This window comes from Calliphora vicina, chromosome X, assembly GCF_958450345.1.
Source record: "Calliphora vicina chromosome X, idCalVici1.1, whole genome shotgun sequence".
In the NCBI taxonomy this organism is placed as follows: Eukaryota; Metazoa; Arthropoda; class Insecta; order Diptera; family Calliphoridae; genus Calliphora; species Calliphora vicina.
Window position 1 is genome coordinate 8,370,331 of NC_088785.1, and position 288,358 is coordinate 8,658,688.

General features: G+C 30.7%; 1 long non-coding RNA gene across 1 annotated transcript; it reads left to right on the forward strand.

Moving 5' to 3' along the window:
* The first annotated feature begins 102,775 nt into the window (after positions 1 to 102,775).
* On the forward strand, positions 102,776 to 242,122 carry LOC135962837 (uncharacterized). The gene is made up of 3 exons (XR_010576701.1): positions 102,776 to 102,960; positions 215,865 to 215,942; positions 241,890 to 242,122. It is a non-coding gene; the product is annotated as an uncharacterized LOC135962837 (long non-coding RNA).
* The last annotated feature ends 46,236 nt before the right edge of the window (positions 242,123 to 288,358 follow it).

The window sequence follows — 288,358 nt, forward strand, 5'->3', positions numbered from 1 at the left end:
CCCCTACATGCACGGATACGCTTTTAGAACACATGCTTCACATTGCATATGATCTAAAATACAGAAGCATACCTGGAAACCAAACGAACATGGTTAAAAATAACAAAGAACTCATGGAAATGAGAGCAAACGAAAAACGGAGAATTCAAGAAGAGTTTAAAGATATAACTGGCTTAAATATAGACAAACCACTTATTGGATACGGCAGTACAAATGATGGGAATACGGCAAGAAGGTTTTTCCAAAATTACGAAATAACATCGACAATAACTGGAATTAATGAGGAACTTCATCGAAGATGTCATGTTATACTGTCGGCAATAAACAGTAAAAATAATATAAATGGAGATGAATTTGAATCCTATGCCAAAGAGACCTTTAACCTTTTACGTTCCTTGTATGAATGGAGAGAACTTACTCCTACTGTGCACAAAGTTCTTCGACATGGTCGTGAGATTATAGAATCGAATCTTCTGAGATTATAGAATCGAATCTTCTCCTAGGTGAACTAACTGAAGAGGCACAGGAAGCGAGAAATTCCGATTTTAAACACATACTGTTTTTTAATACAAGAAAGTGTTCCAGGCAGTCGCAAAACGAAGATCCTGTACTATCTTCAATTAGAAAGAAATGGAGCAGGGACAGAAATTTATCATATGAAAACGAAGAGCTCAAAGAAGTACTAGATCTATTCGATGTAAATGAATATATTGTTGAAAGAAAATAAAAAAAACATATTTAAAAATAAAAAAATTGTGTCTCTAATTAATATCGTATACAAACCATTACATAGAATTCAAACCGGCCCAATTACTGCTAATTTATGGTAGGACCCATATTATGGCCTACAATATAAGGATAAAAATGTTCAAATAATATATATCTAAATGAAGATTAACCTACACGAAAATAAATATTATTTGTTTTTACTGCGAAAAATGCATTATACCAACTTTTCTTTAAGGTCAGTATACGTTTGAATTAGGGTATTCGAATTATTCGGTTTTTCTCTTGTTCGAATAAAACGAATAATTCGAATAAGAGATTTTAACTTGTTCGAATAATTCGATCACACGTTTAAAATTAATCGAATTATTCGAATAATTTAAATTTTTTTAAAAAAATAATGAAATTTTGATGTTGGTTTTTTAATATTTTATTGTTAAAGAAAAACAACAAATAACGTTAAAGTTAACAATTCAAGTATTGATAATGTTAAAAAACATTCGAACACAGAGTCCATCATTAAATTTTCTTCAAAAATATTCTGATCAGATTAACTGCCGAATAATCTACAAAACAATTGACTAGCAAACCCTATAGTTTCATTTTTGGAGCTATGCTTTAAAAAATTTGAGCTAGTTGGACATGATCCTGAATTCAAATACAATATAAACGTATTAAGAACTTTTTCATGTAGTTCATTAATTCGGGTTTTAAAATAAGTAACTAATTCTTTAGGAAATGAATAATTCACGTTATCTAAATTATTTATAACAAATTGTATTATTCCGAATCTTTGCTTAATCAAGTTGTCTTAGGGAATTATACAAATCTGTCGAAAGTTTGATATCATTGTCAGTGAATGTGGCTAATTTGAAGTCAGGCAGTGCATGATTGACGCATTTAAAAATACGTAAAAAGTTTATTACCATGTTAGACAAAGATGTTCAACAATGTTCAAAATCATGTATAAAACGAACTCCATGCTTTTCATACAGCAAAACATTAGTTTGCAATATTTGTGTTTATCATTCGATTTATTAAATATTTTGCAACACTTACGTATATTTTAAATATATTTTATCATCATGGGCTTTGTTTATTTCAACGTCATCATTATAAATGTCATCCTCAATATCACTTTCGACGACCGTTTCAAAATCACATGCTCCATCACATTCAACTCCACTTCAATCTAAGTTAAAATTTTGATTATTAATTGCGATTCTTCTAATATTTCGCCAGCTAAATAACAAATATTTTATTCCGTACCTTTTATTTTCATTGCTTCAAGTCCTAAGTTAAAAATTTTGAAAGATTTGTTTTTAGAACTGCAAATTCTTGCAGCAATATTTATATATTTATAGAAGGAGCTATCGGAACACTCATCTACAGTGATCGAAAGTCCCTTTGACTTTAGTTATTTATCGAATTTCAGAAGCAATACAATTTTTGTGAGTCATTATTACTTATTTAGATTTGGAATTACGAAAAATTTTAAGCAATTTAATAAATTTAAATATATATGAAAATTTATTCGTTTTATTCGATTATTCGACATAAAATTGTTCGAATTATTCGTTATTCGAAAATGGCCATTTTTAAATTGTTCGAATAATTATTCGTAAGAAATTATTCAATTAATCGAACGATCATTAGTCGAATGAATACCCTAGTTTGAATTCATTACATTTAATATGTAAGTATACACATTTTGCATGCAATATACATATGAAAAAACGTTCAAATTTTTCAAAGACGGCAAGGTTTGTGGAGCTTCTGAGTAGTAGATATATGCTTTTTATATAAGTATTTGATATTGGTAAAAACCTTAGGACTTGTAGATTCATATTTTAATAAAATTAAAGAATTTAATTAATTTTTTGAACGTCATTTACATTAAAAACTAAAAAAAATATAATATGGTGATTTTCCATGAGGAAAAATATAAAATTTGATTTAATGTAAAATTTTAACGGTTAAAGATATCATAACAAAATTGGGAACTAATTTAGATCCAAATGTCCTTAAATTAATGACATTATAATTTTTGACATTTTTTATTTTCAAATACCGAAATTCCGAAAACGGGGAAAATGTGTTCCAAAAACTGATTTTTTTTAGAAAAGTGCCTACTGTGACGCTATTTACCGTGTGATAGTAAAACAACTTTCTAAGTATTTAAACAACATATAGGGTTATACAAATACGGAACTTTTTCGAGGACCGGTGCTTTGCCTTTTTAGAATTTTTTACTGAAACCTAAATATTTTTTTTAAAATTGTCCAAGTTTGGATAGGTCTGGGGGATACTGTGTCCGCTTAAGTGAGCCCAATTTTACTTTACATGCTTTTGCATTAAGTTTTCTTTCCGGAGCATATAAAAATTGTATATAGTCCCAAAGAAAATTTGTTTCTACAAAAGAAAAAATATATGGACTTTTTTAGGAAAAATCGTAAAAAATTAGGCCCATTTTACGGACAAGATAACTGTTGCCAAGTTTTTTTATTTTATTTAGAATTTTATTGCCAATATAGCTGATATTTTGAAAAAAAAATTCGAGCCGGTATATCTAAAAAACAAACAAAAATCGAGCAAAATATCTCTTCAACTGAAGGAGATAACCTACACATGTAAGCGTATGTAGATCTTCTCAAGGACTATTTATATTTTAAATTTCAGCTCATTCGGATCATAAATGAATTTTTGGGGATTTTTTTAAAAATTTTGAGACCCGAGGTGACCAACTTTGAGGGGGCACAAACTGGCCGTATTACCCCTAGGAAGCTGAACAAATGTAATTCAACTCAAAAACACCTCAGCTCTAACCATGTTTTGTAATAATATCTCCAATAGTTCCCGAGATACCGAATTATTTCCAAAAAAAAAAGTTTCTAAACCACTGTGCATTGTGGACAATTGGCTACTCAATCGGCTACTGCTTGCTATCAACCCACCCAATAAAAACGTTGTTTTAGCTTCTCTAAGGTTTTTGTCACACCAATATGACCACCACTGGTACCGTCATGAAACTCTTTCATTACTTCGTTTATTTTAGAGGATGGTACAACAATTAGATTTGTCACTGTTTTACCGTCAGCACTTTCCCATATGCGGTATAAGCAGCCATTTAACAATTGTAGACTATTCCATAGGGCCCAATATGATTTCATCAGTGGACTTTCGGCCGATATTTCATTGCGGGCTGGCCTTTTGCCTTCTTCTTTTGCCGATATTATTTTTGACACATTCCTTTCTCTCGGCTTTTGCGCAATGCTTGCAGTCCACGTTGCAAGGCCGTCTTGAGAGCGCGTCCGCATTGCCGTGTTTCAAACCATTCCGGTGCTAACTGCTAAAGTTATAGCTCTGAATCCGCTCAATGCAACGAGCCAGTTGCCCTTCAGGTTGTTTAAATTGCAACAACCACCTGAGGGCAGAATGATCGGTTCTCATTTGGAAGTGTTGACCATACAAATACTTGTGGAAATGCTTCACACACTCTAATACTGCCAGGAGTTCACGTCGCGTTACGCAGTAATTTCTCTCAGGTTTGGAAAGTATTCGGCTGTAGTAGCCTATGACCTTTTCCGTCCCGTTGATCACCTGCGGAAGCACACCGTCTATTCCGTATCCACTCGCATCGCTGTCTAGCACAAACTTCGCCCCTGGGATGGGATATGCCAAAATTGGTGCTGTACACAACAATTCCTTTAACTGAAGGAATGCCTGTTCTTGAGATTCACTCCACAGGAGCGCTCGCGACTTCTGCGTTAGCTCATGTAGGCTTGCGGCAACACTGGCAAAATTCGGTACAAATCGTCGGTAGTACGTGCAAAGGCCTAGAAAACTGCGCAATTCGTGAAGATTTCTCGGACGAGGCCAGTCCTTTACGGCTCGTATTTTATCCTCATCTGTTGATATGCCGTCTGCTGTTACGCGATGCCCTAAATACTTAACTTCTTTCTGGAACAATGCACATTTCTTTACGCTAAGTTTTAGTCCAGCTGCAGCTATTCGTTTAAGGACTTCTTCAAGGTTTTTCAAGTGTTCATCGAAAGACTTCCCCATGACAATTATGTCATCGAGGTACACCAAGCATGTTTTCCAGTGAAGTCCTTTCAACACATGTTCCATTAAACGCTCGAATGTGGCTGGAGCATTGCAGAGTCCAAAGGGCATCACATTAAACTGCCATAATCCATCACTAGCACTAAACGCAGTTTTCTCTTTGTCTTTTTCTGCAATCTCTACTTGCCAATAACCACTTTGCAAGTCCAATGTGGAGAACCATTTTGTTCCAGCTAATGTGTCCAGGGTGTCGTCAATTCTTGGTAGCGGGTAGCTGTTACCATTCTTGGTAACGTCGTTCAGCTTTCTATAATCGACGCAAAACCTAGTGCTGCCGTCTTTCTTTTTAACTAACACAACAGGCGAGCTCCAAGGACTTGAAGATGGTTCGATTACTCCATCCCGCTCCATTTCATTAACCAGCTCCTTCACCTCACTTCGTTTTGCTAGAGGAATACTTCTGGGCGCCTGATTTATGGGCCTCGCTTCGCCAGTATTTATTTGATGTTTTACAATTGCCGTTCTACCTTGGCTTTGACTTTTTAAGGCGAAGACCGTGGTATGTTTCTTCAGAAGCAGTTTGGCCTTATTTCTGTCGGGCGGCGCTAATCCTCCTACCCATTTCCCCACATATTCCGCTAGTAGCTCGTGTTCCTTGGTGGATTTATTGGCATGTTCCGGGTTTTTCTCGCAATTGATAACTGCCTCTGCTGAAGTGCATCGACCTATTTCGGAATTTGGCTTAACGACTTTTTCAGAGCTGGACAGGTTAAGAAACTCTTACAGGAACTATTTTGTTATTGCATGGTTTAATCTGCTGGTTCTACCACCCACAAACTGTTGTCCTCACAATCTCCCTCCATACAGGCCCATACTAAAGTTTCTGACTGTGGTGGTAGTCTCTGATGCTCGACGGTAACTAGCTTTCTTACTTGAGTCCTATTTTCATATCCGACGTCAAGGGGTATTTCCAAATTTCGCCAAATCATAACTTTTTGTCCCATATCCATGAAATCAGCACCAATGATTACTTCGTCCACAATATCGGCAACAATAAATACATGAATGACGCTAACATTGGCAATGGTTAATTTCACATTTACTTTACCATAGACAGTGGCTGGCTCCCCAGTAGCTGTGCGCAGACTTACCCCACGTAATGGTTCAATTGTGTTTTTGACTAAATCGGGCTTGACTATAGACTGGGACGCTCCTGTGTCTATAGTAAAAATGTGCTTCTGACCGTTGATGTATCCACTAGCCGTAAGATTGCTATTTTTCTGCTGCATTACTGATATGGAGATTGTGGGGCCCTCAGATGTGGGAGCTAGCTCTTGCCCCATTGTGCTAGCTCGTTTTAGTTTAAAGGTGATTATTGTGACGATTGATGATTTGACGGCTGGTTGTTTCTTGGAGGCGAAACAGATCTGGTTCGTTTTCTTGGTGCTTTGCAGTTTCGCTGAATATGACCAGTTTTTCCGCAGTTATAGCATTTGATTTTAGCTTTACCTTGCTTCTAATTTAAAGCCTCTAAAACTGCCTCTTTTATTTCACTGACTATATTTCTCTCATTTTCAGCTATGACCTCGATATTCCGTACCTTGCATATTTGCGGCTTAGACATTAATTTTGCTGTTTCTTGTGCCAGCGCGAATGAAACGGTTTCCGCAAATGTTGACTTCCGTGTGGCATAAACCGCATGTTTTACATCAGGGTCACGAAGCCCATTCACAGATGCCTCAATCTTGAAATGGTCCAATAACGGATGGTTTTCGTCTGGATATGTAAGCTGCATCAAACGTTCGATTTCTGCCGCAAAGTCTTGTAGCGTCTCATTAGGTTTTTGTACTCTACCACGCAATTCCATTCGGTATATTTCTTTCATGTGTTCTCCACCATACTTACGTTGTAGAGCATCCATTATGTCATCATAACAATTTCTGTTGCTTGCTGGCACACTTTCAAGAACTACTGCTGAATTCCCTTTTAAGGCCAATATCAATTCTATAGCTTTTTCTTCATTGTTCCACATGTTTCTAATGGCAACTGTATCAAAGTGGAACTTGAAAACATTAAATGGTGTGCTGCCATCAAAACTAGGGGCCTTTATTCTACTCTATGTTTCTGAAATAACTCGCACCGGTCCATCTTGGCATTGAAGATTATTAACCTTTGTTTCTAGGTCATGCAGTTTTTGATCAACACCATTTTCTAAATCTGACACCTTCTTGTCAATACCATCCACTCTGCTGTTAAAAGCTTCAGACATTTCCTGAATTTTCTCATCTGTAGCTCTAGAGGATTCTTGAAGTTTCGCTTCCATTTCAGCTAAGTGTTTGATAGTTTCTTTGACTTCAGCTTTAACCTCAGCACGAAGTTTCTCATTGTCGGCAAGAAGTTTCTCGTTGTTGACTCTAGAAGTTTCTTGAAATTTCATTTCCATTATTTTATTTTCTTCTTTAACTTCTTTAAATTGTGCCATCATAGCAGCAAACATTGTGCTTAAATCCATGCTGCTTGTTGTTGCACGGGTAGAAACTTCCATTTCTTCCTTATACTCGAATTCGTAAGCACCGATGTCAATATCACGGCGCTTAAATTCATCTATGAGCCTCTTCTGCAATTCCGCCTTATTACCTGCTGTTGGTAACTCCAACTTACTCAATTCTTTCATGAGTTGTTCAACTTTCATTTCTTCAAACTTCATGCTTTTAATTTTGGTATTATGTGACTTTACTCTGGTACATTTCTGTGTAACATTTTTTTAATAAGTCATTTTTAATTGCTATATTAAAACACTGAGAATTATTTAACTTAAGATAATCTTTTGAAAACAATATTCCTTGTAATGTTGAAGAATCCAAAGCATTTCTGATTTTTGTTTTATATAAATTTACAATATTAAAAATTTTTTCAACGTTGGCCGACGAATATGGTAGTGCAATTAAACTCGAAACAAATGGTGTTAAAATTGGGAAGGACTTTGCATTATTGACTCTCTTTAAATTAGAAACATTTTTCCAATGTTTCGAGTTCGGTGAATTTCTAATTCTAATTCTCAAAATTCATTATCAAGTTCTTGATATTCTTTTCCATTTAATAAATTTGCAATAAGTTTGGCCAATTGTAAAATTGAATAATATTTTTTGGTCAATGGAGTTCAATCCTTCTAAAAGTTTATCGCCAAAATCAAAACGTTTTAAAATATTTGAAACCAATTCAATATAAAATTGGACGCTGTCTGCCATAGACAACAACTAGATAGGTAACTGAGAGCCAAAAACCTAAGTCTGTTGTCAAAAACCTAATTCATGAGAATGTATTGCATGTATTTTGTTATTGTATCACCCGTATGTGTGAAAAGAGAGTAATTTTTCCATATATATTACTCTCTCCTTCCGTTCTATGTGTTTATTCTATGCTGTCTGCCTTTCAATTTGTACATTGCAAAGGAGGACTTACAAAATTTGAATTTTAGGAAAAAAGGTTACCATATATTTTGCTTTTAAAAAATCGTCACTTTTGTTCGCGGGAAAAATGAAAAATCGTCAATCGTCATTTTAATAAATTTTACTAAAAAAATCGTCAAAATTACGATAAATCGTCAAAGTTGGCAGCGCTGGCTGTAAGAGTTTAACAAGAGTTTTTCCTTCATTTCTAGTACGTACAAAATATACCGACAGTTGTTCTATTTCTATTGACCCTTCGTAGGGTATTTCATTCGTTTTGTCGTGTATATTTGCTCCATTTCTTTTCAACTCCACGCATTCTCTCACAGCTCAATTCTCCTCTTATTGCTTTCCTGGTTCAATTGCACTTCCATTCCTTGTATGATTTTGGTTTATTTATTTATTCCCATCGAAAAATATTTCTCAAACTTCAATTTTCCTTAAAACTTTCTCTTAACAATTTGTTTTGTTTCTTTCCAAACAATAGTAATTCTCATTATTAATATTGTATACAAGGCGAATTTATACAAGGTGGAGTCAGTCAAACAGCTGATAATTTTTTTTCGCTTTTTGGTTCTAACAACTGTCAAAGCTTGTTTTTATATTTAAATATCTACATATTCTAAAGCTACGTACACACGGTTGTCAGATTTTACAATGTTGTCAGATCTGGCAATGTGCTCGCAATGTACTGACAATGAAATATTATTACCAAAAGGTAAATTGTCAGTTTAGACGATTGTAAGAAAACCTTACAATTTCATTGTCAGACAATTGTCAAACAATAAATATATATGCCAACAAATATTGTCAGTTCACACGGTTGTCAGATTGTTGTATGGCAAAGGTAACCAGATCTCTTGTTAGACATTGTCAGAAGAAAATTCAAATCTTTTTACAAACAATTTTAATTGTCATCTGTGTGTATTTATTAAAAAGTCTGAAATTTAAAGTATTATTATGGAACAGAAAAAAGTCATTGCATGACGGATGAAGGCAAAATAGCTAAAAATCGTCGCAAAGTTTGGGAAAGGATTGGGTACTTCGTAGGGTATTCAATTAATCGGGTTTCTGGTTTAATCGGTTAATCGAGCAAATAATTAATCGAGGTTTAGATTTATTCGGTTAATAATCGGTTAATTTAAAATTATTCGATTAACCGAATAATTTCTATTTTAATTTTAAATTGAAAATACAACAACAAATTTTGTGTACAAAAACATAAAAAACAGCAAATAAGGTATTTGAGATCATTTTTGTATACATATCGCCTACTTGCTGCAACAACGTCATAACTCCGTGTTTTTTGAACTGAGTAATACAAAATATGCGCTGTTCTATAATCTTTCATATAGTTTTATCAGTTTTCAAAGAAGTCAATTATTTTTTGTGTGAGAGTGTTTTTTTGTTGTAAACATCAAAATTAAAATTCATGTTTTCTCGTATATTTGATAAGTAAAAATTTGGGTTAAATACAGGTTAGAAAGATATTAACATCTACTATTTATATTTCTGAAATCGCATGATATGTTGAAAATTTATTTAAGAAATAGTAAAATGTCATGAAATATTCAAAAACGTTTTTCTCGAAACGACTTTTTTTGAATTATGACGTTGTTGCAGGAAATTAGCGATGTGTGAGTTTTTTTAGGGTTTTAGTGAGATCTTCTGAAATAATCTTTTATAAATAGAATATAATTTAAACGATTTTTTTCTTTAGAATTAATAAAACTTTTCTTGGAAAAAAACTCTCAAAAGCATGATAAAGAATATTCCTTTTTGGATTGTTTTAGATTTTGATTAATTTAACAGCTTCGTTTATACATGTAAATATAAACAAAATTTCAAATACATGTAAATTAAATATGTCAGTTGTTATACAACTCACTAATCATGTTTATAGGATGTTCAAAAAATATATAATTTTAATTTGAAATTTGTATTTGAATTGAAAAGGATAAATAAATACAAAAGCATTTTTTTAAGTGCAAAAAAAGGATTTTCGGTTAATCGACACAAATTAATCGGTTTATTTGTTATTTGAAAATCGGCAATTTCAAATTATTCGTACAGTTAACCGTCTAAAATTAATCGGTTAACCGATTAACGGTTAATCGATTGAATACCCTAGTACTTCGCCATCAGTAGGAAGGATTTTACGCTACATTGCTCATCCACTTACGAACTGACGAGCCGGAGTTGTATCATAATTTATTGCGAATGATCTCCGAACAATTTGATCAATTTTGGCGATTTTTTTTTAAATGTGTGATTTTAAGGGTCCTCCCACTGATCCCCATTCCGAAAACCTCAGCCGACTAAATAATACAGCACAACATAGAAGTGTGGACTTGATCATACTATTTCAACAAACAATCTTTGTTTTAGCGTCAAAAAATAGTAAAAACGAATGTGCTATTTAGAGGGACTAGACACGTTCATAATGCATCGATATGTTCACAAGAGTTATTCAGATTTACCGTAGCTACAACATTACTCAATATTGTTAGTGACAAATTAGGAGTCCCTGGAAGTTATTCTAAAAAAAGTAAAAAAAAAATTGTTCTTCCTATATTTTTTTCAAAAAAAGTGCACGAAAAATCTATTTTTTGGAAAAAAAATGTTAACAAAATTTGTTTGGCGGACTCTTAGCTATATTATTGCCATATAAAGTTAAGCGGTATTACCAAGTCTGAATTAGCTTTTGGCCAAAATTAATGACACCATTTTTTGAGAGCCCACTGATTTTCAAAATCTTTGGCCCATAAAAATAAAAATTGGTCACCAAAATGGACAAACTGAGTATAGGGTCATGATCGTGTGTTTTTTGCACTGACAATGATGCCATTGTCAGATGCATAAACTTCGCACATATGACAATAAAAAGTTTCTGACAATGATCTTACAATGATCTGGCAATGGCAACGTAAGGTGTTTACACGATTGTCAGATGTCTGATAATATTATTGTCCTACAATGTACTGACAATACTTTTTCTGACAACGTTGTAAGACAAAAATTGTAAGTTTACACGGTTGTTAGACATTTTCTGAAAATTTTTCTGACAATATTGTAAGATCTGACAACCGTGTGTACGTAGCTTAAGCTTATTAACAAAATATTTATTGTTTACATAAATAAGTGAAGCCCTCACTATTCAATTATCTACACTATATTAAGTTTAAATACTTTTTTGTTTAATTTTTCATTTTGGTTTTTTGACATTTGTTAAGACCAATCGTTGTTTTTGTAGAACTGACACCACCTTGTATGAATTCGCCTTGATTGTATAGTTATCAATCCTATAATTTACATACGTTTGTCCGTTTGTATATCACACTAACAAGCATTGCACTTGTTTATGCATGGTTACAATCATTCCCATAAGTACACTTGTTTGTGCGTATGTAAATCAACAGAACACAATTTCTTCCTACTTTCTTTTTTTCTTTTATTCTTACAATACGCAACTGATCTTCATTAACCCTTATATGACCGGTGGGTGCATACAATTTTTTAAATTATTTTCAACATTTTTTAATGATTTTATTTTCCAATTACCTAATTATTTAAATTTATTGATATAATTGCTGAAAATATTTACGGTTATTGTTCAATATATTTATTAATTTAATAAATTTGTACACATAATAATTATTTCAATAAATAATTTGATCAATTGATTTTTGTATACAACAAATAAAATAAAATTTATTTGTCGTTCCTTTTTCCATGGTTCTATAAAGAAGCAATATTCTAGCATATAATTTATATCAATTTAAATTTATTTAATTATTTTCCTGTACTCCAAAGGGTTAATTGCATTACAATTGTAAACAAATTCTAGTTGCATTGCATTGTTGTTGTTTTTCAAAAAAAGTTTTGATCAGTTGATTTTAACAATCCAGTTCTGTAAAACAATTAATTCTTCAAATATTTATTTTTCCAATTTCATTAAACAAATAATAGTTTATTTTACAATTCTTTGAATATTTCTGCAATTTTTTTCCGCAAATTCGAAAATATCGAAATAGATAAATTCTGTTTTGTCCCAATTCCAAACTTGAATTTGTTATCTGCTGGTTGTATTTTTCCGAATTTTAATTCTTATTTCCACATTGATAGCCAATATGTCTCTCAATCATTTCCTTTATCTTGCCAATAGTATTGTTGATTTTGAGGCTGACTATAATAATAATCGGTATCCAATTACTTCCATTTATGCGCTTGAGGTCCATAAATCCGAATTGAAGTCCACATGGAGTCGCATCAAATCAGCATATGACACATTCTTGTTCGACAATGCCAATGAAGTGAAGACATTTAGGGAACAATACAAAAATACATATGTATATTACTTATTGTAATATTCCTACAATGTTGTCCGAAGTGTCTGATACCTTTCGTGTCCAGTCTCTAGTCGAAAATTCTAAAAGGTTGAATAATTTGTCCAAATGTCAATGGTGTCCCAACGACAATCATCCAATACCCTAAGTTTTTCCAAATGTCTTATTCTGAGCGCTTCAATGAGATAAAACGACAGTTTGTGTCTCAATTGTTTCTCCAAAACGCATTCAGTCCGAAACTGTTATAGCCAAAATAGTTGCATCCATTGTAGCAAAAAGAAAGTTTTTGATATTTATGGGTTCTGCTTTTGCAAAGTAGAACCCAACAATAATTAAATAACTCCCAATACAGTGAAATAACTCCTAATTCCCAAAATAAAATGAAATAAAACCCAACAAAAATTTCATTGGGAGTTATTGCATTATGAAATAATTCCCAACAAAAAATTATGAACTAACTCCTTATGCGTTAGGAGTTGTTTCATAATGAAATAAGTCCTAAGTTGTATGAAAAATTTGTTGGGTGTTATTTAATTTTTTAGTGGGGAGTTATTTCATTTGGGAGTTATTTCACGGTACCGCGTTATGCATCCGAATAGCTGACGGTATTAAGAGATCCAGTCACATAATGGCATCCAACACAAAGACTATTCCTAATGTCAAAATCCATTTTGCATATTTTCCAATATTTAATATTTCCGAATTAAATTTCTATTTTCTCCTTGAATTTCGTACTATATCTTATGGTTTCCGATTCCCTTATCCCATTCATTTAATATTGCGTTTTCATCACGACACAAAGCACTCTGATTTAATTTTTTTTTTCCAATTCCAACGCGCTTTAATAATAACAATAAGTAAAATGAAAACAAACTAACTTGAATTTATATTAAATTTCAAATATTGTATTTCGTATTCATTTGAAATGTATTCCTAATTTTTTTAATTACTAATATTAGTTTTTAAGTTTATACACATTTCCTTTTCTCCTAGCAAAAACAAGTACTTACGACTGTTCTATTTCCTTCCTACATGTATACTGCAAAGCGGGCGGAATATTTACGCCAAAACAACACTTAGCGATTTTCCTCATTTCCCTGCAATTCCTATTTTTCCTTAATATATATAAATGCAGAATTCTACGTGTTGCAGCATACTTCAGATTGTCATTAGTACTAAATTAATCGTAAAGAGTCATAAATACTTCTTTTTAGAGAGATACAAATCTAACTTTAACCAGTGTACATCGCTATCCTAATCCTATTGTTCCTTATGGTAAGAATCCACCTTCCAAATAATTTAATAAATAATTAGAAAGTTCCTAATTCATTTGTTTTATTCATTCCTTTTTCGTTTCATATTGTTTGTTAAATTATTCTGAGTACAAAATCTAAACGATTTTGTTTCGGCTCAGATAGTTTGAACATCTCTTCCAATTATTCAGCCTTTTCCCCCTTCACCCAGCTTCTCAGCTTAACACCAAATGTTTTTTATAATGTACACACAATGAATATAAAAAAAGCACCAAAACATGAGATTTATTAATTTTAATCCCATACCGGTTAACCGAATATCAACATTTTAAATCAACCGGTTCGCAAAAAACCGAGATTTTAAAGAAAAACCGGTTCTTCGGTAAACCGGTTTATAAACACTAGTCGTATTCGATCACAGTTGTTGTTATAGTTGTTTTTTTGAAGCATATTTTAGGCTCAGATTTTCCAATAATAAATGCATGAAAATCCGCCCCCTATTCATAACATCCATATAAAGCCCACTTCTGAAAATCTTTTACAAAAAAAATTATAATAAATAATTTGGCAACCTTGCTAGAGTTCGGTCGTTAATTTATTGTGTTGTGATTTTTTAAACATTTAATTAATTTAAATTATCCATAAAATTGTCTTCCTGATATGATTTCATAAAGAAGATACTTATTCAAGTGGTACAGTTTTATTTAAAAAAAGCCTTAGTTTGTTAATACAATATTAAAAGAACATGGTGTACCACATTACCCGCCAATTTTTTCAATGGCTTGTTTATGGGTGTTTTCTCTTTTTCCCAAATTTCTCTGAAACTTGAACTTAAAAGACTTTTTTACTTTCATGGATGTAAACCTAACACTTGTAGTAAAACACCAGCTGAAAACTGTTCCAATCGAATTAAGATTCTAAAAATTAGAGTCAAATAAAAAATAGGTATACCACATTACCCGAACTTACTCTACATGTGTTGTTAGTCCCATAAAGGAAAACTGAAGAAAGTCGGGAAATATTTGGATACGATGTTATCAAAAAACTGGGTAAAAATGTTGAAAATTTATTTTTTAAATACGAATATCTCCTAAGCTATAAGAGATAATTGACAGCTACGATGAGGATTTTTGTAGTGCTCGATGAGAAGGTTCAATATATGTAATTTTTTTGAAATCGGAACTCAAACGAAGAAATATGATCTTTTTAAAAATGTAACATTCCCGAGGTGCCCTACTTTGAGGACCCTTGGTCTCGCCCCTGGTGGGTCCATGAGGTCCACGTTCAAAACTTAAACTCGACAACACTTCTTTGCGCATGTGAAATTTCATTCAAACAAATCTAATCATTTAGAAGTTACAGATTTATTTCCCTCTTTTTTTTCTATACCACTGTGTGTCGCTTACGATAAAATTCGTTTACTGTAAAATGTAAACATTAACTTACGATAAAATCTTACCCCCTATATTTTTTAAGTTATTAACAATTTTGATATTCTGAGAACGCTAAAACATCAGACGGTCCATAAATTTTTAATTTCTGCAATAAAAAAATTTAGAAAATGTCGCTTACGATAATTTGGCGCTAAGGGCTTGATATATTCATATTTATTGTTTCTAAACAACAACAATAACAAAACTTGTATTACTACTCCATACAATTTGTTTTTGTATTTTTCATTTACATTTTGTTCCTTTTTATACCCTTCACCATGAGTGGCATGGGTATATATGTATAAGTTTGTCATTCCGTTTGTAATTTCTACATTTTTCATTTGCGACCCCATAAAGTATATATATTCTGGATCGTTATAGATAGCAGAGTCGATATAGCCATGTCCGTCTGTGTGTTGAAATCAACTTTCCAAATCCCCTAAATAACTTACAAACATGATTGATACATCAAAATCTCCGGAATTCTTCCGGCTCGGTTGTTATTTTTTTTGGAAAAAAAAATTCGGGTTAAAATTTTTTTCCCGATTTTGACCCATTGTAGGTCCAACTTACTATGGTCTTATATACGTCGTTGCAAATGTCTTTGAAATATCTATCATTAGATATCCATATTGTCTATATTAATGTCTTAGTAATCCAGATATACAGTAGTGGCCACCAATTTAAGACAAATACTTGAATTTTTTTCATCAACTCAATTTTAAGTGCGATAGAGCCAAAATAAAAGGACCTCTAGGGTATGAAATTTATTATTAATGTTTCTAGTTTCTGAAAAATTTTTAGAAAAATCGGTAAAACATATATGGACAAAGATATGTGGAAATACGTTGTCCCACCTCAGCGAACAACCGCTGTTAATAATATGATATGACCGAAAATAATGGAACTAAAAATACGAAATTTGGTCCGAATATTTTATAATAATAAAAATATAACGATATAAATGTGAGAAAATATGTTTATTTAAAAAAAAATTTTTTTGGTCAAGTTGTAGAAAAATTGTATGTGTTCATGGTGAATATGTCTGAATTGACACAGTGGAATAAAACACACTTGTGTGTTAAAACAGTCCTCATGCATACATATTTGTGGAAATATTTGAAAAAATAATTGACAACCACGTGGAATTTAGCAAACAATTTTTGTCTTAAATTCCTGGCCACGACTGTAGGTCAAAAATCGAGGTTGTCTTGGTTTTTTCCTCATATCGCAGCCATTTGTGGACCGATTTTGCTGATTTTAAATAGCAAAATTCTCGAAAGCATGTCTGACAGAATTATTGAAGATTTGGATCCCGAAGATATCTGGGGTCTTCAGAAAACTGATTCCAACAGACAGACAGACGGACATGGCTTAATCGACTCCGCTATCTATAAGGATCCAGAATATATATACTTTATAGGGTCGGAAATGAAAAATGTAGAAATTACAAACGGAATGACAAACTTATATATACCCTTCTCACGAAGGTGAAGGGTATAATTAGAGTATAAAAAATTATATAAAATAAGTTTCACTAATTAATTGGAATACGTATTTACATTTTTTAAAAAAAATTCACTAGTTATTGCACTAACTCTATACCTTTAAAAAAAACTTTATTTATTGATACACTTTTAACAAACAAACAAATTACAAATATAATTTAAATTAATCACTAATTATTTAAAAAAACTTTATTTATCACTATTTAATTTAAACTTAAGTTAAAACACACACTTTTTATTTAACACAACCGATGATTTTAAAATTCATAAATATACTGAATATTGTCATGTTCTTCTTCTTTCTTTTAAAATGTAAACAGTAAAAAGTCGGTATTATGTAATTTGTTATTGTAAAATTTGTCACTAACCAACAATAATATTCTTTTGTATACTAAAATGGATGGTTTTTGTATCATAATGTACTTTTTAATATTATCTATTAAGTTAATTTTTAGGGATTTTTGTTTGTAACTAAAGTGTACTTTAAGATAAGCATAATTCGATAGTAATGTAATTTGTTTTTGTAAAATGTTTTTTATATGCTGAGTAACATTTTTGCGACACAAAAGAGACACATTTTGGTATACATATCGAAAATATAACTTCCAATTGCTGGCAGGGTAATAGCATAATAAAAAGAAAACAAAAGTTTAATTGTGTGTATATATGTATGTAGATCAGGGAAAGGCAAAACATGGGCGCCGCGTTTTTCATTTACTCTTCTCTTACTTACGTGTGCACACACATTGTAGAGAAATAAACAACTTTTAATCAGTCTAGCTTGAGAACTCAAACAAGCAGGTTGTGTATCGTTTTTTATCGCACAATTTAAGAATCAGCGTTGCCAGTGAAAAATAATATGTCCCAACATTTAAAGATGTATAATGAACAATATGAGATTTTACATTTTTAATTGGGGAAAAGCGACGAAAGTTTACTGGCAACACCGATTCGTGGTGAGAGCGGAGAGAGAGTATAACTAATACAATCGTAAAATGCAATAGTATTGGTTGCCTTTCCCTGATGTAGATTCTACGCCATACAACAATTGTTTGACAAATTTACACACATTTGTTAAGCTCTTTTAAAGACTTTTGTTCATTCATCGCTGAGCATGCGAAGAAAACACATGTGGCGGACTATCGTCATTTTTTTCAGAAATTTATTAAGCATTGTTGTTGGTTGTTTTTGTTCGAAGCATAGCAAACACACGCGTTTCAATTACAATTGAACACAATAAAACAAAGTCAAAAATAAATACAAAATTTAAGAGAATTTCGGACTTAAAATGTATATTTTTTAATTTCCTTAAAATTTAAATTACATTCATTTAATAAATTGGTTTTATTTGACAAAAATTCTAATCTAAACTTTCTTCATTTTGTTATTTTTTTAAGTGTTTGATATTATGTTTGCTGGGTAGCGCTCTCAACAATACATCTTCATTTTTATTTTTGATTTAGAAGAAAGAAATAGTACTATCAACTCTCACTTTGTGAATCTAATTGTATATGTCTAATATCATATTTCCGGGTCCATTATTATAGAAAATGCAAAATGTGTTCCTAATTTTAAATTTTTAGGTTTATCTTATATATAAATAGGCCACACGTTTTTTTGTGGTACACTTTTAAGTATGTTATTGTCCACCAATATTGATGAAGCATATATGGTTTAAAAGATTATTTTCTCTAGATGTGCACAATATAATTTTTTTTTTTTAAATTCTTTCCATAAAAGTGTTAAAAAGCGTTTTCAATTTGCTTGAAAAACAACAACAACAACATGTTTATGCTCATCTAAATCAGGGAAAGGCAACCTATACTATTGCATTTTACGATTGTATTAGTTATACACTCTCTCCGCTCTCACCACGAATCGGTGTTGCAGTAAACTTTCGTCGCTTTTCCCCAATTAAAAATGTAAAATCTCATATTGTTCATCATACATCTTTAAATGTTGGGACATATTTTTTTCACTGGCAACGCTGATTCTTAAATTGTGCGATAAAAAACGATACACAACCTGCTTGTTTGAGTTCTCAAGCTAGACTGATTAAAAGTTGTTTATTTCTCTACAATGCGTGTGCACACGTACGTAAGAGAAGAGTTAATGAAAAACGCGGCGCCCATGTTTTGCCTTTCCCTGATCTAAATACACGTGTATTTGTACACAAACGTGAAAAATATTTTTGCGTATACTCAAAGTAACTGTATAATTTTGTTATTAGTGGTCGAATTTAGACCACCAGGCGATCCTAGTTATTATAAAATATTCAAAAAGTACCATTGCAATAAGGAAATAGTACCATTGATTGTCACTTTTAAATTCGCATTCACTAAACCATAACCCGTCAAGTTTGAATTTTAGATTTGTATATCTTTTCCTATATTATCAACTAATTTTGTTTTTATAATACTTAATATTTAATAAATTATCACAAAACCGAAACCGCGGTTTTGAAATTCTTCGACTTTTTGGAAACTCTAGGTCCATTATTATAGGAAATTCAAAAAAGTACCATTAGAATATATAAAAAGTACCAAAAATCCCCCACTTGTGGTTTCCCACTCACTCGGGTCCATATAAGCTTAATTTCATGACTTTATGTTCATTGGTATTACAGAAATTACAAAAAGTACCATTCGAATAAAGAAAAAGTACCAAAAAGTCTCCCCCTAGAATTCTAACTCACTTAGGACCATGTATGCTTAATTTCAAGTTTTTAAGTCCATTGCTATAGAAAATTAAAAAAAGTACCATTAAAATAAACAAAAAGTACCATGAGGTATCCGCTTGAATTTTCAATCACTTAGGACCATATACGCTTAATTTTATATTTCTAGGTCCATTATATTATAGAAAATTCAAAAAGTACCATTAGAATATAGAAAAAGTAGCAAAAAGCACCCACTTGTAGTTGCCCACCTTTATTTCATGTTTCTATGTTCATTGGTGAAGAAATTACAAAAGGTACCATTTGAATAAAGAAAAAGTACCTAAAAGTCTCCTCACTCACTTAGGACCATATATGTTTAATTTCGTGTTTCTAAGTCCATTGTTATAGAAAATTCAAAAAAGTACCATTAGAATATAGAAAAAGTACCAAAAAGCAGCCACTTGTGGATTCCCACTCAATCTGGTCTATATAACCTTTATTTCACGTTTCTAGGTTCAGTGGTGAAGAAATTACAAAAAGTACCATTCGAATAAACAAAAAGTACCAAAAAGTCTCCCCCTAGAATTCTCACTCACTTAGGACCATATATACTTAACTTCATGTCTCTAAGTCCATTGTTAAAGAAAATTCAAAAAAGTACCATTAGAATATAGAAAAAGTACCAAAAAGCCCACACTTGTGGTTTCACAATCACTCGGTTCCATATAAGCTTTATTTCATGTTTCTAGGTTCATTGGTGAAGAAATTACAAAAAGTACCAATCGAATAAAGAAAAAGTACCACAAAGTCTCCCCCTAGAATTCTCACTTACTTAGGTCCATATATGCTTAATTTCATGTTTCTAAGTTCATTGTTATAGAAAATTCAAAAAAGTACCATTAGAATAAAGAAAAAGTACCAAAAAGTCTCCCCCTAGAATTCTCACTCACCTAGGACCATATATGCTTAATTTCATGTTTCTAAGTCCATAGTTATAGAAAATTAAAAAAGTACCATTAGAATATAGAAAAAGTACCAAAAAACCCACACTTGTGGTTTCCCACTCACTCGGTTTATATATAAGCTTTATCTCATGTTTCTAGGTTCATTGGTGAAGAAATTACAAAAAGTACCATTCCGATAAAGAAAAAGAACCAAAAAGTCACCCCTAGAATTCTCACTCACTTAGGACCATATATGTTTAATTTCATGTTTCTAAGTCCATTGTTATAGAAATTTCAAAAAAGTACCATTAGAAGAACAAAAAAGTACCTATGGTTCAGTTCACACATTTTGGTACCTAAATATTATCCCCTATTCCTAAAACTAACTTCACTCAGATACATATCAGCTAACTTTAATGTCGATAACTGAATTAATTTAAAATGTTAAAAAAGTACCATTAGGAGAAAAGTACCAATTTCCCTTTTCTTCCTTGAACACCCCTCAAGTTTGAAATTTAAAAATATTCCATTTTGCCAAAATTGTTTATGCTACAGGCATGTCTCAAAATATTAAAATCTGTATTAATGTGCCCAAGAATAAATATGTTTTAAAAAAAGTACCAAACTGTTTACCCGGATTTGGCTCAATATACACATTGGTACTCGAGTTCCAAATAACACCCTGTTAGTAAATTTTTGTATGAGTCCAGGACCAACGTTAAAAAAATTATCAAAATTGGCTTAATAATTTCAAATATAATGTATTTTCCCGATTTTAACCCCTTTTTGGTACCTTTTTTATCCCCATTGAGGTGGTACAATTTTACAATAAATTTCTGTAACGTGGTGAGAGCTCATAATAAAATATTCGATTGTCTATGTCAAATTATAGAAAAACTTATTTTATGAAAAAGTACAAAAAATAAACACAAGTTTTATCCCTTAAGGTTTCGAATTTCCAAAAAGTACCAAACTTATATTTTTTATTTTTTGATAAGTAAAGAATACGATTTAAAATTTGATTCTATGTTTATTAGTTTAAAAGATACATAGGGTGCCAAAAAAGTACCAAAATACAGTTTTTACCCGTTTTCGCCCCTAAAAGTTTCGAATTTCGAAAAAGTACGAAACACCTGTCACCCTTTTTTACCCCCTAAACGTTCGAATTTCCAAAAATCCCTTCTTATCGGATGGTTTTGGGGAGGGAGGAACAGTCAGTCAGTCAGTGAGTCAGTAACGTTACTCTTTTATATATATAGATCATCACTGTATTAAAGTATACTTTGGTGAAGGGTATATAAGATTCGGCACAACCGAATATATATTATTATTGTGGAGCTCATGTGAAATACATCTGGCAACCTTATTTTTCCACACGAAATAACATAAGCAGCACTTCTTTCGCACGAAATTAAAACCAACAGCAGATTATTTGTTGTATATAAAATTTTTCGCACGAAACAACCATTATTTTTCGCAAATATGAACAGAGTACTAAGCTTAAGGTATAACGTATTTATTTGATTTTTATTTTTTGTATTTCCTCAGCTTTATATTGTAAATTGACTAAATATGGTGAACTTTTCTCTAAATTCACAAATTTAGACAATTTTGATACAGTCAATCCTTCTGTTACTGATCAAACTGCAAATATTCATCCTCCTGAACTAATACCTACTCCTTTACCGTATATTTCCTCTAACGTTACAATAAACACGAATGTTGATAATCAGTTTATAAATCCATTTACTGCAATTGTAACACCAACGACTCTAAAAATTATTCCTCCAAGGAAAACTATATTTGCCACACATTTTGCTCAAGATACATCCGTAAAATATGTGGATTTCCATATTAGGACAAATCTTGGCAAGGAATTATACAATGATATCCAAATATATAAGATTAACGCCTATAACATCATGGCTCCGAGATAAACCTGAGAAGAGGATCCACAATTCCGAAATAATGTGCAGTAAATTGCAAATTTATAGACGTGATATAGTTGGAGAGGAAGGTGGCGGAAGGAGTTTTGATTGCAGTCTCAACTCTTTTTCCTTCAGAAGAAATAATCCTTAATGGTGTCCAAGATATCGAATTGATCGCTATATGTGTCAATACTAAATTTAGAACCGTGTTTATCACATGTTCTTATATTCCTCCTGCGTCAAGTATCTACATATATGATCTAGACACTACAGCGATAAAGCCCGTAGTAAAACTATCGAAACCTGAAGACATGATTATTGTTCTAGGAGACTTTAATATGCCGAACATAATGTGGTGTAAAAATCCTGATTCTTCAGGAGACATATTGGCCCATAATCATAGTCAAAAATAAAGTACATTTTAAGAGAATTAAACTCGACTTTACTTAAGAGTGGACTTTAGGTCTATCATAGACAAGTTAAAGTATACTTCTGACGCTGAAGTCGACTCTAAATATAAAACTTCGAAATTAATCCTAATAACAATTTAAGTCCCCATAACATTGTTCTAATTCTAAATCAATTTTATGATGGCTTATTTAAATGTGTTAAATCATCTATTATAATGATGAAAAAATCAATTGCTAATGGTCCGTCTTGGAACACTAAGCAGCTTACAAGTTTAATAAAAATAAACATTATAAAAATACAGGAAATCTGGTCTATCTGCTGATTACGCGAGATATTCAATATCCAGATCAGCTTACAATTTAGAAAATATCCAATGTTACAATAATTATATTTTTAAAGTAAAGAGAAATTTCAAGAATAATCCTAAATCCTTCTATCAGTTCGTCAATTCGAAACGTCGAGTATCTGGATATCCATCTATGATGAATATATATATTTTTGTTGTACATTTTCATTATTTTGTTTTCTTAATATAATTTTATTTGCATTGTAATTTTTAGTTTCTATATTTTACTATTTTGTTAAGGTCCAATTATCGAACATAATCGACATATCTTCATTGAATTTTCGTTGAATTAATGGAGCTTAATTTCCAAATAATCATAGTCAAACACTAAAGTCGGTCCTTTTTAAAAACCACTTTAAAATAAAACCATGCTTTTAATTATTTGCAACTATAGTCAAAATTAAAGAATGTTTAAATTAAACCGACTTTAACTGGGTGCCACCTCAAATATAGAAAATGTTTTCATACAATATACAACAAAATATAGACAGGTGGCACCGCTGAACAGCTGACATTGAAATATAGTACCCTACACTAAGCAAAAGATCAAAAGCATTTTTCTTTTAAAATTTCAATAATATATATTTTTGAGTGATTTATGTCTATATTAAAGTTAACTATGTTGAATTTTGTGTGTATACCAACATTTTTAAGCGATTTATGCACGTTAAAGTGATGTTCGGAAGCGTTTCTATATGGGAGCTATGACTAATTATGAACCGATCGTAACAAAATTTGGTGACATGAATTTTGTATATATAAAACTTATTTGGAGAGGAATTTGTGGAGATACATATATAAATTAAACATTTATGACCGATAAAGTCCAATTTGGGAAGGACTTTTGTATGGGAGGTAGGTGAAATAATGGACCAGTTTCAATAGGCTTCGTCCTTGGGCCGAAAAAATAATATGTACCAAATTTGATCGAAATATCTTCAAAATTGCGACCTGTACTCTGCGCACAATGTTTATATGGACAGCCAGCCGACTCAGAAAGTGATTCTAAGTCGATCGGTATACTTTAAGGTGGGTGTTAGACTAATATTTTTGGGCGTTACAAACATCTGCACAAACACATTATACCCTCCCCACTACGGTGGTGTAGGGTATAAAAACAGTTTGTGATGGAACAAGTAAGAGTGCTATATTCGGCTATGCCGAATCTTATATACCCTTCACCTTTGTTGTCGATGCATTATTATTTTTTATAATAATTAATATATATACAGAAAGAAAAAAGCACTTCTAAATTTAAGTTTATTTTACTCAAATTTAGCCAGAATTGTACTTAAAAATTTAAGTACGATTCATACTCATTTGTACTTAGAACAAGTATAAACGGGGATTGATTAAACAAATCAAGCGGAAATTTTCTTACTTTTCTTAGAAAATCTTGTTTTAAGTACAAGTGAGAAGTTAAATCAAGTAGTTAATTCATAAACTTCAATTTAAGAGTAAGATGACTTGAAATAAGAAAAAAATAATTATATTGATGCCCAGCGTTGCCGCTTTGGTCCAATTGGACCAAAATTGGTAGTTTGAAGTTAACAAATTGACTTTTGGTAGTTTGGTTGGTTTGTTCCGATATTTGTCGTATTTTGGTAGGCTACGATATTTCTGAATACAGAAGTATTTTTAAGAACAAAATAATTAAAATAATAACGAAAAAACTACTTATGTTAAGCCAAAATAATAAAACTACATATTTGCAAAATATGAAGATAGCATTTTCTAAAATATTTAGTTTAGTCAGGTAAATGTGTATTTATTTAGTAGTGTTGAGTTCAAAAAATGCCAAAGGGCTCTCAAAACTTTTATTTTATGGATAATTTTATAGCAGCAATAATATAAGTTTAAGCTAACTATTAATTTTGAAACGAATTCATATAGCATTTCTCAAATATTTTAAATTTGGTAGGTTTTGGTAGGCTTTGGTAGTTTTTAATTAGAAATTTGGTAGGAAAAATATTTTATGAGTGGCAACGCTGTTGATGCCTAAGAGAAAAAGAGCGGTATAAAATTTACTCTCTGAGCTGCTCTCAAAGTTATTTTCTACTCGCGCTGTTACATGCAATTTCCATCAGTCTGTTTTGTCCGTTCAAGTTGTTCTGTAGTGTTTTCGGTGTTCTATATTGTATTGTGTATTGCGTTGTTAAGTGAAAAAATATTATGAGTGAAGCAGAAGTGGCTCCCGACGAAAAAGACACCCACCTGCTCCAGCTTCTCCAGGAGTTTAACCAACCAATTGCATATGGATGTTTAAAAGGTAAGACAAACATTAATTTACTTATTATAATTTGTGATTTATTTATAAAACATAATACAGCAAGCCAATCGACAATTTTGTATACATAAGTTTTTTTTTACATGTTTTCTTTTGACTTACTATATTATGTTTTATAAATAGACTGTTGAATTTGCAACAAATTCTTTAAAAAAATAACGGTACAACGTAGTATGTACGTACAAATTTTTTCAATAAGAAATATTTTTGCATTTGCGCAAACACACACATACATATGTAGTTGCGCACATCGTTTAGAACAGCGAAATGCAAACTCACACCACTACAGTTTTTAGATATTGTAGTTGTATGAGTTGAGTATTATTCTCCGGCAAAAACAAATAGCTGAAATAATGAAATAAACAAGCATAAAAGCGTAACACAACCTGCTTCTATCAATGCTCATGCGAGACTGACTGTTTTTATACAATGTGTGTGCTTGCGTAAATGTGAAAACAAAAACAAGAGAGCTCATTTGAGAGCTCACTGGTTTAGAAACAGGCCCAGCAGTTAAGCAAGTAGTCAATGTATCCCTTAAAGACAGTAATTGTCACAAATGTCTTACCACTTGGCTAACTCCAATTTATATATTTTGGTCATTTGACACGTGTGTGCACTTTGTAGTGCAGAGAGAAGACAATTGGTTACTTCATACATCCCAAGTAATCTAGCGTGAAGACAATTGACACTTAAGTGTCTCTAAGTAATCTGGAGTGTAGTCACTTTAAACGTTTTGTGAGTAATTCGTACAAACTGGTTTTATACAAATTGTGTTGATATAATTCTCATAGAGTATATTTTCATTTTTGCTTAAGTATCTGGTATCCTATGTAACATAGCATGAAGTCAATAGTCACTTTAGTGTCTCTTAGTAACCTATGGAGAAGTCACTTCATACTTTTTTTTTGTACTGCACTTTATTTTACCCACCAGAAGCGTTGACTACTTTCTATCAGCTATCAGATAGTCACATTGTATCAAAAGAGTCAATTGACCCCCTGCTTAGGACATGCACATGTTAAAATAACTAGTCAAGTAGCTGATCAAGAAACCAGTTACAAAGCTAGCAAGGTAACTGACGCTATGTAACCAGTATGTGAATCCAATGCGTTGCCTACTTTGGTCCAGCTATTAGACAGTCCCATTGTAATCAAAATGAGACAATTGACCTCCTGCCTAGGACATGCCCGTGTTAAAATGACTAGTCACGTGGCTATTGAAGTAACTAGCTCCCACCCTAAATGATGGGTAAAATCACTAGTTCGGTACTGTCTCCTAGAACTGCTGGGTAGCTTAAGAATTCTCGTGCTTGATGTTTGTGTGTCTATACCCAGCAGTTCTAGGAGACAGTAGCGAACTAGTGATTTTACCCATCCTTTAGGGTGGGAGCTAGTTACTTCGATAGCCACGTGACTAGTCATTTTAACACGGGCATGTCCTAGGCAGGGGGTCAATTGTCTCTTTTTGATTACAATGGGACTGTCTAATAGCTGGTCCAAAGTAGGCAACGCATTGGATTCACAAACTGGTTACACAGCGTCAGTTACCTTGCTAGCTTTGTAACTGGTTACTTGACTAGTTATTTTAACATGTGCATGTCCTAAGCAGGGGGTCAATTGACCCTTTTGATTACAATGTGACTATCGGATAGCTGATCGAAGGTAGTCAACGGTGGGTAAAATAAACTGCAGTACAAAAAAAAGTTTGAAGTGACTTCACCATAGGTTACTAAGAGACACTAAAGTGACTATTGACTTCATGCTATGTTACATGCGATATCAGTATACTTAAGCAAAAATAAAAATAAACTGTATGAGAATTATATTAACACAATTTGTAAAAAACCAGTTTGTACGAATTACTCACAAAACGTTTAAAGTGACTACACTCTCGATTACTTAGAGACACTTAAGTGACAATTGTCTTCACACTAGATTACTTGGGACGTATAAATTAACCAATTGTCTTCTATCTGCACTACAAAGTGCACACACGTGTCAAATGACCAAAATATATAAATTGGAGTCAGCCAAGTGATAAGACATTTGTGGCAATTACTGTCTTTAGGGGATACATTGACTACTTGCTTAACTGCTGGGTTGACTTCATGCTATGTTACATGGGATACCAGATACTTAAGCAAAAATAAAAATAAACTGTATGAGAATTATATCAACACAATTTGTATAAAACCAGTTTGTACGAATTACTCACAAAACGTTTAAAGTGACTACACTCCAGATTACTTAGAGACACTTAAGTGTCAATTGTCTTCACGCTAGATTACTTGGGATGTATGAAGTAACCAATTGTCTTCTCTCTGCACTACAAAGTGCTCACACGTGTCAAATGACCAAAATATATAAATTGGAGTTAGCCAAGTGATAAGACATTTGTGACAATTACTGTCTTTAAGGGATACATTGACTAATTGCTTAACTGCTGGGTTGTTGTTTGCGTCTTTGTGTGTATTAGTATAAATAAGTGTTTTTTGTCCATGAACTGATGGTATTTTTGTTCCAGAAATGAAAAAATATGTTTCTTATTCAAAAATACAAATACAGTCACTTTTTAAAGAATTTGATGCAAATTTAACAGTCAATACATTTTTGTTTCAATTAGAAAATATATAAAAACAACTGTACGATATTAAATATTTATCCTCATATTAATAAATAATTTTTAAATTTATCAAAGGAATTTTGTATGGAAATATTGTTTTATAAACCTTTGAAAAATTTTAAAATTGTTTATGAATATGGGGATAAATCTTTAATATTGTGTAGTTAATATTATAAATGAATTTATAAACAATTTTCATATTATATCATTTGTTTGTACATTTTTAGCTTCTGAGGTAACATACAACAGCTTGCAATATATCAAAGGTGAAAACATTAAGGATGCAATACCTCTTCTTGGTCTTCGAATCGAATTTAGGAAGAAGCTTTTAAGTGAAAAAAATTCAGGTAAGCATTAAATAATACTGATTTTTGCAAATATAATTTAACAAATCTTAATCTTGTTCTATAGTTTGGCATCGATGACGACACAATTTCGTCCAATCCAAAGTTGACAACTAGTTAATTGAAGAAGATGACTTCCGTGGCAAACGAGTTTTAAGCAAGGTAATACTATAGTTAAATTGTATATTTCTTTAATTGTATTTCTCATAAACAAAATAAAATTTATTAAAAATAAAAAATAGTGTGTTTTTCTTAAATCAATCTTAGTTTGGCTTAAATGAAGTACGAATTCGAGCTTAAATCAATCCGATCAGAGGATTACATCAAGTATGAATTCAAGCTTAAATCTAGTTCAAAATTCTTGAAACAAACTCATTTTGGGATTAATTCAATCTCGGACATTCTTAAATCAATCTTATTTTTGGATTACATCAAGTACGAAGTCGTGCTTAAATCAAGTGTATAATTCTTGAATCAAGCGTATTTAGGGATTAATTCAATCTCAGCCATTCTTAAATAGAGCTAAAATTAAGATTTTTTGACGAATCCGTACTTGAATCAAGTATTTTGTACTCGGTATAAGAAAATCCGTACTTACCCTACTATTGACACCGCTGCGGATTGATTTAAGTACGGATTACTCAATTTGTTTATGAGTGTACTAGGGATGCCAAACGGGACTGGGTTTTACAAATCCCGGGATTCGGGATTTTAGAAATGTAAATCCCGGGATTTTTCGGGACCCCGGGATTTTTCGGGACTTCGGGATTTTAGTTAAACGTCAAAAACATTAAATTCAAGAATAAAAACTATTAATTTCATTAATATATTTAAGTAAAAATATAACAAATCAAAAACTAATGCATTGAATTAAAATAAAATGGTCCATGATTTTCCCTACCTTCATACAATTGTCCCCCGGAGTACTGTTTGAGCAGTCCTAAATATCCTTATAAAATTTTGCACAAAATAAGTTATAAGTACTCTGAAATTATACTGTTACGTTTTAACCTTTTCAAAACGTTAGTTTATTTGCTTTAAATAAACCGGATTGCAAATAAAACGGCTTTTGATTGCAAATAAAAGCCGTTTAGTAGTTTAAAAATTGTAACAACTCTTTATTTATTTAAAATGTACAACAACAGAATTAAATAGTCACTCAATGTTTTTTTATACACGTTTATAAATTCTCAGAAATGCAGACACTTTATAATGTACACGAATTTACTTGAAAAACACAACACACTTTAAGGCACTCAGTTGATGTTTATTCGAAAAGCGTCTCTGATAAAACTCACTAACGACTGCAACCTCTGCCACTATTTATAACACTGCATTACCATACAGGAAGCTCTATTTCTACAATGTTCCTTAACTGAATATTCGAATTCAAACAGCGTTGCCAAATTACGATCAATGGTCAACTGAAAGCTTTTATTTAATAATGCCCACAGATATGTTACAGTTTGCTATTACAGCAATGTTATTTGAAAGCATTATGCTACTTTTAAATCATCCCTTAAAATCGTTATATTTGAATTCAATTACAATTTCGTAACAATACTGTAAAGTATTGCGGAAATCGGGCTACATTTGCCCCTAGTCCCCTTCAGAAAATAACTTGAACATAAATTTCGTAAAAGTGTAAATTGTCTGTAAAGTCTGTCAATGCAAAGTAGATGTGTTGCTCCCTGATTCAAATGAAAAAATCTGGCTGCGTTTGGATTTGAAGCGAGATTAGTATTATAAATATACTGAAATTTAGCTTTCTAGGTATTTTGGGTGCTTCAAAAATCTTCCTAAAATATCAAAAATCTCATAATATTCCGGGATTTGTTAATCTCGAAAAATCCCGGGATTCTTTTTCACAAATCCCGATCCCGCAAAATCCCGGGATTTTCGGGATTGGCATCCCTAGTATATACATATGTATGTATATTGCCCACATTCAGCGTATAGCATCCTAAATATATCAAGAACACATTGTAGAAGTTACAAACGAAACAAAACACCAAAAACAAAATAAACAAAGCAATGAAATCAACACACATTCAAACATACGTTTTGTTGTATAAACAAGTAAGAAAGTATGGTCGGTCAAGTACGACTATATAATACCCTACACAAAGTAAAAGTGCAAAAACATTTTTCTTTCAAAATTTCAATAATTTATATTTTTGTGTGATTTTCGGAAGTGGGCCTTATATGTGAGCTATGACCAATTATGGACCGATCACCATGAAATTAGGTCGTGTGATTTATGTCTATATTAAAGTTAACTATGTTGAATTTTGTGTGTATACCAACATTTTTAAGGGATTTATGCACGTTAAAGTTCGATCGTAACAAAATTTGGTGACATGAATTTTTTTTTTATAAAACTTATTTGGAGCGGAATTTGTGGAGATACATATATAAATTAAACATTTATGATTGATAAAATCCAATTTCGGAAGGACATTTGTATGGGGCTAGGTGAAATAATGGACCGAATAAATACCCTCTCCACTATGGTGGTGTAGGGTATAAAAACAACAACAACGCCAAACAAAACACCAAAAAAAAAGCAAAGCAATAAAACCAACACACATCCAAACATACGAATTGTTGCTTTTTTGCCAGAAGTTACAACCAAAACAAAACACCAAAAAACAAAATACGCAAAGCAATAAGACCAACACACATCCAAACAAACATACGTCTTGTTGTATAAAAAACAACAACAACGCCAAACAAAATAAAACACAAAAAAATAACAAAATACGCAAAGCAATGAAGCCTACACACATGCAAATATACGTTTTGTTGCTTTTTTGTCAAAATAAGCAAAATACGAAAGCAGGGAAACCAACACACATCCAAATATAGGTTTTGTTGCTTTTTTGTCAAAGCATGCAAATTTTCAGAGGTTGTCTCGGATTTTTGCTCATATCTCCGTTATTTATGGACGGATTTAGCTGATTTTAAATAGGAAACTTCTCGAAAGCATGTCTGACAGAACTATTGAAGATTTGGATCCCGAAGATATCTGGGGTCTTCAGAAAATTTATTTCAACAGACAGACGGACATGGCTTAATCGACTCCGCTATCTATAATGATCCAGAATATATATACTTTATAGGGTCGGAAAATTATATTGTGGAAATTACAAACGGAATGACAAACTTAGATATAACCTCCTCACGAAGGTGAAGGGTATACAAATGGAAATTATAAGATTAATATCATATTTAGGATATTTTGGCACTAATTTTATTAATAACTGTTAAATAATTGTAAAATCTGTTTGTCCCGAATAGGCATAGATTCACCTTTCCATAGGCAGCTAGACGTTCTAGATTTACGACCTTCATTCCCGATATCGGTCTTCCACATTGAACCATGTCGTCCAATTTCTTAACTGCCCTATGTGGTCCTTTCAAGTGATTCTGCAGTTTGGAGGACAAACCTTTATTACGTTGTGGGCTATAGCTGGTTTTCATTTTGTCGTTTGTTATTTTAATTCGTCTCCGAACGAATTCATGCGTTTCATTGGCGAATTCAGTGGCAGTATCTTTCTCACAATTATTTACTGCCTCTGCTGAAGCACCTTCACCTATCTTGTAACCCGGCCTGATGATCTTTTCACTTCAACAGGAACCATTCCGTCGTTGCTCTGTTCAACGAGTGCCTCCATTGTTACATGGCAACTTTTCACATCTGCTGGTTCCAACACCAACAAACCATTGTCTTTATAACCCTCCACTTCCTCACGGGCTAATACCATATCCTCTGACTGCGGTTTTCTTACTTCAGACTTTCTCTCACATCCGACGTAAGGGGTATTTTAACATTTCGCCAATTCATGACTTTTTGTCCCATATCCAAAGTAATGCTGTGACTAATCATGAAGTCTCCACCAATGATTACTTCGTCCACAATATCGGCAACAACAAATACATGATTTACGCAAATGCCACGAATAGTTAGTTTCACATTAACTTTACCATGGACAGTGGCAGGCTCTACAGTAGCGGTGCGTAGACTTACATTGCAAAATCTGATTTTGATTTTCCTACGGTATTACTGATATGGAGATGGTAGGGTGCTCCAAAATCGGATGGTTTTCCCCTGGATAAAAAAGCTGTAGCAAACGCTCGTTTTCCATCGCAAAATCTTGTAGCGTCTCATTGGCATTCTGCACTCTACCACGCTATTCTATTCGGTATAATTCCTTTTTATGTTCACCACCGTACTTACGGTGTCATCATAACAATTTATGTTGCTCGCTGGCACGCTTTCAAGAACTACTGCTGCATTTCTCTTTAAGACCAAAATCAATTCTATAGCTTTATCTTTGTTGTTCCACATGTTTCTGATGGCAACTGTATCAAACTTGAACTTGAAAACATTAAATGGTGTGTTGCCATCAATCAGCCTTTATTCTACTAGATTTTTCTGGAATAACATCTTGACATTGAAGATTACTCATTTTTATTTCCAGATCGTGCAGTTTAATATCAACGTCTTTGGTTATCTCATGCTATAGATCATGCTCTCGGATCTAGAACATGAGATAACCAAAGACTTGTATTTTAAGGCTATCCACTCTGCTGTTTATAACCTCCGAAATTTGCAGAAGTTTCTTGTCTGTCGCTCTAGAAGTTTCTTGAAATTTCATTTCCATTATCTTATTTTCTTCTTTAACTTCAGCAAGAAGTTTATCGTTGTTAACCTTACAAGTTTCTTGAACTTCAGCTTTAACTTCAGCAAGAAGTTACTCGTTATAGGCTCAAGAATTTTCTTGCAATTTCGCTTTTAGGTTCTCGTTGTTTACTTTTCCTTTAAATAAATCGGATACTTTTGATTGCAAATAAAAGCTGTTTAGTAGTTTAAAATTGTAACAACTCTTTATTTATTCAAATGTACAACAACAACAATAGTCACTCAGTGTTGTTATACAAGTTTATAACTTCGAAGAAATACAGACACACTTTATAATGTACAAGACAGTGGATGTTAACTCTAACAGCGCTTATAATAAACTCATACACGACTGCAACCTCTGCCACTATTTATAGACAGTGCCATCTTCATCTGAGTAGCCTAGATTGCTCTAGAATTCGAATTCTAGAGCTTTCGATATTAATGTCAGCAGCTTAAAAGTTAGTGTTGCTATACTTATAAACAATGCTAATCAACCGCATGCTATCAATATTGTTGATAAGTAGAAGCTTGTACTGATGGAAATGTTTATATACACGATGAATGTAGCTGGCAGTTGCTACAGACCGTTAAAATCAAATCGCAAAATTTAACAAACTATAAAAACTACATAATGTTACGTTTTAAACTTTTTAAAACGTTGGGTTTATTTAAATAAACCGTATACTTTTAATTGCAAATAAAAGCCGTTTAGTAGTTTAAAATTTTTAACAACTCTTTATTTATTTAAAATGTACAACAGCAACAGTTTTAACAGTCACTCAAAGTTTTTATACACGTTCATAAATTCGCAGAAATACACACACTTTGTATTGTACAAGTAAGTATACACTGGCAATGCAGTCGATGTCTTTACTTAACGATGCTTCAAATTAGACTCATCGTTTAGTGTTCTCACGGCCAACTTATATGCGCTGCATTACCATCTACAAAGCTCTATTTCTACAATGATCTTTTCGTCCGAATGGGCATATTTTCAGTTCTCCTATAGGCTAGTCGTTCTAGATGTACGACCTTCATTTTAGATCTCAGGCACTTTTCTGTACACCACGTCATTTAATTTGTTAATCACGTTGTATGGACCATCCCAATGGGTTTGTAGTTTGGGAGACACTCCTTTCTTACGTTCTGGGTTATACAGCACTACAAGTTGGCCTTCATTAAATCCCTAAGAATTCGCTGCTCGATCGTATCTGGCTTTCATTTTGTCGCTGGTCATATTTATTCGAATTCATGAAGTTCGTTAACGTTGTTCTGGTTTTTGTTATTCCATATAAATCGCACATTTCCTTGAATACGACAGATTCAAAATTTCTACCCTGATCCGAGTGCAACTCCAGTGGAACACCATAGCGGCACACCCAGTTGTTCACAAATACGCTTATAGCCGTTTTAGCTTTAGACTTGCCAACTTTCGTCGGGACAGACCAGTTTTAGAGTCGAATGTCCCGTGTCCCGGCGATACTCTGAACGGGACGCCATTCGTCCCGTTTAAATACCGATACAAGGATGCTTTATTTTCTAAAATTTAGTATTTTCTAAAAACTGAATATCACTATTTAACAATATACATAGGTACTTAGTGCATTAACTTCTATGAGTTTCAATAAACTCATTAGTAAACATTATTTAACTTTCACGAAAAATAAATGGCACGATACTCGCTCTAGGATGCTTGTACCTTTAAAGGTGAGTTGTTGGTCCATTGAAATGGACTGAGTTTGTTGAATTTATTACTTCAAATAATAAAAAAGCTGATAAAAGCGATTAAAAATATAAATTTTAAATTATGGACTGAAATAGGTAAACTTTATTAAATAACCCGCTGCGCTTCGTTACTCCTACGTGTAAAATAAAAAAATTTTAAAGATTTTATAAACCATTTTTTTAATGAGGTGAAACAAATTAGGTAAAATTATAAAAAATAAATTTTCAGACAAAGTTTGAAGAATCTCGCAATTTTAATTATCCAGATATTCAAAATTTGTTTCGATCTAGACCATTTTAGCTAAACTCTGTACAGTGATAAGAATTTGATTCATACAAAGTTTAAATACATTACAATTATAGTACTCCAGATATTCGAAATTAACTATATACTTTGTATGGGAGGTGTCACTCCCACTAATTCAATCCCGACCATTTTACAGCCAAACTATGTAAAATGATAAGTGTGCTATCGGACAAAGTTTGAGGAATCTCGCAATTATAGTTCTGAAAATATTTATTTTTCTTTGTGTGGTAGGTGACTTAAACCTTGTTCTGATTCTTCCCAATTTGGTTAAACTTCATGTCGTGATATGAAATTGATTCATATAAAGTTTGAAGAATTTCACAATTATAGTACTCCAGATATTTGAAAATAACTATTTACTTTAAAAAAATCAGTCTCGCCCATTTTCAGCCAATCTCCGTATAGTGACAAGAATTTGATTCATACAAAGTTTAAATACTTTACAATTATAGTACTCCAGATATTCGAAATTAACTATTTACTTTGTATGAGAGATGCCACGCCCACTAACACAATAACATTTTCACCCAAAAAATGTAGAATAGTAAGGGTGATATTAGGGCAAAATTTTAAGAGTTCCACAATTATAGTTCTCCAGATATTCGAAAATAACTATTTACTCCTGTATAAAGTTCGAAGACTTTCAAAAGTCTGGGGGAGAAAATACTCAAAAAGGTATTAATGAAAAGTTGAATAACTTTTACAGTTTTCATCCGATTTGAAAAATTAAAACCATGTTTTATTATTTTCTTTATACATTGATATAAATTTGTATAAGCTTTCATATCAAAATAAGCAATGAAAAGCGACTCAAATCAAAAAAGATCGTAACAAAAACAATACTTATAACTTACAAATGTATCAATAAATGCCTGTCATTTTGAAGCGTAATAAGTTTTCTTTCCCAACACGTTAAAAAAAATAAAAATTTAACAAAAACTGACTGAGTTACAGATCGATAAGTTGAAAACATCACTGTAAACGGTTTTTTCAGAATAACTTCTGAATTTGAAGGTGTTTCTGAAATTTTTTGACACAATTTGTAATGTACTCAGCAAGTCTATAACCCACACTAGGTAATTTTCCATGTTTTTTTCCATCGTTCTCTGATCATTTAGTGGTGTCCCGTTTTGGAAATTTCAAAAGGTGGCAAGTCTATTTAGCTTCCAGATTGGGTATGGCATATACCTCTGGCCATTTGCTGAAATAATCCATAACCACTAAAATGTAACGATTTCCGGCATCAAGAAAAGTGCCTGCTACATACATTCCAATCCGCTCGAATGGTGCACCCGAGTTATACTGCTGAAGTTGTCCACGTCTTCTTCTTACTGTGCCCTTCGCAGCAACGATATGTTAAAAGGGGCGATAAATCAACCACTGGGTTTTGATGTGTTAAGCTGAAAAGCTGGATGATGGGGGAAAGGGCTGGATAAAATTGGAAACTCTCAAACTCTCTGAGCCGAAACAAAATCGTTTAGATTTTGTACTCAAATGAAATGAATAAATGAATAAAACAAATCAATTAGGAACTTTCTAATTATTTATTAAATTATTTGGAAGGTGGATTCTTACCATAAGGAAAAATAGAAGTATTACAACGATGTGCACAGTGCAAAGTCAGATTTGTATCTCTCTAAAAAGAAGTATTTATGACTATTGACGTTTAATTTAGAACTTATGAGAATTGGAAGTATACTGCAATACATAGCATTCTGCATTTATATATATTAAGGAAAAATAGGAATTGCAGGGAAATGAGGAAAATCGAAAATCGTGTTGTTTTGACGTAAACATTCCGCCCGCTTTGCAATATACATGTAGGAAGAAAATAGAACAGTCGTAAATACTTGTTTTTGCTAGGAGAAAAGGAAATGTGTATAAACATAAAAACTAATATTAGTAATTCAAAATTTTAGGAATACATTTCAAATGAATACGAAATACAATATTTGAAATTTAATATAAATTCAAGGATAAATTTAAGGATATATTCAAGTTAAATTCAAGTTAGTTTGTTTTCATTTTGCTTACTGTTATTATTAAAGAGCGTTGGAATTGGAAAAACAAATTAAATCAGAGTGCTTTGTGTAGTGATTTTCGGTAAATATTATGAGTTTTATTAAGTAGAAAATGAAAACGCAATATTAAATGAATGGGATAAGGGAATCGGAAAATAGAAATTTAATTCGGAAATATTACATTTTGGAAAATATGCAAAATGGATTTTGACATTAGGAATAGTCATTGTGTTGGATGCCATTAAGTGACTGGATCTCTTAATACCGTCAGCTATTCGGATGCATAACGCGGCTGCATATGCTTACTCTGAGGCATTGCGAAACCCATGGAGTTGGATTTCAGCGTTAGGAATATTTTTCTGGATTGGAATTCGGATCTCATTGTGAATGTAGTTACTGGATTGGAAGTTATGCCATTTCTGTAAGGATTTCGGTGAAAGTGGCTTGCCTCTCTTTGTACCTTCATTCCAGATCGTTTGCAGCAGGATTTTTGGTAGATTTGTTGATGAAGATTTCTTCCAATAAACTTCAGGATGAATTTGTGAAAGAGGTTGTTTATCGTTTTCCATCCAATTTCTAATAGAAAATCCATCAGGAATGAACTCGTCTTTTGCTTCTTGGATAGAGACAGAATCGGCATACATACAACTACGGAGAGTATGACTAACTTTTGGATAAGTAGCCACTTGGAGTAAAGTCCGAATAGCTAGGTAAGGCGAGGATTAACGCCAAACGTCACTGTTAATTCGTAATTTTGGACAATTACGTATGGACTACTATGGAATTGGATTATTAAGATATTAGTATGCTTCGGATCGGCTAGGATTTGTCGATCCAATTTTTGGACATCTGCATACTTGGAGAAACCACAATTTAGAATTACTAGATTTAAACAATTTTGTTGGTTCGGAATAGCATGAAGGATATCATGAGTACTTAAACCACTAGGAGTTAGAAATGACTCAGTGACAGTAGTGCGTAGTTGGGAATATATGGCTAAAATATACTGCGGACATATTTTGAACATATGGATCAAATCAATATATTCCACAACCAGGCTTTTGTAAATGAATTTCAAGTCAGGAATAAGGAAAGGGTTGGATAATCTGTTTGGAGATTGCTTATTATTAACATTCTTAATGGAATGGGAAAGTATAATTCGGCAATTTAAATTACTTTGAGCAGTCTGCAAATATAACCTATCAGAAATTAAAGATTCTACTATTTCTATCCCCAGTAAAACCTCTTTAGAATTTACCGAAAAACAAGATTGAACCATCTCAGCTCCGGAACTATTAGTGGACTGAATCAATATTAAGACTTGAATTTGGAATATAACTTGGGGCAGATTTTTGTATGGATGTGTCAGAATCTTTATGGAGTAATGTGATATGCCTTTTTCTACAATGGATGCAACTATTTTGGCTATAACAGTTTCGGACTGAATGCGTTTTGGAGAAACAATTGAGACACAAACTGTCGTTTTATCTCATTGAAGCGCTCAGAATAAGACATTTGCAAAAACTTAGGACATTTGCGTATTGTATGATGTTCGTTAGGACACCATTAACATTTGGACGAATTGCTTATCTTTTTAGTATTGGACTTTGAAGGTTTGAAAGTTTCACGAATTTCGGAAACTGAGGTCTGTCTAATGAAAGCTGGTGGAAAATCTGTAGAAATTGTACCGCATTTGTCTTGAGACTGGACACGAAAGGTATCAGACAATTCCGACAATTTCGTAAGAATATTACAATAAGTAATGTATGTATTTTTGTATTTTTCCCTAAATACATTCTCTTCATTGGCATTGTCGAACCATGTTGACTTCAATTCGGCTTTGTGGACCTCAACCGCATGATTGGAATTTATGTCATATCGATTATCATTATAATCAGCATAAAATTCAATAATACTATCGGCAAGACAATGGAAAAGATTGAGAGACATATTGGAAAACGGAAAAAAAATATAACCAGTAGAAAACAAATTTAAGTTTGGAATTTGTACAAAATAATGGAATCTATCGAAATTGGATTTTCTCGAATTTGGGTAAAAAATTGCAGTAATATTCAAAGAATTGTAAAATAAACAATTATTTTCACCAGTATGGGGTAATTTCTCTGCGCTACAGACCAATATTCACTGGGCTCTATGTGCATTAGTCGAACGCCGATGATACATTCCTTTTCCTAGGCTTTTGCGCAACGCTTGCATCCCACGTTGCAAGGCCGTCTTGAGAGCGCGTCCGCATTGCCATTTTCCAAACCATTCCGGTGCTAACTGCTAAAGTTATAGCTCTGAAGCCGCTCAATGCAACGAGCCAGTTGCCCTTCAGGTTGTTTAAATTGCAGCAACCACCTGAGGGAGAATGATCGGTTCTCAGTTGGAAGTGCTGACCATACAGATACTTGTGGAAATGCTTCACACACTCTAATGCTGCCAGGAGTTCACGTCGCGTTACGCAGTAATTTCTCTCAGGCTTGGAAAGTATTCGGATGTAGTAGCCTATGACCTTTTCCGTCCCGTTGATCGCCTGCTAAAGCACACCGCCTATTCCGTATCCACTCGCATCGCCCCATGGATGGGATATGCCAAAATTGGTGCTGTACACAACAATTCCTTTAACTGCAGGAATGCCTGTTCTTGAGAATCACTCCACAGGAACGGCCGTATTTTATCTTCATCTGTTGATATGCCGTCTGCTGTTACGCGATGCCCTAATACTTAACTTCTTTCTGGAATAATGCACATTTCTTTACGCTTAGTTTTAGTCCAGCCACATATATTCGTTTAAGGACTTCTTCAAGGTTCATCGAAAGATTTCGCCATGACAATTATGTCATCGAGGTACACCAAGCATGTCTTCCAGTGAAGTCCTTTCAACGCACGTTCCATTGCATTGCAGAGTCCAAAACGCAGTTTTCTCTTTGTCTTTTTCTGCAATCTCTACCTGCCAATAACCACTTTGCATGTTCAATGTGAGAACCATTTTGCCAATAACCACTTTGCATGTCCAACGTGGAGAACCATTTTGTTCCAGCTAAAGTGTCCAGGGTGTCGTCAATTTTTGGTAGCGGGTAGCTGTCTTTCTTGGTAACGTCGTTAAGCTTTCTATAATCGACGCAAAATCTAGTGCTGCCGTCTTTCTTCTTAACTAACACAATAGGCGAGCTCCAAGGACTTGAGGATGGTTCGATTACTCCATTCCGCTCCATTTCGTTAATTAGCTCCTTCACCTCACTTCGTTTTGCTAGAGGAATACTTCTGTGTGCCAGCTTTATGGTCCTCGTTTCGCTACGTATTTATGAGACACCGAGGTATGTTTCTTCAGCAGCCGTTTGGCATTATATCTATCCTTCTACCCATTTCCCCACATACTCCGCTAGTACCTCGTATTCTTTGGTTGACTTATTGGCAGGTTCCGGTATTTTCTCGCAATTTATTACTGCCTCTGCTGAAGAGCATTGACCTATTTCGGAATTTGACTTAACGACTTTTTCATACCTTTACAGGTTAAGCACTCTTACAGGAACTAACAAGGGCTTTTGCTGTTATAAGATCTGTTTTTATTTATATTGGTTCTACCACCCACAAACTGTTGTCCTTACAATCTCCCTCCATACTAAAGTTTCTGACTGTGGTGATAGTTTCTGATGCTCGACGGTAACTAGCATTCTTACTTGAGTCCTATTTTCATATCCGACGTCAATGGGTATCTCCACAATTTTTGTCCCATATTCAAAGTAATGCCGTGACTAATCACCAATGATTACTTCGTCACAATCTCGGCAATAATAAATACATGATTAACGCTGACGTTGGAAATGGTTAATTTCACATTAGCTGTGCGCTGACTTACCCCACATAATGGTTCAATTGTTTTCTTTACTAAGTCAGGTCTGCTGCTAGACTGCGATGCCCCGGTGTCTAGAATAAAAATGTGCTTCTGACCGTTGATGTATCCACTAGCCGTAAGATTGCTATTTTTCTGCTGCATTACCGTTATGGAGATTTTGGGGCCCTCAGTTGTGAGAGCTAGTTCTTGCCGCGTAGTACTAGCTCGTTTTAGTTTAAAGGTGACTCTTTTGATGAACCATGATTCGCCTGCTTCTCGGTTCTTGGTGGCGAAACAGATCTGGTTCATTTTCTCGGTGCTTTGCAGTTTCGCTGAATATGACCAGTTTCTCTGCAGTTCTAGCATTATATTTTGGGTTTACCTTATTTCTCATTAGATGTCTCCAAAACCTTTTTTAATTCATCGACTATATTTCTCTTATGTTCAGAAACAACTTCGATATTCCGTACCTTGCATACTTGCGGCTTATACATTAATTTTGCTGTTTCTTGTGCTAACGCGAATGAAATGGTTTCTTCAAATGTTGACTTCCGTGTGGCATAAACCGCATGTTTTACATCAGGGTCTCGAAGGCCATTCACAAATACCTCAATCTTGAAATTATCCAATAAAGGATGGTTTTCGTCTGGATATGAAAGTTGCATCAAACGTTCAATTTCCGTCGCAGTCTTGTCTTGTAGCGTCTCATTGGGTTTCTGAACTCTACCACGCAATTCCATTCGGTATATTTCTTTCATGTGTATTCTACCATACTTACGTTGTAGAGCATCCATTATGTCATCATAACTATTTCTGTTACTTATTGGTACGCTTTCAAGAACTATTGCTGCGTTTCCTTTTAAGGCCAAAAACAATTCTATAGCTTTTTCTTCATTGTTCCATAAGTTTCTCTTGGCAACTGAATCAAATTGGAACTTGAAAACGTTAAATGGTTTGCTGCCATCAAAACTAGGAGCCTTTATTCTAATAGATGCCTCTGGAATAATTCGCACCGGTCCATCTTGGCATTGAATATTATTATTTTCATTTCCATGTCGACACCTTTTTCTCAATGTCATCTACTCTGCAGTTTATAACTTCCGAAATTTGCTGAAGTTTCTCCTCTGTCACTCTAGAAGTTTCTTGAAATTTCTTGAATATCTGCTAACAGCTTCTCGTTGTTGTCTATAGAAGTTTCTTGCAATTTCATTTCCATTTCGGCACTTTAACAAAATTTGGTTACATTTAAAACAAAACTTAAGGTAGCTTGAGACAGTTATGGTTGGGCATTAACAGTATACCAATAATATAAAATTAAACAACTATTCAACAAATGTTCAAATGAAGTTGAAATCTATCAACTTCATTGTAACGAACATATTAGAAGAAATATAGGAAATGTCACGATATTTTGAGTCCGAATAAAAAGATTTTTTAATTGCCACATTCTTAAATAGAAAAAATCATTCCACTATTGTAAGGCTTTTTGATAATTCTATTTAAATTTAGGAAGTAAAATTTTTAAGAAAGCAAAATATTGTGCCACTAATTACTAAAAAAATGTTTGAAGTATTCGGCAGTTTAACCCTACGTTAGTCGCAATCATTTTCAATCGAGACTAGTCGCAATGTATCAATAAAAGAAAATATTCTCTTCACTTTTTATTTCGAAAACATAAAAACAATATTACATTCAAAGTATTTAAAAGAATAATACAAATAAAATTGCAGTATAAATACATTTTTATCAAAAAATAGCTTAAAACTTAGGATGTTTAAAAAAATTTGCCTGTATCAACTAGATCAGTTGCGAGTAACGGAGTGTTAAAAGATGAGACAAATCTATTGATTAATATTGTCTAAGCAACTCTACGGAAATCTAAAACAAAGATTTACCACCATTTTCTCAATCTCTGGTTATTTTTTATAGTGACGAAGTGGCACGACTTTATATATAAATAAAAACATACAATTTACTGTTGAAATATGCATGAGTAGAAACTTTGTTGAGCTAATAGTTGTGACTTTTTTTTTTTTTAAAAAAAAGAGAAGTAACACTCAGGCAATTAATATGCCTATATATAATTGTGTTACTTTCTTTGGAAAGGGGATAGAGAGTAGAAGAAAAGGTGGTGAAAGGAGAAGAAAAGCTTTTTAATTGACAACTCTGCAATTGCGCGATATGTTTGTTATTAGTGCAGGTTGCAGCGCCTGAGGTGGTGAGATGGCGCATTAGTCAAGCCAACAACCTTTATTTAATTATTTTACTTCGGTGGCGTTTTAGTGTTATACCACCGAAGGAGGGCGCTGTGATAAATATTAGTTATTAGTAAACTAATAATTATTATAAACTGATGTTGTTGATTGGCAGCGGCTGGGAATCGAACCCAGGCCACAAATACCATATCATGCTTAATGATCAAACGCGCTAACCAATTAAGCCACAGCATAAATGACTTTATTGCTATTTTAGATGGTATTTTAAGCGAACATGCTCGGAATCCAATAATTATGGTTGGAGATTCTAACATTGATCTTATTCAAAATTCTCATTTTATTGATTTGATAACCACTTTTCAAAATTATGATTGCTATAGTGCCCATAATTTAATAACTAGACCTGTTAGTAGAACATGTATTGATCATGTTTTTAGCAATTTTTCTGAAGAAATTTATGTTGATTCAGTTGAATGTAATTTATCAGACCACAATATAATTTGCTGTAAATTTAAGAAAGAGATAAGGGAAAACAAATATGTAGTGATCGGTAAGACGCACTGTGACTACGCAAAGGCTAAAGAATACTTGCAAAATAATTTACCGGATGACTATTCTTCATTTAATGCATCCGAATTAACTAATGTTTTTTGGTGCATTGTATGAAAGGTGCTATAAATAATTCAACTGTAGTAACAAAGTGTAAAAAACAGTTACGTTTTGATTTAACTCCATGGGTGAATAAAAATCTTCAGGATTTAATTTTATTTAAGGAAAGACTATTAAGGAGAAGACGTAAATCGAAAAACAAGCAAAATATAGAAGATATTTTAAAGCGAATCAGTAAAGTCATAAAAATTTCTACAAATAAGTGTATATTATTACACTGAATATTTATTACACTGAAAGTTTATTAAAGGCAGGTAATGATCCAAAGAAATCGTGAAAATTTATTAATAGTACTCTTGGTCGTACGGAAAGTAATGATATTAACCTTAATGATTCTCAAGGGCAACCAACCAATTATATGCGATAAAGATAAGGTTAATTGCTTTAATAATTATTTTATTACGAGTGTGGCAAATCTTAAGAGGGAAATTGAAATTTATCCTGGTGAAATGTTTAATTCGTTACGGACTCTTTCTCAATCACCCCATCGTTTTAGACTTCTAAATATAAATGATAATGATATTATTGAAATAATATTAAAGTTGAAGGATAATAAAAGTCCAGGCTTTGATGGTATTTCGCCTAAATTTGTAAAAGAGTGTAGAGATGAAATAATCCCAATTTTAACTGATATTTTTAATAAAATGGTGAATAATTCAGTGTACCCTGACATTTTAAAAGTGCACAAAATAATACCAATTCCAAAGGAAGCAAATGCTACAAATCTAGATAAATATAGACCTATCGCTGTTCTTTCTACGATTGATAAAATTTTTGAGAAGATACTTTATGATAAACTTTTGTTATACCTTGAAGGAAATAATTTTTTATACAATTATCAATTTGGTTTTCGAAAGGGATGTAGTACTGAAGATGCTGTATTAAATGTAGTACAGTTTATCTGTAGTGGGCTTGATGGTGGTTCTGATGGAGTTGCCGGAATATTTTTTGATTTTACTAAAGCTTTTGATTTAGTAGAACATGAAATAATGTTACAGAAATTGATGAAATATGGTATTCAAGGACGTGAACTTTTATTGTTTAAAAACTATTTCTTAAATAGGAAACAACATGTAAATATAAATAACACGGACAGCTTTATTGGTTCTGTTGATTATGGTGTGCCTCAGGGTAGTGGATTGGGTCCTTTATTGTTTTCCGTATATTTGAATGATTTAAAAAATCTGAATTTAGATGGGCAACTATTTATGTTTGCAGATGATGTGTGCTTGTTCTACCCCTACAAGCATGATTTGTCACTTAAGACGAAAATTGAAAGAGATGCTTCGCTAATATTTGAATTTGCACGATTAAATCGTTTAGTTCTTAACCCTAATAAGACCAAATTGTTACGTTTTAGACCACATGCTTTAAGTATAAATAGTAACTTTAACGTGTTTATTGATGGGAAGACTATTTATGAAACCCATTCTGTAAAGTATTTGGGAATTACATTGCAAAGTAACTTGTCATGGGATATACATATGCATGATTTGAAAAAGAAAATAGCTCCGGCAATTGGAATTCTATATAAATTAAAGAATAAACTTGATGTTAAATCAAAGATGATGATATTTCAATCTCTGATCCAATCTCATTTGAATTACCTAGCAATTATATATGCTCACAATAAAAACAGCAATTCACTGAAATCTCTTCAATGCATGCAAAATAAAGCATTAAAAATTATTTTCAGATTACCAATACTGTTTTCAACTGTTACATTGTACAAAGATATATGCAAAACTATTTTACCAATCTATGGATTGCATGAGTATCAGGTTTTAATGTTTGTTTTTAAATGCATTAACCATATTGGTCACCAAAGCTTTACATTTTCTCAACACCAATTTAATATTAACACCCGAAATAGAACAAATTTAATGATTCCTAGATGTAGATTAGAATCAACCAAGCAACGCATTGATTACGTAGGTGCTGTAAAATTTAATAATTTACCTGTGGATTTAAAATCAATTAATCGATTTTCGTTATTTAAATCATCTTGCAAACAACGTTTATTTAACAACTTTGAAACGCTTTTGTAATAACAATTTTTTTTGTTGTTTAAACCATTTTTGTATATATTTATTACAATTTAGTTATTGTTTAACTTATGTTAAATATTTTATTTGTATATTTAACAATGAATTATTGTGCCAACTTGCCTCAATAAAGCCTTAAGGGCGCTGAGGCCGAAATTGAAATGTATTAAATTTATTGTACGAATAAAATATTTTTCTGTAGAATGTTTTTCTATGGAAAAAAAAAAGTATAATTTGGTGAAGGGTATATAAGATTCGCCACAGCCGAATATATGTAGCTATCTTACTTGTTTTAAATAAACTCTGAAATCAAACATTTAAGAGCATATTTTTGGTTGCCCTGTTTATAATATTTTAACGCTCGTTTTACAATTTGTTTGATTGCAAATATCACAATTAAATATCACTTACAAAACTCATGCATATGGTCATATAATATTATTTTTAATGCTTTTCGGAAAAAACATCTTAAGTCGAGATAAGAAAATATCTTAGTTTTTATACCCTTCAGCTTCGTGAGAAGGGTATATATAAGTTTGTCATTCCGTTTGTAATTTCTACATTTTTCATTTCCGACCCTATAAAGTATATATATTCTGGATCCTTATAGATAGCGGAGTCGATTAAGCCATGTCCGTCTGTCTGTCTGTCTGTCTTTCTGTTGAAATCAATTTTCTGAACGACCCAGATATCTCCGGGATCCAAATCTTCAACAATTCTGTCAGACATACTTTCGAGAATTTTGCTATTTAAAATCAGCAAAATCCGTCCATAAATAACGGAGATATGAGCAAAAATCCGAGACAACCTCTGAAAATTTCATCAAAAAACACAACCCAATATGCAACATTTCGAGTCAGTTCTTTTTATCGAACTTATTTCGAATTAAAATCGAAAATATGAATTTATTATGATGCTCTATCTAATCTACATTTTTTAGAATATCGTATTTTAATATTTTATAGAAATGGCGAATAATGTTCGAATTTTTTTTTAATGTCAAATTTTATTTTTGCACAAATTGACAAATTCATATACTTACATATTATTCTTTTGTCAATTTGTGAGAAAATAAAATTTTATTTCTTATCCTAACAATAACATATTCATAAAAATATAGTTTAATACGAAAAATGGATCAAAGACGTCTTAAAAGAAAAGCGCAGCCAATTATTGATGTCGTTTTTGACAATTCGAATCTCATAATCAGCAAACATCAGAAATATGTGCCGAGTTTATTGCATTTGAAAATGAAAACACATCTAACGCAACATTATTGGATAATAATAAAGGTATTGAATATGCATTATTTCAAGAAGAAATTGCCCGATGGTATAAAGTATACGAAATTGTTCATATATTTAATCGAAATCGAATCAATTTAGAACATTTTTAATACCGAAAAAGGTATAGTATATCGATAAAAATTAGAATCAGAATAATAAATAATTTTCGACTCTTTATCGCTCTGCACTCTACTTAGGAAAACACGCACATTCTCGACATTATATCGAAGTCGATATCGATAAAATTTTACGAAAAAATGATTCATTTTCGACATAACTTCGAATCATTTTGCATACTGGGAATGTATTGCATGCTTTGACAAAAAAGCAACAAAACGTGTTGTTGGATGTGCAAGCTTTGCGTATTTTGTTTTTTTTTGTGTTTTGTTTCTTTTGGCGTTGTTGTTGTTTTTTGGTTGTGTGTTGGTTTTTTTGACAAAAAAACAACAAAACGTATGTTTGGATGTGCAAGCTTTGCGTATTTTGTTTTTTTTTTGTGTTTTGTTTCTTTTGGCGTTGTTGTTGTTTTTTATACAACTAAACTTTTGTTTGGTTGTGTGTTGGTTTTTTTGACAAAAAATCAACAAATCGTATGTTTGGATGTGCATGCTTTGCGTATTTTGTTTTTCTTTTGTGTTTTGTTTCTTTTGGCGTTGTTGTTGTTTTTTATACAATTAAACGTATGTTTGGATGTGTGTTGGTTTCAATGCCTTGCGTATGTAGGCACCTTTCCATTAACTACTTTATTTTTACTTCTACAAAATAATCATATAAACATTCATTTAAACTTTTTTGCTTAAAAAAATATTATGAAAATAATTTTTTTTTTTTCTTTTGGATTTTTTGTCAATAAACATAATTTTTATAAAAAATAAAAATATTGAATTTTATTCTATACGTATTTTGTTTTTGTTTTTTCTTTTGGTGTTCTGTTACGTTTGGCGTTGTTGTTGTTTTTTGTGTTCTTGATAAATTTAGGCTGCTGTACGCTGAAAGTGGGCAATGTACATACATATATACTAATTATAAAAAATAACAATGCATCCACAACAAAGGTGAAGGGTATATAAGATTCGGCATAGCCGAATATAGCACTCTTACTTGTTTTATAATAAAACTTTTCAAAACGCTCCGTTTACACTAATCTGCTTCTTCTTAGGGCACTGCTACACGTTCAATATATATTGACTGCGATCCAGTATCGCGATATTTATAGAACGTGTAGCATGCAGTATTGATGGATCGCGATTCAAAACGCAGAATAACCTAATTTTGCGTGATCCATTGCAATGGATCGAGATCCAAATATCACAATATATTGTTACGAAATTGTACTTGAATTCAAATATAACGATTTTAAGCGCTGATTTAAAAGTAGCATAATGCTTTCAAATAACAGTGCTGTAATGGCAGACTGTAACATATCTGTGGGCATTGTTAAATAAAAGCTTTCAGTTGATTTGATCGTAAGTTGGCAACGCTGTATTCGAATATTCAGTTAAAGAACATTGTAGAAAGTACACCATAGATGGCGTATGATCTAGAATATTCGAACTTTGACAGTTAAAGAGCTTTCAGATGGTAATGCAGTGTCATAAATAGTGGCAGAGGTTGCAGTCGTGAGTGAGTTGATCAGAGAAGCTTTTCGAAGAAACATCATCTGAGTGCCTTAAAGTGTGTTGTGTTTTTTTTTTCAAGTAAATTCGTGTACATTATAAATTGTGTCTGTAATTCTGAGAATTTATAAACCTGTATAAAAAAACATTGACGGCCATTCTCACAATGTACGATTAAAAGTTAACGTGAACTTTAACCGCAAGTTAGGCTAATTTGAATTTCACAATGTACGATTAATTCTTAATTGACACTATTTAACAACAAAGTTGCTGTTAAATATAACCGAACAAATTTCGCCGGTTAGCATCTTAATTGTAAGAAATATAATAAAAGAACATGGAAAAACATTTATATTTTTGTAATATTTAGAATTTTTAAAAGTGTAAAGCGAAGAAAAGTAAATTTTGCACGGGGTGATCCATATACCACCCGGATATTGCACTTACAAACCAAACAACAAATGTGCACTTTTGCTTGTTGGTTTTCAGTAATTGTTGTTCAGTTTGTTCTGTAAATTTTACAGTTAGGTACCTTAATATTTTTGAGTTTTATACGTTTTTTTTATTATACCACTAAGAAAACACAAACTATTATTTTTTATGCCGTCTTTTAGACAATTTTTTATATTTCAATCTTTCATTACACTATTTTTCGTAAACAAATGCATGCACTATTGCCATACTTTCTACTGAATGCTTTGGTTAAGTAATCAAATGATGGTGAAACGTAAATCGGTAACCGTTGGTTAAATGGCCCCCGTTAAACAAACCGACAATTAGTTAATTTCCCGGTTAAAATGAAATAATCGTACATTGTGAAAATGGCCGTAAGAAAACACAAACTATTATTTTTTATGCCGTCTTTTAGACAATTTTTTATATTTCAATCTTTCATTACACTATTTTTCGTAAACAAATGTATGCATTATTGCCATACTTTCTACTGAATGCTTTGGTTAAGTAATCAAATGATGGTGAAACGTAAATCGGAACCGTTGGTTAAATGGTCCCCGTTAAACAAACCGACAGTTAGTTAATTTTCCGGTTAAAATGAAATAATCGTACATTGTGAAAATGGCCGTGAGTGGCTATTTAATTCTGTGGTTGTTGTACATTTTAAATAAATAAAGAGTTGTTACAATTTTTAAACTACTAAACGGCTTTTGTTTGCAATCAAAAGTATCCGGTTTATTTAAAGGAAATAAACCAGCGTTTCGAAAAGGTTAAAACGTAACAATATATTGAACGTGTAGCAGTGTCCTTACGAATATTAGTTTCTGAGATATCATAAAAAAAAATCAACTTATTTGGAGTTGTTGTTGATTTGTTTTTTACAAAACAACTTAATTCGCAAAAACTGTTGAATTTATCGATAATTATTTTATTATTCATCCATTGAATAATTCATTGAGACAAATAATAAAGTTCTTCATGGACAATTAATAAAATATTCATAGATAAATTTGAAAATTCCACTTAAGTTGTTTTGTTTTTTTTATCACTTTTAGTTTCAACTAAACATTTGCAATGATTTAATGAAAATCGTCATATTTACTTGATATTTTTAAACAAATCCTCACTATAAGGACTAAATTATTACTAGTAGTATAAATATAGGGTTTCTGGCTTGATTTAGAGGAATTTTTTTCCTCTAAACTGGCAGAGAAGAGGAATATTGAAAATTTTTATGAGGAATTTTTGGCAGAGAAGAGGAATATTGAAAAATTGTTATGAGGAATTGTTGGCAGAGAAAAGGAATATTGAAAAATTGTTATGAGGAATTGTTGGCAGAGAAAAAGGCAACGAAAATTTGATGACGAGGAATTGTTGGCAGAGAAAAAGGCAGCGACAATTTGTAAATTTTTGTTTTCTTGCTTCAGGTAATTTGAGTAATTAGAAAAAATGCTTTGTGTGTTGTATTGTGTGGAATTGATTTTGTTTATTTATTTCATTAGTTTTGTTGTACTATTGTGTAGAGGCTTTTAATGCAGTTTTAATAGGAGGGTTTATTTTATTTTAATTAGTCTACATTAGGGTATACAATTTTATTCAAAGGGAAGATTAATTTTTTGTTGAGTATGGTCATGAATAATTTTGAATATTGTAATAATAAATTAATGGGAGTATTTTTTTTATTCACATTAAACAATATTTACATATGGAAGCTAAATTAAGATTTTCGCAATTTGAAATATTAAAGAGAAATTTGTTGCATCAAATTAAAAAATTGTACATCATAATAGCAAATATAACCACAAAAATTAAAAGTTTCCTCAGTATAACATAAAATCTAAACAATTTTCATAGTAGCAAATATAACCAAGAACAATAAAAAATCTCTCTATTCAAATAAAAATTTAAATAACTATAACAGGTCTCACTAAGCCTTTAATTCACAAGTCTCCACTAAATATAACTTTAAAACGAAAATAAAATGTTAATAAAAGTCTTTACTTTAACCAAATTTTAAGAAAAAAATATGAATTACCTACTTAACAATATAAAATAAATCCCTACACCAGTTTTACAAATTTCAAACATTTTAATCTCAGAACAAGGTCTCAAGATATAAAAATAAATTCACAAAATAAATATTTTAATCCAAATTTCATCCAAAATTTAAGAAACAAATACCAATTATTTAACTGCTACAAATCAATAATAAATTATATTCAAACTTAGTTTTCAGTCTTTATATGGGAATTGAACTTTCAACCTCCTAATTGATAGGTTAGCAAATAGCCTGTCGAGTCATCTCAACTATATAATAATAACTTAATAAAATTCTGGTTATTGAAATTACTTTTTAAACCCTAAACAACAATATTAGATGTATAACAAGGTCTCATTAAAAATAATTACAAGTCTCCACTTATTATAACTCCACTAAAACATAATTTTAACAATCAATGAAATCCCCTATAAAGTAAATAAAATTATCAATTAATGAAATGAAGAATAATAAAAATAGATTAATAATTTTTAATTCAAAATCAAATAAAGATTTCAAAATACAAAAATATAAATTTTAATATTAAACTACCTCAACAGCATTAATGATCGAAATAATAATAAGGATTCAAAAAGAATTTTCCAGAATTTTCAACACAACATCCATTATAAAATTCTCCACTCAAACCTAACTTTGTCAAACAAATAAAAACCACCCATTTTAATCTCACATTTCTAACACAATATTTTAGATTCAAAAAGCTAATTAAGCAGATAATAAAATTTATCATTTTTAAAACATAAAATTAAATCAACAACAACTTTAACCACAACTTCAAAAATCCAATATCAGAGTCTCCAAAATTTTCAAAGTTTACATCAAAGTCTACATAAAATAATATGGTCTACAAAATATTTCAAACTATAAATATTAAAAATTTCTACAATTGCATAACAACTAATGAATAATATATTCAATTCAATTTTAAAAATGTTCTACTTTTTATTTTTTTACATTTTTACATTTCTACTTTTATAATTTTTTACATTTCTACTTTTATAATTTTTTACTTTTTTACTTTCTACTTTTATAATTTTTTGCTTTTCTACTTTTCTACTTTTTTACTTTTATAATTTTTTACTTTTCTACTTTCTTTACTTTTCTGCTTTTATAATTTTTACTTTTTTCTTTTCTACTTTTTTACATTTCTACTTTTATAATTTTTTGCTTTTCTACTTCTAATTTTATAATTTTCTACTTTTTTACATTTTTACTTTTATAATTTTTTACATTTCTACTTTTATAATTTTTTACTTTTCTACTTTTTTACATTTCTACTTTTTTACTTTTTACATTTTTACTTCTATAACTTTTTACATTTCTACTTTTATAATTTTTACTTTTCTACTTTTTTACATTTCTACTTTTATATTTTTTTTCTTTTCTACTTTTTTACATTTCTACTTTTATAATTTTTTGCTTTTCTACTTTTTTTACTTTTTACTTTTTTACATTTCTATAATTTTTTAATTTTATAATTTTTTACTTTTCTACTTTTTTACTTTCTACTTTTATAATTTTTTGCTTTTCTACTTTTATAGTTTTTTTCTTTTCTACTTTTTTTACTTTTCTACTTTTATAATTTTTACTTTTTTCTTTTCTACTTTTCTACTTTTTTACATTTCTACTTTTATAATTTTTTTCTTTTCTACTTTTTTTACTATTCTACTTTTTTCTTTTCTACTTTTTACTTTTTTACATTTCTACTTTTATAATTTTTTGCTTTTCTACTTTTTACTTTTTTTACATTTCTACTTATATAATTTTTTACTTTTCTATTTTTTACTTTTTTACATTTTTACTTTTATAATTTTTTGCTTTTCTACTTTTTTTACTTTTCAACTTTCTACATTTCTACTTTTATAATTTTTACTTTTCTACTTTTTTACATTTTTACTTTTATAATTTTTTACATTTCTACTTTTATAATTTTTTACTTTTCTAATATTTTTTTGGAATAATTTCTTCTTGCAATTCATGTTTTCTTACTAATTTTTTCTTTAACTTTTTGTTTAATATTATTAATTGTTATTTTTATACCCTTCACTTCGTGAGAAGGGTATATATAAGTTTGTCATTCCGTTTGTAATTTCTACATTTTTCATTTCCGACCCTATAAAGTATATATATTCTGGATCCTTATAGATAGCGGAGTCGATTAAGCCATGTCTGTCTGTCTGTCTGTTGAAATCAGTTTTCTGAAGACCCCAGATATCTTCGGGATCCAAATTTTCAATAATTCTGTCAGACATGCTTTCGAGAATTTTGCTCTTTAATCGGTCCACAAATGGCTGAGATATGAGGAAAAAACCAAGACAACCTCGATTTTTGACCTATTTTTGACCTATATCTGGATTACTAAGACATTAATATAGACAATATGGATATCTAATGATAGATATTTCAAAGACATTTGCAACGACGTATATAAGACCATAGTAAGTTGGACCTACAATGGGTCAAAATCGGAAAAAAAAATTTTAATCCGAATTTTTTAAAAAAAAAAAAAAAATTTTAAAAACCAAAAAAAACCAAACCAAAAAAATTTTTTTTAAAATTTAAAAAAAAAAAATTTTTAAATTTAAAAAAAAAAATTTAAAATAACAATCGAAAAATTTTTTTCCAAAAAATTCAAAAAACAACTGGATAAAAAATTAAATTTTGTTTACCTAAAAATATTTAAAATTTTGAAGTATAATTTGGTGAAGGGTATATAAGATTCGGCACAGCCGAATATAGCACTCCTACTTGTTTTTATCTTATGTTGTATTATTAGCCGTTATCTTAAATAAATCACATTAAAATCTGAGAGATGGCATAAATGAAATCAAAATAATTAAATTTTATTAAAATGCAAAATCCTCTATCTTATCATTTTCATACATACAAATTGAATATTTTGAGAAGAAAAACCGTCTATCTATCATAAAGTCCCCAATAATTTTAAAAACCAACTATTTTCTCGACCAATAAAAAATACAAATATTTGCAATATTACAGTGAAGTTTTTGCTTTTCAGTTTTTGACATTTCTGTACAGTACGAATACGAACGAATAAATGTGGATGACATACTCAACAAAAACTTCATGTACATGAAACAAAGTTCCCTTTTTCATTTCTCTTTCCCCTTTCATCAACAAACTCAAATGTTTTGCAGCAAATGTTTCACAGTGTGGACCGGGACTAAAAGCTTAGCGAAAGACCAAAAGTATGTGTAATAATAAGACAGACTTTCACGAATTACATCATGAACAGTGTTGCCGTTTTGGTTATTTATAACCAAAATTTTTTATTTTTTTTCCTGATGTGTAGATGTGCATTTATTTTTCATTTTGGTTACTTTTTTCAAAACATTTTGTTATAGAAAGATTTTTCAATATTTAATGGTGGTGTACTCTCAAAAAAATGTTTCGACATCGGTTTGTGTTAATCCTTGCTGTAGGTGTATAATTTTACATGAGAGTTTTCATAAACAAATTACATATATCTATCGTGATTGGCAATTAAAGCCAAAACATAAATAGTAATTGTTTTAAATGATATTTGTGTGATTTAGGGATGTAAATGAGTTCCCAATATTGGTTTAATTACACCAGCGGAATAAACATTTTGGTGCCGGAAATTTCAATTACATTTTGTACGAGTTGATGAACTCTCAGTACTACGTTAAACTTGTTTTTTTTCAGTCAGCTCGAGTTTTCGAAATATAGTTTTTATATTCACATTAAATACGCTATTTTTTGGTGTTTTTATCTAAATTGTGGGTAATACAGCATAGAACATGATTTTTTTACCATTAAACTCGTCTACGTAACCATATGATTCCTTTGAGTATAATAGTTCTGGTGGATGTTTCGTTTAGCTTTATTGAGGATAAATAAAATGTATTCCGAAAATTCTGTTTATTTTTATACCCTACACCACCATAGTCTAACACCCACCTTAAAGTATACCGATCGACTTAGAATTACTTTCTGAGTCTATTAAACGATGTACGTCCGTCCGTCTGGCTGGTCTGCTGGCTGGCTGCCCATGTAAACCATGTGCGCAGAGTACAGGTCGCAATTTTGAAGATATTTCGATACATATTATTGGTACTTGGCCCAAGGACCAAGCCTATTGAAACTGGTTCAAATCGATCCATTATTTCACCTAGCCCCCATACAAATGTCCTTCCGAAATTGGACTTTAGCGGTTATAAATGTTTAATTTATATATGTATCTCCACAAATTCCGTTCCAAATAAGTCATTCATGTCACCAAATTTTGTTACGATCGGTCCATAATTAGTCATAGTTCCCATATAGACCCGCTTCCGAAAATCACTTTAACGTGCATACATCGCTTAAAAATGTTGGTATACATACAAAATTCAACATAGTTAACTTTCATATAAACATAAATCACACAACCCAATTTCATGGTGATCGGTCCATAATTGGTCATAGCTCCCATATAAGGCCATCTTCCGAAAATCACTCAAAATTTTTTTTACTTTTTTACTTAGTGTAGGGTATTATATGGTCGGGCTTGACCGATCATACTTTCTTACTTGTTAATATTTAGCTAGGCTCAATCTTTGCTATTGGTTTAATTTTATTAAAAATACTCTAATAAAAACTACCAATGTCGTATACGACAATGATATTTCAATTCAAATATTAAAAATTTTATTAGTAATTTATTTTATAAAAATTATAAAATAGTTTTCTGGCTGTAGCCAGTAACGCAATTAGGATAATTAATATGAAAAATGTTCAGCAAAACCACAGCAAAAGTGTAATATTTGAAAATCTATGCCACTATTTGAAAGATATTTCTGGTATTTCATGTAGAGGTTAGATAAAATGAAGTACATTTAAAAAAAAATAAAAGATTTACATTCAGTAAAAATAATTGTGTAAAATAATAAAATATCAAAAAAGGCATGAAACTGGAAAAAAATGTTTAAATATTTAAAAAAAAAATAATTAAAAATTTATTTCTGTCGATTTTTCAGAATATTTTGATATTAATAATTTATTTTCAAAACATTTTAAATGTTGAAATCTTGACATAAAATTTAACTTGAAGTATAAAAACCTGTGTAAAATGTATTAAAAAAAATTAAATTTCATACTTCTGTTCATATTTTTTTTAAAAAAAAGTTAAAAAGACGTTTGCAATATTTTTTTTGGTTACTTTTTTAACATTTTGGTTATTTTTTTAATCAAACTTGGTTACAAATATTTTGAGGTTGTGGCAACACTGATCATGAAAACAAAAAATATCCAAGAGAATCCAAGGATGCAGTATTTTTTCTGAATCTAAGGCAGGGAAACAGTGATGTTAACCGTACGGTAATTACCGTATTGTACGGTAATTTAGACCTCCGTACGGTAGGCAGGTAATTTTAAAAAATTTTGAATTTTTAAAAATTATATCCTAAACGTTATATTTCCATAATGTGTCTACATATAATGTACATATTTCTCATTAAAATAATCATAAAACTTTGAGGATGATGATTACCAATTACCACTAGACAAAATATATCTACGCGGTAAAGTAATCGCAAGTCTTTCAAGTATGGATATTTCAACATACAAATTAGTATTAAAAACTGATCGTAATAAATCCCCAATTGTTTGATACCAATATTTCTATAATTCCTTTAGTTTTGCATTTCCCAGAAGCTGTTGAAATGGATGAATTTAAATAAATAGATACGGAATTTATATTATAAGGCAAATAAATGATGTTGATAAAAATGGCATTCTGCTGTTTTACAAACATGGTCCTATTTTCAAAACCCACTAGCTTTGATATTCACGAAAATTACTTTTTGATAGTAAAATGTTCAGTAAAACAGCCCTCATCTATGGTGTGAATTCCTTACAACCTATTGTCTTTTGCTGTTTTATTTGCATTTTTGTTATTTCTCTATGTTATACAATTATTTTTTTCCGAATGCAAAAGCCTCTATCTTTTCAAATAATTTTCAAATATTTTTTTGGAATAATTTCTTCTTGCAATTCATGTTTTCCTACTAATTTTTGAATGCTGAACATGAATTTTACATTTTTCAATCATTTAAAAAAATTAATTACCATGAAAATATTTTACCATTTTGTTTTTGGAAAATATAATTTCCATGGCATAACAATTAATGGTTAAAGTTGGAGTTTGCTTAAAAAGTGTCTACTTTTAAAGTTTTTTTTATCTTATGTTGTATTATTAGCCGTTATCTTAAATAAATCACGTTAATAACTGACAGATGGCATAAATGAAATCAAAATAATTTAATTCTATTAAAATGCAAAATCCTCTATCTTTTCATTTTAATATACACATTGAATATTTTGAGAAGAAAACCCCTCTAGCATACCGAATTTTAATAACTCAAGTAATACGCGACAAAAAACATTTTTTTTGGCTTTCCTGAAATGTTGTTTTTTAAGATAGAGAGTTTTGAATATAGGCCCTCGATATATTGAATTATAAAAATAAACCTGTTTCAATAAGAAAATATTATTATTTTTGTACTAAACTTTGGATACGGTAATTTTACTTAAAAAACGGTAATTTTTTTAGGGCTGTACGGTAATCGAAATTAAAAAGTTAACATCACTCAGTGATCATTAGATTCTAAGGTCGTTGAAGTTGTAATTCACATACAGAACACATTAATCATAATGAAATAATCCAGACACTTCGATTACGTGAAAAATTAGGTTTTACATATAAATTTACATATAAAAACATGGGTTTTTATAATACATATTGCTTAACAATTTCAATATTACATATGTATGTACGTATTTGAATTGAAATAATTTTTTATTTTAGAAAACTCGGTCAAGCTCGACCATATAATACCCTACACTAAGTAAATGACCAAAAAAATTAGGTAACATGACTTCCGTATACATAAAACTTATTTGCAGAGAAATTTGTGTAGATACCTATAAAAATTAAACATTTATGATCGATAAAGTCCAATTTCTGGTGGACATTTGTATGGGGGCTAGGTAAATTACATTTGCCCCTAGTCCCCTTCCGACACTTTTTTAAGCATACTCCAACTTTAACCATTTATTTTTATACCATGGACATTATATTTTCTAAATACAAAAGTTAACATATTTTCATGGTAATTCAATTCAGAATCGACATTCGCTATTTTGATAAATGAAATGAAAAATTCATGTTCAGCATGCAAAAATTAGTAAGAAAACATGAATTGCAAGAAGAAATTATTCCAAAAAAATATTAGAAAAGTAAAAAATAATAAAAGTAGAAATGTAAAACGTAGAAAAGTAAAAAATTATAAAATTAGAAATGTAAAAAAATATAAAAGTAAAAATGTAAAAAAGTAAGAAGTAGAAAAGTAAAAATTATAAAAGTAGAAATGTAAAAAAAGTAAAAAGTAGAAAAGCAAAAAAGTAGAAATGTAAAAAAGTAGAAAAGAAAAAAGTAAAAATTATAAAAGTAGAAAAGTAAAAAATTATAAAAGTAAAAAAGTAGAAAAGCAAAAAATTATAAAAGTAGAAATGTAAAAAATTATTAAAGTAATAATTTTAAAAAGTAAAATGTAAAAATTATAAAAGTAGAAAAGTAAAAAAAAGTAGAAAAGCAAAAAATTATAAAAGTAGAAATGTAAAAAAGGAAAAAGTAGAAAAGAAAAAAGTAAAAATTATAAAAGTAGAAAAGCAAAAAAATATAAAAGTAGAAATGTAAAAAAGTAAAAAGTAGAAAAGTAAAAAATTATAAAAGTAGAAATGTAAAAAATTATAGAAGTAAAAATATAAAAATTAAAAAAGTAGAAATGTAAAAAAGTAGAAAAGTAAAAAATTATAAAAGTAGAAATGTAAAAAATTATAAAAGTAAAAAAGTAGAAAAGTAGAAGTAGAAAAGTAAAAAAAGTGGAAAAACAAAAAATTGTAAAAGTAGAAATGTAAAAAAGTAAAAAATTATAAAAGTAGAAATTTAAAAAATTATAAAAGTAGAAATGTAAAAAAGTAAAAAAGTAGAAAAGCAAAAAATTATAAAAGTAGAAATGTAAAAAATTATAAAAGTAAAAATGTAAAAATTATAAAAGTAGAAAAGTAAAAAAAATTAGAAAAGCAAAAAATTATAAAAGTTGAAATGTAAAAAAGTAGAAAAGAAAAAAGTAAAAATTATAAAAGTAGAAAAGTAAAAAATTATAAAAGTAAAAAAGTAGAAAAGCAAAAAAATAAAAAAGTAAAAATGTATAAAGTAGAAATGTAAAAAAGTAGAAAAGTAACAAAATTATAAAAGTAAAAATGTAAAAAAGTAAAAAGTAGAAAAGTAAAAATTATAAAAGTAGAAGTAGAAAAGTAAAAAAAAGTAGAAGAGCAAAAAATTATAAAAGTAGAAATGTAAAAAAGTAGAAAAGAAAAAAGTAAAAATTATAAAAGCAGAAAAGTAAAAAATGTAGAAAAGTAGAAAAGCAAAAAATTATAAAAGTAGAAATGTAAAAAAGTAGAAAAGAAAAAAGTAAAAATTATAAAAGCAGAAAAGTAAAAAATGTAGAAAAGTAGAAAAGCAAAAAATTATAAAAGTAGAAATGTAAAAAATTATAGAAGTAAAAATGTAAAAAAAGTAAAAAGTAAAAAATTATAAAAGTAGAAATGTAAAAAAGTAGAAAATTTTTAAAATTGAATTGAATATATTATTCATTAGTTGTTATGCAATTGTAGAAATTTTTAATATTTATAGTTTGAAATATTTTGTAGACCATATTATTTTATGTAGACTTTGATGTAAACTTTGAAAATTTTGGAGACTCTGATATTGGATTTTTGAAGTTGTGGTTAAAGTTGTTGTTGATTTAATTTTATGTTTTAAAAATGATAAATTTTATTATCTGCTTAATTAGCTTTTTGAATCTAAAATATTGTGTTAGAAATATGAGATTAAAATGGGTGGTTTTTATTTGTTTGACAAAGTTAGGTTTGAGTGGAGAATTTTATAATGGATGTTGTGTTGAAAATTCTGGAAAATTCTTTTTGAATCCTTATTATTATTTCGATCATTAATGCTGTTGAGGTAGTTTAATATTAAAATTTATATTTTTGTATTTTGAAATCTTTATTTGATTTTGAATTAAAAATTATTAATCTATTTTTATTATTCTTCATTTCATTAATTGATAATTTTATTTACTTTATAGGGGATTTCATTGATTGTTAAAATTATGTTTTAGTGGAGTTATAATAAGTGGAGACTTGTAATTATTTTTAATGAGACCTTGTTATACATCTAATATTGTTGTTTAGGGTTTAAAAAGTAATTTCAATAACCAGAATTTTATTAAGTTATTATTATATAGTTGAGATGACTCGACAGGCTATTTGCTAATGAGCTAACCTATCAATTAGGAGGATGAAAGTTCAATTCCCATATAAAGACTGAAAACTAAGTTTGAATATAATTTATTATTGATTTGTAGCAGTTAAATAATTGGTATTTGTTTCTTAAATTTTGGATGAAATTTGGATTAAAATATTTATTTTGTGAATTTATTTTTATATCTTGAGACCTTGTTCTGAGATTAAAATGTTTGAAATTTGTAAAACTGGTGTAGGGATTTATTTTATATTGTTAAGTAGGTAATTCATATTTTTTTCTTAAAATTTGGTTAAAGTAAAGACTTTTATTAACATTTTATTTTCGTTTTAAAGTTATATTTAGTGGAGACTTGTGAATTAAAGGCTTAGTGAGACCTGTTATAGTTATTTAAATTTTTATTTGAATAGAGAGATTTTTTATTGTTCTTGGTTATATTTGCTACTATGAAAATTGTTTAGATTTTATGTTATACTGAGGAAACTTTTAATTTTTGTGGTTATATTTGCTATTATGATGTACAATTTTTTAATTTGATGCAACAAATTTCTCTTTAATATTTCAAATTGCGAAAATCTTAATTTAGCTTCCATATGTAAATATTGGTTAAAGTGTTTAAAAAAAAAATACTCCCATTAATTTATTATTACAATATTCAAAATTATTCATGACCATACTCAACAAAAAATTAATCTTCCCTTTGAATAAAATTGTATACCCTAATGTAGACTAATTAAAAGAAAATAAAACCTCCTATTAAAACTGCATTAAAAGCCTCTACACAATAGTACAACAAAACTAATGAAATAAAAAAACAAAATCAATTCCACACAATACAACACACAAAGCATTTTTTCTAATTACTCAAATTACCTGAAGCAAGAAAACAAAAATTTACAAATTGTCGCTGCCTTTTTCTCTGCCAACAATTCCTCGTCATCAAATTTTCGTTGCTTTTTTCTCTGCCAACAATTCCTCATAGCAATTTTTCAATATTCCTCTTCTCTGCCAACAATTCCTCATAACAATTTTTCAATATTCCTCTTCTCTGCCAAAAATTCCTCATAAAAATGTTCAATATTCCTTTTCTCTGCCAGTTTAGAGGAAAAAAATTCCTCTAAATCAAGCCAGAAACCCCATATTTATACTACTATTACTAATAACAATAACATGTATCATTTCACTTTTGGATTTGCATCGAACGTTTCTATATAAGTGTAAAATTTCATTAAAAACGATTCATAAACAAAACTTTTATTGCATTTTAAAATTTTAAATTTTCCAAAAAAATCAGCTATAATTTTTTATTCGCATATTTTTGAAAAAAGTCTTCAATAATTTTTTTAATTCTTAAAAATTTTGTACATTTTTGAAAAGAGGACATAATTTCCTACACGCTGATATATAATATGTATATCTTTTCTTTTCCGCTAGTCAAATTTTAAATATGGCTAAAGCAATGTTTTTTGTAGATCTCGTCTAGTACATTCCATATACATATATAAAAATCTTTCAAATCGGATCGCAAACAAAAATTTGGCATCATTTTTAATTTTTGATATACCCGAGGTGCCCCACTTTGGGGCATTGTGGCTTGGCCCCCCCTTGGTTGTTTAAGCCCAAATTCAAAACTTAAACTTATCGACACCTCCTCTGTAGCCATGGGAAATTTTATTAAAATCGGGCTATTCGTTTAGAAGTTACAGATTTATTTCCACTTTTTTTTTCAGATCCCCCACTGTGCATCGTGCACTGTTTTCTATGGTTAGTACTGCAATAGTCGGCAATGTAGTGCCATTTTTACAAAACGGCAAGATTCTGTAACATTTCTGTTTGTTGTTGATTTTGAATCCATAAATTTGACTAGTGGAAAAGATAAGATATATATATGGGGCATTTCACGTCAAGTGAACCAACTTTTGAAATCGATGTCTTCCGATCGCGATGAAATTTGCACCAATGTTAGTTCTATTGGATAGTAATTCGGACACCATTTTTCAACAAGTTCGGTCAAGAACTCTCTGAGTTATAGGAGGTCAAAATTTGACATTTTGGCCAAACAGGTGTTTTTTTTTATCCATATAACTTATTACCTATTGTTCTTAGCAAAATGTGTCCCAAATAGTTTAGATAGCTATTTATGCAATCTTTCGAAAAAAAAAATTAAAAAAATTTAATAAAATATTTTTGATTTTTTTTTTTTAAAATCAAAAATATTTTTGACTTTTTTTTCAAAATGGGCCCTTTTTATTTTTTATTTTTTTTAAGAAAGCTTAGGTCTTTTCCTAAGCGACCTATATGGTCGCTTAGTGGGATGCGAGTGGGATATCTATCAAAAAAAAATATTTTGTAACTCAAGATTTAAAATTTTTGATTTTTTTTGCAAAATCAAAAACTTTGTTGACTTTTTTTAAAAAAATGGACCCATTTTTTAATTTTTTTTTTTTGCTCAGAAGAAAGCTTATGTGTTTTCCTTTAACACCCTTTTTGTCGCTTAGTGGGATGCGAGTGGGATATCTATAAAAAAAATGTTTTGTAACTCAAGACATACAATTTTTTACTTTTTTTTGAAAAATCAAAAACATTTTTGACTTTTTTTTTCCAAAATGGACTCTTTTTTTATTAATTTTTTTTCTCAAAAGAAAGCTTAGGTCTTTCCTTTAAAACCTTTTTGGTCGCTTAGTGGGATGCGAGTGGGATATCTATCAAAATAAATGTTTTGTAACTCAAGACCAATGTTTTTAAATTGATTTTTTTCATATTTGTGTGTAAGTGTTTCTAAAACCTTAAAAATAAAAACCACAACAACTGACCGATAATAGCCACTGGAGGGGTGCAATATTTGAATAGTAATGAGCCTTGCGTTGAAGTTATTCCAGATGAAGACAAAAGTAATTCCGAGAATGAAGACAGAACTGTTGATGATGATGGTTATTCTAACTTTTCAAATTCAACGAATGAGTGTCGAAACCAATACCATAAGGATGCAGTAGAAGTTCTTGAACAAATAAAAGAGAAATACAAAACGTCACAGAGTGAAGCTGAAAGAATTCAACTTCTCACGCTTGCTCCAAGAACATGGAGTTCTGCAAAAACAAAGATTAAGTTTGGAACGTCTCAACGAAAAGCAAGAATTGCTAAACAATTGGTTGGTGAGCATGGGATTCTCACACTCCCAAACAAGAAGAAGGGAAAAACTTTGGAGTGCGATACTAAATCTCTAATAACTCAGTTTTATCAGCGAGATGATATGAGTCGCCTGATGCCAGGGATGAAAGACTGGATGTCTGTACGAATCGATGGCAAGAAAGTTCAAATGCAGAAGAGAATGGTTCTCTGTAACCTGAATGAATTATTCGCAACATTTCAATCTGAATACGAGGATGTCAAAATTGGATTCACAAAATTTACACAACTGAGGCCAAAACATTGCGTTTTGGCAGGAAGTAGCGGAACTCACACAGTATGTGTTTGTATTTACCATGAAAATGTTAAATTGATGTTGAAGGAAATCAACTTAAATTACTTAAAAGATGATTTATCAGAAGATTTACACCATTACCGCGATTGCCTTAAATTGACAATGTGCCTTAATGCTACAACTTCTTGCCACTTAGGTGAATGTTCGAATTGCCCGGAAACCACATCCATCAAAGAAAATCTAATCAACTCTTTTGATCGAGAATGTATTGAGGAGTTAAAATTTGAATCTTGGCTTCAGACTGAAAGATGCATACATACTAAAGTACCTAGTTTAACCAAATGTTACAAATAATAATAAAAATAAACCACCATATAAATAACCTACCTGTCAACTTCTACCTCTCCACCCACTTCTTAAAGTCAAATGTCATAAAATAATAAATAAACTGGTACTTCGGAGAAGGGCCATAAAATATTTCCACTTGATTCCAAAAATTTGTTTCTGGGGCACCTGATATTTTAACAATGAAAATCACGTGCGCTGAAAACTACCTCTATGATTGACTAAAAAAGCCGCAAGATACAAAACTCAGACAAATTTTGGGGGTGGAAAATTAATAGCGGTCGTCCTCATATTGCACCCCTCCAGTGGCTATTATCGGTCAGTTGTTGTGGTTTTTATTTTTAAGGTATTAGAAACACTTACACACAAATATGAAAAAAATCAATTTAAAAACATTGGTTTTGAGTTACAAAACATTTATTTTGATAGATTTCCCACTCGCATCCCACTAAGCGACCAAAAAGGTTTTAAAGGAAAGACCTAAGCTTTCTTTTGAGAAAAAAAAATTAATAAAAAAAGAGTCTATTTTGGAAAAAAAAAAGTCAAAAAGGTTTTTGATTTTTCAAAAAAAAGTAAAAAATTGTATGTCTTGAGTTACAAAACATTTTTTTTATAGATATCCCACTCGCATCCCACTAAGCGACAAAAAGGGTGTTAAAGGAAAACACATAAGCTTTCTTCTGAGCAAAAAAAAAAATTAAAAAATGGGTCCATTTTTTTAAAAAAAGTCAACAAAGTTTTTGATTTTGCAAAAAAAATCAAAAATTTTAAATCTTGAGTTACAAAATATTTTTTTTGATAGATATCCCACTCGCATCCCACTAAGCGACCATATAGGTCGCTTAGGAAAAGACCTAAGCTTTCTTAAAAAAAATAAAAAAAAAAAATAAAAAGGGCCCATTTTGAAAAAAAAGTCAAAAATATTTTTTATTTAAAAAAAAAAAAATCAAAAATATTTTATTAAATTTTTTTAATTTTTTTTCGAAAGATTGCATAAATAGCTATCTAAACTATTTGGGACACATTTTGCTAAGAACAATAGGTAATAAGTTATATGGATAAAAAAAAACACCTGTTTGGCCAAAATGTCAAATTTTGACCTCCTATAACTCAGAGAGTTCTTGACCGATCTTGTTGAAAAATGGTGTCCGAATTACTGTCCAATAGAACTAACATTGGTGCAAATTTCATCGCGATCGGAAGACATCGATTTCAAAAGTTGGTTCACTTGACGTGAAATTCCCCATATATATAAGCGTATAGGAAATTGTGTCTTCTTTCCAATAATGTATACAATTTTTAAAAATTAAACAATTTATAGAAGACTTTTTGTAAAATATGGGAAAAAATGTTAAAATGTTATTAGGGGATATTTGCTTGATCTTTTCTTTGTAAAATCAAAAGTTGGAAACAGATTTTAATCATTTAGAGCTTGTTTTGGAACTTTATTTTCTATAAGCTTAGAAAAAATTAACACCGTAGCTTTAAATTTCGAAATTTTGCTAAAAAATAATCTTTTGTTTGCCAAAACAAATTTATATTTCTAGTCGTCTTGGAAGATTTAAAATATGTTAAGCCTTCCTTAAAGGTATTTTTTTTTTGCTGAATAAACCGTTTTTGAGTTACGCGAATATATGTTGTGCAACCTCCCCCATTTTCGAAATAACGGTATATCTCGAAAGTACGAGCTGTGCACAATCTTATATACCCTTCACCAAATTATACATCAAAATACAAATTTTAAATATTTTTAGGTAAACAAATTTTTTTTTTTTAAGTTTTTTTCATTTTTTGGAAAAAAAATTTTTTCCAATTGTTATTTTAATTTTTTTTTTAAATTTAATTTTTTTTTGTTTTTTCAATTTTTTAGTGAAAATAAAAATTCCGGTTAAAAAATATTGTTTCCGATTTTGACCCATTGTAGGTTCAACTTACTATGGTCTTATATACGTCGTTGCAAAGGTCTTATTAATGCCAATATTAATGACTTAGTAATCCAGATATAGGTCAAAAATCGAGGTTGTCCTGGTTTTTTCATCATATCTCAGCCATTTGTGTACCGATTTTGCTGATTTTAAATAGGAAACATCTCGAAAGCATGTCTTACAGAATTCTTGAAGATTTGGATCTCGAAGATATCTGGGATCTTCAGAAAATTGATTTCAACAGACAGACAGACAGACAGACGGACATGGCTTAATCGACTCCGCTATCTATAAGGATCCAGAATATATATACTTTATAGGGTCGGAAAATTATATTGTGGAAATTACAAAAGGAATGACAAACTTATATATGTATATAGCCTAGGATGGCCCTTAATAAACGAAAGTTGGATTTTGGCCAATCTCACCCCCCCAGTTTGGTGAACATTAGTAAAAAAATCATCCTGACAAAATTTTAGGTAAATCGGTTGGGGTTAAAACGTGCCGCAAGCCCTCTGAAATTTTGAGATGCATTTACAAGGTGAAAAAAATGCATTTTTTTCAGTTTTTGTAAAAATTTTGCAATTAAAAAATTACTTTTGCAATTTAATTTACAATAATAGAAATGTGTACGTAATTTTCGTTCTAATGAGACATAAAAAACAGAAATTGGTAAAAAAATGCTAAAGTTATTAAAAATTCTCCAGGCCATTAACGTGTCTCAGGCCACTAGTTAGAACAAGAAATGTAGGAACAAAATTAACATATTTTGATAAATATTACAATAAAAGCTCATTTTTACTTAAAATATATTCGTATTTACTTGTATATGAATTTTGTCTTCGTAGGATACCGTTAACCTATTTTTTTAATGGCAGTTTCAAAACTCCATTTTCAAATTTTTAAAAATTTTGTTAAACAAATTTCAGAATTTTTTTATCATCTCATTGGGATTTATTGAGAACATAATAGGGAATAAAAATATGAAAAAATTATGAAAATATCACTGTTATAAATTTTAAGTAAAACATATTCAGAATATTACAGTCCAGATAATTCTAAATATAGTCTGAAAGTTTTACTAAAATTGGAAAACGTTAAACCATAAATCGTGAAGGTCAAAGGTCAATTTTTTCAATATTTTGAATTTCTAATTTAAAGAGCGAAATGTTGTATATTTTTGGACCGATTTTGATGAAACTTAACAAAAATATAACACAAACCTAGTGTTTACAAAAACAGCAGAAAAATTTAAATTAACCCTATATAGAACTTGGGGTTAAAATGAACCCAAACTTCTAAAACCATAAAAAAGTTTTTTTAGGATGATTTTTTTACTAATGTTCACCAAACTGGGGGGTGAGAATAGCCAAAATCCAACTTTCGTTAATTAAGGGCCACCCTAATATACCCTTCTCACGAAGGTGAAGGGTATAAAAACGGTTAGCACCACTGAATTCAGTGTACCCGAATCAGTTTAACCCACCAACCCATCCAAAATAATAAAATGAAACAAAATCCAGTAAGAGAGCTATATTTGGTTGTGCCGAATCTTATATACCCTTCACCAAATTATACTTCAAAATACAAATTTTAAATATTTTTAGGTAAACATTTTTTTTCCAAAGTTGTTTTTTAATTTTTTGTAAAACATATTTTCGAATTGTTATTTTACATTTTTTTTTAATTTAAATTTTTTTTTTAATTTTTTTTTAATTTAAATTTTTTTTTTTTAATTTTTTTTAGTGAAAAAACAACTAACGTTTTGCCGCAAGAAAAACATGGAGTTCGCCTTATACATGATTTTGAATTTTGATCTTTGTCTAACATGGTAATAAACTTTTTGCGTATTTGTAAATGCGTCAATCACGAACTGCCTGACTTCAAATTACACTTTATTGTGTAATTCCCCAAGACCACTTTATTAAGCAAAGATTTGGCAACGTTGATAGAGCCTGATGTATAATACAATTTGTTATAATTAATTTAGAAATACTAAAGAATTACACTAAGAGAAATATGACGATCTAAATTTAAGAAAAAAATTCTTGAATGTAGATTGCAAAATTTTTCACGTTTTAATCTTAAATTATGGTCAGTAAGATTTACGTTCTCAAATTTAAGAATAATTTCTTGATTTGTAGAAAGCCAGACATGGGCGTTGCCAATTACTTTTCAATTACCAATTACATGTAATTCTAATTGAAAAATACCAATTACCAATTACTAGCAATTAGTAATTGAAATTTGCCAATTACAAATCAATTTACATTTTGTAATTGGCAAACAACAAATACCAATTACAATTACAAGTAATGTTTTTAGATCCAATAGACAACGATTTTTATTTGAAAATTTAAGTCAATATTTTGTAATTTATTGCAATAATAACCTTAATTGAAGAAGTGACTTTATATTTATATAAAATATCATCAACAAATATTTCTCGAGGCCTTTTCATAGCTTATTGTTTTTATGTTGTATTTATTTTTTGTTATACTTGTTTTAGTTCATGTTATTTTTGTTTATTTTATGTTACTTTACCTATTTAGAAATGAATTGTATTGATTTTTTTAAATAAAAGTATATTTTCTGGTTAAAAATTATGTAAAAGTTTGTTTTTTTAAGAGCATATTTTTTAAATTTTAAGAGCATATTTTAAAGTTTTTACTGCATATTTAAAGCGCTTAAAACGCTATTTTTAGAGCATATTTCCGGTTTCCCTGGTAAATAGCAATAACCAACTACCAATTATATGTAATTGGTAATTGGTATTCACAAATTACAAATTACATTTAATTGGTAATTGACATTTGCCAATTACAAATGACTTATAATTGGTAATTGGTTATTGCCAATTACCAATTACACGTAATTGGTAATTGGTCCTGTAATTAATTACAAAATGTAATTGGTAGTGCCCAAGTCTGTAGAACGCATTCTAAACATCAAGAACGTAATCTTAATTTTAAGATTGTATTTTTGAATTTAAGAAATTTGACAATAATGAAAGCTTGTTGGGTTATAAATTGCATAACGCTGATCGAAGTAGACGTGTTTAAAAAAAGCGAACAAAATAGTTAATTAGTAATAGAAAATCAGAGCTCAGACGAACTATTTCTTATAAGTATATCTGTGAGTGAAGATTTCTTGACGCTGGCTGATGGACAATATCATCTGAGCAGAACGCCAGGAGGAAGGGATACACTTTCATACTTGACCGATATTTGCGAAGTTTTTCCCACTGAGAATGAACTTAAGGTAATTTCGTTATAGATTTTATTACAAAATTATTATTAAAGCTGCATCATTCAACAACAATATCCTAGATACAAGCTCATCTCGTTTGGATGAAGAAGAAATTGCTGAAACGTGGTCAACAAATCAAATGCAAAGTTCTGAAATTGATGAATCTGTTGCAGCTGCTTATAAACTATATTTGAGCAGAGATAGTGCTGATTGGGAGGAAGTTTGTCATAAATGGAAACTCACATACAGTGTGCTCTAGAAAGATTTGGAAAAAATAGGAAGTCTTGAGTTACTACGAAGGTGGCCAAAAATAAGTCATTCAAGAGTGCCGGAATTGGTAAGAAAGTTGTTTTCGATTGCTAATTTCAGATTAAGTTATTTTCCTTTACAAATTTCAGATTAAAATTGACTTTCAAACTATGTACCCAGGAAAAGATCAATTTTGTTAATTCAAAACGAAGAAGTTCATGTTATTTGCAACGCAATCCTTAAAAGAGTTCGATAAACACTTCCAATCCTATGAAGTTGGTTTTTTACTTAGTAAAATTTATATTATTAAAATTTCTGATTTTGTTAGCATTCCTTTACATTTATATCCAATCAATAATGGAAGAACATACATATGTAAGACCAAAGTTGATATAATTTTAAGTATGTATTATAATATAATACATTAAATATAAATAAAAATATAATATATTTATTTCGACATTCTATTTCAATTTGTTTAATATTAATTATTAAGATTACATTCTTAACAATTTAAGAATACAATCTTAAATTAAGATTTTTAACAAGACTATGTTCTTAAAACCGATCTCAAATCAAGAACTTCGTTAAGATTACATTCTTAAATTTTGCAAAATGTATTCTTAATTTAAGATTGTAAATAAGAACACAATCTTAAATACGATCTTAAAATAAGCAATCGTAAAAAAATAAGATTTTATTCTCGAATTAAGAATTTTCGCATTTAACAGACTATTAAGATTGAAATACTTTGATTTTGGACGTAAAATATTGATTTTAGCACGTTTTTCCCCTTAGTGTAGTTACTCAATTTTAAACCCGAATTAATGAACGACATAACAAAGTTCTTAATACGTTTATATTGTATTTTAATTCAGAATCATGTCCAACTAGCTCAAATTTTTTAAAGCTTAGCTCCAAAACGGAAAATAAAGTGTTTGCTAGTCAATTGTTTTGTAGATGGACTTTGTTTTCGAATGTTTTTTAACATTGTCAATACTTGAATTGTTAACTTTATCGTTATATTTTGTTTTTCTTTAACAATAAAATATTAAAAACCGACATCAGAACTTCATTCTTTACTTTTTTAAAAAAAATTTAAATTATTCGAATAATTCGATTAATTTTAAACGTGTGATCGAATTATTTTTTTCAAAATGGTATTTACCTTGATGCTTTAGTATTTCCCGAATACCGAATAGGTCGGTCGCTTAGTGGGATGCTAGTCCCACTATCTACCAAAATAAATGTTTTGTAACTCAAAACATACAATTTTTGAAATTTTTTGCAAAATCAAAAACTTTGTTGACTTTTTTTTTCAAATTGGACCCTTTTTTTGCTCAAAAGAAAGCCTAGGTCTTTTCCTTAATGACCTTTATGGTCGTTAAGGAAATGGTGCGGTTTGCATATCAACTTTTTTATTTTATTTCTTTCATAAGATTCGTAATGCAAATACTGTTATCCTTTCAGCGGACCAGTAAATTTTTTTTTTCATCTCTGTTTTGCTGAATGCCGACCGTAATATTTCGCTATGGATACGTCGATAGAAATATGTTCGTGAAAAACACCCCATTGCATTGGTTAAAATTTCGGAAAACATGTTGTCTGTAGTTTTTGCAGCGTCAATATATTCTACAAGGTGTAGAATGTTAGTTGATTATTTTTTGACCGTTTGTTTCAAATTATGGAAATCTTATGTTAATTCTAAATTAAAAATATATTTTATGTGTTTTATATAAACAGAACAATTTAATTGATTTTTATTTTTAACAAAACTCAAATTGGAAAAATAATTTTAACAATTAAATCAAAGTTAACAAAGTTAAAATACATAATAATTATTAAATTAAAGTCAATATTAATGTGGTTCACCACAATACACCCTTCCAAAGTTCAAACATCAGTTTGAAAACGAACTCTTTTAATATTGATATTTTCATTTGCCAAAAAAGCGGGTTTAATTCTAATTATAGAAATATTTTTTGCTTTTCCATTTATATTAATCTTGTAGAACTTTCTATTTTTTCAATGACTTCAAACGGATCAGAATGAGGGGCTTGAAGATTAGCTTTAACACCATTAACTTTTATAAATACATGTGTACAAGTTTCCAAGTTTTTATATATAAAAGTTTTATCACTGCTGTGATTTGCCCCGGAACGGCCTTTATATTTAAAAAAATTTGTTGAAGTTTTTTAATAAAATCTGTTAATGTGTGTGTTCTGCTAAATATTTCAGCCGGTAAACGAATTGGAGTTCCATAAACTAACCCTGCGCTACAAAAACCAATATCCTCTTTAATTGACGATCTTAATTCTAGCATCAGTCCGATTTTAATTTTTGTGACATTTTATAGCAGACTTAAGTGTTCTGTGAAATCTCTCAATTAAGCCATTTGAGCTAGGGTGATAAGCTGTAGTTCTGATGTGCTTTGTTCCAAGGAATTTTGATAATTCATTGAATAACTCCGACTCAAACTGCCGTCCTTTATCAGTTGTTATCCTTAAAGGTACACCAAATCTACATATCCATTGCTCATAGAATGCTCTAGCTACAGTTTCGGCTGTAATGTTTTTTTAAAAAAATGACTTCAGGCCATCTGCTAAACCTATCTATGCACGTTAAACAATATTGGAATCCATTAGATGGGGGAAGTGGCCCAACAATGTCAATATTGATATGTTCAAAGCGAGAATCTGGGCAAACATAACTACCAATTGGGCTCTTGCAGTGTTTCGTAATTTTAGATCTTTGACAGTCTATACAATTTTTGGTCCATATCTGTATATCTTTGTTTGCGCCTTAGAGAGTTTTTTAGAAAAGAAAGCAAGAGGTTTTTGGTTTGAATTTGACATTATTATCAAATTGTTGCAAAACGGCACCAATGCATGCATTTGATGCATCAACGTACAATGAGAGAGGTGCTGATACTGATGGATGAGCAAGAAGCGCACATTTAGCTAGAACATTTTTCAATTTCTCAAATGAATCAGATTGGGCGTCTGACCATACCAGTTTTGTATTCTTTTTTGGATTACCTTTTTGGAATTCATTAAGTGGAGCTTGTAACTCCGCAGCATGTGGTATATATGATCTATAGAAATTAATCATACCAAGAAACCTGCGTAGAAATGTTATATTATCTGGCTTTGGATACTGGAGAATTGCATCGACTTTTTCAGGCGAGGGTTTAATACCATCTGAAGTAATAAAGTAACCTAAGAATGTGATTTCTGACTTGACGAACTCGCATTTCTTTGGATTTAAAACTATACCGAAATAACTGAGGCGTTGAAATATTATTCGTGGATGCTCTAATCAACTACTTGGTGAATAAATCGTTGGCAGGTTTGAGCAGCATTTTTTAACCCAAAAGGCATTCGCAAGTACTCAAATAAACCAAATGGGGTTATTACTGCCGTTTTTTTTTGGGATTGGATATTTGTCCGAAATAGTGACTTTATTTAAACGCCTATAATCGCCACAGGCTCGCCATGTTCCATCTGTTTTCTTTACCATATGTAAAGCACTTTCCCAAGGACTTTTTGAACGGCGTATAATGCCAAGTTGAAGTAGACGATCAAATTCTTCTTTTGCTTGCTGTAATTTCACTGGATCTAAGCGTCGAACTTTGCAAGAGAGTGGATGACAGTTTGTAATGATTTGATGTTTAACTGTTGTTTGTTCAACAAGTTTTGTGTTGAAATCTCTTGTTGTGGTTGGAAATTCATTTAATATTTTGCTGTAGTTGTTTTCATTATTAAACGTTCTAACTGATTTAACATACGAATTCTTAACAAAACCACTTGTGGAATGGTTATTATAAATATCTATTAATTTTCAATTTTTGATATCTATTAATAATCCAAAATGCTCAATGAAATCGTGCCTTAAAATAGGTACATCTACATCCGCAATAATAAATTTCCATTTAAATATTCTATTTAAGTTTAAGGTGAATTGCAACACTTTTTCATTAAATGTATTTATCTTTGAACCATTTGCAGCATATAAAATTCGATCGGATGGAATACCTGTTTTGTAGTTGTTAGGTATGACAGACACATCAGCCCCAGAGTCTATTAAAAAGTTGAATTCTGAAACGGGATCTTTAATAAATAATCGACGACTTATTTCAATTGCACCTATATCACTCGTCGTCTTTAGTTTCCCGAGTTATTCTACCCCCTTAGAGATTGTTCTACATCGTTTGGAAGCTTCTTTAACCAAAGTGAAAAGAGTACCTCATCTGTAATTTGATTATATGATCCTCGAATAACCGGTTTATCTTTCATTCTTGAGACTCACCAAATAAATTAATAAGTTTCAGTTTCAAACTATTATATTTTTCAACATATGGAGGATGTTTTATGATGCTACAAATTTTGTCTATTATCATTAAATCTAGGGAATCTAGAACTTTCGAAGATTTAATATTGTCGGAAATTATTTAAAAATGTTTGAATTTCTGGATTTTGAGTCCAAAATTGAGGGAGAACTAAATTGTTAGCCCTTTTGTACTCACTATCTAAAGTTTGTGATAGATCTTGCATATTGTTGGAACTTGTTGGTAAATTTGGGGACGATGCATTCGTCTGCAAAAATTTATTGAAACGCGATTTCATAGATAGCATAAGTTGTTCCATCTTTTCAACAATGAGAGCTACGTCAGGATTAGAAGGCATTGGCGGGGGTGTACATTCCAAATCCTGAAGTTCGGTTGAAAGATCATAACAGCTAGGATCATCAACATGTAAGATTTCCACTAAGTATGTTTTAATTCTTAAAATTTTCTCGCATTTACGTCCACTAAGAGGTTCCATTTCTTGAGAAGATATGAAATTTCTTCAGTGTTTAAATCTGCGGTGGACTTTCTTTTATTTATTTTCGGGGTCACCAGTATGGAAATCTTATGTTAATTTTTATTATTAACAATTAAATCAAAGTTAACAAAGTTAAAATACATAATAATTATTAAATTAAAGTCAATATTAATGTGGTTCACCACAAACTTAACACATTTTTGAAGTCGTCCGTTTTGTGCAAACACGTCAAGAAACTAAAATTGTTCAATCTGGAGAAATATTTTCCAAACAATTGCTGGACATTAACAACGGCAAAATCCCGTACAAATCAAATCGGTGGATTCCGTTACTTCCCAAGATTTTTTAAACTTGTTGGAATTACCCGGATTACCATCTCCAACTGAAAGTCGGATCTTTAATCATAATGTTACGAAACATAATCCAACCACGTCTTTGTAATGACACCCGACTTGCGGTAAAAACCCCGATAAAACAATACTTAAAGGAAAGTACAAATAAGAACGAAATTAATTTGGACAGTATAAAATATAATATAAAATATAAATTATACATATTAAGAATTATTTGTATATAATTGTTATGTTATTTTATATGAATAAAATTTAAAAAAAAAACGAGTTTTCTTCCGCAGCTCCCTCCAGTTCTTATTAAAATCATTAGATCCAACAAGAATAAATTTTATTTTCAGTGTGTTCAAAGAAAGTTCCTTGAAACACAAAAAGGGCATGGTTGAGTTGGAGATGCCAAATTAAAAAATATTTGTAAATTTGTATCATAAAATAGCTTGCAGCATCAAAAAGTACTAGCATTATCTGAACCACGCAATATGTTATAGAGTACAAGCGAAATAATTTTACAGTATTGTCAAGTAGCAGGGATGAAAAATTAAATTTTTGTTCGGTATTAAAATAATAATATTCACCAATGAGTGCTAAAATATAAATTATTTTCATATTAGCTTAGCTTAGCTTTGTGTTGTGTTGCAAATTGTCTATAAAATTGTTCTACAAAATTCTATTAAACCAATGAATTTTTATAAAAAGATAATGTTATACGGAATATCTTCCATAGGAAATACTCTTATACTGAAGATTTTATATAGTAAATGTTTCCTATAAAAAATACTGTTATAATAATGATTTTCTACAAAAAACAAAACTCTTATACACATGATTTTCTATACAAAATAAAGTAATATGCAAATTTGTATTGTTTCAAAAATACTGAAAATTATTTGAAATTATCAAATGCGTCGCTGGACTACTAAGGTAGTTTTGAATATGAAATAAGAACGTATAAGCTTTTTCCATCCCTGTCAGGTACTTTGCAGCTTGTGTTTTAGTGAAGACGACTAAATGATTGTGCTTGTGCAGACCTTTAAAACACACACATACATGCAATCACAGAACGTTAGAAAAAACCGTGCTGTTTACGATTTCAAAATAAACTTTGTATGTTCATGTTTGCATCTTATGTTAATGTTACGGCTGGGAGTCCTTGTATCTGCAATATAAGGCCTTTAGTAAGGCCTCTTTACTGCATATTTATCCCGTTTATGCAGTTGGAGTTATTGTAATTACTGTAGTAGTGTTTGTGTTTGTAGTAGCCGTGGTTGTAGTAGGGTGGTTGTATATAAATATGACCCTGCAAACAATTTATATCGAAAGAGTCTCCCAAACCTATCATCTTATAGGTAATATCGTTAATATGATATCGCTTTCTTATCGCTATAGTGTTACAGTTCGGGAAAAAAACTTTTCACGCATACGAAACATAAAAGCTTATTCATCGTAGTGTCAAATTATTATTACATATTAATGTAGGAAGTATCACACTGTTATCTTTAAAATTCTAGAGACAATCACGTGTTTTCAATTCGGATTCATACATTAAAATGGAAACATTTTATTGCCTTCCAGTTATGCAAACTCTATGTATATATGTACATACATATGTACATTAGGGATATAACTATTGACAATTTTAGAGCATTAAAAAATATAAAAAACCACGGTATTATTTTTTTCGAGGTTGTTAAAAAAGTTCACGCACCAAACGCAATAAAGTTTTAAATGAAATATTTTCGATTATTTTGAAATACAATGTATTTTATTTTAATAATAACTGCGGACATACTTCAAATAATAATTTTTAAATAAGGGAAGTATCCCTCACACTTGAAAAAAAATTATGTAATTATTATATAATTTTTCAGAGAAAAAAACGTTTGGTTTTTTTTTAAAAATTGGTGTTGGTGCGTGATGTTTTTGATTCCAAATGACCTAAAAAAATGATTTTCATTACTTATACAACATTGGCCATCACGTGGTGGTATACCAAAAATTTCGCCAAAATTAGTTATATCCCTAATGTACATACATACTTATTTACATTAAATATAAATAAATAATTTAATTAATTAATTAAAAATGGGACTAAAAAATATAATAAGTTTCACTAAGTTATTTGAATACGTGTTTACCTTTCATTGAAATTACATACATTAATTTTTAAAGACATTGCAATTTAAGTTTAACACTAATTAATTATAAAATGTTTAACAAATACATACATATATTTGGTTCATTATTACAGTTTTTTCACGGAAGATTCATACAACAAAAAATATTTAACCCAAATAGACCAACAACAAGTGCATTATTCAAATTATTCCAAAAACTCGTGAATGTTCAGCGCTGTAACAGAATTCTATTCCGATCGAAAGTGGAATTAATTTAGAAAAAAAAAATTTTGGAATAAAACTAATTATTGGGTTTTCTTCAAGTTTTAATTAACATCTTTACTTAATTTTTGATTTAATAGGCAAAACATTTCCAATTCATAATTAAAAAAAAATAAAGATTTATTTTTTGCGAATTAACATAATTAAATGGAATCTAACGAAGGTAGAACAAAATCTAATGTAATTTGAAGTCATTCCGATACAAATTACAAATGGTGACAGATTTGTATACATATAACCAACATTAGAAATTTTTTTTATATGCTGAATAAATTTTTTTCGTAACGAACTAGAAACATTTTAGTGTATGTATCGAAAATATCCCCTTTCAGGATTTGGAAGAGCCTGTGGGACAAATGTTACTACTGCGTCAATTCTTGATAGTAAGATAGTACGTGAGGAAATCCATAATCTTGTTCAGTTGAATTATTAATTACGTCTAAACTGAGCAGCTCGTGTGGTTTTTTTTTGTAATTTTTACATTAAAAAGTATTTTTTTTAACAATAGTTTATTAACAATAGTGATAAAGTGATTTTAAAGAAAATTTGTCATATATAGCTTAAAAAATTTTAGTTTAATTTTGTGAATTTGGTGTTTGTTTATGTATTTGTTGGAATTTTTACTTGTAAGTTAAATGATAGTGATAATAATTATAGATAAGTTATATAAAATTATTATTTGAGAGAAAATTCTGTTCCTCGAAATTATTGTTACGGGTTAATTTTAGTAGAAATTTCTTCCACTGATCCAAAAGTGAAATAATCCGCACACTGACACTTTTCTTAAACAACCAGAAGAGTCGTATTCGTTACTTCTAGAAGTCACTATAAAGTATACATTTAGGTGTATGACTGTAGTTGTACACGGCCTACCAACCGGTGTTACTACATTGATCAGAATACGGTGTCATCTGCGACAAATTTAAACATATTTATTTCGCCGCCTTAAAAAACAGCATGAACCTGGAAATGGTACCAAGTTTCTTACTTATCAATAGATACATCTAACTGTCATAAGTCACCACATTAAATGTTAAGGATGTTCAATTTCGGAAAAAGAACCTTTTGTTAAAAAACAAAGAAAAAAATACGTTTTGTTAAAACCAAAATTAAAAAGTATGGCCCATAATCATAGTCAGAAATAAAGAATACTTTAAGAGAATTAAACTCGACTTTACTCTAGAGTGGACTTTAGGTCTATCATAGACAAGATAAAGTATACTTCTGACGTTGAAGTCGACTTTAAATATAAAACTAGCTGAAGCTGTTATTAACTCGTTTAACAGCAGCATCAGCTGTTCTTCACCAAGTAAAAAAGTTCGTAACAAAGTAAAAAATGTTTAAGTTACAAGATATTGGTAGAGATTTTGCAATTATTGAACAGTTATCAATAAAATTAGTACCAAAATATTCTAATTATGATATTCATCTTATATATTTTATTTTTCCACAACAAACAACTTTTTTTCCTTAGTTGTCCCGGTTACTTTTATTGTTTTAATTTTGTATGTCAGCTGTTCAGCGTTGCCACTTGTCTGTATTTTGTTGTATATTGTATGAAAACATTTTCTACATTTGAGGTGGCACCCAGTTAAAGTCGGTTCAATTTAAAACATACTTTAATTTTGACTATAGTTGCAAAATAATTAAAAGCAGGTTTTTATTTTAAAGTTGTTTCTAAAAAGAACCGACTTTAGTGTTTGACTATAATTATGGGCCTATGTTTTTATGCGTTTTATTGAGATAGCCGAAATTTGAGCTCGATTAAACGACGTTAACCCGTGCCGCTCGTCGCTCAAAGTTTTGAGGTGCATTTAAAGGGTGAAAAATTTTGCCATTAAATCATTACTTTTGCAATTTAATTTAAAAGAATAGACATGTACACGCAATTGTCGTTCTAATGAGATATAAAAGACTATAAAATTGGTTAAAAAATGTTAAATTTATTAAAAATTCCCCAGACCATTAAAGTGTCTCAGGCCACTAGAACAAGAAATGTAGGAACAAAATTAACATATTTCAAGAAATATTAAAATAAAAGCACATTTTTGCTTAACATATATCCATATTTACTTGTATATGACTTTTTGTCTTCGTAGAATATCGTTAACCTATTCGCGGGTATGACCAAAAAAATTTAATTTTTTTAACCGCTGTTTCAAATATCCATTTTCAAATTTTTCAAAATTTTGTTAAACAAATATCAGAATTTGTTTTCACTTCACATTGGGATTTATTGACAATATAATAGGGGAACAAATGTGAAAAAAGTTTGCCAATACCTCCTATAGTTTTTCCGTACCTTCGATTTAAATTTTGCGATTTTTGAGAAAAACTAATTTTTTGAACATATTTTGGCGAATGAGCCCAATTTCCTTACTGTTATGCATTTTAAGTAAAACCTGTTCAGAATATTATAGTACAGCTAATTTTAAATTCAGTCGGAAAGTTTTACTAAAATCGAAAAACGTTATCCTTTAAATCGTGAAGGTCGAAAATCGCAAAATTTAAATCGAATGTACGGAAAAACTATAGGAGGTATTGTCAAACTTTTTTCACATTTTTCCCCTATTATATTGTCAATAAATCCCAATGTGAAGTCAAAAAAAATTCTGATATTTGTTTAACAAAATTTTTAAAAATTTGAAAATGGATATTTGAAACTGCGGTTAAAAAAATTAAATTTGTTTGGTCATACCCGCGAATAGGTTTACGATATTCTACGAAGACAAAAAGTCATATACAAGTAAATATGGATATATGTTAAGCAAAAATGTGCTTTTATTTTAATATTTCTTGAAATATGTTAATTTTGTTCCTACATTTCTTGTTCTAGTGGCCTGAGACACGTTAATGGTCTGGGGAAGTTTTAATAAATTTAACATTTTTTAACCAATTTTACTCTTTTATATCTCATTAGAACGACAATTTCGTGTATATGACTATTCTTTTAAATTAAATTGCAAAAGTAATTTTTTTATGGCAAAATTTAAAAAAAAAACTAATAAAAATGCATTTTGTCACCCTTTAAATGCACCTAAAAACTTTGAGAGACGAGCGGCACGGGTTAACGTCGTTTAATCGAGCTCAAATTTCGGCTATCTCAATATATGGAAAGGGGAATCGTTTTGTGGGGTCCAGACGAACAAAATTCCGCCATCGATTTTTTGTGGTCGCTCTAATACATACATATAAACAAATTACACATTGAAATTAAATTATTTTGTTTTTGTTTAAACCCATTTACTTAGTAAAAAATTAAAAAAATGTTGCTAACTTGATTGTTTCTAGAAGATTTCAACCCAAATATATTAAAAATACCAAAAAAAAAAAAAATAATAAAAAAAATGCGAAAAAGTACCTTTTGTTCTGCGGCTCCTCATTTTATATAATTATTTATATTCTAATTAAAGTCATATTAAGTTAATTTATATCATTATTTTATTTATATTTAATCTAAATAAGAATATGGATAGTGTTTTCATAACTGGAATGCAATAAAATATTTCCTCCATTTTAATGCAAGAAGCAGAATTGGAAAGATTTTCTTCTATCTGGACACTTTTTAGATATAAATTTAGATATATGTATGTAATAATCAGGGCAAGGATTTTTATGCAAATGCATGTTTGTAGACCGTAACTCAAAATCACTTTTGACAATTTATCTTTCCGATTCGAAGAATTCGCACAAAAATGTCATCGATTTGTTATTGCATATTTTGTTATAAATGCATATTTTGCATAATTTCCTTTTAAATGCATATATTTCGCATATTTTTCCATTTTATTGCATATTTAATTTTCTTTTGGATATACTATTTTTATATTACATTAGACCGTACCTCAAAAAAATTCCCCGTACACCCCCTAATGTAATGTATTTCTGCAAGACAGTTACGAACAATTTTCTTTTTTGCCGAACGTAGTGTTCGCCTATGTTTTGCTCTAAGGGCCATAGACCTCAAGTATCCCGTTCTAGTATTTATCCACCAGATCTTTGTTCCTACCACCCTAATGTACCACCCAAATGTCAGAAAATTAATGCTTGCAAGAAATCATTAAACTTTTGCTAACGAAGTAATTCGATAATACCTGCAGAACTGTCTGTATTTATCGTCGGATGTATAAATATGATGTAACAAAATCGTGTCTTTTTGTCAATGATAATTCGATAAAATTTGGTACAATCTTTTCTATTGCTCCAAGGACGAAGTCTATTGAATTTGGTTAGAATCGGTCCATTATTTCTCCTAGTCCCCATATAATTGCCCTATCTGAAAATAGTGAAATTTATATTTTTCTTTTATTAATGAAAATATTTTAAATAAAAAACTTTTTTTTTTTTGCATATTTTTGCCATTTTTAGTGCATATTTTCTCTCTTTATAGTGCATATTATAAGCGCATATTTTTATTTTTTTAGTACATGTCCTTGGTAATAATAATACAATAAATAGTATAAACTTGTGTGTATCATATATGTGGAACGTTTTTTCCCGCACGGTGACACTATAACGATAAGAAAGCGTGTTTCAACTTCAAGATGATACGTTTGGGACACTTTTTGGATAGTAATTGTTGGCAGGGACGAGCCAGACACTTCTACCATAGAAAATGCTGGTAGGGTAACTTTCAATTGCTGGCAGGGTGAATATGTGTGTATGTTTATACGTACATACATACAGACGTTTTAGTGTTTTTTTTTTTTTAGTATATTTTATGTATATGTATGTATATAACACATTTTTTCAGCTTTTCGTTAATTTTTTGGTGTTTTTTTTCCTGTGTTACTTTTTTTGTTTTATTTCGCGCATAATTTCTTGAGAAGAAGACGTAGCTTTTTCAAAGACGTTTGTTGTTGTCCTGTTAGAGGATAACATTACTGAACCATTGTCGGCAGAAGTTTTAAGGACATCAAACCGTGAAGATGTTTTAATACGCGCTCGAAACTTTGATTACGTTATAGACGATAAAATTAAAACGAAATAACTAATACCAAATCGTTTTAGATAAATTAATAGTTTAAACATAAAAATAAAATTAAAAACTTAACAAATACAAGTGAACTGAATGAAGTGAAGTGAACACGTACATACATATGTATATACCAAAGTAGATACAAAAAAGATAAAAAAAGAATAACAAACAACAAAAAATAACCAAAAAAAAATATATCTTTGTAGATGTTAATATTTATGCGCATACATATACATATATCATGTGTACCTACAATATACATTTAGACAATTATATGCTGCAACATGCACAGACACATCCCAGCATTTCTGGGAGACTGTCCCGAACTAGTGATTTTACTTATCATTTAAGGTGACAACTAGTTTCATAAATAGCTACGTGACCAGTTATGTCAACATGTGCGTGTGTGTCCCATCGGGGCCGAAGTAGTGCTGAGCGCAAGTTAGACCGCAAATAGTCAGTTAAAAAGACATCTCTTAAACTGATTGAGTGTAAACAAACCTTCCTGCGACTACTCATAAATAGATTACTTCTGGTGGGTGAAATAACTACATACTTTGTAAAGTGCAGTACAAAAAATGTTTAAAGTGACTACTCTCGTGATTACTGATTAGAGACGCTTAAGTGACAATTGACTTCTCTCTGCCAGTGATCAGACATTAGTGACAATTACAGTCTCTAAGAGATACATTGACTACTTGTAAAACTGCTGGGTTATGCATAAATGTATGGTTGGTTGTATGCATGTGCTTTTTCTCTTATGTGTGTGTGTGTGTGCTTTTAGATTTTGTAGAATAACAAAAACAATAAACGATTTGCCGGCAAAAATACATTAAAATTTGTATTTCTTAATGAATTTTGTTGTTTTTTTAAATTCACATACCTACATGTGAGTAGAAATGTTATCGTTTTCATTTTTTATCCAATTCGTTTTTAGTCAAATTACACCACCAACTTTAATGAAATTTATACGTACGTACGTACGTAAATATGTATGTATTTAAATGTTTCTCCATTTAAAAATAAACTCTGCACACATCCCAGCAGTTTTACAAGTGGTCAGTGAGTGAATCCCTTACAGACAGTTATTGTCACCAATGTCTGACCACCGGCTGACTCCAATTTATTTATTTTGGGTCATACTTGATTACAGGTAATATAGCGTAAATTTAGAGTAATTTAGATCGTAGTCACTTTAAACGTTTAATTTGTACTGCACTTTTTTGTGAGTGATATGTATGTACAAACAGATTGTACGTCACTATTTTGTACTGCAGTTTAGAAAGTAGTTATTTTACCTACCGGAAGTAATCTAATGGAGGAAGGTAATGATTTATTTTACTGTGTAGGATATGTCTTATTAATAGACTATATGTTGGTATTATGAGACAATTAGATTCTCCTTAGCATCCGTACATGCTAAAATAATTAACTATGTAACTAAAGTAACCAGTTTGGTAGCTAGTAAGGTTACTGGCTATTAGACAGTATATTTATAGTCTCTGCTTGGACACGCAGATGATAAAATAATTAGTCATGTAGCTATTTATGTAGAAAGTGCACACCCTAATTGATAGGTAAAATTGCTAGTTTCTGACAGTCACCTAGAACTGCTGGGAAATAATAATAAAAAATGAACTACAGTGGCGTACGCTTAAATCGAACAGCTGTTTACACGTTCAACTTGTTTGACAATAACATGTTTGTTTTATTTGTTGGTTTATTTACAATATTTTGTGTTTTTTTTTCAAATGTACTTATACGTACAGTACAATGTGCTGTGCAATTTAATTTGTATATTGTGAAACAAAATACCCAAAAAGGATAAATAAAAAATGTTTACCTTACTTATACACGGGGCTACTTTGATTCTGCGGAATGGGATTTTGTTTTATTAAATTTAAACAATTACAATTAACAAATTTTAATTGTATTGTTTGAATTGACTGTGATTTAAAAAAAACCCGAGAACGACTTGGTCTAAAAAAATAACAACAAAAATTCTAATTCAAATTACACACCTACTTTGAAATAAACATTAAATAAAATATCATAAACTACCAAAAATGTGATAAAATTTTTAGGCCATATACATATGTACCTAGATATGTTACAAATTAAACGAGAATTTGTTTACTAAAATATGCTTATATATAAAATCCACACTTATGCATGTTGTTTGTGCTATTCACAATTAAATGATGACATTTTATTTATCTATCGGTTATCGGTAACACAGTTGACTTCAGAACAATATGAGACGCACGTGCATAAGACAAATAATTTTAATTTTGTGAGTAGCATGTTAAAAAGCCAAAACAAAACAAGAAATTTTTAATTTGAAAATTTATAATTCTTTTATTTAGTTGACATATTTTACATGTGAACTCGAACAGAAATTCAAAATAGTATCTAATTTAAAAATCTAAAACTTTTAAATTTTGCATGAAATTTGTACGCCAATTCTTTGGAAATATGTACATTAGAGTGCTCCAAAAAAATTAAATTGCGAATTTTGACCGTCCCCCCCTCTAGAATTGTTCTATGTATTGTAGAATCACATTGTGTAAAATATTAGGATGATAGGATAACGTTAACTGGTGGCGCAAGGACGCTGAAGTTTTGATGTGCATTTTAAATAGTCCAGGTTATTTTAAATATAGTCTGAAAGTTTTACTAAAATCGGAAAACTTTAACCCTTAAATCGTGAAGGTCAAAGGTAAATTTTTTCAATATTTGGAATTTCTCATGGAAAGATAGCGAAATATTATATATTTTTGGGCCGATTTTGATGAAACTTAAGAAAAATATAAAATGAAGTCCAGTATTCACAATAACAGTACAAAAATGGAAATTAACCCTTAATAGCACTTGGGGTCCAAATGACCCTCAACTTTTAAAATCACGAAAAACACATTAATTTTGACCCCAAGTACTCTTAAGGGTTAATTTCCATTTTTGCACTTTTATTGTGAATACTAGACTTCATTTTATATTTTTCTTAAGTTTCATCAAAATCGGCCCAAAAATATATAACATTTCGCTATCTTTCCATGAGAAATTCCAAATATTGAAAAAATGTACCTTTGACCTTCACGATTTAAGGGTTAAAGTTTTCTGATTTTAGTAAAACTTTCAGACTATATTTAAAATAACCTGAACTATATTATTCTGAATAGCTTTTACTTAAAAATCATTACAGTAAGGAAATTCTGGTCATTCCCCAAAATATGGCCAAAAAATTAGTTTTTCTCGAAAATCGCAAAATTTATATCGCAGGTACGGAAAAACTATAGGAGGTATTGACATACTTTTTTCACATTTTTATTTCCTATTATGTTGTCAATAAATCCCCATGTGATGATCAAAAAATTATGAAATTTGTTTAACAAAATTTTAAATTGGAGTTTTGAAACTGGCGTTAAAAAAATTTAATTTGTTTGGTCATACCTGCGAATAGGTTAACGATATCCTACGAGGACAAAAACTCATATACAAGTAAATATGGATATATTTTAAGTAAAAATAAGCTTTTATTTTAATATTTCTCAAAATATGTTAATTTTGTTTATAAATTTCTTGTTCTAGTGGCCTGAGACACGTTAATGGCCTGGCGATTTTTTAATAACATTAACATTTTTCCACCAATTTTTGTCTTTTATATCTTATTATAACGACAATTACGTACACATTTCGATTCTTTTAAATTAAATTGTAAAAGTCATTATTTAATGGAAAAAATTGCATATTTTCCCCTTGTAAATGCACCTCAAAACTTCAGCGTCGTTGCGCCACCAGTTAACGTTATCCTATCATCCTAATATTTTACACAACGTGTTTCTACAATACATAGAACAATTCTAGAGGGGGGGACGGCCTGTACCTAGAAAGTTTTTTTCGTCCATACAATCCTGGAGCACTCTAATGTACATACAGTGCCGGACTTAAATATTCACACAGCATACAGATTTATCTTTAATCGTCCATATTTTTTAAGCGAAGGCCCCAACATTCGTGCGGATTTCAACAAAAATATTTATTTACATATAACTTATGGAAATATATGGAAAAACTAAACATAAGGTAGCACATTTCAGAAAAATAATTATCTAATGTTTCGAAGTTCGATTTTAAGGGGGACAAAAATATTCACACAGTTTCTAATTTTTAATAGGAAACTAGTTTTTTTTAATTGTTTAATATTTTGTGGAGTAGCCTATCTTTTTAATGACTTCTTTTAATCGTCTTGGCATTGAATCGACCAATTTTTGGTGACGTCAGCTCCAATATTTTGCCATTTTTGTAACAGGACTTCTTTAAGTTAAGTCTTACTAATAATATGGTGCTTTCCTACACGTTCCGCCAATTTATCCCACAAATGTTCTATGGAATTCATGTCGGTGATTGCGGGGGAGTCGGGAGAATGTGGGAAACATGATGCACTATTCATATTCGGACATCATGGGCAGTGTGTTTGGGGTCATTGTACTGTTTATAACAGAAATATTCCCAAGCTTTAACTTTAGAGCGCATTGTAGTAGGTTTTCTTTTAAAATATTAAGGTACACTGTTTTGTCCATTGAACCGTCGATGAAAACTAAGTTTCCTACACCAGATGCAGCCATACAACCGCACAACATGACCCCTTATCCACCATGTTTGACAGTGTTAACTACATTGTACTTTTCCAATTCAGTGTTTTGGAAAATAAATTGGCCGAACGTGTAGGAAAGCACCATATTATTAGTAAGACTCAACTTAAAGAAGTCCTGTTACAAAAATGGCAAAATATTGGAGCTTGCGTCACCAAAAATTGGTCGATTCAATGCCAAGACGATTAAAAGAAGTCATTAAAAAGATAGGCTACTCCACAAAATATTAAACTATTTAAAAAAACAATTTTCCTATTAAAAATTAGAAACTGTGTGAATATTTTTGTCCCCCTTAAAATCGAACTTCGAAACATTAGATAATTATTTTTCTGAAATGTGCTACCTTATGTTTAGTTTTTCCATATATTTCCATAAGTTATATGTAAATAAATATTTTTGTTGAAATCCGTACGAATGTTGGGGCCTTCGTTTAAAAAATATGGACGATTAAAGATAAATCTGTATGCTGTGTGAATATTTAAGTCCGGCACTGTATGTTCGTATAACTTTAAGGTAAATTGAATTTGAATTTTTTATTTGTTTCTAAATTGAATTCAATAAGTTATGCCGCAGAAATTTATTTTTTCGTCCAGTCGTTGTTTCAAATACCTAAATGTTGCCCTTTTTCTGTGCAATTTTTACCAAATCGTATGTACATATTAGGGTGATCGGCCCGGTTTTTAATAACCGGTTATAACCGGTTTTTTTGAAAAGCTCACATTTTGAATATCGAAGAAACCGGATTTTCTCCTCGAATAACCGGTTTTTTCTAAAAGTGTGTTTTTATGGTTTTAGTGCATTAAAATCTTTACAAAATATTTAAAATCCAAAAAACTTTAAAAAAATACTCCAACTATTTTAGAAGACTTTTTATATTTAGAAAAATGTCACAAGCGATCTATATTATATTCTATATATTTTTTCCATTTTTTTAAACCTAACGTAGTTGTTGACTTTTGAAATTAAATAAAAGTCGTAAAATGTTAACCACTCATTTTAGAAAAAACTCAATTTGTATTTCAAAATGTGTCAAATTTGACCCGAATATCTTAAGAAAACAATAGCTTTGGTATTTACAAGGGGAATCCCAGTTTTCATACAAATATAATGTTCAGCAAGTATGATGAAAAGAGACGGATATATGTTAGTGCTACCAAAGCTCTGAAAACATTTAACTTAATTGTGCGTAAAAAAAAGATTTCAAAAATGTCGAAGAATCGATCACCCTAGTACATATATTATTTAGTGCGCTTCGCCACCCCAATTAGAAGAAAGAAATAGTACTATCAAGTCTCGCTTTGTGAATTTATTTGTAAATGTCTAATTTCATATTTCTGGGTCCATTATTATAGAAAATGCAAAATGTGTTCCTAATTTTAGATTTTTAGGTTTATTATTATAAAATATTCAAAAAGTACCATTGCAATAAGGAAATAGTATCATTGATTATCACTTTTAAATTCGCATTCACTAAACCATAACCCGCCAAGTTTGAATTTTAGATTTGTAATCATTTCCTATATTATCAACTAATTTTGTTTCTATAATACTTAATATTTAATAAATTATCACAAAACCGAAACCGATCGGTTTTTAATTTTTTAAAACCGAAATCGCGGTTTTGAAATTCTTCGATTTTTTGGAAACTCTAGGTCCATTATTATAGGAAATACAAAAAAGTACCATTAGAATATACAAAAAGTACCAAAAATCCCCCACTTGTGGTTTCCCACTCACTCGGGTCCATATAAGCTTAATTTCATGGCTTTAGGTTCATTGGTGAAGAAATTACAAAAAGTACCATTCGAATAAAGACAAAGTACCCAAAAGTCTCCCCCTAGAATTCTAACTCACTTAGGACCATGTATGCTTAATTTCATGTTTTTAAGTCCATTGCTATAGAAAATTAAAAAAAGTACCATTAGAATAAACAAAAAGTACCATGAGATTTTAAATCACTTAGGACCATATACGCTTAATTTCATATTTCTAGGTCCATTATATTATAGAAAATTCAAAAAGTACCATTAGAATATAGAAAAAGTACCAAAAAGCACCCACTTGTAGTTGCCCACCCACTCGGGTCCATATAACCTTTATTTAATGTCTCTATGTTCATTGGTGAAGAAATTACAAAAGGTAGCATTTGAATAAAGAAAAAGTACCAAAAAGTCTCCCCCTAGACTTCTCACTCAATTAGGACCATATATGTTTAATTTCGTGTTTCTAAGTCCATTGTTATAGAAAATTCAAAAAAGTACCATTAGAATATAGAAAAAGTACCAAAAAGCAGCCACTTGTGGATTCCCACTCACTCTGGTCCATATAACCTTTATTTCATGTTTCTAGGTTCATTGGTGATGAAATTACAAAAAGTACCATTCGAATAAAGAAAAAGTACCAAAACGTCTTCCCCTAGAATTCTAACTCACTTAGGACCATGTATGCTTAATTTCATGTTTTTAAGTCCATTGCTATAGAAAATTAAAAAAAGTACCATTAGAATAAATAAAAAGTACCATGAGGTATCCGCTTGAATTTTCAATCACTTAGGACCATATACGCTTAATTTCATATTTCTAGCTCCATTATATTATAGAAAATTCAAAAAGTACCATTAGAATATAGAAAAAGTACCAAAAAGCACCCACTTGTAGTTTCCCACTCACTCGGTTCCATATAAGCTTTATTTCATGTTTCTAGGTTCATTGGTGAAGAAATTACAAAAAGTACCATCGAATAAAGAAAAAGTACCAAAAAGTCTCCCCCTAGAATTCTCACTTACTTAGGACCATACATATTTCATGTTTCTATGTTCATTGTTATAGAAAATTCAAAAACTACCATTAGAATAAACAAAAAGTACCAAAAATTCTCCCCCTAGAATTCTCACTCACTTAGGACCATATATGCTTAATTTCATGTTTCTAAGTTCATCTACATATATCTATATATAAAAGAGTAATGTTACTAACTGACTGACTGAATGACTGATTCATCATCCCACAGCCCAAACGACTGAAGCTAGAATCATGAAATTTTAACTGTGGGTTCCTCCCTCCTCAAAACGATCCACTAAGAAGGGATTTTTGGAACTTCGAACGTTTAGGGGGTAAAAAAGGGTAAAAACGGGTAAATCCGGTAATCTTATATCTTCAAAACTAATAAAGATACAAAAAAACTTGAAATTGCATGTTACTCCATTTAAAAACTAAGCTGACAGGTGTTTCGTACTTTTTCGAAATTCGAACCTTTTAGGGGAGAAAAGGGGGCTCATTAACACAGATTTTAATCGATTGAGACATGTCTGTAGCATAAACAACTTTTGCAAAATGAAATATTTTTAAATTTCAAAATTTGAGGGGTGTTCAAGGAGGAAAAGGGAAATTGGTACTTTTCTCCTAATGGTACCTTTTTAACATTTTAAATTATTTCAGTTATCGACATTAAAGTTAGCTGATATGTATCTGAGTGAAGTTAGTGTTGAAATAAGGGATTATATTTAGGTACCATGAGAACTGTGAGAACTGTGAGAACTGTGAGAACTGAACTATAGGTACTTTTTCATTCTTCTAATGGTACTTTTTGAATTTTGTATTACAATGGACTTAGAAACATGAAATTAAGCATATATGGTCCTAAGTGAGTGAGAATTCTAGGGGAAGACTTTTTGGTACTTTTTCTTTATTTGAATGGTACTTTTTTGTAATTTCTTCACCAATGAACCTAGAAACATGAAATAAAGCTTACATGGGCCCGATTGGGTGGGAATCCACAAGTGGCTGCTTTATGGTACTTTTTCTATATTCTAATGGTACTTTTTGAATTTTCTATAATAATGGATATGAAATTAAGTGTATATGGTCCTAAGTGAGTGACAATTCAAGCGGATACTTCATGGTACTTTTTTTTATTATAACGGTACTTTTTTTAATTTTCTATAATAATGGACTTAGAAACATGAAATTCAGCGTACATGGTCCTAAGTGAGTGAGAATTCTAAGGGGAGACTTTTTGGTACTTTTTATTTATTCTAATGGTACTTTTTGTAATTTCTTCACCAATGAACCTAGAAACATGAAATAAAGCTTATATGGACCCAAGTAAGTGGGAAACTACAAGTATATATGGTCATAAGTGAGTGAAAATTCAAGGGGATACTTCATGATACTTTTTCATTAATCTAATGGTACTTTTTTGAAATTTCTATAACAATGGACTTAGAAACATGAAATTAAGCATATATGGTCCTAAGTGAGTTAGGATTCTAGGGTAGACTTTTTGGTAGTATTTCTTTATTCGAATGGTACTTTTAGTAATTTCTTCAACATTGAGTTTAGAAACATGAAATAAATATTATGTGCACTGGAGTGAGTGGGAGACTTAATAGTACTATTTCTTTCTTCTAATAGGTGTGGCGAAGCCCACCGGGTCAGCTAGTTGTTATAGAAAATTCAAAAAAGTACCATTAGAATAAAGAAAAAGTACCAAAAAGTCTCCCCCTAGAATTATCACCTAGGACCATATATGCTTAATTTCATGTTTCTAAGTCCATAGTTATAGAAATTTCAAAAAAATACCATTAGAAGAACAAAAAAGTACCTATAGTTCAGTTCACACATTTTGGTACATAAATATTATCCCCTATTCCTAACACTAACTTCACTCAGATACATATCAGCTAACTTTAATGTCGATAACTGAAATAATTGAAAATGTTAAAAAAGTACCATTAGGAGAAAAGTACCAATTTCCCTTTCTTCCTTGAACACCCGTCAAGTTTGAAATTTAAAAATATTCCATTTTGCCAAAATTGTTTATGCTACAGGCATGTCTCAAAATATTAAAATCTGTGTTAATGTGCCCAAGAATAAATATGTTTTAAAAAAAGTACCAAACTGTTTACCCGGATTTGGCCCAATATACACCTTGGTACTCGAGTTCCAAATAACACCCTGTTAGTTAATTTTTGTATGAATCCAGGAACCAGCGTTAAAAAAATTATCAAAATTGGCTTAATAATTTCAAATATAATGTATTTTCCCGATTTTATCACCTTTTTGGTACCTTTTTTATCCCCATTGAGGTGGTACAATTTTATTCAAATAAATTTCTGTAACGTGGTGGGAGCTCATAATAAAATATTCGTATGTCTATGTCAAATTATAGAAAAACATATTTTATGAAAAAGTACCAAAAATAAACACAATTTTTATCCCTTAAGGGTTCGAATTTCCAAAAAGTACCAAACTTATATTTTTTATTTTTTGATAAGTAAAGAATACGATTTAAAATTTAATTCTATGTTCATTGGTTTAAAAGATACATAGGGTGTCAAAAAAGTACCAAAATACAGTTTTTACCCGTTTTCTCCCCTAAAAGTTTCGAATTTCGAAAAAGTACGAAACACCTGTCAGCTTATTTTTTGAATGGAGTAACATGCAATTTTAAGTTTTTTTGTGTCTTTATTAGTTTTTAAGATATAAGGTTACCGAATTTACCCGTTTTTACCATTTTTTACCCCCTAAACGTTCGAATTTCCAAAAATCCCTTCTTATCGGATCGTTTTGGGGAGGGAGGAACCCACAGTTAAAATTTCATGATTCTAGCTTCAGTCGTTTGGGCTGTGCGATGATGAATCAGTCAGTTAGTCAGTGAGTCAGTAACGTTACTCTTTTATATATGGGGCATTTCATGTCCCATCGATGTCTTCCGATCGGGATGAAATTTGTACCAAGCTTAGTTCTATTGGATAGTAACTCAGACACAATTTTTCAACAAGATCGGTCGAGAACTCTCTGAGTTATAGGGGGTCAAATTTTTACATTTTGGCCAAACATGTTTTTTTTATCCATATAACTTATTACCTATTGTTCTTAGCAAAATGTGTCCCAAATAGTTTAGATAGCTATTTATGCAATCTTTTATATATGGGGCATTTCATGTCCCATCGATGTCTTCCGATCGGGATGAAATTTGTACCAAGCTTAGTTCTATTGGATAGTAACTCAGACACAATTTTTCAACAAGATCGGTCGAGAACTCTCTGAGTTATAGGGGGTCAAATTTTTACATTTTGGCCAAACATGTTTTTTTTATCCATATAACTTATTACCTATTGTTCTTAGCAAAATGTGTCCCAAATAGTTTAGATAGCTATTTATGCAATCTTTCGAAAAAAAAAATTAAAAAAATTTAATAAAATATTTTTGATTTTTTTTTTAAATCAAAAATATTTTTGACTTTTTTTTTCAAAATCTTGCGGCTTTTTATTTTTTTTTTTAAGAAAGCTTAGGTCTTTTCCTAAGCGACCTATATGGTCGCTTAGTGGGATGCGAGTGGGATATCTATCAAAAAAAATATTTTGTAACTCAAGATTTAAAATTTTTGAATTTTTTTGCAAAATCAAAAACTTTGTTTACTTTTTTTAAAAAAATGGACCCATTTTTTAATTTTTTTTTTTGCTCAGAAGAAAGCTTATGTGTTTTTCTTTAACACCCTTTTTGTCGCTTAGTGGGATGCGAGTGGGATATCTATCAAAATAAATGTTTTGTAACTCAAGACAAATGTTTTTAAATTGATTTTTTTCATATTTGTGTGTAAGTGTTTCTAAAACCTTAAAAATAAAAACCACAACTGACCGATAATAGCCACTGGAGGGGTGCAATATGAGGCCGACCGCTATTAATTACTATTCAAATTCGGTAATTCGTTCAACTTTCCGAGCTCTTTCCTGCATGATCCACAAATTTTCAATCGTTTTGACAGCGTAGGGAATTTTTTTAATAAGCCGTCGGAAATATTTCGCATATCTGATGATCTGTGCTTCATTTTGTTAAAGGGATTAAAACAAAAAGACGAATAAATTTCATTTTCAACCTTAGCCTTTTTAGAAGTCGTAGACATTTTGAATTTTGTAAGTATTTATGTAAATAACACACGTCTTAACTTTAACGCTGTTTCTAAAAAACTGATTTCCGTATGTCTTCAGAATGACAATAAATAGTTTTTTAAGATCATATAGGTAGTACGTTTTAATGAATGAGTCTAAAATCTTTTATTAGGGTCAAGAAGGGCTTACATACTAAAGTACCTATTTTAACCAAATGTTACAAATAATAATAAAAATAAATCACCATATAAATAACCTACCTCTCAACTTCTACCTCTCCACCCACTTCTTAAAGTCAAATGTCATAAAATAATAAATAAACTGGTACTTCGGAGAAGGGCCATAAAATATTTCCACTTGATTCCAAAAATTTGTTTCTGGGGCACCTGATATTTTAACAATGAAAATCACGTGCGCTGAAAACTACCTCTAGGATTGACTAAAAAAGCCGCAAGATACAAAACTCAGACAAATTTTGGGGGTGGAAAATTAATAGCGGTCGGCCTCATATTGCACCCCTCCAGTGGCTATTATCGGTCAGTTGTTGTGGTTTTTATTTTTAAGGTTTTATAAACACTTACACACAAATATGAAAAAAATCAATTTAAAAACATTTGTCTTGAGTTACAAAACATTTATTTTGATTGATATCCCACTCGCATCCCACTAAGCGACCAAAAAGGTTTTAAAGGAAAAGACCTAAGCTTTCTTTTGAGAAAAGAAAATTAATAAAAAAGAGTCCATTTTGGAAAAAAAAAAGTCAAAAAGGTTTTTGATTTTTCAAAAAAAAGTAAAAAATTGTATGTCTTGAGTTACAAAACATTTTTTTTATAGATATCCCACTCGCATCCCACTAAGCGACAAAAAGGGTGTTAAAGGAAAACACATAAGCTTTCTTCTGAGTAAAAAAAAATTAAAAAATGGGTCCATTTTTTTAAAAAAAGTCAACAAAGTTTTTGATTTTGCAAAAAAATTCAAAAATTTTAAATCTTGAGTTACAAAATATTTTTTTTGATAGATATCCCACTCGCATCCCACTAAGCGACCATAGGAAAAGACCTAAGCTTTCTTAAAAAAAATAAAAAAAAAAAATAAAAAGGGCCCATTTTGAAAAAAAAGTCAAAAATATTTTTGATTTAAAAAAAAAAATCAAAAATATTTTATTAAATTTTTTTAATTTTTTTTTTTTCGAAAGATTGCATAAATAGCTATCTAAACTATTTGGGACACATTTTGCTAAGAACAATAGGTAATAAGTTATATGGATAAAAAAAAACACCTGTTTGACCAAAATGTAAAATTTTGACCTCCTATAACTCAGAGAGTTATCGACCGATCTTGTTGAAAAATGGTGTCCGAATTACTATCCAATAGAACTAACATTGGTGCAAATTTCATCGCGATCGGAAGACATCGATTTCAAAAGTTGGTTCACTTGACGTGAAATGCCCCATATATAGAATTAAACTTATTATCGCTTTAAATCAAAACAAACAAGAAAAATATAAATATCGTAAGAGAAAAGTTTTTTCCATAAAAGTAGCCTAATATAAAAAAATATATCGTAAACGCCATAATTAATGCACAATGTGAACAAACTATAATTTCTTTGCTGCCAATAAATAGCTTGAACAAAATTATAATATATTTCATCAAAACATTTTTAATTCTATGTATAAATTTCAAAATAATCAAACAAAAACCTTCTCCTGTAAAATTTGTGTTTTGTCGCTTACGATATTTTGGCGCTAAGGGCTCGATATATGGGCCATTTCATGTCAAGTGAATCAACTTTTGAAATCGATGTCTACCGATCGGGATAAAATTTGCATCAATGTTAGTTTTATTGGTCAAATGTCATAAAATAATAAATAAACTGGTACTTCGGAGAAGGGCCATAAAATATTTCCACTTGATTCCAAAAATTTGTTTCTGGGGCACCTGATATTTTAACAATGAAAATCACGTGCGCTGAAAACTACCTCTAGGATTGACTAAAAAAGCCGCAAGATACAAAACTCAGACAAATTTTGGGGGTGGAAAATTAATAGCGGTCGGCCTCATATTGCACCCCTCCAGTGGCTATTATCGGTCAGTTGTTGTGGTTTTTATTTTTAAGGTTTTATAAACACTTACACACAAATATGAAAAAAATCAATTTAAAAACATTTGTCTTGAGTTACAAAACATTTATTTTGATTGATATCCCACTCGCATCCCACTAAGCGACCAAAAAGGTTTTAAAGGAAAAGACCTAAGCTTTCTTTTGAGAAAAGAAAATTAATAAAAAAGAGTCCATTTTGGAAAAAAAAAAGTCAAAAAGGTTTTTGATTTTTCAAAAAAAAGTAAAAAATTGTATGTCTTGAGTTACAAAACATTTTTTTTATAGATATCCCACTCGCATCCCACTAAGCGACAAAAAGGGTGTTAAAGGAAAACACATAAGCTTTCTTCTGAGTAAAAAAAAATTAAAAAATGGGTCCATTTTTTTTAAAAAAAGTCAACAAAGTTTTTGATTTTGCAAAAAAATTCAAAAATTTTAAATCTTGAGTTACAAAATATTTTTTTTGATAGATATCCCACTCGCATCCCACTAAGCGACCATAGGAAAAGACCTAAGCTTTCTTAAAAAAAATAAAAAAAAAAAATAAAAAGGGCCCATTTTGAAAAAAAAGTCAAAAATATTTTTGATTTAAAAAAAAAAATCAAAAATATTTTATTAAATTTTTTTAATTTTTTTTTTTCGAAAGATTGCATAAATAGCTATCTAAACTATTTGGGACACATTTTGCTAAGAACAATAGGTAATAAGTTATATGGATAAAAAAAAACACCTGTTTGACCAAAATGTAAAATTTTGACCTCCTATAACTCAGAGAGTTATCGACCGATCTTGTTGAAAAATGGTGTCCGAATTACTATCCAATAGAACTAACATTGGTGCAAATTTCATCGCGATCGGAAGACATCGATTTCAAAAGTTGGTTCACTTGACGTGAAATGCCCCATATATAGAATTAAACTTATTATCGCTTTAAATCAAAACAAACAAGAAAAATATAAATATCGTAAGAGACAAGTTTTTTCCATAAAAGTAGCCTAATATAAAAAAATATATCGTAAACGCCATAATTAATGCACAATGTGAACAAACTATAATTTCTTTGCTGCCAATAAATAGCTTGAACAAAATTATAATATATTTCATCAAAACATTTTTAATTCTATGTATAAATTTCAAAATAATCAAACAAAAACCTTCTCCTGTAAAATTTGTGTTTTGTCGCTTACGATATTTTGGCGCTAAGGGCTCGATATATGGGCCATTTCATGTCAAGTGAATCAACTTTTGAAATCGATGTCTACCGATCGGGATAAAATTTGCATCAATGTTAGTTTTATTGGATAGTAATTTAGACACAATTTTTCAACAAGATCGGTCGAGAACTCTCAGAGTTAGAGGGGGTCAATTAGTGTTTATAAAAAACCGACTTTTTAAAAAACCGGGTTGTCGGTTAACCGAAAATTGGACTTTTTTAGAAAACCGGTTTTACTGTTAACCGATTTCGAAAAAATCGGTTTAACCGGTTAACCGACATGAATACATTTTTATATGTAGAAAACATAAAATATCCAATAAAGTATACATACTTAGCTTTAAACATTTTAGTTTTTAGTAGTCAGGAATGGTTAATATTTAATAACTTCCATTTTATTTTGTAAAAATGTGAAAACTATTATCTAAGTCAAATGGAATTGAGTATAACTATGTTACTAAATATGTAATACTTGTTTTGAAACAAAATGTTCCAAGACCGAAAAAGGACCAATAAGATGCAAACGCACTTCTTCTTAACTGTGATTATTTGTAATTATAAATCATACCAAATAAGTAATAAATAACACAGTACAACATTTTTCAGTCCATTGCTTTGGGACTCAATTCTGACAATTAGAGGGTGCTGTGGCATAATTGTTAGCGCGTTTGATCATTAAGCATGATATGGTATTTGTGGCCTGGGTTCGATTCCCAGCCGCTGTCAATCAACAACATCAGTTTATAATAATTATTAGTTTACTAATAACTAATATTTATCACAGCGCCCTCCTTCGGTGGTATAACACTAAAACGCCACCGAAGTAAAATAATTAAATAAAGGTTGTTGGCTTGACTAATGCGCCATCTCACCACCACAGGCGTTGCAACCTGCACTAATAACAAACATAACGCGCAATTGCAGAGTTGTCAATTAAAAAGCTTTTCTTCTCCTTTCACCACCTTTTCTTCTACTCTCTATCCCCTTTCCAAAGAAAGTAACACAATTATATATAGGCATATTAATTGCCTGAGTGTTACTTCTCTTTAAAAAAAAAAAAAAAATTGCACGTGAAAGTAGCCCCAAAAATAAGAACTTCTGTATCATTAGTTTTGTCAAGTTGGCTGCCATAATAATTTAATGGCCATACGATTCATGTCACCAAAATAAGACCCGCATCCGAAAATCACTTTAAAGTGAATAAATCTGTTAAAATGATGGTATAGAAGCAAAATTCATAATAAATAACTTTCATATAAACACAAATCACACGACCTAATTTCATGGTGTTCGGTCCATAATTGGATTTGTAATCCAGTTATTGAGCAAAAAGGTGAAAAATTGGTAAAAAATTTAAAAAAATGGGTATTTTTGCGATTTTTAAGGCACTGGATGCAACTTTTTTGGGTAGGTATGTTCCGTACTTTTCTTCTACTATTCAATATCTACAACTTTTCTTCAGCCACAAAAGAGATATTCCGTACGGTATACGAGATATAACCGTGCTAAAATATAGAAAAAGTGATAAAAATCCACCTTGAGGAAAAAAAATTCGTATGGCCATTAAATTATTACGGCAGCCAAATTGACAAAACTAATGATGCATAAGTTCTTTAAACGTTTTTAAAATCTAGGATTTCAGAACTTTTTTGTCTCTCCTGTTATATTTCTGAAAATGAACTTAGCACGTTTGTACACTAAGCTAACGAAACACACTAATAAAGTCAAATTTATTGAAAGATTTTTTAATTCAAATTAACGTTTGGTAAAATCATCACTAAATTTTTGATGAATAATTAGTAAGATTTAGCTTAAACTTCTAGAATTATGCGGAATTTAATTTTTAATAGTTTCATTATCTGTAATTGATTCTGAAAAAGTTTCTACGTAAACTCATCATCCTCAACTATTTCGAATCATTGTAATTCATAAAAAAAATATCCAAAGAGGTTATAATGTGTATACTAGGGTGGCCCTTAATAAACGAAAGTTGGATTTTGGCCATTCTCACCCTCCAGTTTGGTGAACATTAGCAAAAAAATCATCCTGAAAAAATTTTAGGTAAATCGGTTGGGGTTAAGACGTGCCGCAAGCCCTCTGAAGTTTTGAGATGCATTTACAAGGGGAAAAAATGCATTTTTTTCAGTTTTTGTAAAAATTTTGCCATTAAAAAATTACTTTTGTAATTTAATTTAAAAGAATCGAAATGTGTACGTAATTGTCGTTCTAATGAGACATAAAAAACAGAAATCGGTCAAAAAATGTTAAAGTTATTAAAAATTCGCCAGGCCATTAACGTGTCTCAGGCCACTAGAACATGAAATGTAGGAACAAAATTAACATATTTTGAGAAATATTAAAATAAAAGCTCATTTTACTTAAAATATGTCCATATTTACTTGTATATGAGTTTTTGTCTTCGTAGGATACCGTTAACCTATTCTTAGGTATGAACAAAAAAATTTAATTTTTTTAACGGCAGTTTCAAAACTCCATTTTCAAATTTTTAAAAATTTTGTTAAACAAATTTCAGAATTTTTTGATCATCTCATTGGGATTTATTAAGAGTATAATAGGGAATAAAAATGTGAAAAAATTATGAAAATATCTCTTATAGTTTTTCCGTACCTGCGATTTAAATTTTGAAATTTTCGAGAAAAACCAATTATTTGGCAATTTTTAGGCCAATGAGCTCTATTTCCTTACTCTTATGAATTTTAAGTAAAACCTATTCAGAATATTATAGTCCAGATAATTCAAAATATACTCTGAAACTTCTACTAAAATCGGAAGACGTTAACCCTTAAATCGTGAAGGTCAAAGGTAAAATTTTTCAATATTTGGAATTTCTCTTGGAAAGATTTCGAAATGATCGAAATGTTGTATATTTTTGGGCCGATTTTGATGAAATTTAACAAAAATATAACACAAAGCCTAGTATTTACAAAAGCGATTTAATTCCCTATTATACTCTTAATAAATCCCAATGAGATGATCAAAAAATTCTGAAATTTGTTTAACAAAATTTTTAAAAATTTGAAAATGGAGTTTTGAAACTGCCGTTAAAAAAATTAATTTTTTTTGTTCATACCTAAGAATAGGTTAACGGTATCCTACGAAGACAAAAACTCATATACAAGTAAATATGGACATATTTTAAGTAAAAATGAGCTTTTATTTTAATATTTCTCAAAATATGTTAATTTTGTTCCAACATTTCTTGTTCTAGTGGCCTGAGACACGTTAATGGCCTGGCGAATTTTTAATAACTTTAAAATTTTTTAACCGATTTCTGTTTTTTATGTCTCATTAGAACGACAATTACGTACACATTTCGATTCTTTTAAATTGAATTACAAAAGTAATTTTTTAATGGCAAAATTTTTACAAAAACTGAAAAAAATGAATTTTTTCCCCTTGTAAATGCATCTCAAAACTTCAGAGGGCTTGCGGCACGTCTTAACCCCAACCGATTTACCTAAAATTTTTTCAGGATGATTTTTTTACTAATGTTCACCAAACTGGGGGGTGAGAATGGCCAAAATCCAACTTTCGTTTATTAAGGGCCACCCTAGTGTATACAATGACTATAAATAACATGAGATTTATTGATTTTAATATCAAATTTTAAAAACCGGTTAACCGAGTGATATAATTCGGATAAACCGGTTAACCGAAAACCAACATTCCAAATTAACCGGTTTGCAAAAAACCGAGATTTTGATGAAAAACCGGGTTTTCGGTTACCCGGTTATGAACTCTAGGGTCAATATTTTACATTTTGGCCAAGCAGGTGTGTTTTCTTATCCATGTAACTTATTACTTATTGTTCTTAGCAAAATGTGTCCCAAATAGTTTAGATAGCTCTTTCTTCAATCTTTCGAAAAAAAAAATTTTAAAAAAAAATTTTAATATTTTTTTCCGAAATCAAAAACTTTTTTCACTTTTTTCTCAAAATGGGCCAGTTTTTTCTTAAAATAAAGCTTAGATATTTTCCTTGAAGACCTATTTGGTCGCTTAATGGGATGCGAGTGGGATATGTTTTTAATTTGCCCATAACATATTTAACTTCGGATTTATATAATGATATTTCAAAAATTATTTTGTCTGTCCATGGTTTATATAAAAAGCAACTTTTGCAATACGTACATACACATAATAGCGGTATTCACTGTTAAGTGCGAATGGTCTAGCATCATTGCAAATGCAAAATTTTACCGTAATCCAATAACAAAATACACACAAAAACCTTTACAATTTTGCATTTGCAATGATGCAATACCATTCGCACTTAACAGTGAATACCGCTAATATGTTTATGTACGTATTGCAAAAGTTTATAGTTTTATATTATAAAGCAATACATAATATTGGTCATCATACCATTATATTTACCAGAAACCATATAGCTTTCTATGCAAGAAACAGTTCAAATCTTCGAGTAGCAAGATACAGATTGGAAACTACAAAACAACGAGTAGAATATATGGGTTGCATAGAATTCAATAATCTTCCACAATATCTAAGAAATTTAGAACGAATTTCTGTTTTTAAAAGAAAATTAAAACAATTTCTACTTCAAAATATTGAAATGCTTCTTTTTTAAATACAGTGCACTCGCGGTAACGTGAACTAAATAAAACCAAGGGAGTTCATGTTAGTGAAATTGTTCACCTTTGCGATTGTCGAATTTCATGGGAAAAAATATAAAATTTACACGCTTAAACGTGAAATTCTTTTATTATCATTTTCATTATTAAAATATAAAACCAAAAATTGTTGATTTAAATGCTTTATAAAACAAAACGAGATCACGAGAAAATATACATTGAAATAAAATTACATATCAAATAAAATTACTTACTCGTTGCCATACACAAAAAAATAATTTATAGGATACAAACACTTTTTATATAGGGTATTTCCAAAACTTTAAAAATCGAATTTAATGTATGTATTTTAGTGTTTCAGTCAGCTTAGAAAACAAATACAGTGAAAAAAATTGTACACGTTATAGAGCTTTCTGATTTTGTTCACGTTACAGAGTAGTCAATGTAAACAAAAGCTTGTTCACGTTAGGCGGTGTTCACGTTAGACGGCGTTCATATTACCGAGAGTGCACAAATAATCACTTTATATTGTAAAATTGTTGCTTTTTTATTTTATATTTATAAAATTGTATAAATATTTGCACTGCATTATTGCCTCAACAATGTTATCGTGACGCATAGGCACTAAATTTTATGAATTATTATCATTAAAAAAAAACTATTATATTTGATTTCGATTATAATTTCCGTCGAACTTAAATAATTTAGGTAATTCACATACCCATTCAATCGATGTGAATGGGTATGTGAATTACAAGAAACAGCTATTTATTATATTGTTCAGTTCTAAAAAATAAAGTATCTCACAAATGCACCCATGTCCTTTTTATTGATAATGTATACAAATTATTCGTATGTAGTGTATGAACTTCATTAATTAAAAACATATTTTGAATTAAACAATAAATTTTAATAAGCTATTTTTCTTCAACAGTTAATATATAAACCACTGAGAAAAAGTAAATTTAAACAAAACAAAACCTAAAAAGTGCAAAAGTAATGAATAAATAAAATTACATGACCAACTTTAAATTTCAAAAAATAAAAAACAGTAATAAACCAAGTGCTAAAGTTATAAAGATTAGAACGAAAAGAGAAACGGAGACTTTGGCGAGAGAAAATCAAAACATGACTCTTGAATGTGAAGAGCAACACGATGTAATTGTTTATTTTGACAGCAATACTAAATTCCAAAACATTTTTATAATTTTGTATATTTTAATAATAAAGTTGTTTGTTTGTTTGTTTTTTTTTTCTCTTTTTAATTTTGCATCAAATAAATTAAATATTCAATATTGTACTGAATTAAATAAAAGTATACTTATTTACCATAATGTACTAAAATTAGATAAAACTTTTTGTATTATTAACAGAAAATACAAAAAATGCACCAAATTTGTGTTTATACCAAAATGTAATGTACTGTATTTTCAAAAAATTTTGAATAGTAAAGTTGTTCTAAACTTTTGGTAATATACGAAAATATTTTTTTTCCAAAAAATGAAAAAAACAACTATGGAAAAAAATAAATTTTGTTTACCAAAAATATTTAAAATTTTTATTTTGAAGTATAATTTGGTGTTTTTTTGTTTTTTGTTGAATGTCACATAAAAATAACAATCAATAGAAAAAAACACAAAAAAAGAAAATATTGTTACGAAATTGTACATGAATTTAAATATAACTGTTTTAACGGCTGGTTTAAAGTTGTATAATGCTTCTCAAGCAGCAGTGCCTCTCAAACTGTAACACATTGAATAAAAGCTTTGAGTTGAACATTGTTTGTAAGTATGGCAACACTAAATAATAATGATTAACATCGAAAGCTTTAGAATTCGAATATTCCAGTTTGAAGATGATGGTAGAAATAGAGCTTTCTAGATGGTAATGCAGTTACCGTGAGAACACCAAACTAATAAGTCTAATTTGAAACATCGTTAAGTAAAGACATCAACTGCATTAAAAAGTGTGTGTGTATTTCTGCGACTTTTTAAACGTGTATAAAAACACTGAGAGACTATTTAAAGTGTTGTTGTATAAATTTAAATAAATACAGAGTTGTTTAATTTTAAACTACTAAACTGCTTTTTATTTGCAATCAAAAGTATCCGGTTTATTTAAAGGAAATAAACCAACGTTTTAAAAAGGTTAAAACGTAACAATTGGTGTCAGAAGTGGGATTCCAAATTATAAGCATGAAGTTTGAAGAACTAGAAGTTGAACAACTCAAGAGAGAATTGTGTAAGTTGTAGTTACCTACAACCAGTGTTGCCATATACTTTTTGAAGAAAACTTTTTATTTTTTTCAACAAAAAAAACTTTTTTTAAGTACATAAAAAATTACAAAACCCAATTCGTACATATAGAGTAAGTTCGGTTATATGGTATAGGCGGGTAATGTGGTATAACTACTTTTCTCTAAAACTAAGAGCATAGAAGTAACGTTACCAAGTTTAACCCTTTAATGCATATTGTTGCCAATTGTCTACATTCCAGTTCCAATTAATTTTAGACGAATATAACCTTGATACTAATTCAGAAAAATCAAATGGAGTACTAAAAGTTTCAGTTAAAGAAATTCTAAATCAAACTAAAGCTAAACTAAATATAATAAATAAAAGTAAAAATCATGCATTTAAGGGTTAAGAGTTTTATGATCTCAGAAAATTAACATTGGGTGAGTGTACTTCATTTTTGCAGGTCATGGAAATAGTCGTTGTAAAAAATCAGCGTGATCTTGTGATAGACTTTTTTTGTGATCTGTTAAAAATTATTTTTTTCTAAAATCACGTGTTTTAAACTTCATTAATTTAATTTTAAAGTCAAATGGGAATATTTTGCTATTGAATAACACATGCAACAATATAGCATATTTGGTGTAAATATTTAATTTTATAATAATTTAAATAAACCACGTCGTCAGCTAATGTGGTATAGTTAACAAATTTCAAACAAATAATATGCAAAAGAAATGTGAAGTATGAAAATGGGCAGCGGAAGATTTGAAGAAAGCTATCTGAGCTATTAGAAATAACAAATGGACATTTTTTCGCATCAGTCATTTAATGTCTCCTACAAAGCGAAGAATGTATTGAGGAGCTTCTGGTAAGCTTGGTCAGCCGCCAACTTTAGTCGCATCCATTGAATGCGATAAATAAATAAAACGCAACTCATTTACAAATTAAAATACTATGCATCGGTTATGTGGTTTAGCATACAATATTAACAGAACATGGTATACCACATTACCCGCCAATTTTCTCAATGGCTTGTTTATGGGTTTTTTCTTTTTCCCAAATTTCTCTAAAACTTGAACTTAAAAGACTTTTTTACTTTCATGGATATAAACCGAACACTTGTAGTAGAACACCAGCTGAGAACTGTTCCAATCAAATTAAGATTTTAAAAATTATAGTCAAATAAAAACAAGTAAGAAAGTAAGGTCGGTCAAGCCCTACCATATAATACCCTACACTAAGTAAAAGAGCAAAAACATTTTTCTTTTAAAATTTCAATAATTTATATTTTTGAGTGATTTTCGGAAGTGGGTTAATATGGGAGCTATGACCAATTATGTACCGATCACTATGAAATTGGGTCGAAATATTCACTATTTCGCTACTGATAAAACAATGTAAACTTTTAAACTTCTGCAAGAAAGAAGTGTAAAACGAAAATAATATTTAAAAGAACGATGTAAAAATCATCCTGTTTACAGTTATTTTATTTTTAAATTCTGGTAATTTTTCACAATTTCTTTTTCTAAGTTTTTCGCATAATTGCTTTTTTTCAAAGTTAACGAAAATGGCTAAAGTTAAGATTTGTGAAGACTTAAAAAATAAAATAATTAACGATTTTAAAGCTGGTTTAAAATAAAAAAGTATCTGTGACAAATATTCAATAAATAAAAAAAACTGAACATTTAGGTGGTAGACCTCGTAAGACTACTCCTAGACAAGATAATTTAATAGCGAGAGAGTTCAAGAAATTCCCAAAAATAACTCCTCGACAGGTTGTTAATAGCCTAAAATTTGAAATAAGTACCCGAACAGTTAGTCGCAGGTCAAATGAGGCTGGTCTTGGTTGCTATCGTCCTGTGCAAAAAACACTCATTTCTAAAAAGAACCGTTCTGCTCGTCTACAATTTCCCAGGGATCATTTAAACTGGTCGATACAGAAATGGAATACTGTCCTCTTTTCCGACGAATACAAATAAAATTTAAGAGGCAGTGATGGGAGAACATTTGTAAGACGACCAAAGGGAAAAAGATTAGATCCAAAGTACACAAATAAGACTGTAAAGTTTGGCGGTGGCAATATTATGGTATGGGGATGTTTTTCAGGGCAAGGTATGAACCCAATTCATATTATAAAAGATACCATGACAGGTATAGGATACAGAACCATATTCAACGATGTTATGTATCCATACGCTGAGGAAAATATGCCCCTAGTTTGGAGATTCCAACACGATAACGACCCTAAACACACCTATAGGGTTGTAACCGAGTGGTTACAATCCAACGAGGTACGTGTTTTGAAGTGGCCTTCCCAATCGCCAGATCTCAATCCCATAGAAAATCTATGGGAAATTGTAGATCGTAAAATAAGGACCCAAAATTACACCAGGAAGGAAGATTTATCGGAGGCGGTTATAAGGGAATGGCAAAATATTTCAAAGGAGACCATTGACTCTTTAATTGGTTCAATGCATCGTCGATGTGTAGCAGTTATAAAAAATAAGAGATAACCAACAAAATATTGAGTTATTGCAAAGTTTAGACCATATTTGTTAAAATAATACCGAAGTTTCCATTGTTTTGTCAATGCCGTAATAAAGTAATCTTTTAATTTTGTTTTCTCATTTTTAGAATTTAATTAATTATGTCCTTTGTTTTTTGTTAAATTAAGTTAATAAAAGTATACAAATAAAATACTACAAAAATGTTAAAATTTTTTAAAAAAATATTTCAGATTTTAGGCCACTAATGAAATATTTGAAAAAGTTTCCATTGTTTTGTCAACCATTGTATGTCTATATGAAAGTTAACTATGTTGAATTTTGTGTCTATACCAACATGTTTAAGCGATTTATGCACGTTAAAGTGATTTTAGGAAGCGGGTCTATATGGTAGCTATGATTTATTATGGACCGATCGTAACAAAATTTGGTGACATGAATTTTGTATACATAAAACATATTTGGATTGGAATTTGTGGAGATACATATATAAATTAAATATTTATGACCGATAAAGTATGGGAGCTAGGAGAAATAATGGACCGATTTCAGCCAGTTTCAATAGGCTTGGTCCTTGGGCCGAAAAAATAATATGTACCAAATTTTATCGAAATATCTTCAAAATTGCGACATGTACTCTGCGCACAAGGTTTACATGGACAGCCATCCAGACGGACGGACATCGTTTAATCGACTCAGAAAGTGATTCTAAGTTTAAGGTGGGTATAAAACTAATATTTTTGGGCGTTACAAACATCTGCACAAACGCATTACTCTACCCCGGCTTGCGTCGCTAATTGGGCCTGGAGAAACGCGACGCAAGCCGAAACGACGCAAAACGAAACAGGATTTTCCATACATTTGTATAGATTTTCATTAATTTGGTTCCGAGATTCTAACTGAAAAAATTGATTTTTCAATAAAAAATATTTATATATTTTTTTTTTTAAATAGTTCTTATTATTGTAAAAATATAAAAATTTTACATAAAATTTACATCACATCTTTGACTATGTCAAAAATTTTCACGTCATAAGTTAAAGGTTAAGTTAACTTTAGTCATCTAAATCGATTACACTGCGGAACAGAGATTTTGGTGCCCAAGATTTGAACTACGTTTTGTATAAGTTGATGAACCCTCATTACTATGTTATACTTGTTTTTTTCCATTCAGCTCGCGTTTCCGAAATATCGCGGTTTTTATATTTTCATTGAATACCCTATTTTTTGGCGCTTTTCTTCAAAATTTTGGGTAATGCAGCTAAGAATGTGAAAAATATTTTGCATGAGACTGGTCTCCGTAAGCATATGCTTCTTTTGAGTATAATAATTCTAATGAATGTTTTGGCATATTTGTCTGATCTTTCAGGAAAGTCTAAATTTGACTCTTTTAGCTTTATCCTTAATAAAATTGTGCATTATGAAAATTTTAAATAAAAATTTAGCACTGCAAAATTTTTAGGTAGTCCTTAGTCTTATTTCTTAATAAAATATTGCGAATTTTGTATTTACGTGATTTACAACGTTTTTGGGGAAAAAATCTTAAAAATTTTATTAAAAACACTAGTATTTTATAGAGAAAAATTAATTTTTACAAACATATAGATTTATTTCTACATTATATATCCAGGAATTGTCTAAGTTGCGAATTTGAATACCAAAGTAAGCAAAATACAATTGGAGAGCAGTGTATGTAATTGATTTTCGCTGATCTTTTAACATACATATATTCGCCACAAGTGTGACAAAACATATTAGGATCTTTAACACAGCATCTCATTATATTTATCAAAAAAAAGGAAATTAAAGCAAATTTTTATTTTTGAGGCGTTCAGAAAAACGGGCCCTTACCTAACCGAAATATTGATAGTTTAATTAGTTTTTTCTTATAATTTATAAAAAATTCGGAGATATTTTGTGATCAAGCTAATCTAAAAAAATAAATCTTTAGTTTATGTATAATTCAAGTTACGAACATTTGTATGATTTTTTTAATACGAAAAACATATGAAAAATATTGGAAAACTTTGAGTTATTTGCCAAATAGTTTAGTATATTTTCAGCGAATTTTCAATATTTTTATATAAATTAGTTTATGGATATGATTTTATTGTATATAGTGAAAAAATTTTGAACCCTTTTACCATAGGTCAAACTTATAAGGATGAAACTGAAAAAAGATAATTTTCAACATCCTTGCGATATCACCTATATCTCCTGAAATTTATATAAACAAAATTTATGTCAAAGAAAAGATAATTTTGTGTAGAATACCAGTATAAAAATGCATTTTTAATTTTAGTCTCCATTTATGAAATAATCAAACAAAAAGAGAAAAATATACAGAATAACCAAAAAAATTAAAACCGCGATATCTTAAAAACAAGAGCTGCGCAAAAAAAACTAAAGATAGTTTTGACTATGGAATGTACCATACATGTATTATCAAAAACATTTTCCGCGGCACCAAACCAAAATGTCAATTTTGTTCCTCTGTGTTATCATTTCAACTGTGGGATTTGTCATTCGTGCTGATTTTGTTATGTACTTGTCTAACTGTTTTAGCTTTGTACAAACATTTTCATATTAACGACGCAAACTTAAACAAAAACGACGCAACTTCGAAGTCACAGAAATTTTAAAAAGACACAACTTCGAATTTGCACTAGACTTAAACGGGAAATCCCCTTTTTCTGTTTAGCTTTTCGTATTAACGACGCAAATCGAAGCACTAACGACGCAACTTCGAAACATGTGACGCAAACTTAAACAAAAACGACGCAACTTCGAAACGGACGCAGAACGAAGCGACGCAAACCGGGGTAGTGTAAATGTAAACACATACATACATACACAGGGAAAAACAAATAAGCAAGAAACTCATTTTTTAAACTTTAATATTTAGTTTTTTTTATAAATTTTTTGTTTGCAATATACGGGTTGTTATATTTATTATACCCTTCACCATCGTGAGAAGGGTTTAAGTTTGTCATTTCGTTTGTAATTTCCACAATATAATTTTCCGACCCTATAAAGTATACATATATATTCTGGATCCTTATAGATAACGTAGTCGATTAAGCCATGTACGTCTATCTGTCTGTTGAAATCAATTTTCTGAAGACACCAGATATCTTCGGGATCCAAATCTTCAATAATTATGTCAGACATGCTGTTTCCTATTTAAAATCAGCAAATCCATAAATGGCTGAGATATAAGGAAAAAAACTAGGACAACCTCGATTTTTTACCTATTTTTTGACGTACATATATCTGGATTACTAAGTCATTAATATAGACAATGTGGATATCTATTTATAGATATTTCAAAGACCTTTGCAACGACATATATAAGACCTACAATGGCTCAAAATCGGAAAAATATTTTTTAACCTTAATTTTTAAAATTTAAAAAAAAAATTAATTTTAAAATAACAATTCGAAAAAAAATGTTTCCAAAAAGTAAAAAAAAAACAACCAAAGCTTTGATGGTATGTGTTTGGGCACCACTACTCTAGTTCCATGTTAATTGATTCAAAGTAAAGTGAATTCTATCTCATTTGAAACATATTATTAGAATAAAAAAGTACAATAAATACTCAAATTTTGTATTCCCACTCAGCATCATGATTCTGGTGCCACTAAAGCCGGGATCGGCAACTCCTATGCACTGTGCATTGTGGGCGTTACTAAATTTACACAGACTACTCACACGCATAGAAAACACAATTCAGTCTCATATGAGTTGTCACAGAAGAAGGTTGTGTTGTCGCTCGTTTCTTGCTTTTGTTTATGAATAAATGTTAATGCAGAGGTGGATAATTCATATTATTTTTGTACCTTTTTTAGCATCTACACTACATATTAAGTAGTTTTTAGAATTATAAACTATTTGAAATGTTTTTTCTCTCACCTTTAGATGCTTAATTGGGTTTTCTTGTAAATTATTATTTTTTAATACACAATAATTGCTAGACAAAGAGGTTAGTTAACATGTTCAGTTTTCCATGCCTGTTTTGTAGTGAAGATGAGAGTACAACTATTTCTCATTTCTTGTTTTTTCGCTCTTACACTTATACAAGTGCAAAATGTAGTAGTATATGTCTGCCGATCGCGGCACTAAAGCAGGGAAAGGCAAAACATGGGCGCCGCGTTTTTCATTTACTCTTCTCTTACGTACGTGTACACACGCATTGTGGAGAAATAAACAACTTTTAATCAGTCTAGCTTGAGAACTCAAACAAGCAGGTTGTGTATCGTTTTTTTATCGCACAATTTAAGAATCAGCGTTGCCAGTGAAAAAAAATGTCCCAACTTTTGAAGATGTATGATGAACAATATGAGATTTTACATTTTTAATTGGGGAAAAGAGACGAAAGTTTACTGGCAACACCGATTCGAGGTGAGAGCGGAGAGAGTGTATAACTAATACAGTCGTAAAATGCAATAGTATAGGTTGCCTTTCCCTGCACTAAATCAATGATGTTCATTTCATTGTGCTTTCGCGCTGAGTAACAACACACATATTCTTATTCTCTTTAAAAGAGTATAAAGTTTTCGAAAATTCATTAAGCATTTTGTTGTTGGTTGGTCTTTGAACGAAGCATAGCAAACACACGCGTTTCAATTAAAATTGAACACAAAACAACAAAGTCAGAAATAAATAAAAAAATTGAGATAATTTCTGCCGTATAATGTATATTCTTTTATTTCCTTAAAATTTAAATTACATTCATTTAATAAATTGGTTATATCTGGCAAAAATTCTAAATCTAAACATTCTTTATTTTGTTCTTATTTTAAGTGTTTGACATTATGTTTGCTGGGTAGCTCTCTCACCAATACATCTTCATTTTTATTTTTGAACATCACTGCACTAAAGTCACATTTGGTGAATTTTAGCTAATTCAGAATCATGTGTGCCTAATTTTTAGGTTTATTATTATAAAATAGACAAAAAGTATTAGTAGTTGGAGAAAAGTACCTGTGAGTCCGTTTTTTGGATTCAAACACGGTCAGGATTATATGTGTTTAATTTTCTGCTTATAGGTTCATTATTATTGAAATTCGAAGAACGAAAAAATACTAATTGTTTATGTTACCTCAATGTCATTAAGCCATCTATCTTTACTCAGAAGCATATCAGCCAACTATTATGTATACATACAGTGAGTGTCACTCAAAATCGTACAACATATGTTTTTTTTTAATATTATGTAATTATACAGGCAATAATAGGTGATTATATAAAAAATTAAAAGTCATTTTATTAATTGGAACAAAAAATATGTATTTCAACAAAAAAGTTAACAAAACCTAAATTCGTTAAAAAAATATTGATGAAAATTAAAGAACATCACAAAATTCATATTTCACTTAAATTCGTACAATTATATTAAATTATAATTAAAACTTTAAAAATTAAAAAAAATGTTAATAATAAATAATCCTAATACTTTGTAGGGTATCATTTGCTATTTTTTAGTGCCTTTACGATTTTAAATGAAGCGTTGATATTCTGGGCACTGACAGTCTTACCCAATTTTTTTATTTGTGGATAAGGGCAATTAAAATTATACCCAATTTTCTGATATGTAATAGCACACACAATATAAAAATAGCATTTTAAAATATTTCCAAAACATCAACTTTCTAAAACTAATGAATAAAATTTGACTACGATGTGTACGATTTTAAGTGACATTCACTGTACATATAAGTAAAATAATTTAATATAATAAAAAGTACCATTAGAAGAAAAAGTAGCAATTTTACTTGAACCCTCGTCAAGTTGGAAATCAAAATAATTTCTTGATTCTATGTTCAATATTATAGAACATAGTTCTCCTTTTTTGCTATTGTGAAGGGGGAAAGGGCTGGATGAATTTGAAGGTTGTTCAAACTCTCTGAGCCGAAACAAATTCGTTTAGATTTTGTACTCAGAATAGAGTATTCAAAAAACCTGTCTATTCCAAAAACCGGTTTTCGAATAATTCGAAAAATTGCAATTTTTAAAAAACCGCTTTCGAATACGGTTTTGTATAAAAAAAAACGGTTAACCGGTTTTTCTTATTTTATTTTATAAATTTTGTATATATTAACAAGGAATTCAATATTTATAATACATTTATGTAATGTATATGGTTTTATATTATAAAGAAGAAAATGAAACACATTTCAAGGAATTATTTTAAATTTTAAAATTAATTTTTTATCAAAAAATTAACAAAAAGAGATCGATATCAGGTATAAAAACTTATTGCGAAACATAGTTTTTCTAAAATAATACTTTAAAAATAGTATGCAATTTAAATGATGAGCTTTTAAGCGATTTTTTGTTTGTTTTTAATAAAACTTGATGTTGGACAGATTGTTAAAAGGCAGTTATATAAGATTTCCAGCTTTTCCGTTCTTTTGTTGCCTTTATCCAGGTATATAAAATCATCATATAATGATGAATGCTGTTTTCTGGTCTTTTTTGGATTTTGTATACTACTTATTGTGCTGTTTAAATCGGAAATTAGACTTGTAGAATTATCAATTTCAAAACTTAAATCAACATCAGAATCAACTAATTCTTCATCCAGCTCATTGCATGGAAATAAACGATTATATAATTCCACAGCAATCTCTTTGGATTCTGCTTTGGTGGAGTATTTCAAAATGTGGTCATTAGTTGGGTGCTTTCCTGAACTTAAGTAAACTATAAGGGTGTTTACTACTTTTATTCTGCGTTCATTAAGACTTATCATAAGCCTGTTACACAATTCTTGTGCATATTGTGTGTTAATTTTGCTTAAGTTGTTGAATAAGAATTTATTAATTGCTTCGACCTCTATATGTAAGTGTTATAGAATCCTTAGATAACTCTTTTATAGCTATTTCCAATGGTTGCAAAGTTTTCCATAGATTTTTAAGAGCTTCGATTTCTATAGATGAGAACAGTATTAAAGGAAAGTCTAGCAAATCATGATTTACACATTTCCATATTTTTAAAAAATTTTCAATCATTTTTGATAATGAATTCCATCTGAGTTTAACATCGGACATTAACTTTAACTCTTTACCGTATTGGTTTTTAACAAAATATTGTAGCCTTTTTTGTCATCAATTTCCTCAGTAGAACCTTTTTAGAGTAGATAACATCTACTACGCACAAATGGATGGTATGATTCATGCAGAGCTGTGACCATATTTTTTCATTACCGCAGCTCCGTCATGTGTTGAAGCGACGTCATCAATTTCAAGTGACAAGTTAAATTCATCCAGTTTTTGTTTTACTAAATATTCAATATTTACTGCCGTACCACGAATTTTAATTTCCTCCAAACCCAAGTTGAACACTTCCTGTGTACGTTTTGTAGGATTATATGACCGTAATGAGACATTAATATATTTTATTTATTTAAGTTTTGGAAGGCCCCAACACAGTAAGGTTATATAGGCCGTTTCTATTATAGTACATTTTTGTGTAATAACATTAATATTACATTCTTAATTACAAAAGATTTTTTTTTTAAATTCTATATAAATGTAGTATTTTTTCATGTTTATGTTTTAAAAGCAAGATTTAAATCAAATTATATAAATTGATTTCTGTAAGAAATTGTTTGACTTTTTCAAAATCATTATCATCTGCGAGAATTTCAAGATTGTTTATTTTATACTTAAGTCGTTTTTCTTGCAGTAATCTGCAATCATTAAATATATGAGAAACATTTAAAACTTCTCCACAGTTACATGTCGGAGGTTGCTTCTTTTCAAAAATATGTTTATGTGAGAATAAACAATGACCTATTTTAAGTCTAGTAAGTGTAATAAAGTCTGTTCTAGGCAAAGAAGGGGTTTTGAATGCATGTATTATATTTTTCTGAATTTTATATAGTTTGGTATCGTTACCGTTCTTCCACGATTGATCCCAGATATCATTTATGTATTTTATTATTAAGCACCTATAGTCTGAATATTGAAATTTATATTCTGAACAGGTACTTGTTGATAAAGAGTCTTTTGCAAGTTGATCTGCTTTTTCGTTTCCCATAATGTTCTGGTGACTTGGAATCCACAGAAAATTAATTTTATGCTCAGAAATGGATGTGATCGATTTTCTTATCTGTTGTATTATCATGTTGTTACTAAAAATATCCTGTAAACCCTGTAACGCACTCTTACTATCAGATATGATAAGTGTTCTTGATTTAGTGTTTTCTAGATTATTCACGCAGGTTTTGATCGCAAATAATTCGCTTGTATAAACTGATGAGTGGTCATGAATACGTTTTGATATGATACAACTTTCATTGTACACTGCAAATTCAGCTTTTTCATTAATTAGAGAGCCATCTGTAAATATTTTTGAGTAGTTAAGGTATTTTGTATTGTTTCCAAAAATTTTTGTTGAATTTCTATCTGGGACATTTCCCTTTTGTTTGTGTATGCAAGTGAAAAATCGACATTGAAATTTGAGTAGCACCATGGAGCAATACTCGAAATTGTCCGGTTCTCAATATTGTTAATGTTAACGTTGTATTTAAGATTGACTTTTTTAAGTTCTTCAACTGCTTTTATGTAGAGGGGATGGTATTTTGGGTTTCTAGATTGCAATTGGTTTATTTTTATAATATCAGAAATTTTTCTATATAATGGGTGATTTTGTAAGGAGTATATTTTTAAAATGTAATTGAGCAGACATCTTGATCTTCTTAGGTGTAGAGGTGGGCATGCAGACTTTTGGCTGGAATGGTTTTAAAAGCACCAAGGGAGAGTCGAATTCCTGTATTTAATATGGGGTCTAACTTAATAAGGTTTGATTTATTAGCAGAGGAGTATATAATGGATGCATAATCTATTGTTGGGAGGACAATTGAACGTAATATTTTAAGTAAGGTGTTGGGATCACACCCATATTGTGAACATCGCAGCATCTTAATTATATTAAGTTTCGAATTGGCTTTAGCCTTTACATTTTGTATGTGGGTTTTGAATGTAAGTTTTTCATCAAATGTTATTCCTAAAAATTTGTGTTCTTTAACGAAATGTATTCCTTGACCATAAAGGAGAGGGCTCAAAATATTAGATATTCTTTTATTACGTCTTGAGAATTTAATTCCTGCAGTCTTTTCATTATTAAATTGAAAACCACTTTACTTTCATTACTCCACTTTTCGAGTTTGTTAATAGTTTTTTGAATTTTGTTTATAATAGCTAATTCTTTTTTTCCCGAACATTATATAATAAGATCGTCTGCATATAATAAAGCTTTAACGTCCTTATAACAGTTATTTAATATGTCATCGATGGCTAAAAGAAAAAGTGTGACACTCAAAACTGATCCCTGGGGAACGCCAATATCAAGGCTATAATAATCTGATTGTGTATTTCCAACCATACAACAAAATTCTCTACGGTGTAAGAAATTAGAAATAACAGTCATATTTCCTCTTAATCCAGCTAAACTTAGTTTTTTAAAAATTTGTTTCCAGACACAATCATATGCTTAGCGGATGTCGAAAAAGACGGCGATTAAATCTCTATTAAAAGAAAAATTTTCCATTATGTCGGAGTGAAGTATGGCTAGGTTATCAATTGTTCCCCTATGTTTCCTAAAACCTGATTGGTTGGCATTTAAAAGGTTATGACTTTCTATATACCACACTAGCCTCTTATTTATTATTCTTTCTAAAAGTTTGCAAAGACAATTTGTAAGCGATATGGGTCTGTAGTTGTTTTTATTTGTTCCATCTTTGCCCGGCTTTAAGATTGGAATGACTAAGGCTTTTTTCCAATTATTTGGAAATACTTGTTTCGTCCAGATAACGTTATAGAAGTCTAAGATATACTGCATAGAATTTTCGTATAAATGCTTAAGCATTTCGTATCTTATGTTGTCTGGACCCGGCGAGAGCCATTACATAATCTGAGTGCAGATTTAAATTCTGTTAGTGTTAGTTTGGTGTTATATGGTTCATTATTGTTTGATAAATCTATTGGAAAATTGGTTGAATTGGCATATAACCTAAAAGTGGGTGAATAGTTGGAGGATGAAGAATTTTGTGCAAAATTTAAAGCTAAAGTGTTAGCTATATCTTTCCTATTTGTTATTATGGTGTTGTCTTCAAGTCTTGAAATTTAATGAAAATTATACGAACCATTAATAGATTTAATTCTCTTATATACAAAAGAAGACGGTGTTTGTAAATTTATAGTGCTACAAAATTCTTGCCAAGATTTCTTTTTGTTTTCTCTAATAGTTTTTCGTGCCAGAGATTTGGCTTTAAGAAATTTCGCCAAGTTTTCTTTGCTCGGATTTCTTTTAAAATGTTTTAGAAGACTTCTTTCCCTAATTAATAATTTTATATTATCCTTCCACCAGGGAACTTGTTTTTTAACGCAATTGGTATTTCTTAAAGGGATTGAATTCTCGGCTGCTTTTAAAATTGTTTTTGTTATATAAGATTCTGCATCGTCTATGCTGAGGAAATTTTGTAAGGGTTCTATTAAATTGCAGTTAAAGCTTTCCCACTTTGCTCTTTTAATATTCCAGCTTGGTCTGTGTTCAGATGTTTGTGTAGGTCTATTTATAGTTATAAATATTGGATAATGATCGCTACTGTGGAGATCGTCGCTAATACTCCATTCAAAAAAGTGTTGTATGCGTGGAGAAATTAAAGCAAGATCAATATTGCTGAAAGTTCCATGAGCAAAACTAAAATGAGTAGGACAATTTATATTATTGAGTATGTTTATTTCATTATCGTCAATAAAACCTTCAATTATCTTTCCTCTTAAATCTGTTTTACAAGATCCCCAAATTATATTATGGGCATTAAAGTCCCCTACTATTAGATAAGGAAGGTTAAACTGTGAAACTAAATTATTAAGGTTTAATATATTTTATATTTGAGTTGTCACTCCACTCATCAACTATTATTGAAAATCTCCCATTTTGTTCTTTAATTAGTTTAAAATTGTCAATAGTTGCCAATTTTTTTTTTATAAAACTCCAAATTGTATTTTCACTTTCTGGCATTTTAAGTCCTTTCATTTTTAAATAATCTATTATTATTTTCGAATTTTTTACGGCTCTTACCGACATTTAAATTTTTTCAACATTTGATGATGACGGCGCCTCTTTGTCTGCAGATTTGCTTGGCAGTTCAATTTTATGAACATTGCGAAGGTGATTTATCAGTCCCGATGTTGATGATCCCCGGCAGCTCAAAATTTTTTGGGCATTTCGTGCATCTTGCTGTTTGAGAATTGTTGTCATTTTTTGTAAAATATTTCCAAACGCTGCTCATTTCTAATAAAATAGAAAAAACTTTTACTAATTTATATACAATTTTTGCTTACCTTAGTATTTTTAAAAACTATTGACATGTGAACAAAATTTATATTTAGTTTTTTTTTAAATATGCACAAGAAAATATAAATCAAATTGATGGATATTTTAAATGAAGCTGTGTTTAGCTTGCATATAAAAACTTCATAAGGAAGTGTTCAGAATATAAATCTAGAAAGATTACATAAAAGCCGAACATTTTTATATAATTGTATATGTATTATATAAAAGAAGGTAATTTAAAAAAACCGGTTATTCGATATAAAAACCGGCTGTCGAATACTTCGAAAATATGAAATATTCGAAACCGGTCGGTTTTTGAATGTTCAAAAAACCGGTAAACCGGTTTTCAGCTTCGGTTTTTGAATACTCTAACTCAGAATAATTAAAAAAAAACAACATGAAACGAAAAGGAAGGAGTAAAACAAATGAATTAGGAATTTCCTAATTATTTGGAAGGTGGATTCTTACCATAAGGAACAATAGGATTAGGATAACGAAGTGAACAGTTCAAAGTTTCATTTGTATCTCTCCCCAAAAGAAGTATTTATGACTATTGACATTTAATTTAGAACTTAATGACAAGTGTGCAGCACATAGCATTCTGAATTAGTATATGAGGAAAAAATGGGAATTGCAGGGAAATAAGAAAATCGCTAAGTGTTGTTTTGGCGTAAACATTCCGCCTGCCTTGCAGTGTACATGTAGGAAGAAAATAGAACAGTCGTAAATACTTGTTTTTGCAAATAGAAAAGGAAATGTGTATAAACTAAGAAACTAATATTATTAATTTAAGAAATTTGGAAATTAGGATTACATTTCAAAAGAAATATAATATTTGAAATTAAATTGTTATAATTTAAGGATAAATTCGAGCTAGTTAAAATTTTGTTTTCATTTTGCTTATTGTTACTTTAAAGTGCGTTGGAATCAAATCAGTGTGCTTTGTGTCGTGATTTTCGGTAAATATTGTGAATTTCATTAAATAGAAAATTAAAATGCAACATTAAATGGATAGGATAAAAAAAAGCGGAAAGATATAGTACGAATTTCACGGAGAAAATAGAAATTCAAATCAGAAATATTCCATTTTGGAAAATATACAAAATGGATTTTTACATTAGGAATAGTCTTTGTGTTGGATGCCATTTTTCTGGATTGGAATTCGGATCTCACTCGGAATGTAGTTACTGGATTGGAAGTTATGCCATTTTTGTAAGGATTTCGGTGAAAGCGGCTTGCCTCTCTTTGTACCTTCATTCCAGATCGTTTGCAGCAGGATTTTTGGTAGATTTGTTGATGAAGATTTCTTCCAATAAACTTCAGGATGAATTTTATCGTTTATCGTTTTTCATCCAATTTCTGATAGAAAATCCATCAGGAACGAACTTGTCTTTTGTTTCTTGGATAGAGACAGTCACTGTTGATTCGTAATTTTGGACAATTACGTATGGACTAATATGGAATTTGATTATTTGGATATTAGTATGCTTCGCATAGACTAGGATTTGTCGATCCATTTTTTGGACATATGCATACTTTGAGAAACGACCATTTATAATTAATAGATTTAAGACATTTTGTAGGTTCGGAACAACATGATGGATATCATGAGAACTTAAACCATTATTAGTTAGAAATGATTCAGTGCCAGTAGCGCGTAGTTGGGAATATATATCGAAAATGTACTGCGGAAACATTTTGAACATATGGAGAGAATCAATATATTACACAACTAGGCTTTTGTAAATGGTTTCGAAATAAGGAATTATATTTTCTAGAAGCTTTGATAATCTTTTTGGAGTTTGGCTATTTAAATGAGTTTGAGCAGGCTTCAAATGAAGCATTTCAGAAATTAAAGATTTTATTTCTACTCTTTCTGTCCTTAGAATTTACAGAAAAATAAGATAACTGGGGGCAGATTGTTGTATGGATGTGTCGGAATCTTTATGTAGTAAGGTGTTATGCCTTTTGCTACAATGGATGCAACTATTTTGGCTATAACAGTTTCGGACTGAATGCGTTTTGGAGAAACAATTGAGACACAAACTTTTTCGTTTTATCTCATTGAGGCACTCAGAATAACACATTTGCAAATACTTTGGAGATTTGCGTATTGGATGATATTCGTTGAGACACCAATGACATTTGGACGAATTATTCAACTTTTTAGGATAGAACTCTGAATGTCTGAAAGCAATTGAATGAATTTCGGAAACGGAGGTCTGTCTTCTGAAAGCTGGTGCAAAATCTGTAGAAATTGTACCACATTTGACTTGAGACCGGACTTGAAAGGTATCAGCTAATTCGGACAACTTCGTGAGAATCTTACAATAAGTAGTATATGTATGTATTTTTGTACTTTTTCCTAAATGTCTCATCTTCATTGGCATTGTCGGACAAAAATGTATCATATATGGATTTGATGCGACTCCATGTGGACTTAAATTCAGATTTGTGGACATCAATCGTATGAATGGAATTGATAGAATACCGATTATCATTATAATCAGCCTCAAAATCGACAATACTGTCGGCAAGTCAATGGAAAAGCTTGATAGACATATTGGCAATCAATGTGAAAATCGGAATAAAAGTTCGTAAAAATACAACCAGCAGAAATATTTCAAGAATTGTAAGAAAAACAATTGTTTAATGCAAGTGGAAAAAATAAATATTTCAGAAAATATTTTTGTAGAATTAGTTGTTTTGCAGAACTGGATTGTTAAAATCAACTGATCACAACTTTTTTGGAAAACAACAACAATGCAACTAGTTTACAATTGTAAGTCAATTAACCCTTTGTAGTACAGGAATAATCATTAAATAAATTTTACTTGATATTAACTACACTCTAAAAAATGCATGTAAATCTACTACTATAAAGTAAGTAAGTTTTCATGTAAACTTACACAATATGTGTAAATTTAAGCACAATATGTTTATCAAAATCAATTACATACTTTTTTCAGCAAAAATACAAACAAAATGTTTTATTTTAAATTTTTATAATATAATAAGCATTTTATATTTAAAATTACATATATTGTGCATAAATTGAAGTTTTACACATAAAGTGTGTAAAGTAATTCAAACGTTTAATATACAAATTGTCAAAATTTTATTTCTAAAAAAAACAAAAATCAATTATTATAAAAAAAAATATTTGAATTTACACACAACATGTATTTTTACCCTAATTATAGAAGGAGAAAAGTTTCCTACTATTAATGTAGGAAATTTACATGAAAATTTATTAGAGTGTATATACGCAAGAATATTGTTTTATTATAGGACTAAGGAAAAAGGAATGACAAATACATTTTAGAACTTATTTGATGTATGTATATAAAAATGATTGGAACAAATTATTTACGGATATAATTATTATGTATACAAATTTATTAGACAAGAACCATAAATATTCTCAAGAATCATATCAATCAATTTAAATAATTAATTTCAAACATAAATAAAATCATTAAAAATGTTGAAAACAATTTACAAAATATTGTATGAACCCACCGGTCACACGAGGGTTAATGATGATCAGAAAAAGGAGTAAAGAAATTTGAAGTGTGTGGAATATTTTTCGATGGAAAGAAATAAATTAACCAAAAAGCATACAAGCATACAGGAATTGAAATGCAATTGAACCAGGAAAAAATAAAAAGAGAATTGAGCTGTAAGAGAATGCGCGAAGTTGAAATGGAATATTTATCAAATAAATATATTGGAGTAGAAATGAAATGGAGTAAATATACACGATAAAAACAAATGAAATACCCTACGAAGGGTCACTAGAAAAAGAACAATTGTCGGTATATATTTTCCGTACTACAAACAAAGTAAAAACTCTCGTTAAAACAAAACAAAACTATTTCGTTGCTTTAGAGAAAAGCCTATAAATTTCGAACAAATTCGTAAATTTGGAATTCTTTCACATAAAATGCACTTAGAGTGCTGTGTATTGAGACTTTGAGAGTCTTGGGAGTTATCAGATTGAGTCTGTTTAATCTTATCTTTCGTAATTCCTACAATCCGTTCCACTACTCGATGTCTTTTAAAAAGAAACTGTTCCATTTGAGACCAGGAAGGTAAAATCGAATTTGAAACAAGAGATTGTTCCCATAGAGCTAATGTTTCAGTTGGAATTTTTGTGGAGCACAAATATACGAGGATGGGATCCCAATCTTTTACATTTATTCCCTGAGAAGCTAGTAGAGCAAGATAATTACTAATTGTTGTCTGTATATTGTTAATTGCTTCTGCTGATTTGTAATCCGCGCGAGGGATGTTGAATAGAGCTTTTAACTGAATATCTACTAAAATCCTCTTATTTTCGTAGCGAGCTCGTAAAGCCTCCCATGCTTACGAAAATCCATCGTTCGTTAATGGATATTTATTTACAATGGTACTCGCTTCCCCTTTTGCCTTTTTTCTTAGGAACAATAATTTTTGTACATCTGGCATTCTAATTTTAATGATGTAAACAGCTGTAAACATGTCCCTGAATGAGGGCCATTCTTCATAAGTGCCATGAAAATCTGGGGCATCACACGGAGGAACACTAACTCCAAAATCTGAATTTCCGTATGACATATTAAAATAGGCTGATGGATCTCCAACAGAGGAATGTATCGGACCATTACCTCTTTGAGCATTTTCGGACGATGCTTTTGAAACTTTAATGAAATCCATCATTTCAGCTTTTGTTTGCTGATAATGTTCTCTACAATTCTCGAATTTACATTTTGCTTCTTTTTGAAGTGTATATCAACGACTTCATCGAGAGCTAAATAAATACCTTCATAGGAACGGCGAAGAGATTGCCAATCTTCTTCAAGGGCTTGAAGTTTTGTCTCGAGTAGAGACTCATTCAAGTCATTAGTACTACGACTTGAAAATTTCGGGCATACATCAATTAAATTTTGAGATTCATGGACGAATCTAGTACAAATTGGTGAGCTCATTGTATGTATTTTATAAATGAATTAGTCAATAAATATGTAAATAAATAAAAACTACTTATATAAAATTACTTTTGTACAAATCGAAAGTTGTACTAAATTGACCAACTTGTTAAGTGTAGGGTACACACAAGTAAATGTAACAACAATTACACTGCTGAGATTTTTTTTCTATTCTCTTTTATGCTTTATTCCCGCTATAGCTACGTACAAGCTAGTGTATTGTTTATAATAATTTTTGCAATAATAAAGCAGTAAAAGAAAACCACCACCAAATTTATATTTTAAACAACTAAAAAATATGAGATCAATATTAGCTGATATTTACACTGTGTATTTTTGTTGTAAACAAACTTTATGAAAGTTTAATAGAACAAATTGAAAATTTGTTTTTATTTTAAAGAAAATAAAATAAATTGAAATACCGATTCTTTGACGGTTACAAAAGGACCATAAACAAATTCCAAACCGTAAGTTGGATTTGTTGTATCTATTTGGTGAGACCAAAGTAGATTATTAACAATTTGTTACACGAAATGTAACAAATGTAGGGCACAATAGCAATATCAGCAAATATTGATGAGCAAAATTCAAGGGAGAAGGGGAAGGGAGCCTTTTTCCAGAAATGAAAAAGAGAGTGTGTAGTTTTAATTTTAAAAGAGATTTAAAATTTATTTGTGTTTGTATTAATTGTTGTTTAATTTTAAAAGAACTTTAAAATTTGTTTTATTTTAATGTTTCTCTTTAGTTTATTGATGATAAACGTTTTGTTTTATAATGCAGTTGTTCACTTATGTTTTTGTATTTGTTTGTGCGTTGCACTTTTAAATGTTTGTATTGTTGTTAGTGTTTTTATCACTTATGTATTTTAAATGTTTCTTTATTTTTAACAATTGTAAATTGTTTTGATGGTTTTGTTGTGATTTTTTAATTATTGGTTTTGTTCATTGTTGTAGTTGATGTTGTTTGTATGGTTTGTCGATGACAAGTGTCCTCGTTTCATCTTTTGTGTTGGCGCTTTTGAACGGGGCGTTCTTACACAGCAGGAATTGTCAGTTTTAGTCGAAGTCGATCAGGTCGTTCACAATGCGAGCGATGACGACTGATCGATCTTCTTTTTTCGTGACGTCAGCAATGATTGTTTTCTTATGTTTTGAATGTAAAATACTTACTTTTTATATGAAATTTCAAAACAAATAGTGAAAAATTAATTTAAAAAAAATTAAAATGTGGTGTGCAGTCAAAAATTGCAATAATAATAATAATAACTAGCATCGCCCGGTGGCCAAATTCGACCACTTTTAAACGCTTTTTACCACTTTTATGGTAAAAAAAATATGTTCTGCAAATCTAGAGAAAATAACCTTTTAAACCATATATGTTTCATCAATATTGGTGGACAATAACATACTTAAAAGTGTACCACAAAAAACGTGTGGCCTATTTATATATAAGATAAGATAATATGTAATTAGAAATCAAAATCGTGAACTAAAATATAGCAAAAATATTGAAAATTAATAAAGTAAAATATGTCTAAGAACATAAAACCTAAAATACATTTTATTTTATTAAACATAAATAACTTTTAAACATAATTATTGACTTTTCCATTATAAATCACATACAATTTTCATATAATACAATCAGTTTAGGTCAATGTTGACGTCACTGAGCTTAAGAGAATTTTTTTAGGAGAGCCATGGAGCAATCTTGTTTATTTCATTCATGCATACGTTACAGTTAATGCAGATGAAAAAAATATAAACAAAACAAACAGAAGAATAGATTACAGCTTTTTTTAACCGCCAAGGCTGTTAACCGCGCTCGTTCTTGTTCCCCCGCATTGTCAACAACTAATGATTGTCAAACCAAAGAAAATTCAACAGCTGTTAATCTGGAGTTACCAGAAAATACAAATATTTTATTTACGCCTGAAAGTATGCTAGCTATATCAGCTTCAGAAACGAAATCCACCACACCGACTACAAATAAAATTAACCCATTAAGCGGCGCTATACCCTAGATTAGTCAACCATTAAATAAAGATAATAAATCCCAAATACAGGTTGGAATGGACCGGTATGTTGCAGTATTAAAACGGGCACGAAGTCCCAAGTCTTCCAAAGCGGCACCCTTGGCTAAATTATATAAGCTGCTAGACTAAACAATGAAAATCGTTTTTCTATTCTGGAATGTGAAACAGATGAACCAGTAAATAAAATTAACTCTACAAAACCACCCCCTATTTACTTGAGAGAAAATAATTCAAATTCACTGGTTCAGAGCCTGATCTCATTAACAGGAGAGAACTCTTTTTACGTTATCAAAATCAAGAAAGGCACGATTCATAAAACTAAAATACAGGTCAATAGTGAAAACGATTATAGAAAGGTTGTAACAGATTTTGAAACTCAAAAGAAAAGTTTTTACACTTATCAACTGAAAGGAAGCAAAGGTCTACAGGTTGTAATAAAGGGTATCGACTGCAATGTTGAACCACTCGAAATAAAGCAAAGCTTAGAAGATAAAGGTTTTAAGACAAAAAATGTGATAAATATTAGAAATCGCGAAAAAAAAACCCCAACCACTCTTCCGTGTTGAACTTGAACCCGGTGTCATAAAACTGAAAAAAAATTAAACACATCCCATATATAACCTGAAGTATTTATTGCATCGTAAAATTACAGTAGAAGACCACATAAATGATTTGGCCCCGTCCAATGTATGAATTGCCAAGAATATGGACATACCAAGGCATATTGCAAATTGTCACCCGTATGTGTTATTTGCTGGGAGTTGCATAACACATCAAAATGTAACAAATCCAAAGATGATCCTAAAATTAAAAAATGCAGCAATTGCGAGGTAACCACACAGCATACTACAGGGGTTGCCCTGTCTACTCAATTGTTAAAAAATCACATAGCCAGAAACCGAAGATTTTCCCCGCTCAGCCATTAAATAGCCATTTGAACTACCCCCCGTTGCAACAGACATATGACAACAAAGAAACATGTGCAAATGTACTTAGAAACAACCAAACTCAGACGCAAGTTCGTCAACCACAAAACGAAAATATGAACCCAGAGGTAAGAGAGCAAATGCCAATCTTCAATTTTACCCGACTAGAATCTACAATAGAAACTCTTGTGCAATCGGTAAATAACTTTACAAACTCAATGAGTAACATGATGCAAGAAATGCTTAAGATGCAATCAATGTTATTGCAGGCTGTGGTTAACAGAACTGCCTAAGAATATGTTTTTGGAACGCTAACGGCATTCGCCAACATAAAAACGAACTCAAGTATTTTCTTAAAAGTCATGAAGTTGATATAATGTTAGTTTCGGAAACCCATTTGACGTCTAGAAGTTTATTTAAGATAAATGGATATGTTTTTTATGGCACAAATGATCCAAGAGATAGAGCATGTGGAGGCTCTGGAATTTTAATTAAAACCCGTATCACCACCATTTAATGTGTGATATTTGTGAAGATTATCTTCATGCTACGACAATCTGTATGGATGATTGCCACAGAAACCTATTAATTTCGTCGATATATTCACCTCCAAGGTTTTCGATTACTGAAAACAAATATGAACATTTTTACGAATCACTAGGACCGCGATTCCTAATACAATTTCTAAATTGAATGTGCTGTCGAGCGGAGAACCAACATACTGGCCTACTGACCCAATCAAAATACCCGATGTCATTGATTTTGCAGTTACAAAAAAAATTTACCAATGGAACTAATGCAGGTTAAATCTTCATTAGAATTATCCTCGGATCACTCACCCACCTTCGTTACTCTATTGAACCTCCGAGAAATAGTATTGGTCTGGTCACTCTGCAATATCAAGCACGAAAATAAATTTGTTGAAATATAGAAAATATATTAGCATACACAGTACAAAAAATATATCGCTAAAACACCAGAAGATATCGATACTCACTCAAAAATTTTGAACAAAACAAAACTTGCTGTTGAACACGCCACTCAAATAACCCAACAAATGAGATACAATAGACTCTATTCTGCAGACATTGAACAGTTATTAGCTGAAAAAAGAAGAGTTCGTCGAGAGTGGCAACTCTACAGATCCCCTCAACTTAAAACGGAGCTTAGAAAATGTCGCAAACGCCTCAGTATGCTTCTTCATAAACGCAAAACTGACTCAATTAATAAATATCTGGAGAACGAGTCAAACGACATAATAGAGAGAGATTGACAAGGCTATTGTTGATTTAAACTCCAAAAAATCACCTGGTATTGATAAAATCAGTAACAAGATGCTCCTCGAGCTACCCCAAATTGCATTAAGAATAATCCTATTTATTTTTAATGCTATATTACGCCTTGAATATTATCCACCAGAACGGAAGGTTTCTTTAGTTACAATGATACCTAAGCCGGGAAATGATCACAGTAAAGTAGAATCATATAGACCCATTAGCCTATTGTCAAATATATTAAAGCTATTCGAAAAACTGTTAATGCACAAGTTAAAGCCGATAGTGAATCATTTTGATTATATTCCAACTCATCAAATCGAATTTCGAGAAAAACATAACACCATAGAATAAACTCACAGGTTGGTAGAAATCATAGACATTTGAAGAAAACAAATATTGTTCTGCACTCTTCATCGACGTTTCCCCAGCCTTCGACAAAGTATGGCATGAAGGATTATCGATAAAAATAAAACAATATTAGGGTTCTATAAGTCGATTGTTCGAACAATCGACTTTTTGCTGAAAAAAGTCGAAATCGACTTTATGGTCGGAAAAAAAGCGGACAATCGATTATGTTATCTCAAAAGTCGAATAGTCGATAAAAGTCGAAAATAGTCGATAAAAGTCGAATAGTCGATAAAATTCGAAAATAGTCGATAAAAGTCGAATAGTAGATAAAAGTCGACTTTTTAGATTGTTAAAAAAAATTTAATTGCAACATTATACTAAAACTATTGCAACTTGGTGCACTTGCATTTTTTGTAGTATATGCTAATATAAATGATAAATAAATGTTTATAAATTAAAGCTTTTTTCTACACAACATTCTTCTAACTATTATCGCCTTGATAAATTTCATTTTTATTGCTAAACATTACAAAAGGCGCATCAATAAATGTAGAAACTATGTATTTTTTACAAGAAATGGTAAAAAGTCGAAAATAGTCGGAAAGTCGAAAATAGTCTAAAAAAGCCGAAAAAAGTCGATTTAACTAAAAAGTCGAAAGTTCGAAAAGTCAACTTTTATGAATTACCAAAAGTCGAAAGTTCGAAAAGTCGACTTTTTAAAAAACGAAAAAAGTCGAAAGTTCAAAAAGTCGACTTTTTAAAAAACGGAAAAAGTCGAAAGGTCGAAAAGTCGACTTTTTGTTTCAGCTATAGAACCCTAAACAATATTTACCAGTGGACACACACAAGCTTCTAGAAAGTTATTTAAGTCATCGAAAGTTCGTTCTTAAAGAGGGAGACTTCATAAGTTCACCACAGCCTATTGAAGCAGGCGTACCTAGTGTTTATAAAAAACTGACTTTTTAAAAAACCGGTTTGTCGGTTAACCGAAAATTGGGCTTTTTTAAGAAACCGGTTTTTCGGTTAACCGACATCGGTTAATATTAAATAACTATAAATATACAAAAGTGCTAAGTCCATTTATTTTGTAAAAATTTCAAAATTATTATCTCAGTCAAATGGAATTGAGTATAAATATGTTACTAAAGATATTTATAGACGACAATACTGAGTATTAACACTTTTCAAATTTAAAATATTATTGAAATCTTTCGGTATTTAAAGAAATCGTTTCGAAAAAACATTTATTGTTTACACGATATTATTATACATATTTTATTGCTTTGTTGATTGATATTTTTCTGCAAACTTTATTATACCCTTCAGCTTCGTGAGAAGGGTATATATAAGTTTGTCATTCCGTTTGTAATTTCTACATTTTTCATTTCCGACCCTATAAAGTATATATATTCTGGATCCTTATAGATAGCGGAGTCGATTAAGCCATGTCCGTCTGTCTGTCTATCTGTCTGTCTGTCTGTCTGTCTGTCTGTCTGTCTGTCTGTCTGTCTGTCCGTCTGTCTGTTGAAATCAATTTTCTGAAGGCCCCAGATATCTCCGGGATCCAAATCTTCAACAATTCTGTCAGACATACTTTCGAGAATTTTGCTATTTAAAATCAGCAAAATCCGTCCATAAATAACGGAGATATGAGCAAAAATCCGAGACAACCTCTGAAAATTTCATCAAAAAACACAATGTATTGCATGCTTTGACAAAAAAGTAACAAAACGTATGTTTTTGGATGTGCATGCTTTGCGTATTTTGTTTTTTTGTGTTTTGTTTCTTTTGGCGTTGTTGTTGTTTTTTATACAACTAAACGTTTGTTTGGTTGTGTGTTGGTTTTTTTTGACAAAAAAGCAACAAAACGTATGTTTTTGGATGTGCATGCTTTGCGTATTTTGTTTTTTTGTGTTTTGTTTCTTTTGGCGTTGTTGTTGTTTTTTATACAACTAAAAGTTTGTTTGGTTGTGTGTTGGTTTTCTTGACAAAACAGCAACAAATCGTATGTTTGGATGTGCATGCTTTGCGTATTTTGTTTTTCTTTTGTGTTTTGTTTCTTTTGGCGTTGTTGTTTTTTATACAATTAAACGTATGTTTGGATGTGTGTTGGTTTCATTGCCTTGCGTATTTTGTTTTTTCTTTTGGTGTTTTGTTTCGTTTGGCGTTGTTGTTTTTTATATTCTTGATAAATTTAGGATGCTGTACGCTGAAAGTGGGCAATATACAGTATTGTTCGAAACCTAAGCAACTTTTCCCCAGTAAGTACTCATGGTCTTATAAGTTCTCTTTAAATAGATTAATGAAAAATTTCCCTTTTATTTGTTATTACACATATAGTCTACATTCTAATATTAACAACAAAAAATAAAATTTATCTCTTTGGAAGAAATTATAAAACAACAAGTAAGAGTGCTATATTCGGCTATGCCGAATCTTATATACCCTTCACCTTTGTTGTGGATGCATTATTATTTTTTATAATTAGTATATAGGTATGTATGTACATTGCCCACTTTCAGCTTACAGCATCCTAAATTTATCAAGAACACAAAAAACAACAACAACGCCAAACGAAACAGAACACCAAAAGAAAAAACAAAAACAAAATACGCAAGGCAATGAAACCAACACACATCCAAACATACGTTTAATTGTATAAAAAACAACAACAACGCCAAAAGAAACAAAACACAAAAGAACAACAAAATACGCAAAGCATGCACATTCAAACATACGATTTGTTGATTTTTTGTCAAAAAAACCAACACACAACCAAACAAAAGTTTAGTTGTATAAAAAACAACAACAACGCCAAAAGAAACAAAACACAAAAAAAAAACAAAATACGCAAAGCTTGCACATCCAAACATACGTTTTGTTGTTTTTTTGTCAAAAAAACCAACACACAACCAAACAAACGTTTAGTTTAAAGACCTGCACAAGCTGCATTGTTTAACACGAAGACAATTGCACATGATGCTTTTGTCATGTCATGTTATGTTCTTTTACCTACTTAACAGCAACACGCAAAGGCAATGTATATCAAAACAAAAAACAAACGCAGCATCATTTTAACAACATCATAACACACACAACATTAAAAAAATTAACAGATGCGTGGATGACATGGAAAATAATTTCAAGTCATTTAAATCATGTATGAGGCCTTTTTTGTATGAGATGATTTCAATTCACTTGTAGTATTTATTGTGTGCAATAAGAAAAAATCTATATTAATATATAAATGTCTTTGTAAGTTTGTTGGTTTGTTTATTTGTTTGAGCATCACGCCTAAACGGCTGAACCGATTTTATTGAAATTTGGAACGTAGATAGATCCTTACTGGGAAGCGTCAATAGGCTATATATTTTTTTACTACGACAGGGCTAGCGAAGCGCACCGAGTCAAGCTAGTTGACTATAAAAATACAACTGAAATTTATATTTATATTATATAGTAGGTCAAAATAAAAATACGAAAGTACACCAATGGGTTTTTCAATGTTGTTTTGGAAAATTTTACAATATTTAGTAATATTACCTGTTATATTATTACTTAAAAAGGAATACGTGGAATATAAGCCATAAAATGCCAATAATTTTCATGGAATTAAAAATGTAATGTGTTTCACATACATATTTTAAATACTACCTGACATAGGTACAATGGCTCGAATATTATTATTACATTGCTAAATAAAATAAAACTTCATGAACAAAGCCAATTGGCCTATTAGACGGTGTTTAATTAAAGAAAATTAAATTAATGTATAAATCCTTAACGGTGAAGTTTATAATATATTTAATGATATTAAATACAAAAGTGTTTTTTATACTCGTTGTAAAAACGTGTTTAAATTTAATGAAGTGTCTCTGAATCGTTCGCGGCATAATTGCTACAAAAATATAAATCTACGAAAATGATCCAATGGAACAAAAGCAACTGCCCAACGATTTGAAGAAAAAGTGTAGGGCATTTATTGCGTAACTTCACAGAATTTTTTTTTCCTATTTTTTGTTTTCAAATAAAATCTAAAAGGCTTGAACAAAATTATTTAAATTTTCTAGTATATTTTTATGTTATTCAAAAATGTTTGAAATTTTTCTTGGAAAATATTTAATTTTTTTATGATTTTCAGCTATACAATGAGAAAATATGTATACGTTTCAGACTTTTCTATACATTTAGAAATATTGGCCAATATTGGGATATTATACAAAAATATTTGAACTACATAATGCAATTTATTATAAAATAGCAACAAATTTGTGTAAAAAAATTAAAAATTTCCTTCATGTACAAATTAATAATATTTATGAACATGTTCTTATTCTGAATGAAAAAAGTTTGGAAAAAATTCATGTTCGATTAATAATATTTATTAAAAAATTCATTCCAATTATGAATTTCTTTTTCCTGTGTTACACTTTATTATTTATATTTTTTAAAAATCCTTATATTATTTGTTCTAAATATTTAAAAAAAAATATATAATGCTAAATAATAATAGTTCTCAGATTTTCACAGTTCAGCAGTTATGTACAATTTCATTCTGCTATGCAATTTTATTCTGCCTAACAATGCGACACTTGTTAACATCAATTCAATTCAAGCTACCACACATAACAACAGCATCATCAATAGTTATAGACATGACATGGCACAACACGGTTTTCGCGGCGCGATGACATGGTACAACATGGTTTTTGCGGCGCGATGACATTGAACAACATGATGTGCGCGTCGACACAACAAAACAAAGCATCAAATTTTGAAGTAAGACATTTTTCTACAAAATGTTGTCTTGTGCAGGCCTTTAGTTTAGTTGTATAAAAAACAACAACAACGCCAAAGCAACAACCATACGTTTTGTTGCTTTTTTGTCAAAGCATGCAATACATTGTGTTTTTTGATGAAATTTTCAGAGGTTGTCTCGGATTTTTGCTCATATCTCAGTTATTTATGGACGGATTTTGCTGATTTTAAATAGCAAAATTCTCGAAAGTATGTCTGACAGAATTGTTGAAGATTTGGATCCCGGAGATATCTGCGGCCTTCAGAAAATTGATTTCAACAGACAGACGGACAGACAGACAGACAGACAGACAGACAGACAGACAGACAGACAGACAGACAGACAGACAGACAGACAGACAGACAGACAGACAGACAGACAGACAGACAGACGGACATGGCTTAATCGACTCCGCTATCTATAAGGATCCAGAATATATATACTTTATAGGGTCGGAAATGAAAAATGAAGAAATTACAAACGGAATGACAAACTTATATATACCCTTCTCACGAAGCTGAAGGGTATAAAAACTAAATTAACTCTAAAAATCGCTGTTCGAAATCTAAGCAACTTTTCCATTGTTGTATTTGTTGCAAAATATTAACTAAGAAAACAATAAAAATTTTAAACAAAAATTGTATTCCCGTTATGATTGATATAGAAAAAAATGATTTTAGTTGATTTTAATGTATTTAAGTAGTACCAATTCTTTAATGCAATCATGACGCGAACACGTTATGGAGCAGCTTTTAAGCTAAAGATTATAGAACTTTCTAATAACGGTAAATCCCAAATTTCTATAGCAAACCAATTGAACATTAATTAATCAATAGTTTAGCGACTATTAATAAGGTATAAAGCTACTGGGAAGGTAGAGGAAGCCAATATCGGTGGGCGACCTCGAAAAACTTCTGAGCGAACAGACCAGAAAATTGTCCGTCTTGCTAAAAAAAATCCATTAATTTCGTCGAAAGACATAGTGAATGAGCTTGAACTTCATATTAGTTCTTCCACAGTAAGAAAACGTTTATTGGAAAAAAAATTAAGAAGCTTCATGCCATCTAAGAAGCCTATGCTGACAAAGAAGCATTTAAAAAAGAGGTTTGTCTGGTTGATTGCAACGTAGTCTTCGATTTTCTCAACTATTTGTTGTTTTAGGTTGGATTTTACTAGAGCACATATGGATTGGACTATACCCAAATGGAGAACGGTTTTGTTTAGCGATGAATCTAAATTAAACCTACTAAATTCAGATGGAGTGTGCCACGTCAGAAGACCAAAAGGAAAGCGGCTACATCCTCGGTACTCAAAAGCCACAATAAAGCATGGGGGTGGCAATATGATGGTTTGAACTTGTTTTTCAGCCAGTGTTGTTGGTCCCTTTGTAGAAATTCAAACAAAAATGGACCGTTTTGTTTATAGGGACATTTTAGCCAGTCACATGCTAAACTATGCTGAGTGGGAAATGCCACTTCGATGGGTGTCAATGACCCAAAATACTCATCGAAGTTGGTCAAGGATTGGTTATCAGCTAATGGCGTTCAAGTCTTGGATTGGCCACCTCAGTCGCCAGATTTGAATCCCATAGAGAACCTCTTCGGTATTTTAAAACGGAGAGTTGGAACTCGTCGCTTTAAAAATAAACAGGAGTTGATGAACTGCCTAAAATCAGAGTTGGAAACTATACCAACATCTATTCTATCAAACCTTATTAAATCTATGCCAAAAAGATGCGCTGAGGTCGTAAGAAACAAAGGATATCATACCAAATATTAAAAGTTGCTTAGGTTTTGAACAGCTATTTTCTAAGTTAATTTTGTTTCTATTTTATAATAACTTCCAAAGAAATGGAATTTAATTTTTGTTGTTATTTTTAGGTTGTAGGCACATTGTGTAATAGTAAATAAAATAAATATTTTCTATACATTTATTTAAAGATAATATATGATTCTATTATTACTTACTGGGAAAAAGTTGCTTAGGTTTCGAACAATACTGTACATACATATATACTAATTATAAAAAATAATAATGCATCCACAACAAAGGTGAAGGGTATATAAGATTCGGCATAGCCGAATATAGCACTCTTACTTGTTTTTATTTTATATTTTCTTGACATTTTTGTTAGCCTTTTTTGTATTTATAAATACACTGACTCAAACAATTGTCCGTACACCAGTCATTATAAAACATATTTTGTAATATTATCTAAAATATTTCACCAATTCAAATAATTTTAATTTTTAGAATACGTTATAATGTTGTAATAAATTTCCCAGTTACAAAAACATTAAATAATAATCTAATTGGTTTTAAGCGATTAGTAAAATGCAACACTGCTAAAATTAAACTCAAAAAATTGCCCGTACAGGTACAAAAAAGTAAATGATGCAGCTCTAAAATGTAACGGAACTTAGAAAAAAAGTTTTTTTCTTATTGCTAATGTTGTCCGCATTGATTTAAAATCTTACTGTTGATTTTTACTTTTTTCACATTTAAAATGAGTGCAAATAATAAAAGTGGAACCAAAATTCCTTTAGACATCAAGGATTTAATAATTAAAATGCACAATGAAGGAAAAAGTTATGGACAAATTTAGGAAATAGTATCAAGGCCACGATCTTCTGTCCAATATGTCGTAGAAAAGTTCAAAAAATCTGGATTGTTACAAATTTCTCCAGGTAGAGGCCGCAAAAAAATTATTGATTTACGATTCCAAAAATGAGTGCAGTGGAAATAGCGAGGATTATTAAAGAAAGTGAAAACGTAGCTCTAAATCAGCGAAATGCAAACTCACACCACTACAGTTTTTAGATATTGTAGTTGTATGAGTTGAGAATTATTCTCTGGCAAAAACAAAAACAAATAGCTGAAATAATGAAATAAACAAGCATAAAAGCGTAACACAACCTGCTTCTATCAATGCTCATGCGAGACTGACTGTTTTTATACAATGTGTGTGCTTGCGTACATGTGAAAATAAAAACAAGAGAGCTCATTTGAGAGCTCATTGCATTTCGCTGCTCTAAATGCACAAACAATCCGAAATTTTCTTCATCAATACCAGTATAAGGCTTGTGTACCACGTAAGAAGCCGTTTATTTCAAAAAAGAATGTGAAACTACGCTTGGAGTATGCCAAAAACTTCGTAAACAAAACGGAAGACTTCTGGAAAACGGTAATTTTTACGGATGAGAGCAAGTTTAACATTTTTGGGTCAGATGGCCGGAGATTTGTGTGGCGTAGAGAAAATACCGCCCTCGAATTAAAAAACCTCAAAGCAACAGTGAAACACGGTGGTGGTAGTGTCATGGTGTGGGGTGCTATGTCCGCAGGAGGTGTCGGAAATATAGTATTTGTTGAAACGACAATGGACAAACATCATTATTTAAATATATTAAAAGAAAATTTAGAAGCCAGTGCAGAAAAATTGGGCATTAAAGATGATTTTCGATTCGTTCAAGATAACGACCCAAAACATAAATCGAAAATTGTAAGTGAATGGTTACGTGATAATGTAAAACAAGTGCTTCCACATCTTGAGTTTTTGACAAATATTAATACTCAGCATTGCCGTCTATAAATACCTTAAATATATAATACTTGTTTTAATTATTGGTTTATTCATTAAATTTCAACCAAAAAATGTAAATCAATTTTATAATTAAAAATTTCATAATTTTGAAACTAATTATCACCTCTACTTTCTGATATGATATGAATCATTAGTGAGATTTAGCCTAAACTTATAGAATTATGCGGAATTTAATTATTAATAGGTTCATTATGTGACATTTATTCTGAAAAAGTTTTTAAGTAAACTCATCGTCCTCTACTATTCAGAATCATTGTAATTCTTAAAAATATTAATCTAAAGAGGTTTGTATTGTTAATCAGCACTTTAGGTTTCAAATCAGACCAATAATGTGTCTGATAATATTAAAAATGCACAAAAACGTGAGATTTATCAATTTTAGTCTAAAATTTTTAAAACCGGTTACGGTTAACCGAGTGATAAAAAACCGGATAAACCGGTTAACCGAAAATCAACATTTTAAATTAACCGGTTCGCAAAACACCGAGATTTCGAAGAAAACCTGGTTTTTCGGTTAACCGGTTTATAAACACTAGGCGTACCCCAAGGAAGTATACTGGGTCCCTTCCTATATTTGCTATATACTTGTGATATGCCTACAAACAGTCGAACCCACATATTAACTTATGCTGATGACACAGCTATTCTAGCCATTCATGAAAACCCCCAAGAAGCATCTGTACTTTTACAAGACCATATACGCGCCATAGAAAGGTGGCTAAAACAATGGAGAATTAAAATAAACGAGCAAAAGAGCAAAAAAAGCGAGCGTAGATAATCGTACCCTCCATCCTAATAAATAATCAAATAATACTGAAGTTAAATGTCTAAAGGTACGGTCAGATTAGTCAAACATTTGACTAAAATTGTCAAATATTTATTTTCCGTAATCTGACCACAAGATAATTTCGAGAGGCAAACAAGAAAACAGCTGATTTTAGGCAAACAAAAATATTTGCCATCAATCAAATATGTTCTCAATGTGAACATAGTGTGACAATTATAAGATAAACGACAAAAAAATCATTTTTAACCATTTATATTGATGAATTTATAAAATGGTTATAACTAACCATTTTTATAAGATATATTTTATTTTGGTTATCGTAACCAATTAAATTAAGAAATATTTTTTTTTGGTTATAAGTAACCATTATATCAACCAAAAATATTTTTTAGTTTCAAATAACCATTATAACAAACAAAAAGTTTTTTTGGTTAGAAATAACCATTACAACAAATTTATTATTTGTTTTTGGTTATCATGTATGAAATCTATATGGGGCATTTCACGTCAAGTGAACCAACTTTTGAAATCGATGTCTTCCGATCGCGATGAAATTTGCACCAATGTTAGTTCTAGATCAAGAACTCGGTCAAGAACTCTCTGAGTTATAGGTTGACATTTTGGCCAAACAGGTGTTTTTTTTATCCATATAACTTATTACCTATTGTTCTTATACAATCTTTCGAAAAAAAAAAATTAAAAAAATTTAATAAAATATTTTTGATTTTTTTTTTTAAATCAAAAATATTTTTGACTTTTTTTTTCAAAATGGGCCCTTTTTATTTTTTTTAAGAAAGCTTAGGTCTTTTCCTAAGCGACCTATATGGTCGCTTAGTGGGATGCGAGTGGGATATCTATCAAAAAAATATTTTGTAACTCAAGATTTAAAATTTTTGAATTTTTTTGCAAAATCAAAAACTTTGTTGACTTTTTTTAAAAAAATGGACCCATTTTTTAATTTTTTTTTTTGCTCAGAAGAAAGCTTATGTGTTTTCCTTTAACACCCTTTTTGTCGCTTAGTGGGATGCGAGTGGGATATCTATAAAAAAAATGTTTTGTAACTCAAGACATACAATTTTTTACTTTTTTTTGAAAAATCAAAAACCTTTTTGAAATGGACTCTTTTTTTATTAATTTTTTTTCTCAAAAGAAAGCTTAGGTCTTTTCCTTTAAAACCTTTTTGGTCGCTTAGTGGGATGCGAGTGGGATATCTATCAAAATAAATGTTTTGTAATGTGAAAAAATTATGTTAATATCTCCTATAGTTTTTCCTTACCTGCGATTTAAATTTTGCGATTTTCGAGAAAAACAATTTTTTTGGCCATATTTTGGCGAATGAGCCGAATTTCCTTACTGTTATGATTTTTAAGTAAAAGCTATTCAGAATATTATAGTCCATGTAATTTTAAATATAGTGTGAAAGTTTTACTAAAATCGGAAAACGGCAACCATTAAATCGGGAAGGTCAAATTTTTCAATATTTGGAATTTCTCATGGAAAAATTGCGAAATGTTATATATTTTTGAGCCGATTTTGATGAAACTTAAGAAAAATATAACATGAAGTCTATTATTTATAATAACAGCACAAAAATTAACCCTTAATAGCACTTGGGGTTAAAATTACGCCAAACTTCTAAAACCATTAAAAAATAGTCAATTTCAATAGTGCTGATGAAAACTTGATTTTTATAGGAATCAAACTTTAAAATATTGTGTTGTGTATTAGAAAATAGTATTACGAAGCCATTTTGAAAAATGTTCACAATTTTGTTAAAATTTTGACAGCATATTTTTCAAACGGCAAAATATTGTATTTATACCTGGCGATTTTTTAATAACTTTAACATTTTTTAACCAATTATTGTGTTTTATATCTTATTAGAACGACAATTACGTACACATATCGATTCTTTTAAATTAGATTGCAAAAGTAATTATTTAATGGCAAAATTTTTACAAAAACTGAAAAAATTGCATTTTTTTCCCTTGTAAATGCACCACAAAACTAAATCGCAAGTCGGCACGGGTTGCATCATGATAGAAAGACAAAATTTCATATTTAACTATAGTTTTATATATATAAAAGAATTAGAGGGTATGCGTTCCGAAATTCCAAAACACTCTTGTATGTATGTTCCGAATGAACTCAAAAACGGCTGGACCAAGTACAGCTAGTTGATAATAAAAAATTAATTCATAAATGTTAAATAGGGATTTCTAAATCCATTAAAAACTTTATTAAAACTGCAATTGACTGTATGTAACCTTTATTAGGTCTATTATATGGCCTGAGGAAGCTTATTGAAACTGGCTGAAATTGGTTCATTATTTCACCTAGCTTTAAATTTCTCAACAACTGCTGAACCGATTTGTATTACGTTAAAACTAAAAATTCTAGAAAATATCTCTCCACAAATGTATAATAATAAATAAAACAATCGACAATATATTAAAAACCATTATTTGACTCATAATACAATAATTAAGCAGTGGTGTAGTCAGCACAACAGTTGACTAGCAGCCGGAAGGTTGTTAGTTCAAACCGCAGCCACGAACTTCCATTTTTTGTAAATATGTACATAATTCTAAACAAATAACTCTTTAAAAGAATATATGTAGATGATTACTTTTGGGACATCTCGAACAAAAACAAGTACTTTATTTAATTGTCAAATTCCCCTTATTTTTCGGCTTATTTAATATTTATGAATTAATTTTTTATTATTATAACCAAAAAAAAATAATTTTTTTTGTAATGGTTATTTCTAAACAAAAAATTTTTTTGGTTGATATAATGGTTACTTATAACCAAAAAAAAATATTTCTTACTTTAATTGGTTACGATAACCAAAAAAAAATATTTCTTTCTTTAATTGGTTACGATAACCAAAATAATATATATGCAATGATAATGGTTAAAAATTCCCAATATTAAATAAAAGGAATTTCCTCGTAACCTTTTTATCTGAAATAAAAAAATAACAGTTATATTCCGTCCCTGGATCAAATAGTAGCAAACAACAGCTGTGCACGCAGTGATGTCTACTTTTAAATCCGTTTTTTGTGCTTTTACAGCTGGATTTTTTTTTTTAAATGATGATTTTTCGATTATCGAATTGAGAAAATCAAATTGATATTTAAAGCTCAAACATATAAGTGGCTATATCTTCACTATTGAACCGATGTGTATCAAGTATATATTATTGGAAAGTGCTTTGAAATATCTTTTAAATTTGGTATAACTTAACCCATTGAAGGACATTTATATAAATGTAAAATTATAAATTTTTTAGTTCAATATTGGCAACAACTTAGGTGTACTAGACAATATCTATATCATTGGAAAGTGCTTTCATTCGAATTTAATAATTCCATGTGCTTTTATTTGACACAAGGGATTTAAAATCTTAAAAAAAAATTATTTTAAAATTTTATAAACTTTTCCTTTTTTAAGCCAAAATAAGTTCCCTCATAATAAGATATATGCATGTAGTGTATACCAAATGAAAGCTTGAAGGATATACCATTTATTTGTCAATATTGTGCAGTATCATTATATCGATGAATTATTAATGTAACGGCACTTTTATAAAAAATCCAGTATAAGCAGTACATTTTTTGAAAATGTCCTTTAATGGGTTTATTCTTCATTTAAAAGATATTTCAAAGCACTCTCCAATGATATATATTTGGTCCACATCGGTTCAGAAATAGTGAAGATAGAGCCAATTATATGTTTGAGCTTTAAAGCTCTATAACTTCCTGCCCTAAACACTCATATATAATAAGTAAGCTTTCAAAGTTCTAAACTTGAGCCGTTTTTTCTTAACATAAATTTGGATTAATATTTTAGCTTTAAAAAAATCGTCATAAAATGTTTTACACATGAATATTTGGCCAAACTTAAAATCCAAAATAAACAAATAAACAGCAAACAGCTGTAGCTTTATTTCCAACTTTAATTTTTGTGTAAATTTTGTATACAGTCAGCTTCTAAAGAAAGTGTACAACTTGTTTTTACATTTAAAACATTTTATTTACATATTAAAAAACTATTTGTTCTCCAGTTCTAGTATATTTAACAAAACATTTAATTGTTCTCTTGCAATATATAAACAAAAAACTAAACTAGTTCAACTGCAACAAAAACAGTAACAACAAAACCAAAAATACTCCATTTTTAACGCGTCAAAAGAAAGTGTACAGTTTAGGGAAATTAGAAGAAAAAACGTGTTTAGTATTTTATTTGACATCTTTCGGGTTTTAAAACAGTTTCAAGCCTCCTTGGCATTGTTTCTACCAATTTTGATGTCACCGATGTTGGGATGTTGAACCACTCTTCCTGCAGGATTTCGTGTAGAGAGTCATTTCTGGTAATATTTCATTTTCTGATCTGTCTGTCCAAATGCTACCACAGATGTTCAATGGGATTAATGTTCGGTGACTGTGGGGGTTGTTCCAGTTGTTTCGGTGTATGATACAACAACCATTCTTTAACAAGTTAAGAAGTATGATTCGGATAGTTGTCCTGTTGGAAGATCCAGGTTCGGTCTAGATTTAATTTTCTAATGATGGATTCCATATTTTCTATAAGAATGTTTAGGTAATCAGTTTTGCTCATCAAACTATCAATAAATATGAGTTTTCCCATGTCACTTGCCGCCATACACACCATCACCTAACCACCACCATGCTTTACGGTGGACAGTACATTTTTTGGTCGAACTCTTGATTTTTGCTTCTCCAAATTTTACTCCTTTTTTTACTTCCGAAAATCTTTCGTCCGTAAACAGCACATTATTCCAAAACAATTTTCTTAGTTTTTATACCTGTTTGCGAATTCTCGAAGTCGCTCTTTATTTCGTTTGGAAATGTGGGATTATTCTCTCGGAACTCCACCATATAGAGCATTTGGGTGTAGCGCTCGGCGAACCGTACTGTTACTAACTCTCACTCCAGACGAATCTGTTAATTCTTCGCATAATTTTACTGCACTTATTGTGAATACTTTCTTCACTGCTCTCACAATCGATCGTATTTCAAGGTTGTTAAGGCGTTTTGGTGTTCCGGCACGTTGCTGATCTTCTAAAATTCTAAATTTTTTTGTTTGTCTATAATTTTTTTACAGTATTATGGCTTCTTCCTATTTCACGTGACGATTTGCCTTCATTTTTAAATTTTATGACTTACTTTCTTGTTTCAATTGCAGTTTGTTTTCCCATTTTGGTTTTAAAGTTCTCGCGATCAAACAAGAAAAGCTACTATCTTAAAATCTCATGAGACTAGCAGCAAGATCCACAAAAATTATAATCTAGGCAAAAATAAGAATAACAATATATTTTTTTATGTAGCTAGAAAAATCTTATTGCAATTCTAAATGTGTACACTTTTTTCTGACTCGTTAAAAATGGAGTATTTTTGGTTTTGTTGTTATTGTTTTTGTTGCAGTTGAAATAGTTTAGTTGTTTGTTTATATATTGCAAGAGAAAAATTAAGTGTTTTGTTAAATATACTAGAACTGGAGAAAAAATTGTTTTTTAATATGTAAATAAAACGTTTTAAATGTAAAAACAAGTTGTACACTTTCTTTTGACGCTGACTGTATATATTTTAATTGTGAAATTTTTGAAAATAGAAAGACGCCCCCATACATAAAAAACAAAGAATGAAACCCAAAGTTAATAAAGAATGGGAGGAAGAAGATGTTTTTAAATTAATAACATTAGTGGAAAGTGAGAAATGTTTGTGGAATGCAAGTGATGAAGGGTATCACAACAAAACCTTACGCGACTGCGCCTGGCGAAATATTGGCGAGCATTTTAATGAAAAATATGTGATAAGTGATTTAAAAGCCAAATGGACCAATTTAATAATACAATTTCGAGGCTATGCAAGCAGAGCATAAACCTAGTCAGGTCAAGGAACCATAGAAGCTCCAAAATGGAGATTTTTTAATGCCTTAAACTTTATTGGACGCGCTGAAGATCAGCAGACTCAACAAACCATATCAAACATTATGGTAGACATTGAGACAGATAATAATTGTAAGTACATACTATATTGATATACATATATAAATCTTAAAAATGTTAAATATACTTATTTTCTTGTAGCTCTCGATAATTCCATGTCATCAACCCCTCCATTGCTAACACAAAGGCAAAAAATAACAACACGTCGCCCACTTGTAGAAGTCAGTCAGCTGCATCCCAAATTGCTGAAACTATGCGTGAGGCTATAGTTTCCATGAAAGAACGCAATCAAAACGCTTTGAGTCCAAACACTACATTTTCGAACTTTTTATTAAGTGAACTTAACACGCTTAGCCAGGAAACAGCAGCAATAGTACGTAAAAGAGTAACATTGTTCTTTTTTCAGTGCGTGGAAGAAGCTAAACATGAATTGCTAAATTAAATTTTGTGCAGTCTATATTTTTAAAGTTATGAATTCTTTTATAAAATTTAAGTTCTCCTCTACAATAAGAATTTTAAGTTTTTGTCATGAAATGTTTTTTTACCTTTATCCAATTTGAAGTTGTTAAAAAGTTAAGTTTTCTTTTAAAATATGAAGATCTCATTTTTTCTGTAATATGTAATTTGCTTTGTTTTTCTTTGAGTTTTTAATAAAACAAAATTAAACGAAGCAATCATTATCATTAATGTTTAATTTCACTACCAAAGACGGTAAGTATATCGTAAAAAATTTGAATATAAAGACGGGGTTTCCAAACGTAATTCTTTTAATAATTTGGAACAACATCCCTCATCATTTCGACGACGAACCCACTCTCTAACCCATTGTCTCGGATTTTTGTTGTTATGTTGGCTTTTCTCCTCTTCTAATATCACTGCCGCAGCCGCACCACAGCATAAAATAAAAAAAGTTTCACAATCTTCCATTTCGATGTTCGTTTGTATTTTCATAAAAATAATTTTAGGTTTTCTGACAGTTTGAACAAATATTTTTATAAGGCAAATATTTGTCAATGTGTGACCGCAAGTCAAACATGTTTTCCCATATGTGTATTTGACAATATTTAATGTCCGTTTTATCAAACAAAAATGGGCAAACAATTGTGCGTAGTGTGACCAGAAAATTAAATTTGTATTGCTTCAAAAGTATTTTGGGCAAATACAGACAAACATAAGAGTGTCAAATGTTTGCCTAATCTGACCGTACCTTAAGTCTGCATCTAGACCGACGTCTTACCTGGAAAATCATATACAGTCAAGGAAAAAAGTCTAAATACACCCTACGATTTTGAAGTTTTAGAGAATTAGTGGCGATAATTAAAAAAGATGTTATTGCAATGTTTAAGGTATTTAATATTAAGACTATCTGAAGTAAAAAAGAATGTGAAAAAAATGTAACATAGAAATTATTGGGAAAAAACATAATAATTAGCGGGAAAAAAGTCTACATACAATGTAGTATCTTCTAACATCAAATATAATATTTAAAACAAAGAAAAGGAAATAACAGTTAATTTTGTTGATTTATTTAAATTTACAAACATTACAATTGTTAAAGTGATAATTAAAGATTTTTTTGAATTTTTATCCTTGAAATTGACAAATTGAAAAGAGATTCATATTCCAGTTCGGAATATGGTCGCAAATCTCCGAAAGGAAAATAAATTTTATGGAGAAATTGCTAAGACAACAAAATTAAGCCGGCTACTGTAGATACGATCATAAAACATTATAATAACACCAATAGAACCGAAAATAAGCCAAGATCTGGCAGACCTAAGAAGATTTCGAGACGTGATGTTACCAATATTTTGAAATTAGTGAACCAGGATTCAAAAATAAGCGCCCCAAAATTGGCGGAACAGATTGAAAAATGTTCCAATAACATTGTTATTCCACGAAAAATTATAAACATTTTACATGACAATGGATTTAATAGCAGAACATAACGCAAAAAACCACACATTTCAGCGAAGAAACGTAAACTTTGGCTTGAGTTTGATAAAGCTCATATGGACAAGGGTATGGATTTTTGGAATCGTGTTATATTTGCCGACGAAAGTAAGTATAATATTTTCGTAAATGATGTCCGATCCAAAGTTTGGAGAAAACCAAACACTGCTCTTGATCCAAAGAATATTGTACCTATAGTCAAACATGGTGGAGGCAAAGTTGTGGTTTGGGGTGCCATGGCGTCATCTGGAGTGGTTCGTTTGGTTTTTGTCGAGCGTATCATGGACCGCTATCAATATAAAAACATATTGGAACAAAATATTAAGGCATTTGTTGATAGTTTTGGCCTGGGAAATCAATTGATTTTCCAGCAAGATAACGACCCTAAGCATTCTGCGCACATTGTTCTAGACTGGCTTCTTTATTATGCCCCTAGACAACTATATTCACCACCCCAGTCACCAGACTTAAACACAATAGAGCACATATGGGACGTTTTGTAAAAATTTGTGCGAAAATATGACATCAGTAGCCTTGAAACATTAAAACCCGCTCTTATTCGAGCATAAGCCAAAAAACACCCTCTATTACAGAGAATTTGGTGAAATTAATGCACCGTCGTCTTATTGATGCCCAAGGTGTACCAACCAAATATAAAGAGTTAATTTTATCAAATTTTGAAATAATATTTATTTTTTGGTTGCTGTATGTAGACTTTTTTCCTATCTCTAAAACCCCTAAATCATAGGGTGTATGTAGACTTTTTTCCTTGACTGTACATAGATACGAAATTGACTCAAATGAAGTTAAAATTACTACAAATTTACTGGCTAATTGGTAAAAACTCGAGATTGAGTTTAGATTGTAAACGTTTGCTGTACAGCTCAATAATAAAATCCATATGGTGCTATGGAATTCAGTTATGGGGCACGGCCTCAGCCAGGGTTCCCAGATTTTTTTCGAGACTTATCCCCAAATTTAAATTTTTCATCCCCAAAAAAAAATTCTACAAAAAGTTGTGTTTTTAACAAACTATAACCAAGTGTCAAAAAGCTCAGAGTGTAATTTTCCATTTTATTTTGAAATGAATATCCTTCCTTATATACATTTAAATTTCTGATTTTATTCCATAAGAAAAATGGAATGGCCCAATCTTCACTTTCCCAGGTGGAATTATGCTTTTTTTTGCAGTTGTAATTTTTTTCTGCCGTTTTTAACAATACAAATTCTTCATTTAAACTATTGCTTCTTCTTCTAAAACAAACATTCACGTCTATTGCTAACACATAATAAAATTTGACGACTAACCAGACTTATCCCCAGTTTCTCAATATCTGGTTATCGTTTTTCGTAACGATAAACCTCCGATTAACATTTTTTTTTGTATGAGAACTGTCACTATAAAAAATAACCAGAGATTGAGAAAATGGGGGTTAATGTTTTCTTTTGATTTTAAAATAAACTCTTACATAAATTAAATAGAACACTTCAGTAAAAACGAAAAAATTAAAATCCCCAAAAAGATTCCAAAAATCCCCAAAACATACAATATTGCCCCAACTGTTCCCCATATCCCCAAACCAAATTATTTAACCCCATTTACAAAATAAAATCCCCAATTTGGGGAAAAATCCCCTAATCTGACAACACTGGCCTCAGCTTCTAATATTGAAAAAATTCAAAGATTCCAAAATAAAATATTAAGAATGATAACAGCAGCTCCTTGGTATGTGAGAAATATTAACATTCATAAGGACCTAGGTGTCTTTCTGGTGAAAAATTAAATAAAACAAGTAAGAGTGCTATATTCGGCTATGCCGAATCTTATATACCCTTCATCTTTGTTGTGGATGCTTTATTATTTTTTATAATTAGTATATGTATGTACATTGCCCACTTTCAGCGTACAGCATCCTAAATTTATCAAGAACACTTTTAAAAATTGTAGAAGTTACAAACGAAACAAAACACCAAAAAACAAAGCACTAAAACCAACACACATCCATACATACGTTTTGTTGTATAAAAACAACAACAACGCCAAAAGAAACAAAATACGCAAGGCAATGAAACCAACACACATCCAAACATACGTTTTGTTGTTTTTTTGTCAAAACAAAACCAACATACGCAAAGCAATAAAACCAACACTCAACCAAACATACGTTTAGTTGTATAAAAAACAACAACAACGCCAAAAGAAACAAAACACAAAAAAAACAAAAACAAAATACGCAAAGCAATGAAACCAATACACACCCAAACATACGTTTTGTTGCTTTTTTTGTCAAAGCATGCAATAAATTGTGTTTTTTTGTTGAAATTTTCAGAGGTTGTCTCGGATTTTTGCTCATATCTCCGTTATTTATGGACGGATTTTGCTGATTTTAAATAGCACAATTCTCGAAAGTATATCTGGTAGAATTGTTGAAAATTTGGATCCCGGAGATATCTGGGGCCTTCAGAAAATTGATTTCAACAGACAGATGGACATGGCTTAATCGACTCCGCTGTCTATAAGGATCCAGAATATATACAGTCAGCGTCAAAAGAAAGTGTACAACTTGTTTTTACATTTAAAACGTTTTATTTACATATTAAAAAACAATTTTTTCTCCAGTTCTAGTATATTTAACAAAACACTTAATTGTTCTCTTGCAATATATAAACAAACAACTAAACTATTTCAACTGCAACAAAAACAATAACAACAAAACCAAAAATACTCCATTTTTAAGCCATAATACTGTAAAAAAAATTATAGACAAACAAAAAAATTTAGAATTTTAGAAGATCAGCAACGTGCCGGAACACCAAAACGCCTTAACAACCTTGAAATACGATCGATTGTGAGAGCAGTGAAGAAAGTATTCACAATAAGTGCAATAAAATTATGCGAAGAATTAACAGATTCGTCTGGAATGAGAGTTAGTAACAGTACGGTTCGCCGAGCGCTACACCCAAATGCTCTATATGGTGGAGTTCCGAGAGAATAACCCCACATTTCCAAACGAAATAAAGAGCGACTTCGAGAATTCGCAAACAGGTATAAAAACTAAGAAAATTGTTTTGGAATAATGTGCTGTTTACGGACGAAAGATTTTCGGAAGTAAAAAAAGGAGTAAAATTTGGAGAAGCAAAAATCAAGAGTTCGACCAAAAAATGTACTGTCCACCGTAAAGCATGGTGGTGGTTAGGTGATGGTGTGTATGGCGGCAAGTGACATGGGAAAACTCATATTTATTGATAGTTTGATGAGCAAAACTGATTACCTAAACATTCTTATAGAAAATATGGAATCCATCATTAGAAAATTAAATCTAGACCGAACCTGGATCTTCCAACAGGACAACTACCCGAATCATACTTCTTAACTTGTTAAAGAATGGTTGTTGTATCATACACCGAAACAACTGGAACAACCCCCACAGTCACCGAACATTAATCCCATTGAACATCTGTGGTAGCATTTGGACAGACAGATCAGAAAATGAAATATTACCAGAAATGACTCTCTACACGAAATCCTGCAGGAAGAGTGGTTCAACATCCCAACATCGGTGACATCAAAATTGGTAGAAACAATGCCAAGGAGGCTTGAAACTGTTTTAAAACCCGAAAGATGTCAAATAAAATACTAAACACGTTTTTTCTTCTAATTTCCCTAAACTGTACACTTTCTTTTGACGCGTTAAAAATGGAGTATTTTTGGTTTTGTTGTTACTGTTTTTGTTGCAGTTGAACTAGTTTAGTTTTTTGTTTATATATTGCAAGAGAACAATTAAATGTTTTGTTAAATATACTAGAACTGGAGAACAAATAGTTTTTTAATATGTAAATAAAATGTTTTAAATGTAAAAACAAGTTGTACACTTTCTTTAGACGCTGACTGTATATGTATAAAAGAGTAACGTTACTGACTGACTGACTGATTCATCATCCCACAGCCCAAACAACTGAAGCTAGAATCATGAAATTTTAACTCCCCAAAACGATCCACTAAGAAGGGATTTTTGGAAATTCGAACGCTTAGGGGGTAAAAACGGGTAAATCCGGTAATCTTATATCTTCAAAACTAATAAAAAACCTTGAAATTGCATGTTACTCCATTTAAAAAATAAGCTGACAGGTGTTTCGTACTTTTTCGAAATTCGAACCTTTTAGGGGAGAAAACGGGTAAAAAGTGTATTATGGTACTTTTTTTAAACCAATAAACATAGAAACAAAATTTAAATCGTATTCTTTACTTATCAAAAAATAAAAAATATAAGTTTGGTACTTTTTGGAAATTCGAACCCTTAAGGGATAAAAATTATGTTTTTTTTGGTACTTTTTCATAAAATATGTTTTTCTATAATTTGACATAGACATTCGAATATTTTACTATGAGCTTCCACCACGATACAGAAAATTATTTTAATAATATTTTACCACCGCAATGGGGATAAAAAAGGTACCAAAAAGGGGATAAAATCGGGAAAATACATTTTATTGCAAATTATTAAGCCGATTTTGATAATTTTTTTAACATTGGTTCCTGGATTCAAACAAAAATTAACTAACAGGTTGTTATTTGGAACTTGAGTGCCATGGTGTATTTTAGGCAAAATCCGGGTAAACAGTTTGGTACTTTTTTTAAAACATATTTGTTATTGGGAACATTAACACAGATTTTAATCGATTGAGACATGTCTGTAGCATAAACAACTTTTGCAAAATGGAATATTTTTAAATTTCAAACTTGAGGGGTGTTCAAGGAGGAAAAGGGAAATTGGTACTTTTCTCCTAATGGTACCTTTCTAATATTTTAAATTATTTCACTTATCGACATTAAAGTTAGATAATATGTATCTGAGTGAAGTTAGTGTTAGAAATAATAATAATATAGGTACTTTTTCATTTCTGGTACTTTTTCTATATTCTAATGGTTCTTTTTTGAATTTTCTATAACAAAGGACTTAGAAACATGAAATTAAGCATACATGGTCCTAAGTGAGTGAGAATTCTAGGGGGAGACTTTTTGGTACTTTTTATTTATTCTAATGGTACTTTTTGTAATTTCTTCACCAATGAACCTAGAAACCTGAAATAAAGCTTATATGGAACCGAGTGAGTGGGAAACTACAAGTATATGTGGTCCTAAGTGAGTGAAAATTCAAGGGGATACTTCATGTACTTTTTCATTAATCTAATGGTACTTTTTTGAAATTTCTATAACAATGGACTTAGAAACATGAAATTAAACATATATGGTCCTAAGTGAGTGAGAATTCTAGGGGTAGACTTTTTGGTACTATTTCTTTATTCGAATGGTACTTTTAGTAATTTCTTCACCAATGAATTTAGAAACATGAAATAAAGATTATATGGACCCGAATGAGCGGGAGACTTAATAGTACTATTTCATTCTTCTAATTGGGGTGACGAAGCGCACCGGGTCAGCACCGGGTCCCACCAACTGTGGTGGGATGTAAATAAAAAGTAATATTTAGATTTAAGATTTGAACAAATTATTTATAGTGCACATTATTTTGTGAAGATACAATAAATAAAATATGAAAAAAAATGTGAGATCATGATAATGCAAAAAAACAAAGTTTAAAAATGGCTACATCCGATTAAGAAGAACAGTTTTCATCTAGAACAGTTTTCCGAAGCGATCACATTTTGCCGACGATTATTATTCCCAATATTTTTCTCTTGTGATGTTCTATGAGCATCCGGTGATTTAAAAAGTTTCTAACTATGTTTTTCTTGGTTGTTCGAACTTATTTTCGAGAAAAAGGTTCGAACATTCGAGTTGCTTCTATTCGAAGACACGGTACCAAACAATTTCCATCCAAAATGGCTCTCATGGGCTATAATGTCTCCTATCACCTTCTGCCTTGAACCGTCTGTCATTATTTTTGGATAAAAATCAGCTCCAATCAAAATATCAACACATCCACTAGTCGAAAAACTTGGATCTGCCAATTGAAAATCTAACGAGAAACTTATATTTGAAACATCAATAGTTTCATTTGGTAAATTACCAGTTAATTTCGGTAGAACAAAAGCCGGCATATTCAATTTAAAATCTCTATTGATAGGAGAACCCAATGTCAGGTCGCATTCTTTTAAAGCAGGACCAGGTGTTGCGTCATTTAGTGCCGAAATACACACATTTGTCGCTCTTGTTGGAAAATTCAACCTATTTTGAAGTTTCTGCGAAATAAAACTAATTTGTGAGCCTGGATCTATAACCGATTTAGCCGAAAAAATTTCACCACAAGATATGATATTTATCGAAGCTGTACCCAACAATATATTCTTTGAAGTCGTAGCAAAACAACTTTGTACCGTAATATTTCCTGATACAGAAGGAATATCATCAGTACTTCGATTGGTACTTTCTGGTACAGAAGTATTAACATATTTGTGAAGAAGAGTATGGAGTTTAAGATAACTCTTTGAACAACTAGAATTACTCTTACACTCACTCAACATATGGCTTTCATTCAAGCAGTTAATGCAAAGTTTCCGGGTTTTAACAAATAAAAATCTTCCCGCCTGATCCTTATTCAGAAACTTTCGACAATTATTTAAAGGATGTTTTTTCGAACAAATCGGGCAAGATTTTTCGGAAACTTGGGTCTGGTAAACTGTAACAGCTGTATTCCCTTGTCTAAAATAATTCGATTTCTCAGCCTTTGCATAAGATTCAGTTTTATTCCCTCCACGAATATTGGAAATAGTTTCCAATGATTGAAAACGTCCCGTAAAAAAATCATCAAGATCTTTCCAAAGTGGAATTTTCATTTTGCACTTAACTGTTTGTTCCCACAATGACAAGGTATGAAAAGGCAATTTGGTCAAACACGCATAAACAAAAATTGGGTCCCATGACTCAATATTGATCTTATACACACGAAGTGTCGAAATACAATTGTTAATATCCCGTTGCAGCCTCTTTATCTCTACGCCGCTTTCTGATTTTACGGGAACCAAATTAAATAAAACCTTCAATTGGTCATGAACTAAAATTCTTTTATTGAAAACCCTCATTAGTGAGTGACCCCCAGAGGTCTCACCTAATTTGCTACCATATTGAGCTGACGACATTCTAGTTTTATTAAAGAAAGAATCTGACAACTCTCCCATTTGGTCAAAACACGAAATATACCATAGTCGACATTCTTTAAATAAATTGTTTACGCTTTCAGAATCCTCTTCCGAATCTACTTCATTGTTTTTGTGGCAAAATCTTCGTAAGAGTTCCTAGTTTTATCCCACAATGTTTTAAACTCTTCCTTTCTAATTTCAAGCGAGTATGAATTAAGAGTTTCATGTGGTAACTCATTATACTCTCTTTCAAAATCTAAAAATAGACGCGCAGTCCTCTCAAAAATAAAAAGTTTTTGAGATTTAGGCATTTTAATAAAAGCTCACGCAACAAAAATCAAAAAAAAACTAGAAGTAGACTCTTGAAAATACGCACAAATTTCTAAAAAACCCAAATGGGTTATGAAATTCAACAAATTATGACTAAAAGCTGTGGACTGTATCAAATAGAAACTCGAATGTTTCTTAAAAAATACAACAAATGTAAAAAGAAAAGCTATTACTAATCCCAAAGATTATCGGAATTTCATAAACCAACACAAGAAGTCTCAATTTTAATAAGTAAAAACACTTAAAAGTTTTAAAATTTCAAAAATTCAAACGAAAAATGTTTTTACTTTCAAACAAAATGCTATTCAAATATTAAATATTATTCAAAGTTGCAAAACTATTCAACATTAGAATAATCAATGGTTTGCTACTGTTTTGATTTTTTTTTCTTTATTAAAAATAATTAAATCGAACAAGTCTTTAACCCTTTGACGGACACTGACGTCTATAGACGTCATAACAAGGGTTTCTGGGGGGACATGACGTGTATACACGTCATAAATTGTTTCCTCCATAAAATCATTATAAAGAAGCTAATGCCCTTAAAAATTGGTTAAAATCAATAATATATCTGTTTTCTTTATAACGATATGTATATAAACATTGTTGCGGACAAAATACGAATACAAAGCTTACAAATATTGCAACATGCCAAATTTTTAATTTGGGACTTCCCCTGGTAACATGACGTGTATAGACGTCATACTTGTATTAGAACTTAATCAGTCGTGTAAAGTGTGTGTTTCTGAATAGACACATTAAAAAAGAAAGATAAGTGTATTTATTAATTTTTAAGTGTGCTGTTTTCTTTAAATTTAAAGGTGATTATTTTTATTACAAGTGAAAATTATTCATGTGTTATGCATATATCACATATAAACTTATATATTATTCAATATTTTAAGCTTTTACTATGTCATACGAAAAACAAAGAGCAGCGTTAGAAAAATTGTTTGGTGAAGTAGACTCAAATGAAAGTTTCTCTGAAATAGATTCAGACACATCATCAGAGCCATTTCAAGATGATGGGGAGTTTGCTGATGATCCAAGTTACAATCCCGATAAAAGTTCCAGCACGTTGTCTTCCACCATAAACGAGGGTTAACATTTGGAATCGGCTAGAAAAAAGACTGATAGTGCTAAACAGGTGACTCTAGATACAACTGAAGAGAATGCAGAAGACATCGAAGACAACGAAGATACTTGGACTTCAGATACTGAAAGTATTCCAGATTTCTTATTCGATACTAGTCAATGTGGAATAAAGATTCCTCTACCACCAAGTCCATCACGTAAAATGTTTAGTCACCATCCAATTTTGCCTTCTCTTATGTCTGGAAGAAGATTTGAACAACTTTTGCGTTGTTTGAACTACGAAAAATATACATGTAAAACTGATAAGCTATCAAAAGTGTCAGAGTTGGTTAATCTTTTAGTAAGCAATTTCTCAAAATCGTATTATCCAGAGGAAGCACTATCCTTAGATGAATCATTATTACTCTTCAAAGGCCGTCTTTTTTGTCGCCAATATATGAAATATGGCATAAAATTTTATGAATTGTGTACACCTGATGGATATACTTTAAATTTTGAAATATATAAAGGGAAGCAATATCAACAATTAGGTTCAACTAAGAAAACACATTCCATAGTATTGCGATTAATGGCTCCTTACTTAAACAAAGGTCACCACTTATACATGGACAACTTTTATAACAGCGTAGATTTAAGCAAAGATTTGCTTAAACATAAGACTCACTCTACAGGAACATTGAGATCAAATAGAAAAGGAAATCCTCCAGAAATCCTCCAAAATTTAAAAAAAAAAATCGACGTGTATACACGTCATGTGCTTTATTATAAAGCTTGAAATGGTCTACATGTATATACACTGGCGAGCAAAAGCGAGTGCATGTTCTGTATACTTATACTTAAAGTGTCATAAGATTATAAATAATAAAGGGAATTTTATGAAACTTTCACCAATTATTCTTTATTATATTATTAAATTCAATTAATATTCAATTCAATGATGACAGAACAAAAACAAATATATTCAATATAAAAACTTAAGACAACTCAATTAACTCAGTTTTGCACGTTTCTATGGAGCAACTATAAATTATTTCATTTCAGTACGGTATCCATAATCCTTTGTTTTTAATGACGCTCTTCATACGCCTAGGCATACTTTCTACCAAATTCTCCTTAAATTCATTAGGAATATTTTCCCATTCTGTTTTTACACGACTCCAAAGCTCCTCTATGTTAGTAGGGGCTCGATTGTGTTGTCCCAATCGCCTCTTCAATATGGACCACAAATTTTCGATTGGGTTTAGGTCTGGGCTTTGTGCTGGCCATTTCATCACCTGAAATGTTTGCTCAGACAACCAATTTTGGACAACCTTTGCCGTGTGTTTGGGGTCTCCTTCCTGTTGGAAAATAATTTCATCCTCGGGATAGGCGCTGTGGTCCACAAAAACGGATAAATGTGTTTGAAGAATTTGTAGGTAGTCCTCTTTCTTCATTGTACCGTAAATTCTTACAATCGGTCCTAAATCCCACCAAGTGAAACAGCCCCAAACCATCAAGCTTCCTCCGCCATGTTTGACAGTTTGTTTCACGTGATGCTTTTGAATAGCTTCATTAGGTCTGCTCCAGAAGTATTCTTTTCCATCAGATTGGAACCGGTTAATTTTTGTTTCATCGGACCAAATAACCCGTTTCCAATCATCTATGGTCCAATGTTCATGTTTTTTGCAAAATTCAAGACGCGCTTTTATATTTTTATCTGATAGAGCTGGCTTTTTCTTTTTTACTGCTGCCACTAAACCGATTTTGTGAAGTGCTCTTCTAGCAGTCCATTCACTTACGTGTTTATTTATAGCACTAGCAGCTTGCTTGGGTGTTTTCAAAGCATTTTTTTTCATCTCGCGTACCATTAATCGCGCGTCTGAATCATTTAATAACCTTGGGCGACCTCCAATATTCGGCACCGAAGCTACATTTCGACGTTTTCTCACAACAATCACTGTACGTTGGCTCACTTTTAATTGCTCAGCAATTTTTCGCGATGAATGTCCACTTTCAGTCAAAGCTACTATGCTGTTTTCAGTGTCGATGTTGATTTTCCTCATTTTTTTATATTTTATTTCTAGCTTCTTTTACTAATTAATAAAATCAAAAACAACTGCACATAACAAAACTAACTTCAAGAAGTAGATGATAAATTACCAGCTGCATGTTGTAACGGTAAATTTTTATTATGTCAGAGAAGTAATTCCTACATTTTCTCATATCGAACATAACGTGCAAAACTGAGTGAATGGAGTTACCATATGTTTTTTTTATAATATTTTGCTTTTGTTCTTACATTATCATATTAAATATTAGTAATTTTTTTGTTAATACAATAAAGAATAATCGCTGAAAGTTTCATCAAATTTGCTTTATTATTTGCCATTTTATGACAATTTAAGTATAAGTATACTGAACATGCACTCGCTTTTGCTCGCCAGTGTACGTCATGACGTCTATAAACGTCATGACGTTTTGTATCAAATAAAATATATAAGGAGACTCATGACGTCAATAAACGTCAAATATTAAAACCAATTTTTATGTTTTAGATATATTATATTTTCAATTTCCAGCAGTTTGGTGTTGTCGGAATTGTCGTATCTTGCCAAATAACGGAGATACAGCAAGTGTCCCACGGGAAGAACTCCTAAAATTTTGGTGTCCGTCAAAGGGTTAAAATGTAACGATTTAACACAGTAAAACTTATTGTTTCTACAAAAGAAACAAATGTTGTGAGCCACAATCAAAAATGTTTAATTTTAAATAATAAAACAGAAAAACGACTTCGAACTTTTGTATGGAATTCGTAATTGTACTTTGGATATGTACGAAAAAATATCACTTTGTACAATCGCTTCAAAACTATCAATATTTAGACTGGCAAAACAATATTTACCATAATCTATAACCGGCTATTGTAACAAGAAAACTTCCACAAAAGAGCTCACAAGTACAATTCGTTTGATACAAACAAACATTACACTTTTATAAAAACGACCAAAAAAACTCACCAACAATTTTTAAGTTTATTTTTTTTACCATTGAAGTTTTCCAAACAGTTGCAACCGGCGTTTGACGTTTTGTTGTTCTTCCAAAAGTTGTGTTAGAGTAGCTGCTGCTGGTCGAAAGTGTCGGGCCGGCTTTATGTCCATGACAAAATAACAAGACAACCAATCTTCGATGAAATTGGGTGCCCTGATAGACTAGTCGATAGTGTGCTGGACTATTAATCTGAGGTTTCCGGGTTCGATTCCCGCCAGAGACTCTGGGTGTAGCTGCAGACAAGCAAAACGCTTCGCAGTTTGTGTTTGTGTTTGTTTTTTTTTTTTTTTTTAAAAATGTATATATACATATATACAGTATTGTTCGAAACCTAAGCAACTTTTTCCCAGTAAGTAATAATAGAATCATATATTATCTTTAAATAAATGTATAGAAAATATTTATTTTATTTACTATTACACAATGTGCCTACAACCTAAAAATAACAACAAAAATTAAATTCCATTTCTTTGGAAGTTATTATAAAATAGAAACAAAATTAACTTAGAAAATAGCTGTTCAAAACCTAAGCAACTTTTAATATTTGGTATGATATCCTTTGTTTCTTACGACCTCAGCGCATCTTTTTGGCATAGATTTAATAAGGTTTGATAGAATAGATGTTGGTATAGTTTCCAACTCTGATTTTAGGCAGTTCATCAACTCCTGTTTATTTTTAAAGCGACGAGTTCCAACTCTCCGTTTTAAAATACCGAAGAGGTTCTCTATGGGATTCAAATCTGGCGACTGAGGTGGCCAATCCAAGACTTGAACGCCATTAGCTGATAACCAATCCTTGACCAACTTCGATGAGTATTTTGGGTCATTGACACCCATCGAAGTGGCATTTCCCACTCAGCATAGTTTAGCATGTGACTGGCTAAAATGTCCCTATAAACAAAACGGTCCATTTTTGTTTGAATTTCTACAAAGGGACCAACAACACTGGCTGAAAAACAAGTTCAAACCATCATATTGCCACCCCCATGCTTTATTGTGGCTTTTGAGTACCGAGGATGTAGCCGCTTTCCTTTTGGTCTTCTGACGTGGCACACTCCATCTGAATTTAGTAGGTTTAATTTAGATTCATCGCTAAACAAAACCGTTCTCCATTTGGGTATAGTCCAATCCATATGTGCTCTAGTAAAATCCAACCTAAAACAACAAATAGTTGAGAAAATCGAAGACTACGTTGCAATCAACCAGACAAACCTCTTTTTTAAATGCTTCTTTGTCAGCATAGGCTTCTTAGATGGCATGAAGCTTCTTAATTTTTTTTCCAATAAACGTTTTCTTACTGTGGAAGAACTAATATGAAGTTCAAGCTCATTCACTATGTCTTTCGACGAAATTAATGGATTTTTTTTAGCAAGACGGACAATTTTCTGGTCTGTTCGCTCAGAAGTTTTTCGAGGTCGCCCACCGATATTGGCTTCCTCTACCTTCCCAGTAGCTTTATACCTTATTAATAGTCGCTAAACTATTGATTAATTAATGTTCAATTGGTTTGCTATAGAAATTTGGGATTTACCGTTATTAGAAAGTTCTATAATCTTTAGCTTAAAAGCTGCTCCATAACGTGTTCGCGTCATGATTGCATTAAAGAATTGGTACTACTTAAATACATTAAAATCAACTAAAATCATTTTTTTCTATATCAATCATAACGGGAATACAATTTTTGTTTAAAATTTTTATTGTTTTCTTAGTTAATATTTTGCAACAAATACAACAATGGAAAAGTTGCTTAGATTTCGAACAGCGATTTTTAGAGTTAATTTAGTTTTTATACCCTTCAGCTTCGTGAGAAGGGTATATATAAGTTTGTCATTCCGTTTGTAATTTCTACATTTTTCATTTCCGACCCTATAAAGTATATATATTCTGGATCCTTATAGATAGCGGAGTCGATTAAGCCATGTTCGTCTGTCTGTCTGTCTGTCTGTCTGTCTGTCTGTCTGTCTGTCTGTCTGTCTGTCTGTCTGTCTGTCTGTCTGTCTGTCTGTCCGTCTGTCTGTTGAAATCAATTTTCTGAAGGCCGCAGATATCTCCGGGATCCAAATCTTCAACAATTCTGTCAGACATACTTTCGAGAATTTTGCTATTTAAAATCAGCAAAATCCGTCCATAAATAACGGAGATATGAGCAAAAATCCGAGACAACCTCTGAAAATTTCATCAAAAAACACAATGTATTGCATGCTTTGACAAAAAAGCAACAAAACGTATGGTTGTTGCTTTGGCGTTGTTGTTGTTTTTTATACAACTAAACGTTTGTTTGGTTGTGTGTTGGTTTTTTTGACAAAAAAACAACAAAACGTATGTTTGGATGTGCAAGCTTTGCGTATTTTGTTTTTTTTTTTGTGTTTTGTTTCTTTTGGCGTTGTTGTTGTTTTTTATACAACTAAACTTTTGTTTGGTTGTGTGTTGGTTTTTTTGACAAAAAATCAACAAATCGTATGTTTGAATGTGCATGCTTTGCGTATTTTGTTGTTCTTTTGTGTTTTGTTTCTTTTGGCGTTGTTGTTGTTTTTTATACAATTAAACGTATGTTTGGATGTGTGTTGGTTTCATTGCCTTGCGTATTTTGTTTTTGTTTTTTCTTTTGGTGTTCTGTTTCGTTTGGCGTTGTTGTTGTTTTTTGTGTTCTTGATAAATTTAGGATGCTGTAAGCTGAAAGTGGGCAATGTACATACATACCTATATACTAATTATAAAAAATAATAATGCATCCACAACAAAGGTGAAGGGTATATAAGATTCGGCATAGCCGAATATAGCACTCTTACTTGTTGTTTTATAATTTCTTCCAAAGAGATAAATTTTATTTTTTGTTGTTAATATTAGAATGTAGACTATATGTGTAATAACAAATAAAAGGGAAATTTTTCATTAATCTATTTAAAGAGAACTTATAAGACCATGAGTACTTACTGGGGAAAAGTTGCTTAGGTTTCGAACAATACTGTATATACCTACTTATCCAAATGGAGCTAGCAAACTTCCTTCGTATTTATAATCACACTTCCAATTAGTGATTATGTTCAAGCAAACTATTCACTGCATACAACTAGCTCGTGCTTTATATGATGATAATTTTACTCCAACTTCACTTGAACACAACACCACAAAATGACGACAATAATGTAAAAGGCAGCCAAAATTTAATATAAATCTTTAAATTATAATTTCTTAAATTTGAATATTTATGTTTAGTAAAGAAATTTAACTTTTTAATTCAAAAAATCAAAATATTAAAAAGTGTTGTTCTCAAACAAAACAAATGAAATTTTTTTTTTGAAATTTAAGTTTAGTTGGCGGAGTTAAAAACTTTCAAATTACCAGGTTATCCCACGTTGATTCTTGTTTCCAGTCGACCTATATCTTCATATAGGAAGCTGGAACATTAAATCTTGTATTAAAAAGTTAGGTTATGAAAACCAAAAATCAATTGCATGTGGACAATGCAAACTTCGAAGAAACTGTAACGCGGTACAGTTAGACGACGCCAAACATTATCCAATGCGAGAGTGAGCCGCAAAACTCTCGAAGGCAGCGAAAAAGGAACGGCCTGATTGCCCTTAAGCGATAATGGCAATGATGCGCGAGCTCTTTCTCCACCCAGAGCTGAATTACGACTGAAATGAAAATATGTAATCAAAATGTAGAAAAAAAATCAAAACAAAAACAAGTGTTTCTAATGCAGTGTGACCAATTTGGCATTTTTGCAGCTAGATTAAGCATTTTTTATTTTGATTTAGCTCCAAATTTTCGATTTAGCATATTTTATTAATTTGTTTCGCATTTTCTAGCTTCAATTTAGTTTTAATTTTTACCCCTGTTACAATTAAAATTTGATTGATTGTAACCACGAATAAATGACGATATTACACCTCGTCTACAAGAGACACGAAATGCTATTAAAACATAATGTTTTAACAGCATTTCGAGATGTTAAAACACATGGCTTAACATTGATAAAAGCCTAAAATGATGAGTATATACCCAAAACTAACATTATGTTAGTTTTAATGTTAAACATTTCATGCCAGTTGTAGACCTAGTGTTAAAAATTGTAAGAGCCTGTGACACCAGGTGGTTGTCAATTGAAACAGCTGTAAATCGTATAGAAACTCAATGGCTGGAGCTAAAAACCCATTTTGAAATTGCTGCCTCTTCCGAATCTTGTTCGCAAGCTAAAATTTTAAAAGAGTTATATACAGATAAAAATTTATTGTATTTAAATTTTTTAAAGCCTTTATTATCAGATATGCAAAAAGTAAATAAAATGTTTGGAAGTAATGACGCCGATCCAACACTCTTATTCTCATAATTACACATTTTTTTAAAAAATCTTTCATCTCAAACAGTTTTAAAATCTGAATATTTGGATCCTTTTACTTCATCTTTAGACAATTTTTATATACCTACAACATATTTTAATTACGATTTTGAAAATTTTTTGAAAACATTAACAAATATAAATTCTGAAACTGAAAAAGATATTAGAATAATATGTAAAAATTTTATAGCAGAGTTAATGTTAACTAAGGCAAAGATTACCCAAAAATTTGTTAAGTTTAAAAATATTAACTTTTTTGCAGTCGACAATAGTTTAAAAGTAAATTATATGAAAATTTCAAAGAAAAAATTATAAATTTTTCAAATGATGAAATTACAACTTTAGAATTACAATGACAAAAATTAACTTCATACGAGTGGCAAAATCAGAAGACAACTATTGAGTTTTGGATACAAGTTTATGAATGCTGTGAATGAAAATCCCTTCAAGGAATTGTCCAATTTTGTTATGAAATTTTTAGTTTTGCCATTTAGTGATGCAGAAGTTGAACGTGTATTTAGCCGAATGAATCTTTTAAAAAATAAAATAAGAAATAGAATGATATTAAATACAATGGCCCATAATCATAGTCAAAAATAAAGTACATTTTAAGAGAATTAAACTCGACTTTACTTAAGAGTGGACTTTACGTCTATCATAGACAAGTTAAAGTATACTTCTGACGCTAAAGTCGACTCTAAATATAAAACTAGCTGAAGTTAGTTTTAACTCGTTTAACAACAGCATCAGCTGTTCTTCACCGAGTAAAAAAGTTCGTCACAAAGTAAAAAATGTTTAAGATACAAGATATTGGTAGAGATTTTACAATTATTGAACAGTTATCAATAAAATTAGTACCAAAATGTCGTAATTATGATATTAATCTTATCTTTTCCATTTTTCCACAACAAACAACTTTCTTTCTTTATATGTCCCGGTTACTTTTATTGTTTACATTTTTTTGATTTTTTTTAATTTTGTATGTCAGCTGTTCAGCGTTGCCACTTGTCTGTTTTTTGTTGTATATTGTATGAAAACATTTTCTACATTTGCGGTGGCACCCAGTTAAAGTCGGTTCAATTTAAAACATACTTTAATTTTGACTATGGTTGCAAATTAATAAAAAGCAGGTTTTTATTTTAAAGTTGTTTTTAAAACGAACCGATTTTAGTGTTTGACTATGATTGTGGGCCAATGAATTCACTCCGTTATATAAGATGTGGATTGAAAAAATGAATAAATGCTGCCAAAGTTTTCAAATAACTAAAGAATTAATTCAAAAATGTGATACAAATATATATATATATATATATATATATATATATATATATATTATAACAGAGCCCTCAGAAAGTGAAGAATCCACTTTTGATGAAGTATTTAATATGTAGCCAAAAGTTATTATTTTTGTTTAAACTAATTTATTTGTGAAGTACAAATGCTATTAAATATCAAATATTTTTTTTTAGTTTTATGACATTTTAGAACATATCAAATACATAAAATGTCACATGAATTAATGGTCGCTTTTGTCCAAAATGGTTTTATGTATTTATATATGATGACATATCTATTTATATATACATATGTATAAAGACTGAAAAATATATAGTTTTAATTTTTGTTTTATTATTTATTCTTGAAGAGAATAAATAATTTGTTTTGTTTTTGAGTTCGATGTTGTTTTTTTTATATAATCAAACATAATTTGTAGAAACAACAGTACAAATAGTGAAGAATTTCTTCATATTATTAAAAAAAATTTTAGCATTTTTTTGGCATTTAAAAATACATTTAGCATTTTTTTAGCCTTATTTTGGATAGGATTTAGCTGCAAAAATTTTTGAGACCTGGTCACACTGTTCTAATGTCATTAAAATGACAAGCAGGTTATGTGTGTCGGTAACGATATGCCCAATCAAAAACAGAGTTATTGAAGAAAAATAACATGGTATTGCCAACAAAAATTTGGTAAATTGGTTGGTATATCAACTAAATTTTAGAAAATTGGTTGGTGTATCAACTAAAATTACCGAGTTCACTCACCTTTCATAAAAAATACTGATCTATTGTGAGATATTTGTAATAAGACAGTGCAAAATGATAATAAGGTATCAATTAGTACTTATCTAATTCACAGACCTTTTGCACTGTATTGCCTTTTATAAAAATTATTTATCTTGTAAGATTTTGCACCAAAAAAACAAAATTGTACAAGACAAATAAACAAATTTTACCTGCTTTTTCCGAGAAATCCTCTGTTCCACAAAAAATCCAAGAATCCTCTAATCCGGTTCGAAGGACCAATGTGAAACCACTGATGAGGCTGCGCTGGCGAAGATTTGGAAACAAATGAGGACCGGCCAATTACTTGGCTTGAAAAACACCAACAAAATGGCACTAACAGGAAAAAAGACAAAAATTTGGTTTTATTTTGTTGTTCAAAATTAACAAGTGATCTAATATCACTTTCCATTTTATTTATTTGTTTTTTCAATGTTTTTTCGACTATTTGGATGTTTTACAACATTTTTAATATATTATTTTAAAAAACACTAGTTAACAAATCCAAGTTATAAAAGGCTCGACTTTACACCCCAAGTAATAACAAGCTATGGTAACGATTCGCCATATTACAACAACAAAATTTTATATGTATTTTATATACAAAAAACTCAACGAAAAATAGCTTAAAATGATGAAATTTGCGATTCCATATGTCGTCTGCCATCAGATTTAGGATAATACTGTCCTAAATAGGGAAAGCCAAGGATGGGACTACCAAACTTGAACAAAAGATATAACTGAATATCTTGGAAACTCTATGAAAAGGCAACTAGAGGGCGTAATTAAGCTAAATGGGGACCAACAAAATATAAACTTTTTATTTTCGGCTTTTGGTGATATAAAATAGAGCGCTACCCATCAACTGTATACTAAATTTCGACTTTGTTTTTGAATGTTTTTTAACATTTTTTGTTTTTCTTTAACAACAATGTATTAAAAAACCTACATAAAAACTTCATTCTTTACTTGTTTAAAAAAAATGTAATTGTAAAATGTAATTGTTCGAATAATTCGATTAATTTAAAAGTTGTGATCGAATTATTCGAACAAGTTACAATCTCTTATTCGAATTATTCGTTTTATTCGAACAAGCGAAAATTCGAATACCCTAGTATATATGCTAACTAATTTAATATACAGTAGCGAGCACAAAAAATACAACGTTGAGTAAAATTGTCTTTAAGTGCGGTAATTTTAAAATAATGGTAGCCAGTTCAAAATATTTCTTTGGTTTATTATCCCTGCAGTTATAGATACCTATTATCAATAACATTATGTAAATATTTTCAATTAATAATATGTGCTGTAATGGCAGACTGTAACATATCTGTGGGCATTGTTAAATAAAAGCTTTCAGTTGATTTGATCGTAAGTTGGCAACGCTGTATTCGAATATTCAGTTAAAGAACATTGTAGAAAGTACACCACAGATGGCGTATGATCTAGAATATTCGAACTTTGACAGTTAAAGAGCTTTCTAAATGGTAATGCAGTGTTATATATAGTGGCAGAGGTTGCAGTCGTGAGTGATTTTATCAGAGACGCTTTTCGAATAAACATCATCTAAGTGCCTTAAAGTGTGTTGTGTTTTTCAAGTAAATTCGTGTACATTATAAATTGTGTCTGTAATTCTGAGAATTTATAAACGTGTATAAAAAACATTGAGTGGCTATTTAATTCTGTTGTTGTTGTACATTTGAAAGAAATAAAGAGTTGTTACAATTTTCAAACCACTAAACGGCTTTTATTTGCAATCAAAAGTATCCGGTTTATTTAAAGGAAATAAACCAGCGTTTTGAAAAGGTTAAAACGTAACAATATTAATGTGTTAATGGATATTTTCTCCCATTCACTTTTCAAAATCTCTTCTAATTGTCTCTTATTTGACGGATGTTTCCTCTTAACTTCCCGATCTAATAGCTCCCATAGATTTTCTATGGGGTTTAGATCGGGAAACTGTGATGGCCAATCCAAAACATTGACATCATTGTCGCTTAAAAAGTTTCGAGCAAAGCGACTTGAGTGCTTTGGATCGCTATCCTGTTGGAATATGCTACTAGGAGGCATTTTTTCCCGCAGATGAGGAAGCATTGTTTTAATTTTTGGTACTTTTTCATAAAATAAGTTTTTCTATAATTTGACATAGACATACAAATATTTTATTATGAGCTCCCACCACGACACAGAAATTTATTTGCATAAAATTTTACCACCGCAATGGGGATAAAAAAGGTACCAAAAAGGGGATAAAATCGGGAAAATACATTATATTTGAAATTATTAAGCCAATTTTGATAATTTTTTAACGTTGGTAACAGTTTAATCCGGGTAAACAGTTTGGTACTTTTTTTAAAACATATTTATTCTTGGGCACATTAACACAGATTTTAATATTTTGATACATACCTGTAGCATAAACAATTTTGGCAAAATGGAATATTTTTAAATTTCAAACTTGAGGGGTGTTCCAGGAAGAAAAGGGAAATTGGTACTTTTCTCCTAATGGTACTTTTTTAAAATTTAAATTATTTCAGTTATCGACATTAAAGTTAGCTGATATGTATCTGAGTGATGTTAATGTTAGGAATAGGGGATAATATTTAGGTACCAAAATGTGTGAACTGAACTGTAGGTACTTTTTTGTTCTTCTAATGGTACTTTTTTGAAATTTCTAATACTAGCTGACCCGGTGCGCTTCGCCACCCCAATTAGAAGAAAGAAATAGTACTATCAAGTCTCACTTTGGGAATCTAATTGTAAATGTCTAATTTCATATTTCTGGGTCCATTATTATAGAAAACGCAAAATGTGTTCCTAATTTTAGATTTTTAGGTTTATTATTATAAAATATTCAAAAAGTACCATTGCAATAAGGAAATAGTACCATTAATTATCACTTTTAAATTCGCATTCACTAAACCATAACCCGTCAAGTTTGAATTTTAGATTTGTATATCATTTCCTATATTATCAACTAATTTTGTTTCTATAATACTTAAGATTTAATAAATTATCACAAAACCGAAACCGATCGGTTTTTAATTTTTTAAAACCGAAACCGCGGTTTTGAAATTCTTCGATTTTTTGGAAACTATAGGTCCATTATTATAGGAAATTCAAAAAAGTACCATTAGAATATATAAAAAGTACCAAAAATCCCCCACTTGTGGTTTCCCACTCACTCGGGTCCATATAAGCTTAATTTCATGGCTTTAGGTTCATTGGTGTAGAAATTACAAAAAGTACCATTCGAATAAAGAAAAAGTACCAAAAAGTCTCCCCTAGAATTCTAACTCACTTAGGACCATGTATGCTTAATTTCATGTTTTTAAGTCCATTGCTATAGAAAATTAAAAAAAAGTACCATTAGAATATCCATGAGGTATCCGCTTGAATTTTCAATCACTTAGAACCATATACGCTTAATTTCATATTTCTAGGTCCATTATGTTATAGAAAATTCAAAAAGTACCATTAGAATATAGAAAAAGTACCAAAAAGCACCCACTTGTAGTTGCTCACCCACTCGGGTCCGTATAAATTTATTTAATGTTTCTATGTTCATTGGTGAAGAAATTACAAAAAGTACCATTTGAATAAAGAATAAGTACCAAAAAGTCTCCCCCTAGACTTCTCACTCACTTAGGACCATATATGTTTAATTTCGTGTTTCTAAGTCCATTGTTATAGACAATTCAAAAAAGTACCATTAGAATATAGAAAAAGTACCAAAAAGCAGCCACTTGCGGATTCCCACTCACTCTGGTCCATATAACCTTTATTTCATACTAACTGACCCGGTGCGCTTCGCCACCCTAATTAGAAGAAAGAAATAGTGCAATCAAGTCTCACTTTGTGAATCTAATTGAAAATGTCTAATTTCATATTTTTAGGTTTATTATTATAAAATATTCAAAAAGTACCATTGCAATAAGGAAATAGTACCATTGATTATCACTTTTAAATTCGCATTCACTAAACCATAACCCGTCAAGTTTGAATTTTAGATTTTTATATCATTTCCTATATTATCAACTAATTTTGTTTCTATAATACATAATCTATATATATAAAAGAGTAACGTTACTGACTGACTGATTCATCATCGCACAGTCCAAACGGCTGAAGCTAGAATCATGAAATTAACTGTGGGTTCCTCCCTCCCCAAAACGATCCGATAAGAAGGGATTTTTGGAAATTCGAACGTCTAGGGGATAAAAAAGGGTAAAAACGGGTAAATTCGGTAACCTTATATCTTCAAAACTAATAAAGATACAAAAAAACTTAAAATTGCATGTTACTCTATTCAAAAAATAAGCTGACAGGAGTTTCGTACTTTTTCGAAATTCGAAACTTTTAGGGGAGAGACGGGGTAAAAACTGTATTTTGGTACTTTTTTTGCACCCTATGTATCTTTTAAAACAATAAACATAGAAACAAATTTTAAATCATATTCTTCAATTAACAAAAAATAAAAAATATAAGTTTGGTACTTTTTGGAAAGTCGAACCTTTAAGGGATAAAAATTGTGTTAATTTTTGGTACTTTTTCATAAAATATGTTTTTCTATAATTTGAAATAGACATACGAATATTTTATTATGAGCTCCCACCTCGTTACAGAAATTTATTTGAATGAATTTGTACCACCTTTATATTATATTTGAAATTATTAAGCCAATTTTGATAATTTTTTTAACGTTGGTTCCTGGATTCATACAAAAATTAACTAACAGGGTGTTATTTGGAACTCGAGTACCAAGGTGTATATTGGGGCAAATCCGGGTAAACAGTTCGGTACTTTTTTTAAAACATATTTATTCTTGGGCACATTAACACAGATTTTAATATTTTGATACATGCCTGTAGCATAAACAATTTTGGCAAAATGGAATATTTTTAAATTTCAAACTTGAGGGGTGTTCAAGTAAGAAAAGGGAAATTGGTACTTTTCTCCTAATGGTACTTTTTTAAAATTTAAATTATTTCAGTTATCGACATTAAAGTTAGCTGATATGTATTTGAGTGAAGTTAGTGTTAGGAATAGGGGATAATATTTTGGTACCAAAATGTGTGAACTGTACTATAGGTACTTTTTTGTTCATCTAATGGTACTTTTTTGAAATTTCTATAATAATGGACTTAGAAACATGAAATTAAACATTGTATATAGTCCTAAGTGAGTGAGAATTCTAGGGGAAGACGTTTTGGTACTTTTTCTTTATTCGAATGGTACTTTTTGTAATTTCATCACCAATGAACCTAGAAACATGAAATAAAGGTTATATGGACCAGAGTGAGTGGGAATCCACAAGTGGCTGCTTTTTGGTACTTTTTCTATATTCTAATGGTACTTTTTTGAATTTTCTATAACAATGGACTTAGAAACACGAAATTAAACATATATGGTCCTAATTGAGTGAGAAGTCTAGGGGGAGACTTTTTGGTACTTTTTCTTTATTCAAATGCTACCTTTTGTAATTTCTTCACCAATGAACATAGAGACATTAAATAAAGGTTATATGGACCCGAGTGGGTGGGCAACTACAAGTGGGTGCTTTTTGGTACTTTTTCTATATTCTAATGGTACTTTTTGAATTTTCTATAATATAATGGACCTAGAAATATGAAATTAAGCGTATATGGTCCTAAGTGATTTAAAATCTCATGGTACTTTTTGTTTATTCTAATGGTACTTTTTTTAATTTTCTATAGCAATGGACTTAAAAACATGAAATTAAGCATACATGGTCCTAAGTGAGTTAGAATTCTAGGGGGAGACTTTTGGGTACTTTGTCTTTATTCGAATGGTACTTTTTGTAATTTCTTCACCAATGAACCTAAAGCCATGAAATTAAGCTTATATGGACCCGAGTGAGTGGGAAACCACAAGTGGGGGATTTTTGGTACTTTTTGTATATTCTAATGGTACTTTTTTGAATTTTCTATAATAATGGAACTATAGTTTCCAAAAAATCGAAGAATTTCAAAACCGCGGTTTCGGTTTTAAAAAATTAAAAACCGATCGGTTTCGGTTTTGTGATAATTTATTAAATCTTAAGTATTATAGAAACAAAATTAGTTGATAATATAGGAAATGATATACAAATCTAAAATTCAAACTTGACGGGTTATGGTTTAGTGAATGAGAATTTAAAAGTGATAATCAATGGTACTATTTCCTTATTGCAATGGTACTTTTTGAATATTTTATAATAATAAACCTAAAAATCTAAAATTAGGAACACATTTTGCATTTTCTATAATAATGGACCCAGAAATATGAAATTAGACATTTACAATTAGATTCACAAAGTGAGACTTGATAGTACTATTTCTTTCTTCTAATTGGGGTGGCGAAGCGCACCGGGTCAGCTAGTATTTAATAAATTATCAGAAAACCGAAACCGCGGTTTTGAAATTCTTCGGTTTCTTGGAAACACTAGGTCCATTATTATAGTAAATTCACAAAAGTACATATGAGATCAAAGAAAAAGTACCAAGAAGTATGGCCTTGAATTTTCACTCACTTGGGACCATATACGCCTAATTTCATATTTCTATGTCCATTATTACACAAAATTAAAAAATTACCATTAGAGTATATAAAAAGTACCAAAAATCCCCCACTTCTGGTTTCCCACTCACTCGGGTCCATATAAGCTTAATTTCATGGCTTTACGTTCATTGGTGAAGAAATTACAAAAAGTACCATTCGAATAAAGAAAAAGTACTAAAAAGACTATTGTTATAGAAAATTCAAAAAAGTACCATTAGAAATAAAAAAATTACCAAAAAGTCTCCCCCTATAATTCTCCCTCACTTAGGACCATATGCGCTTAATTTCATATTTTTATGTCCATTATTACAGAAAATTCAAAAAGTACCATTAGAATATAGAAAAAGTACCAAAAAGCAGCCCTTTGTGAATTTCCACTCACTTGAGTCCATATAAGCTTTATTGCATGTTTCTAGGTTCATTGGTGAAGAAATTACAAAAAGTAAAAAGTACCAAAAAGTCTCCCCCTAGAATTCTCACTCACTTTAGAACATATACAATTAATATCATATTTCTATGACCATTATTATAGACAATATATAAAAAGTACCAAAAATCAGGCACTTGTGGTCACTCCGGTCCATATAAGCTTTACTTCATGTTTCTAGGTTCATTGGTGAAGAAATTACAAAAAGTACCATTCCAATAAAGAAAAAGTACCAAAAAGTCTCCCCCTAGAATTCTCACTCACTTAGGACCATATATGTTTAATTTTGTGTCCATTTTTATAGAAATTTCAAAAAAGTACCATTAGAAGAACAAAAAAGTACCTACAGTTCAGTTCACACATTTTGGTACCTAAATATTATCCCCTATTCCTAACATTAACATCACTCAGATACATATCAGCTAACTTTAATGTCGATAACTGAAATAATTTAAAATGTTAAAAAAGTACCATTAGGAGAAAAGTACCAATTTCCATTTTCTTCCTGGAACACCCCTCAAGTTTGGAATTTAAAAATATTCCATTTTGCCAAAATTGTTTATGCTACAGGCATGTATCAAAATATTAAAATCTGTGTTAATGTGCCCAAGAATAAATATGTTTTAAAAAAAGTACCAAACTGTTTACCCGGTTTTGCCCCAATATACACCTTTGTACTCGAGTTCCAAATAACACCCTGTTAGTTAATTTTAGTATGAATCCAGGAACCAACGTTAAAAAAATTATCAAAATTGGCTTAATAATTTCAAATATAATGTATTTTCCCGATTTTATCCCTTTTTTGGTACCTTTTTTATCCCCATTGCGGTGGTAAAATTTTATTCAAATAAAAATCTGCATCGTGGTGGGAGTTCATAATAAAATATTCGTATGTCTATGTCATATTATAGAAAAACATATTTTATGAAAAAGTACCAAAAATAAACACAATTTTTATCCCTTAAGGGTTCGAATTTCCAAAAAGTACCAAACTTATATTTTTTATTTTTTGATAAGTAAAGAATTCGATTTAAAATTGGTTTAAAAGATACATAGGGTGCCAAAAAAGTACCAAAATACAGTTTTTACCCGTTTTCTCCCCTAAAAGTTTCGAATTTCGAAAAAGTACGAAACACCTGTCAGCTTATTTTTTAGATGAAGTAACATGCAATTTTAAGTTTTTTTGTATCTTTATTAGTTTTGAAGATATAATGTTACCGAATTTACCCTTTTTTACCCCCTAAACGTTCGAATTTCCAAAAATCCCTTCTTATCGGATCGTTTTGGGGAGGGACGAACCCACAGTTAAAATTTCATGATTCTAGCTTCAGCCGTTTGGGCTGTGCGATGATGAATCAGTCAGTCAGTCAGTAACGTTACTCTTTTATATATATAGATTGAGTGTTATAGAAACAAAATTTATTGATAATATAGGAAAATATAAATATAAAATTCAAACTCGACGGGTTATGGTTTAGTGAATGCGAATTCAGAAGTGATAATCAATGCTACTATTTATTGCAATGGTACTTTTGAATATTTTATAATAGTAAACCAAACAATTTTAAATTAGGCACACATGATTCTGAATGAATTTGAATTCACAAAAGGCGACTTTAGTGGTAAGTTTCTTTTGCATTTTCTATAATAATGGTCCCAGAAATATGAAATTAGGCCTTTACAATTAGATTCACAAAGGGAGACTTAATAGTACTATTTCTTTCTTCTAATTGGGGTGGCGGAGCGGTTATCTAATATGTTGCGGGCCAGCGGGTTTAGGTGAACTTCAAGGTTTTTTTTTAAATATTTTTGTACATTTTTCGAGATTTCAGTTTTTACAATGGGCACGTTTAGATCTTTGTGTATATTCGCGTTTTTGATATACCAGGGGACAACTGTGATCATTCTTAGAAACTTGTTTTGGCGTCTTTGGATCTTTTCTACATTTGACGCTGAGGCCGTGCCCCATAATTGTATGCCATAACACCATATCGGTTTTATGATCATGTTATAAAGTAGAAGTTTACAATCTAAACTAAGCGTGGAGTTTCTGCCAATAAGCCAATTAATTTGAATTGATTTCAATTTCATTTGAGTCAACTTTGCATCTATATGACTTTTCCATGTAAGGCGACGATCGATATGTATTCCGAGGTATTTCACTTCCGATTGTTGAATTATTGTTTGGTTATTGATATGAATAGGGGGCATGATTCTCTACGCAATGTAAATGTTATGTGTGTACATTTTTGCTCGTTGACTTTAATTTTCCATTGTTTTAACCATTTTTCTAATTCAAATATGTGATTTTGTAAGTAACGAGACGCTTCTTGAGGGTTTTCATGAATGCTTAGAATAGCAGTATCATCAGCAAATGTTGGTGTATGAGTGCGATTGTTAGTTGGCATATCAGACGAATACATCAAATATAAAAAAGGTCCCAGGATACTGCCTTGGGGGACTCCAGCTTCAATGGGTTGTGCAGTACTTAACACATTGACTGCCACGTCGGACACATATGTGTGACACTGCACTATGCGGTTTACGCCACGTCGGACACATATGTCCGACACGACTTTTATTCTCTCTAGCCATGTCAGACAATAGTGCTAGATTTTAAGAATTTTTTCGATGTTGTCTGGAAGTTTCTCATCAAAACTGTAATCTTCACATTCTTCATCACTTTCAGAACTTGTACTGAGTATTTTTTCTAACTCAGTATCCCATAAAAAATTCCAAAGAAAATCCTGTGGCCCCCAGCATCTTATTTGCTGAAAGTGCCTTGGCAGTCAATGTGTTAAAAAGTTTCCTTCTTTAACCTTAAATGTTCGACCAGTTAAATAGCTTTCCAATTTTGACTCAATTTGTATATTAATCCAGCATGCCATACCTTATCAAACGCTTGAGAGATGTCGATGAAGAGTGCAGAAGAGTATTTCTTTTCTTCAAACGCTTTTCTCACCATATTTACAAGTCTATGGGTTTGTTCGATAGTACTGTGTTTTCTTCTAAATCCAAATTGATGATTCGGAATACAATTGTTTTCAGTTAACATCGGGTACAACTTGTTCATAAGTATCTTCTCAAATAGCTTTGATATATTAGACAATAGGCTGATGGGTCTGTATGATTCTATTTTTGTGTGATCTTTTCCCGGCTTGGGTATCATGGTAACCAGTGAAACCTTCCATTCTGGAGGATAATATTCAAGTCGTAATATAGCATTAAAAATAAAAAGAATTATTTTTATTGCTATCCGGGGTAGCTCCATAATCATCTTGTTGCAGATCTTGTCCATACCAGGCGCTTTCTTGGGATTTAAATCAACAATAGCATTTTCGATCTCTCGAATCTCAAAACGTAGGGGTACGGCTGCTCCAAAATGGGGTGCAACAGGTGGCAACTCAATTGCTTCGTTTGATGTGTTCGGTGTAAATACTTTTTTTAAATGATTAACAAACAGATTCCCTTTTTCAGTATCCAACCGCCACTTGAATTTCGCAAGGGGGACTTAAATATAACGGGTCTTTTAAGACTTTTTGTTGCTCGCCATAATGAGTAATCCGATTGCGGGGTTGCGTCCAGGCTTTCTAAATATTTATTCAGTGATTCCATTTTTCGAAATTCCAAGAGCTTTTTAAGTCTTTTTATACAATCTTTAAGCTTCGATTTTAGTTGGGGGGATCTGTGCAATTGCCACTCTCTTCGAAATCTTCTTTTTTCATTTAAGAGCCGTTCGACATCTGCAGAATTAATTCTATTATATCTGAATTGTCGGGGGTTTGGGTAGCATGTTGAGCAGCCAGTTTGAGATTTTTATCGAAATTGATAAGAGAGTGATCGATGTTTTCTGGTGTTCTTAGCGGTATGTTTTCCGATCAATGTGTACTGAGGTATTTTTTATATTTGAGCCAATTTATTCTTGTGCCTGCCATCGCTAAATTACCAGTCGGGATACAATTTCTAGGGGGTTCAATAAAGTAATAATAGTGGGTGAGTGATCTGAAGATAGTTCCAGCGAGGATTCAATTTGAATCATTTCTCTAGGGATATTTTTCATCACGCTAAAATCAATAACATCTGGTATTTTTCGTGGGTCAGTTGGCCAGTAAGTAGGTTGGCCGCTCGAAAGCTCAAAATTGAGTCGAACAAAACACGACCTTTAGGGGTAATCAGTCGTGATCCCCAGAATGTGTGCTTAGCATTATAATCGCCAGTAGCCAGGAAACGGGGGCCTAGTGATTTAAAAAATCTATTATATTGACTTTCTGTAATTGAGAATCTTGGGGGTGAGTATATCGATGAAATCACTAAGTTTCGATGAAAATCTTCAAGACAGATTGTAGTAGCTTGAAGATAATATTCGCAAAAATCACACATTAAGTAGTGTTTTATTCGAGCTTTTATTAAAATTGCCGAGCCTCCGCATGCTCTACCTCTGGGATCTTTGGTGTCATATATTACATATCCATTTATTCGAAAGGAACTTCTGGACGTCAAATGAGTTTCAGAAACCAGCATTACATCAATTTGTTGGTTTCTTAAAAAATATTCGAGTTCGTTTTTGTGTTGGCGTATGCCGTCTGCATTCCAAAAACATATTCTTAGGCAGTTCATGGTCTGTTAAGCACAGCCTGCAATAACATTGATTGCATCTTAAGCATTTCTTGCATCATGTTACTCATTGAGTTTGTAAAGTTATTTACCGGCCAAATTATATATATCCTTATATAATTTTGCCAAGGGTGCCGCTTTCGAGGACTTGGGACTTCGTGCCCGTTTTAATACTGTAATTCCAACCTGTATTTGGGATTTATTATCATTATTTAATGGTTGACTAATCTTGGGTATAGCGCCGCTTAATGGGTTAATTTTATTTGTAGTTAGTGTGGTGGATTTCGTATCTGAAGCTGATATAGCTAGCATACTTTCAGGCATAGATAAAATATTTGTATTTTCTGATTGAATTGAATTTTCTTTCGTTTGACAATCATTAGTTGTTGTCAATGCGGGGGAACAAGAACGAGCACGGTTAACAGGTTTGGCGGTTAAAAACAAGTTGTCATCTATTCTTCTGTTTGTTTTGTTTATATTTTGTTCGTCTACATTAACTGTAACGTATGCATTTCTGCCGTTTACACTTAACCTTCGCTCACTGTTTTCGTTGAAGAGACTCATTTAAGAGTATTTGTAATTACTTTCGTTAACACTCTTGATCTTTATTTAATAGTCAAAGCACAAAAAAGGTTCAAAAAAAAATGTAAAGAATTTTTTTTACTTATTTGTCTTTTAGTTGTTGTTTTGATTTTTTTATTTAATAATATTATTAAAATAAAAGCGTCCTTTCGCGTAAATAATAAACAGGTGATATTTATATTTATTTTCCGATAGATACATTAAAATAACGAGTTAACTCGGAGTAAAAATAAACACGTCCGAACTGAACTAGGACTGTAGTCTACTATTATTATTTTGTTCTTAAAAATACTTATGTATTCAGAACTATCGTAGCCTACCAAAATCCGACAAAAATCGGAACAAACCAACCAAACTACCAGAAATCAATTTGTTAACTTAAAACTACCAATTTTGGTCCAATTGGACTAAAGCGGCAACGTTGGTTGGTATTCAAATAAGATTTAATACAAATAAGTTTCATATAGGGTTTTTAATTTCCCGACCTTTTTTGATTCCCGGGAATCGGGATATTTTTCTACATTCCTGGGTACCCGGCTATTCCCGAAATATATTATGATACTGTAAATTAGGAATATTATAGCCAAATTTCATATAAAAACTTAGTGTTATAATTATTAAATATCAGAGCTTCGAATTAATAAAATTTGAGCTTAATTCAATAAAATCTTAATCCGTAATTAAAGAATGTCAGCCTTTGTTCAAACTGAATTAATTTGAAAGTTAATAAATAAGAGAATTTATTCAAACAAAATTAATTGAAACAAGTAAGAGTGCTATATTCGGCTATGCCGAATCTTATATACCCTTCACCTTTGTTGTGGATGCATTATTATTTTTTATAATTAGTATATATGTATGTACATTGCCCACTTTCAGCGTACAGCATCCTAAATTTATCAAGAACACAAAAAACAACAACAACGCCAAACGAAACAGAACACCAAAAGAAAAAACGAAAACAAAATACGCAAGCCAATGAAACCAACATACATCCAAACATACGTTTAATTGTATAAAAAACAACAACAACGCCAAAAGAAACAAAACACAAAAGAAAAACAAAATACGCAAAGCATGCACATTCAAACATACGATTTGTTGATTTTTTGTCAAAAAATCCAACACACAACCAAACATACGTTTAATTGTATAAAAAACAACAACAACGCCAAAAGAAACAAAACACAAAAAAAAAACAAAATACGCAAAGCTTGCACATCCACACAACCAAACAAACGGTTAGTTGTATAAAAAACAACAACAACGCCAAAAGAAACAAAACACAAAAAAAACAAAATACGCATAGCTTGCACATCCAACCATACGTTTTGTTGTTTTTTTGTCAAAGCATGCAATACATTGTGTTTTTTGATGAAATTTTCAGAGGTTGTCTCGGATTTTTGCTCATATCTCCGTTATTTATGGACGGATTTTGCTGATTTTAAATAGCAAAATTCTCGAAAGTATGTCTGACAGAATTGTTGAAGATTTGGATCCCGGAGATATCTGGGGCCTTCAGAAAATTGATTTCAACAGACAGACAGACAGACAGACGGACAGACAGACAGACAGACGGACATGGCTTAATCGACTCCGCTATCTATAAGGATCCAGAATATATATACTTTATAGGGTCGGAAATGAAAAATGTAGAAATTACAAACGGAATGACAAACTTATATATACCCTTCTCACGAAGCTGAAGGGTATAAAAATTGTCTTAAGCCTTTTTGTGCTAGATTTGAATTGAAGAAAAATTGAATCATTTAATAAATTTTTGTTATGGATTTGAAGAAGAAATTTAAAGAAATTAGAATGATTCAATAAGAAATAAATTCTATAAATAATGAATTCACTTTTTAAATTTTCATACAAAAAAACCCAAATCTATCTTCTATCTATCTATATAAATAAAAATCAATTGTCGTTCGTTGGTAATTGAATCAGTTGAGAACGGCCGGACCGATTTATACAATTTGTTGGTCATAGTCCAACTTAGGTTTTTACGGAATGACAAATTGACCACGCCCACTTTTTTCGATTTATCAAAAATCCGGAAACGGCTACACCGATTTGGCTAATTTTTTGTTTAAATGTTCGTAGTTATCCAATTTAAGTTTTTAATGAAGGAAAAATTGACCACTCCCAATTTTTTTCGATTTATCTAAAATCGGAAAACGGCTATTTGGCTAATTTGTTTTTAAATATTCGTAAGAAAAATTTACCACGCCCACTTTTTTTCGATATATCTAGAACTAGGAATAGTCCACAAACGTTTTTTACGCCCAATAATACGCCCACTTATCAAATGCTGTAAATATGTGACCAAACGTAGAAAATGGTTGATCGACCGCCATCTACAACATTGACCAGATTTTTTGATATGTGCCGGAATGATAAATTTGGGCGAACTATACTCCGAAATGCCAAGATATTATACTTGGAATCAATCGTCAAAGAAATTTCAAGGTATTCCAGTTCCAGGTTAGGTCCATCTGAGGAAACCTAAAAAAGATTTTTTATATAAAAACTAAAAAAATATCTAAATTTGCGAATAACTTCGCCAATAAGCGTTTAATCAAGAAAAGGAGCTCGATCTGTGATCACTACTCATTTCTGACCAAAAATCGAATTTATACAGTGACGGACATTACAATAGAATCACTACCAATATTTCATATAAAACTATGATTTATATATATGCCCAATTCACAATTGGTATCGTAGCGTTGTAAGTCGTCATTTTTATACCCTTCACCTTCGTGAGAAGGGTATATATAAGTTTGTCATTCCGTTTGTAATTTCTACATTTCCGACCCTATAAAGTATATATATTCTGGATCCTTATAGATAGCGGAGTCGATTAAGCCATGTCCGTCTGTCTGTCTGTCTGTCTGTTGAAATCAGTTTTCTGAAGACCCCAGATATCTTCGGGATCCAAATCTTCAATAATTCTGTCAGACATGCTTTCGAGAATTTTGCTATTTAAAATCAGCAAAATCGGTCCACAAATGGCTGAGATATGAGGAAAAAACCAAGACAACCTCGATTTTTGACCTATTTTTGACCAATATCTGGATTACTAAGACATTAATATAGACAATATGGATATCTAATGATAGATATTTCAAAGACATTTGCAACGACGTATACAAGACCATAGTAAGTTGGACCTACAATGGGTCAAAATCGGGAAAACAAATTTTAACCCGAATTTTTTTTCACAAAAAAAAATTCAAAAAACAAAAAAAAAAAATTTTAAATTTAAAAAAAAAAAAAAAATTAAAAAACAATCACAAAAATTTTTTTTCCAAAAAATTAAAAAAACAACTGGAAAAAAATAAAATTTTGTTTACCTAAAAATATTTAAAATTTTGAAGTATAATTTGGTGAAGTACCCTTCACCAAATTATTATACAAGATTCGGCACAGCCGAATATAGCACTCTTACTTGTTATACCCTTCACCTTTGTCATTCCGTTTGTAATTTCTACATTTTTCATTTCCGACCCTATAAAGTATATATATTCTGGATCCTTATAGATAGCGGAGTCGATTAAAATTTTTAAATTTAAAAAAAAAAAATTAAATTTAAAAAAAAAAAAATTAAATTTAAAAAAAAAAAAAATTTTAAATAACAATCGAAAAAAAATTTTTTCAAAAAATTAAAAAAACAACTGGAAAACAAATTAAATTTTGTTTACCTAAAAATATTTAAAATTTTGAAGTATAATTTGGTGAAGGGTATATAAGATTCGGCACAGCCGAATATAGCACTCTTACTTGTTTTTATTAATGTTTTGTTTTTGTTTCGAAAAATTTGTTTGAAAAATATTTATGACATACAATGCTACAACACTACGACATCAATTGTGAATTGGGCAATAATATATTAAACTCTATTTTTATTTTGCCTTTGAATTTTGTCTATGTGGTCAACGCTTAAAATTACAACTTATTACAATATTAATAACATTGTTACTTTTCAAATTAAATGCTATGAAACGTAAATGTTGTTGAATACATTGCGACAATAAATAGAATCACATTTAAAAAATTAAATTAAAAGTTGGCTTTGACTTTTTATTTTTGGATTTTTTTGTTAATGAGAAAATATTTTAATAGTAATTATTAAATATTAAAATTTATAAAATATTTATCAAAAAATGGGTCGCGCAAAACATTGCACTGAAGAAGAATGGAAAATTATTAAAAATTTAAGTTGTTCCGGCCGATCTCAACGTGAAATTGCTAAATTAGTAGGACGATCCCAGAAATTTGTTTTCATAGGAAAACCACGAAAAACTAGTCCTCATGAAGATAATTTAATTGTTATAATATCCAAACGAGATCCATTTAAGTCCGCTGACTCAATCCGGAAGGAGGTTGGTTGTGAAGTATCCACAAGAACTATTCAAAGAAGATTGGTGGATGCTGGTCTGCATGGCAGAACTTCAAGAAAAGTTCCTATGCTCACTAAAAAGCAAGTGGCAGCAAGAATGAAATTTGCCAAAGAACATAAGGATTGGTGTGGCCCGGAAAATATAAAAAAGTGGCGAAATGTGTTGTGGACGGATGAAACAAAAATTAATTTGATTGGTAGCGATGGTTAAACATGGGTCAGACGTCCAAAAAATGCTGAATTAGATCCTCGGTATACGACAAAAACGTTCAAACATGGTGGTGGAAATATTATGATATGGGGATGCTTCTCTTGGTATGGCGTTGGCCCAATTTACTGGATTAAGGAAAATATGGATAAGCACCTGTACGTGAATATTTTGGAAAATGTTATGAAGCCACATGCAGAAAGGAGTATGCCCTTGAAATGGGTATTCCAACAAGATAACGACCCAAAGCACACTTCAGGTCTTGCGAAAATGTGGTTTTCAGATAACAAAATTGATATTATGGAGTGGCCCTCGCAATCCCCTGACTTAAATCCTATCGAAAACCTATGGAAAATAGTCAAAGATAAACTTGGACCTGAAAAAGTGAAAAACAAGGAAGAATTATGGCAAAAAATTCAGGAAATCTGGTACGATATTCCTCGTTCTACATGCGAACGATTGGTAAATTCAATGCCAAAAAGATGTTATGCTGTCATCAAAAATAATAAAATATTAGGAAATCGATGCGTTTTTAAGATGTTCTTTAATTTTTATAAGTATTAGTCTGATTGATTATATTTTAATGTCGCGTATATCATTTAGTTTTTTTATATTTGTCATAGTTTTTAACATAAGAATGTGTTAATTTTTTATTTTAGTTTTATTTATTTTTTGTGCACACCATAGGCATTAATATATACTGAAATAATTTAAATTTTTGAACTAAATTCTGTAGTTTTAATCAAGAAAAGGAGGTCGATCTGTGATCACTTATAATTCCGACAAAAAAATCGTTTTTTTATATATAAACTCAAAATATCTAAAAAAAGGAGCTCGATCTGTGAAAACTCATATTTCTGAATAAAAACTGATTTTTTATATAAAAACTCAAAATATCTAAAATCGCTAATAACTTGGCTAATAAGCGTTTAATTAAGAAAAGGAGCTCGATCTGTGATCACTCATATTTCTGAACAAAAATCGATTTTTTATATAAAAACTCAAAATGAATTTCAGATAAACTCACTGTTTATTGTTGGCGTTTTGTTTAAGCTTTGATATTTTTACAAATAAAGCTTGAGTGTCTGTAATTCTCATTCACTCTGTAGTTTGATTTGTATAATAAATTTAGTTTTTGTAAAGCCTTTTGGGAAAAGGTTTCCTGATGATCTGGCCTAAGCAACCATTGAAATGCGCATAGGAACTAGCTTATTCCCCAACAATAAATGTAATGAATTTATCAATAATTGGCAAATAAACCACAATTCTTACTAAAATATTATTATAAAATTTTATATGTATTATGATTTAATAATTTTAATACATTTGCTTTTTTAACGAATTTAAATAATAACACTGTGCTCGAATTTGACACTTTTTTCTGTTAAGCGGGTCCTAATTCGAGTACGCTGAATTCAGTGGCGCTAACCGTTTTTCAGGTTAGTTCTCGTTTTCGAGATATACAATTATTTCGAAAATGGAGGAGGTTGCACAACATATATTCGCGTAACACAAAAATGGTTAGGTTATTGAATATCTTTAAGTAAGACTTTTTACTTTTTTCAATATTGAACAGCTAAGTTGTGTTCAACAAAAAAAGGCTTAAGCGGATTTTGAAATTGGCCACATCATTGTTTTTCCAGGACTTGTTTGTCAAAAAAAGAACCCATTGTTCGGGTTTTTGTTTTTGAAAGATTTTTTTGGTGCATTTGGGTAAGGCGACCAGATTTTGAAAATGAAAATAGATAAAATAAAGAAAAAAGTAAAAAATTTATTTGAATTCAACATTTTTTACATATTTTACAGAAAAATTTACGTTCACATATACATATGTATGTATATTAGAGTGCTCCAAGATTGTATGGACGAAGAAATATTTCAGGGTACAGGCCGTCCCCCACTAGAAGTGTATTATTAGGATGATAGGATAACGTTAACTGGTGGGGCAACGACGTTGAAGATTTGAGGTGCATTTAAAAGGGAAAAAATTATTTTTTTTTAAGTTTCTGTAAAATGAAGCCATTAAAAAATTTGCAATTTAATTTAAAAGAATCGAAATGTATGCGTAATTGTCGTTCTAATAAGATATAAAAGACAAAAATTGATTAACACATTTTATTAAAGTTATTAAAAATTCCCCAGGCCACTAGATATGTAGGAACAAAATTAATATATTTTGAGAAATATTAAATTAAAAGCTAATTTTTGCATAAAATATATCCATATTTACTTGTATTTGAGTTTTTGTCTTAGTAGGACACCGGTAACCTATTCACAGGTATGATCAAAAAAATTTAATTTAATTAACGGCAGCTCCAAAACTCAAATTCAGAATTTTTTTGGTCATCCTAATGGGATTTATAGTCCTTTCCGTCCCCGCCTACACAAATGTGTAGGTAAATTTAACGTAATTTGTAGAGACAATTATATATTTTGTATGGCTTCTTCTTACTGTTTTAAATGTCTCAATATTATTTTTTATTTCTTTTTCATTTTGTTATATGTTTTTGTGCGATTTACTTTAGTATTTGGTGTAAAAGTTCACTGAAATCCGTACATTTTGAAATTACTTGGGACGGAAAGGGATAGAGAATATAATAGAGAATAAAAATATGAAAAAATTATGTCAATATCTCATCTAATTTTCCGACTAGAAACTGCGATTTAAATTTTGCAATTTTCGGGAAAAACTAATTATTTGGCCATATTTTGGTGAATGAGCCCAATTTCCTGTTATGAATTTTAAATAAACCTATTTAGAATATTATAGTACAGATAATTTTAAACATACTCTGAAAGTTTTACTAAAATCGGAAAACGTTAATCCTTAAATCGTGAAGGTCAAATATTTCAATATTTGGAATTTCTAATTCAAAGATAGCGAAACGTTATATATTTTTAGGACGATTTTCATGAAACTCTAGAAAAATGTAGCATAAAGTCTAGTATATATTTACAAAATTAGTTTTGATTTTAAAAATTAAGATGACAAAAGATGGCAGATTATGAAAAAAGATAACATATAGAGGACACAAATTTTATAGATGACAGCCAGTTAAAATTGATGATTGTCCTCTAAAAAAAGGACGAATGGTAACCTTAATTTGGTTAGTAGCAAACAAGCCTTGCATCTGTATTTAAAGTCGTCATCTTTGACCGGTTCCACACATCCAAACAAGTATTTGTTTCAAAAGAAAATTTATTGTAGAATCTACTCTAGTAGTTGTCAAAAATTATCAACGCAGCTAGTTCTTTAAGGAAATGTTAAATACCGTAAAAAGGAGAATATAGTTTGAAAGCGGTGATGATATTAAATATGTCACATTATTACTTACTTCTCATTATACAAGATTTACGAATTTCTAATGATACGCTTAAACAAATTTTATGTTTTTTAATTCTTGAATTGGAAAATATATAGTTTTAAATTGAAAAAATCCCTACAATTCGACAAAAGTAATAAATCTTTCCCATTTTCCTACATGCGATATTTTGGAAAAAACATATTTCCTAACTTTATATGATTATATTTTTATTATTAGAACATATTCAGAACAAATTTCGTATTTTTAGTTCCACTTGTTTCGGCTATATTATGTTATTAACAGCGGATGTTCGCTGAGACGGGTCAACGTATTTCCACATATCTTGTACTGATTTTTCCAAAAATTGTTGAGCAACTAAAAACATTAATACTAAATATCATACCCTTAGGTCCTTTTGTTATGGCACAATCGCACTTAAAATTCAGTCGATAAAAAAATTCAAATATTTGTCCTTCAATAGCTGGTCACACTGTATATGTATGTATGCTTCTTGGTTTGTAATAAAAATTAATTAAATTTACTTCAATTGCAAAGACATACATATGTATGTATGTATGTACGTTAGGGATATAACTATTGATAATTTTTGCAAATATGCAAATTGGCATAGCATAGTCGTATAGAGTATTAAAAAATATAAAAAACCACGGTATTATTTTTTCGCGGTTGTTAAAAAAGTTCACGCACCAAACGCAATAAAGTTTTTCATGAAATATTTTCAATTATTTTGAAATACAATATATTTTATTTTAACAAGGGAAGTATCCCTCACACTTGCAAAAATAAAAATAAATTATTTATATAATTTTTCAGAGAAAAAAAATGTTGGTTTATTTTAGAAATTGGTGTTGGTGCGTGATGTTTTTGATTCCAAATGACCTAAAAAAATGATTTTCATTACTTATACAACATTGGCCATCACGTGGTGGTATGCCAAAAATATCGCCAAAATTAGTTATATGCCTAATGTACGTTTCTTTCTTATAATTTTCGGGATTTAGATTTCCCGAAAATCTTTTTCGAAATCCCGAACCCCGGAATTTTCAAAAATCAGTCCCGATTGGCATCTCTAATGCTAACAGATGGCAAAAGTTGAAAATTATCCATAATTACTCTGCTCTTCGGTTGAAAAATTAATATTTGGTAGAACTCCACAAGGACAACAAGGGGAAATACCTACAAAAGGATTTTGAAATTAATGACTTTGTTGTCATACTGCAAGACAACTTGACCTCCAATGAATGGAAGCTAGGTCGAATGGTAAGACTTTATATGAAATCTGATTCAAACGTACGAGTGGCTGTCGTTCGAACCGCTAATGGAGTTTTATCTAGGCCAATTTTTAAACTCGTACTGCTTCCTAATACTATTTGATAATTTTTTATGTTTCTTCTTCTTGCATTATTTTATAATAGATATCTGAAGCCCCATGTATACTTAACCACGCCCTAAGAAAATGTCCAAATTCTGAAGCATGAATCCCTACCGTCGACTGAGCGTGGTGAAAAGGTATAAAAAATGTCGCAGTAGGGATATATGCGTGGAATGTTTAGAGGAGTACCAGCAGTAATAGCAACAAAAAAAGGTCAGCACCAACAACAAGAACAAAATAAACTACACACGGTTGTATAGAAAAACAAGTATATTCGGCCGTGCCGAGTCATAAATACTCTCCATCTAAATATGAAGATAAAAAATTACAACAATATGCAATAAAAACAAGATTTTTATTTGAAATATATTGTTACGAAATTGTACTTGAATTCAAATATAACGATTTTAAGGGCTGATTTAAAAGTAGCATAATGCTTTCAAATAACATTGCTGTAATAGCAAACTATAACATATCTGTGGGCATTATTAAATAAAAGCTTTCAGTTGACCATTGATCGTAAGTTGGCAACGCTGTTTGAATTCGAATATTCAGTTAAAGAACATTGTAGAAAGTACACCACAGATGGCGTATGATCTAGAATATTCGAACTTTGACAGTTAAAGAGCTTTCTAGATGGTAATGCAGTGTTATAAATAGTGGCAGAGGTTGCAGTCGTGAGTGAGATTATCAGAGACGCTTTTCGAATAAACATCAACTAAGTGCCTTAAAGTGTGTTGTGTTTTTCAAGTAAATTCGTGTACATTATAAATTGTGTCTGTATTTCTGAGAATTTATAAATGTGTATAAAAAACATTGAGTGGCTATTTAATTCTGTTGTTGTTGTACATTTTAAATAAATAAAGAGTTGTTACAATTTTCAAACTACAAACGGCTTTTATTTGCAATCAAAAGTATCCGGTTTATTTAAAGGAAATAAACCAGCGTTTTGAAAAGGTTAAAACGTAACAATATTTATTAATAATAGGCAAGTCGATTTCTTTAGACCCCTTTTACGCTCACATTATACATTCCATTTGGGCATGACATATACCATTTTAAAGGGATTTATTCACAGAAGTACAGAATATATATTTTATTGAGATATAAGCGTTTTTAGGAGATATAAGCGTTTAAAGATGTTACTAACACATATGCAAAAACGTGTACATGTGAACCTTAAGCTAAAAAGTAAACAAAGCAATGAGTGTTTGTCCAATTTGTTGTTGTAAATAAATAAGAGAAACAATTAAACAGTTTTGATTTCGCTCTGTTTTAAGTGAGAGTTGTTATAAAACACAAAGAAGAAGACTTTAGTAATTTAAAGTCACTTATTTTCTAACTCCCATATGCATAAACAATTTTTAAATTTATCAAAGGTTTATAAAACAAAATTTCCATTCAAAATTTGTTTTATAAACCTTTGACAAATTTAAAAACTGTTTATGCTTATGGGGGTAAATATGTATGTAATTGTACATAAGTAAATAGTTATTTTATAATATGGGCAGAACTATAATTGTGACGGTTTTCAAACTTCATACGAATCAATGCATGAAGTTTAATCAAAAACGGGACGGGTCAGAAAAAATGGTGATACAAAGTAAATAGTTATTTCTAAATATTTTGTGAACTATAATTGCTAGATTCTTCGAACTTAAGGTAGGGTCACACATGACAAATATTTGCTCAAAAAAGCGTAACCACTATTTTTATCTCAAATTTGTTTGACGTGTTTACTCTTACAAGTGTTTTGTAAGATCAAACAGCATCAAATAAAATAAAACTAAATGTTTTATTTTTAATCATCCTAAGTAAAATAAGTTTTTGAAATAAATAATAGAATTGAAATGTATTTTATTTAGTGGTTACGTCTTTTTCGTCAAATATTTGTCATGTTTAGTCTAAATGGCTCTTTTATAATTTTGCATAGTTTCGCTGAAATTGTTCGGGATTGGAAGAGTGGGCTTGGCACACCATATACAAAGTATATAATTAATTTCGAATATATGTAGAACTATAATTGTAAAAGTATTTAAACTAGCGAATTAATTTCTTATTACTGTGCGGAGTTTCGCTGAATATGGACGGAATTAGATTAGAGGGAATAGCACCTCCTGATACTGATTTCGAATATCTGGGCAACCATAATGGGAGGGGTCGGAAAAGGAGGTGAGTCACCACCCATACAAAGTAATAATTGCAAGGTTCTTCAAACTCTGTCCGCATAGCTCTCTTACCATTTTACACAAATTGGCTGAAAATGGTCAGAATTGCATTAGTGGTTGTGGCACAAAGTAAATAATTAATTTTGAATATCTGGAGAACTATTTCTAAATACTAAATACTGAGTAATACAATATGCGCTGTTCTATAATCTTTCATAAAGTTTTATCAGTTTTCAAAAAAATTAATTATTTTTTGTGTGAGGGTGTTTTGTTGTTGTAAACATTGTAAAAATTCATGTTTTCTCGTATATTTGATAAGTAAAAATTTGGGTTAAATACAGGTTAGAAAGATATTAAAATCTCCTATTTAAATTTCTGAAATCGCATGACTTGTTGAAAATTTATTTAAGAAATAGTAAAATGTCATAAAATATTCGAAGATGTTTTTCTCGAAACGATTTTTTTTGAATTATGACGTTGTTGCAGCAAAGGAGCGATGTGTGAGTTTTTTATAGTTTTAGTGAGATATTCTGAAATAATCTTTTATAAAAAGAATATAATTTAAACGATTTTTTTCTTTAGATTTAATAAAACTTTTCTTGGAAAAAACTCTCTCGCTGATTGTATATTTTGGAGAAATCAAGAATATTCCTTTTTGGATTGTTTTAGATATTGATTAATTTAATAGTTTCGTTCATTTCAAAAAAAAAGTTTCGTCTATACATGTAAATACAAACAAAGTTTCAAATACATGTAAATTAAATATGTCAGTTATTACTCACTAAACATGTTTATTGGATGTTCAAAAAATATCTAATTTTAATTTGAAATTTGTGTTTGAATTGAAATCTGTTGACATTTGACAAAACGGCTTCTTTCTAAAACGTCAACTTTTCAGGAGAGCGAAAAAACTGTAAAAACTACTAACAAAAGTTTTTATGTAGAAAATTAAAGAAATGTTATATATAAACATTGTAGACAAATGTCCAATAAACAATTAGCGCTTTTTCTTTTCTTTGCAAGATCAATAGTTTTCTTTAAAACAGCAACAAAAAATTTTAAGCTTTTTTGTCTAATGTATTTTTAGCAAACAAATTAGCTTGTATCATATAAGTCGTTTTGTCAAAATTGTTTTAATTAAATTAGAGTCGGCTTATGTAAAAACAAGTTGTTTTGTGAAATTGAAATATAAAAAAAAGTCGAAGGAAGTTGATTTGACAATACATATTTCGGTATTATTAAAAAAAATTATTCAACTTTTTCGGTACAATAGCCAAATAATTAATCAAATATAAAAATGTTTCTTTAAAGACTGTAAATATTTGATTAGGTTGAATTTTAATATAAAAATTAACTTTTAAATAAAATAATACTATTATCTTATTATAAGAAGAAAACAGTAAAAAATCATATTTTGCGATTTACTTTGTGAAACTTTATTGAGTTTCTTCTTCGTCAAGATCCAGATAGATTTTAAACGATCTTTATGCTTTAAAAAATGTATATATTGGTGATCTGATGGATATGCTGCCACTGATAAGGCAGCATATCCATCAAATCGCGTTTTTTGTTATGTGATACGACTAATGGAGACATGTAACTTCGATCAATTGTGAAATCGGCATCTTTAGACGACGAGGGGTGAAGCCTATCCTGGGTCCAGTGGTGATTTGTACTGCAAAACTCCAGGTTTACTTTACTCGTACCGCATCCATCGAACCTATTTTCACTCAAATTTTTCACCTGAAAAAGATATACACACAGCCTCAAAAGTGAGTAAACACCCGCGAATTTTTGATTTTTTTAGGATCATGAAAATCATTATAGTCCGACTTAAACCTTTTTTTTTACAACCGAGTCTATTATTCAACACAATCTCCAACAAACCGAAACATTAAAATTTTAACCGATGAATAAATTTTAGGATTTTCATTATCTTAAAAAAATCAAATATTCTTTGGTGTATACTCACTTTTGAGGCTCATTGTATGTATGTAAGTAGTAAAAAATTAATATATAATGTAGAGTATAAATAAAATTATTTTTATAAATACCTGAAATGTTGCATTTCCTCCATGTGTATTTATCTTTCATCAGACCAATAAAATCTAAAAAATAGTTTTGGTTTAATTCGTGAACGATTTGTAGCCGTTATTAAATTTACTTAGTCGTGTGTATGATATATTGAAAAGGATGAATTTTTCTTGTTTTTTTTTCAATTTGCTCATGCACTGTGTCAAACTCAAGATGCGTATGACCCACAACTTGAAATGTATGGTCAATCCATTCACATGATCGAATTTTTTGGCAATAAAAGTGTTTCCATCACTTGAACCATATATTTTAGCCAAAGATTTTTATATATATAAATTAAAATTCATTAACACGAATTTTAATTTATTTTTATTTATTCTAGTATTAAGTAGCAAAACAGCTTCTTTTCTTCTTTTTTTCATTTTTAAAAGCACTTATGTTAAGATAAGACTTAACTTTTTTAAATTTTCGTTTTTGTAAAAGAACCTCTGTCGATACAAGACGTTTTGTCAAAACGAAAACTCGCGATCAACTGATTTAAAAATCTACTTGTCTCAGACAAGTGGTAGGTTTTTCAATCATTGCTTTCGACAAAACGAATTCTTTCGAAAGAAGCTGTTTTATCAATAACAATTGCTAAAAATATGCTAAAACTAAATAGAGATAGGCTGTTTTGTCAAAAGGCAGTTACTAGTTTTTTTTAAATGTTTTGAATTCTATGAGAGAAGTGGTTTTGTCAAATTGAAATTGGGGAAAAACCTGAAATAAGTCGTTTTTTCGATTGCGTATCTTATGTTCTAAAAGTCATAGAAATACGTCGATAAAACCAAAAGAAGCGCATTCAAATTTTATATTTACTACAAAAATCCTGTAAAATTGTCTTATCTCGAGAGAAGTCGTTTTGCCAAATGTCCACAGAAATGGAAAATTAAATACCAAAAAAAATTTTAAGTGCAAAAAAAAGGAATTTCGGTTAATCGACACAAATTAATCGGTTTATTTGTTATTTGAAAATCGACAATTTCAAATTATTCGAACAGTTAACCGTCCAAAATTAATCGGTTAACCGATTAACGGTTAATCGATTGAATACCCTAGCTATGACCAATTATGGACCGATCACCATCAAATTAGGTCGTGTGCTTTATGTCTATATGAAAGTTTACTATGGTGAATTTTGTGAGTATACCAACATTTTTAAGCGATTTATGCACGTTAAAGTGATTTTCGGAAGCGGGTCTATATGGGAGCTATGACTAATTATGGTACGATCGTAACAAAATTTGGTGACATGAATTTTGTATATATAAAACTTGGAAAGTGATGCGTTAAATAAGTATGTTAAGGGCAATACAAACGGATATAAACACTTCATAAGAACACAACTCGGGACATGATGTATGTATTGCTGGACAATTTATTTGAGTCGTTTCAAATATTGGATACGGATAATTAGATAATTGATTCAAGCTCTTATTAGAATAAGAAGAGGAAAAGAAGTCAGCAAACATGTCACAAATCTCCGAATCATTTGAAGATTCTATGTCACCAAATTTCATCATAGATGGATATCCAGATACTCGACGTTTCGAATTGACGAACTGATAGAATGATTTAGGATTATTTTTGAAATTTCTCCTTACTTTAAAAATATTGTACAAATTAGGGAATTTGTGTTAATTAAATATTTATTTATTTAATTATAAATAAATATTTTTGCAACTTATAATTTCTCAGCAATGAGAAATTATAAGTTGAGGATTTGGTGCTTGAGAAAAAAGGGAAAAATGAGAAAAATAAAAAACCAAAGGAATTAGTTTTTTGTTGAAAAATAAAAGAGATTTTATTTTAGCAAGAGATGCTTACCCTTTGGATGATGTGTTGAAACTTAATTTTATTATTTTATGTTTTATGCCTTGAAGGCTTTTTTTCACAACGTTATAACGGTTAATTCTTTTTCGTTAAGTTTAACATAGATTTTTTATACAATGTTAATTCTGTGTTGACAATTCATTAAATATATCGCGATTTTCATTAAAATAGAGGAAACAGAATTCAAGCTTATAACTAATTATAATATTTCATACAATTCATTTTATATAATTAAATTCAATACTAAATACAATTCATTATTAAGAAAAACAAAATTCAATATATAACAATACATTTTGCTAATTTATACATGGCGCCCCTCGTTGCACTTGTGCAAATTAGTTTTTGGAGGATGAAGCGCATAGGACCACGGCTAATGAACGGATTGCCTCGGAAAGGATGCGTTGATTTGGAGCCGGTGGTTGGGTGTGGATGTGATTGCGGATGTTGTTGTGGTTGATGTTGCGACTGGTGTTGCGGTTGCGATGGTTGTTGCGGTTGATGTTGCGATTGCGGCGGCGGATGGTGTTGTTTCTGATGTTGGTGGTGTTGGTATGGCGGCGTCGGGTGCAGTTGTTGCCGTTTCTTGCGGTGTGGCCCGGAGTGTTGGAGCGTACTCTACGTATTGTTGTTGCACGCACTACGGACATCCTACTTCGGATGGGTGAGCCATTGTTGCTAGGCCGTTCTCCCAGGCGTTCGTGCACCGTGCGACTGCGTCTATTTGGATGTAGCAGAGTATGGTGCAGTTCTTGGCAGTAAAGACAGGTGTCACTACTGTCACACTCAGCTACGACATGAGTCCGGGCCAAACAGTTGACGCAGTACCTAAGACTGCGTGCCACCTGACTTCTCTGAGTTGGCCCCATCGCTAGGAAGCTCCGACAGAATCGGAGGGAGTGGTAGCGGTAGCACAGTTGGCATTGATGAACTGCTGGGTTGCGTGGACGTTGATTTGGCATGCTGGAAATAAAATAAATATAAGTGAGGTGGACTATGGAACGTTGATAAATGGATATATATCTGAAACATATGAGAGATATTTGGGAAAAATTGTATGTAAGATTAATTTTACATTTTAATTTCTACTTGCCGCCAACCAAATAATTATGAGAAATATTAAGTGGTTTATGAATTATTATAGGGCAAGTAGCATAATTTTGTTATGGCACGAGTTATAGTCCCATTTTGTGTCCGAACGTCTACTACCCGTACGTGATGATCTGACCCACTATGAACTTTTTCAATGCGTCCGAGACGCCACTCGCAAGGGGGCAAAAGATCATCCATTACTACCACAAAGTCGCCTACTTTTAAATTGGGAGTGGAAAACTTCCATTTATAACGTTTATGCATTGATTTCAAATATTCTTCTTTCCATTGTAGGGAAAGTTTGTGATGGATAGCTTTGAGTTTTTCCCATCGGTTAATTAGAGATAAATTATCATTGGTTTGTTCAGGGAAAGACATAATTGGACCACCTCGCAGAAAATGTCCGGGGGTTAAGGCAGTTAGATCGCTAGGGTCCTCAGATAAAGAGGAAATCGGTCTAGAATTTAATACTCCTTCAATTCTTGCTAATAAAGTTGTGAACTCTTCAAAATTGAAGCGATATGCTCCTGCCACTCGTTTTAAGTGGAATTTAAAACTCTTAACTGCCGCTTCCCAGAGGCCTCCCATGTGAGGAGCCTGTGGTGGAATAAACGACCAGTCAAAGCCATGGGAAATGTACTTCTGCGCTATATCTTGGGAAGTAGTGTTGATAAATGTGGTGAATTCTCGACGTAGAGCTCGGTTTGCGCCAACGAAGTTGCGACCGTTATCGGAAACTACTCTCTGTGGAAGACCTCTTCGTCCTATAAAACGAGAAAATGTTGCTTGGAAAGCTGGAGTCGACAGGCTTGAGCAAGGTTCCAAATGGATTGCTTTTGTGGCAAAGCATACAAAAACGCAGACATAACCTTTTACAGTAGCTGCTCTTCTGAGAGTGGAACTTTTTAGTTCGAAGGGACCTGCGAAGTCAATGCCTGTAATATTAAAAGGGAACGAATATGTACAGCGATCAGGAGGAAGAGCTGCCATGATTTGTGAGCAAGCTTGTTTTTTATATATGATGCATGTTTTACAGTATCTGATTACCTTTTTTACCCGAAGTTTTAGACGAGAGATATAGAATTCCGTTTGTATCATGCGACACATTAGACTGCATTCACCATGAGCTAGAAATTCGTGTAAATGTAATAGATATAATTCGCAAAGTCGGGAATCTCGTGGTAATATTATTGGGAATCGTTCCTTAAAGGGTAGTGAGGAGTTGGCCAATCGACCATTAACTCTTAAAATACCTTCTTGGTCTAGTAATGGATTGAGTGTGAATAAGGAAGAATTTTTTGCAATTGGCTCGGATTTTAAAAGAGCATCATATTCCATCTGATAGCACCTTTTCTGAGCAAGCATTATTAGTCTGGATTTGACTGATTTAATTTCTTCTTGACCAAGTTCAGTATTATGGTATTGTAAAGGAAAATTTGGATTTGCGAACGAACTTTTAAATCGTCTTATATATCGAAAGACGTAGGCTAAAACTCTTAAAGCTCTAGTATAAGATGAGAATCTTTTAAGTATATCTTCAGGGAGAAGAGAAATATGAAAACTACTGGTGGGAACCTGTAAGTTTTCTTTTTCTATAACATTATTGGAACTTTTTTCATAAGATTTAAACGAATTTAATGGGTTATTCCGTGGCCATTCAGTTTTTGGATTTATTAGCCAAGCAGGGCCATGCCACCAAAGAGTGTTACCGATGAGATCCTGAGGTCTGCAACCTCTTGAGCCTAGGTCAGCAGGATTACAGTGTGTTGGTACATGACGCCATTTTGCATTTGGAAGTAGCGTATGAATTTGTCCAATACGATTAGCCACATAAATTTCTTTCCAAGTAGCTGGTGGTTTTGCTAGCCATCCTAAGACAATTGATGAATCACACCATAGAATTATTTCGGTATTAGACAGGTTAAGTGATGTGATGGTATGATGTACTAGTTTTGCGAGCATAACGCTGCCAGACAGTTCCAGTCTAGGTAGAGTGATTGAGGCTAATGGCGCTACTTTAGTTTTGGCTACTAACAAATTGGAGAACACTACTGAGGAAGACGTTTCTATTCGTATGTATATGGCAGCACAATAGGCTAATTTGGAGGCATCACAGAACCCATGTATTTGAATATTGTCCACGGGAGTGAACTGAATCCAACGAGGAATTTGGATATCTTGAATTTTTTGTAAATCAGTTATAATTTCATTCCAGATTCGGAGAGAATCTGGACTTACCAAATCGTCCCAATCAATTTTTTCTAGCCAAAGTTGTTGTATTAGAATTTTTCCTTTGACAACTACTGGAGAGATCCAGCCAGCCGGGTCAAACAACTTGGCAACGGATGATACGATTTTTCTTTTTGTTATTTGTGATGCCTGAGGGATAGGCTCAAAATAATAACTGAAGGAATCAGTTAATGCGTTCCAACGAATGCCGAGAGCTTTCATTGTACTAGCGTCGTGGAATTTAAGAAAGTCTGAATCGTATAAGTCTTCTTTGGGAAAAGAAGTTAACAACTGGGAGTTGTTTGCAGTGATCTTTTTGAGTAAAAGACCAGCGGATTCTAGCGTTTTTATAAGTTGAGCTTGTGATTCTAATGCGCTTTCTATCGAATGACCTCCAGTAAGAATGTCATCGACATAAGTTTCTTTCTGCAGTATTACTGCTGCTTTTGGGAACTGATCTTGAGAATCTGAGGCCAATTGAAGTAAAGTTCTAATGGCAAGGAACGGTGCACAATTGACTCCAAATGTAACAGTTTTCATTTGGTAATCTTTGACAGCCTCCCGGGGGGACTTTTGGAAAAGTATTCGCTGGAATGGTCTGTCTATTGCATCTATTAATATTTGACGATACATTTTTTGTATGTCACCATTAAATACAAATTTATAAAACCGCCAATTTATTATTACTGTCATTAGATCTGCTTGCAGTGTGGGACCTGTGTATAAAACATCGTTTAGTGAAAACCCAGATTTTGTTCTACGGGACGCATTGAACACTACTCTAACTTTGGTCGTTTTGCTTTCGGGACGAACTACTGCATGATGTGGGAGGTAAAAAGAGTCGCATTTCTCATTTGAAAAGAATTCCTTTGACGTTGTTTCTTCCATGTGATCTAGGGTAATATATTCTTTGAGTACTTCATTATATTGATTCTGTAGTAGAGGGTCTTTTGTTAAAGTTTGCTCCAGCCGAACGTATTGACTTAGAGCGACAAATCTTGATGGGCCAAGGAATCTAGTCTCTGGAAAATCTTGTCGGAATGGCAATCTGACCATATAACGACCATTAGGTAACCGTTTCGTCGTTTGGCTGTAGAATTGTTCGCAATATTCATCTTCAGAGGAGATTGGACGGGCTGACGGTATCTCTTCCTGCTCCCAGAATTTCCGGATCAATTTATCTAAAATATTATCTTCTGCTGATTTGACACTTGTTGAAAACGAAAATATAGGTTTTGTTTGAACCGAACCACTGAGAACCCATCCAAATACTGTTTTGTATGCTGTGGCCGAACCACACACATCTCTTCTAATTCCATCCAGATTTATAAAGCGTTCGCTGTCATTTCCCAGAACTAAGTCGATAGGTGACGATATGTTAAAGTGAGGATCGGCTAGATCAAGATCAGAAAGATTAGCTGTACTTGTAACATCAAATGAGGTGGAGGGAATTTGGTTCGTTACTTTTGGTAGCACAATGGCTGTTACCGAAAATCTGAAATTTTTTATTTTTGATACCAAGACTATGTCACATTCCTTTTCTGCTGTTTGACATTGGCCTCCAATTCCGACAATTTCAGAATAAGATTTCCTTGATGGTAAGTTGAGTCGTTTTTGAATTTTTTCCGAGAGAAAAGTTCTTTCTGAACCGGGATCTATCAGCGCACGGATTGTGAACAGTTCCCCTCTGGATTCAATCTGAACTAATGCAGTTCGTAATAAAATATTTGTGCTGTCTGTAGCATAATTTGCGTTAATTTTAGGTTTAATTGCCTGCGAAGTGGACGGTCTTTGATCCGCCTCATTTAAATCATAAGAGCGATTATTTGAGTTTTTGGGATCAGACTTATTGTCCGGATTCGTTTGACCATTTTTAAACTGATCGTTATTATTTTTTCGAAAAGGATTAAATGCACGCATGTGAAGCAATGTATGATGTTGTTTGTTACAATTTAGACAAGTATTCTTGCTTGTGCAATGTTTTTTAGTGTGGGATGGTGAAAGGCAATTGTTGCAAAATTGATTTTTGAATATGAAATCTACTCTTTCTTGAATAGAAAGTTTCCTAAATTGAGGACACACTCTTAAATTGTGGTCTTTATCACAAATTTTGCACTTTAAATTGATTTTTTCTTGAGATGCGTACATCTGAATCGGTGATTGAGAATCACTATTGTTGAGAGAAGGAGATTTCGTAATCTTTATAGTAGAAATTCTTTCTACCACTTCACATCTTTTTAAGAGAAAATCACTTAAATCTGACCAAGGTGGTAATTTTCTACTGGCATTTAAAGATTGCTCCCAATGCGCTAAAGTTTCGTGAGGTAATTTCGAGTAAACTAAGTTAACTAACATTGGATCCCAACCATCTGTTGAAACGCCTAAACCTTTGAGCATTGCTAAGCTATCAGTTACGGAGCTGTGGATCCTTTGTAAAGACTCGCTGTCCTCTTTTACGGCTGCGGGAATGTTGAAAAGATTCCTAATTTGGTTATCCACCAGTACACGAACGTTTTCGTATCGCAACTTCAGAGCGTTCCAGGCTAATTCGAAATTGTCGTCGGTAAGTGTGAACCTTTTTACAATTGCCCCAGCAGTATCAGTTGTTTTGTTTCTAAGATGATAGAGTTTTTCAGCGTTTGTGAGCCTTGGGTGATTGATGTAAACTGCCGTGAACATATCACGAAATGCAGGCCAGTCCTCATAACCTCCAGAGAAAATTTGAGTGTCACATGGTGGAAGCTTCAGTCCAGAATTGAAGTTACTATTAGGGGGATTAGGAAATGTTGGGCCTATACTTTCACGCGCTTCGATACTAATTTTCGTTGGTTTTACCAGATTTAGGATTTTCGATATTGTTAAATAATATATATCAACACACGAGTCGTATTGCTCTTGGGCAGTAGCTTTAATCTCTTCACTTAGCTCGGAAAGCATCAGTTCTTCGTAAGATTTTTCTACTTTTTCCCAGCGAGAATCAATATCTTTCATTCTGATGTCTAAAAGAGCATCTGCTTGATTCGAGAGATCTTGATCGGCATTTTTCTTACAAAGTGAGATGAGGGTTTTTGCATCAAATGCAAATCGATTTTGAAGGTTTTCCATTTTTACGATTAAGTTTTAAAGTTTTACTTAATCAAAATGGATTTGTAATTAAATTATTAGCTTCGTAAAAGCACCTTTTATTTATGTGAATCGGAAATTCACTGGGTAAGGTTGAATTCTTTGTAATTCAAATTTCAATATATTTAATTGGGATGTAGACCAATTGAGATTTATAACCAAATGATTTGCTTCGTAAAAGCACTTTGTATTTATGTGAATCGGAAATTCACTGAGTAATATTGAATTCTTTGTAATTCGAAATTTCAATAATTTTTAAAAGTAAATCCTTTGTAATTCGGATACTTTGTAGAGAATAGAAATCCTTTGTTACGGATTTCCCCTTTTTTTTTTTTTTTTTTTTTAGTAATTGTAATAATTTTGAGTATAAAAAGTGGACTGTATAATTGTACTACGTGATAGTAAATGGATGTCTAAACTTTACTAACGCAATTAAGTAGACGTTTCATAAAGGACGCAAGTAAATAGCTGTTTTGTAAAATGTGAGTTAAAAGTAAGAAAGTGTAAAAAAAAATATTTTTTGCTTAGTTGTAAAGCAAAAAATGACTTTAAAGAAAAGATTTTCTTTAAAGATGACCGCAAAATAAATTTCGAAGAAAAAATGTTTATATAAACGGAACAAGAAGTTACTTCCGAATATGTTTTTCAATATAGATTATGTGGAATATAAATAATAAATTTGCAGCAATAAACTGTCTTAGTAATAGACAAACAATTTTTTTTATGAAAATTACAATATTTCGGGTTTTGTTTTGTTCAAAAACAGTATTTTTCAAAATTTTTGTTTTATGTATGATTTAATAATTGTCTTATTGTAAAGACGTAAATTTCTTGATTTTAAAAATTTTGAGTTATTAAATATTTTAATTTTTTGTAAAAAGCAAGAAATTGCTTTATTTTCAAAACTTTGTATAACGTTTTTGTAAATTTTCATAAAAAATTATTTGTTGTATTAAAAACAAGAGATTGCTAGTTTTTTCTTTTTAAAATATTAATTGCCAACAAATTTCGTAAATTTGAAAAAAAAAAATTTTGAAAATTTTGTAAATTTTTTCGTTCAGTGTATTAGCAAGCAATTGCTTTATTTTTATTAAAACAAATTTTGAAATTTTTCTTTTCACCGTATGTATTTAAACTTTGTGAATTTCCAAAATTTTCATAATTTTTGTAAATTTTAAAATTTTTTTTTTTTTTTTCGTTTGGTATATTAAGAAGCAAGCAATTGCTTTATTTTTTAAATTTGTTAATTGCCAAAAAAAATTTTAAAATTTGATAAGTTTTCTCGCTCACTGTATTTTTTAAAAGCAAGCAATTGCTTTAATTTTAAATTTTGTAAATTGCCAAAAAAAAATTTTCTTAAATTTTGATAAATTTTTCCGCTCACTGTAATTTTAAAAGCAAGCAATTGCTTTAATTTTAAATTTTGTAAATTGCCAAAAAAAATTTTTTAAATTTTGATAAATTTTTCCGCTCACTGTAATTTTAAAAGCAAGCAATTGCTTTAATTTTAAATTTTGTAAATTGCCAAAAAAAAATTTTTTAAATTTTGATAAATTTTTCCGCTCACTGTAATTTTAAAAGCAAGCAATTGCTTTAATTTTAAATTTTGTAAATTGCCAAATATTTTTGTAAATTTGATAAAAACAATTTTTTTTCCACTGTACTTAAAATTTATAAATTGCCAAAAAATTTTATTAAATTTTGTAAAAATGTTTCGTTCGGTGTATTAAGAAGCAAGCAATTGCTTTATTTTTAAAATTTATTAATTTCCAAAAATTTTCGTAAATTTTGATAAATTTTTCGCACTGTATTTAGAAGCAAGCAATTGCTTTAATTTTAAATTTTGAATTTTGTAAATTGCCAAAAATTTTCATAAATTTTTTCACTCACTGTACTAAGAAGCAAGCAATCAATTGCTTTATTTTCAAAAATTATTATAAAATTTTGTTTTTATTTTTTAAGAATTTGCTTTATTTAAAATTTTTCTTTATTGCCAAAAAATAACTTTTGTTGAATTTTATAAAATTTTGTATAAGCAAGGAATTGCTTAAATGTGCACAAATTTTAATTTGTTAATTTCTTTTTTTTTTCCACTGTGCTTTTAAATTGCCACTCTGAAAGAGATTCACTTTTATATAATTTTAAAAATTTTTCCAAAGAGATTTGGCTGTTGAATTTTTATTGATCAAATTAATTCTAAATAATTGCAAATAATTTCTTTTATTTTTCGTTTAGCTGACATAAAAATGTAAAACACACCACCGAAGAGCTTAAACAAACCGCTTAGCTTTAACTAATTTATTAGTTTCTCTTAATTCTGACTCCCTTTCACTGCTCATATATTTTTCGCTGCTATGTAATTTTTTTTATATTTTTATTTATTGAGTTTAAATTACTTGCTGTATTTATTGAGAACAATTAATTCGTTTAATATTCTTTAATACCAGTAATTATTATTCATTTATCAGTAATTTATTGATAATTGTGTATTTTTAAATTTTCACCAAATTTTTTATTGATATAACCCACTGTGCATGTTTTCGTTGTTTTCTTTTTCTTCTTTCACAGTTATATTAGGAGCAGATTGAAGAGAGTATGAGTATTGTTATTCAGCCGTTGTATTTAAGAGTAAACAATTGTGTGTGCGTGTGTATGTATATACTATACGTTGGTTATTCTCTTTTGTTAATCTTAGCTTTGATCATATATATTTATATTGAAAAAAGGTGGTGGTTTTTTGTACTTATTATGCACTCTTATAACAAACAAAATTTTTATGCAATTTTAAATAAAAGAAATTATTCACTTTTTGGAACTATTGTTGGATTTTTTTTGGTAATATTTTTAGGAAAATAAATTATATTTTTAATATTTTCGGCAATTTAATAGCACTTTTTTCCAGACCAAAAAAAAATTTTTTTTGTTTTAATTTTTCTTTTAATTCGTTAATCTTTGGCACTTTGAATTTTACGAAAAATTTTTCTTTTATTAAGTCGAGTTATTCTTTGGCACTTTGAATTTTTTTTGCAAAATTTCCGACATCTTTATTATTTTAATGGAAATTTGTGGCACTTATTTGGAAAATTAAAATTTTTCGGCCATCTTTTATAATTTTTTTTGAATTTTTCGGCACTTTTCCAGATTTTTTATAAAAATTTTTGGCTTTTCACTTGGCAATTTTAAATTCTTTATTTTATTTGGCAATTTCACTTGGCAATTTTATTAAATAACACTTATAAATTTCATGAATACTCACTTTGGCTCAGCTTTTTGTTTTACTTGCGTGTTTTTCCGTCGGCAAAACGTTGTTGGGAACAACTTCAATATCTTCCAAGGCAAAACTGGTTCAAAACCCCTTTGAGGTGAGAAGGATCATGTACAAATTAGGGAATTTGTGTTAATTAAATATTTATTTATTTAATTATAAATAAATATTTTTGCAACTTATAATTTCTCAGCAATGAGAAATTATAAGTTGAGGATTTGGTGCTTGAGAAAAAAGGGAAAAATGAGAAAAATAAAAAACCAAAGGAATTAGTTTTTTGTTGAAAAATAAAAGAGATTTTATTTTAGCAAGAGATGCTTACCCTTTGGATGATGTGTTGAAACTTAATTTTATTATTTTATGTTTTATGCCTTGAAGGCTTTTTTTCACAACGTTATAACGGTTAATTCTTTTTCGTTAAGTTTAACATAGATTTTTTATACAATGTTAATTCTGTGTTGACAATTCATTAAATATATCGCGATTTTCATTAAAATAGAGGAAACAGAATTCAAGCTTATAACTAATTATAATATTTCATACAATTCATTTTATATAATTAAATTCAATACTAAATACAATTCATTATTAAGAAAAACAAAATTCAATATATAACAATACATTTTGCTAATTTATACAAATATATTTATTGTAACATTGGATATTTGCTAAATTGTAAGCTGATCTGGATACTGAGTATCTCGCGTAATCAGTTGATAGACCAGATTTCCTGTATTTTTTATAATGTTTATTTTTCAAATTCTTTAAACTCGTAAGCTGCGTGGTGTTCCAAAGAGGACCATTCGGAATTATTTTCTTCATCATTGGAATAGATGATTTAAAACATTTAAATAAGCCATCATAAAATTGATTTAGAATTAGATCAATGTTATGGGGACTTAAATTGTTATTAGGATTAATTTCGAACCAATTTTCCGTTGAGAGTAGGTGATTTAATTTGGAGTAATCAGCTTTCTTAAAGTCAAACCCCTTTTCATCATTTAGAGCAGGTTTTGCCGATACTTGAGTTTTTAAATATGCACTAATTTCAAGAGTAGGGTGGTAAGCATCTTCTGGTGTAGATAAAGGATTAATGCGTTGTACATTAAATTCATCAGGTTGATCTACAAACACTAAATCCAGTAGTTTTCCTAATGAATTCGGTATGCTATTTATTTGAAAAAGTGCCAAATCTGCAATGGAATCTAATAGGTCTACATTTGATTCGGAATTTATTGATGGACTTAAAAAGTAAGAATCAGGAGTTTTACACCACATTATGTTCGGCATATTAAAGTCTCCTAGAACAATAATCATGTCATCAGGTTTGGATAGTTTTACTACGAGCTTTATCGCTGTAGCGTGTAGTTCATATATGTGGATACTTGACGTAGGAGGAATATAAGAGCATGTGATAAATACAGTCCTAAATTTAGTTTTGACACATGTAGCGATGAATTCGATATCTTGGACATCATTAAGGATTATTTCTTCTGAAGGAAAAAGAGTTGAGACGGCAATCAAAACTCCGCCGCCTTCCTTACCAACTCTATCGCGTCTATAAATTTGGAATTTATTGCACATTATTTCGGAATTGTGGATCCTCTTCTCAGGTTTATCACGGAGCCATGTTTCAGTTACAACTATGATGTTATGTTCAATGTCGAAGCTTTGAAGATAAAATGACTTTAATTTTGTATTCATGCCACGAACATTCTGATAACCGATAGAGATTAATGTAAGATTAGATTGGTCAAGTCTACATTTAGCATTTAACGGATTACTCGATTCAATTAGTTTTTTGGATTGTAATCAGCAGCCTTAGGAAGAGTAACATTGTTGTCTTCACGATAAATAAATTGACGAACAATTGTATTTTTTGGCCAAAAATTTGTATGTACTAATCGGTCAAAAATACTCTCAGGTACAATAATCTTAAATGATGCTCTATTACGGGCGTTAATCTTATATATTTGGATATCATTGTATAATTCAGTGCCAAGATTTGTCCTAATATGGAAATCCACATCATTTACGGATGTATCTTGAGCAAAACGTGTGGCAAATATAGTTTTCCTAGGAGGAATAATTTTTAGAAGCTTGGGTGTTACAACTGCAGCAAATGGATTTATAGACTGATTATTAACATTCGAGTTTGTTCTGACGTTAGAGGAAGTAGACGGTAAAGGAGTAAGTATTAGTTCAGGAGGATGAATATTTGTAGTTTGATCAATAGCAGAAGGATTGACTGATTTTGGAGGAACCATTATCAAATTAGCAGGAGCCATGTTTGTATTCTGATCAAGAACAACATTCGCGTAAGTTGCGATATCTGAGGATGGAGTAACAACAATTGGATTTGGAGAAACTGCCATTGGAATTTGACCACTATTTGGAGTTTGATTTTGTGTGTAAGATTGAGTAGTAGAAAACTGATTGGCAGCAACAACATTCGAGTTCATAGGAGGTGTTGATGATGACTTAGCAGTTCTTTTACGTTTGGGTTTCGGTGAGGCAGCAAAAGTGTCTAAATTTGTGAATTTAGAGAAAAGTTCACCATATTTAGTCAATTTACCTTGTAAAGCTGAGAAATCCTTCTTAATTCCATCGAACTCTGCTTTGTAACTTTTAAAGAAATTGTAGAATTCGATACCAATTATTCTGCAGCTTGGACATGTCCATTGAATGTTTTTAGTTTTATCGGATAAGGCATCTGCATCACGTGCTTTCAGTCCACTACATTTGGTAATTTCCCAAACACAGCCAACAGAATACCATACGTTCATCACTGGAGATACTGCAATTTTTATTTATACAGTCCATATCAAATGTTATTCAATACACACACCACAGGATTATAGGATTAAGGAATATTGGCAATGTTGCGAATAGTTAGTAAAGACACAAACCAAAGTTCTGTTCTAAATATTCCAATTTGAACAGATTGGCAATGTTGTGGACAAAATCAATCGAACAACTTTATGTGGTTTGGTAGCTTTGTCAATTTGACAAATAAAAAGAAACAAAATGTAAATGAAAAAATACAAGAACAAATTGTATGGAGTAATAAAAACTTGAAATGTTTTATTATTGTTGTTGTTTAGAAACAATAAATATAAGTAAAAATAAACAAAATAAGGCTTTATTTTGAAATAAAACTGCACCACTTGAATATTCAATTATATAGAATTTTTCAGGAAATACTTATCTGTATGAAATATTGTCAGGAGCACAATTTTATAGATGATATAAATTAAATAAATGTTTAAGATATCACAACACAATAAATTCACGACCGAACTCAAGCAGGGTTACCAAAAGTTATGTTATAAATTAAACATTTATGACCGATAAAGTCCAATTTCGGAAGGACATTTGTATGGGGGCTAGGTGAAATAATGGACCGATTTCAGCCAGTTTCAATAGGCTTGGTCCAAGGTTAGTTTATTGGATAGTAACTCAGACACAATTTTTCAACAAGATCGGTCGAGAACTCTCTGAGTTAGAAGGGGTCAAAATTTTACATTTTGGTCAAGCAGGTGTTTTTTCTTATCCCTCTATTACCTATTGTTCTTTCCAAAATGTGTCCCAAATAGTTTAGATTACTCTTTCTTCAATCTTTCAAAAAAAAAAATAAAAATATATTTGGTCCCTTAGTGGGATCCGAGTGGGATATCTATCAAAATAAATATTTTGTAACTCAAGAAATAATTTTTTTTTTGCAAAAAGAAAGCTTAGTTCTATTCCTTTAAGATGTTTTTGGTCGCTTGAGGATGTGAGTGGGATATCTATCAAAATAAATATTTTGTAGCGCAAGACATAACATTTTTTTAAACTTTTTTTTGTATGTAGATATACCCTAAAACGCCGTAAAGCATAAATAATGGCCAATGTTGAAACAACTCAAAGCAATGATATCGCATTTCAGCAGCAGTTGTAGCTGTAGAAAAACACATTGCCGGATGAAACTTTCCGTCTAATTGGCGTTGTACAAGGACTGCACCAAAACCAGATGCACTTTCGTCACAATGTAATTCGGTTTCCTTTTGTGGATCATAAATAGCAAGTACAGGACCGGATGATATCAATTCCTTTAATGAATTGAATACCTTATAACAATCTTCTGTTGGCACATACTTCCCATCTCGTGTCAGCTGCCACAAAGTTTTTGTAATTCATGTGTGATTCGGTACAAATTTTCTGAAGTACGAAAACAAACCTTAACAAGTCTTCATTTCTTCTTGATTATGTGGAAATGGATAAAGCCTTATAGGAGCCAAATGGGAATCACCCGGGCGTATTCCCTCCGGGCTTACGGAATATCCCTAGTAGTCTATTTTATTGCCCGTTTGCCCATTACTTCTTGCCACCCAAATATTCTATGCAATCCTCAATTAGATGCAATGGAAAATTATCTTTAATAGTAAGCTTGTTTAAAGCACGATAGTCTACACATTTCTCCATTTTTTTCTTTACCAAAACTACAGCAGAAGCGTAAGGAGACTCACTGGGTCTAATTATATTATTTGCAACTAATTTATCTGTAATGTTCCGCAATTCCCTCTTTCATAATAGGATAACCCGCGTGGCAAAAAATGAAATGAAGAATCACTTGTTAATTTGATGTTCATTTCATACGCATAAGGATTTACCTTTATATCATTCGCCTCAAGATAGTTTCTGTAAATAACATCACGCAAATTTTCAAAATGCTTCTGACTGAGATTAAAACAAGCATCAAATAAAATGTTTTCTAAATCGCAGTAGTTGCCAGCAGCATATTCGGCTTCACATAAAATTTCAGTTTTAAACGCATTGCCCTTGCCTAAAGGTAGGGTCAGACTACACAAATTATTTGACACAAGATGTTTCATGTGTTTGATCAAAACTACATCAAATAATTCATGGGTGGATTTTGTGTTCACACTGTACACATTTATTTGCCATATTTGTTTAATCAAAGTACACCGAAATACTATCAAACATACAAAGGGGAAAATATATTTGACTTGTGGTCACATTTATGGTAATATTTGTTCTAAATAATTATTAAATAAAGCTGCAAAACAACTTTAATTTCATTCATCAATAAAAAAGACATTTCTAGAAAGTAAAATATTACCAGATTTTGCTTTACATTTGAAAGAATTATGAAATTTCAGTACTTTTATTTAAGCGTCAAATATTTTATGTTTCTAGTTTGAACACAAAATATTTTTGCACTGCAAACAAGAAAACAGCTGAATTTGGTCAAACAAATTTATTTGACAATATGAAAACATTCTTGTAATGTGACCAATGTGTGACCACTAAACAGCAAATATTTTCCTGCATTTTGGGTATTTTTTTATTTGATCTTGCAATTCATTTGCAAGATCAAACAGCGTCAAATAACAGCTGTTGCATCATGTGTTATCGCAAAAGTAGTGTTGCTATATCTTAAATTAAAAATCGCTAAATAATGAAAACAAATCGCGAAAAGAACACAAGCTTGAACAATTTAATAATATAATTATTAAATGTTTATTTATTAAATTATATTACTATCACAATTCATATTTGAAATTGAATGGAAATGTAATTATGTTTTATCCTAGTAAGCACCAAACACCCAAAAATTCAAGCACTTGAACATTTTGTTGGAATTTGACTTGAATGCAGATGTAATTAAGTTTTAAACTTGAAAAATATTTGAAAAATTAAATATCATTCAAACAAAAAACATATGGCTTGAATTAATGTTTCCTTTTTACTGGAGAATGCTACTGAAATAAAGTGTAATACAACTTTTATTCAATTTCTTGACTATAATTCAAGGCTTGAATTACACTTGCTATCAACTTGAATTCCAGTAAAAATGCTTATTGTTTTTTTAATAAATATTATTAATCGAACACGACTTTTTCCAAACTTTTTTCATTCAGAATAAGAACATGTTTACAAATATTATAAAATTTTACGGAAATGTTTACCTTTTTTTACATAAATTTTTAATTAATTCCAATTCAATCATATTATCTAAAAATTTATAATAAAAATTTTTATATGATACCAAAATCAGAAAAGTTAAATATGCTATTAGAGATATTCTTCTTCTGCAGTAGAAAAGAATTTAAACAGATCATACTGTTTAAGAATTATTTTTTAATTACAATCAATTCATACCATTTATGTATGTATAAAAAATTTTCTTTGATTCTAAATTCAATCTGTATAAAATTTCAGTTAATATTCCATATGTACATATGAGCAATTTTAAATTTTGAAAATAGACAAACTCCATGTATAAATAAAAAATAATCAAACATCAGACTATGTTAAACGTATAAAAATATAAATCGCATAAAATTGCAAAAATCGCAACATAGACTTCATGTCTTCAATTAGTTTTTCTCCCAGTATGTCATCCTAGGCTGAATGACTTTTATGTGAAGAAGAAGACTTCATTTATTGATGCAATTATTTAGTGAAAATAATTTAAATAACAAATATTAAAGAAATATTGAATATGTATTTATGTTTAAAAAAAAAATAGTGAATTTGTGTCTTTAATTTAGTACGAAAAATATTTAAATAATCTCCTCTTATTTTTCCGCCATGCTGAGCAAATAATTTTCTGTTTTTTTCTATTTGATCAAACAATTATTTTATGAAAGTGTTTGATATAGTGTGACCACACGGCAAATATATTTACTGATTCTTTTTCGCAGCAGTTTGGTCAAACAAAAAGTGAAAAATTAAATTCAATATATGATAACAAAATTCAATAAATCTCTACTAAAATGATGACTTTACAATTCGAAATAAGTGCTTTAACCTTAAAAATATTTGCAAGATCAAATTATATATTTTTTAGGTATTTATGTAGCTAGTGGTCACACTTTGTTCACATTAAGAAAATATTTTGTTTGCCGACAAATAATTTTGTTTGACTAAAATCATCTGTTTTGTTGTTTGCTCTAAATTGTATTTGTGGTCAGATTCAGGCAATGACATATTTGACGATAAACGTCAAATATTAGCTGTGTGTGACCGTACCTTAAGTCTTCATTTAATTTACACCGTGTAATTTGGTCGCGATTCAAATAGTCACGGGGACCGAATTGGCCTCAGCTGATCTTTTTTTCATCATTTGTTTATTTTACGGGTGATGACAGGACGCCTGGCAAGGCGCTGTTCGTACTAATCGAAGGACTCTTTAAATTGATCCAATATACGAGCATTCATAAGCAAATATGCCTCTGGTATATTGTCTTGCATACCACTAATAATAAAGCCAATTAGTTCAAATTCGTCTATGTCACCACAGCGGGATGCAATGTTTTCCATCTTTAACACATAACGTCGGAGGTTATCCTTTTTATTCCACTTGTAGTTAGTTAATATTTTATCGGCCATATTCTTTGACTAGTGTTGCCATTAGTTGAGCGTAACTAATAACGTCAGTTCTATTTAATAAAAGTCCAGCGAGTTACACAGAGAAGTGTATTTAAATAGTTCGTCAGCAATAACCATATTCATTACGCGATCAAAATGTCGTAAAAAATCATACACACCGTATGCCCGGTTCTCACCATCGAACTTAGCAATGGTGTGCTCAATGTCACGAAAGGTCAATCGGTTCGAGGTGACATGTGGTGTTGATACTTGTGTATCTTCGGTCTGCAATAAGCCGCCATTTCCTAAATCAGCGATCGCGTGTTGAAGTTTTAATAACTAATGTTTTTTTGCAAAATGTCCAATTAGCAGCTTCAGTAACGGAATCTTGAGTTGAAGCGACAACAGCAGTAACAGTTAATTGAATTTCCTTGCTAATATCTGCAGGTCTTGTTTTAACTACAAAATTTGTCCTCGGAATTTTGTTTTACTTCAGGTTCATATCTGACATCATTAGGCTTCACATCATTATTAGCTTTTGCATGAGATTTATTGACTTCGAGTTTTAAATTTGCAGCAGATGATGCAGTTGCAGCGGTAGACGTTTACGATACATCCGAAGGTTCTCCAGCCTCTTTAAAATTTCCAACTACAACTTTGTCATAGTGCTCACGAAGCCGGGAGGAAGAAGCATTTGCATGTTTCAATCCGTCTAAAAGCTGCTGTTTGGATAGTCGAGTCTTTCGGTATTTGTTTTTTTAAAAATACCCCACACCTGAGCTGTAAACTCTTGTTTTTTTATTTGAATTTTTCTTTTTTTTCAATAAATGGTTAACACCATAGAAGCCATTTGCTCATTGGTCAATCAGATCATTGCCACCTGCTACAACTAAAGGTAGTGTTGATAAGGGAATTAAATATTAGGGAAATAATCTTAGTGTTGGTAGAATAATTAAGTTCTTAACTTTTTTTAACTTTGTTTTCTAAAATGCTGTGTTTTTTTTATGTGCTTATAAAAACTCATAAATAAAAAAATATAATATTTTAAAACTACGGCTTCTATGAATTAAACGATAATTTGGATACCATCGAATCAAATATGCGGCGATGCAAAGCCATGATTAGGAACTTTTAGTGGGCTAATATGGAAGATATGTACTTTAGGGTGGCCCCGTTTGTATGGAGAAAAAGTAAGGTATCGATGTTCCCGCCTAAAATGAAAATTTGATTCATTCTAAGACTACGTTTTGAATTTTTTTCGTCCTGGGGTCAATATTTGGCGAGCTGGATCAAAGGATAAAAAGGTCATTTTTTGAGGTTTTTTCCATTTTTTCCATATTTCTTCCAAAGGAAGTATATGTAAATTTGGTATCATATGAAAGGTCTTTGAGAGACGCATTCAATTGGTTAAAAGAAATTTAAAAAAAAAAAATTTTAATTAAAAAATTTTAGTTTTTTTTAATTTTTTCATAGAATTTATTCAAATACATAGATGAAATTTCTTGATCATAAACATCATGTAATTTCACCGAAATGGTTTTTCTCGTTTTTTAAAATTCAATCCAGTTCAATGTTTATTCAAATTTGTTTAAACCTAATTTCATCCCTATCTGACAATCTCTGTACTCAATTCATAGTATATGTAATGGGCATCAAAATAACTCAAATTTTATAAGCTTTCCATCGATGAAATTCGTATACTTTTCTTTTGTTACACTACGAATATTTAAATTTAAGCTAAAATATTATTCCATAATAATAATAATTTGCTTTTGAATGTTGTTGTTTTTTGTCGTTTATTTTTAAAGTAATGAAGAATTTGTATAAAATCATTGACAACTAGTAAAATTTTAAGAGAAAATTTTTTCTCTTTTTTTTTAATTTTTACAAAAAATCTTATATATGGTCACCTTAAAATCAAAAGGGCATAACAACCAAAAAAATAAAATTTTACATTTTGATTGGAAATAATACATTGCAACATAACACATTTTAGAACACTATACCAATTTTATTTATTTTTATTAAAGAAAAATTCAAAGGGCATATCAGACATGATTGTGTAGGTTGGGAGATAATAAATGTAATAACAAATCATTTTTATAACAAAAATAGTTTTCATACTACATTATTATATACTTCACAATTCCAACACTCAATTTTAATTGTCAATCGTACACGGATTTAATAGATTGGAAAGAGGTAGCCTTCTCAGAGCACCCTTGCATTAAATTTTACTCAACAGAACAATTAATGAAATACAACGACTCAAGCAACATTCGATATTCCAGGTAAAACATTATAAATTCTCATAAAAATCGCGATAATAAAATTAAACTTTTTACTAGAAAATTATTTTATCTTTGGTTAAGCTATTATGTATAAAATCGCGATATTAATTCCTTTCGGATTTTCTATGTCATTCACAAAATACAGAACGATTTGTACATTTTGTCAGTCAATCCATGCTATCAGTAATCGAAAAAAATCGACCTTCTTATATTGCTAATAGAATATTTTCTATGAATTTATATTGTTAAGTTTTAACTGTTAATTAATATTTCTCATTTACCCCCAGTAACACGAAGTCTGGTTATGTATTAACTAATAGTTAAACTGACAGTTTTCATACAAAAATATTCTTAACCGACAATTTAACTATTAGTTAGGCCATAACCAGTCTTCGTGTTAATGGGGGTTAGCAAACAATATACTAAATAATGTAAAAATATATTTAATAAGCAGTTTTTCACATGTTACTTAAAATTAACAACAACATTCCAAAGGAATAACATTAAAATAATCATTATAGCGCGATGTATACTAAATGTTTTAGCTTAAATTTAAATATTCGTAGTGTAACAAAAAAAAGTATACGAAATTATACATCGATGGAAAGCTTATAAAATTTGAGTTATTTTGATGCCCATTACATATACTATGAATTGAGTACAGAGATTGTCAGATAGGGATGAAATTAGGTTTAAACAAATTTGAATAAACATTGAACTGGATTGAATTTTAAAAAACGAGAAAAACCATTTCGGTGAAATTACATGATGTTTATGATCAAGAAATTTCATCTATGTATTTGAATAAATTCTATGAAAAAATTAAAAAAAACTAAAATTTTGTCGAAAATTTTTAAAATTTTTTAATTAAAATTTTTTTTTTTTAAATTTCTTTTCACCAATTGAATGCGTCTCTCAAAGACCTTTCATATGATACCAAATTTACATATACTTCCTTTGGAAGAAATATGGAAAAAATTGAAAAAACCTCAAAAAAGGACCTTTTTATCCTTTGATCCAGCTCGCCAAATATTGACCCCAGGACGAAAAAAATTCAAAACGTAGTCTTAGAATGAATCAAATTTTCATTTTAGGTGGGAACATCCGCAACTTTAATTTTGGGGCCACCCTAATGTACTTGAATAATATTTGGTGTCAACAGGAGTGCGAACCATGTTCACAGTTCATTAAATAATTGATATTCTGCGCATTAAGTTCGGTAATCGTCACTATTCAATTCTGTATGATATCGCACACCCAGTTCAAAAGTGACACAAATCAAAATTTTAAATTTTCAGAAATCGAAAATAAATATATACCAATTGAAACATAATGAAAGACATTAGTATTTTTTTGTAGCCACAGTTAACAACAACAGAATACACTGATATCTTTTGTATAGATAAACATGTGTATTGTGCATAGTTTAAGCGTAAAATTCATTTTTCGGGTTTATATAACCCGACAAATTAATTTTGAGTTCTGTCACTTTTGAAATGGGTTGCGATATGTTTATTGTGTTATCGTAGCCAACCAGCAGAGACCTGCACCGAATACCTCCGAGTCGTGAAATATTAGGACATTACGGACAGTACTTCTGTAAACATATCTGTGGACATTTGACAAAACGGCTTCTTTCTAAAACGTCAACTTTTCAGGAGAGCGAAAAAACTGTAAAAACTACTAACAAAAGTTCTTGTGTAGAAAATCAAAGAAATGTTATATATAAACATTATAGACAAATATCCAATAAACAAGTAGCGCCTTTTCTTTTGTTTGAAAGAGCAATAGTTTTCTTTAAAACAGCAACAACAAATTTTAAGCTTTTTTGTCAAATGTATTTTTAGCAAACAAATTAGCTTGTATCATATAAGTCGTTTTGTCAAAATTGTTTTAATTAAATTAGAGTCGGCTTATGTAAAAACAAGTTGTTTTGTGAAATTGAAATATAAAAAAAAAGTCGAAAGAAGTTGATTTGACAAACATATTTCGGTATTATTAAAAAAAATTATTCAACTTTTTCGTTACAATAATTAATCAAATATAAAAATGTTTCTTTAAAAACAGTAAATATTTGATTAGGTTGAATTTTAATATAAAAATTAACTTTTAAATAAAATAATACTATTATCTTATTATAAGAAGAAAACAGTAAAAAATCTTATTTTGCAATTTACTTTGTGAAACTTTATTGAGTTTCTTCTTCGTCAAGATTCAGATAGATTTTAAACGATCTTTATGCTTTAAAACATGTGTAGATGGGTATTTATCAGTGGCAGCATATCCATCAAATCGCGTTTTTTGTTATGTGATACGACGAATGGAGACATGTAACTTCGACCAATTGTGGAATCTGCATCTTTAAACGACGCGAGTTGATGTCTAGGAGCTTAAAAGCCTATCCTGGGTCTATTGATGATTTGTACTGCAAAACTCCAGGTTTACTTTACTCGTACTGCATCCATCGAACCTATTTTCACACAAATTTTTTACCTGAAAAGATATATGTATGTAAGTAGTAAAAAGTTAATATATAATGTAGCCTATAAATAAAATTATTTTTATAAATACCTGAAATGTTGCATTTCCTCCATGTGTATCTATCTTTCATCAGACCAATAAAATCTAAAAAATAGTTTTGGTTTAATTCATGAACGATTTGTAGCCGTTATTAAATTTACCCAGTCGTGTGTATGGTATATTGAAAAGGATGAATTTTTCTTAATTTTTTTCAATTTGCTCATGCACTGTATCAAACTCGTCATCGAAATTTTTGGCAATCAAAGTATCAAAGCATCACTTGAACCATATATTTAGCCAAAGATTTTTCTAGTTTATGGTCTTTGGTCGAAAACAAAGACATATTTACGTGTTCTTTTTTTCACATTATTGGCCATAGCCTCAATTTTTTTACTTCATTCATTTATACGAATTTCAATTTATTTTTATTTATTCTAGTATTAAGTAGCAAAACAGCTTCTTTTCTTCTGTTTTCCATTTTTAAAAGCACTTATGTTAAGATAAGACTTAACTTTTTTAAATTTTCGTTTTTGTAAAAGAACCTCTGTCAATACAAGACGTTTTGTCAAAACGAAAACTCGCGATCAACTGATTTAAAAATCTACTTGTCTCAGACAAGTGGTAGGTATTTCAATCTTTGCTTTCGACAAAACGACTTCTTTCGAAAGAAGCTGTTTTATCAAAAAATAATTGTTAATAATGTGCTAAAACTAAATAGAGATAGGCTGTTTTGTCAAAAGGCAGTTACTAGTTTTTTTAAAATGATTTGAATTCTATGAGAGAAGTTGTTTTGTCAAATAGAAATTGGGGAAAAACCTGAAAGAGGTCGTTTTTTCGATTGCGTATCTTATGTTCTAAAAGTCATAGAAATACGGCGATAAGACCAAAAGAAGCGCATTCAAATTTTATATTTACTACAAAAATCCTGTAAAATTGTCTTATCTCGAGAGAAGTCGTTTAGTCAAATGTCCACAGATATGTATTTCTTCCAGCGTCTAAGATTTGTATATTGGTTTGACTAAATCTATGAAATTCAATACATCTTCAATATTATATATAACTTTAAATTTTCCTATTTTTTTGTCTCGTACAAAATATTGGTTTGAAATTTTTTCCGTTTGATCGGAAAGAATATTTTTTAAATTTAATCTGGTTAACCCGATTTTAGTTTTAAATTTTCTATTACGAGAAAATATCAGTGGTAAATTTCACATTACTAGATTCATGTCTTTAAATGTTATGGGGATCAAAAATGTATAGTGGTAAGTCTAATATAATTTGATCCAAAAGTTTTTATCGCTTCAATCTGTTTTCAATACATATGCTAGCTACTGTTTTTGACAAATTTCGGAGACATTTAATATTTTCGGGAAAATTTCATACCTCTAAGTCCGTCCCTTAATGCCCTATTGATATTTAACCCTCGTTAGTCGCAATCATTTTCAATCAAGACTAGTCGCAATGTATAAAATTGATATCAATAAAAAAGGCGCGTTTGAAAATAATTTCTTCTCTTTCTATTTCTAAAACATAAAAACAATATTAAATGCAATGTATATAAAAGAGTAGTACAAAAAAATTGCAGTAAAAATATTATTTTATCAAAAAATAGCATAAAATTTAAGGTGATTAAAAAAGTTTACAATAAAAAAATGTTTACCTGAATCAACCAGATCAGTTGCGAGTAACGGAGGGTTAATAGACAGAGAGAAAAAACATTTCGAAGTGTTACAAACGAAATGACAAATTCAATATAACACCCATCTTTTTGGTGGTGGTTATAAAAAACTTCAGCGAAATGTTTAACAAACTAATTTATTTCAATACAAGTTAATTAAAATCTTTATAGTTAAAATGATCATTAAAAAAATAATTCACTGAAAATAAAGTACAGTAAAGTATAGGTTACCTATGGAAAATATATCGATTTGATTTTGAAGAGTTATTTCGAAGATTGTTACCACAAAATTGCATTATATTTTACCACAAAATTGCATTATGAAAATCTTTTAGAAATTATGGCTCTGTGTTGAGTAGAGCATTAAAAATTTATTTTAGTATTTGTTTATTATAATCATATATATGTATATATATAAAATACTAACGTTACTGACTCATTGACTGACTGACTGACTGACTGATTCATCATCGCACAGCCCAAACGACTGAAGCTAGAATCATGAAATTTTAGCTGTGGGTTCCTCCCTCCCCAAAACCATCCGATAAGAAGGGATTTTTGGAAATTCGAACGTTTAGGGGGTAAAAAAGGGTAAAAACGGGTAAATTCGGTAACGTTATATCTTCAAAAGTAATAAAGATACAAAAAAACTTAAAATTGCATGTTACTCCATTCAAAAAATAAGCTGACAGGTGTTTCGTACATTTTCGAAATTCGAACCGTTTAGGGGAGAAAACGGGTAAAAACTGTATTTTGGTACTTTTTTGGCACCCTATGTATCTTTTAAACCAACATATAACATATAAACAAATTTTAAATCGCATTCTTTACTTATCAAAAAATAAAAAATATAAGTTTGGTACTTTTTGTAAATTCGAACCCTTAAGGGATAAAAATTGCGTTTATTTTTGGTACTTTTTCATAAAATATGTTTTTCTATAATTTGACATAGACATACGAATATTTTATTATGAACTCCCACCACGATGCAGATTTTTATTTGAATAAAATTTTACCACCGCAAAGGGGATAAAATCGGGAAAATACATTTTATTTGAAATTATTAAGCCAATTTTGATAAATGTACTTTTTGAATTTTCTGTAATAATGGACATCAAAATATTAAATTAATCGTAAATGTTCTAAAGTGAGTGAGAATTCTAGGGGGAGACTTTTTGGTACTTTTTCTTTATTCTAATGGTACTTTTTTGAATTTTCTATAACAATGAACTTAGAAACATGATATTAAGCATATATGGTCCTAAGTGAGTGTGAATTCTAGGGATGGACTTTTTGGTACTTTTTCTTTATTCGAATGGTACTTTTTGTAATTTCTTCACCAATTAAGCTAAAACCATGAAATTAAGCTTATATGGGAGTGAGTGGGAAACCACAAGTGGGGGCTTTTTGGTACTTTTTATATATTCTAATGGTACTTTTTGAATTTTCTGTAATAATGGACATAGAAATATGAAATTAGGCGTCTATGGTCCCAAGTGAGTGAAAATTCAAGGCCATACTTCTTGGTACTTTTTCTTTGTTCTCATATGTACTTTTGTGAATTTACTATAATAATGGAAAAAACCGAAGAAATTCAAAACCGCGGTTTCGTTTTTTTTTGGGTTTTGTGATAATTTTTACATATTAATTGTTATAGAAACAAAATTAGTTGATAATATAGGAAAGGCTATACAAATTTAAAATTCAAACTTGACGGGTTATGGTTTAGTGAATGCGAATTCAAAAGTGATAATCAATGGTACTATTTGTTTATTGCAATGTTACTTTTTGAATATTTTATAATAATAAACCTAAGAATTTAAAATTTGGCACACATGATTCTGAATGAATTTGAATTCACAAAAGGTGACTTTAGTGGTAACTTTCTTTTGCAGTTTCTATAATAATGGACCCAGAAATATGAAATTAGACATTTACAATTAGATTCACAAAGGGAGACTTAATAGTACTATTTCATTCTTCTAATTGGGGTGGCGAAGCTCACCGGGTCTGCTAGTTAATAATATTCTTGTACTTTACTATGTATTTCATTCTGTATTCATCCATTGTGTACTATTGAATATGAATTTATTTATTTAAATAATTTAACCGTAATATTATATTATACTAATATTTTAATTTTATTTTCTTTCTTTCTCTTTGTTATGCGACCATTTTTGAAACTCGGATGAACTAAACCAACAGCTACAATTATCCCGTTCTAACAGTGCAACTGCAATCAGTGAAAGAACTTTGGAAGAATGCTGGTCTACCCTGCAACGAGTGAGTTGGCATCTATTTCGTTGTGTATAGTACTCTTCCCCGTTAAAAACGAAACACAATTAAATTAAAAATAAATAAAAAATACGAAAAATCTATTTGAATATAAATACAAATTTTAAAAAAACTATTTCTGTCTGACAGAATTGTATCGCCGAAAAGAAAATTACAAATTTTATATTTTGCAATATTTGTTTCAATTCGAAGTACATTAACTCTTAATTTATATCTACAACTATATGTACATATATACTATATAATTGTTTGTTACATTAAATACTCAACCTAAGCGATATCGATTTTAGAAAAATATTAAATTATTTGGAATTTTCAGGATTGAATAAATAACAATTCAACGAGAATGACAACCACGACTGAAAAAACAAAATCCCTTGACACTTTTTTTAAGATGATTTGAATAGAAGAAAACACTAAAATGATACTATGTGAAAGTATTTAGAGCAGGGGTGCCCAAACGTTCCTTATGGAAGAGCAAACACCAATACATTTAAAGAAAAACTACTTTTTATTCAATATTTCCCAGCTAGCATTTGAAAGATTATTTGACGATGTAAAATTTACATTGTAAATGATGTTTTTGCGAGTTTTTTTTTTGTTGTTTACGTGTCTTTAAATTTTAATGTTTAAAACAGTGATGTTCACGCCATACAACAATTGTTCAAAAAATTTACACACATTTGTTACGCTCTTTTAAAAACTCTTGTTCATTCATCGTTTAGCAAGCGATGTAAACACATGCGACGGACTATCGTTATTTTTTTTCAGAAATTTGTTAAGCATTGTTGTTGGTTGTTTTTGAACGAAGCATAGCAAACACACGCGTTTCAATTACAATTGAACACAAATAAAACAGTTCAAAATAAATTAAAGCATACACGTTCACAAAATGAGATGTGAAAAGTATTTTATGATAAATGATGCTTCTCATAAAATTCAATGCCTTTTATGTTACAAAACATTTAAGGCTGGAAATGAAAGCGTTTTGAAAAGACATTTTTATTCTTATTATCTTATTATTATGAAATTAATAAAATTAATTGTAAAAAGAAGGAGGAGCTTCTTAATGAAAAGAAGAAGAGTTTTTTTGTAAAATTAAAACAATGGCTTCATCAATCTGACAATCATTTTTGCTACAAATTTCACTCACGTTGTCCATTTAATCGGGTCTTTTTGCACATAGAATAAGTCACCACTGCTACTGGTACATTGTTTTTGTACAATGAACAAAAACATATTTTTCCAATTGTTATTCTATTAAAATTTTTCAAAAGGACTTTTTTTATATTAATTCTTTCAAATTCCAAAAAAGTGAACAATTTTGACAATCTCAAAATTATTTACAAAGGAACAAAAATTGAACAGTGGTCACTTGCTTGTACTTGTATAAATATACTTTGTTCTAATTCTAAACTTTTTTTTTCTTATTTTAAGTGTTTAACATTATGTTTGCTGGGTAAGCTCTCTCACCAATACATCCACAATTTTATTTTTGAACATCACTGCTTTAAAATAACCGTATACACATTATGGCGATATTAAGGTAAATTTAACCGCTGTGTTTGGCAAGAAAAAGTTATTTATTCATTTAAAATCTGTTTTTGATCAAAGCAGACGTGAAGAGTGAGTAAAATGTGTTTTTTAATGAAATTGTTTTCTTTTGCATAAAAGTGTTTTTTTTTTTTATAAAATTAAAGTGATTTTTAAATTGAAATATAACAAATCAACAATTAAAATATATTTATAATGCTATCGGCTAAAGCAATAAGATTAAGAAGCAAGCGAGAAGCAAAAAAAATATGGAATCAGCTTACAATGAAATACAATGCAGCTCTTCCAAAAAAAAATTGTTAAAGTTAAGGAAACATTATCGAATTGTGATGATGTCCCATTTGAATATGTGGAAGCAGATAATGCAACTGGTATGATGACATTAGAAATGAAGTTATCGGTTTATTTATAATATATAATTTCTATTTTCATTATTTCTTTCAGATTGTACAGATAAGATGATTGAACAGTTTTTAGAGGAAATGATTGCTCAATAGCAGCAAATCGGCAGGTTAGCAGAGGAAGTGGTAACCCTAAGAAATGAGGTGCGCCAGACAAAATTCAATTTTTCTAAAGACATTAAAAGAAGGCACTAATTCTTTACCTCTAACAACTGTAAAATAGTTAGAAGAATTGCAAGAAAAAGTACTACAGAACGAGGATATTGTTGTCCAATTGGTATGTCTATATATTTATACGTGTGTCTATCTATTTCAACAACTATATTTATCTATAAATCTATATCCTTCTTTACAGAAATACATTATTGGTAAAGTTTGTGGCGACTGTTTTTTATTAATGCGAAAGGACGCTTTTATTTTAATAATATTAAATAAAAAAAATAAAAACTAAAAGACAAATAAGTAAAGAAAATTCTTTATTTCTTTTTTGAACCTTTTTTGTGTATTATCTATTAAATAAAGATCAAGAGTGTTAACTAAATTATTTACAACTACTCTTAAATGAGTCTCTTAAACAAAAACAGTGAGCGAAGGTTGAGTGTAAACGGCAAAAATGTATACGTAACAGTTAATGCAGATGAAAGAAATATAAACAAAACAAACAGAAGATTTGATGATGACAGCTTGTTTTTAACCGCCAAGCCTGTTAACCGTGCTCGTTCTTGTTCCCCCGCATCGACAACAACAAATAATTGTCAAACGAATGAAAATTCAACAGCTGTTCCAGAAAATAACAATATTTTACTTATGCCTGAAAGTATGCTAGCTATATCAGCTTCAGATACGAAATCCACCACACTGACTAGAAATAAAATTAACCCATTAAGCGGCGCTATACCCAAGATTGGTCAACCATTAAATAAAGATAATAAATGTTGGAATGTACCGGTATATTACAGTATTAAAACGGGCACGAAGTCCCAATTCTTCGAAAGCGGCACCCTTGGCTAAATTATATAAGGATAGTGAGTCTGATAGACTAAACAATGAAAATCGTTTTTCTATTCTGGAATGTGAAACAGATGAACCAGTAAATAAAATCCACTCTACAAAACCACCCCCCAAAATAATTCGAATTCACTGGTTCATAGCCTGATCTCATTAATAGGAGAGAACTCTTTTTACGTTATCCCAGTCAAGAAAGGCACGATTCACGAAACTAAAATACAGGTCAATAGCAAAAATGATTATAGAAAGGTCGTAACATATTTTGAAACTCAAAAGAAAAGTTTTTACACCTATCAGCTGAAAGGAAGTAAGGGTCTACAAGTTGTAATAAAGGGTATTGACTGTAATGTTGAACCACTCGAAATAAAGCAAAGCTTAGAAGATAAAGGCTTTAGGACAACGAATGTGATAAATATTAGAAATCGCGAAACAAACCCCCAACCACTCTTCCGTGTTGAACTTGAACCCGGTGTCATAAAACTGAAAAAAAAATGAAACACATCCCATATATAACCTGAAGTATTTATTGCATCGTAAAATTACAGTAGAAGAACCACATAAATGATTTAGCCCCGTCCAATGTATGAATTGCCAAGAATATGGACATACCAAGGCATATTGCAAATTGCCACCCGTATGTGTTATTTGCTGGGAGTTGCATAACACATTCCAATGTAACAAATCCAAAGATGATCCTAAAATTAAAAAATGCAGCAATTGCGAGGTAACCACACAGCAAACTACAGGGGTTGCCCTGTCTACTCAATTGTTAAAAAATCACATAGCCAGAAACCGAAGATTTTCCCCGCTCAGCCATTAAATAGCCATTTGAACTACAACCCATTGCAACAGACATATGACAACAAAGAAACATGTGCAAATGTACTTAGAAACAACCAAACTCAGACGCAAGTTCGTCAACCACAAAACGAAAATATGAACCCAGAGGTAAGAGAGCAAATGCCAATCTTCAATTTTACCCGACTAGAATCTACAATAGAAACTCTTGTGCAATCGGTAAATAACTTTACAAACTCAATGAGTAACATGATGCAAGAAATGCTTAAGATGCAATCAATGTTATTGAAGGCTGTGCTTAACAGACCATGAACTGCCTAAGAATATGTTTTTGGAATGTAAACGGCATACGCCAACACAAAAACGAACTCGAATATTTTTTAAGAAACCAACAAATTGATGTAATGCTGGTTTCTGAAACTCATTTGACGTCCAGAAGTTCATTTCGAATAAATGGATATGTATATGGGGCATTTCACGTCAAGTGAACCAACTTTTGAAATCGATGTCTTCCGATCGCACCAATTTGCACCAATGTTAGTTCTATTGGATAGTAATTCGGACACCATTTTTCAACAAGATCGGTCAAGAACTCTCTGAGTTATAGGAGGTCAAAATTTGACATTTTGGCCAAACAGGTTTTTTTTTTATCCATATAACTTATTACCTATTGTTCTTAGCAAAATGTGTCCCAAATAGTTTAGATATCTATTTATGCAATCTTTCGAAAAAAAAAATTAAAAAAATTTAATAAAATATTTTTGATTTTTTTTTTTTAAATCAAAAATATTTTTGACATTTTTTTTCAAAATGGGCCCTTTTTATTTTTTTTAAGAAAGCTTAGGTCTTTTCCTAAGCGACCTATATGGTCGCTTAGTGGGATGCGAGTGGGATATCTATCAAAAAAAATATTTTGTAACTCAAGATTTAAAATTTTTGAATTTTTTTGCAAAATCAAAAACTTTGTTGACTTTTTTTAAAAAAAATGGACCCATTTTTTTTTTGCTCAGAAGAAAGCTTATGTGTTTTCCTTTAACACCCTTTTTGTCGCTTAGTGGGATGCGAGTGGGATATCTATAAAAAAAATGTTTTGTAACTCAAGACATACAATTTTTTACTTTTTTTGAAAAATCAAAAACCTTTTTGACTTTTTTTTTCCAAAATGGACTCTTTTTTTATTAATTTTTTTTCTCAAAAGAAAGCTTAGGTCTTTTCCTTTAAAACCTTTTTGGTCGCTTAGTGGGATGCGAGTGGGATATCTATCAAAATAAATGTTTTGTAACTCAAGACAAATGTTTTTAAATAGATTTTTTTCATATTTGTGTGTAAGTGTTTCTAAAACCTTAAAAATAAAAACCACAACAACTGACCGATAATAGCCACTGGAGGGGTGCAATATGAGGCCGACCGCTATTAATTTTCCACCCCCAAAATTTGTCCGAGTTTTGTATCTTGCGGCTTTTTTAGTCAATCCTAGAGGTAGTTTTCAGCGCACGTGATTTTCATTGTTAAAATATCAGGTGCCCCAGAAACAAATTTTTGGAATCAAGTGGAAATATTTTATGGCCCTTCTCCGAAGTACCAGTTTATTTATTATTTTATGACATTTGACTTTAAGAAGTGGGTGGAGAGGTAGAAGTTGACAGGTAGGTTATTTATATGGTGGTTTATTTTTATTATTATTTGTAACATTTGGTTAAACTAGGTACTTTAGTATGTAAGCCCTTCTTGACCCTAATAAAAGATTTTAGACTCATTCATTAAAACGTACTACCTATATGATCTTAAAAAACTATTTATTGTCATTCTGAAGACATACGGAAATCAGTTTTTTAGAAACAGCGTTTAAGTTAAGACGTGTGTTATTTACATAAATACTTACAAAATTCAAAATGTCTACGACTTCTAAAAAGGCTAAGGTTGAAAATGAAATTTATTCGTCTTTTTGTTTTAATCCCTTTAACAAAATGAAGCACAGATCATCAGATATGCGAAATATTTCCGACGGCTTATTAAAAAAATTCCCTACGATGTCAAAACGATTGAAAATTTGTGGATCATGCAGGAAAGAGCTCGGAAAGTTGAACGAATTACCGAATTTGAATAGTAATGAGCCTTGCGTTGAAGTTATTCCAGATGAAGACAAAAGTAATTCCGAGAATGAAGACATAACTGTTGATGATGATGGTTATTCTAACTTTTCAAATTCAACGAATGAGTGTCGAAACCAATACCATAAGGATGCAGTAGAAGTTCTTGAACAAATAAAAGAGAAATACAAAACGTCACAGAGTGAAGCTGAAAGAATTCAACTTCTCACGCTTGCTCCAAGAACATGGAGTTCTGCAAAAACAATGACTGAGTTTGGAACGTATCAACGAAAAGCAAGAATTGCTAAACAATTGGTTGCTGAGCATGGGATTATCACACTCCCAAACAAAAAGAAGGGAAAAACTTTGGAGTGCGATACTAAATCTCTAATAACTCAGTTTTATCAGCGAGATGATATGAGTCGCCTGATGCCAGGGATGAAAGACTGGATGTCTGTACGAATCGATGGCAAGAAAGTTCAAATGCAGAAGAGAATGGTTCTCTGTAACCTGAATGAATTATTCGCAACATTTAAATCTGAATACGAGGATGTCAAAATTGGATTCACAAAATTTACACAACTGAGGCCAAAACATTGCGTTTTGGCAGGAAGCAGCGGAACTCACAAAGTATGTGTTTGTATTTACCATGAAAATGTTAAATTGATGTTGAAGGAAATCAACTTAAATTACTTAAAAGATGATTCATCAGAAGATTTACACCATTACAGCGATTGCCTTAAATTGACTATGTGCCCTAATGCTACAACTTCTTGCCACTTAGGTGAATGTTCGAATTGCCCGGAAACCACATCCATCAAAGAAAATTTAATCAACTCTTTTGATCGAGAATGTATTGAGGAGTTAAAATTTGAATCTTGGCTTCAGACTGAAAGATGCACACTGAAAACTATAATTTTAAATGTGGATGATTTTGTGGAAGAACTGTGTAGAGGATTGCTAAATTTGAGAACCCATGACTTTTTAGTCAAAGAGCAGTGGTCATTCTTCAAGGACTTGAAAACACATTTGAAGTCTGGTGAATTCATTATTTCATTTGATTTCGCAGAGAACTATAAATATGTTCTTCAGGATTCCATACAAGCATTCCACTTCAATAACGACCAAGCAACTATATTCACAGTAGTTATTTACTACATGAAAGAAGAAAACCTGGAACACAAAAGTATGGCAATCATATCCGACGATTTAAAACATGACACCGTTGCAGTTTATGAGTACCAGAAGATAATACTAAATTATCTAAAATCAAAATTTACAGTAGAAAAGGTATACTACGTTTCGGACGGAGCTCGTCAACATTTTAAAAACAAAAGTAGCTTCGCAAATCTTACAGCTCATGAAAAAGATTTTGGAATGCCAGCTGAGTGGCATTTTCATCCTACTGCTCATGGTAAAGGAGCATGTGATGGTATTGGAGCAAACCTTAAAAGAAATGCAGCGAAGTATAGCCTCCAGTGCTCTCATCAAGATCGCATCTTAGATGCGACTGCTTTATTCCATTGGGCAAAGAATTATTGTAAAGAAACTAAAATAGTTTTTAGTAGCAAAGAGGATCATGAGGAAACATTGAAAACACTAAAGAGCAGATTCGATGCTGCGGTAACAATCGATGGCACTGCTCAATACCATGCTTTCATACCGCTTGTCGATGGAAGACTCAAATTAAAAAAGTTTTCTGCATCTACTCAATGCGATTTCTTTCCAAAGCCAAAAAAGAAGCCAGCAGCGAAATCAGTAGCTGAATCTAATAACGCCAAGAAAGGATTGACAAAAAAAAAGCAGCTAATAAAGGTGACAAATAAGGAGGATAAAAGTATGGATATTTGAAAATTTAAAAACTTCATAAATTAAGTGTAAAAATAGTTATTATATAAATTGATCTATTGTGATTAAGATTAAATTTTACTAAATTATTCATCTTTTTATTATTATTATTATATATTAAATTAATTATTATTACAAATAAATAACAAAATTAAATTATTCAACATTTCCATAGAAAAAAAGTGATTTTTATTCCTGAGGTTAACATATTATGGGTATTACAGTATCGAGGCTATGAAATTTTAGTTGGGTATGTTACATACCATCGGAAAGGCTAATGTGTCTAGTTTCTCTGCGTAAGTTTAATTTTTAAGGTTTACACACAAATATGAAAAAAATTAAAATAGTGCAAATTTAAAAACCTTTGTCTTGAGTTACAAAACATTTATTTTGATAGATATCCCACTCGCATCCCACTAAGCGACCAAAAAGGTTTTAAAGGAAAAGACCTAAGCTTTCTTTTGAGAAAAAAAATTAATAAAAAAAGAGTCCATTTTGGAAAAAAAAAGTCAAAAAGGTTTTCGATTTTTCAAAAAAAAGTAAAAAATTTTATGTCTTGAGTTACAAAACATTTTTTTATAGATATCCCACTCGCATCCCACTAAGCGACAAAAAGGGTGTTAAAGGAAGACACATAAGCTTTCTTCTGAGCAAAAAAAAAATTAAAAAATGGGTCCATTTTTTTAAAAAAAGTCAACAAAGTTTTTGATTTTGCAAAAAAATTAAAAAATTTTAAATCTTGAGTTACAAAATATTTTTTTGATAGATATCCCACTCGCATCCCACTAAGCGACCATATAGGTCGCTTAGGAAAAGACCTAAGCTTTCTTAAAAAAAAATAAAAAGGGCCCATTTTGAAAAAAAAGTCAAAAATATTTTTGATTTAAAAAAAAAATCAAAAATATTTTATTAAATTTTTTTAATTTTTTTTTCGAAAGATTGCATAAATAGCTATCTAAACTATTTGGGACACATTTTGCTAAGAACAATATGTAATAAGTTATATGGATAAAAAAAAACACCTGTTTGGCCAAAATGTCAAATTTTGACCTCCTATAACTCAGAGAGTTCTTGACCGATCTTGTTGAAAAATGGTGTCCGAATTACTATCCAATAGAACTAACATTGGTGAAATCGGAAGACATCGATTTCAAAAGTTGGTTCACTTGACGTGAAATGCCCCATATATGACACCAAAGATCCCAGAGGTAGAGCATGCGGAGGCTCGCCAATTTTAATAATAGCTCGAATCAAACACTACTTAATGTGTGATTTTTGCGAAGATTATCTTTAAGCTACTACAGATTTTCATCGAAACTTAGTGATTTCATCGATATACTCACCCCCTAGATTTTCAATTACAGAAAGTCAATATAATAGATTTTTAAATCACTAGGCCCCCGTTTCTTGGCTGCTGGCGATTATAATGCTAAGCACACATTCTGGGGATCACCCTAAAGGTCGTGTTTTGTTCGATACAATTTCTAAAATGGGTTTGAATGTGCTTTAGAGCGGCCAATGTTATTGATTTTAGCGTGATGAAAAATATCCCTAGAGAAATGATTCAAATTAAATCCTCGCTGGAACTATCTTCAGATCACTCACCCACTTTTGTTACTTTATTGAGCCCCCTAGAAATTGTATCCCCGACTGGTAATTTAGCGTTGGCAGGTACAAGAATAAATTGGCTCAAATATAAAAATACCTCAGTACACATTGCTCGGAAAACATACCGCTAAGAACACCAGAAAACATCGATCACTCTCTTATCAATTTCGATAAAAATCTCAAACTGGCTGCTCAATATGCTACCCAAACCCTCCGACAAATCAGATATAATAGAATTAATTCTGCTGATGTCGAACAGCTCTTAAATGAAAAAAGAAGAGTTCTAAGAGAATGGCAATTGCACATATCTCCCCAACTAAAATCAAAGCTTAAAGATTGTATAAAAAGCTCTTGGAATTTCGAAAAATGGAATCACTGAATAAATATTTAGAAAGCCTGGACGCAACCCCGCAATCGGATTACTCATTATGGCGAGCAACAAAAAGTCTTAAAAGACCTGTCATATGTAAGTCCCCCTTGCGAAATTCAAGTTTAGGATGGGCAAGAAATGATACTGAAAAAGGGAATCTGTTTGTTAATCATTTAAAAAAAGTATTTACACCGAACACATCAAACGAAGCAATTGAGTTGCCACCTGTTGTACCCCATTTTGGAGCAGCCGTACCCCTACGTTTTGAGATTCGAGAGATCGAAAATGCTATTGTTGATTTAAATCCAAAAAAAGCGCCTGGTATGGACAAGATCAGCGACAAGATGCTTATGGAGCTACCCCGGATAGCAATAAAAATAATTCTTTTTATTTTTAATGCTATATTACGACTTGAATATTATAGTCCATAATGGAAGGTTTCACTGGTTACCATGATACCCAAGCCGGGAATAGATCACACAAAGGTGGAATCATACCTATTGTCTAATATATCAAAGCTATTTGAGAATATACTTATGAACAAGTTGTACCCGATGTTAACTGAAAACAATTGTTTTGTATTACTTGTAAATATGGTGATAAAAAACGTTTGAAGAAAAGAAATACTGTTCCGCACTCTTCATCGACATCTCTCAAGCGTTTGATAAGGTATGGCATGTTGGATTAAAATACAAATTGAGTCAAAATTTACCTGCAAACACACATAAGCTGTTGGAAAGCTATTTAACTGGTTAAAGAGGGAAACTTTTTAAGTACTGCACAACCCATTGAAGCTGGAGTCCCCCAAGACAGTATCCTGGGACCTTTTTTATATTTGATATATTCGTCTGATATGCCAACTAACAATCGCACTCATATATCAACATTTGCTGATGATACTGCTATTCTAAGCATTCATGAAAACACTCAAGAAGCGTCTCGTTACTTACAAAATCACATATTTGAATTAGAAAAATGGTTAAAACAATGGAAAATTAAAGTCAACGTGCAAAAATGTACACACATAACATTTACATTGCGTAGAGAATCATGCCCCCTATTCATATCAATAACCAAACAATAATTCAACAATCGGAAGTGAAATACCTCGGAATACATATCGATCGTCGCCTTACATGGAAAAGTCATATAGATGCAAAGTTGACTCAAATGAAATTGAAATCAATTCAAATTAATTGGCTTATTGGCAGAAACTCTACGCTTAGTTTAGATTGTAAACTTCTACTTTATAACATGATCATAAAACCGATATGGTGTCATGGCATACAGTTATGGGGCACGGCCTAGGGTGATCGACTCGGTTTTAAAACCGGTTGAAAAATCGGTTTTTTTGCCTATACAGCTGTCGGTTTTTTTCGAATGTCGATTTTTCGAATATCGAATAAACCGGTTTTTTTGCTTATAAAACCCGGTTTTTTTAAGTATTACTTAATATTTTTTCATTTAATGGAAAAATTTGTTATATTAAAGTATTTTTTTACAGTGCATTTTTATTTTGTTACATACTTTTCTAATATGACAATGTTTATCGAAACAACTATTTACAGTTGTTCATGTGGTACCACAACTAAACAAAAACTACAAAAACTACATACATTTTGTTGTTGTTAAGTACATGTTGACTGTCAAACTCAAAACCATCTGTTTACATTTTCATATTTTGACAATGATCTTGTTTTAGTTGCTTGAAAAAAAATTGTCTGATCATTTATTGTATATTGCAAAAGAAAAAGAAGAAGAACTTAAAGCTGAATGAAGTAATTGCGCCTAGGAAAAATTAAAATATCAAAAACAATCAATATCAAATAAAATAATAATAGTTAAAGTAAAAAAGAAATGTAAGTACCTTTAAAATATTGAGCTGTGTTGGTTCTTCTACATCTTCACTTCATAATCATGCCAGGTGCGTCCACAAAATAATTCCTACTTCTAAGGTAAAACCAGCAGCAGATGACGAAACTGCAAGTGGCTCTGCGGCGGCAAAACAGGCTTTACTAAAATTTACCACAAAAAATGAATCATTTGGTGAAATTTTTGCTCGCTGTGTTGCCGAAGACGGCATGTCCGTTAGAGCGGTAAAAAGATATTTGCATTCAAAAAACTTTGGTATGCCTTGCGAGTCCACAATATGGCAAAAAATCAACAATTTTTATCAACTTAAACAGGAAGAACTCAAAAATAAATTTTTGCAAATGAAAAAAAATCATGGCCGGTTCTCTATTATTGTGGATGAGTGACTGATTTGTCATACTTAAAGTATGTCAATGTCACTGTTAAATGCTTTAATCCGGAAACAAAAACATTGGAAATATATAACTTGGGATTAAAGAAAATTAAAAATATGGAAACAATATAGAAGTAGAATCACAACTCTGCATTAACCATGGAATACATCTATGCGTTGTCAAAACAATTTATACTGAAAAAGATTATGTCATAAATAATTCAAGTTTCAATGAATCAGAGGACGAATATGATCAAGAACAAACTGAAGATCATTTCGAAAATCTGTTCAACTTAGGTGCTGAAAATGTTTCTTTAACAGGCAATATAAAAACTGTTATTATATTGATTTCCGTAGAAGACGGTTGTGTTTTTTGTTATCTCTCGCAAATAATCTATTTTCCTAATATAAGGAAATAAAATAAAAAGTTTTGTTACTTTAAATATATATTTTACACAAATCTTTATCTATAGTCTAAAAAAGACAATAAAAACAATAAAAATTATCGTTAAAATTGAAAATATAAAAAGAAAACCATCTAACAATTGTATAAAAGACAATAACAAAATAAATAAACTGTGATCAAGTGTAAACAAAACAAAGAGCATTAACAATATTACAACAACTAGACCTCAAATTAAAACCACAAAATATACAAGTTGATTGAACTCTTATTTCTAAATTACAATATACCAATAAAATATTAAAAATAAAACAAATAAAATAACAGAACTGAAAACCTCTCTGATGAGGAATTCAATAATGAGAATTTAGCAAATATTCTCAATGCACCAAAAAGAAGTAGAGAGGCTGCCCAAAGATCAATTATAGGTAATGTTACAAAAACACCAAGACTTTCAGTAACCGACTCTCCTTTCAAGGTCTTAACAATTGTTGATAAGAAAATTGATGAGATTTGATAACGTCCTCGCTACTATCAAATCCATGTTCGAAGAGAGTGAAGCTCGAATGGAAGCTCGCATGGAAACTCTGTTTAATAAAAGTTTTGATGAACTTAAGAGAAACATTGTTGACATTAACCTACGAGTAACAAAGCTTGAAACAGTGGCTGAGGAAATTGTTAGTCTGAAGGGTGAAGTTCAAAATTTGAAAACACAATTGCAGCGACAGGAGAATTCTATCGTTGCATCTGATTTGCGTATAAACGGCATACCATATAAGAAGGATGAGAATTTGTATGAAGTTTTTAAGTCCATATGTGATGTTTTAAATGTTTCCACACCAGCGATAAAATCATTATATCGTCTTCAAAACCACAATAACAAAGATCGGGACTACTCACCGGATGCCGTGGTAATGGTTAAACTGTGTTCTCCCTATGATAAAAACTTTATCTTAAAATGTCTGGCTAATTATCGGAGGGCGAATAGAACAGATCTCAAATTATGCCACTTTGGACTCGGTGGTGATCGACCGTTTTATATTAATGAAAATTTAACGACAACTAACCATAAAGTTTTAATATCTGCCATTGAACTTAAAAAACGAGGACTTCTAAAAGCTGCCTATACAGTTCGTGGTTTAGTCAATGTGAAGTTTAATGATAATGATGAGCCAGTTCGCATTGAGAGCCAAGCGACTTCAGGAGTTTTTTCCAGATATTACTTTTGATAACTAAATGTTCAATTATTGTTTTGTTAACTTATTTTTGTCAAAATGTCATGCGTACTTATGTTTTATGTTGTCAAAATGTTATGCTAAACTTAGTTATATGTTCGTTTTTAATTGCTTTGTTATTTATATATTGTAATATTTTATTAAAAATTTTAATGATAAAACCTAATGACCACAAATTATATTTAAATTTATTTTTGATTTCTCTGCGTTGCGTTTCAAACAATATTAAAACACGCTATGTCTTTAAATGACGAAAGATTATCCACGAGTTCCACTGACACTACCTTTAATCTTATTCGGATTCTATGTAAACAAAATCCTGGTCTTAATATATGTCATATAAATGCACAGAGCTTAAACAATAAAATTGATGAATTCAGGTATATCTTCGAAAACTTGGGTGTTGACGTAATATGTGTATCTGAAACATGGTTTAGTGAAAAAGTGTTCGATAATATAATCGCTTTAAGTGGTTTTAAAATGTATCGTTGTGATAGAAGTACCCATGGAGGTGGTGTTGCCATATTTGTAAAAAAAGAAATATCAAGTAAATTTGTCGTTAAATCTGAATATGACGAAAAAGTTGAACATATATTTGTTGAAGTTCAGTCAATGGGAAATAAATTACTAATTGGTTGTATCTACAGGCCTAATAAAAGGATAGACCTTGATAATTTTCATACAAAACTTGAAAATGTAACTCTTAATTGTGAAAATAATGTTCTATGTGGTGATTCTAACTCAGACATATTGAACGAAAGATATTTATTAGATGCCATGATGTCACTAGGATTGTTTACACCAAACTTACTAAATCCAATGCACTACACTGCCACAAATCAATCATTGCTGGACTTATACTTCGTCAGTTCCAAACAAAAAGTCTTACTGTATGACCAGATTTCCGTACCATGTTTCTCAAAGCATGATTTAATTTTCCTTAACTACAATTTTATACCTCAATATTCGAATGAAAATACTATGTACTATGATTTTAAACATTTGGATTATAACGTTTTGTTCAATGAATTAAACAATGCAGACTGGAATTCTATATATTATAAACTTCCTAGAAGAAAATCTTGCTGAAATATTTAATAGAACTGTACCATTGAAAACTGTATCACACAAAAATGCTAAACCCTGGTTTAATGGACAAATTAAGACAAAAATTCAGCAGCGTGATTACGCTTTTAAATGTTGGAAACGCTTTAAAACTGATGACCTACATAGTGAGTACACAAATGCACGAAAAGAAGTGAATAAACTAATTAAATGCGCAAAATCCTCGTACTACTCTAACTTATTTTTTTCTGCAGTAGGAACAAAAAAAACGTGGAGAATTATTCGCGATATTGGCATCAGCAAATCACAAGATGCTAATTCTTCGGATATTGATGTTAATTTGTTAAATGAGTCTTTCACCAAACTTCCTAATATTAATGCTAATCCAAACTATTATTCCAGTGTAAGACCTATAAGTTCTACAAGACTATTAAATTCGTTTTCTTTTAGATGTGTTACTCAAGCTGATGTATTTAAAGTATGTCTTAGTATAAAATCGAATGCAGTTGGTCCTGATAATATTCATCCTAAGTTTCTTAAGGCTGTTCTTCCTGTAATATTACCTCAACTAACACATGTCTTCAACACAATTATAACTAAAAGTGTTTTTCCGCTAAATTGGAAATGTGCTAAAATTATACCCGTACCCAAAAATAAGAATGATTATCGTCCTATAGCAATACTTTCATACTTATCAAAAGTACTTGAAAGGTTATTGTATGAACAAATTGCTGATTATGTATGTGCTAATAGTCTTCTAACAAATAGGTAACAGGGTTTCGTCCTAAACATAGCTGCATTACCACTCTTATTGATGTGTCAGAAGAAATTCGAGGCTATATTGACAGTGGTAATAAGGCATTTGATATGGTCAACCATAATATGCTATGTATGAAACTAAATACTCTGTTTAATTTCGTTCTACTCAAACGCATATTGTTCCTGACGTCATTCTTAATAACCAACGAATTGAATTTGTTAATAAAACAAAAAACCTTGGAATAATCTTCAACTCTTCCCTTACTTGGTCTGATCACATTATCACCGCTGCAGGTAAAACATTTTCAATGCTTCGCGCACTATGGAAAACCCAGCATCTGACTCCAGTACATATACGAATGTTGCTAGCTAAAACTTATCTGCTTCCAACACTTTTATATGGTTGTGAAATTTTCGCTAGTTCTGATTATCAAAGCAGTAAAAAATTAAATAATGCGTACAACTCTATATTGAGATATATTTTTAATTTGAGAAGATCGTCCCACATAACACCGTATGAACGTAAAATTTTTGGAGTACGTTTTTGTGATCTTCTAAAAATAAGATCATTATTACTCATGCAGAAAATCATATTTACTAATGAGCCATCATATTTGTTTAATCGACTATCCTTCACCCGCTCTAGAAGAAACAATAATTTAATTCAAATACGACATTACAAACTAGTGTCTGAATGGCAATTCTTAATTCATTGCATTCGTCTCTGGAACTCGCTACCGTCATCTATTCAATTTGAAAGCAATGCAACGCAGTTTAGGAAATCAATTTTTAGTTTGTATAATTAAATTGACCTCATGCCCAGTATGCAAAATGATTCGAAGTTATGTCGAAAATGAATCATTTTTTCGTAAAATTTTGTCGATATCGACTTCGATATAATGTCGAGAATGTGCGTGTTTTCCTAAGTAGAGTGCAGAGCGATAAAGAGTCGAAAATTATTTATTATTCTGATTCTAATTTTTATCGATATACTATACCTTTTTCGGTATTAAAAATGTTCTAAATTGATTCGATTTCGATGAAATATATGAACAATTTCGTATACTTTATACCATCGAGCAATTTCTTCTTGAAATAATGCATATTCAATACCTTTATTATTATCCAATAATGTTGCGTTAGATGTGTTTTCATTTTCAAATGCAATAAACTCTGCACTTATTTCTGATATTTGCTGATTATGAGATTCGAATTGTCAAAAACAACATCAATAATTGGCTGCGCTTTTCTTTTAAGACGTCTTTGATCCGTTTTTCGTGTTAAACTATATTTTTATGAATATGTTATTGATAGAATAAGAAATAAAATTTTATTTTATCACAAATTGACAAAAGAATAATATGTATGTATATATGAATTTGTCAATTTGTGCAAAAATAAAATTTGACATTAAAAAAAAACTCGAAAATTATTCGCCATTTCTATAAAATATTAAAATACGATATTCTAAAAAATGTAGATTGGATAGAGCATCATAATAAATTCATATTTTCGATTTTAATTCGAAATAAGTTCGATAAAAAGAACTGACTCGAAATGTTGCATACTGGGATGAACTTTATATAAATTTGTCTAAATTCTTAGATTTGAAATAATTGTATTTTTAAAATAATAATAATTCACTATTTACTACTTACAATAAACTCATCCTGTACTTTAATTATAAGATTATTAGTCTTGTTGTATGGGAAAACAAAATAAATAAATAAATAGAACATTTAAGAAAATGTCTCAAAACATTTAATAAATCTGCTGAAAAACAAAAAATTACAGTGCTATGTAAGAGATCAGGAAAAAACAGAGTTAAAATTAATTCATGACGTGAAACACCGCTGGAACTCTTTAGTTAAAATGATTTCTCAGTTTTTGCGAATATATAAGTGTGTTAATCACGCTCTTCTAGATTTCAACTTAACACCATTTACTGAAAATGAAATACAAATTTTGTCGGAGCTTAACAGTATTCTGAAACCATTAGAAATAGCAATAAATCAGCTATCAAAAAATAATACTACCTTAGTGGAAACCGAAGGAATTTTTATATTTTTATTTAAAACTCTATCAAGCAAAAAATCAATTATCTAAGGATTTACTTGAATGCCTAAGGAAACATGTAAACGAACGACGCAATAAAGTTTTAAACACGCTAGTATTATATTTAAGTACAGGAAAATTTGGATGGATCTGATGGATCTTCATCTGATACAGAGGATGGGGTATATATTGATAATTCCTCCAATAATTTAGAAGAAGAGCTAAATAACACAATAAAAAATATTCAAAACCCAAAAAATTACAAAAGAAGTAATCGACAAAACATTGTAAATGATTTTATGTATTTAGATAAATGTCAGAAAAGAATTGAAAAACTTGAAAAATTATTCAATTCATTGTTAACTATATGTCCAACTAGTACATTAAGTGAGAGAGCTTTTTCGATGTGCAATTTTATAAAAACAAAAGAAAGAAATAGATACTCTCCAAAGCATCTGAATTGTATATTATTTTTAAGAGATCATTTTAAACAAAGCACATAAATTCCATTTATATTTTTGTAGCAATTTTGAATTGAATTTGAAAAATGTCTAAAAGTATTTTATATTATTATATTTTAAAATTTAAAATTTAATATTTCTGATTTCTAAATACAGTCAGAAATTTCTTAGATTCAATAAAAATAGAAATTCTTAATTTATAATTATATTCCATGGATCTCATTTTTGTTCAATTTTTTAGTGTTTTTATTATAAAAAATTTAAACAAATACAAATTATATTATATTTTGTTAATACTAACAACTAATTTGTTATATATCTTAATATACATATCGTCATCTTAATATCAGAAAGACGTATCTTACATTCGTTTTTCCAATATAAATAATACCGTAACAGTTTAAACTTCATAATTATTTTATTTTCATCTTAACCATCGATTTTTAATAAGATTTCATTCACTTTACGAACAAAATTTTAAATGTTAGATCTTTCTTTTATATATTAAGGTGGCGGGCGATACATATCTATCTTTTATAAAAATATTTAATATTTTTTGTTTTAAAAATTGTTAACTTTTTTTTATTAAATACAAAAATAACTATAAATAAATTAAATGAATTTAAATTAAAAATGCAAATATAAATAATATATGTATATGTAAATACTTATTATATAAATATCTAATGTTTTTAATAAATAAAACAGATTCAAATCTAATAAAAAAATTAAATAAACTGTTATTGTTTAAGTATATTTTCTATATACACTTTTTTGATGAATGATTTTTAATAAAAATGTATGCTACATTTTATTGTTATTTTTTTTAATAAAATAAATTATAAATAAATTTTTGGTAAAAATTATTCAACAAAAAACCGGTTAACCGGTTTTTTCTGATTTTTTAAGATTCCAACCGGTTTTTTCAAATTGCAACTATTCGAAAACCGGTTTTTCAAAAATGTCGAATAATCGATCACCCTAGCACGGCCTCAGCGTCAAATGTAGAAAAGATTCAAAGACGCCAAAACAAATTTCTAAGAATGATTACAGTTGCCCCCTGGTATATAAAAAATGCGAATATACGCAAAGATCTAAACGTGCCCCTTGTAAAAACTGAGATCACGAAGAATGCAGAAAAATATTTAAAAAAGCTTGAAATTCACCCAAACCCATTGGCCCGCAACATATTAGTTAACCGTGGCCACACTCGATTAAGAAGGAGGGACACAGCAGACCTAATCTAGAAGGAAGAATGCCAATTTAACCAAAACAACCATGAATACAAAATTTTTCGTCCGGCACTGGCTGGACTTATTAAATAATAATTATTAGATATAAGATTTGTACCACTTATTGTTAGTTCATTTAACAATGAAGATACAATAAATAAATGAAAAAAAATATGTACTAGAGTTCCTAATTTCCCGGACTTTTTTCAATCCCGGGAGGAAATTAAAAAATCGTTTCATTCCCGGGAATTTTTTAACACTAAATTTAACCAAAAACCAGAATATTTTTTTCGAATAAAATGACTTATAATTAAAAACCCTGGTATTTAAAAGAAATATAAAATAACTATATTTGGTTGTACAATGTTGGTCCAGCCTTTATAAGGGTTTATATCAGTGATGTTCAAAAATAAAAATGAAGATATTTGGTGAGAGAGCTACCCAGCAAATATAATGTCAAACACTTAAAATAATAACAAAATGAAGAAAGTTTAAATTTTGAATTTTTGTCAAATAAAACCAATTTATTAAATGAATATAATTTAAATTTTAAGGAAATGAAAGAATATACATTATACGGCCGAAATACTCTCAAATTTTTTGTTTATTTTTAACTTTGTTTTTTTGTGTTCAATTGTAATTGAAACGCGTGTGTTTGCTATGCTTCATCCAAAAACCAACCAACAACAATGCTTATTGAATTTCTGAAAAAATGAGACATTTATTACGCTCTTTAAAAGAGCGTAACAAATGTGTTTAAATTTTTTAAACAATTGTTGTATGGGATGAACATCACTGGTTTATATTTAATAGTGGCATTTTATCGGTATTGTCACAGTCGTAGTTTTAATCAGTATAAAATCAATAAATTCTTTGTTTAATTAAAAAACTTAATTGAATTTCGACAAATTTAAATATATAAAACATGCGTAGTTACAGACATTTTTCATATCTGATTGTAGATAAACAAATTTGAACCACTATTATTGTTATTTTCTCTAAATATGAATAATATTCATTGAATATCCTAAAAGTTGTAATGTTAGGCATCCTAATAATTCCTTTAAGTGCATAAACTTTAAATTAGATTCATTCTTAATAACCAAGTTTTTCTTCTGTGGCTTGAATTGAGTGAAACAAATTTGGTTATTTCAACCGTAATATTTCTTTGCCAACTGACTATCTGTTGCTAGAACCGAAATATCTATGGATATACTAGAATGATTCAATTAGCAACAAATTTGCAAATAGGCTACGTTAAGTTAAAGTACACTTCTGACGTTGAAGTCGACTCTAAATATAAAACCAGCTGAAGCTGTTTTTAACTAGTAAAAAACTTCGGAAAAAAGTAAAAAATGTTTAAGTTACAAGGTATTGAACGAGATTTTGCAATTATAGAACAGTTATCAATAAAATTATGTATACTATTTTTGTTAAATGTTAATATAATTAATTTAGTAGCTTTTATTAGCCATTAATGGCCCTAAGGCTTGGTTATATAAATTAAAGATAAATAAATAAAATATTTATTACAAAAAAAAAAAAATAAAAAAAAAAAATTAGTACCAAAATATCCTAAATATGATATTAATATTGGCCCATAATCATATTCAAACACTAAAGTCGGTTCTTTTTAAAAACAACTTTAAAATAAAAACCAGCTTTTTATTAATTTGCAACCATAGTCAAAATTAACGCATGTTTTAAATTGAACCGACTTTAACTGGGTGCCACCGCAAATGTAGAAAATGTTTTCATACAATATACAACAAAAAACAGACAAGTGGCAACGCTGAACAGCTGACAAACAAAATTAAAAAAAAATCCCAAAAAAACGTAAACAATCAAAGTAACCGGGTCATCTAAAGAAAGAAAGTTGTTTGTTGTGGAAAAATGGAAAAGATAAGATTAATATCATAATTACGATATTTTGGTACTAATTTTATTGATAACTGTTCAATAATTGCAAAATCTCTACCAATATCTTGTAACTTTAACATTTTTTATTTGATGCTGTTGTTAAATGAGTTAAAAACAACTTCAGCTAGTTTTATATTTAGAGTCGACTTCAGCCTCAGAAGTATACTTTAATTTGTCTATGATAGACGTAAAGTCCACTCTTAAGTAAAGTCGAGTTTAATTCTCTTAAAATGTACTTTATTTTTGACTATGATTATGGGCCATTATCTTTTCCATTTTTCAACCACAAACAACTTTTTTTCTTTAGTTGCCCCGGTTAATTTAATTGTTTGCCTTTTTTAAAAAAAAATGTCTATGTCAGCTGTTCAGCGGTGCCACTTGTCTGCATATTGTTGTGTGAAAACATTTTCTACATTTCAAACAAGTGTGGTCTTGATCATTGTAATGTGCAACAAATGTTTAAAAAGTTATTTGACAAAGTTAGTTGGCACATGCAAGTGCAAGTTCGAAAAACTCAATACACTCATAGTTTTTAACTAACACAATCATATTTTTCTTACTTGCAGCTCAGCTTGCAAGTAAATTTTTTCACTTGTCGCAAGTAAAATGACAAATGAAGAAACAGTTTTACCAAGAATGAGTTTTATATCAATTTACCAGAACTTAGTAAAAAAAAATATCAGATTTTCTATGTATTTAAAAAAATAAAATAAAACACAAATATACAACAACACATATTAATGATATTTTTATAAATAAACTTCATTAATTTAAAAAAAAAAATTATCGAAAATATTTTTTTCAGTAATTTTATAATATTGACAACACGGCAATACTGGCTTTCCCTTAATAAATATACATACATACTAGGGTATTCAATCGATTAACCGTTAATCGGTTAACCGATTAATTTTGGACGGTTAACTGTTCGAATAATTTGAAATTGCCGATTTTTAAATAACAAATAAACCGATTAATTTGTGTCGATTAACCGAAATTCCTTTTTTTTTGCACTTTAAACTTTTTTTTGTATTTATTTTTCCATTTCAATTCAAATACAAATTTCAAATTAAAATTAGATATTTTTTGAACATCCAATAAACATGTTTAGTGAGTATGTATAATAACTGACATATTGAATTTACATGTATTTGAAACTTTGTTTGTATTTACATGTATAGACGAAACTTTTTTTTGAAATGAGTCTTTTATGATAACTGAACGAAACTATTAAATTAATCAATATCTAAAACAATCCAAAAAGGAATATTCTTGATTTCTCCAAAATATACAATCAGCGAGAGAATTTTTTCCAAGAAAAGTTTTATTAAATCTAAAGAAAAAAATCGTTGAAATTATATAGCGATATGTTTACAAAAATGATCTCAAATACCTTATTTGCCATTTTTTATGTTTTTGTATACAAACTTCGTTGTTGTATTTTCAATTTGAAATGAAAATATAAATTATTCGGTTAATCGAATAATTTTAAATTAACCGATTATTAACCGATTAAATCTAAACCTCGATTAATTATTTGCTCGATTAACCGATTAAACCAGAAACCCGATTAATTGAATACCCTAATACTATTTTCTACTATTTTGAAAAACAATGGCCCATAATCATAGTCAAACACTAAAGTCGGTTCTTTTTAAAAACAACTTTAAATTAAAAACCCGCTTTATATTATTTCCCAACTATAGTCAAAATTAGTGTTTATAAAAAACCGACTTTTTAAAAAACCGGTTTGTCGGTTAACCGAAAATTGGCCTTTTTTAGAAAACCGGTTTTTCGGTTAACCGACATCGAAAAAACCGGTTAAACCGGTTAACCGTCATATATGCGTAGAAAACATAAACTGTGCAATAAAGTATATACAGCTTAAAAATTTGTAGTTTTTAGTAGTCAGGAATGGTTTATTTTATTTTGTAAAAATTTCAAAATTATTATCTCAGTCAAATGGAATTGAGTATAAATATGTTACTATATATAATACTTGTTTTAATTATTGGTGTATTCATTAAATTTCAACCAAAAAATGTAAATCAATTTTTTAATTAAATAATTGATAATTTTGAAATTTATTATCACCTCGACTTTCTGATATAAAACAGAAAATGCTTCAAGTCCAAAAAAGGACATATAAGGTGCAAACGCACTTCTTCATAACTGTGATAATTTGTCATTATAAATCTTACCAAATAATTAATAAAACTCCATTATCAGTTTTCAAAAATATTTCAAATCATTGAATTATTTCTGAAAAGTAACACTAAGCTAACGAAATGATTAATAAAATTAAATTTTAAGAACAAAATACACTAATGAATTCAAATTGATTGAAATAAGGTATGCATATCAAATTCAAGATAACGTTAGATAAAATCATCACTACGTTTATAATGAATCATTATTAAGATTTAACTTAACTTCTAGAATTATGCGGAATTTCATTTTTAATAGTTTCATTATGTGCAATTTATTCTTAAAAAGTTTTAAAGTAAACTCATCGTCCTCTACTATTCAGAATCATTGTATTTCTTAAAAATATCAATATAAATTGTTTTGTATTGTAAATAAGCAGTTTAGGTTTCAAATAAGACCAATAATGTGTATACAATGAATATTAAAAATTAACAAAAACCACGAGATTTCTTGATTTTGGACCTAAATTTTAAAAACCGGTTAACCGACTGATAAAAACCGGATAAACCGGTTAACCGAAAATCAACATTTTAAATTAACCGGTTCGCAAAAAACCGAGATTTCGAAGAAAAACCGGTTTTTCGGTTAACCGGTTAACCGGTTTATAAACACTAGTCAAAATTAAAATATGTTTTAAATTGAATCGACTTTAACTGGGTGCCACCTCAAATGTAGAAAATGTTTCCATACAATATACAACAAAATACAAACAAGTGGCACCGCTGAACAGCTGACATAGAAAATTGAAACAAAAACCAAAAAAGGTAAACAAAAAAAGTAACCGCAACTAAAGAAAAAAAAGTTTTTAGTGGTGGAAAAATGGAAAAGATAAGATTAATATCATATTTAGAATATTTTGGTACTAATTTTCTTGATAACTGTTCAATAATTGCAAAATCTCTGCCAAATTCTTGTAACTTAATTTTTTTACTTTTTGCAGAACTGTTTTACATGGCGAAGAACAGCTGATGCTGTTGTTAAATGAGTTAATAACAGCTTCAGCTTGTTTTATATTTACAGTCGACTTTAACGTCAAAAATATACTTTAACTTGTCTATGGTAGACCCAAAGTCCACTCTTAAGTAAAGACGACTTTATTTCTATTAAAATATACTTTATTTCTGACTATGATTATGGGCCAATATATTTTATTTTAATAATAACTGCGGACATATTTCAAAAGATAATTTTAAATAAGCTAATTTTTTTTTAAATGTTCGTAGTAATCCAATTTAAGTTTTTACGGAAAGAAAAATTTACCACGTCCACTTTTAATCCCACTTTTTTCGATTTATCTAAAATCGGAAAACGGCTGCACCGATTTGGCTAATTAACTTAAATTTCCAATTTAAGTTTTTACTGAAAGAATAATTTACGCCCACTCTTTTTCAATATATCTAAAATCGCAGAACACCTGGACCGATTGGACAATTTTTTTTTTAAATGTTCGCAATAGTCCACAAAAGTTTTTTACAGAAAGAAAATTGTCCACGCCCACTAATCAAATACATCTGCAAATATGTGACCAAAGGCAGTGTTTGGAGTTAGTGCGGAGAATTCCAACGATGAAGTCACTCAATTTCAAATGGCAGTAACGAAGCAACTGTTGTTCATTTGGCCGTACATCTGGAAAATGATCAAAGAGAAGGTATTACAACGGAGAATGTATTACAACGAGTTGATCGACCGCCATCAACAACATTGACCATATTTTTTGAAATGTGACGGAATGATGAAATTGCCGGAACTTGGAATCAATTTATTGATTCCCATTTATTTTCCACTGACGAATTTGATCACATTTACACAGTCCATCCAAGAATCTATGAGTGTTTGTATTTGAGTTTGCTATTAGTCAACGTTCGTGGCCCAACATCATTCAAAGACTTGCAAACTATAAATGGTGAATTGTGTGACACGTATAGAGAAGCGAATATGGTTTTCGATAATTATCTCAACATGCATCTCATCCAAACCGACTGATTTGTGGAGCAAATACAATGATGCCATGAGTGATGATATTTTGCATCAGAAGCGTATTAGAACATCTAATCCAAACTTGCAAGTGAGCGACGAAATTTACAACGAGGCTTTGATATTAATTGAGGATACATATACATATGCTTGATGATGTCGAATAAGGTCTTAGGCATGACAGCTCAAAATCTGTCGGGTTGCTAGTTTCTAAATAAACAATTTTTTTCAGTTGTTAAGACATATTTATGTACGTTTCTTTCTTATAATTTTCGGGATTCAGATTTCCCGCAAATTCCAGGTCGGGAATTCGGGATTCTTTATCAAAATCCCGAACCCCGCGATCTTCAAATTGGCATCTCTAGTTACGACATATTCTCATACCTACCAAATTTATACAACAAATACACAATTTTATAAAAGTCTATTGAGCTGTTTTGAAATATTTAGGTGATTCTGTGATTAAAATAGGAATTTTGTCTATTATATTTTACCAAATCAAAATTAAAAGCTATAATTGAAATATTGTATATACATACATATGTATGTATATTGAATATTGTTTATATTATTAAAATATTAAATTAATTTAAATATAAACAGTTAATTAATGTTATTTTTTAATTATTTAAAAAAAAAATTCACGATTCCGGGCTTTTCGATGGGTATGTATTTGACTTGTGATTGTGACCTTTTTATAGCTTTTTATGCACAAAAGCGCCATGCAACAAATGCATCAGCAAATACCTCGAAATGGTACCTGTGGATCTGAGTCTAAACCGCATCAATGTCAACAGTGTCTGAAAAGTTTTTCAAGCAATCATCAATTAGTTCAACATATACGGGTACATACCGGAGAGAAACCATACAAATGTTCATATTGTGATAGAAGATTTAAACAATTATCACACGTCCAACAACATACCCGCCTACATACAGGTAAGCACAATTTTAACTTCTTTGAGAATTAGCGTTTCTAATAATGAACATTAACTGAGAATTATATGTAGATAATCTTATAGATTATAGATAAGATAAATAACAGAGTTATGACGAATTTGGCCGCCAGTAATTCAACTTATACTAAATTTATAGATACCTACTCATATTTTAATTTTGCATTTAAAAATACATTACATAAATTTTTTTTTTTAATAATTTGGAACATATTCTGACATAAAAACATCTCAGTTATCCCAGTGTTTATGAAATATTTCTTAATGCGTTTATTTTGATGTTTGTAACGCCCAAAAATACTCGAATTATTTTTATTTATAAATTATTCAACCGCTTAAAGAAAACTAGTAGCCGAAATTAGACCAAAATCATTATTGAACATTTTAGGAAACTATCATAAATTAATTTGTATTTTTCGTACATATTTTATCTGCTGTTATACACTCGTCATTGTGTATCTAAGGCAGGCACGGATCTAGCTCAATGGTTTGGGAGGGTAGAGTAATTTCTACAATATTTTTCCTGTTTTTTATATAAAAACTAGCTTGACCCGGTGCGCTTCGCTACCCCTGTCGTAGTAAATAAAAAATATATAGCCTATTGACGCTTCCCAGTAAGGATCTATCTACGTTTCAATAAAATCGGTTCAGCCGTTTAGGCGTGATGCTCAAACAAATAAACAAACCAACAAACAAACTTACAAAGACATTTATACATATATTTATATAGATTGTATATTTTGTTCTAAAAATATTACTTTTGGAGAGGGAAATTTCCTTTTTTCCCCTCCGCGTGGATCTGGGGAAAGTATTGAAAAGTTCACGTTTAATTACCTCATAGAGGTAAATATCATCTATTTTGATACAAATATTAGCCACTAGCTGACCCGGTGCGCTTCGCCACACCAATTAGAAGAAAGAAATAGTACTATTAATACCCGTAATTTCAACAAATAGATATCTATCAGAGCTTAGTTACTTATGAAGTAAAAATATTTGGTAATTTTTACCCGTAGATATTGATTTTAAATTATTGTCAAGTTACATTTTAGGTAAATTTATCCGCTGGGTATTTTACACCGTAGATATCTATTTGTTGAAGTTACGGGCATAAGTCTCCCTTTGTGAATCTAATTGTAAATGCTTAATTTCATATTTCTGGGTCCATTATTATGGAAAATGCAAAACAAAAACTAAACACTAAAGTCACCATTTGTGAAATTCATTCAGAATCATGTGTGCCTAATTTAAATTTTTTAGTTTTATTATATAAAATATTCAAAAAGTAACATTGCATTAAAGAAATAGTACCATTGATTATCACGTTTGAATTCGCATTCACTAATCCATAACCCGTCAAGTCTGAATTTTAAATTTGTATAGCATTTCCTATATTATCAACTAATTTTGTTTCTATAACACTTAATATTTAATAAAAAACCGAAACCGATCAGTTTTCAATTTTTTAAACCCGAAACCGCGGTTTAGAAATTGTTCCGTTTTTTGGAAACTCTAGGTCCATTATTATAGAAAATTCAAAAAAGTACCCATGAGAATAAAGAAAAAGTACCATAAAGTATGCCCTTGAATTTTAACTCACTTGGGACCATATCCTCCTAATTTCATATTTCTATGCCCATTATTACAGAAAACTCAAAAAGTACCATTAGAATATATAAAAAGTACCAAAAAGGCCCGACTTATGGTTTCCCACTCACTCGGGTCCATATAAGCTTAATCTTCGCTTTACCAATACCAACACGGGTGACCATTACGGATTTAGTAGTTTAATAATTTTTTTAATTTTGTTTAAATTTAAATGAAATTAAGACTCACTGGACAAATTTTAAAGTTCCGTAGAATTTATTAATATCATTTCAAACTTTTTATGAGGTTTTTTTGAATATTTAAAATTTTGTTCGTCGCATATACAGTATCTAGCATAAAAAATGCAACGCCATGCAATGTGATTTTCAACAGCACTGATTTTGCTCAAAAAGATATCCATTTATCCACATCTGCTGTATTTATATTCTTATTGATCATTGGCAATTATTGTATGACATTTTGTTCAATATTTTTTTACGTAAGGATAATTATAAAATTTTTAGTAAAAACAGTGGTAAAATTGTGCGAGCAAAAAAATGCAACTCTACGGAAATTTAGTTAATTTTTAATAATATAATAATTATAAAAAATTGCTAAAAACTATAACAATGTTGCTTTACCATCATTTACTATTAATACAAACAAATTTAAGGACATTCAAATTCAAAAGGATAAACATTTTATCCAAAAAACTCCTTTTCCGTTATAAAAATTTAGATATAATTAAGAATTGTGTTATGATTAGAGTGCCGAAATAATTTTGATGGCTAGTTTTGAGTTGGATTTTATTGAAATAAAACTAAAATGTGAGACACTGATCAATCAAGGCTGTGCTACCTGATCCATGGCATCATATATTTGATGCTACCCAAACGATTGACATTTATGACTATTGCAACCTCCAAAAGATAATTTAATGATGCTAATATAATAAGGAGAAACCAATTCAATAAACCATATATTATTCACAAAAATAAATTATGCTTTTGGAAGCAGGTCCTTTATGCTTAAAATAGTGCTGCCACATGATATGGAAGGTTAATTAACCTAATTTTAATTTATTCGTGTCTGATAGTTTAGATATTCCCTTAAATATTAAGCTAAATATATGATTCTATGAAATAGGAACAGTGTCAAATTTAATATTATTTACAGTTGTCTTCCGCTGTTTTGGAATTCGTTTACTTACCAAAATAAATGGATATTTGAATATGATTTCATTGTTTGTAATTTTTAAAGACCACATGATGTCATATGATTGTGAAAATATTATTTTAGCATTAAATTTCAGCACCCTTTCAGACATTCTATCCAATATATTGGTCATTTTTGTTTTTCCTTTTGAAGTCATGTAGCGTTGACGCAAAATAACAGGTTTTTACAGTTAATACGGTTATCAAAAGAGTGTTTACTAAATTTTATATATATAAGATTTTAACATCTAATTTTCCACTACTTTTTGTTAAATTAAGTTATTTTCATAAGAGCATCGGCGATGAAAGACATAGTAATACTCAGTGCTAGTTTAAAGTGATTACTACATTATTTTAAACTCCAAAAAAAATTGTATGTATTAATTAAGTATTTGTTTAGCTAGTTGTATATTAATTTCAATTAATTTTATTATATTATAGTCGTTAGACGTAATTAAATGCAAGTCCATATATTGGGCAAATTTACTTTGTGGGTGTAATTTTTGGAATTTGCAAGGAAGCATTAAATTAGAAATATTGGTGCTTTATTTCATGAAATGGCTTCAAAACGACAACTAAATGATGAGGAAATATTGAAACACTTAGAAGCAACTTCAGATCTAAGTGATGTAGAAGAATATGATGACGTTGACGACCAGTTTCCTCCTAGTCAGATTCCTAAACAAGTGGTACATGTTAGTAGCCACGAAACATTGGCAGAAAAAAATTGAAGAGGTTTTAGATGTGATTGAGGGGCCCAATCTTTCGGAAATGGAATTTACGTCTCTAGAAATTGAACTGGGCAACTTGGTAGATTTTGTTCCACAAAACTTTTGTGAAGATTCTGAACGATCCAAAATCCAATTTACTCAAAAAAAAAAATATTGTATGGAAGAATAGGCTTTTGCGAAATCAAGAACTTGATGCATTTGTTCCGCCTAATGATAATAATGTTTTAGAAACACAATTTTTATATTTCCCAAAAAAAATGTCTTTATTTACCAAGGTTCTACAACACCACTCAGCCAAATATTAGTCAAGACCGTTGGAAGTGGATCAGCAGTTGTACTGCAATTGGCAAAGCGTATTCCAATGCATTCTCAAGGTCATAAATTATATTTTGATAATTATTTTCCTTCATTTCAACTGTTTGAAAGGTGGGACAATAAAACATTACGATATGTAGAAGTAAACCGTCCAGAAGTTGTGCGCTTATACAATGAAAATATGGGTGGAGTGGACCTACTAGATCAAATGTGCCAGTACTATAGAATCAACATTCGTACTTCAAAATGGACCGTGCGTGTAATAATGCATTTTGTTGATTTGGCGACACTTCTTCGTGAATGGAGTATAAAAAAGCATGCGAAGTGAATGGAGTTATACAAAAAAAAATATATTAGATTCCTTGAATTTTCGTGCTGATGTAGCAAATGTTTTAATTAATTCGCAGATAATAGATAGTGATATTGAAATGCATCGAAAAGGCAGACCATCTCGAACTTCAACATGTCCATCAGAAATCGTACCAGAATGCAGCGTGTCATTACAAAATGCACTCAAACGCAAAGTGCTCCCGCTAAGTCACAACCATTTACCAGAATTTTTGGAAAATACAAACCCAGGTCGCTGCAAAATGGACGTTTGTTCGAAAAAAAACTTTTATAATTTGCAAAAAATGTAACGTTTATCTCTGTGTAAAACGCGGAAGTAATTGCTTCGTTAATTATCACACAAAATTTATTTTTTTTATTACTTTGGTCTCATTTAATTACATTCATTCTTTTATAATTTGCAAAAAATGTAACGTTTATCTCTGTGTAAAACGCGGAAGTAATTGCTTCGTTAATTATCACACAAAATTTATTTTTTTTATTATTTTGGTCTCATTTAATTACATTCATTCTATTAAAATTTATTTACAAGAAACATATCCATTAAGTAACTTTGTCCAATATATTGGACATCACCTGACAGCCAGGTGAGACGATCTAACTGTAATTTGACTTCATATTCTTAATTAGCAGCCTCAAGTTAGCTTACACTGAAATATTCAGATTTTTATCTCAACTATTTCTCATAGATGTCTGAAAGGGTTAACTAGTTATATCATTTTGATTGAGCTCTTATACACCAGCGAAATGCAAACTCACACCACTACAGTTTTTAGATATTGTAGTTGTATGAGTTGAGAATTATTCTCTGGCAAAAACAACTAGCTGAAATAATGAAATAAACAAGCATAAAAGCGTAACACAACCTGCTTCTATCAATGCTCATGCGAGACCACAAAGTATACAGAGGCGTCACGAGACAGAAAATAATATAGTTCTATATTTGTTTCATTTTTAGTAACTGCCCTTTTCATTTTGTTTTAGTCTTAATTTTCTGCCGCAATAATTCAATTTCTTTCCGATTTAGTTTGATGCAATCATTTATTTTTGTAATATTTCACTTTTAATTGCCATTGTACATGTGGAGTTTTATTTTGTGAACGTAAAAAACAACCAAGAATTTTGTTTCATTTAAATTTACACGTAAACAATACACACATTTTTATAATTTTCCATTTTAAAAAATTTTGTGCCACAGACTACGAAAAAATTGTCTTACAAATTTATTTGTTTGTTTTGTTCACATTTCTTTGTCTACCAAATTCGTGTTGTATATAGCGTTTTGCTTTAACACATCACTGATATTGTAGTACAAAATATATTGCTATCTCTTTTTATGAGAACTGCCCTAACATCTGATTTGGCGTTTTTTAAACGTCAAATTTGACACTTCTGTATATTCTGTGTGCGAGACTGACTGTTTTTATACAATGTGTGTGATTGCGTACATGTGAAAATAAAAACAAGTAAGAGTGCTATATTCGGCTATGCCGAATCTTATATACCCTTCACCTTTGTTGTGGATGCATTCTTATTTTTTATAATTAGTATATACATATGTATGTATCTACATTGCCCACTTTCAGCGTACAGCATCCTAAATTTATCAAGAACACAAAAAACAACAACAACGCCAAACAAAACAGAACACCAAAAGAAAAAACAAAAACAAAATACGCAAGGCAATGAAACCAACACACATCCAAACATACGTTTAATTGTATAAAAAACAACCACAACGCCAAAAGAAACAAAACACAAAAAAAAACAAAAAAACGCAAAGCATGCACACCCAAACATACGATTTGTTGTTTTTTTGTCAAAAAAACCAACACACAACCAAACTAAACTTTAGTTGTATAAAAAACAACAACAACGCCAAAAGAAACAAAACACAAAAAAAAACCAAATACACAAAGCTTGCACATCCATGCATACGTTTTGTTGTTTTTTTGTCAAAGCATGCAATACATTGTGTTTTTTGATGAAATTTTCAGAGGTTGTCTCGGATTTTTGCTCATATCTCCGTTATTTATGGACGGATTTTGCTGATTTTAAATAGCAAAATTCTCGAAAGTATGTCTGACAGAATTGTTGAAGATTTGGATCCCGGAGATATCTGGGGCCTTCAGAAAATTGATTTCAACAGACAGACAGACGGACAGACAGACAGACAGACAGACAGACAGACAGACAGACAGACAGACAGACAGACAGACAGACAGACAGACAGACAGACAGACAGACAGACAGACAGACAGACAGACAGACAGACAGACAGACAGACAGACAGACGGACATGGCTTAATCGACTCCGCTATCTATAAGGATCCAGAATATATATACTTTATAGGGTCGGAAATGAAAAATGTAGAAATTACAAACGGAATGACAAACTTATATATACCCTTCTCACGAAGCTGAAGGGTATAACAAGAGAGCTCATTTGAGAGCTCATTGCATTTCGCTGTTATACACTCAGTTTTAGGCACACCACCACAATTATTTGATTTCCTTTTCATAGAGAATATCCGAAAGATTTTAAATTGGTAATGAAATAACCTTTGTAGATTTCATATCCTTGAATTTATTAGTATTCACAGTAAATTACTGTATTGTAACAGTATTATAGTTTTTAGCAATTTTTTATAAATATTTTTTTAAAAATTTTAAAAATCAAATCAATTTTCTTAGAGTTGCATTTTTTTTGCTCGCGCAATTTTTCTACTGTTTTTACTAACAATTTTATAATTATATTTACGTAAAAAATATTGGACAAAATGTCATACAATAATTGCCTATGATCAATAAGAATATAAAAACAGCAGATGTGGACAACTGGATACCTTTTTGAGCAAAATCAGTGCTGTTGAAAATCGCATAGCGTTGCATTTTTTATGCTAGCTACTGTATGTGTAAAAGTGCAGTACCACCCTGTTGGTAAAGCGAAGGTTAATTTCATGTTTTTAGGTTCATTGGTGAAGAAATTACAAAAAGTACCATTCGAATAAAGAAAAAGTACCAAAAAGTCTACCCCTAGAATTCTCACTCACTTATGACCATATATGCTTAATTTCATTTTCATTCTTAGAGAAAATTCAAAAAGTACCATTAGAACAATAAAAAAGTACTACAGTTCAGTTCTCACATTTTGTTACCTAAATAGTATCCCCTATTCCTAACACTAACTTCACTCAGATAAATATCAGCTAACTTTAATGTCGATAAGTGAAATAATTTAAAATGTTAAAAAAGTACCATTAGGAGAAAAGTACCAATTTCCCTTTTCCTCCTTGAACATAAGTTTGAAATTTAAAAATATTCCATTTTGCCGAAATTGTTTATGGTACAGACATGTCTCAAAATATTAAAATCTGTGTTAATGTGCCCATGAAATTATGTTATAAAAAAAGTACTAAACTGTTTACCCGGATTTGGCCCGATATACACCTTGGCACTCGATTTCCAAATAACACCCTGTTAGTTAATTTTTGTTTGAATCCAAGAACCAATGTTAAAAAAATATAAAAATTTGCTTAATAATTTCAAATATAATGTATTTTCCGATTTTATCCCCTTTTTTATTCAAATAAATTTCTGTATCGTGGTGGGAGCTCATAATAAAATATTCGTATGTCTAAATTATAGAAAAACATATTTTATGAAAAAGTACCAAAAATAAACACAATTTTTATCCCTTAAGGGTTCGAATTTCCAAAAAGTACCAAACATATATTTTTTAATTTTGGATAAGTAAAGAATATAATTTAAAATTTGTTTCTATGTTTATTGGTTTAAAAGATACATAGGGTGCCAAAAAAGTACCAAAATACAGTTTTTACCCGTTTTCTCCTCTAAAAGATTCGAATTTCGATAAAGTACGAAACACCTGTCAGCTTATTTTTTAAATGGAGTAACATGCAATTTTATGTTTTTTTGTATCTTTATTAGTTTTGAAGATATTAGGTTACCGAATTTACCCGTTTTTACCCCCTAAACGTTCGAATTTCCAAAAATCCCTTCTTATTGGATCGTTTTGGGGAGGGAGGAACCCACAGTTAAAATTTCATTATTCTAGCTTCAGACGTTTGGGCTCTGCGGTGATGAATCAGTCAATCAGTAACGTTACTCTTTTATGTGTATATATTAGGGTGGCCCTTAATAAACGAAAGTTGGATTTTGGCCATTCTCACCCTCCAGTTTGGTGAACATTAGCAAAAAAATCATCCTGAAAAAATTTTAGGTAAATCGGTTGGGGTTAGACGTGCCGCAAGCCCTCTGAAGTTTTGAGATGCATTTACAAGGGGAAAAAATGCATTTTTTTCAGTTTTTGTAAAAATTTTGCCATTAAAAAATTACTTTTGTAATTTAATTTAAAAGAATCGAAATGTGTACGTAATTGTCGTTCTAATGAGACATAAAAAACAGAAATCGGTCAAAAAATGTTAAAGTTATTAAAAATTCGCCAGGCCATTAACGTGTCTCAGGCCACTAGAACATGAAATGTAGGAACAAAATTAACATATTTTGAGAAATATTAAAATAAAAGCTCATTTTTACTTAAAATATGTCCATATTTACTTGTATATGAGTTTTTGTCTTCGTAGGATACCGTTAACCTATTCTTAGGTATGAACAAAAAAATTTAATTTTTTTAACGGCAGTTTCAAAACTCCATTTTCAAATTTTTAAAAATTTTGTTAAACAAATTTCAGAATTTTTTGATCATCTCATTGGGATTTATTAAGAGTATAATAGGGAATTAAATCGTGAAAAAATTATGAAAATATCTCTTATAGTTTTTCCGTACCTGCGATTTAAATTTTGAAATTTTCGAGAAAAACCAATTATTTGGCAATTTTTAGGCCAATGAGCTCTATTTCCTTACTCTTATGAATTTTAAGTAAAACCTATTCAGAATATTATAGTCCAGATAATTCAAAATATACTCTGATACTTCTACTAAAATCGGAAGACGTTAACCCTTAAATCGTGAAGGTCAAAGGTAAAATTTTTCAATATTTGGAATTTCTCTTGGAAAGATTTCGAAATGATCAAAATGTTGTATATTTTTGGGCCGATTTTGATGAAATTTAACAAAAATATAACATAAACTCTAGGGTTTATAATAACAGCACAAGAATGGAAATTAACGCTTAATGGCACTTGGGGTTAAAATGACACCAAACTTTTAAAATCATAATTTTTTATGGTTTTAGAAGTTTGGGGTCATTTTAACACCAAGTGCTATATAGGGTTAATTTTAATTTTTCTGCTGCTTTTGTAAATACTAGGCTTTGTGTTATATTTTTGTTAAATTTCATCAAAATCGGCCCAAAAATATACAACATTTCGAACATTTCAAAATCTTTCCAAGAGAAATTCCAAATATTGAAAAATTTGACCTTTGACCTTCACGATTTAAGGGTTAACGTTTTTTGATTTTAGTAAAAGTTTCAGAGTATATTTAGAATTATCTGGACTATAATATTCTAATTAAGTTTTGCTTAAAATTCATAAGAGTAAGAAAATAGAGCTCATTGGCCTAAAAATTGCCAAATAATTGTTTTTTCTCGAAAATTTCAAAATTTAAATCGCAGGTACGGAAAAACTATAAGAGATATTTTCATAATTTTTTCACGATTTAATTCCCTATTATACTCTTAATAAATCCCAATGAGATGATCAAAAAATTCTGAAATTTGTTTAACAAAATTTTTAAAAATTTGAAAATGGAGTTTTGAAACTGCCGTTAAAAAAATTAAATTTGTTTGTTCATACCTAAGAATAGGTTAACGGTATCCTACGAAGACAAAAACTCATATACAAGTAAATATGGACATATTTTAAGTAAAAATGAGCTTTTATTTTAATATTTCTTAAAATATGTTAATTTTGTTCCAACATTTCTTGTTCTAGTGGCCTGAGACACGTTAATGGCCTGGCGAATTTTTAATAACTTTAACATTTTTTAACCCATTTCTGTTTTTTATGTCTCATTAGAACGACAATTACGTACACATTTCGATTCTTTTAAATTGAATTACAAAAGTAATTTTTTAATGGCAAAATTTTTACAAAAACTGAAAAAAATGAATTTTTTCCCCTTGTAAATGCATCTCAAAACTTCAGAGGGCTTGCGGCACGTCTTAACCCCAACCGATTTACCTAAAATTTTTTCAGGATGATTTTTTTACTAATGTTCACCAAACTGGGGGGTGAGAATGGCCAAAATCCAACTTTCATTTATTAAGGGCCACCCTAGTATATATAGATTATCACATCATCCTTTGGTTTATTGGGAAAAAATTAATTCATTATTATTCATTAATTCGTTGAAAAATAACTAATTAAATAAATATATCCAAAACTCTATTATTATTATTAAGTTTCACTGACCATTGTCATTACAAATATTAAATTTCACAGTGGGGAAAAATAAATGTGTAACTTCAAAAGTTTAGTATCTAAACCCATAGTCCAATATTAATAAAATTCCCCACGACTAAAGAGGATGTGTAGCTGAAGTTTTGAATTTGGAATTTAAACACTAAGGTGGGGCGGAGCCTCAAAAAAGGGGTATATGAACAATTTAACCCTCCGTTAGTCGCAATCATTTTCAATCGAGACTAGTCGCAATGTATAAAATTGATATCAAAAAGAGAAAGAAGCCTTCGAAAATAATCTCTTCACTTTTTATTTCGAAAACATAAAAACAATATTAAATTCAAAGTATTTAAAAGATTAATAAAAATAAAATTGCAGTATAAATATATTTTTAACAAATTCCAATGTTTAAACAAATTTCCAATAAAATTTTTTTTTGCTTGTATCAACTAGATCAGCTGCGAGTAACGGAGGGTTAAGTTATGCCAAGTTGTTGTTCTCCAATCGATTTTTATACCCTTCAGCTTCGTGAGAAGGGTATATATAAGTTTGTCATTCCGTTTGTAATTTCTACATTTTTCATTTCCGACCCTATAAAGTATATATATTCTGGATCCTTATAGATAGCGGAGTCGATTAAGCCATGTCCGTCTGTCTGTCTGTTGAAATCAATTTTCTGAAGGCCCCAGATATCTCCGGGATCCAAATCTTCAACAATTCTGTCAGACATACTTTCGAGAATTTTGCTATTTAAAATCAGCAAAATCCGTCCATAAATAACGGAGATATGAGCAAAAATCCGAGACAACCTCTGAAAATTTCATCAAAAAACACAATGTATTGCATGCTTTGACAAAAAAGCAACAAAACGTATGTTTTTGGATGTGCATGCTTTGCGTATTTTGTTTTTTTTTTGTGTTTTGTTTCTTTTGGCGTTGTTGTTGTTTTTTATACAACTAAACGTTTGTTTGGTTGCACTCTAAAACAGTTTTGCTGAAAATTAGGGTAATATTAGTAGGCAACACTTTACCGAATATTATCGACCTAAAATTACACAACTCCTTTTTTAAACATTTTGTTGATTTTTAAACAAAATATGTTTAACATTAAACAAAAAATGTCCAATTCTTTTAAACACATTGTTTACGTATATATTTGTTTGATTTTAATCATGTTCCCTTAAATAAAAATACACATGTACATATTATTATTCAAACTTATATTTGTATTTAATTAAATTTATAAAAAGGAATAAGAAAAATAAACTTAACTAAATTTTCAGTGAAGTTTTGTTTTTTTTTACTACCTGTTCATTTAACTAAATGAATTTGTACTTTTTTAATGAAATTTTAAATACTTTAAAAGAAATATGTATGAGAAAGAAAGTGGTATCTTATTTTTATGATTATACAATATATAAAGTAAATATTGGCAGCTTAAAATATTAAGAAATATATATTAAAAAACATATATTAAAATAAAAATAACAACATGTGTGTTGGTTTTTTTTGACAAAAAAGCAACAAAACGTATGTTTTTGGATGTGCATGCTTTGCGTATTTTGTGTTTTGTTTCTTTTGGCGTTGTTGTTGTTTTTTATACAACTAAACGTTTGTTTGGTTGTGTGTTGGTTTTTTTGACAAAACAGCAACAAATCGTATGTTTGGATGTGCATGCTTTGCGTATTTTGTTTTTCTTTTGTGTTTTGTTTCTTTTGGCGTTGTTGTTTTTTATACAATTAAACGTATGTTTGGATGTGTGTTGGTTTCATTGGCTTGCGTATTTTGTTTTTGTTTTTTCTTTTGGTGTTTTGTTTCGTTTGGCGTTGTTGTTTTTTATGTTCTTGATAAATTTAGGATGCTGTACGCTGAAAGTGGGCAATGTACATACATATATACTAATTATAAAAAATAATAATGCATCCACAACAAAGGTGAAGGGTATATAAGATTCGGCATAGCCGAATATAGCACTCTTACTTGTTAATATTGTTACGTTTTAACATTTTCAAAACGCTTGGTTTATTTCCTTTAAATAAACCGGATACTTTTGATTGCAAATAAAAGCCTTTTTGTAGTTTAAAAATTGTAACAACTCTTTATTTATTCAAAATGTATAACAACCACAGAATTAAATAGCCACTCAATGTTTTTTTATACAGGTTTATAAATTCTCAGAATTACAGACACAATTTATAATGTACACGTATTTACTTGAAAAACACAACACACTTTAAGGCACTCAGATGATGTTTATTCGAAAAGCGTCTCTGATAAATTCACTCACCACTGCAACCTCTGCCACTATTTATAACACTGCATTACCATCTAGAAAGCTCTTTAACTGTCAAAGTTCGAATATTCTAGATCATACGCCATCTGTGGTGTACTTTCTACAATGTTTTTTAACTGAATATTCGAATACAGCGTTGCCAACTTACGATCAAATCAACTGAAAGCTTTTATTTAATAATGCCCACAGATATGTTACAGTTTTACAGCACTGTTATTTGAAAGCATTATGCTACTTTTAAATCAGCCGTTAAAATCGTTATATTTGAATTCAAGTACAATTTCGTAACACTGCCCCCCGCTTAAGCCTGTTCGTCCCGAATAGGCATAGATTCACTTCTCCCTTAGGCGGGTAGTCGTTCTAGATGTACGACCTTCATTCCCGATATCAGTTTTCCACATTTCCGTATTCTATAAACCATGTCGTCCAATTTCTTAACTGCCCTATGTGGTCCTTTGCAGTGATTCCTTAATTTGGATGACAAACCCTTATTACGTTGTGAGCTATATCTGGTTTTCATTTGGTCATTTGTCATTTTAATTCGTCTCCGAACGAGTTCATGCATTTCTTTTTCTGCTGAAGCACCTTCACCCATCTTGGAACCCGGCCTGATGATCTTTTCTCTGCGGGACAGACCAAGCAATCCAACAGGAACCATTCCGCCGTTGCACTGTTCAACGGGGGCCTCCATTGTTACATGGCCACTTTTCACTTCTGCTGGTTCCAACACCAACAAACCATAATCCTCCACTTCCTCACGGGCCCATACCAAATCCTCTGACTGCGGTGGAAACCTTTTGTGCTCAACAAAAACTAACTTTCTTACTTGAGACTTGCTCTCATATCCGACGTCAAGGGGTATTTTAACATTTCGCCAATTCATGACTTTTTGTCCCATATCCAAAGTAATACTGTGACTAATCATGAAGTCTGCACCAATGATTACTTCGTCCACAATATCGGCAACAACAAAGACATGATTTACGCTAATACCACCAATAGTTAGTTTTACATTAACTTTACCATGGACAGCGGCAGGCTCTCCAGTAGCGGTGCGTAGACTTACATTGCAAATTGGTTCCATCGATTTCTTTACTAAATCTGTTCCGATGATAGACTGCGACGCTCCCGTGTCCATAGTAAGGATGTGACCGTGGATGTACCCACTAGCAGTAAGATTGTTATTTTCCTGCTGCAGTACTAGGGTATTCAATCGATTAACCGTTAATCGGTTAACCGATTAATTTTGGACGGTTAACTGTCCGAATAATTTGAAATTACCGATTTTCAAATAACAAATAAACCGATTAATATGTGTCGATTAACCGATTAACCGAAATTCCTTTTTTTTGTACTTTAACAAAATTTTTTGTATTTATTTTTCCCTTTCAATTCAAATTTCAAATTAAAATTAGATATTTTTTGAACATCCAATAAACATGAATAGTGAGTATGTATAACAACTGACATATTTAATTTACATGTCTTTGAAACTTTGTTTGTATTTATCATTACTAAACGTAACTATTAAATTAATAAAAATCTAAAACAATCCAAAAAGGAATATTATTTATCATAGGTTAGGTTATAAAGGCAGCTAGTTATCAACCAGCTCACTTGGGTCCATTAAATTGGTCCCTTTGGTCCCAACCTCCTGACATCCGGAGTAGATAGATCCTCTAGGCCGTGCAAAAATGGACTACCTATTGTCGCAGTCCGCACACCTGCTAGGGCAGGGCAAAGACAGATGAGACGTTCAATCGTCTCATCCTCGTCTTCATCATGGCAACTCCTACAGAAGTCATTGTATGGAGTAGTCAATCTCCTAGCGTGCGCACCTATCAAGCAATGCCCGGTGAGCACTGATATCAAGCTCGTAGCCTATCCCGAGGTAGCCCTGTGAGGGACATTGACTTTTGACATGGACATTGAAGTCGTTTTGTAGAAAATTGTCTTTGAATATTTTATGACATTTTACTATTTCTTAAATAAATTTTCAACAAATCATGCGATTTCAGAAATATAAATCGTAGATATTAATATATTTCTAATCTGTATCTAACCCAAATTTTTACTTATCAAATATACGAGAAAACATGAATTTTTAATTTTGATGTTTACAACAAAAAACATTCTCAAAAGAAATAATTAACTTTTTCGAAAACTATATGAAACATTATAGAACAGCGCATATTTTGTTTTCAGTTCATAAAACACGGAGTTTGAGTTATGACGTTGTTGCAACAAATAGGCGATATGTTTACAAAAATTTAAAATGAAAGTAGAAATTATTGGGTTAATCGAATAATTTTAAATTAACCGATTATTAACCGAATAAATCTAAACCTCGATTAATTATTTGCTCGATTAACCGATTAAACCAGAAACCCGATTAATTGAATACCCTATGCAGTACTGATATGGAGATGGTAGGGCCATCAGGTGTGGGTGTCAGATCCTGTCCCTCAGTGCTAGCTCGCTTTAAAGGTGGCTCCTGTAATACTTGATGATTCGCCAGCTGGTTATTTCTTGATGGTGCTCTGCAGTTTCGCTAAATGTGACCCATTTTTCCACAGTTATAACCAGGGCAACCAAAAATATGCAATATCATATTTTTTGCTGTGCGTCGTATAAACATATGAGTTAGTTATTTATCCGTTTCAGACAATTTTAAGAATTTTGGCATCGATTTGTTAGTGCATATTTTTCCATATTTTGCCATTTACTGCATATTTTAGCATATTTTGCGTTTTATAGCATATTTAACTCATAACTGCATATTTTTGTTGGATATTTTCTTTTATTTTTCATTATTTTATTTTCCTTATATAATTTTATTGTTTGTATTGTAATTTTTCATTTCTATATTTTACTATTTTGTTAAGGTATAGAGTAAAATAGAGTACCCATAATCACTTATATTCATAGAGTTTTCGTCGATTTAAGGGAGCTTAGTTTCCATATATTTCAATTAAATTAAAAATATACACACAAATATTAAAATTTAACAAATAGTAAAAATACGTAAAAAATTAAAAGAAAATTCCAAAATTGTATGTTATTATGGGCAACTTCTTAAAAAATTGTTGGATACATTTAAAAGAAGGAATTTTAGTCAGCTTGAGATTGAGACAGTTATGTTTGGGCATTAATAGTTTACCACTAATGTAAAATTAAACAAGTATTCAACAGACGTTCAGAATATTAAGATCTATCGAAAATCTCGCGTTCAAAACCCGTTGATATATTTACACAACTTGTAAAAAAATTTATTAAGAAATTGTTAAAAAAGTATATACGTGGATATCGATAAACGATACAATGGATGAGAAAGGAAGAAACATAGGAAATGTCACGGTATTTTGAGTCCCAGTGATAAAACTTGAACAAAAAGTTTTTTTTAATTGCCGCAGTCTTAAATAAAACTAATCATTCCACTATTGTAAGGCTCTTTTATAATTCTATTTAAATTTTAGAAGACGAATTCAGATGTTAATCTAGATACATGATGAATGCTCCAAAATCCTTTGCAATTTTTTACCAAAAAATTACACGCTATTCACAGTGTTTTTGAAACATTATTCAAATGATAAAAAGCTTTTAATGCTTTATATAGAATAGAAACATTTGGAGAATTATTGGGTACATCCTCAGTAGGGATCCTATAAACGTTGGGACACATGGATTGAGAATGTAAAATATTATGCCACTAATTACTATAAAAAGTTTGAAGTATTAAGCAGTTTAAAGGATGGGAAATCTAAAACAAAGATTTAGTTAAAAAAATTTAAAACTTAAGTATACACATAGTAATTTATTGCTAAATATAGTAAAATGAATTGAATCTAACTATTTTCATTTAGTGCCAAATTCCCTAAAATCGATATTTAATCCTATAATAACCAATTTTAATTTATGAGCTCAATATTTTATTTACTTCATGAAATTTTATTTTATTTTATTTACTTCATGAAACTTCATGAAATTTTGAAATCAAACAATAACCAACTATTTTAAAGTGCATATTTTTTATATTTTAAGAGCATATTTTTCGTTTTTAAGTGCATATTTTATGCGCATAAAACACTTTTTTTAGTGCATATTTTTGGTTGCCCTGGTTATAACATTTAACTTTGGCTTTAGTTTGTCTCTTACTTAAAGCCTTTAAAACTGCCTCTTTTAATGCCTTTAATTCGTTGACCATACTTCTATCATTTTCAGTGACAACCTCGATTTTCCGCACATTACACACCTGGGGCTTTGAAATTATCTTTGCAGTTTCTTGTACCAGCACGAATGAGACGGTTTCAAAGAATGATGACTTTGGTGTGGCACATACCGCATATTTTATCTCTGGATCGCGAATACCATTCACAAATGCCTCTATCTTCAAATGCTCCAAAATCGGATGGTTCTCCCCTGGATAAATAAGCTGTAGCAAACGTTCGATTTCCATCGCAAAATCTTGTAGCGTCTCATTGGCATTCTGCACTCTACCACGCAATTCCATTCGGTATAATTCTTTTTTATGTTCGCCACCGTACTTACGTTTTAGCGCCTCCATTATGTCATCATAACAATTTCTGTTGCTTGCTGGCACGCTTTCAAGAACTACTGCTGCATTCCCTTTAAGGCCAATATCAATTCTATAGCTTTTTCTTCATTGTTCCACATGTTTCTAATGGCAACTGTATCAAACTGGAACTTGAACACATTAAATGGTGTGGTGCCATCAAAACTAGGAGCCTTTATTCTACTCGATGTTTCTGAAATAATTCGCACCGGTCCGTCTTGGCATTGAAGATTATTAATTTTCATTTCCAGATCGATAAATTTATTATCAACATCTTGGGATTGTTTTTCTAGGTCGCTCTCTAATTCAGACACCTTTTTGTCAACGACATCCACTCTGCTGTTAATAACCTCAGACACACCAGCTAAGTGTTTGATAGTTTCTTTGACTTCAGCTTTAACCTCAGCACGAAGTTTCTCATTGTCGGCAAGAAGTTTCTCGTTGTTTACTTTAGAAGTTTCTAAGATGATTCTAGAATTTTCGTTCAATTTCGCTTCCAGGTTCTTGTTGGCTGTTTCCATTTTTTCCATCATAGCCGCGAACATTGTGCTTAAATCCATGCTGCTTGTTGTTGAACGTGTAGAAACTTCCATTTCTTCCTTTTACTCGAATTCGTAAGCACCGATATCAATATCACGCCGTTTGAATTCGTCTATCAGCCTCTTCTGCAATTCTGCCTTATTACCTGCTGTTGGTAGCTCCAACTTACTCAATTCTCTCTTGAGTTGTTCAACTTTTAGTTCCTCAAACTTCATGCTTATTAATTTGCAATCCCACTTCTGACACCAATTGTTACGTTTCAACCTTTTCAAAACGCTTGGTTTATTTCCTTTAAATAAACCGGATACTTTTGATTGCAAATAAAAGCCTTTTAGTAGTTTAAAAATTGTAACAACTCTTTATTTATTCAAAATGTATAGCAACCACAGAATTAAATAGCCACTCAATGTTTTTTTATACAGGTTTATAAATTCTCAGAATTACAGACACAATTTATAATGTACACGAATTTACTTGAAAAACACAACACACTTTAAGGCACTCAGATGATGTTTATTCGAAAAGCTTCTCTGATAAACTCACTCACGACTGCAACCTCTGCCACTATTTATAACACTGCATTACCATCTAGAAAGCTCTTTAACGGCCATTTTCACAATGTACGATTATTTCATTTTAACCGGAAAATTAACTAACTGTCGGTTTGTTTAACGGGGACCATTTAACCAACGGTTACCGATTTACGTTTCACCATCTTTTGATTACTTAACCAATACATTTGTTTACGAAAAATAGTGTAATGAAAGATTGAAATATAAAAAATTGTCTAAAAGACGGCATAAAAAATAATAATTTGTGTTTTCTTAGTGGTATAATAAAAAAACGTATAAAACTCAAAAATATTAAGGTACCTAACTGTAAAATTTACAGAACAAAAATAAAAACAATTACTGAAAACCAGCAAGGAAAATTGCACATTTGTTGTTTGGTTTGTAAGTGCAATATCCGGGTGGTATATGGATCACCCCGTGCAAAATTTACTTTTCTTCGCTTTACACTTTTAAAAATTATAAATATTACAAAAATATAAATGTTTTTCCATGTTCTTTTATTATATTTCTTACAATTAAGATGCAACTTTGTTGTTAAATAGTGTCAGTTAAGAATTAATCGTACATTGTGAAATTCATATTAGCCTAACTTGCGGTTAAAGTTCACGTTAACTTTTAATCGTACATTGTGAAAATGGCCGTAACTGTCAAAGTTCGAATATTCTAGATCATACGCCATCTGTGGTGTACTTTCTACAATGTTCTTTAACTGAATATTCGAATACAGCGTTGCCAACATACGATCAAATCAACTGAAAGCTTTTATTTAATAATACCCACAGATATGTTACAGTTTTACAGCACTGTTATTTGAAAGCATTATGCTACTTTTAAATCAGCCGTTAAAATCGTTATATTTGAATTCAAGAACAATTTCGTAACAATATGTTCAATCTACAAGAAGAGAGCTACAAAAAACATTGCTCCAACAACAATATCGGCCATAACTAAAGCACCCCCTCTGTGAATTTTTAATAATATTTTCTTTTATAAAAACATAGTTTAAAAATTCTATTATGTATTATTTTCATTTTTTAATATATTTATAATAGATAAACAAATACTTTTAAAGTTAATCTTTCTATAAGAGAAAGATTAAATCAAAAAATATTTTAAGGTAGAAAATGAAGCGGACAAAACTAAAGCATCCTTTCGTGGATATAATATAAAACAAATTTTGTTGCAAATTCTTTGCATTGGATGACACAAGCACGCCTTATTCCATCGGAACTTTTTAAGATGTATTTGGATTCGTCAGAGAACAGTACTGTCTTCCATTTTTGGACACTCTAGTTGATGTGAGCTTTGGCAAACTCCAGTCTAGCTTTCTTGTTCTTAGTTTATATAAAGGGTTTTTTTTGCTGGTCGTCAACTGAATAATCCAACTTCTTCTGCTCTTCTACGCATTGTTCTTTCGCAAACGCATAATCTTAAACTTGTTCATACTTGACTAGCTGATGCTGTAGGATCTTTTTGAATCCCTGTTTAGATCAAGGATTCATAATATCATGTTTTTTTCGCGGACGTCCTCCAGAATGCAAAAGCTTTGAATTGAATATTTTTTACTCAATTCAAGTCGTGATAATCCTGTCTTCCAGTCTTCTTCAATAACTTTGATTTTAAATTTACTGGAGTACTTTTTCCATGCCACTGTTTTTTTTTTCCACAATAAACAATAAAACTTAAATTATACACACTACGCCTTCCTTTATTTTTATCTTCTGGAATTTTTAAATCCATTCGTTGTCAGTCCCGTTAACTCACAATGCAAATATACAGTAGCGTAGTCAAATTTTTAAACATCTTAAAGAGGGTGCTTTTGTTTTTACCTTTGCATTTTGTGTTTTTATATAATTTAGCATTTTAAATGAATTTTTCATAAAATTATCTTGTAATAAATTAATGTTATATGAACATTAACAATATAAGTTAATAAAATACAAATCAAATCACAATTCAAAAAAGCTTTTTTTATCAAAAAAAAAAAATATGTTTTGAAAAAATCTATTGAGGGGGTGCTTTAGTTATGACCAATACTGTATAATGTATCTCTTATAGTTAACGAGATATTCACATTTGAAAATTAAAATTTCAAGGTTTTTACCTACGTTAGTCTGAATTTCAGCTAATAGCACATCCAAATCTCTCCCGATTTTATTCAAATATATATTTTTGAATTATCAACAAATCTATTAGTATTAGGAAGAATTATTTCAAAATCGATACTAAAGGTAGGGTCACACACGCAAATATTTGACGAAAATGAATTCACCACTAAACAAAAAAAATTTTTAAATGTGAATATATCGTAAACTATAAGAGATAAAATATAGTTATAGCTTTGTTTTTTGTAGCTCTATTCCTGTAGTTTTTACAGGAAACTCGTACACCTAAGTTTTTATATTTTAACATTAAAACGCAGCTAATTTAAAAATGGTACATGAAAACAATTTATGGAGGGTTTATTGGGTAAATTGTCCTCTATCGAATGGGTATTTAAACAAAGGAATTATGTTAGAAGGTAAGAAATTATGGGCGGTTTAATTAAATATATTATTAAAAATCATAAAAGCCAAACTCGTACAGCGAACCTTATTTAAGAAAATAATGTCTTTGATTTGTGCCTTTGGATGTAAAGTGAGCCAAAATTAAAAACCATCAAATATTTTCATTATATTATAAAGTTTTATCCAAAAAATATTCAAATGGAAGACTAACGGACAAACAACCGAAGTAACCCGAAAGCTTGCTGTAAAGCTTCCGGCGGATAGAAAATCTCTTCTTTAAATTGCCAAAATTCTGGGACGGAGTGATATTCTACTATCCAATACATACTAACTTCAAAACAAATAAAAAAATAAAACCAAAAATGCACACAATAATATATTAAACTTCGCCAAACTACATAAATCAAAGGATTTTTCTTTTTGGAAAGATGTGTTGTTCACAGACGAGAGAAAATTTAACATATGTGGCTATAATGGAAAACCATATTTATGGCGAAAGGCTAATGAGGAGCTCTTACCAAAATATGTTAATGATGTTAATGGACCAAAAAATGTATTTAGAAATTTTAAAACTGAAATTTCCATTATCAAAGCCAAAACTGACTTTATCAAACAATTACTATTTCTACCAGGATAACGACCCTCAGTATAAAGATTACAATGTCAGTTCGTGGTTGTTGTGCAATTCTCCTCATGTAATTAATTTTTATTAATTCTTATTTACAGTATTTAAATGGTTTTACTTTTATTTTATATATGAATTGAATAAAGAATTACATAAGCTACGGGATACATATATAAAAAAATTTCCTAGTGTACGAGTTTGGCTTTGAGCCACTGTTTATATACTTTAATAATAATCACTTTTATATAATACTTATTTATTATTATCATTATTATTATTATATTATTCTCATTGTTCAAAATTAAATCACTATCCAAACTTTGAAAATGTATCAGTATCTAATAAATACAGAAAATAACTATAAACGTCGCGACGTTATACATATGTTAGAAATGTTACAAATAACACAGCTCAACAGCAAAAAGAAAGGCTTGACTAACCACTATATATTTGATGCATTATGGCTACCTAAGTACAAAAACGGTAAAATTATAAATTTTGTTAGACGTTTCTCCACATAATTAATGATAACTCCAAAGGTTTAGTCCGATGTTATTAAATTAAACTTATAAAAGTTGAGATTTACATAACTTTTAATCCGTTTATATATTACGTTTCAATCGGCTCAGTAGTTTCGGAGTTGAGCGAATTCACTTAATTGTGAATAAATTCGTAAAGAATAAATCGATTTTTATGATCGATATCTCATTTTGTTGCTATTATATGTGGCTTTGCGATAAAGTAATAAACCTGAACAATTTCGGCCGTTTTCCGATTTTTTAAAGTTTTTTGGGAATTGTTGGATTGTTAATAACAATACACCCATTTCTTTTTCACTTTGGCATTTTGATCAACAATTTTTTTATATGCTTAAAATTCCATTGCCTTGCCGACTACTGCATTACCATACATCAGAGAACACTACAAGATGAAACTATTTATTGCGTTTTATGTATTTTAAAATGAGATTAATGAGACTGAAAAAGTGCCTTTTGTTCTGCGTCTCCTCGACTAGTGGAAAATATAACACTGGTCAACACACAAAATTTTCCAGACTTCTGTCCATTGGTTTTAGTTAAATTGAGAGTGATGACGCCATCATAACGTCATTGGTTTTTTTCTAGCAGCTCTAGTTTAAAAGACAATTCACGAACGACCATTCAAAACTTTAAATATTTCTTGATTATAAATCTACATAATAATCGCTTTCATTTGAGTATTGTCACATTGGTGAGTATATCAGGATATCTAAGTTGTATTGCGAAGATAGTCTAAATTATGTTTTTTTAGGTTAGTCCTTAAAACTTTGAAAACAAACTAAACATTCCAACGAACTATTGTACTTTTAGCAAACAATTTTAAATTCATTGAAAGGGTCCTGAAATATTTAGAAATCTTCTTCACATTTTATCGAAGTTTCTACTTGTTTAAATAGTACCAAAAATGTTTATCTTCACATAAAAATTAATTAGTTTTACAAAATTTATTTTACAGAGTCAATGTGAATACGTATAAAAAGTTCTCTTATAGGATTTTCTTGAATAAAGAGCCAAAAATACATAAGGATCAGTAATTTTATTTCAGAAAATGATAAAAAAAATGTTTTAAGTACTAAACCAAAAACACAAGAATTTCAACATCCTTGCAATAACAGTAAAATATCATGATATGTTTAATAATGTGACTACTCAACTGAAAAAGATTTTTGAGGAGATTCATAATCCAGAAAGTATTTTATGGTTTAGAAGACCGCTCGCGAAATTCTAAAAATATAAAAATTGGTGTAAATTATGCATATAATAAATGTCACTATATCTTTAAAACTAGAGCTGGTAGGGAAAAACTAATGACGCGATCGTCATCAGCATATGAAAATACATAAGGATCAGCTAATTTTATTTAAGAAAATTTAAAAAACCTCCTTTTTGTTGTCCTTTGTAATATATACATATTATATACTAGATCCATAAGCGTAGCTAGACTATTATTCTGGGGTGGACATGTACACCCCATTCCCAAAAAGAAAGTCACACTTCCAATCTATGCAAAGTATACATTTAAAGAAATGTATTAAGGAATATGAATTCGGCTATTGAAAAATATCAATACACTTACAAAAAATGTAAAAAATAAGGCAGCAATTAAAATAAAGAAAAAATATCTAGAGTTTGCAGATGCGAGTCTGGGGGGCTTTGACCACCCCAGCCCTCCCCTATCTACGCCAATGACTATTTACTAATGTAGTTCAACAAGTTTATCCAAAAAATGTCTCTTATTAAGAACAGTGAGAAGTGAAAAGAAGGTAATATATTAAAAATTTAAATTTCGCACCAGCCGTTCTCACGTGATGCCATTACATACATGGACCATTTCATTTTTATATATATAGAAGAAGACTAGCAAATACCCTGTGTGTGCTACTACGCTAAAAATTCTTTATTAATGGAGATGTTTTATAATAATTTTTTTTTACATTTTAATGTCCATAAAAAAATATTTTTGTATAAAAAGTACCAAAAACAAGTATAAATTTGTTTTTTTTTAGAAGGACTCAATTTCACTCAAATTTTATTTCGGGCATTCAAGACATTTTAAAAAGTTCAATTTGGGAAATACGAATGGAAGGTACATTTTCTTTCCAATGAAACCGATGGTCTCAGATTTTTGACTCTGTTGACGGTACAGAGATCCGGGCTATAAATTCCCTTTGCAAAATATATAAGAACATATTGGGGCATATAAAAGTGGTTTTCATTTTTTGAAAAGTTGCCATAAATTTGAAATTTACATAAAAATTATGTCTACTTCGGAAGGCTCTATAGTACTTCCCAAAATCTTACCGTTGAGAATAATATAAATGCATTACTTATTTTTTGTTTTTTATTTTCTGTATAATTAAAAATTAATGTAAGTACTTTTTTTCGAAAAAATCGAGAAAAAACTACTTTTTAACTTTTTGTAATTTAAGTGCACATATCTTTTGACTTGGTATCGATTTTCAAATAATTCTTTCCTTATAATTATAAATTTGATGTTAATTAAAGGATATATATTTGAAAAAAATCGGGAGATATTTTGATCCGTAATTTGAAAAAATACAGACCAAGGTAAGTAAAAAACATAAAATTTAAATTTTCAGTGATGAATATCTCGTAAATTATAAGATAAAATATAGTTGTAGTAATGTTTTTTGTAAATCTCTTCTAATAGATTCTACGTATATAAAAATCTTTTAAATCGGATTGAGAACAAAAATTTGGCATCATTTTTAATTTGTAATTATATATTATTATTATATTTCCCCTTTTCAACATGGTTTTTTCAAAGGAAGATCTACCTCGACGAACTTACTTGAATTAACCAATCTTATTTTTCATGCTTTTTCATGTGGATACCAGACTGATGTCATTTATACTGACTTCAGTAAAGCTTTTGACACTGTTGATCATGACCTTTTGTTGTTTAAATTGGATACAATAGGCTTTCCTCCTCGACTTCTTAGTTGGATTTCTTCATACTTAAAAAATCGTACGCAGCAAGTATTATTTAAAAATTTTAAATCAAAGGATATTTTTGTCACATCAGGTGTCCCTCAAGGTAGTCATTTAGGTCCTATTCTCTTTGTATTATATCTGAATGATCTTTCCTCTGTTATAAAAAATTCGAAAATATTGATGTACGCTGATGATGTGAAATTGTTTTTGTCTTTTAATAAAATAGAGGATTGTGGTTTATTACAAGATGATATTGTTTTACTTTCTCGTTGGTGTTATGCTAATAATATGTCTCTCAATTTGAAGAAGTGTAAAAAACTTTCTTTCTATAGAACAACATATATTAGCTGTAATTATTTCATAGGTTCAATCAGTTGGAAAATGTCTCCTCATTTAATGATCTGGGTGTCATACTTGATCGAAAATTGAACTTTAATCTACAAGTGTCTTCTTGTGTTAACAAAGCTAAATCGCTTTTGGGGTTTATTAAAAGATGGTCTAGGGAATTTAATGATCCTTATGTAACCAGAAATTTGTTCACATGCCTGGTTAGACCAGTTCTAGAATATGCATCTGTTGTATGGTCACCAAATTATGGTTGTTATATTGATAATATAGAATCCGTTCAAAGGCAATTTCTTTTATTTGCTCTTCGTGGATTAGGTTGGAGTGCTACTGAATCATTACCACCATATGAACATCGCTTGCAACTAATTAATCTCCCTACTCTTCAAAAGAGACGACTAGTTTTAGGAGTTTCTTTTATGTTTAAATTAATTAATGGTGATATAGACTATGAATTTACTCCGTGATATTAATTTTAATGTTCCGAATCGTTTTACAAGAAATTATGTTCCCATAAAATAAAATTTCTGCCGTTATAACTACGAAGAATTTAATCCTTTCTATTGTCTATGTTCACAATTTAATGATCATTATATACATTTTTTACTATCCGATCCTATTTATAAAATTAAAAAAATTTTGCTTCGCGAATTATGAGGGTTGCCAACTTTCTACTGTTTTACCCTGTATTCCTGCTATTATCAATTTTAACTACTGTGTTCCTGCCGAATTCCATTATTGACAACTCTGATGTCATTTATTATTTATGAATTACTACATCCCATAATTTCCTGTGTTCCTGCCGATGACCTTGAATCCTGTGTTCCTGTCGATGTTCATTAGTTACAAATGTATTCCATAAATTCCTGTGTTCCTGCCGATGACCTTGGTCCTGTATTACCGTTGATATCCATTAATAACAAATTTATTCCACAAGTTCCTGTGCTCCTGTCGATGTCCATTATTAACAACTGAATTCCATTTTTGTATTTATTTTGTTCCTGTTTTCTTGTGATGCCACACTTTTCCATAATTACTACGTTCCTGCTAATGTCATATGTTATCAATCACCTGTTTCCTGTCGGTCCAGTTAATCTCATTAAAAGCCTATTTGTTAATTTATGTCAATTAGTTCCTGTATTCCTGCTGATACCAAATTATTAATTTATGATCGTTTTGCGGTCAATTAGTTCCTGTATTCCTGCTGATACCTAGTTTTTAATTTATGATTATTTTGCTGTTTTCTTAGTTTAATTTTTATTATTTTTTTATTTTTATTATTTTAATCTTCTATATTATTATTATTTTAATTTTCTATACTTTTATTTTTATTATTTTAATCTTCTATACTATAAATTCTTCTAATTTATATGTATTTTTATACTTTCATCTTTCCTTATTATTTTATTTTTATATATGTATGTGTATCTATCTTATGTCGTTATATTATTACTCTTTAATCAACGATTTAAATTTTCAATTATTCTATGTTAGTAACTAATGTTATTATTATTATTATTATTCTTATCATTATTAATATCAATTAGTATAAGTCTCATTATATTTATTAAAATTATTATTATTATTGTTAGTATTGTACTATGTATATCAATTTTCCCAGCTGATGTATATTTACTGTAGCTGTGTAAATAAATAAATAAATAATATACCCGAGACACCCCAATTTGGGTTCTTGAGACTCCGCCCAACCTTAGTGTTGAAAGTCCAAATTCAAAACTTTAGCTCAGCAACACCTCTATAGTCGTGAGAAATTTTATTAAAATTCGATTATCGGTTTGGAATTTGCACCTTTTTTATTTTTCATTTCCCCCACTGTGATCCAAAAGATCGGTTTTAGGTACTAGCACAACCACAATATGAGATTTTGTAACCATCATCGGGTGAAGTTTGTTGTTAATCTTCTCCATTTACAAAGATTCATCTTTTTGCCTTTCTTTCCTTTCAAAAAAGCCCAATTATAGTCAAGTTTCTTAAAAGGCTCAATAAAATGTTAGCATATTTAAACAAAAATATAAAATACGAAAGGAAAATTTTCGTGTTAAAAATGGGAAGTCGATTTTGAATTTAGATCCATGGTTTCTTCGGCAAACATTCTTAGAATTCATCGTAGATTACGATTTTGATAACCGCTTGGTGAATTTTTTTTAATCCATACAAATTGACCCACTCTAGTATACATATTTGATTTGAAAATATGTTCAATGAATCTTATGGTGTTCTATTTACATTTTGATTGAAAGATCGATGCTCAGGCAAACAATTAAAATAAAGAAATACTTTTTTCGATCGCTTTGCTGTGATATCATAATTCCGTTCACTGCAATACTCTATGATACACCAAATTTTTTGTTTTCTAGTCTGGCTCGTAAACAAATAATGCTGATGGTGTTCCGACTTCGGATTTTGATTAGGTGAACTGGCAGAAAGCGACTGGAAATTGAATGCAGCCGGTCGAAATATCAACCGGATTGACAGTTCTGCAACTCGACACACATGTTCACAACCAATGTGACTTTGTTGAGGTTTTTCAAAAAAACGGTTGAAGTTGTCCGTTCATCGGCTGGTGTTGACCTTGGAATAACTGGCAATGTTTGCCGAAAATCACCTGCCAACAGAATTATCGCACCTCCAAATGAGTTTTAAAGTTCCACCGGCAGCGTCCAAAAAATCCCTTCAGTTTCATCTTTCACAACTTTCATAAGAGTGTCGTACGCATATTTTTTTGTTAATTCAATAGTGGAACGTTTGTTCGAACTGATTCCCTCAAGGCATCGCAATCATGTAGTTTTTCTCGTCGCAACTTTTGGTAAATACTTCGTACATCGGATAATACCTTGTTCGACATCATCAAGCACATGCCCTCAATTAATATCAAAGCCTCGTTGATTTGATGTTATAATACACATCTGACGCAAAACATCATCCCACATCTACTATCAACAATGTTCGTATTATATGAGCATTTCATTCTCTAACAATCGCAAGTGACACGGCCAATATATATACACTGCATTACCATCTAAAAAGCTCTATTTCTACAATGATCTTCAAACTAGAGTATTCGAATTCTAGAGCTTTCGATATTAATCACGTGGTGTTGCCATACTTACAAACATCGTTCAACTCAAAGCTTTTATTCAATGTTAATAATACCCTCAGATATGTATGTATATTGCACTTTAAATCAGCCGTTAAAATCGTTATATTTGAATTCAAGTACAATTTCGTAACAATATTTTATAAAATGTTCAATGTTTTTTTGAAAATATGTTGTTTACATATCGTTGCCAGATTTAATAAAAATTATCCCTGAAGATGCTGAAAAATAAACAGCGAAACGAAGGATGAAAAATTAAATAATTTCTTTTATTTACATTTAAATATAATAAGGAGCTTGAAAGCCCACATTAGATAAAATCTAATTAAAATAAAAAATTATCGAATAAAGGTAGAATATATAAAACTAATTTTCATTATATTTTGTAAATAATAAATATTTTCCTTTCAATAAATGTTGGCACCACTGCTTTCATATTGTTAGAGTAACTTCGGGTAATGTGGACTACCGTTTTGTTTTTTTCTAAATTTTGGCCACAATATATGTATGTATATGGATATTAAAAAAGTTGTGAAGCAATAAATTAGCTAATGTATTCTCTAATTGTTTTTGCAGTTGAAAATTTTTTCCGTCAAAGGATAAAAAATTTATGTGAAAATATTGTAAGGAACCCAAAAACCAGCATTAAAAAAATTGGAGGGCAATATGGACCACTATATGAGTGTAATGTGGACTCGTATTTAATACATAAAATTCATGAACCAGCTAATCATGAATGATTAAAAAATTTATATTCAATATATTTTTATTAATACAAAATAAAAAGTCGCGTTCTTGGCTTAGATGGATTGCTCACAAAGTACATAGTTATTGTCGGGTAATATGGACCAGAAGTACATAATCAAGTAATATAAGTGGTCCACATTACACGAACTTGGGTTACAGTGGTAAAAAATTATTTTTACCTAATAACCTAAATGTGCTTAAATTCTTACCAAATATATGCAAAACTACGTGTCCACTTTAACTATATAAAACAACCAAACATCAAATTCTACCAAGTAACTGTACCAAATTTTGTTTCTTACTTGAGCCGAAAAAAATGTTGAGCACGCGCATTAATTTCAATACAAGAATAAAAAGCCAACATAATGTTACATTTTAACCTTTTCAAAACGTTTGTTTATTTCCTTTAAATAAACCGGATACTTTTGATTGCAAATAAAAGCCGTTTAGTAGTTTGAAAATTGTAACTGACTAACGACTGCAACCTCTGCCACTATTTATAACACTGCCACCTGCACTCTAGATTGCTCTTTAAAGCTAGGTACTCTGTTCAAAATTTCGTGCGAAATGCTGTCAAACTACATATAAAATATTTGGAATGAAATATATGCGAAATAATTTCGCAAAAGTTGTACTCTGTTTTTATTGTGGAAAACATGTGGAATACATCTGTCAACCTTATTTTTCCACACGAAATAACATACGCAGCACTTCTTTCTCATGGAATTAAAAGCAACAGCGAGCTGTCAAACTGCATATAAAATTTTTCGCATGAAAAAACCATGATTTTTCGCAAATTTGAATAGAGTACTAGCTCGTATATTCTAGAGCTTTCTAATACATACGCCATCTGTGGTGTACTTTCTACAATGTTATTTAACTGAATATTCGAATTCGAATATACGGTCGCAGCAAACAGCGTTGCCATACTTACGATCAATGGTCAACTGAAAGCTTTTATTCAATGTTAATAATGCCCACAGATATGTTACAGTTTGCTATTACAGCACTGCTATTTGAAAGCATTATGCTACTTTTAAATCAGCCGTTAAAATCGTAATATTTGAATTCAAGTACAATTTCGTAACAATATCAATTACTCATGAAAGCAAATGTGCAATTGTCGTTTCAAACAAATTGTTAAATGTACGACAAATCAGTTTTATCATACCTTCAACAAGGTGAGTGCGTCCCGGCAACAATTACAACAATGCAAAAACAGGCAATTTGTTTTTGTTAAAATGTACGGTAAATGTCAAAATCAAGGCGAATTAAAATATTACTATGTTATTTACAATAACAAATGTAAACATAAACAAAGTTTGACATATAGTGTACATAAAACCACAGCGAATTAAGAAACAGCTGATTTTATGCACTCACCTTGTTAATACGCCTTGCTCACAACAATGCAAGGCGAATTCATATGTATACTCATTAGCCCAGCTGATCATCCAGCTGTTTTATCCAAACTGTCAAAATTTATGTTTGGGTTGGTGCGAGCCATATATATGTGTGTGTTTGTATTTGTATGTTTTTAATGCGTCCACTATTTTCTGTTGTTTAATATTCAATTTCTTCTGTTTCTCTATGCGTTTGAACTCATCATCGAATATTTTAACATCCTCCACATGAAATGAAGCAAAACAAATATATATTGCACTAGTTTTTTGCTAAATTCCACTTCAATATTGAATTAGCCTTACTTGTGTTTTTTGACATATTGGATAAAAACCAAAAACAAAATGTATGTTGTTTTTGTATTGTTGTATTTGTTGTAGGGACGAGTACACCTTATATGAATTCGGCTTGCAACAATGTATGCATCAAGGCGAATCCAAAGTAAATTAATAAAGTAGACTCAGTCAAGGTGCATTTAATAAGGTGCCATCGGCAGCACAGCTGATTATAGAAATAGCACACACAAATGTCAAACTACATACAGTGAGTGTCACTCAAAATCGTACAACATATTTTTTTTTGTAATATTATGAAATTATACAAGCAATAATAGGTGATTATATAAAAAATTTAAAGTCATTTTATAAATTGGAACAAAAAATATGTATTTCAACAAAAAAGTTAACAAAACCTCAATTCGTTAAAAAAATATTGATGAAAATTAAAGAACATCACAAAATTCATATTTCACTTAAATTCGTACAATTATTTAAATTATAATTAAAACTTTAAAAATTAAAAAAAATGTTAATATTAAATAATCCTAATACTTTGTAGGGTATCATTTGCTATTTTTTAGTGCCTTTACGATTTTAAATGAAGCTTGATATTCTTGGCACTGACAGTCTTACCCAATTTTTTTATTTGTGGATAAGGGGAATTAAAATTATACCCAATTTTCTGATAGGTAATAGCACACACAATATAAAAATAGCATTTTAAAATATTTCCAAAACATCAATTTTCTAAAACTAATGAATAAAATTTGACTACGATGGTGTACGATTTTAAGTGACATTCACTGTATATAAAAAATATCCGCCCGTACGCCCGTATGTCAAACTCTATATATAAAAAATAAGTGAATTCGCCTGTATTTATTTCAATTCGCCACTGCTGTCACCTTGTTAAATACGCCTTGAACTCAGTAGAAAGCTGACTATTTTTTTTATTCAGTCTGAACTGTCAATTCACTTGTGGTTGTTGTGGCGAAAAATACAACAAGCCCAAAAGCAAAAACAACAACAGGCAACTTTGACAGCTCAGACCTTAAACCAAAAACAAAATTGCTTGTGGTTTTTGTAAATGTTGTATTTGTTGTAGTACTGTCGCTACTTTATTAATTTACTATAACAAATACAACATGTACAAAAACAACAGGTACTTTGTTTTTGTTAAAAGATAAGTGAACTGTCAAAGTTGCCTGTTGTTGTTTTTGCTTTTGGGTTTATTGGCCCATAATCATAGTCAAACACTAAAGTCGGTTCTTTTTAAAAACAACTTTAAAATAAAAACCTGCTTTTTATTAATTTACAACCATAGTCAAAATTAAAGTATGTTTTAAATTGAACCGACTTTAACTGGGTGCCACCGCAAATGTAGAAAATGTTTTCATACAATATACAACAAAAAACAGACAAGTGGCAAAGCTGAACAGCTGACATACAAAATTAAAAAAAAAGTAAACAATAAAAGTAACCGGGACAACTAAAGAAAATAAGTTTAGGGTATTTTGGTACTAATTTTATTGATAACTTTTCAATAATAGCAAAATCTCTGCCAATATCAAGGTGCATTTAATAAGGTGCCATAAATGTCAAACTACATATATAAAAAATATTCGCCTGTAAGTCCGTATGTCAAACTCTATATATAAAAAATAAGTGAATTCGCCTGTATTTATTTCAATTCGCCACTGCTGTCACCTTGTTAAATACGCCTTGGCCAATATCTTGTAACATAAACATTTTTTTATATGGCGAATAACAGCTGATGCTGTTGTTAAATGAGTTAAAAACAACTTCAGCTAGTATAGTTTAACGTATCTATGGTAGACCTAAAGTCCACTCTTAAGTAAAGACGACTTTATTTCTCTTAAAATATACTTTATTTTTGACTATGATTATGAGTCTAAGAAGAGCTTATAGTTCATATTGCATTTTATTTCGTATTTTTGTTTTAGTAAGATTCATTAACGCAAGCATTACTTGTTGGTACATAAATAATATTTAAAACTACTTCAGCAAGCTCCTTGAATTGGTTTGAATCAGCAGAATCTTTGTAGGAATAAACATTACACCAAAATACCTTTAAATTTTTTCCAGACTCTTCTCCAAAACAATCGTTCCATTTTACAAATGGTATTTTTCTCCATTGTTCTTCATATAAATCTTTTTGGAGACAATTGCTTATATGTTTTAACGACTTTTAATTTTGCTTTTTTATATTCTTCTTCTTTCATATCAACTATTCACAAAGAATAATAACACAAAATTTTAGGATTGCCATGGTAAACTTTAGAATTGTCAAAGTATAAATTGTATGAAAAAATGTTTTTCAATATTATCCATAATGTTAAACATTTTTAAATGTAAAAAATACAAATTTATAGATTTTTATCCTCCAAAATTCCCCAACAGATTTGGTTTATCCCCAAATATCCCCAGATCCCCTAACCGAACATTTTATCCCCTCTATTTGTCCACTATTTGGGGATAAATCTCTAATCTGGTAGCACTGCTGCTGAGCCTCCTTTCACTTGATGAAGAGTAATAGGTTGTCAGACGGCATGTATTGCTTGTGTATTGAGACATGTATTCGATACATATGGAATTCCATATGTATGTCAAAATTCAAGTTATACATACGATTCATAATTTCCATGTTCAAACGTACATATGTAATTGCATGCAGTGTTGCCAATTCATGGTGAAAAAAATGGGCTAAAAAAGTGCTAACATTTTTATTTAAAAAAATACATAAGGACGAAGGCCACAGTAGCCAGTTTCCTAATTTCTTGTTATATTGATATGTAAATTTAATTTGCTATTAATAAATAATAATAATAATAAAAAAATACATACATTTGACACAAAAAACAACTTAGAATGTTACATTTGGCTATGCCGAATAGACAAACAAAAATTTATGAATATAACACACGTTCAAATGCAAGAAAATAAGAATATTTATTCCTGTATGTTGATCCTTAACCTTTAAATAACGTAATATAAAAATATTCTAAAAATTATACACGTCGCCGGACAGAATTGATTTTCATTGGCAAAAACATAAATTTTGCCATTAGTTAGTAAACATATCAAAACTAAGGTAGCCAAAATATGTAAACATAAATATTTAATTTAAATTTGGAAAAAAGTGAATTTTCTATATTTGATCAGATAAATATGATCATAGCTAAATTATTATCGATAATGAACTGAATTTTGCTTTCTAAATTGGTTGGATTGTAGTCTTTGAAAACGCTATACTACATGGCATGTGTTATAAAATATTTGGTAAAGTACTATATTACGTTAAAAGTATTCTCTTTAACCCTATATATGATTTTATAAACGTCCGGACCCGCGCGTAAAACATTAACATATTTATTAACAATTTTTATTTAAATAACGTCCATTTTCTATATATTAGTTATGGCATTTTTTTAATGTATGGAAGGTCCAACAATTTGTATGTGCTTAAATTGTTTACTGGTTCAACATTTTTAGTTAATTTTTGTCATAATATCCCTGCCAATTTTTTTGAACTGATTTTACTAATTTTCAACAGCAAAAATTTCAGATCATTAGAGTAAATATATAATTTTCATTAGAGTAAATATATATGGCTAAATGAAAATAAAAAAGGCTAAAAAAAAGGCTAAAGGCTAAATTAATATTTTTGTGGCTAAACAAGATTGAAAAGGGCTAAATTTTGCCCAAAAAGGGCTAAATTGGCAACACTGATTGCATGTGACATAACCTCTATTAGTTTATATGTTTGTTGTTTTTAAAACATTTTTAAATAACAATAAATATATTTAATGCAAATGAGTGTTAACTTTTTTAAGTACATACTTGAGTTATTCACAATTGGTTACTTTCAGCACAATTAGTTAGGACTTAATCGTGGGTAAAGTTGTAACTAAATGCCAACTAACCAATACATTAAAAAAACAGCTAATTGATTTCATTTTAATACATCCATACAAAAAGAAAATAATCTAGAGATGTGCTTTTTTTTTTGTCAACAACATTCTATTGAAAAATTAAATTTTACATGCCCTTATTTTAATTGATTTACATACAAACTATAACTATAAATTTTGTATGTACTTTTTAGATAAAAAATAGTTTTTTAATAGCTTTATAAGCCTTTTAATTAATTACAGTATATATCGATCAAAATATTATCGATATTTTGTTTTCTCTACATGTGAAAGCAGTAACTAAGCTAGTTATGAATTGTGAATAAGATCTACAACTATCTATGAACTATTTTTTAGTTTCTGTTTTACTAGTTCCGACTTTAGTTATGATTTATGAATATGCGCCAATATATTTAAATATAACATTTATGTTTAATGAATGGCTTCTTTCAAATTAAAGTTTTAAACCCCATTAAGGCTACAGTAAGCATAAGCCGAAATGAAACGATTTTGCTGATAGGTGATGCTATAATGAACACTCTTTATGAACAGCTGTTATCTAAAAATTCTTCGATATCTCAAAAAATGGTTCAAGCAATGATATGTAATGTTAATAAACAATATAACAGCAGATTTTTGCAAATTACCTAAAAAGTTCACAACATAGTAAGCTAAATAAATATAATATAAAAAGACAATGTTAAAAATTTATGGACAGCAAATGTATGAACACCTATTTACCACAATGTTTCCTCATTTGTTCAAAGCGATGATGATGATGTTTCCGAAATACAAATGGAGCAAAATTTTAAAAACGAATTAGAATATTCAACCAATATTGAAAAAGAAAACCCTAAACATTAAAAACCAAATGATGAAAGTCGTTTTAAAAGGAAATTAGCTTCATTTGAAGCAAGTAGCAGTCGGAGACAAAATTTAGATTGTCTTTATAATGCTTTACTAACGATAAAGACAACACCTGTTTAAAGCGAAAGAGTTTTATCGGTGTCTGGAAACTTTGCCACTAAAATAAGAACTCGCAAAATGACTTATTGAATGCATTATTTGTTTTGAAAACTCAAGTTTTTTAAAAAATAGTTCTATGACGAACATATGTACAACATTATTTCTATAAAATAATAGCGTTATTCACAAACTTTCTCTAGTAAAGAATTACAAGAGCAGTTTAGTTGAAACCAAAAACAATTCAACACAAGATTCTCATAGTGAATATACGCTCTCACAATGAAATAACATTGTGAAATATATACAATATAGAAAGATAAGTAACAGCGAATGGACGCTTGGCACACTCTGCATAACACTTCACTATTAAATTCAATAGTGAAAATACTCCAGCATTTGAGAAAAAAAGAAAAAATAAATTTTTCTGAGAGCGGGGTTGAACACATAACCAGTGATGTTAACTTTTTAATTTTGATTACCGTACAGCCCTAAAAAAATTACCGTTTTTTAAGTAAAATTACCGTATCTAAAGTTATGTACAAAAATAATAATATTTTCTTATTGAAAGAGGTTTATTTTTATAATTCAATACATCGAGGGCCTATATTCAAAACCTCTATCTTAAAAAACACAACTTTTCAGGAAAGCCAAAAAAATTTTTTTCGAGTATTAATTGAGTTATTAAGGCCCTAATTTTGTAAATCACGTCACCAAAGTGATATTTATGTGCAAAGCAAAAACAACATTTAACACATTTCAAAAATTTGTTTTTGTTTTATGTACAAATTCTGAACCAAACAAACGCACAAAAATTCAAGCGTTGATTTGCCTTTCATAATTTGAAAATTGTGTACACAAAACAAAAACAAATTTTTAAAATGTGTGAAATGTTGTTTTTGCTTAACATAAATATCACTTTGGTGACGTGATTTATAAAATTAGGGCCTAAAATTCGGTATGCTACAATTATTATTTTAAAGCAACTACTGAATCTCATATATTTTAAATTTTTATACCCAATTTTAAAATTTTGCATTATTGGGGACTTTATTATTTATGATAGAGGGTCTTTCTTCTCAAAATATTCAATGTGTATGTATAACAATGATAAGATAGAGGATTTTTCATTTTAATAGAATTAAATTATTTTGATTTCATTTATGCCATCTGTCAGTTTTTAACGTGATTTATTTAGGATAACGGCTAATAATACAACATAAAATAAAAAACACTTTAAAAGTAGACACTTTTTTAAGCAAACTCCAACTTTAACCATTAATTTTTATGTCATGGAAATTATATTTTCCAAAAACAAAAGGGTAAAATATTTCCATGGTAATTCATTTTTTTAAATGATTGAAAAATGTAATTTCAGCATTCAAAAATTAGTAAGAAAACATGAATTGCAAGAAGAAATTATTCCAAAAAAATATTTGAAAATTAATTATTTGAAAAGATAGAGGCTTTTGCATTCGGAAAAAATTAATTGTTTACACGTCGCCGGACAGAATTGATTTTCATTGGCAAAAACATAAATTTTGCCATTAGTTAGTAAACATATCAAAACTAAGGTAGCCAAAATATGTAAACATAAATATTTAATTTAAATTTGGAAAAAAGTGAATTTTCTATATTTGATCAGATAAATATGATCATAGCTAAATTATTATCGATAATGAACTGAATTTTGCTTTCTAAATTGGTTGGATTGTAGTCTTTGAAAACGCTATACTACATGGCATGTGTTATAAAATATTTGGTAAAGTACTATATTACGTTAAAAGTATTCTCTTTAACCCTATATATGATTTTATAAACGTCCGGACCCGCGCGTAAAACATTAACATATTTATTAACAATTTTTATTTAAATAACGTCCATTTTCTATATATTAGTTATGGCATTTTTTTAATGTATGGAAGGTCCAACAATTTGTATGTGCTTAAATTGTTTACTGGTTCAACATTTTTAGTTAATTTTTGTCATAATATCCCTGCCAATTTTTTTGAACTGATTTTACTAATTTTCAACAGCAAAAATTTCAGATCATTAGAGTAAATATATAATTTTCATTAGAGTAAATATATATGGCTAAATGAAAATAAAAAAGGCTAAAAAAAAGGCTAAAGGCTAAATTAATATTTTTGTGGCTAAACAAGATTGAAAAGGGCTAAATTTTGCCCAAAAAGGGCTAAATTGGCAACACTGATTGCATGTGACATAACCTCTATTAGTTTATATGTTTGTTGTTTTTAAAACATTTTTAAATAACAATAAATATATTTAATGCAAATGAGTGTTAACTTTTTTAAGTACATACTTGAGTTATTCACAATTGGTTACTTTCAGCACAATTAGTTAGGACTTAATCGTGGGTAAAGTTGTAACTAAATGCCAACTAACCAATACATTAAAAAAACAGCTAATTGATTTCATTTTAATACATCCATACAAAAAGAAAATAATCTAGAGATGTGCTTTTTTTTTTGTCAACAACATTCTATTGAAAAATTAAATTTTACATGCCCTTATTTTAATTGATTTACATACAAACTATAACTATAAATTTTGTATGTACTTTTTAGATAAAAAATAGTTTTTTAATAGCTTTATAAGCCTTTTAATTAATTACAGTATATATCGATCAAAATATTATCGATATTTTGTTTTCTCTACATGTGAAAGCAGTAACTAAGCTAGTTATGAATTGTGAATAAGATCTACAACTATCTATGAACTATTTTTTAGTTTCTGTTTTACTAGTTCCGACTTTAGTTATGATTTATGAATATGCGCCAATATATTTAAATATAACATTTATGTTTAATGAATGGCTTCTTTCAAATTAAAGTTTTAAACCCCATTAAGGCTACAGTAAGCATAAGCCGAAATGAAACGATTTTGCTGATAGGTGATGCTATAATGAACACTCTTTATGAACAGCTGTTATCTAAAAATTCTTCGATATCTCAAAAAATGGTTCAAGCAATGATATGTAATGTTAATAAACAATATAACAGCAGATTTTTGCAAATTACCTAAAAAGTTCACAACATAGTAAGCTAAATAAATATAATATAAAAAGACAATGTTAAAAATTTATGGACAGCAAATGTATGAACACCTATTTACCACAATGTTTCCTCATTTGTTCAAAGCGATGATGATGATGTTTCCGAAATACAAATGGAGCAAAATTTTAAAAACGAATTAGAATATTCAACCAATATTGAAAAAGAAAACCCTAAACATTAAAAACCAAATGATGAAAGTCGTTTTAAAAGGAAATTAGCTTCATTTGAAGCAAGTAGCAGTCGGAGACAAAATTTAGATTGTCTTTATAATGCTTTACTAACGATAAAGACAACACCTGTTTAAAGCGAAAGAGTTTTATCGGTGTCTGGAAACTTTGCCACTAAAATAAGAACTCGCAAAATGACTTATTGAATGCATTATTTGTTTTGAAAACTCAAGTTTTTTAAAAAATAGTTCTATGACGAACATATGTACAACATTATTTCTATAAAATAATAGCGTTATTCACAAACTTTCTCTAGTAAAGAATTACAAGAGCAGTTTAGTTGAAACCAAAAACAATTCAACACAAGATTCTCATAGTGAATATACGCTCTCACAATGAAATAACATTGTGAAATATATACAATATAGAAAGATAAGTAACAGCGAATGGACGCTTGGCACACTCTGCATAACACTTCACTATTAAATTCAATAGTGAAAATACTCCAGCATTTGAGAAAAAAAGAAAAAATAAATTTTTCTGAGAGCGGGGTTGAACACATAACCAGTGATGTTAACTTTTTAATTTTGATTACCGTACAGCCCTAAAAAAATTACCGTTTTTTAAGTAAAATTACCGTATCTAAAGTTATGTACAAAAATAATAATATTTTCTTATTGAAAGAGGTTTATTTTTATAATTCAATACATCGAGGGCCTATATTCAAAACCTCTATCTTAAAAAACACAACTTTTCAGGAAAGCCAAAAAAATTTTTTTCGAGTATTAATTGAGTTATTAAGGCCCTAATTTTGTAAATCACGTCACCAAAGTGATATTTATGTGCAAAGCAAAAACAACATTTAACACATTTCAAAAATTTGTTTTTGTTTTATGTACAAATTCTGAACCAAACAAACGCACAAAAATTCAAGCGTTGATTTGCCTTTCATAATTTGAAAATTGTGTACACAAAACAAAAACAAATTTTTAAAATGTGTGAAATGTTGTTTTTGCTTAACATAAATATCACTTTGGTGACGTGATTTATAAAATTAGGGCCTAAAATTCGGTATGCTACAATTATTATTTTAAAGCAACTACTGAATCTCATATATTTTAAATTTTTATACCCAATTTTAAAATTTTGCATTATTGGGGACTTTATTATTTATGATAGAGGGTCTTTCTTCTCAAAATATTCAATGTGTATGTATAACAATGATAAGATAGAGGATTTTTCATTTTAATAGAATTAAATTATTTTGATTTCATTTATGCCATCTGTCAGTTTTTAACGTGATTTATTTAGGATAACGGCTAATAATACAACATAAAATAAAAAACACTTTAAAAGTAGACACTTTTTTAAGCAAACTCCAACTTTAACCATTAATTTTTATGTCATGGAAATTATATTTTCCAAAAACAAAAGGGTAAAATATTTCCATGGTAATTCATTTTTTTAAATGATTGAAAAATGTAATTTCAGCATTCAAAAATTAGTAAGAAAACATGAATTGCAAGAAGAAATTATTCCAAAAAAATATTTGAAAATTAATTATTTGAAAAGATAGAGGCTTTTGCATTCGGAAAAAATTAATTGTTTAACATGGCTCCTTGCACTTAAGCCTCTGCATCGCGTCAAGATGACTACCCTCTGCGATGGGTAGTCATCTTGACGCGATGCAGAGGCTTAAGTGCAAGGAGCCATGGGGCCGTGCTGGCAGGTACAACCATACCAGAGAGGCTCATGGTGAGCACGAACTAAGAACTACCCTTCCCTTGTCAAGTAGCGTCTGTATATCCCTATGGGGCGGCTACTTGACGGTACTGTCAGAAGGTTTTCCCTTTCAATGAGATTGGGGCCTTCCTGACAGTATATGTCCGCTTTTCTGGACCCCTTGGGTCCTCTGTCCCTTTCCCTTACAGAGTCCGAAATCCACCAGCGTCTGTTCCCATATTGGGCGGCTTGGTGGTCTGTTTGACCCCAGTGGGGCGGCAGTTTTTCACCTGGCAGCTAGGTATAAAATGCACTTTTTACGTCGGTCCGTCCGATAAATGGAAGAGAACAAACAGTGCCCTATGTATCCGGTCGGGGGCCTCATAATCTCCGGAGACCCTATTCCCGCGGCGGCGATTTCAGGTCGCGGTGAATCGAGAGCTACTGAGATCCAGGTTAGTTCGGTGGCGACACCGGGCCGAGCTAATCTGCTAGCTACTGGCGCTCAACAACAAGCAGGAGGAGTTTTAGGGAAACCTAAAACATCTGAATGCGCAAAGACTGCATCCTCTAAAAAAGGATGCAAGAGTAAAAGCAGCGAGGTGCCTCTGAATTTCAACCCAAGCACCTCGAAAGCTGCCTTGGCCCGTACCGACAGAGGATCGGTAAAAACCCCTGTTTTGGGAGCTGCTAGCTTGAAAACTCAGGCTGTAGCTAACCCAGTGCCGATTGTGAGCAAGGGTGCTGCGAACAAGATTTTGGGTACCCAAGCTACACCTCTCCCTGCCAGTAAAGGAACTGCGAACAAGTTTTCGGGTTCCCAAGCTGTGCCTCCTGCCCAACAGGGCGACAACAACCCCACAAGGCACGTAACACCAGCCAGAAGGGCTTTTTTGAGACGGCGAGCCGCCGAGAAAATTATCGACCGGTTAGGCAACAAACCTGCCGAGTCACTCTCGACTGATGATTTATCATCACTCAACTGGGCAAGGAACATCATAGCTGACCTGCAGAATCCTCCTCATGCGTCTAAGGACCGATAAAGTCCAATTTCAGAAGGACATTTGTATGGGGGCTAGGTGAAATAATGGACCGATTTCAGCCAGTTCCAATAGGCTTGGTCCCTGGGCCGAAAAAACAATATGTACCAAATTTTATCGAAATATCTTTAAAATTGCGACATGTACTCTGCGCACAAGGTTTACATGGACAGCCAGAAAGCCAACCAGATGGACGGACGGACATCGTTTAATCGACTCAGAAAGTGATTCTAAGTCGATCGGTATACTTTAAGGTGGGTGTTAGACTAATATTTTTGGGCGTTACAAACATCTGCACAAACGCATAATACCCTCCCCACTATGGTGGTGTAGGGTATAAAAACATTGACGTAATAAATCCCCAATTGTTCGATACCAATATTTCTGTAATACCTTTAGTTTTGCATTTCCCAGAATTTTTGGATGAATTTAATAAAATTGATAAGGAATTTATTCTTATAAGGTAAATAAAAGATGTTGATAAAAATAGCATTCTGCTGTTTTACAAACCCTCTATCTTTGATATTCACGAAAATTACTTTTTGATGGTAAAATGTTCAATAAAACAGCCATCATCTATGGTGTGAATTTCTTACAAACATATTAGCGGTATTCATAATCTTGTGGAAATGGTCTTGCGTCATTGCAAATGCAAAATCGTATAGGTTTTTGTGTGTATTTTGTTATTGGATTACCGTATAATTTTGCATTTGCAATGATGCTAGACCATTTACACAAGATTCTGAATACCGCTATTGTTTTTTGCTGTTTTATTTGCATTTTAGTTATTTCTTTATGTTAGGTTAGGTTATGAAGGCAGCTAGTTATCAGCCAGCTCACTTGGGTCCATGAAATTGGTCCCTTTGTGTTACCCTAAAGATCATGCTCAGAACCTCAAGAGATTCTTCACATGTCAGAACTGGGTTCAATGCCGAACCAACCTGACGCAAGAATGAACGATTCCATCCTCCTGATATCAAGAGTAGATAGATCCGCTAGGCCGTGCAAAAATGGACTACCTATTGTCGCAGTCCGCACCCCTGCTAAGGCAGGGCAAAGACAGAGGAGATGTTCAATCGTCTCATTCTCGTCTTCATCATGGCAACTTCTACAGAAGTCATTATATGGAGTATTCATTCTCCTAGCATGCTCACCTATCAAGCAATGCCCCGTGAGCACTGACATCAGAGCTCGAAGCCTAGCCCGAGGTAGCCCCGTGAGGGACATTGACCTACGATGGTCATAAACGGGCCAGGTGAGTCTCGATATCGTGCAGTTTGTCGAGTTAGACCATCTGAGTTGAGCAGACTCAAATAATTTACGCTGTATGATTGACTTACAGCAAGACAGCGGTGAACCGACCAAGTTATCGATCTCGTCAATTTGTAGACGAGAGCCTCTTTTGGCCAGTTCATCCGCAATAGCATTGCCAGGTACACCAGAGTGACCAGGCACCCAGAATAACTCCAGGTTAGAATGTCTCGCCATCTCATTAAGAGATACCCGGCATTCATGTACCAATCTGGATGTCGAGTAGACGCCAGATAGGGATTTGATAGCAGGCTTACTGTCGGTACAGATTCGGATATTCACACCAAATAGCCTATAGTACTTCATCCAGTGTACCGCCCTTTTGATCGCTGAAATCTCAGCTTGAATTACACTACATTGATCATGTAGCCTGAAACACACCCTCTTCTGAAGATGGGGAATATAGAAGCCTCCACCCACCCCATCCGCAGACTTAGAGCCATCTGTGTATATGACAAACGTGTCCATGGAAGAATGAGACCCGCCCGTCAATGACACAGAGAAGCGTCTGTCAATAAAGGGTAAGGGAGTGCAGTAGTCAATATTAGCAGGTATATAAGATATACCGCCCAAAATAGACGCATGGCCAGTACAACTAGACCTCCATGCTCCAACAGTACTTAACCTAACCGCCGAATTTATGGCCAATTGTTTTGCCATCAGATCAGCCGGTAGCCAGTGCATCATTACAAACAGAGCACGAGACGGAGTACTGCGCAGCGCACCCGTGATCATTAGTGCGGATATTCGCAGGATTCTCTCAATTATCCCACAGTAGGTGGATTTACTTAGAGCCTTCCACCAAACTAGTGCTCCATACATTAGTATGGGCTTGACCACCATATCGAAAAGCCATTTCGCATTCCTAGGGCTTATTCCCCAGGTACTCCCAATGGCCCTTCTGCAGGCATAGATAGCGACAGCCGCCTTGGACGCTCTCGCATGAATATTAAGGCTCCAGGATAGCTTAGAGTCTAGTATAATTCCCAGATACTTAGCACTATCCGAGAGTTTAAGTTCCACACCGTTAAGGCGCGGTAATGGGAACGGAGGGATTTTGTACCTTCTGGAGAACAGCACAAGCTCCGTTTTCCCAGGGTTCACACCTAGTCCACTTGCAGTGCTCCACTGGCTGAGTGTACTGAGTGAAGTTTGCAATCATTGTGATAATGTGTCCAAGTGTTTTCCAGAAACAACTACGGCAACATCATCAGCATATGCAACAGTTTTGCACATCATGGAATCTAATTTCATGAGTAACATATTGATGGCAAGATTCCACAAGAGTGGAGATAAAACCCCTCCCTGTGGAGTGCCCCGGTTCGCTAATCTAAAAATAGTAGCAGTTCCCATAGAAGAGATAATGACTCTATTAGTCAGAAGTCTACCTATGAAGCAGATAATAGATTGATCTATATCCAGACCACCTAGAGCCGAAAGGATCGTCTCTGGCGTCACATTGTTAAAGGCCCCCTCAATATCCAAGAAGGCCACCAATGCATATTCCTTATGCTCGAGTGATTTTTCTACGAATCCCACAAGCGAATGTAAAGCAGTCTCAACAGATCTACCTTTCATATAGGCATGTTGAGACATGGATAGTCGGTTCGGGTTAATCGATGAACGAAGGTGTAGATAAATCAACCTTTCCATAGTTTTCAAGAGGAAGGACGATAGGCTAATAGGCCTAAAGTCCTTGGGTCTAGTAGAGATGCCTTCCCTCCCTTGGGAATGAAGGCCACAGTACATCTGGTCCACGACTCCGGAATATATGACCAAGCCAAGCAGGCCGAGTATATACGAGTCAACCAGGGAATAATTAAATCCTCATTCCGTTGCAGATCCGCCGGAATGATGCCATCAGGACCCGGAGATTTATATGGGTCAAAGCTACGCAGGGCCCATTTTAGTCTCTCCTCATTTATGAGAATTGTGACTTCAAAAGGCCCAGTATAAGATATCGCAGTGTTACCCTCAGATAGGGTAACACTGCAGGCGATCTGCCTGCTTAAAAAGCATGGCAGATCGCTCGTTTGAACAAGCCATTAGTTTAACCCGACCGCGATACCAGCCGGCATCATCACACTGAGGGGGGGGTCCCGGGTTCTCTTTGAGAACTCGCCAGAACACTCCCATCAGTTTTCTGCGCACCATATCCCAATTTGCATGGGATATAGAGCAGTCAGAGTCACTCCGATCGATGACAGCCCGAACAAGATGACCTTTAGCCACCTCGCTGAAGGATTTGTCAAACGATCGGTGAGACTTGGGACGTTTCGTCACGGGCTGCTGGCTCTGCGATTGCGCCTCCTCCTCGGAACGTTGCCGTTTAGGCGCGTCCTTAGACGCATGAGGAGGATTCTGCAGGTCAGCTATGATGTTCCTTGCCCAGTTGAGTGATGATAAATCATCAGTCGAGAGTGACTCGGCAGGTTTGTTGCCTAACCGGTCGATAATTTTCTCGGCGGCTCGCCGTCTCAAAAAAGCCCTTCTGGCTGGTGTTACGTGCCTTGTGGGGTTGTTGTCGCCCTGTTGGGCAGGAGGCACAGCTTGGGAACCCGAAAACTTGTTCGCAGTTCCTTTACTGGCAGGGAGAGGTGTAGCTTGGGTACCCAAAATCTTGTTCGCAGCACCCTTGCTCACAATCGGCACTGGGTTAGCTACAGCCTGAGTTTTCAAGCTAGCAGCTCCCAAAACAGGGGTTTTTACCGATCCTCTGTCGGTACGGGCCAAGGCAGCTTTCGAGGTGCTTGGGTTGAAATTCAGAGGCACCTCGCTGCTTTTACTCTTGCATCCTTTTTTAGAGGATGCAGTCTTTGCGCATTCAGATGTTTTAGGTTTCCCTAAAACTCCTCCTGCTTGTTGTTGAGCGCCAGTAGCTAGCAGATTAGCTCGGCCCGGTGTCGCCACCGAACTAACCTGGATCTC